Source organism: Salvelinus fontinalis, chromosome 26, assembly GCF_029448725.1.
Source record: "Salvelinus fontinalis isolate EN_2023a chromosome 26, ASM2944872v1, whole genome shotgun sequence".
NCBI classification, from domain to species: Eukaryota; Metazoa; Chordata; class Actinopteri; order Salmoniformes; family Salmonidae; genus Salvelinus; species Salvelinus fontinalis.
The window spans coordinates 5,453,993-5,700,298 of record NC_074690.1 but is presented as its reverse complement, the minus strand read 5'-3'; the positions used below and the strand labels follow the sequence as shown (position 1 = coordinate 5,700,298).

General features: G+C 46.9%; 1 protein-coding gene across 1 annotated transcript; it reads left to right on the top strand.

Moving 5' to 3' along the window:
* The first annotated feature begins 9,584 nt into the window (after nucleotides 1–9,584).
* On the top strand, nucleotides 9,585–146,212 carry LOC129823579 (alpha-N-acetylgalactosaminide alpha-2,6-sialyltransferase 5-like). The gene is made up of 6 exons (XM_055882420.1): nucleotides 9,585–10,280; nucleotides 44,127–44,351; nucleotides 136,945–137,178; nucleotides 137,604–137,782; nucleotides 144,190–144,297; nucleotides 144,614–146,212. Exons 1-6 carry the CDS (start codon nucleotides 10,266–10,268, stop codon nucleotides 144,888–144,890), a joined length of 1,038 nt encoding a protein of 345 aa, XP_055738395.1. The 5' UTR covers nucleotides 9,585–10,265; the 3' UTR covers nucleotides 144,891–146,212.
* The last annotated feature ends 100,094 nt before the right edge of the window (nucleotides 146,213–246,306 follow it).

Genomic DNA, 246,306 nt, shown 5'->3' with positions numbered 1-246,306 from the left:
AGAGAGAGAGATCACACAGACCCACAAAGAATTGAAAATAAAAGTCTACCATTGATAAACTCCATATCTGATAGGTGAAATACCGTATCAATCACAGCAGCAAGACGTTTGTCCCGTTGCCATGAGAACAGGGCAACCCGTGTAGCACAATCATTGTAAATACAACCTATATTTATCTGTTTACTAATCTGCACTGGTTGTCCTCTAGGTTACAGAGAGCTGGTAGTCCCATCCACCACACTACCAGGTGGGTGGTATAGAGGAGACGGACCCACTGGTTGCCCTCTAGGTTACAGAGAGCTGGTAGTCCCATCCACCACACTACCAGGTGGGTGGTATAGAGGAGACAGACCCACTGGTTACCCTCTAGGCTACAGAGAGCTGGTAGTCCCATCCACAACACTACCAGGTGGGTGGTATAGAGGAGACGGACCCACTGGTTGCCCTCTAGGTTACAGAGAGCTGGTAGTCCCATCCACCACACTACCAGGTGGGTGGTATAGAGGAGACAGACCCACTGGTTGCCCTCTAGGTTACAGAGAGCTGGTAGTCCCATCCACCACACTACCAGGTGGGTGGTATAGAGGAGACGGACCCACTGGTTGCCCTCTAGGTTACAGAGAGCTGGTAGTCCCATCCACCACACTACCAGGTGGGTGGTATAGAGGAGACGGACCCACTGGTTGCCCTCTAGGTTACAGAGAGCTGGTAGTCCCATCCACCACACTACCAGGTGGGTGGTATAGAGGAGACGGACCCACTGGTTGTCCTCTAGGTTACAGAGAGCTGGTAGTCCCATCCACCACACTACCAGGTGGGTGGTATAGAGGAGACAGACCCACTGGTTGTCTTCTAGGTTACAGAGAGCTGGTAGTCCCATCCACCACACTACCAGGTGGGTGGTATAGAGGAAACAGACCCACTGGTTGTCTTCTAGGTTACAGAGAGCTGGTAGTCCCATCCACCAAACTACCAGGTGTGAAAAAGAGAAGAGACTCAGGGGGTATGCTAATTTCTTGTAGAGCAGACCTAACTCACTCTATTAAATTAATCAAAACAGGAATATTTGACATCTGGCTAGAAATTCAAAAGGAAATTATCTCAACAAAGAAACATGTCTTCCTGTGTGCTACCTATATCCCCCCACTAGAATCCCCACACTTTAATGAAGACAGCTCCTCCATCCTAGAAGGGAGATCAACTATTTCCTGGCCCAGGGACATGTACTAGTCTGTGGCAACCTAAATGCCAGAAATGGACAAGAACCTGACACCCTCAGCACACAGGGGGACAAACACCTACCTGGAGGTGACAGCATTCCCTCCCCCATATGCCCCCCCTCAGCACACAGGGGGACAAACACCTACCTGGAGGTGACAGCATTCCCTCCCCCATATGCCCCCCCTCAGCACACAGGGGGACAAACCCCTACCTGGAGGTGACAGCATTCCCTCCCCCATATGCCCCCCCCCCCTCAGCACACAGGGGGACAAACACCTACCTGGAGGTGACAGCATTCCCTCCCCCATATGCCCCCCCCCCTCAGCACACAGGGGGACAAACCCCTACCTGGAGGTGACAGCATTCCCTCCCCCATATGCCCCCCCCCCTCAGCACACAGGGGGACAAACACCTACCTGGAGGTGACAGCATTCCCTCCCCCATATGCCCCCCCCCCCTCAGCACACAGGGGGACAAACCCCTACCTGGAGGTGACAGCATTCCCTCCCCCATATGCCCCCCTAGACACAACTACGACAACATAACCAACAAAAACAGGTCACAACTCCTGCAGCTCTGTTGGATGCTGGGACTGTACATAGTCAAAGGTCGAAGGTCGGCTTCGAGGGGACACTCCTATGGTAGGTAGCTCATCTCTTGACAGTAGTACTGTGGACCAATACACCAATTGTGCACCGCCCTATGGGACACAGCCTGGATTCAAACCAGGGACTGTAGTGACATCACTTGCACTGAGATGCAGTGCCTTAGACCGCTGCGCCAGCTCTGTCGGACACTGGGTATGTACATAGTCAACGGTGGGCTTCGAGGTAACTCCTACGGTAGGTACACCTATAGCTCATCTCTTGGCAGTAGTACTGTAGACTACTTTATCACTGACCTCAACCCAGAGTCTCTCAGAGCGTTCAGTCAGTCCACTGACACCCCTATCAGATCACAGAAAAATCACACTCTACTTGAACAGAGCAATACTCAATCATGAGGCATCAAAGCCAAAGGAACTGAATAATATTAAGAAATGCTATAGAGGGAAGGAAAGTATTGTGGAAATCTACCAAAAAACGATTAGGCAAAAACTAATTCAAACCCTTTTAGACAACTTCTTCAACAATCCCTTCTAGACAATTTCTGGGACAAAATGTTTCACTGTAATAGTGAAGGTGTAAACTTAGCAGTAGAAAACCTAAACAGTATATTTGACCTCTCAGCTTCCCTATCAAATAAAAAAATATTCAAGCAGACAACCTAAGAAAATGATCAACAATGACAAATGGTTTAATGAAGAACGCAAAAAACCTAAGAAAGAAATAGAGAAACCTGTCCGACCAAAAACACAGAGACCCAGAAAACCTGAGTCTACTCCTTCACTATGGTGAATCACTAAAACAATACAGAAATACACTACGGAAATAGAATGAACAGCACGTCAGAAATCAGCTCAATGTAAATGAAGAATCCATAGAATCTAACCACTTCTGGGAAAATTGGAAAACTCTAAACAAACAATAAGACAAAGAATTATCTACCCAAATGGAAATGAAATGGATAAACCACTTCTCCAATATTTTTGGCCCGATAACAAAGAACAAACAGCAAAAGCACATACAAATCTTAAAATCAACTATTAAAGACTACCAGAACCCACTGTACAGGTTTTTGGATCATAGAAAATCCTTCTTGATTCTCTTTGAGATAGTTGGACTTAGTTTTACGTGGTTAAAGCACACAAAAAAACTATACATACCTCGGCCTAAACATCAACACCACAGGTAACTTCTACAAAGCTGTGAACGACCTGAGACAAGGCAAGAAGTGCCATCAAAAGGAACATAAAATTCAAACTGAAACTGATAGAAGCTGATGACATCGAGGCCTTCAAGAGGACGGCGGCTAGAGAGATTTGGCCCCATGAGTAATGGGCCAGCCTGCTAGCACCCTTCCTGTCAGGTGCGGCACAGAAGACATATCAGGATCTGATACCAGGCGACGCATTACGAGAGGCTGAAGAAGAAAATCATGCGCCGGTATGGTTAGCAGGGCACAAAGATTCCATGATTGGGCGAATGATGCCACAGCGCTCCACCCCCCCCCCCCCGATTGATTAGGCTGGATTAGGCAAGAGCTGGCTAACTGCTGAACCACTGACGATCATGCTCATCGAGAAAGTGGTCGTAGATACATTTCTACGCTCTCTCCTGTTCAAAGCTAAAAAGTTAGCAAGCTAAGCGAGCGCAGATCAACTGGTGGAACTGGTGGAAGGACAACAGGTGGCTTTGGAGGTGTGCAGCGGACAACCATGGAAGTCGGAACTCTCCCATCGCCCGAAGGAGCGAAAAAGGACGAAGGACAAGGATGGAGGAACACCAAATCAAATCAAAGTTTATTTGTCACGTGTGCCGAATACAACAGGTATTCACCTTACAGTGAATTGCTTACTTACAGGCTCTAACCAACAGTGCAAAAAAAAAGTATTAGGTGAACAATAGAAAGGTTTACAACAATAAAAAAGACAGTGAAAAATAACAGTAGCGAGGATATATACAGTAGAGAGGCTATAACAGTAGAGAGGTTATAACAGTAGAGAGGATATATACAGTAGAGAGGCTATAACAGTAGTTATAGTGCCGGTCCTTATTGGGAGGGATTTCCCGATGTTCCACCAACTGTGGACCAGTATGTCCGGAGACGTAGGGAACCGAGGGAACCAGGTGGGAGGAGGAAGCCAGAGAGGCGGGGGGACGCCAGAAGGAGTGATGCCCGGATGTGTGGATTCCAGGAAGTGGACCCCAGGCGTCAACAGAACCCCTCTTTGAGGGTGACTGGGGTGAAGCAAGACTGGAGGAAGGTGAGACGGGTTTGGACGACATGTTCCCGATGAACCATGAGGTGGCACCAGAGCCCGCCTCTCTAACAGGCCGGTTCGGCACAGCCCAATTGGAGGATCCCAATCTGGCCAGCGCTCTCCAGCAGGTGACCGTGGTGGACGGAAAGCCCATGGACGGGGTAAGTCAGATCACCTACCCCCATTTTTCTATAAAGAAGAAGTTGCTATATCAGCTCGTGAAGAAGAATGACGAATGTCTGGAGTTGTTGTTGGTGCCCTGTCCCTTTGTACCATCTGTCCTGCAGTTGACGTACTCCCACCTTCTTGGGGACCACCTAGGGGTGGAGAAGACTGTAGACCGGATCAAGGCACAATTTTACTGGCCAGGTGTGAAGAGAGCAGTGGAGGATTACTGCTGCAGTTGCCTGGAGTGCCAGCAAGTGGCACCAAAACCGCACTTTTGAAGCCCCTTAATTTCCCTACCCATCATTCAGTCCCTTTCAGCAGGACCAGGTGGGACCTCTACCCAACCTCTACCTCTACCCGACCTCTACCTCTACCCGACCTCTACCCCGACCTCTACCCCGACCTCTACCCCGACCTCTACCCGACCTCTACCCGACCTCTACCTCTACCTCTACCCGACCTCTACCTCTACCCGACCTCTACCTCTACCTCTACCCGACCTCTACCCGACCTCTACCCAAGAACAACCGAGGGCACCAATACATCCTGGTGATTCTGGATTAGGCCACCAAGTACCCGGAAGCCATACCCCTGCGCCTCATGGCTACCCAAGAGAATCGCACGTGAGTTAGTCATGGACCCGAGGACCGCTAGATTGGGTTAAAGAAGCCTGGGAACAGCAACCGTTGCCCCATCGAATAATGGTGGAACACGTGGAAGACATGAGAGACCCGGATGGCAACCCTGTGGCCCCTGGTACGGGAACACATGCTGGAGGCCCAGGAGGCCCAAGCGTGGGTGTACAACAGAGGGGCACAACGAAGGGACGTCCAGGCAGAAGACAAAGTGTTGGTGTTGGTCCCCACCTCAGAATGTACGGGCCATATGAAGTCCTTGAGAAAGTGGGTGAATTTAATTATAGGGTCAGACAGCCAGGCATCTGACCCAGATTTACCATGTGAATTTGTTAAAGAAATGGAATCCACGTGATGTACTCTATTCCACCGAAGAAGGCTACCACAGTGACCAAGCCGCCGGAGGTGCCACTGGGGGAGGAGCTGACTGAGTTGGTCGGCCAGAAACAGGACGTGTTCTCAAGTGAACCGGGACACCCCGATCTGGTACAGCACGGCATCATCACCGAACCCGGGAAAAGGATGAAGTTGAGACCCTACCGCATACCAGAAGCAAGGACAAAGGCCGTCAGGACCGATGTAAAAACGATGTGGGAAGCTGGAATCATCGAAGAGTTGAATAGTGAGTAGTGCAGCCCCATAGTGTTGGTGCCGAAACCAGACGGCACCATTCACTTCTGTAATGATTTTAGAAAGTTAAATGAAATCTGGAAGTTCGACGCCTACCCCACGCCTCGAATTGATGAACTAGTAGAACGGCTAGGGACCGCCTGATTTATCAGCACGCTCGACCTGACGAAGGGTTATTGGCAGGTGCCCTTAGCTCCCGAGGCACGGGAGAAAACTGCTTTCACCACCGCTGACGGGCTGTTCCACTACAGGAAGCTGCACGGAGCCCAGACCACCTTCCAGTGATTGATGGGTTCTCCGCCCCCATTGCGTCTGTCTACCTCGATGATATTGTAATCCATGGGAGTCGGAGAGCCATCTAAACCAGGTGAGCGCGATAGTGCAGGCCTTACGGGGGGCGGGGCTAACAGCTAACCCAAGGAAATGTCGGTTCAGCCTGCGGGAGGCTGAGTACCTGGGGTACACCACCAGTAGGGGATGTGTAAAACCCCAGGTGAAGAAAAGTGGAGACGATTTAGGACTGGCTCCGCCCCCTCACCAAGAAGCAGGCACGTTTGTGGGGTTGACTAGTCACTACCGGAGATTTATCCCCCACTTTGCCTCCCTAGCCAGCCCCCTTGACAGATCTGACCAGGAGCCGTCTACCCTGTCTGGTGACGTGGACCGAGGAGACGGAGAAAGCCTTCCAGGACCTAAAGGGAGTCCTGTGTTTTGGACCCATGCTGGTGACCCCGGACTTCTTCAAACCACTGGTGGTACAGACCGATGCGTCCAAAACAGGGTTGGGTGCCGTCCTATCACAGCTACAAGAAGGTGAGGAACACCCAGTCGTGTACATTAGCCGGAAGCGGTTGCCACGGGAACCAAGACATTCCACTGTGGAGAAAGAATGTCTTGCGATCAAGTGGGCGCTGGAGACGCTGAAATATTAGTTATTGGGACGGCACTTCACCCTCGTGACAGACCATGCACCACTGGTTTGGATGTCACGGAATAAGAAAGTAACGCCCGGGTCACCCGCTAGTTCCTATCCTTACAGCCCTTTGCTTCCTCTGTCGTCCACAGATCAGGTGCAGCCCATGGAAATGACAATGCCTTCTCCAGGAGGGATGCTCTGGCAGATCCTGTCTGGTTGGCGGCTCTGGCAGATCCTGACTGACGAATGGCTCTAGCGGCTCCTGACTGACTAACGGCTCTGACGGCTCGGGACAGACGGGCGGCTCTGACGGCTCGGGACAGACGGATGGCTCAGACGGCGCTGGGGAGACGGATGGCTCAGATGGCGCTGAGGAGACGGATGGCTCAGATGGCGCTGCGGAGACGGATGGCTCAGATGGCGCTGCGGAGACGGATGGCTCAGACTGATCCTGTCTGGCGGAAGGCTTTGGCTGCTCCTGTCTGGCGGAAGGCTCTGTAGGCTCATGGCAGACGGGCAGTTCATGCGGCGCTTGGCAGACGGACAGTTCAGGCGCCGTTGGGCAGACGGCAGACTCTGGCCGGCTGAGACGCACTGTAGGCCTGGTGCGTGGTGCCGGAACTGGAGGCACCGGACTGGAGACACGCACTTCAAGCCTAGTGCGGGGAGCAGGGACAGGGCACACTGGACTCTCAAAACGTACTATATGCCTGGTGCGTGGTACCGGCACTGGTGGCACCGGGCTGAGTGCACGCACCTCAGGACGAGTACGGGGAGAAGGAACAGTGTGTACAGGGCTCTGGAGACGCACAGGTGGCTTAGTGCGTGGTGCCGGAACTGGAGGCACCGGACTGGAGACACGCACCATAGAGAGAGTGCGTGGAGGAGGAACAGGGCTCTGGAAACGCACTGGAAGCCTGGTGCGTGGTGTAGGCACTGGTGGTACTGGGCTGGGGCGGGGAGGTAGCGCCGGAAATACCGGACCGTGCAGGCGTATTGGCTCCCTTGAGCACTGAGCCTGCCCAACCTTACCTGGCTGAATGCTCCCCGTCGCCCGACCAGTGCGGGGAGGTGGAATAACCCGCACCGGGCTATGTAGGCGAACCGGGGACACCATGCGTAAGGCTGGTGCCATGTAAGCCGGCCCAAGGAGACGTACTGGTGGCCAGATATGTAGAGCCGGCTTCATGGCGCTTGGCTCAATGCTCCATCTAGCCCTACCAGTGCGGGGAGGTGGAATAACCCGCACTGGGCTATGCACACGTACAGGAGACACCGTGCGCTCTACTGCGTAACACGGTGTCTGCCCGTACTCCCGCTCTCCACGGTTAGCCTGGGAAGTGGGCGCAGGTCTCCTACCTGCCCTTGGCCCACTACCTCTTACCCCCCCCCCAAGAAATTTTTGGGTAGTACTCACGGGCTTTTCGGGCTTCCGTGCAAGACGCGTCCCCTCATAACGCCGGTTCCCTTCTCCGATTGCCTCTGCTCTCCTTAGTGCCTCCAGCTGTTCCCATGGGAGGCGATCCCTTCCAGCCAGGATCTCCTCCCATGTGTAGCAACCTTTACCGTCTAATACATCCTCCCAAGTCCATTCCTCCTTCTTGCGCTGTCCCTTCCTCTGATTACACCGCTGCTTGATTCTGGATTGGTGGGTGGTTCTGTAACGGTGGTTCTCCTCCTCTTCAACCGAGGAGGAGTAGTGATTGAACCAAGGCGCAGCGGGTTGTGAATACATAATTTAATAAAGACACGACAAAACAATGAAGACAGAAAACGACCTAGACTTGAATAAACTACAAAATAACAAAACCGAAATGTATAGACAGACCTGAACAATACGAACTTACAAATAACGCGAAGAACGCACGAACAGGGAAAAATAGACTACACAAAATGACGATGAACAAACATACCGAACAGTCCCTTATGGTGCTACAAACACTGACACAGGAGACAACCACCCACAACGAACACTGTGAAACAACCTACCTAAATATGACTCTCAATTAGAGGAACGTAAAACACCTGCCTCTAATTAAGAGCCATACCAGGCAACCCTTAAACCAACATAGAAACAGAAAACATAGAATAGGGCACTGCATCGCAGTGCTAACTGCGCCACCAGAGTCTCTGGGTTCGCGCCCAGGCTCTGTCGCAGCCGGCCGCAACCGGGAGGTCCGTGGGGCGACGCACAATTGGCATAGCGTCGTCCGGGTTAGGGAGGGTTTGGCCGGTAGGGATATCCTTGTCTCAGTATGTAAAAAAAAAAAAAAAAAAAAAAAATGTAATAAAATGTATGCACTCTACTGTAAGTCGCTCTGGATAAGAGCGTCTGCTAAATGACTAAAATGTAAAAAAAAATGTAAATGTAGAATGCCCACCCAAACTCACGTCCTGACCAACTAACACATACAACAAACTAACAGAAATAGGTCAGGAACGTGACAAATAAACCCTCATTTCCCACCAAATATCCCTAATAAACCCTAATTTCCTACCAAATATCCCTAATAAATTCTCCATTTGCATTCCAGTTGTGCTCCCTGTGCGGTTGTTGAACTTGGGGAAGTGGAAACCCCCTCACCCTTGAGCCTGCTACAATACATACAGTAAAACGATGATTATATTCTAGCAATTGCAGTATGTGTCTCATATAGATATATGCAGTAGAACAATGATATATTTTATCAATTGCAGTACCTGCCTCATATAGATATATACAGTAGAACGATGATATATTTTATCAATTGCAGTACCTGCCTCATATAGATATATACAGTAGAACGATGATATATTTTATCAATTGCAGTACCTGCCTCATATAGATATATACAGTAACACTATGATATAGTCTATCTATTGTAGTACCTGTCTCATATAGATATATACAGTAACATTATAATATATTCTATCTATTGTAGTACCCGTCATATATAGATATATACAGTAACACTATGATATATTATATCTATTGTAGTACCTGTCATATATAGATATATACAGTAACACTATGATATATTCTATCTATTGTAATTCACCTGTCCCATATGTATTTATACAGTAAAAATATGACGTCAGCAACAATGTTCAGATACTAACAGTTATTAATTGGGATAAGATCATATGTATACCGGGCCGTGAGACAGGTTACTTCAGTAGCTCACCTGTCATAAGAGATAATAGTCTACGAGAAGCCCAGTCGACACCAACCCATCACCTTGGACAGCAGCGCAACCAGCGTGAACTGACAGATGGTCCGTCAGTTCAGAGAGAGTACCGTACTCAGAAAACGGACCCGAATTAGAATCGGAACCACAGACAGCCCACTGGTTAGCGCAGATCGGCCGCGGATTCAGCACCAATGTCGTGGACAGCGCCATTGACGGATCAAAACAAACCCGAAATATGTCTGTGTGGTTACTGTGGTTACGGTGGCTCTGCACTGTATTCCAGCATCGCTATTGATTTACAGATACATTTCGTCGCTTGCTTTCTACCTCAGACCTGAACACAGTCAACTTTAAGACCACGCGGTACTCCCAACAGGCAACATCTGTCCCGTAAGCTATGAACCGCGGCACTTGGCTTTCAGTCCATTTCTACACGGGCAGAAGGTGATGTGACTGACACACACACAGGAGCAGCTAGAAACACAAGACTCATCCACACACACAACACAGCACCATACCGATAATGACGGGTTGACGGTGATGGGATGCGAGAAGGGGAGAAGATATTATTCCGCCGGTATATATTAAACTGATTTATACCATGAGGAAAAGTGGAGCTACACGTGCAGACAGTGGGAAATAAGACGGCAAGGTGCTGCAAAATGAAGACAGCAATGGTAAGAGCTCGTATAACTCATTTTGTCGCGGTGTGCCCATTCCTAGGCTAGAACTGCCTGTCTGCACAATTGAACAATTATTCTCTACAGTAGGCATGTTCCTTCTAGCCGCTCTAATGCCATATAGTCTACTGTAGTTTACTGTTCAGTGCCTGTAACCTTATGTTCACTAGCTGTTCTCTGTTCTCGGCTGAAAAGGAGGTTACTGCAGGACTTTTAACAATAGACACCTAGTGAATTATTAAGAAATATGTTACCTTGGAATTTACAGTCAGGTCACTCGTGATACAAGTCGGCGTCCAGGGGCGGCAGGTAGCCTAAAGGTTGGGGCCAGTAACCTAAAGGTTGCTGGATCGAATCCCTGAGCAGACAATGTAAACATCTGTCGTTCTGCCCCTGAACAAGGCAGTTAACTCACTGCTCGCCGGTATGCCGTCATTGTAGGAAATTGTTCTTAGACTTGTCTAGTTAAATGAAAAAAATCCATCAATGTCAGAGGACCTCGGGAAATTGGCCACTGGAGGTGTGTTGCTAGCTTTAAATTGGTTTCCGTTTCGCAAAATGTATGGCGAATGTGCCTAATCGTTTTACCACACACACACATAGTGGTTACCCAAACTTTTTATAGTCCCGTACCCCTTCAAACATTCAACCTCCAGCTGCGTACCCCCTCTAGCACCAGGGTCAGTGCACTCTCTAATGTTGTTTTTTGCCATCATTGTAAGCCTGCCACACACACACTATACGATGCATTTATTAAACATATGAATGAGTGTGAGTTATGTCACAACCCGGCTCGTGCGAAGTGACAAAGAGGGCACAAAATATAATAATAATCAATAATTTTGCTCTTTATTTAACCATCTTACATATAAAAGCTTATTTGTTCATCAAAATGGTGAATAATTCACCACAGGTTAAGGGTGTGCTTGAAAGGACGCACATAACTCTGCAATGTTGGGTTGTATTGGAGAGAGTCTCAGTCTTAAATCATTTTCCACACAGTCTGTGTCTGTATTTAGTTTTCATGCTAGTGAGGGCTGAGAATCCTCTAACATAGGTACGTGGTTGCACGTTTTCTAGTGAGGGCTGAGAATCCTCTAACATAGGTACGTGGTTGCACGTTTGCTAGTGAGGGCTGAGAATCCTCTAACATAGGTACGTGGTTGCAAAGGGCATCAGTGTCTTAAAAGCGCGATTTGCCAAGGCAGAATACTGAGCGCAGCCCAATCCAGAAATCTGAAAGTGTCTTCTGATTAAATTCACTTTTCACCAAAACCACTTATTGCAATTTCAACGAGGCTCTCTTGTTCAGATATCGGTAAGTGGACTGGAGGCAGGGCATGAAAGGGAAACCCAGTTGTTTGTGTCATCCGTTTCAGGAAAGTAGCTGCGTAATTGCTCACCCATCTCAGTCAGGTGCTTCGCTATATCACATTGTCCGTAAGCTTGAGTTCATTTGCACACAACAACAAAATCAATCATACAGTGATGGAAAGACCTGTGCGCTGTCCTTGTTCATGCAGACAGAGAAGAGCTCCAACTTCTCATAGCTTAACCAACTTAATCATAGCCTCAATTTTTGTCCCGCACGTTGAATATAGTTGCGGAGAGTCCCTGTAAATCCTAGATTCAGGTCATTCAGTCGAGAGAAAACATCAACCAAATGTGTAGATTTTTTTTTTACATATTTAAAAAAAAAATATTTTATTTATTTATTACTTTATAAAATGTGAATCACATTTTTATTTGGCGTACCCCCGACGGCATTGCGCATACCCCTGGGGGTACACCCCAGTTTGGGAATACCTGTCCTAGGTTATAGGTTAAAATCCAGGAAGTTGTGGTTGAGAAACCGTAACCCTTACCTCAACCAATCAGAGTTAATACCTCGGATTTTCATAGGTTCCAAGTTCAAATCCAGCAATGGGAAATCGTTTTTGAGATGTTTGTTTTAAGCCTATTGTAAACCTTAACCCTTACCTCAACCATTCCGAGTTAATGGCTAACCTTAAACCCTTCGAAATTTGACGTTCGAGAAAACATGGATGAACATCTGATTTTGACGTGAGACTGTGAGAGCTAGTTGGGAATTTCTTGTTTTAAATGTCTTATTGTCTAAATATGAATGTAATGCCTGTTTCAATTGTTCTCTACTATGCAAAGAGCTGGTATACACTGAGTGTACAAAACATTAGGGACACCTGCTCTTTCCATGACATAGACTGACCAGGTGAATCCAGGTGAAAGCTATGATCTCTTATTGATGTCACCTGTTAAATCCACTTCAATCAGTGTAGATGAAGGGGAGGAGACGGGGTTAAAGAAGGATTTTTAAGCCTTGAGACAAATCAAATCAAATGTATTTATATAACCCTTCTTACATCAGCTGATATCTCAAAGTGCTGTACAGAAACCCAGCCTAAAACCCCAAACAGCAAGCAATGCAGGTGTAGAAGCACGGTGGCTAGGAAAAACTCCCTAGAAAGGCCAAAACCTAGGAAGAAACCTAGAGAGGAACCAGGCTATGAGGGGTGGCCAGTCCTCTTCTGGCTGTGCCGGGTGGAGATTATAACAGAACTATGCCAAGATGTTCAAATGTTCATAAATGACCAGCATGGTCAAATAATAGTAATCACAGTGAACAGGTCAGGGTTCCATAGCCGCAGGCAGAACAGTTGAAACTGGAACAGCAGCACGACCAGGTGGACTGGGGACAACAAGAAGTCATCATGCCAGGTAGTCCTGAGGCATGGTCCTAGGGCTCAGGTCCTCCAAGAGAGAGAAAGAAAGAAAGAGAGAGAGAATTAGAGAGATCATACTTAAATCCACACAGGACACCGGATAAGACAGGAGAAATACTCCAGATATAACAAACTGACCCTAGCCCCCCGACACATAAACTACTGCAGCATAAATACTGGAGGCTGAGACAGACAAAGAAGATATGGATTGTGTATGTGTGCCATCCAGAGCGTGAATGGGCAAGACAAAATATGTAAGTGCCTTTGAACGGAGTATGGTGGTAGGTGCCTGTCACACTGGTATTAAGTTTGTCAAGAACTGCAACGCTGCTGGGTTTTTCACGCTCAACAGTTTCCCGTGTGTATCAAGAATGTTCCAGCACCTAACAGACATCCAGTCAACTTGACACAACTGTGGGAAGCCATGGAGCAAACATGGGCCAGGATCCCTGCGGAACGCTTTCAACACCTTCTACAAGGTCCATGCCCCGATGAATTGAGGCGCTTCTGAGGACAAAAGGGGATGCAACTCAATATTAGAAAGGTGTTCCTAATGTTTTGTACACTCAGTGTACATACCTGCTCTGTTGACGACATTACATTATGAACACGGATGGATACCTGCTATGCCTGTGAGATAAGTGATGAGAATTATATTGTACTTACTAGATGAATTTAAAAGTGACAAGCCATTCTGCTTGAACCTTCCACCTTCATAAACTACATGTCATCTGTAACCCCTCCTTAGTGGGAGATAGCAGACCCTCCTTAGTGGGAGATAGCAGACCCTCCTTAGTGAGAGACAGCAGACCCTCCTTAGTGGGAGACAGCAGACCCTCCTTAGTGGGAGATAGCAGACCCTCCTTAGTGAGAGACAGCAGACCCTCCTTAGTGGGAGACAGCAGACCCTCCTTAGTGGGAGACAGCAGACCCTCCTTAGTGAGAGATAGCAGACCCTCCTTAGTGAGAGATAGCAGACCCTCCTTAGTGAGAGATAGCAGACCCTCCTTAGTGAGAGATAGCAGACCCTCCTTAGTGGGAGACAGCAGACCCTCCTTAGTGAGAGATAGCAGACCCTCCTTAGTGGGAGACAGCAGACCCTCCTTAGTGGGAGACAGCAGACCCTCCTTAGTGAGAGATAGCAGACCCTCCTTAGTGAGAGATAGCAGACCCTCCTTAGTGGGAGACAGCAGACCCTCCTTAGTGAGAGATAGCAGACCCTCCTTGGTGAGAGATAGCAGACCCTCCTTAGTGAGAGATAGCAGACCCTCCTTAGTGAGAGATAGCAGAACCTCCTTAGTGAGAGATAGCAGACCCTCCTTAGTGGGAGACAGCAGACCTTCCTTAGTGGGAGACAGCAGACCCTCCTTGGTGAGAGATAGCAGACCCTCCTTAGTGGGAGACAGCAGACCCTCCTTAGTGGGAGACAGCAGACCCTCCTTAGTGAGAGATAGCAGACCCTCCTTAGTGGGAGACAGCAGACCCTCCTTAGTGGGAGACAGCAGACCCTCCTTAGTGAGAGATAGCAGACCCTCCTTAGTGAGAGATAGCAGACCCTCCTTAGTGGGAGACAGCAGACCCTCCTTAGTGAGAGATAGCAGACCCTCCTTAGTGAGAGATAGCAGACCCTCCTTAGTGGGAGACAGCAGACCCTCCTTAGTGAGAGATAGCAGACCCTCCTTAGTGAGAGATAGCAGACCCTCCTTAGTGGGAGACAGCAGACCCTCCTTAGTGAGAGATAGCAGACCCTCCTTAGTGAGAGATAGCAGACCCTCCTTAGTGGGAGACAGCGGACCCTCCTTAGTGGGAGACAGCAGACCCTCCTTAGTGAGAGATAGCAGACCCTCCTTAGTGAGAGATAGCAGACCCTCCTTAGTGGGAGACAGCAGACCCTTCTTAGTGAGAGATAGCAGACCCTCCTTAGTGAGAGATAGCAGACCCTCCTTAGTGGGAGATAGCAGACCATCCTTGGTGAGAGATAGCAGACCCTCCTTAGTGAGAGATAGCAGACCCTCCTTAGTGAGAGATAGCAGACCCTCCTTAGTGGGAGACAGCAGACCCTCCTTAGTGAGAGATAGCAGACCCTCCTTAGTGAGAGATAGCAGACCCTCCTTAGTGAGAGATAGCAGACCCTCCTTAGTGGGAGACAGCAGACCCTCCTTAGTGGGAGACAGCAGCACCAGGTCATCTGTCTACAGCACACCCTCCTTAGTGGGAGACAACAGCACCAGGTCATCTGTCTACAGCAGACCCTCCTTAGTGGGAGACAGCAGACCCTCCTTAGTGGGAGACAGCAGCACCAGGTCATCTGTCTACAGCAGACCCTCCTTAGTGGGAGACAACAGCACCAGGTCATCTGTCTACAGCAGACCCTCCTTAGTGGGAGACAGCAGCACCAGGTCATCTGTGTACAGCAGACCCTCCTTAGTGGGAGACAACAGCACCAGGTCATCTGTGTACAGCAGACCCTCCTTAGCGGGAGACAGCAGACCCTCCTTAGTGGGAGACAGCAGACCCTCCTTAGTGGGAGACAGCAGACCCTCCTTAGTGGGAGACAGCAGACCCTCCTTAGTGGGAGACAGCAGCACCAGGTCATCTGTGTACAGCAGACCCTCCTTAGTGGGAGACAGCAGACCCTCCTTAGTGGGAGACAGCAGACCCTCCTTAGTGGGAGACAGCAGCACCAGGTCATCTGTCTACAGCAGACCCTCATTAGTGGGAGACAGCAGACCCTCCTTAGTGGGAGACAGCAGCACCAGGTCATCTGTCTACAGCAGACCCTCCTTAGTGGGAGACAGCAGACCCTCCTTAGTGGGAGAAAGCAGACCCTCCTTAGCGGGAGACAGCAGACCCTCCTTAGTGGGAGACAGCAGCACCAGGTCATCTGTCTACAGCAGACCCTCCTTAGTGGGAGACAGCAGCACCAGGTCATCTGTCTACAGCAGACCCTCCTTAGTGGGAGACAGCAGCACCAGGTCATCTGTTTACAGCAGACCCTCCTTAGTGGGAGACAGCAGCACCAGGTCATCTGTCTATAGCAGACCCTCCTTAGTGAGAGACAGCAGACCCTCCTTAGTGGGAGACAGCAGACCCTCCTTAGTGGGAGACAGCAGCACCAGGTCATCTGTCTACAGCAGACCCTCCTTAGTGGGAGACAGCAGACCCTCCTTAGTGGGAGACAGCAGCACCAGGTCATCTGTCTACAGCAGACCCTCCTTAGAGGGAGACAGCAGCACCAGGTCATCTGTCTACAGCAGACCTTCCTTAGTGGGAGACAGCAGACCCTCCTTAGTGGGAGACAGCAGCACCAGGTCATCTGTGTACAGCAGACCCTCCTTAGTGGGAGACAGCAGCACCAGGTCATCTGTCTACAGCAGACCCTCCTTAGTGGGAGACAGCAGCACCAGGTCATCTGTCTACAGCAGACCCTCCTTAGTGGGAGACAGCAGCACCAGGTCATCTGTTTACAGCAGACCCTCCTTAGTGGGAGACAGCAGCACCAGGTCATCTGTCTATAGCAGACCCTCCTTAGTGAGAGACAGCAGACCCTCCTTAGCGGGAGACAGCAGACCCTCCTTAGTGGGAGACAGCAGCACCAGGTCATCTGTCTAAAGCAGACCCTCCTTAGTGGGAGACAGCAGACCCTCCTTAGTGGGAGACAGCAGCACCAGGTCATCTGTCTACAGCAGACCCTCCTCAGTGGGAGACAGCAGCACCAGGTCATCTGTCTACAGCAGACCCTCCTTATTGGGAGACAGCAGCACCAGGTCATCTGTCTACAGCAGACCCTCCTTAGTGGGAGACAGCAGCACCAGGTCATCTGTCTACAGCAGACCCTCCTTAGTGGGGGACAGCAGACCCTCCTTAGTGGGAGACAGCAGCACCAGGTCATCTGTGTACAGCAAACCCTCCTTAGTGGGAGACAGCAGCACCAGGTCATCTGTCTACAGCAGACCCTCCTTAGTGGGAGACAGCAGCACCAGGTCATCTGTCTACAGCAGACCCTCCTTAGTGGGAGACAGCAGCACCAGGTCATCTGTCTACAGCATACCCTCCTTAGTGGGAGACAGCAGCACCAGGTCATCTGTCTATAGCAGACCCTCCTTAGTGGGAGACAGCAGCACCAGGTCATCTGTCTACAGCAGACCCTCCTTAGTGGGAGACAGCAGCACCAGGTCATCTGTCTACAGCAGACCCTCCTTAGTGGGAGACAGCAGCACCAGGTCATCTGCCTACAGCAGACCCTCCTTAGTGGGAGACAGCAGCACCAGGTCATCTGTCTACAGCAGACCCTCCTTAGTGGGAGACAGCAGCACCAGGTCGTCTGTCTACAGCAGACCCTCCTTAGTGGGAGACAGCAGACCCTCCTTAGTGGGAGACAGCAGCACCAGGTCATCTGTCTACAGCAGACCCTCCTTAGTGGGAGACAGCAGACCCTCCTTAGTGGGAGACAGCAGCACCAGGTCATCTGAGTACAGCAGACCCTCCTTAGTGGGAGACAGCAGCCATAGGTCATCTGCCTACAGCAGACCCTCCTTAGTGGGAGACAGCAGCACCAGGTCATCTGTCTACAGCAGACCCTCCTTAGTGGGAGACAGCAGCACCAGGTCATCTGCCTACAGCAGACCCTCCTTAGTGGGAGACAGCAGCACCAGGTCATCTGTCTACAGCAGACCCTCCTTAGTGGGAGACAGCAGCACCAGGTCATCTGTCTACAGCAGACCCTCCTTAGTGGGAGACAGCAGACCCTCCTTAGTGGGAGACAGCAGCACCAGGTCATCTGTCTACAGCAGACCCTCCTTAGTGGGAGACAGCAGACCCTCCTTAGTGGGAGACAGCAGCACCAGGTCATCTGAGTACAGCAGACCCTTCTTAGTGGGAGACAGCAGCACCAGGTCATCTGTCTACAGCAGACCCTCCTTAGTGGGAGACAGCAGCACCAGGTCACCTGCATACAGCAGACCCTCCTCAGTGGGAGACAGCAGCACCAGGTCATCTGTCTACAGCAGACCCTCCTTAGTGGGAGACAGCAGCACCAGGTCATCTGCGTACAGCAGACCCTCCTTAGTGGGAGACAGTAGCACCAGGTCATCTGTCTACAGCAGACCCTCCTTAGTGGGAGACAGCAGCACCAGGTCATCTGTCTACAGCAGACCCTCCTTAGTGGGAGACAGCAGACCCTCCTTAGTGGGAGACAGCAGACCCTCCTTAGTGGGAGACAGCAGACCCTCCTTAGTGAGAGATAGCAGACCCTCCTTAGTGAGAGATAGCAGACCCTCCTTAGTGAGAGATAGCAGACCCTCCTTAGTGAGAGATAGCAGACCCTCCTTAGTGGGAGACAGCAGACCCTCCTTAGTGAGAGATAGCAGACCCTCCTTAGTGGGAGACAGCAGACCCTCCTTAGTGGGAGACAGCAGACCCTCCTTAGTGAGAGATAGCAGACCCTCCTTAGTGAGAGATAGCAGACCCTCCTTAGTGGGAGACAGCAGACCCTCCTTAGTGAGAGATAGCAGACCCTCCTTGGTGAGAGATAGCAGACCCTCCTTAGTGAGAGATAGCAGACCCTCCTTAGTGAGAGATAGCAGAACCTCCTTAGTGAGAGATAGCAGACCCTCCTTAGTGGGAGACAGCAGACCTTCCTTAGTGGGAGACAGCAGACCCTCCTTGGTGAGAGATAGCAGACCCTCCTTAGTGGGAGACAGCAGACCCTCCTTAGTGGGAGACAGCAGACCCTCCTTAGTGAGAGATAGCAGACCCTCCTTAGTGGGAGACAGCAGACCCTCCTTAGTGGGAGACAGCAGACTCTCCTTAGTGAGAGATAGCAGACCCTCCTTAGTGAGAGATAGCAGACCCTCCTTAGTGGGAGACAGCAGACCCTCCTTAGTGAGAGATAGCAGACCCTCCTTAGTGAGAGATAGCAGACCCTCCTTAGTGGGAGACAGCAGACCCTCCTTAGTGAGAGATAGCAGACCCTCCTTAGTGAGAGATAGCAGACCCTCCTTAGTGGGAGACAGCAGACCCTCCTTAGTGAGAGATAGCAGACCCTCCTTAGTGAGAGATAGCAGACCCTCCTTAGTGGGAGACAGCGGACCCTCCTTAGTGGGAGACAGCAGACCCTCCTTAGTGAGAGATAGCAGACCCTCCTTAGTGAGAGATAGCAGACCCTCCTTAGTGGGAGACAGCAGACCCTCCTTAGTGAGAGATAGCAGACCCTCCTTAGTGAGAGATAGCAGACCCTCCTTAGTGGGAGATAGCAGACCATCCTTGGTGAGAGATGGCAGACCCTCCTTAGTGAGAGATAGCAGACCCTCCTTAGTGAGAGATAGCAGACCCTCCTTAGTGGGAGACAGCAGACCCTCCTTAGTGAGAGATAGCAGACCCTCCTTAGTGAGAGATAGCAGACCCTCCTTAGTGAGAGATAGCAGACCCTCCTTAGTGGGAGACAGCAGACCCTCCTTAGTGGGAGACAGCAGCACCAGGTCATCTGTCTACAGCACACCCTCCTTAGTGGGAGACAGCAGCACCAGGTCATCTGAGTACAGCAGACCCTTCTTAGTGGGAGACAGCAGCACCAGGTCATCTGTCTACAGCAGACCCTCCTTAGTGGGAGACAGCAGCACCAGGTCACCTGCATACAGCAGACCCTCCTCAGTGGGAGACAGCAGCACCAGGTCATCTGTCTACAGCAGACCCTCCTTAGTGGGAGACAGCAGCACCAGGTCATCTGCGTACAGCAGACCCTCCTTAGTGGGAGACAGTAGCACCAGGTCATCTGTCTACAGCAGACCCTCCTTAGTGGGAGACAGCAGCACCAGGTCATCTGTCTACAGCAGACCCTCCTTAGTGGGAGACAGCAGACCCTCCTTAGTGGGAGACAGCAGACCCTCCTTAGTGGGAGACAGCAGACCCTCCTTAGTGAGAGATAGCAGACCCTCCTTAGTGAGAGATAGCAGACCCTCCTTAGTGAGAGATAGCAGACCCTCCTTAGTGAGAGATAGCAGACCCTCCTTAGTGGGAGACAGCAGACCCTCCTTAGTGAGAGATAGCAGACCCTCCTTAGTGGGAGACAGCAGACCCTCCTTAGTGGGAGACAGCAGACCCTCCTTAGTGAGAGATAGCAGACCCTCCTTAGTGAGAGATAGCAGACCCTCCTTAGTGGGAGACAGCAGACCCTCCTTAGTGAGAGATAGCAGACCCTCCTTGGTGAGAGATAGCAGACCCTCCTTAGTGAGAGATAGCAGACCCTCCTTAGTGAGAGATAGCAGAACCTCCTTAGTGAGAGATAGCAGACCCTCCTTAGTGGGAGACAGCAGACCTTCCTTAGTGGGAGACAGCAGACCCTCCTTGGTGAGAGATAGCAGACCCTCCTTAGTGGGAGACAGCAGACCCTCCTTAGTGGGAGACAGCAGACCCTCCTTAGTGAGAGATAGCAGACCCTCCTTAGTGGGAGACAGCAGACCCTCCTTAGTGGGAGACAGCAGCACCAGGTCATCTGTCTACAGCAGACCCTCCTTAGTGGGAGACAGCAGCACCAGGTCATCTGTCTACAGCAGACCCTCCTTAGTGGGAGACAGCAGCACCAGGTCATCTGTGTACAGCAGACCCTCCTTAGTGGGAGACAACAGCACCAGGTCATCTGTGTACAGCAGACCCTCCTTAGCGGGAGACAGCAGACCCTCCTTAGTGGGAGACAGCAGACCCTCCTTAGTGGGAGACAGCAGACCCTCCTTAGTGGGAGACAGCAGACCCTCCTTAGTGGGAGACAGCAGCACCAGGTCATCTGTGTACAGCAGACCCTCCTTAGTGGGAGACAGCAGACCCTCCTTAGTGGGAGACAGCAGACCCTCCTTAGTGGGAGACAGCAGCACCAGGTCATCTGTCTACAGCAGACCCTCATTAGTGGGAGACAGCAGACCCTCCTTAGTGGGAGACAGCAGCACCAGGTCATCTGTCTACAGCAGACCCTCCTTAGTGGGAGACAGCAGACCCTCCTTAGTGGGAGAAAGCAGACCCTCCTTAGCGGGAGACAGCAGACCCTCCTTAGTGGGAGACAGCAGCACCAGGTCATCTGTCTACAGCAGACCCTCCTTAGTGGGAGACAGCAGCACCAGGTCATCTGTCTACAGCAGACCCTCCTTAGTGGGAGACAGCAGCACCAGGTCATCTGTTTACAGCAGACCCTCCTTAGTGGGAGACAGCAGCACCAGGTCATCTGTCTATAGCAGACCCTCCTTAGTGAGAGACAGCAGACCCTCCTTAGTGGGAGACAGCAGACCCTCCTTAGTGGGAGACAGCAGCACCAGGTCATCTGTCTACAGCAGACCCTCCTTAGTGGGAGACAGCAGACCCTCCTTAGTGGGAGACAGCAGCACCAGGTCATCTGTCTACAGCAGACCCTCCTTAGAGGGAGACAGCAGCACCAGGTCATCTGTCTACAGCAGACCTTCCTTAGTGGGAGACAGCAGACCCTCCTTAGTGGGAGACAGCAGCACCAGGTCATCTGTGTACAGCAGACCCTCCTTAGTGGGAGACAGCAGCACCAGGTCATCTGTCTACAGCAGACCCTCCTTAGTGGGAGACAGCAGCACCAGGTCATCTGTCTACAGCAGACCCTCCTTAGTGGGAGACAGCAGCACCAGGTCATCTGTTTACAGCAGACCCTCCTTAGTGGGAGACAGCAGCACCAGGTCATCTGTCTATAGCAGACCCTCCTTAGTGAGAGACAGCAGACCCTCCTTAGCGGGAGACAGCAGACCCTCCTTAGTGGGAGACAGCAGCACCAGGTCATCTGTCTAAAGCAGACCCTCCTTAGTGGGAGACAGCGGACCCTCCTTAGTGGGAGACAGCAGCACCAGGTCATCTGTCTACAGCAGACCCTCCTCAGTGGGAGACAGCAGCACCAGGTCATCTGTCTACAGCAGACCCTCCTTATTGGGAGACAGCAGCACCAGGTCATCTGTCTACAGCAGACCCTCCTTAGTGGGAGACAGCAGCACCAGGTCATCTGTCTACAGCAGACCCTCCTTAGTGGGGGACAGCAGACCCTCCTTAGTGGGAGACAGCAGCACCAGGTCATCTGTGTACAGCAAACCCTCCTTAGTGGGAGACAGCAGCACCAGGTCATCTGTCTACAGCAGACCCTCCTTAGTGGGAGACAGCAGCACCAGGTCATCTGTCTACAGCAGACCCTCCTTAGTGGGAGACAGCAGCACCAGGTCATCTGTCTACAGCATACCCTCCTTAGTGGGAGACAGCAGCACCAGGTCATCTGTCTATAGCAGACCCTCCTTAGTGGGAGACAGCAGCACCAGGTCATCTGTCTACAGCAGACCCTCCTTAGTGGGAGACAGCAGCACCAGGTCATCTGTCTACAGCAGACCCTCCTTAGTGGGAGACAGCAGCACCAGGTCATCTGCCTACAGCAGACCCTCCTTAGTGGGAGACAGCAGCACCAGGTCATCTGTCTACAGCAGACCCTCCTTAGTGGGAGACAGCAGCACCAGGTCGTCTGTCTACAGCAGACCCTCCTTAGTGGGAGACAGCAGACCCTCCTTAGTGGGAGACAGCAGCACCAGGTCATCTGTCTACAGCAGACCCTCCTTAGTGGGAGACAGCAGACCCTCCTTAGTGGGAGACAGCAGCACCAGGTCATCTGAGTACAGCAGACCCTCCTTAGTGGGAGACAGCAGCCATAGGTCATCTGCCTACAGCAGACCCTCCTTAGTGGGAGACAGCAGCACCAGGTCATCTGTCTACAGCAGACCCTCCTTAGTGGGAGACAGCAGCACCAGGTCATCTGCCTACAGCAGACCCTCCTTAGTGGGAGACAGCAGCACCAGGTCATCTGTCTACAGCAGACCCTCCTCAGTGGGAGACAGCAGCACCAGGTCATCTGTCTACAGCAGACCCTCCTTAGTGGGAGACAGCAGCACCAGGTCATCTGTCTACAGCAGACCCTCCTTAGTGGGAGACAGCAGCACCAGGTCATCTGTCTACAGCAGACCCTCCTTAGTGGGAGACAGCAGACCCTCCTTAGTGGGAGACAGCAGCACCAGGTCATCTGAGTACAGCAGACCCTTCTTAGTGGGAGACAGCAGCACCAGGTCATCTGTCTACAGCAGACCCTCCTTAGTGGGAGACAGCAGCACCAGGTCATCTGCGTACAGCAGACCCTCCTTAGTGGGAGACAGTAGCACCAGGTCATCTGTCTACAGCAGACCCTCCTTAGTGGGAGACAGCAGCACCAGGTCATCTGTCTACAGCAGACCCTCCTTAGTGGGAGACGGCAGACCCTCCTTAGTGGGAGACAGCAGCACCAGGTCATCTGTCTACAGCAGACCCTCCTTAGTGGGAGACAGCAGCACCAGGTCATCTGTCTACAGCAGACCCTCCTTAGCGGGAGACAGCAGCACCAGGTCATCTGTCTACACCAGACCCTCCTTAGTGGGAGACAGCAGACCCTCCTTAGTGGGAGACAGCAGACCCTCCTTAGTGGGAGACAGCAGCACCAGGTCATCTGTCTACAGCAGACCCTCCTCAGTGGGAGACAGCAGCACCAGTCATCTGTGTACAGCAGACCCTCCTTAGTGTTGTGTAGGGTGAGACCAGGTGTCTTGATTTCAGTGTTGTGTAGGGTGAGACCAGGTGTCCTAATGTCAGTGTTGTGTAGGGTGATACCAGGTGTCTTGATATCAGTGTTGTGTAGGGTGAGACCAGGTGAGACCAGGTGTCTTGATGTCAGTGTTGTGTAGGGTGAGACCAGGTGAGACCAGGTGTCTTGATTTCAGTGTTGTGTAGGGTGAGACCAGGTGTCTTGATTTCAGTGTTGTGTAGGGTGAGACCAGGTGAGACCAGGTGTCTTGATGTCAGTGTTGTGTAGGGTGAGACCAGGTGAGACCAGGTGAGACCAGGTGATACCAGGTGTCTTGATATCAGTGTTGTGTAGGGTGAGACCAGGTGATACCAGGTGTCTTGATTTCAGTGTTGTGTAGGGTGAGACCAGGTGAGACCAGGTGTCTTGATTTCAGTGTTGTGTAGGGTGAGACCAGGTGAGACCAGGTGTCCTAATGTCAGTGTTGTGTAGGGTGAGACCAGGTGAGACCAGGTGAGACCAGGTGTCTTGATTTCAGTGTTGTGTAGGGTGAGACCAGGTGTCTTGATTTCAGTGTTGTGTAGGGTGAGACCAGGTGTCTTGATTTCAGTGTTGTGTAGGGTGATACCAGGTGTCTTGATTTCAGTGTTGTGTAGGGTGAGACCAGGTGAGACCAGGTATCCTAATGTCAGTGTTGTGTAGGGTGAGACCAGGTGTCTTGATTTCAGTGTTGTGTAGGGTGAGACCAGGTGATACCAGGTGTCTTTATTTCAGTGTTGTGTAGGGTGAGACCAGGTGAGACCAGGTGTCTTGATTTCAGTGTTGTGTAGGGTGAGACCAGGTGAGACCAGGTGTCCTAATGTCAGTGTTGTGTAGGGTGAGACCAGGTGAGACCAGGTGAGACCAGGTGTCTTGATTTCAGTGTTGTGTAGGGTGAGACCAGGTGTCTTGATTTCAGTGTTGTGTAGGGTGAGACCAGGTGTCTTGATTTCAGTGTTGTGTAGGGTGAGACCAGGTGAGACCAGGTGTCCTAATGTCAGTGTTGTGTAGGGTGAGACCAGGTGTCTTGATTTCAGTGTTGTGTAGGGTGAGACCAGGTGAGACCAGGTGTCTTGATGTCAGTGTTGTGTAGGGTGAGACCAGGTGTCTTGATATCAGTGTTGTGTAGGGTGAGACCAGGTGTCTTGATATCAGTGTTGTGTAGGGTGAGACCAGGTGAGACCAGGTGTCTTGATGTCAGTGTTGTGTAGGGTGAGACCAGGTGTCTTGATATCAGTGTTGTGTAGGGTGATACCAGGTGTCTTGATATCAGTGTTGTGTAGGGTGAGACCAGGTGTCTTGATATCAGTGTTGTGTAGGGTGAGACCAGGTGTCTTGATATCAGTGTTGTGTAGGGTGAGACCAGGTGAGACCAGGTGTCTTGATGTCAGTGTTGTGTAGGGTGAGACCAGGTGTCTTGATCTCAGTGTTGTGTAGGGTGAGACCAGGTGAGACCAGGTGTCTTGATGTCAGTGTTGTGTAGGGTGAGACCAGGTGTCTTGATGTCAGTGTTGTGTAGGGTGATACCAGGTGAGACCAGGTGTCTAGATGTCAGTGTTGTGTAGGGTGAGACCAGGTGAGACCAGGTGTCCTAATGTCAGTGTTGTGTAGGGTGATACCAGGTGTCTTGATGTCAGTGTTGTGTAGGGTGATACCAGGTGAGACCAGGTGTCTTCATGTCAGTGTTGTGTAGGGTGAGACCAGGTGAGACCAGGTGTCCTAATGTCAGTGTTGTGTAGGGTGAGACCAGGGTTCTAGATGTCAGTGTTGTGTAGGGTGAGACCAGGGTTCTAGATGTCAGTGTTGTGTAGGGTGAGACCAGGTGAGACCAGGTGTCTTGATGTCAGTGTTGTGTAGGGTGAGACCAGGTGATACCAGGTGTCTTCATGTCAGTGTTGTGTAGGGTGATACCAGGTGAGACCAGGTGTCTTCATGTCAGTGTTGTGTAGGGTGAGACCAGGTGAGACCAGGTGTCCTAATGTCAGTGTTGTGTAGAGTGAGACCAGGTGTCTATATGTCAGTGTTGTGTAGAGTGAGACCAGGTGTCTATATGTCAGTGTTGTGTAGAGTGAGACCAGGTGTCTATATGTCAGTGTTGTGTAGAGTGAGACCAGGTGAGACCAGGTGTCTATATGTCAGTGTTGTGTAGAGTGAGACCAGGTGATACCAGGTGTCTTGATGTCAGTGTTGTGTAGGGTGATACCAGGTGAGACCAGGTGTCTTGATGTCAGTGTTGTGTAGGGTGAGACCAGGTGAGACCAGGTGTCTAGATGTCAGTGTTGTGTAGGGTGATACCAGGTGAGACCAGGTGTCTTGATTTCAGTGTTGTGTAGGGTGAGACCAGGTGAGACCAGGTGTCTAGATGTCAGTGTTGTGTAGGGTGATACCAGGTGAGACCAGGTGTCTTGATGTCAGTGTTGTGTAGGGTGAGACCAGGTGAGACCAGGTGTCTTGATGTCAGTGTTGTGTAGGGTGAGACCAGGTGAGACCAGACACTTGCTGTCAGTGTTGTGTAGGGTGATACCAGGTGAGACCAGGTGTCTTGATTTCAGTGTTGTGTAGGGTGAGACCAGGTGTCTTGATATCAGTGTTGTGTAGGGTGAGACCAGGTGAGACCAGGTGTCCTAATGTCAGTGTTGTGTAGGGTGAGACCAGGTGTCTTGATTTCAGTGTTGTGTAGGGTGAGACCAGGTGAGACCAGACACTTGCTGTCAGTGTTGTGTAGGGTGATACCAGGTGAGACCAGGTGTCTTGATTTCAGTGTTGTGTAGGGTGAGACCAGGTGTCTTGATATCAGTGTTGTGTAGGGTGAGACCAGGTGAGACCAGGTGTCCTAATGTCAGTGTTGTGTAGGGTGAGACCAGGTGTCTTGATTTCAGTGTTGTGTAGGGTGAGACCAGGTGTCTTGATTTCAGTGTTGTGTAGGGTGAGACCAGGTGTCTTGATTTCAGTGTTGTGTAGGGTGAGACCAGGTGAGACCAGGTGTCTAGATGTCAGTGTTGTGTAGGGTGATACCAGGTGTCTTGATGTCAGTGTTGTGTAGGGTGAGACCAGGTGAGACCAGGTGTCTTGATGTCAGTGTTGTGTAGGGTGATACCAGGTGTCTTGATATCAGTGTTGTGTAGGGTGAGACCAGGTGAGACCAGGTGTCTAGATGTCAGTGTTGTGTAGGGTGAGACCAGGTGAGACCAGGTGTCTTGATGTCAGTGTTGTGTAGGGTGAGACCAGGTGTCTTGATTTCAGTGTTGTGTAGGGTGAGACCAGGTGTCTTGATTTCAGTGTTGTGTAGGGTGAGACCAGGTGAGACCAGGTGTCTTGATGTCAGTGTTGTGTAGGGTGAGACCAGGTGTCTTGATTTCAGTGTTGTGTAGGGTGAGACCAGGTGAGACCAGGTGTCTAGATGTCAGTGTTGTGTAGGGTGATACCAGGTGTCTTGATTTCAGTGTTGTGCAGGGTGAGACCAGGTGAGACCAGGTGAGACCAGGTGTCTAGATGTCAGTGTTGTGTAGGGTGAGACCAGGTGAGACCAGGTGTCTAGATGTCAGTGTTGTGTAGGGTGAGACCAGGTGAGACCAGGTGAGACCAGGTGTCTAGATGTCAGTGTTGTGTAGGGTGATACAGATTCTTCTAATGTTTTTGCCAATTTATTTATTAATGTAGATGTTTAATAGTGTTGGACGTTTTGGAAAGCCCTGTTTTACTCCCCGTCCCTGAGAGAAGAAGTCTGTTTGCTTGTTGTTAATTTTAACCCTGTAACGGTTGTCGTCGGAAGGAAGAGACCAAGGCACAGCGTTCGCAGAGCTCCACATAATTTAATCACGAAGTGAAACTTTGACAGGACAAAACAATAAAGAATAACAATGCCCGAACAGCTTCGATGTGAAAACTCCCTGCACACAAACAAAGAACAAGATCCCACACAGAAAGAGGGAAAAGGGCTGCCTAAGTATGATCCCCAATCAGAGACAACGATAGACAGCTGCCTCTGATTGGGAACCACACTCGGCCAGAAAAAAAGAAATACAAAACCTAGAATTAAAGAACATAGAATGCCCATCCAAATCACACCCTGACCAAACCAAAATAGAGACATAAAAAGGATCTCTAAGGTCAGGGAGTGACTAACATCTCTAAGGTCAGGGAGTGACTAACATCTCTAAGGACAGGGAGTGACTAACATCTCTAAGGTCAGGGAGTGACTAACATCTCTAAGGTCAGGGAGTGACAAACATCTCTAAGGTCAGGGAGTGACTAACATCTCTAAGGTCAGGGAGTGACAAACATCTCTAAGGTCAGGGAGTGACTAACATCTCTAAGGTCAGGGAGTGACTAACATCTCTAAGGTCAGGGCGTGACTAACATCTCTAAGATCAGGGCGTGACTAACATCTCTAAAGTCAGGGAGTGACTAACATCTCTAAGATCAGGGCGTGACAAACATCTCTAAGGTCAGGGAGTGACAAACATCTCTAAGGTCAGGGAGTGACTAACATCTCTAAGGTCAGGGAGTGACTAACATCTCTAAGGTCAGGGCGTGACTAACATCTCTAAGGTCAGGGCGTGACTAACATCTCTAAGGTCAGGGCGTGACTAACATCTCTAAGGTCAGGGAGTGACTAACATCTCTAAGGTCAGGGAGTATCTAACATCTCTAAGGTCAGGGAGTGACTAACATCTCTAAGGTCAGGGAGTATCTAACATCTCTAAGGTCAGGGCGTGACTAACATCTCTAAGGTCAGGGCGTGACTAACATCTCTAAGGTCAGGGAGTATCTAACATCTCTAAGGTCAGGGAGTATCTAACATCTCTAAGGTCAGGGAGTATCTAACATCTCTAAGGTCAGGGAGTGACAGGGCGTGACAAACATCTCTAAGGTCAGGGAGTGACTAACATCTCTAAGGTCAGGGAGTGACAGGGCGTGACAAACATCTCTAAGGTCAGGGAGTGACTAACATCTCTAAGGTCAGGGAGTGACTAACATCTCTAAGGTCAGGGAGTGACTAACATCTCTAAGGTCAGGGAGTGACTAACATCTCTAAGGTCAGGGAGTGACTAACATCTCTAAGGTCAGGGCGTGACTAACATCTCTAAGGTCAGGGAGTGACTAACATCTCTAAGGTCAGGGAGTGACTAACATCTCTAAGGTCAGGGAGTGACTAACATCTCTAAGGTCAGGGATTGACTAACATCTCTAAGGTCAGGGAGTGACTAACATCTCTAAGGTCAGGGAGTGACTAACATCTCTAAGGTCAGGGAGTGACTAACATCTCTAAGGTCAGGGAGTGACTAACATCTCTAAGGTCAGGGAGTGACTAACATCTCTAAGGTCAGGGAGTGACTAACATCTCTAAGGTCAGGGAGTGACTAACATCTCTAAGGTCAGGGAGTGACTAACATCTCTAAGGCCAGGGAGTGACTAACATCTCTAAGGTCAGGGAGTGACAAACATCTCTAAGGTCAGGGAGTGACTAACATCTCTAAGGTCAGGGCGTGACTAACATCTCTAAGGTCAGGGCGTGACTAACATCTCTAAGGTCAGGGAGTGACTAACATCTCTAAGATCAGGGAGTGACTAACATCTCTAAGGTCAGGGCGTGACACACATCTCTAAGGTCAGGGCGTGACTAACATCTCTAAGGTCAGGGAGTGACTAACATCTCTAAGGTCAGGGAGTGACTAACATCTCTAAGGTCAGGGAGTGACTAACATCTCTAAGATCAGGGAGTGACTAACATCTCTAAGGTCAGGGCGTGACTAACATCTCTAAGGTCAGGGAGTGACTAACATCTCTAAGGTCAGGGAGTGACAGGGAGTGACAAACATCTCTAAGATCAGGGAGTGACTAACATCTCTAAGGTCAGGGAGTGACTAACATCTCTAAGATCAGGGAGTGACTAACATCTCTAAGGTCAGGGAGTGACTAACATCTCTAAGGTCAGGGAGTGACTAACATCTCTAAGATCAGGGAGTGACAAACTTCTCTAAGATCAGGGAGTGACTAACATCTCTAAGGTCAGGGAGTGACTAACATCTCTAAGGTCAGGGAGTGACTAACTACTCTAAGGTCAGGGCGTGACACACATCTCTAAGGGCGTGTCAAACATCTCTAAGGTCAGGGCGTGACACACATCTCTAAGGGCGTGTCAAACATCTCTAAGGTCAGGGAGTGACTAACATCTCTAAGGTCAGGGAGTGACTAACATCTCTAAGGTCAGGGCGTGACTAACATCTCTAAGGTCAGGGAGTGACAAACATCTCTAAGGTCAGGGCGTGACTAACATCTCTAAGGTCAGGGCGTGACACACATCTCTAAGGTCAGGGAGTGACTAACATCTCTAAGGTCAGGGCGTGACAAACATCTCTAAGGTCAGGGAGTGACTAACATCTCTAAGGTCAGGGAGTATCTAACATCTCTAAGGTCAGGGCGTGACTAACATCTCTAAGGTCAGGGAGTGACTAACATCTCTAAGGTCAGGGAGTGACTAACATCTCTAAGGTCAGGGCGTGACTAACATCTCTAAGGTCAGGGAGTGACTAACATCTCTAAGGTCAGGGAGTGACTAACATCTCTAAGGTCAGGGAGTGACTAACATCTCTAAGGTCAGGGAGTATCTAACATCTCTAAGGTCAGGGCGTGTCAAACATCTCTAAGGTCAGGGCGTGACAAACATCTCTAAGGTCAGGGCGTGACTAACATCTCTAAGGTCAGGGAGTGACTAACATCTCTAAGGTCAGGGAGTGACAAACATCTCTAAGGTCAGGGAGTGACTAACATCTCTAAGGTCAGGGCGTGACAAACATCTCTAAGGTCAGGGCGTGACAAACATCTCTAAGGTCAGGGCGTGACTAACATCTCTAAGGTCAGGGAGTGACTAACATCTCTAAGGTCAGGACGTGACAAACATCTCTAAGGTCAGGGCGTGACTAACATCTCTAAGGTCAGGGCGTATCTAACATCTCTAAGGTCAGGGCGTGACTAACATCTCTAAGGTCAGGGCGTGACACACATCTCTAAGGTCAGGGAGTGACAAACATCTCTAAGGTCAGGGCGTGACTAACATCTCTAAGGTCAGGGCGTGACACACATCTCTAAGGTCAGGGCGTATCTAACATCTCTAAGGTCAGGGCGTATCTAACATCTCTAAGGTCAGGGCGTATCTAACATCTCTAAGGTCAGGGCGTGACTAACATCTCTAAGGTCAGGGCGTGACAAACATCTCTAAGGTCAGGGCGTGACAAACATCTCTAAGGTCAGGGCGTGTCAAACATCTCTAAGGTCAGGGAGTGACAAACATCTCTAAGGTCAGGGCGTGACAAACATCTCTAAGGTCAGGGAGTGACACACATCTCTAAGGTCAGGGAGTGACTAACATCTCTAAGGTCAGGGAGTGACTAACATCTCTAAGGTCAGGGCGTGACAAACATCTCTAAAGTCAGGGAGTGACAAACATCTCTAAGGTCAGGGAGTGACTAACATCTCTAAGGTCAGGGCGTGACTAACATCTCTAAGGTCAGGGCGTATCTAACATCTCTAAGGTCAGGGCGTGTCAAACATCTCTAAGGTCAGGGCGTATCTAACATCTCTAAGGTCAGGGCGTGACTAACATCTCTAAGGTCAGGGAGTGACTAACATCTCTAAGGTCAGGGCGTGACTAACATCTCTAAGGTCAGGGCGTGACTAACATCTCTAAGGTCAGGGCGTATCTAACATCTCTAAGGTCAGGGCGTGACACACATCTCTAAGGTCAGGGAGTGACAAACATCTCTAAGGTCAGGGAGTGTCAAACATCTCTAAGGTCAGGGCGTGTCAAACATCTCTAAGGTCAGGGCGTGACTAACATCTCTAAGGTCAGGGCGTGACTAACATCTCTAAGGTCAGGGAGTGACTAACATCTCTAAGGTCAGGGAGTGACTAACATCTCTAAGGTCAGGGCGTGACTAACATCTCTAAGGTCAGGGAGTGACAAACATCTCTAAGGTCAGGGCGTGACTAACATCTCTAAGGTCAGGGCGTGACACACATCTCTAAGGTCAGGGAGTGACTAACATCTCTAAGGTCAGGGCGTGACAAACATCTCTAAGGTCAGGGAGTGACTAACATCTCTAAGGTCAGGGAGTGACTAACATCTCTAAGGTCAGGGCGTGACTAACATCTCTAAGGTCAGGGAGTGACTAACATCTCTAAGGTCAGGGAGTGACTAACATCTCTAAGGTCAGGGAGTGACTAACATCTCTAAGGTCAGGGAGTGACAAACATCTCTAAGGTCAGGGAGTGACAAACATCTCTAAGGTCAGGGCGTGACAAACATCTCTAAGGTCAGGGCGTGACAAACATCTCTAAGGTCAGGGCGTGACTAACATCTCTAAGGTCAGGGAGTGACTAACATCTCTAAGGTCAGGGCGTGACAAACATCTCTAAGGTCAGGGAGTGACTAACATCTCTAAGGTCAGGGCGTATCTAACATCTCTAAGGTCAGGGCGTGACTAACATCTCTAAGGTCAGGGCGTGACACACATCTCTAAGGTCAGGGAGTGACAAACATCTCTAAGGTCAGGGCATGATTAACATCCTTAAGGTCAGGGCGTGACACACATCTCTAAGGTCAGGGCGTATCTAACATCTCTAAGGTCAGGGCGTATCTAACATCTCTAAGGTCAGGGAGTATCTAACATCTCTAAGGTCAGGGCGTGACTAACATCTCTAAGGTCAGGGCGTGACAAACATCTCTAAGGTCAGGGCGTGACAAACATCTCTAAGGTCAGGGCGTGTCAAACATCTCTAAGGTCAGGGAGTGACAAACATCTCTAAGGTCAGGGCGTGACAAACATCTCTAAGGTCAGGGAGTGACACACATCTCTAAGGTCAGGGAGTGACTAACATCTCTAAGGTCAGGGAGTGACTAACATCTCTAAGGTCAGGGCGTGACAAACATCTCTAAAGTCAGGGAGTGACAAACATCTCTAAGGTCAGGGAGTGACTAACATCTCTAAGGTCAGGGCGTGACTAACATCTCTAAGGTCAGGGCGTATCTAACATCTCTAAGGTCAGGGCGTGTCAAACATCTCTAAGGTCAGGGCGTATCTAACATCTCTAAGGTCAGGGCGTGACTAACATCTCTAAGGTCAGGGAGTGACTAACATCTCTAAGGTCAGGGCGTGACTAACATCTCTAAGGTCAGGGCGTGACTAACATCTCTAAGGTCAGGGCGTATCTAACATCTCTAAGGTCAGGGCGTGACACACATCTCTAAGGTCAGGGAGTGACAAACATCTCTAAGGTCAGGGAGTGTCAAACATCTCTAAGGTCAGGGCGTGTCAAACATCTCTAAGGTCAGGGCGTGACTAACATCTCTAAGGTCAGGGCGTGACTAACATCTCTAAGGTCAGGGAGTGACTAACATCTCTAAGGTCAGGGAGTATCTAACATCTCTAAGGTCAGGGAGTGACTAACATCTCTAAGGTCAGGGCGTGACTAACATCTCTAAGGTCAGGGCGTGACTAACATCTCTAAGGTCAGGGAGTGACTAACATCTCTAAGGTCAGGGCGTATCTAACATCTCTAAGGTCAGGGAGTGACTAACATCTCTAAGGTCAGGGAGTGACTAACATCTCTAAGGTCAGGGAGTGACTAACATCTCTAAGGTCAGGGAGTGACAAACATCTCTAAGGTCAGGGCGTATCTAACATCTCTAAGGTCAGGGAGTGACACACATCTCTAAGGTCAGGGAGTGACTAACATCTCTAAGGTCAGGGAGTGACTAACATCTCTAAGGTCAGGGCGTGTCAAACATCTCTAAGGTCAGGGCGTATCTAACATCTCTAAGGTCAGGGCGTGACAAACATCTCTAAGGTCAGGGCGTGACAAACATCTCTAAGGTCAGGGCGTGACTAACATCTCTAAGGTCAGGGCGTGACTAACATCTCTAAGGTCAGGGCGTATCTAACATCTCTAAGGTCAGGGCGTGACACACATCTCTAAGGTCAGGGAGTGACAAACATCTCTAAGGTCAGGGAGTGTCAAACATCTCTAAGGTCAGGGCGTGACTAACATCTCTAAGGTCAGGGCGTATCTAACATCTCTAAGGTCAGGGAGTGACTAACATCTCTAAGGTCAGGGCGTGACTAACATCTCTAAGGTCAGGGCGTGACAAACATCTCTAAGGTCAGGGCGTGACAAACATCTCTAAGGTCAGGGCGTGACAAACATCTCTAAAGTCAGGGAGTGACACACATCTCTAAGGTCAGGGCGTGACACACATCTCTAAGGTCAGGGAGTGACTAACATCTCTAAAGTCAGGGAGTGACTAACATCTCTAAAGTCAGGGAGTGACTAACATCTCTAAGGTCAGGGAGTGACTAACATCTCTAAGGTCAGGGAGTGACTAACATCTCTAAGGTCAGGGAGTGACAAACATCTCTAAGGTCAGGGAGTGACTAACATCTCTAAGGTCAGGGCGTGACAAACATCTCTAAGGTCAGGGCGTGACAAACATCTCTAAGGTCAGGGAGTGACAAACATCTCTAAGGTCAGGGAGTGACTAAAATCTCTAAGGTCAGGGAGTGACTAACATCTCTAAGGTCAGGGCGTGACTAACATCTCTAAGGTCAGGGCGTGACTAACATCTCTAAGGTCAGGGCGTGACAAACATCTCTAAGGTCAGGGCGTGACTAACATCTCTAAGGTCAGGGAGTGACTAACATCTCTAAGGTCAGGGCGTGTCAAACATCTCTAAGGTCAGGGAGTGACTAACATCTCTAAGGTCAGGGCGTGACTAACATCTCTAAGGTCAGGGCGTGACACACATCTCTAAGGTCAGGGAGTGACACACATCTCTAAGGTCAGGGCGTGTCAAACATCTCTAAGGTCAGGGCGTGTCAAACATCTCTAAGGTCAGGGAGTGACTAACATCTCTAAGGTCAGGGAGTGACAAACATCTCTAAGGTCAGGGAGTGACAAACATCTCTAAGGTCAGGGAGTGACTAACATCTCTAAGATCAGGGCGTGACAAACATCTCAAAGGTCAGGGCGTGACAAACATCTCTAAGGTCAGGGCGTGACTAACATCTCTAAGGTCAGGGCGTGACAAACATCTCTAAGGTCAGGGCGTGACTAACATCTCTAAGTTCAGGGAGTGACTAATATCTCTAAGGTCAGGGCGTGACAAACATCTCTAAGGTCAGGGAGTGACAAACATCTCTAAGGTCAGGGAGTGACTAACATCTCTAAGGTCAGGGCGTGTCAAACATCTCTAAGGTCAGGGAGTGACTAACATCTCTAAGGTCAGGGCGTGACTAACATCTCTAAGGTCAGGGCGTGACACACATCTCTAAGGTCAGGGCGTGACAAACATCTCTAAGGTCAGGGCGTGACTAACATCTCTAAGGTCAGGGAGTGACAAACATCTCTAAGGTCAGGGCGTGACACACATCTCTAAGGTCAGGGCGTGACAAACATCTCTAAGGTCAGGGCGTGACTAACATCTCTAAGGTCAGGGAGTGACTAACATCTCTAAGATCAGGGAGTGACTAACATCTCTAAGGTCAGGGTGTGACTAACATCTCTAACGTCAGGGCGTGACACACATCTCTAAGGTCAGGGAGTGACAAACATCTCTAAGGTCAGGGCGTGACTAACATCTCTAAGGTCAGGGAGTGACTAACATCTCTAAGATCAGGGAGTGACTAACATCTCTAAGGTCAGGGTGTGACTAACATCTCTAAGGTCAGGGCGTGACACACATCTCTAAGGTCAGGGAGTGACTAACATCTCTAAGGTCAGGGCGTGACACACATCTCTAAGGTCAGGGAGTGACAAACATCTCTAAGGTCAGGGCGTGACAAACCCCACATTTATTTTTTAGTGTACATTGATTTAATAACATCGTATGTTTTCCCTCCAATACCACTTTCTATTTGTTTATTTTTAAAAATCAAAATTGAATCAAATGCTGTCTTGAAGTCTACAAAACATGAGTAGATTTAGCCTTTGTGGTGCTTGACTTGTTTGTCAGTTAGTCTGGAGGGTATAAATATGGTCTGTTGTGCTTGACTTGTTAGTCTGGAGGGTGTAAATATGGTCTGTTGTGGTTGACTTGTTTGTCAGTCAGTCTGGAGGGTGTAAATATGGTCTGTTGTGCTTGACTTGTTTGTCAGTTAGTCTGGAGGGTATAAATATGGTCTGTTGTGCTTGACTTGTTAGTCTGGAGGGTGTAAATATGGTCTGTTGTGGTTGACTTGTTTGTCAGTTAGTCTGGAGGGTATAAATATGGTTTGTTGTGGTTGACTTGTCAGTTGGTGTGGAGGGTGTAAATATGGTCTGTTGTGGTTGACTTGTCAGTTAGTCTGGAGGGTATAAATATGGTCTGTTGTGGTTGACTTGTTTGTCAGTTAGTCTGGAGGGTATAAATATGGTTTGTTGTGGTTGACTTGTCAGTTGGTGTGGAGGGTGTAAATATGGTCTGTTGTGGTTGACTTGTCAGTTAGTCTGGAGGGTGTAAATATGGTCTGTTGTGGTTGACTTGTTTGTCAGTTAGTCTGGAGGGTGTAAATATGGTCTGTTGTACTTGACTTGTTAGTCTGGAGGGTATAAATATGGTCTGTTGTGGTTGACTTGTCAGTTGGTGTGGAGGGTGTAAATATGGTCTGTTGTACTTGACTTGTTAGTCTGGAGGGTATAAATATGGTCTGTTGTGGTTGACTTGTTTGTCAGTTAGTCTGGAGGGTGTAAATATGGTCTGTTGTGCTTGACTTGTTAGTCTGGAGGGTATAAATATGATCTGTTGTGGTTGACTTGTCAGTTGGTGTGGAGGGTGTAAATATGGTCTGTTGTGCTTGACTTGTTAGTCTGGAGGGTATAAATATGGTCTGTTGTGGTTGACTTGTTTGTCAGTTAGTCTGGAGGGTGTAAATATGGTCTGTTGTGGTTGACTTGTCAGTTGGTGTGGAGGGTGTAAATATGGTCTGTTGTGCTTGACTTGTTTGTCAGTTAGTCTGGAGGGTGTAAATATGGTCTGTTGTGCTTGACTTGTTTGTCAGTTAGTCTGGAGGGTGTAAATATGGTCTGTTGTGCTTGACTTGTTTGTCAGTTAGTCTGGAGGGTGTAAATATGGTCTGTTGTGGTTGACTTGTTTGTCAGTTAGTCTGGAGGGTGTAAATATGGTCTGTTGTGCTTGCCTTGTTAGTCTGGAGGGTGTAAATATGGTCTGTTGTGGTTGACTTGTTTGTCAGTTAGTCTGGAGGGTGTAAATATGGTCTGTTGTGCTTGCCTTGTTTGTCTGGAGGGTGTAAATATGGTCTGTTGTGCTTGACTTGTTTGTCAGTTAATGTGGAGGGTGTAAATATGGTCTGTTGTGCTTGACTTGTTAGTCTGGAGGGTGTTAATATGGTCTGTTGTGGTTGACTTGTTTGTCAGTTAGTGCGGAGGGTATAAATGGGGTCTGTTGTGGTTGACTTGTTTGTAAGTCAGGTAGGAGAGTATAAATGGGGCCTGTTGAGAACAAGTTCTCATTTACATTCAGCTCTGTCAAGAGGAATGGGCCAAAATTCATCCAACTTATTGTGGGAAGCTTGTGAAAGCTTCCCCGAAACGTTTGATCCAAGTTAAACAATTTATAGGCAATGCTACCAAATACTAATTGAGTGTATGTAAACTTCTGACCCACTGGGAATGTGATGAAAGAAATAAAAGCTGAAATAAATAATTCTCTCTCCTATTAATCTGACATTTCACATTCTTAAAATAAAGTGGTCTGGGAATGTGATGAAAGAAATACAAGCTGAAATAAATCATTCTCTCTACTATAAATCTGACATTTCACATTCTTAAAATAAAGTGGTGATCCTAACTGACCTAAGACAGGGAATTTTTACTAGAATTAAATGTCAGGAATTGTGAGAAACTGAGTTTAAATGTATTTGGCTAAGGTGTATGTAAACTTCCGACTTCAACTGTAGATCTGTAACAGTTTGGGTCTAGAGTGTCTCCCCCTTTGAAGAGGGAGATGACCGCGGCAGCTTTCCAATCTTTGGGAATCTCAGACGATACGAAAGAGAGGTTGAACAGGCTAGTAAATAGGGGTTGCAACAATTGATTGTCTAGCCCGGCTGATTTATAGGGGTCCAGATTTTGCAGCTCTTTTCAGAACATCAGCTATCTGGATTTGGGTGAAGGAGAAATGGGGGAGGCTTGGGCATGTTGAGCGGGGTAGGAGTGGGCCAGGTGGAAAGCATGGACAGCCGTAGCAAAAATGCTTATTGAAATTATCGGTTATGGTGGAGTTATCGGTGGTGACAGTGTTTCCTAGCCTCAGTGCAGCGGGCAGCTGGGAGGTGCTCTTATTCTCCATGGACTTTAGTGTCCCAGAACTTTTTGGAGATTGTGCTACAGGATGCACATTTCTGTTTGAAAAAGCTAGCCTTAGCTTTCCTAAATGCCTGTGTATGTTGGTTTCTAACTTCCCTGAAAAGTTATGTCGATATAGGACTCGTTTTACTGTGGAATAGATACTTTTGTACCTGTTTCCTCCAGTATCTTCACAAGGTCCTTTGCTGTCGTTCTGGGATTGATTTGCACTTTTCGCACCAAAGTACGTTCATCTCTAGGAGACAGAACGCGTCTCCTTCCTGAGCGGTATGACGGCTGCGTGGTCCCATGGTTTTATACTTGCGTACTATTGTTTGTACAGATGAACGTGGTACCTTCAGGTGTTTGGAAATTGCTCCCAAGGATGAACCAGACTTGTGGAGATCTACAACTTTGTCTTTTTGTGTGTGTTTAGCAGCAGAGCAGTACTTCTGAGATTACTTTAGTCCCTGCGAGGACACAGTGTGTGTGTGTGTGTCTGTTGGCACACAGTGTGTGTGTTTGTGTGTGTTTCTGCGGGGACAATACAACCACTCAGCATGATGTTCCAATGCCTGGATACTTAGCAGACCGTAATCTGGGTCATTTGTCAACATCTATATATCTGCTGTGTGTTTGACTGTCTATGTGATTGTGTGTGTGTCTCTGTTCCTCCAGCGCCAAGAGGTAGCTCTCTCTCTCTCTCTCTCTCTCTCTCTCTCTCTCTCTCTCTCTCTCTCTCTCTCTCTCTCTCTCTCACAATTCAATATAAATGTAAAGGCTTTATTGGCATGGGAAACATATGTTAACATTGCCAAAGCAAGTGAAGTAGATAATAAACAAAAGATAAATAAACAATACAATTTTACAGTAGACATTACATTAAAAAAGTTCCAAAAGAATAAAGACATTTTCAAATCAAATGTAATCAGGAATCAGGAGGTTAGAGGTCAGATTTGCCAAATGGAGGGCGAGGGAGAGCTTTGTACGTGTCTCTGTGTGTGGAGTAAAGGTGGTCCAGAGTTTTTCCCCTCTGGTTGCACATTTAACATGCTGATAGAAATTAGGTAAAACTAACGAGTCACAAACCCGGATCCGGGATCCCCCCCATCAAAAAAGCTGACTAGCATAGCCTAGCCTAACGCCACAGGGATATCATATAACATAATTTTCATGAAATCACAAGTCCAAAACGGCAAATGAAAGATAAACATCTTGTGAATCCAGCCATCATTTCCGATATTTAAAATGTTTTACAGCGAAAACACAATATGTATTTCTATTAGCTCACCACAATAGCCAAACACACAACGCCATTTATTCACCGTAAAGATAGCTTTCACAAAACCCACAAATAGAGATAAAATTAATCACTAACCTTGAACAACTTCATCAGATGACAGTCTTATAACATCATGTTATACAATACATTTATGTTTTGTTAAAAAATGTGCATATGTGAGGTATAAATCGTAGTTTTACATTGCAGCCACCATCACAAATAGCACCAAAACAGCCAGAATAATTACAGAGAGCAACGTGAAATAAATAAATACTCATCATAAAACATTTATGAAAAATACATGGTGTACAGCAAATGAAAGATAAACATCTTGTGAATCGAGCCAATATTTCCGATTTTTTTAAGTGTTTTACAGCGAAAACACAATATATATTTATATTAGCTCACCACAATAGCCAAACACACAACGCCATTTATTCACCGTAAAGATAGCTTTCACAAAACCCACAAATAGAGATAAAATTAATCACTAACCTTTGAACAACTTCATCAGATGACAGTCTTATAACATCATGTTATACAATACATTTATGTTTTGTTCGAAAATGTGCATATTTAGAGCTACAAATCCTGGTTTTACATTGTGAATACGTAGCCATAATGCACCAAATTGTCCGGAGATATTTTGGACAGTCACGTTATCTAACCAAAAAAACTCATCATAAACTTTACTAAAAAATACATGTTGTGCAGCAAATGAAAGATACACTGGTTCTTAATGCAACCGCTGTGTTAGATAAAAAAAAAACTTTAGTACAACATACAGCATGCAATATTGTGAGACAGCGCTCACCTATTCTCCGCCTTGTTGGAGCCAACATATTCCACAGAAATACAAAATAACATCATAAATATTCTCTTACTTTTGATGATCTTCCATCAGAATGTTGTGCAAGGAGTCCTAGTTCCAGAATAAATCGTTGTTTGGTTTTAGAATGTCCATTTCTTCTGTCGAATTAGCAACTTTGGCTAGCCATGTGGAGGGCACATGTCCAAGAAATCGTTGCGCCTGGAACGAAAAATTCCAAAATTCCCAATAAATGTCGAATAAACTGGTCAAACTCGGTTGAAAATCCTACTTTATGATGTTTTTCTCATATGTATCCAATAAAATCAGAGCCGGAGCATTTCGTCGTGTATACGTAACGCATTTCAGAAGACAATGTGGAGTTCCCTTGTGCGCAGTTGAAAACTGACAAAAGAGCGGACCTGTCACTCCAAAAGCTCTCATTCGGCCTCACATCAAGCTAGACACCCCATTCAACCTTCTACTGCCTGTTGACATCTAGTGGAAGGCGTATGAAGTGCATACAGATCCATAAATAAAAGCCAGTTGAATAGGCAGGCCCTGACAGAGCCCCATTTTCAGAATTTTCACTTCCTGTTTGGAAGTTTGCTGCCAAATGAGTTCTGTTTTACTCACAGATATAATTCAAACAGTTTAAAAACTTCAGTGTTTTCTATCCAATAGTAATAATAATATGCATATTGTATGAACTAGAACAGAGTACGAGGCCGTTTAATTTGGGCCCGATTTTTTCCCAAAGTGAAAACAGCGCCCCCTATTAAGAAGAAGTTAAGGATCTGTCTCTGCTTCGTATCTCTGACAGAGTAGAGATAATCAACCAGTTGGTCACTCAGCCTGTACTTGGTAAGGATCTGTCTCTGCTTCGTATCTCTGACAGAGATAATCAGACAATTCATATTCTCTGATAGCAGTTTAGTCGGCTTTGGGATTTTATTTTATTTTTCCAATGTTGTAAATATGAGTCCTTTTGGTTGGTTCATGATTTTGTTTATTTCAATTCTTTCTTTTGAAGCAGTGCTGGTGTCAGCTCGGTTGGTGAGGTCCAACACCAGCTGACTGAGAAGGCTCGTTTCTGGGCTCAGCTCTTGGGTTTGAAGTGATTTAAAATGGAGACGTGAATTTAGATTTAGCCGCCATTTTGATGATCTTGTCTGTATTTCCATTACCACTGGAAAGAGGCCCAGTTCTGCCCCTCATGCATTAGTTGGTGTATTTCTCTGGATTTCCCGACAGCATTCTGCATGTAGGGCTTCAATTGGATGTTTGTCCCACATTTTAAAGTCCAGTTTATTGAGTGGCCCCCAAACCTCACTTCCGTAAAGAGCTATTGGTAGGATTACACTGTCAAATATTTTGGTCCAAATTCCAGTTGGGATGTTGATTTAGAATTATTTCATTTTTATTGCATACAATGCTCTGCGGGCTTTCTCTTTGTGTGCATTCACTGCCCTATTAAAGTTTCCTCATGCAGATACGGTCAGACCAAGGTATGAGTCATCTTTAGTGTGTTCAATTATGGTGTTGTTCAGGGTGAATTTATATTTGTGTTTCTGACATCTGGGTTTTTTTCTGGAATATAATGATTTATGTTTATTTATTATTTTTTTTACTGCCAGGGCCCAATTATGGCAATATTGCTGTAGAATGTTAAGGTTCTGTTCCCTCTTTGTTTGGTGATAGAAGAACCAAAACATCAGTATATAGCAGGTATTTTACCTCTGTGTCAAATAGTGAGTTCTGGGGCTGGAGAATGGCTGTCTCTCTCTGTCTGTGTTTATCTTCCAGCACCATGGAATAGCTGTCTCTCTCTCTGTGTGTTTATCCTCCAGCACCATGGAATAGCTGTCTCTCTCTCTGTGTGTTTATCCTCCAGCACCATGGAATAGCTGTCTCTCTCTGTGTGTGTTTATCCTCCAGCACCATGGAATAGCTGTCTCTCTCTCTGTGTGTTTATCCTCCAGCACCATGGAATAGCTGTCTCTCTCTCTGTGTTTATCCTCCAGCACCATGGAATAGCTGTCTCTCTCTCTCTCTGTGTGTTTATCCTCCAGCACCATGGAATAGCTGTCTCTCTCTCTGTGTTTATCCTCCAGCACCATGGAATAGCTGTCTCTCTCTCTCTCTGTGTGTTTATCCTCCAGCACCATGGAATAGCTGTCTCTCTCTCTCTCTCTGTGTGTTTATCCTCCAGCACCATGGAATAGCTGTCTCTCTCTCTGTGTGTTTATCCTCCAGCACCATGGAGTAGCTGTCTCTCTCTCTGTGTTTATCCTCCAGCACCACGGAGTAGCTGTCTCTCTCTCTCTCTGTGTTTATCCTCCAGCACCATGGAATAGCTGTCTCTCTCTCTCTCTGTGTTTATCCTCCAGCACCATGGAATAGCTGTCTCTCTCTCTCTCTGTGTGTTTATCCTCCAGCACCATGGAATAGCTGTCTCTCTCTCTGTGTGTTTATCCTCCAGCACCATGGAATAGCTGTCTCTCTCTGTGTGTGTTTATCCTCCAGCACCATGGAATAGCTGTCTCTCTCTCTCTCTCTCTGTGTGTTTATCCTCCAGCACCATGGAATAGCTGTCTCTCTCTCTGTGTTTATCCTCCAGCACCATGGAATAGCTGTCTCTCTCTGTGTGTGTTTATCCTCCAGCACCATGGAATAGCTGTCTCTCTCTCTCTCTCTCTGTGTGTTTATCCTCCAGCACCATGGAATAGCTGTCTCTCTCTCTGTGTTTATCCTCCAGCACCATGGAATAGCTGTCTCTCTCTCTCTCTGTGTGTTTATCCTCCAGCACCATGGAATAGCTGTCTCTCTCTCTCTCTCTGTGTGTTTATCCTCCAGCACCATGGAATAGCTGTCTCTCTCTCTGTGTGTTTATCCTCCAGCACCATGGAGTAGCTGTCTCTCTCTCTGTGTTTATCCTCCAGCACCACGGAGTAGCTGTCTCTCTCTCTCTCTGTGTTTATCCTCCAGCACCATGGAATAGCTGTCTCTCTCTCTCTCTGTGTTTATCCTCCAGCACCATGGAATAGCTGTCTCTCTCTCTCTCTGTGTGTTTATCCTCCAGCACCATGGAATAGCTGTCTCTCTCTCTGTGTGTTTATCCTCCAGCACCATGGAATAGCTGTCTCTCTCTGTGTGTGTTTATCCTCCAGCACCATGGAATAGCTGTCTCTCTCTCTGTGTGTTTATCCTCCAGCACCATGGAATAGCTGTCTCTCTCTCTGTGTGTTTATCCTCCAGCACCATGGAATAGCTGTCTCTCTCTGTGTGTTTATCCTCCAGCACCATGGAATAGCTGTCTCTCTCTCTGTGTGTTTATCCTCCAGCACCATGGAATAGCTGTCTCTCTCTCTCTCTGTGTGTTTATCATCCAGCACCATGGAATAGCTGTCTCTCTCTCTGTGTGTTTATCCTCCAGCACCATGGAATAGCTCTCTCTCTGTGTGTGTTTATCCTCCAGCACCATGGAATAGCTCTCTCTCTGTGTGTTTATCCTCCAGCACCATGGAATAGCTCTCTCTCTGTGTGTTTATCCTCCAGCACCATGGAATAGCTGTCTCTCTCTCTCTGTGTTTATCCTCCAGCACCATGGAATAGCTGTCTCTCTCTCTCTCTCTGTGTGTTTATCCTCCAGCACCATGGAATAGCTGTCTCTCTCTCTGTGTGTTTATCCTCCAGCACCATGGAATAGCTGTCTCTCTCTCTCTCTGTGTTTATCCTCCAGCACCATGGAATAGCTGTCTCTCTCTCTGTGTGTTTATCCTCCAGCACCATGGAATAGCTGTCTCTCTCTCTGTGTTTATCCTCCAGCACCATGGAATAGCTGTCTCTCTCTCTCTGTGTTTATGCTCCAGCACCATGGAATAGCTCTCTCTCTGTGTTTATCCTCCAGCACCATGGAATAGCTGTCTCTCTCTCTGTGTGTTTATCCTCCAGCACCATGGAATAGCTGTCTCTCTCTCTGTGTGTTTATCCTCCAGCACCATGGAATAGCTGTCTCTCTCTCTGTGTGTTTATCCTCCAGCACCATGGAGTAGCTGTGTTTCTCGTCATCACTCTGTGCGCCAGCCTGTTCCTCGTCTACAACGCCGGTTTCCACAGTAGCACCACTGAGAGCGGGATGGCGGGTGTGGCGGGGGGATCCAGAGACAGGAGCGATGCCTGGCAGACAGAGCAGCAGCAGAAAGCCTCAGTCAGACCTCCTCATCCAGCAGAACTACAGGGGTACAGCAGCATCATCGACCACAAGGTAAACACACTGGCACAGCTGGCCTTTTACCGCTCTCTCTCTCTCTCTCTCTCTCTCCCTCCCTCCACCTCTCCCTCCCTCCCTCCACTTCTCTCTCTCTCTCTGTCTCTCTCTCTCTCTCTCTGACTCTCTCTCTCTGACTCTCTCTCTCTGACTCTCTCTCTCTGACTCTCTCTCTCTGACTCTCTCTCTCTGACTCTCTCTGACTCTCTCTCTCTCTCTGACTCTTTCTCTCTGACTCTCTCTCTCTCTCTCTGTCTCTCTCTCTCTCTCTCCCTTCCTCCCTCCACCTCTAACTCTCCCTCCCTCCCTCCCTCCACCTCTACATCTCTCCCTCCCTCCCTCTCTCCCTCCCTCCCTCAACCTCTCTCTCTCTCTCTCCCTTCCTCCCTCCACCTCTATCTCTCCCTCCCTCCCTCCCTCCACTTCTCTCTCCCTCCCTCCACCTCTCTCTCTCCATCTCTCCCTCCTTCCACCTCTACATCTCTCCCTCCCTCCATCTCTCTCTCTCTCCCTCCCTCCCTCCACCTCTCTCTCTCTCTCCCTCCACCTCTATATCTCTCTCTCCCTCCCTCCATCCCTCCCTCCACCTCTCCCTCTCTCCCTCCCTCCCTCCACCTCTCTCTCTCTCTCCATCTCTCCCTCCTTCCACCTCTACATCTCTCCCTCCCTCCATCTCTCTCTCTCTCCCTCCCTCCCTCCACCTCTCTCTCTCTCTCCCTCCACCTCTATATCTCTCTCTCCCTCCCTCCATCCCTCCCTCCACCTATCCCTCTCTCCCTCCCTCCCTCCACCTCTCTCTCTCTCTCCATCTCTCCCTCCTTCCACCTCTACATCTCTCCCTCCCTCCCTCCATCTCTCTCTCTCCCTCCCCCCTCCACCTCTCTCTTTCCCTCCACCTCTCCCTCCCTCCACCTCTCTATCTCTCTCTCTTTTTCCCTCCACCTCTGTCTCTCTCCCTCCCTCCCTCCCTCTCCCCCCTCCCTCTCCCCCTTCCATCCACCTCTCTCTCTACCTCCCTCTCTCTTTCCCTCCCTCCCTCCAACTCTCTCTCTTTCCCTCCCTCCCTCCACCCCTCCCTCCTTCCCTCCCTCCATCTCTCTCCCTCCCTCCCCCCCCTCCCTCCCTCCATCTCTCTCTCTCCCTCCCTCCCTCCCTCCCTCCCTCCCTCCCTCCCTCCCTCCCTGTCAATCAGTGCTGTGGTTTGTAAGGTAATAACTGATCCACTTATCCAGTCTGGTCTGTAGAGAGAAATCCTTTCTCTGCCTCACATCATTTATCACCATTTCCCCCTGCTGCCCAGCTCCTACCTCCATACATACGCACACGCACACGCACACGCACACGCACACGCACACACAGACACAGACACAGACACACACAGACACACACAGACACACAGATATAGACAGACACACACACACACATTGTGTCTAATTGATAAACCTGGGGACATGTCGGGAGGTGACAGAGCCTCCACTACAGCCCGGTGGGAGGAGATCGATATTCACAGGAAGGTAAGACACTGATAGTACAGAGCTACAATACTGCTCTGCTGTGTGGTGTGACAGAGGTGGTTTAATGAACCCTAATGTGATGAGTAACCTCACTGAGACCTGACTACTGCTCTGCTGTGTGGTGTGACAGAGGTGGTTTAATGAACACTAATGTGATGAGTAACCTCACTGAGACCTGACTACTGCTCTCCCAGCAATAACATGTGTACAGTTCGTATGTGTGTGTGTGTGTGTGTAGTAAGCTTTTGTCTGTTAAAATTGTTCATATATTTGCTGAGTTTATGCTGTTTATGTTTAGCAAGATAAGATACATTTATGTATCAGGGAATATCCTATAGCTGGAACTGGGGGTGTGGTCTGTATCAGGGAATATCCTATGGCTGGGACTGGGGGTGTGGTCTGTATCAGGGAATATCCTATAGCTGGAACTGGGGGTGTGGTCTATATCAGGGAATATCCTATGGCTGGAACTGGGGGTGTGGTCTATATCAGGGAATATCCTATGGCTGGAACTGGGGGTGTGGTCTATATCAGGGAATATCCTATGGCTGGAACTGGGGGTGTGGTCTATATCAGGGAATATCCTATAGCTGGGACTGGGGGTGTGGTCTGTATCAGGGAATATCCTATGGCTTGGACTGGGGGTGTGGTCTGTATCAGGGAATATCCTATAGCTGGGACTGGGGGTGTGGTCTATATCAGGGAATATCCTATGGCTAGGACTGGGGGTGTGGTCTATATCAGGGAATATCCTATGGCTGGGACTGGGGGTGTGGTCTGTATCAGGGAATATCCTATAACTGGGACTGGGGGTGTGGTCTATATCAGGGAATATCCTATGGCTGGGACTGGGGGTGTGGTCTATATCAGGGAATATCCTATGGCTGGGACTGGGGGTGTGGTCTATATCAGGGAATATCCTATGGCTGGGACTGGGGGTGTGGTCTCTATCAGGGAATATCCTATGACTGGGGGTGTGGTCTATATCAGGGAATATCCTATGGCTGGGACTGGGGGTGTGGTCTATATCAGGGAATATCCTATAGCTGGAACTGGGGGTGTGGTCTATATCAGGGAATATCCTATGGCTGGAACTGGGGGTGTGGTCTCTATCAGGGAATATCCTATAGCTGGGAATGGGGGTGTGGTCTATATCAGGGAATATCCTATAGCTGGGACTGGGGGTGTGGTCTATATCAGGGAATATCCTATAGCTGGGACTGGGGGTGTGGTCTATATCAGGGAATATCCTATAGCTGGGACTGGGGGTGTGGTCTATATCAGGGAATATCCTATAGCTGGGACTGGGGGTGTGGTCTGTATCAGGGAATATCCTATAGCTGGGACTGGGGGTGTGGTCTGTATTTAAGCAATAAGGCCCGAGGGGGTGTTGTATATGGCCAATATACAGTTGAAGTTGGAAGTTTATATAGGGGCGGCAGGTAGCCTAGTGGTTAGAGGCAGGTAGCCTAGTGGTTAGAGGCAGGTGGACTAGTGGTTAGAGGCAGGTAGCCTAGTGGTTAGAGGCAGGTGGACTAGTGGTTAGAGGCAGGTAGCCTAGTGGTTAGAGGCAGGTAGCCTAGTGGTTAGAGCGTTGGACTAGTAACCGAAAGGTTGCAAGGTCGAATCCCTGAGCTGACAAGGTAAAAATCTGTCGTTCTGCCCCTGAACAAGGCAGTTAACCCACTGTTCCTAGGCCGTCATTGAAAATAAGAATTGGTTCCTAACTGACTTGCCTAGTTAAATAAAGGTTAAATAAAGGTTAAATAAAGGTTAAATAAAGGTTAAATAAAGGTCAAATCAGAAAAACATACACTTAGGTTGGAGTCATTAAAACTCGTTTTTCAACCACTCCACACATTTATTGTGAACAAACTATAGTTTTGGCAAGTTGGTTAGGACATCTACTTTGTGCATGACACAAGTCATTTGTCCAACAATTGTTTACAGACAGACTATTTAATTTATAATTCACTGTATCACAATTCTAAGTTGACTGTGCCTTCAAACAGCTTGGAAAATTCCAGAAAATGATGTCATGGCTTTAGAAGCTTCTGATAGGCTAATTGACATAATTTGAGTCAATTGGAGGTGTACCTGGGGATGTATTTCAAGGCCTACCTTCAAATTCAGTGCTTTTTTGCTTGACATCATGGGAAAACCAAAAGAAATCAGCCCAGACCTCAGAAAAAAAATTGGAGACCTCCACAAGTCTTGTTCATCCTTGGGAGCAATTTCCAAACGCCTGAAGGTACCACGTTCATCTGTACAAACAATAGTATGCAAGTATAAACACCATGGGACCACGCAGCCGCCATACCGCTCAGGAAGGAGACGCATTCTGTCTCCTAGAGATGAACATACTTTGGTGTGAAAAGTGCAAATCAATCCCAGAACAACAGCAAAGGACCTTGTGAAGATGCCGGAGGAAACAGGTACAGAAGTATCTATATCCACAGTAAAACGAGTCCTATATCGACATAACCTGAAAGGCCGCTCAGCAAGGAAGAAGCCACTGCTCCAAAACCGCCATAAAAAAGCCAGACTACGGTTTGCAACTGCACAGGGGACAAAGATCGTACTTTTTGGAGAAATGTCCTCTGTTCTGATGAAACAGAAATAGAACTGTATGGCCATAATGACCATCGTTGTGTTTGGAGGAAAAAGGGGGAGTCTTGCAAGCCGAAGAACACCATCCCAACCGTGAAGCACAGGGGTGGCAGCATCATGTTGTGGAGGTGCTTTGCTGTAGGAGGGACTGGAGCACTTCACAAAATAGATGGCATCATGAGGACGGAAACTATTTGGATATATTGAAGCAACATCTCAAGACATCTGTCAGGAAGTTAAAGTTTTGTCGCAAATGGGTCTTCCAAATGGACAATGACCCCAAGCATACTTCCAAAGTATTGGCAGAATGGCTTAAGGACAACAAAGTCAAGGTATTGGAGTGGCCATCACAAAGCCCTGACCTCAATCCCATAGAAAATGTGTGGGCAGAACTGAACAAGTGAGTGTGAGCCAGGAGGCCTACAAACCTGACTCAGTTACACAAGCTCTGTCAGGAGGAATGGGCCAAAATTCACCCAACTTATTGTGGGAAGCTTGTTGAAGGCTACCAGAAACGTTTGACCCAAGTTAAACAATTTAAAGGCAATGCTACCAAATACTAATTGAGTGTATGGTAACTTCTGACCCACTGGGAACGTGAGGAAAGAAATAAAAGCTGAAATAAATAATTCTCTCTACTATTATTCTGACATTTCACATTCTTAAAATAAAGTGGTGATCCTAACTGACCTAAGACAGGGAATTTTTACTAGGATTAAAAGTCAAGAATTGTGAGAAACTGAGTTTAAATGTATTTGGCCAAGGTGTATGTGAAATTCTGACTTCAACTGTATATTTCTCCTTGCTAAGGGCAGTTCTTAGGCACGAAGCAACGCGGAGTTCCTTTACACAGCCCTTAGCCGTGCTATATTGGCCATATACCACAAACCCCCGAGGAGCCTTATTGCTATTATAAACTGGTTACCAATGGAATTAGAACAGTAAAAATAAATGTTTTGTAATACCCATAGTATATGGTCGGATATACCACGGCTGTCAGCCAACCAGCTTTCAGGGCTTGAAACACCCAGTTTATAATAGGGCCTATAGCAGACAGGCAATCAGACAGTCAGACAGGTAGACAGACAGGCAACACTAACGACTTGGACCCACACACCCAGGACGGAGTGGTATTGATCCACACACCCAGGACGGAGTGGTATTGATCCACACACCCAGGATGGAGTGGTATTGATCCACACACCCAGGATGGAGTGGTATTGATCCACACACCCAGGATGGAGTGGTATTGATCCACACACCCAGGATGGAGTGGTATTGATCCACACACCCAGGATGGAGTGGTATTGATCCACACACCCAGGACGGAGTGGTATTGATCCGCACATACCCACACACCCAGGACGGAGTGGTATTGATCCGCACATACCCACACACCCAGGATGGAGTGGTATTGATCTACACACCCAGGATGGAGTGGTATTGATCCACACACCCAGGATGGAGTGGTATTGATCTACACACCCAGGATGGAGTGGTATTGATCTACACACCCAGGATGGAGTGGTATTGATCCACACACCCAGGATGGAGTGGTATTGATCCACACACCCAGGATGGAGTGGTATTGATCTACACCCAGGATGGAGTGGTATTGATCCACACACCCAGGATGGAGTGGTATTGATCCACACACCCAGGATGGAGTGGTATTGATCTACACACCCAGGATGGAGTGGTATTGATCTACACACCCAGGATGGAGTGGTATTGATCCACACACCCAGGATGGAGTGGTATTGATCCACACACCCAGGATGGAGTGGTATTGATCCACACACCCAGGATGGAGTGGTATTGATCCACACATACCCACACACCCAGGATGGAGTGGTATTGATCCACACACCCAGGATGGAGTGGTATTGATCTACACACCCAGGATGGAGTGGTATTGATCTACACCCAGGATGGAGTGGTATTGATCCACACACCCAGGATGGAGTGGTATTGATCCACACACCCAGGATGGAGTGGTATTGATCTACACACCCAGGATGGAGTGGTATTGATCTACACACCCAGGATGGAGTGGTATTGATCCACACCCAGGATGGAGTGGTATTGATCCACACACCCAGGATGGAGTGGTATTGATCCACACACCCAGGATGGAGTGGTATTGATCCACACACCCAGGATGGAGTGGTATTGATCTACACACCCAGGATGGAGTGGTATTGATCCACACACCCAGGACGGAGTGGTATTGATCCACACACCCAGGATGGAGTGGTATTGATCCACACACCCAGGATGGAGTGGTATTGATCCACACACCCAGGACGGAGTGGTATTGATCCACACACCCAGGACGGAGTGGTATTGATCCACACACCCAGGATGGAGTGGTATTGATCCACACACCCAGGATGGAGTGGTATTGATCCACACACCCAGGATGGAGTGGTATTGATCTACACACTTATTGAGTGATAATTACAGTCACCTGCCTGCCTTTATTCTTCCATCTAAATATCACACACACACACACACACACACACACACACACACACACACACACACACACACACACACACACACACACACACACACACACACACACACACACACACACACACACACACACACACACACACATTGTCTCCCACTCCTGGGGATTGATGATTAAAATCTAGCAGACTTCTCTTAGTCCTCTGAGACCTTATGTATAAATCTAATCAAAATTAGGAGAGAGAATAAAGAGAATGAAGGATGGAAGGTGAGAGGGGGAGAGAGAGTAAAGAGAAGGAAGGATGGAGGGAGAGAGGGGGAGAGGGGAGAGAGGGGAGAGAGAGTAAAGAGAAGGATGGATGGAGGGAGAGAGGGGGAGAGGGGAGAGAGGGGAGAGAGAGTAAAGAGAAGGAAGGATGGAGGGAGAGAGGGGGAGGGGAGAGAGGGGGAGAGAGAGTAAAGAGAAGGAAGGATGGAGGGAGAGAGGGGGAGAGGGGAGAGAGAGTAAAGAGAAGGATGAATGGAGGGAGAGGAGGGGAGAGAGGGGGAGAGAGAGAGTAAAGAGAAGGAAGGATGGAGGGAGAGAGGGGGAGAAGGGAGAGAGGGGAGAGAGAGTAAAGAGAAGGATGGATGGAGGGAGAGGAGGGGAGAGAGGGGGAGAGAGAGTAAAGAGAAGGAAGGATGGAGGGAGAGAGGGGGAGAGGGGAGAGAGGGGGAGAGAGAGTAAAGAGAAGGAAGGATGGAGGGAGAGAGGGGGAGAGGGGAGAGAGGGGAGAGAGAGTAAAGAGAAGGATAGATGGAGGGAGAGGAGGGGAGAGAGGGGGAGAGAGAGTAAAGAGAAGGAAGGATGGAGGGGGAGAGGGGGAGAGGGGAGAGAGGGGGAGAGAGAGTAAAGAGAAGGATGGATGGAGGGAGAGAGCGGGAGAGAGGGGGAGGGAGGGGAGAGAGGGGGAGAGAGAGTAAAGAGAAGGAAGGATGGAGGGAGAGAGCGGGAGAGAGGGGGAGGGAGGGGAGAGAGGGGGAGAGAGAGTAAAGAGAAGGAAGGATGGAGGGAGAGAGCGGGAGAGAGGGGGAGGGAGGGGAGAGAGGGGGAGAGAGAGTAAAGAGAAGGAAGGATGGAGGGAGAGAGAGAGAGAGGGTGAGAGGGGAGAGGGGGAGAGGGGGAGATGGGAGAGAGGGAGAGAGAGGGAGAGAGATTGTCCTCCATGGACGTGAGTTTGATTGAGGTTATGTATGGTTTGTCCTCTATAGATTCAGAGATGCAGAAAACTTTTATGTCCTCAGAGTGGTAATTCATCTTGCAGCAATCATAAAACATCTCACATATAAAAAATAAATAGCAAAGGATATTTACAAGCAAATAGTGCAAACTGCAATTAGTCCAAGTTAAGTTGCAGAATTGCATTCGGAATAAAACAGAACTTGGCCCTATTTTTGTATTTTATTTTACCTAAGGTAGTCTCTACCTGCGACCAGAGGGAAGGGGCTGTAATTCAGGGTGGAGTGGATGGGAAGAGTCACCAGCTATTTTATTTGCCTTATGGAGGACTCTTTGACTTTGAAAACTTGAGTTCGGGAAGAAAATGTGTTTTAAAAAACTTTAATAACTTGATGTCGGGCTGCGGCTGCTCTGCCACGGAGACCTACACCAGCTGTGCTAAGTATGGATAGGGTGCGTCTCAAATGGTTTTCTATTGCATATCAAGTGCACTATTTTTAACCAGGGCCTTGTATATAGGGAATTGGGTGCACTGCTAGAGAGATGTCTCTCTCAGTAACAGGTCTGATAGAGAGATGTCTCTCAGTAACATCCCTGATAGAGAGATGTCTCTCAGTAACAGCCCTGATAGAGAGATGTCTCTCTCAGTAACAGGTCTGATAGAGAGATGTCTCTCAGTAACAGGTCTGATAGAGAGATGTCTCTCAGTAACAGCCCTGATAGAGAGATGTCTCTCAGTAACAGGTCTGATAGAGAGATGTCTCTCAGTAACAGGTCTGATAGAGAGATGTCTCTCTCAGTAACAGGTCTGATAGAGAGATGTCTCTCTCAGTAACAGGTCTGATAGAGAGATGTCTCTCAGTAACAGGTCTGATAGAGAGATGTCTCTCAGTAACAGCCCTGATAGAGAGATTTCTCTCAGTAACAGCCCTGATAGAGAGATGTCTCCTAGTAACAGGTCTGATAGAGAGATGTCTCTCTCAGTAACAGGTCTGATAGAGAGATGTCTCTCTCAGTAACAGGTCTGATAGAGAGATGTCTCTCAGTAACATCCCTGATAGAGAGATGTCTCTCAGTAACAGCCCTGATAGAGAGATGTCTCTCTCAGTAACAGGTCTGATAGAGAGATGTCTCTCAGTAACAGGTCTGATAGAGAGATGTCTCTCAGTAACAGCCCTGATAGAGAGATGTCTCTCAGTAACAGGTCTGATAGAGAGATGTCTCTCAGTAACAGGTCTGATAGAGAGATGTCTCTCTCAGTAACAGGTCTGATAGAGAGATGTCTCTCAGTAACAGCTCTGATAGAGAGATGTCTCTCTCAGTAACAGCCCTGATAGAGAGATGTCTCTCAGTAACAGGTCTGATAGAGAGATCTCTCTCAGTAACAGGTCTGCTAGAGAGATGTCTCTCAGTAACAGCTCTGATAGAGAGATGTCTCTCTCAGTAACAGGTCTGATAGAGAGATGTCTCTCAGTAACAGCCCTGATAGAGAGATGTCTCTCTCAGTAACAGGTCTGATAGAGAGATGTCTCTCTCAGTAACAGGTCTGATAGAGAGATGTCTCTCAGTAACAGGTCTGATAGAGAGATCTCTCTCAGTAACAGGTCTGCTAGAGAGATGTCTCTCAGTAACAGCTCTGAGAGAGAGATGTCTCTCTCAGTAACAGCCCTGATAGAGAGATGTCTCTCAGTAACAGCTCTGATAGAGAGATGTCTCTCTCAGTAACAGCCCTGATAGAGAGATGTCTCTCAGTAACAGGTCTGATAGAGAGATGTCTCTCAGTAACAGCTCTGATAGAGAGATGTCTCTCAGTAACAGCCCTGATAGAGAGATGTCTCTCTCAGTAACAGGTCTGATAGAGAGATGTCTATCAGTAACAGCTCTGATAGAGAGATGTCTCTCTCAGTAACAGGTCTGATAGAGAGATGTCTCTCTCAGTAACAGGTCTGATAGAGAGATGTCTCTCAGTAACAGCCCTGATAGAGAGATGTCTCTCTCAGTAACAGCCCTGATAGAGAGATGTCTCTCTCAGTAACAGGTCTGATAGAGAGATGTCTCTCTCAGTAACAGGTCTGATAGAGAGATGTCTCTCAGTAACAGGTCTGATAGAGAGATGTCTCTCTCAGTAACAGCCCTGATAGAGAGATGTCTCTCTCAGTAACAGGTCTGATAGAGAGATGTCTCTCTCAGTAACAGGTCTGATAGAGAGATGTCTCTCTCAGTAACAGGTCTGATAGAGAGATGTCTCTCTCAGTAACAGGTCTGATAGAGAGATGTCTCTCAGTAACAGCCCTGATAGAGAGATGTCTCTCAGTAACAGGTCTGATAGAGAGATGTCTCTCTCAGTAACAGGTCTGATAGAGAGATGTCTCTCTCAGTAACAGCCCTGATAAAGAGATGTCTCTCTGAGTAACAGGTCTGATAGAGAGATGTCTCTCTCAGTAACAGGTCTGATAGAGAGATGTCTCTCTCAGTAACAGGTCTGATAGAGAGATGTCTCTCTCAGTAACAGCCCTGATAGAGAGATGTCTCTCTCAGTAACAGGTCTGATAGAGAGATGTCTCTCTCAGTAACAGGTCTGATAGAGAGATGTCTCTCAGTAACAGCCCTGATAGAGAGATGTCTCTCAGTAACAGGTCTGATAGAGAGATGTCTCTCAGTAACAGGTCTGATAGAGAGATGTCTCTCTCAGTAACAGGTCTGATAGAGAGATGTCTCTCAGTAACAGGTCTGATAGAGAGATGTCTCTCAGTAACAGCTCTGATAGAGAGATGTCTCTCAGTAACAGGTCTGATAGAGAGATGTCTCTCAGTAACAGGTCTGATAGAGAGATGTCTCTCTCAGTAACAGGTCTGATAGAGAGATGTCTCTCTCAGTAACAGGTCTGATAGAGAGATGTCTCTCAGTAACAGGTCTGATAGAGAGATGTCTCTCAGTAACAGCCCTGATAGAGAGATTTCTCTCAGTAACAGGTCTGATAGAGAGATGTCTCTCTCAGTAACAGGTCTGATAGAGAGATGTCTCTCTCAGTAACAGCCCTGATAGAGAGATGTCTCTCAGTAACAGGTCTGATAGAGAGATGTCTCTCCGTAACAGGTCTGATAGAGAAATGTCTCTCAGTAACAGGTCTGATAGAGAGATGTCTCTCAGTAACAGCCCTGATAGAGAGATTTCTCTCAGTAACAGGTCTGATAGAGAGATGTCTCTCTCAGTAACAGGTCTGATAGAGAGATGTCTCTCTCATTAACAGGTCTGATAGAGAGATGTCTCTCAGTAACAGGTCTGATAGAGAGATGTCTCTCAGTAACAGCCCTGATAGAGAGATTTCTCTCAGTAACAGGTCTGATAGAGAGATGTCTCTCTCAGTAACAGGTCTGATAGAGAGATGTCTCTCAGTAACAGGTCTGATAGAGAGATGTCTCTCTCAGTAACAGGTCTGATAGAGAGATGTCTCTCAGTAACAGCTCTGATAGAGAGATGTCTCTCTCAGTAACAGCTCTGATAGAGAGATGTCTCTCTCAGTAACAGCTCTGATAGAGAGATGTCTCTCAGTAACAGGTCTGATAGAGAGATGTCTCTCTCAGTAACAGGTCTGATAGAGAGATGTCTCTCTGAGTAACAGGTCTGATAGAGAGATGTCTCTCTCAGTAACAGGTCTGATAGAGAGATGTCTCTCTCAGTAACATCCCCGATAGAGAGATGTCTCTCTCAGTAACAGGTCTGATAGAGAGATGTCTCTCTCAGTAACAGCCCTGATAGAGAGATGTCTCTCAGTAAAAGGTCTGATAGAGAGATGTCTCTCAGTAACAGGTCTGATAGAGAGATGTCTCTCTCAGTAACAGGTCTGATAGAGAGATGTCTCTCTCAGTAACAGGTCTGATAGAGAGATGTCTCTCTCAGTAACAGGTCTGATAGAGAGATGTCTCTCTCAGTAACAGGTCTGATAGAGAGATGTCTCTCTCAGTAACAGCCCTGATAGAGAGATGTCTCTCTCAGTAACAGGTCTGATAGAGAGATGTCTCTCTCAGTAACAGGTCTGATAGAGAGATGTCTCTCTCAGTAACAGGTCTGATAGAGAGATGTCTCTCAGTAACAGCCCTGATAGAGAGATGTCTCTCAGTAACAGCTCTGATAGAGAGATGTCTCTCTCAGTAACAGGTCTGATAGAGAGATGTCTCTCTCAGTAACAGGTCTGATAGAGAGATGTCTCTCTCAGTAACAGGTCTGATAGAGAGATGTCTCTCAGTAACAGGTCTGATAGAGAGATGTCTCTCAGTAACAGCTCTGATAGAGAGATGTCTCTCTCAGTAACAGCCCTGATAGAGAGATTTCTCTCTCAGTAACAGGTCTGATAGGGAGATGTCTCTCAGTAACAGGTCTGATAGAGAGATGTCTCTCAGTAACAGCCCTGATAGAGAGATTTCTCTCAGTAACAGGTCGGATAGAGAGATGTCTCTCTCAGTAACAGGTCTGATAGAGAGATGTCTCTCTCAGTAACAGGTCTGATAGAGAGATGTCTCTCAGTAACAGGTCTGATAGAGAGATGTCTCTCAGTAACAGGTCTGATAGAGAGATGTCTCTCAGTAACAGGTCTGATAGAGAGATGTCTCTCAGTAACAGGTCTGATAGAGAGATGTCTCTCAGTAACAGCCCTGATAGAGAGATTTCTCTCAGTAACAGGTCTGATAGAGAGATGTCTCTCTCAGTAACAGGTCTGATAGAGAGATGTCTCTCAGTAACAGGTCTGATAGAGAGATGTCTCTCAGTAACAGCTCTGATAGAGATATGTCTCTCTCAGTAACAGCTCTGATAGAGAGATGTCTCTCTCAGTAACAGCTCTGATAGAGAGATGTCTCTCTCGGTAACAGCTCTGATAGAGAGATGTCTCTCTCAGTAACAGGTCTGATAGAGAGATGTCTCTCTCAGTAACAGCCCTGATAGAGAGATGTCTCTCAGTAACAGGTCTGATAGAGAGATGTCTCTCTCAGTAACAGGTCTGATAGAGAGATGTCTCTCAGTAACAGGTCTGATAGAGAGATGTCTCTCAGTAACAGGTCTGATAGAGAGATGTCTCTCTCAGTAACAGCCCTGATAGAGAGATGTCTCTCTCAGTAACAGCTCTGATAGAGAGATGTCTCTCTATGTAACAGCTCTGATAGAGAGATGTCTCTCTCAGTAACAGGTCTGATAGAGAGATGTCTCTCAGTAACAGCTCTGATAGAGAGATGTCTCTCTCAGTAACAGGTCTGATAGAGAGATGTCTCTCAGTAACAGCCCTGATAGAGAGATGTCTCTCAGTAACAGGTCTGATAGAGAGATGTCTCTCAGTAACAGGTCTGATAGAGAGATGTCTCTCTCAGTAACAGGTCTGATAGAGAGATGTCTCTCTCAGTAACAGGTCTGATAGAGAGATGTCTCTCAGTAACAGGTCTGATAGAGAGATGTCTCTCAGTAACAGCCCTGATAGAGAGATTTCTCTCAGTAACAGGTCTGATAGAGAGATGTCTCTCTCAGTAACAGGTCTGATAGAGAGATGTCTCTCAGTAACAGGTCTGATAGAGAGATGTCTCTCAGTAACAGGTCTGATAGAGAGATGTCTCTCTCAGTAACAGGTCTGATAGAGAGATGTCTCTCTCAGTAACAGGTCTGATAGAGAGATGTCTCTCAGTAACAGGTCTGATCGAGAGATGTCTCTCAGTAACAGCCCTGATAGAGAGATGTCTCTCTCAGTAACAGCCCTGATAGAGAGATGTCTCTCTCAGTAACAGCCCTGATAGAGAGATGTCTCTCAGTAACAGGTCTGATAGAGAGATGTCTCTCAGTAACAGGTCTGATAGAGAGATGTCTCTCAGTAACAGGTCTGATAGAGAGATGTCTCTCTCAGTAACAGCCCTGATAGAGAGATGTCTCTCAGTAACAGGTCTGATAGAGAGATGTCTCTCAGTAACAGGTCTGATAGAGAGATGTCTCTCAGTAACAGCTCTGATAGAGAGATGTCTCTCAGTAACAGGTCTGCTAGAGAGATGTCTCTCAGTAACAGCCCTGATAGAGAGATGTCTCTCTCAGTAACAGGTCTGATAGAGAGATGTCTCTCAGTAACAGGTCTGATAGAGAGATGTCTCTCTCAGTAACAGGTCTGATAGAGAGATGTCTATCAGTAACAGCTCTAATAGAGAGATGTCTCTCAGTAACAGCTCTGATAGAGAGATGTCTCTCTCAGTAACAGGTCTGATAGAGAGATGTCTCTCAGTAACAGGTCTGATAGAGAGATGTCTCTCTCAGTAACAGGTCTGATAGAGAGATGTCTCTCAGTAACAGCCCTGATAGAGAGATGTCTCTCTCAGTAACAGGTCTGATAGAGAGATGTCTCTCTCAGTAACAGGTCTGATAGAGAGATGTCTCTCTCAGTAACAGGTCTGATAGAGAGATGTCTCTCTCAGTAACAGGTCTGATAGAGAGATGTCTCTCTCAGTAACAGGTCTGATAGAGAGATGTCTCTCAGTAACAGGTCTGATAGAGAGATGTCTCTCTCAGTAACAGCCCTGATAGAGAGATGTCTCTCTCAGTAACAGGTCTGATAGAGAGATGTCTCTCTCAGTAACAGGTCTGATAGAGAGATGTCTCTCTCAGTAACAGGTCTGATAGAGAGATGTCTCTCAGTAACAGGTCTGATAGAGAGATGTCTCGCAGTAACAGCCCTGATAGAGAGATGTCTCTCAGTAACAGCCCTGATAGAGAGATGTCTCTCTCAGTAACAGGTCTGATAGAGAGATGTCTCTCAGTAACAGGTCTGATAGAGAGATGTCTCTCAGTAACAGGTCTGATAGAGAGATGTCTCTCTCAGTAACAGCCCTGATAGAGAGATGTCTCTCAGTAACAGGTCTGATAGAGAGATGTCTCTCAGTAACAGCTCTGATAGAGAGATGTCTCTCAGTAGCAGCTCTGATAGAGAGATGTCTCTCAGTAACAGGTCTGCTAGAGAGATGTCTCTCTCAGTAACAGGTCTGATAGAGAGATGTCTCTCAGTAACAGCCCTGATAGAGAGATGTCTCTCAGTAACAGGTCTGATAGAGAGATGTCTCCTAGTAACAGGTCTGATAGAGAGATGTCTCTCTCAGTAACAGTTCTCCTGACATCTGGAGAAGGAAGATGTTTCCATATTTCACACAGACAGACAGGCAGCATCCATCTTGTGATGTGTTGTTCATGTCTCAGACCAGGTTGTTAGTCACTTTTCATTACCATGAACATGTAGCAGTGTGTGACTCTCTATTAGACTCTCAAACATCCAGCTTCACACTTCGATTTAACTCTTTCATGCAAAGTAGTTTCCTGTTTCCTGTTTCCTGTTCAGGATTGTGGATGTTTTTGGATGTGCCTATGATAAGTGGGTCCCACTTTAAATGAGGTGCAGCTTGTGTGTTACAAATCATCTAGATCTCTATGTCATGCTTTATAAAGGGTTCATAAATGTGGCATAACTGTGTGACATAACCCACCAATGTCAAATGTGACATAACCCATCAATGTCAAATGTGACATAACCCACCAATGTCAAATGTGACATAACCCACCATTGTCAAATGTGACATAACCCACCAATGTCAAATGTGACATAACCCACCAATGTCAAATGTGACATAACCCACCAATGTCAAATGTGACATAACCCACCAATGTCAAATGTGACATAACGCACCAATGTCAAATGTGACATAACCCACCAATGTCAAATGTGACATAACACACCAATGTCAAATGTGACATAACACACCAATGTCAAATGTGACATAACACACCAATGTCAAATGTGACATAACCCACCAATGTCAAATGTGACATAACACACCAATGTCAAATGTGACATAACCCACCAATGTCAAATGTGACATAACACACCAATGTCAAATGTGACATAACAAACCAATGTCAAATGTGACATAACAAACCAATGTCAAATGTGACATAACACACCGATGTCAAATGTGACATAACCCACCGATGTCAAATGTGACATAACCCACCAATGTCAAAGGTGACATAACCCACCTATGTCAAATGTGACATAACCCACCGATGTCAAATGTGACATAAACTTGTTCTTTATGTAGGGTGGCATAAACAGCGCTTAATAAAGTTCTTATACAATCCTATTAAATTGAGCCTTCACAAAGCATTTATAACCCATCATGCATCTTTTGTAGGGCATTGCAATTATTTTTCATACATCATTAATAAATACAGGTTACATTTCGGGACTTTTATTTAGAACATTTGACAAATTCCGTGACCCGTAAGTACTTTTTTAGTTTTGCCGATGTGAACCAACGAAAAGTAAGTTAACCGTTATTTATTGTCATTTAAATTAGTTTATAGTAGTTAAGTGTTAAGTTAGATTACATACTGTAGCTACCTCAATCTCTATTTCAAAAGAATTTCGGTGACTTCACAGAAATTGCTAGCTAGCCGAAATGTAGCTAGCTATCAGGCTCAGCTTAAATACAAATCCCTTCAGATACAGCTGACTCTCATCATGAGTCACATCATGAGATTTGTAAATGAAAGAGGAATATAATAATACGAATTGAATGGAGTTTCCCATCTTCCCATTTAGAGTTTGTGGCACAGCACAGAAAGGCCCTTATCCAGATGATGTGACGTAGACGTTTCCTAACAGACCTGCTAACTTTCTTTGTTGTTACTTTTCATGTTGAAACCAACATGCAGTACCTTCAGCAGCGAGAACCATTTGTCCGTCAGCTCAGGGAACAGCTCACTATTCAGTCCTGTGTAATGTTCTACGTAATTACATTGCTGGACTTTTTTGAAACTTTGTGTATTTGTATGGTTTAAACATGGTCTTTTAATGTTTATTTTGTTTTAGCTGTTAGTGATAATTCACTAAAGTGTTAATACATTTGTGTTTACCTCATTAAGCATTTATGTATGTGTTATGAATGAACAAAAGGTGTCTGACTTTGTAGTAAGTACATCGTCCTGCGTCATAGAGTCTTTATGGATGTGTTATGAATGAACAAAAGGTGTCTGACTTTGTAGTAAGTACATCGTCCTGCGTTATAGAGTCTTTATGGATGTGAATGACCGAAAGGTGCCTCGCTTCAAACCAAGTATTACAGGACGTGACATCATGTGTCAACAAGTAGGTTATTAACGTCCTGCTGATTTTATGAAGGTTCTGTCATGATCCACAGGTTACTGGAGGGTGAGAGAGGTATTTACATGCACGTATTTTGTGTGTGTGTGTGTGTGGTGTGGTGTGGTGTGTGTGTGTGTGTGTGTGTGTGTGTGTGTGTGTGTGTGTGTGTGTGTGGTGTGTGTGTGTCAGAAACAAGGTAATCCAACCTGAGACTACCGCTCCAGGTGTTCCTCCTCTGTTCCCATGGAGACCAGGGCTTGATTACATCCTGTTGGCTGATCTTTCAGCAGGGGGGGGGGGAGATGTGTTAAAGACCTGACTGGGTCCAGCACCATGGATAGTTATATTGTTCTGTTAAAGACCTGACTGGGCCCAGCACCATGTGGTATGGATAGTTATATTGTTCTGTTAAAGACCTGACTGGACCAGCACCATGGATAGTTATATAGTTCTGTTAAAGACCTGACTGGACCAGCACCATGGATAGTTATATAGTTCTGTTAAAGACCTGACTGGACCCAGCACCATGGATAGTTATATTGTTCTCTTAAAGACCTGACTAGACCCAGCACCATGGATAGTTATATAGTTCTGTTAAAGACCTGACTGGGTCCAGCACCATGGATATTTATATAGTTCTGTTAAAGACCTGACTGGGTCCAGCACCATGGATAGTTATATAGTTCTGTTAAAGACCTGACTGGGTCCAGCACCATGGATAGTTATATAGTTCTGTTAAAGACCTGACTGGACCCAGCACCATGGATAGTTATATAGTTCTGTTAAAGACCTGACTGGGTCCAGCACCATGGATAGTTATATAGTTCTGTTAAAGACCTGACTGGGTCCAGCACCATGGATAGTTATATAGTTCTGTTAAAGACCTGACTGGGTCCAGCACCATGGATAGTTATATAGTTCTGTTAAAGACCTGACTGGGCCAGCACCATGGATAGTTATATTGTTCTGTTAAAGACCTGACTGGACCCAGCACCATGGATAGTTATATAGTTCTGTTAAAGACCTGACTGGGTCCAGAACCATGTGGTATGGATAGTTATATAGTTCTGTTAAAGACCTGACTGGGCCAGCACCATGGATAGTTATATTGTTCTGTTAAAGACCTGACTGGGTCCAGCACCATGGATAGTTATATTGTTCTGTTAAAGACCTGACTGGGTCCAGCACCATGGATAGTTATATTGTTCTGTTAAAGACCTGACTGGGTCCAGCACCATGGATAGTTATATTGTTCTGTTAAAGACCTGACTGGACCCAGCACCATGGATAGTTATATTGTTCTGTTAAAGACCTGTTAAAGGTTTTTATCAAGGTTAGTGTTTCTGTAGGTTGGGGGCTTTCATCAAGGTTAGTGTTTCTGTAGGTTGGGGGCTTTCATCAAGGTTAGTGTTTCTGTAGGTTGGGGGCTTTCATCAAGGTGTTTCTGTAGGTTGGGGGGCTTTCATCAAGGTGTTTCTGTAGGTTGGGGGCTTTCATCAAGGTGTTTCTGTAGGTTGGGGGGCTTTCATCAAGGTGTTTCTGTAGGTTGGGGGGCTTTCATCATAGTTAGTGTTTCTGTAGGTTGGGGCCTTTCATCAAGGTGTTTCTGTAGGTTGGGGGCTTTCATCAAGGTGTTTCTGTAGGTTGGGGGCTTTCATCAAGGTGTTTCTGTAGGTTGGGGGCTTTCATCAAGGTGTTTCTGTAGGTTGGGGGCTTTCATCAAGGTTAGTGTTTCTGTAGGTTGGGGGCTTTCATCAAGGTTAGTGTTTCTGTAGGTGGGGGGCTTTCATCAAGGTTAGTGTTTCTGTAGGTTGGGGGCTTTCATCAAGGTTAGTGTTTCTGTAGGTTGGGGGCTTTCATCAAGGTTAGTTTTTCTGTAGGTTGGGGGCTTTCATCAAGGTTAGTGTTTCTGTAGGTTGGGGGCTTTCATCAAGGTGTTTCTGTAGGTTGGGGGCTTTCATCAAGGTGTTTCTGTAGGTTGGGGGCTTTCATCAAGGTGTTTCTGTAGGTTGGGGGCTTTCATCAAGGTTAGTGTTTCTGTAGGTTGGGGGCTTTCATCAAGGTGTTTCTGTAGGTTGGGGGCTTTCATCAAGGTGTTTCTGTAGGTTGGGGGCTTTCATCAAGGTGTTTCTGTAGGTTGGGGGCTTTCATCAAGGTTAGTGTTTCTGTAGGTTGGGGGCTTTCATCAAGGTGTTTCTTTAGGTTGGGGGCTTTCATCAAGGTTAGTGTTTCTTTAGGTCGGGGGCTTTCATCATGGTGTTTCTGTAGGTTGGGGGCTTTCATCAAGGTGTTTCTGTAGGTTGGGGGCTTTCATCAAGGTTAGTGTTTCTGTAGGTTGGGGGCTTTCATCAAGGTGTTTCTGTAGGTTGGGGCTTTCATCCAGGTTAGTGTTTCTGTAGGTCGGGGGCTTTCATCCAGGTTAGTGTTTCTGCAGGTTGGGGGCTTTCATCCAGGTTAGTGTTTCTGTAGGTTGGGGGCTTTCATCAAGGTTAGTGTTTCTGTAGGTTGGGGGCTTTCATCAAGGTTAGTGTTTCTGTAGGTGGGGGGCTTTCATCAAGGTTAGTGTTTCTGTAGGTTGGGGGCTTTCATCACGGTTAGTGTTTCTTTATGTTGGGGGCTTTCATCACGGTTAGTGTTTCTGTAGGTTGGGGGCTTTCATCAAGGTTAGTGTTTCTGTAGGTTGGGGGCTTTCATCAAGGTGTTTCTGTAGGTTGGGGGCTTTCATCAAGGTGTTTCTGTAGGTTGGGGCTTTCATCAAGGTTAGTGTTTCTGTAGGTTGGGGGCTTTCATCAAGGTTAGTGTTTCTGTAGGTTGGGGGCTTTCATCAAGGTTAGTGTTTCTGTAGGTTGGGGCTTTCATCAAGGTTAGTGTTTCTGTAGGTTGGGGGCTTTCATCAAGGTTAGTGTTTCTGTAGGTTGGGGGCTTTCATCAAGGTTAGTGTTTCTGTAGGTTGGGGCTTTCATCAAGGTTAGTGTTTCTGTAGGTTGGGGGCTTTCATCAAGGTTAGTGTTTCTGTAGGTTGGGGGCTTTCATCAAGGTTAGTGTTTCTGTAGGTTGGGGGCTTTCATCAAGGTTAGTGTTTCTTTAGGTTGGGGGGCTTTCATCAAGGTTAGTGTTTCTTTAGGTTGGGGGGCTTTCATCAAGGTTAGTGTTTCTGTAGGTTGGGGGCTTTCATCATGGTTAGTGTTTCTGTAGGTTGGGGGCTTTCATCAAGGTTAGTGTTTCTGTAGGTTTGGGGCTTTCATCAAGGTGTTTCTGTAGGTTGGGGGCTTTCATCAAGGTTAGTGTTTCTATAGGTTGGGGGCTTTCATCAAGGTTAGTGTTTCTGTAAGTTGGGGGCTTTCATCAAGTTGTTTCTGTAGGTTGGGGGCTTTCATCAAGGTTAGTGTTTCTTTAGGTTGGGGGCTTTCATCAAGGTTAGTGTTTCTGTAGGTTGGGGGCTTTCATCAAGGTTAGTGTTTCTGCAGGTTGGGGGGCTTTCATCAAGGTTAGTGTTTCTGTAGGTTGGGGGCTTTCATCAAGGTTAGTGTTTCTGCAGGTTGGGGGGCTTTCATCAAGGTTAGTGTTTCTGTAGGTTGGGGGCTTTCATCAAGGTTAGTGTTTCTGTAGGTTGGGGGCTTTCATCAAGGTTAGTGTTTCTGTAGGTGGGGGGCTTTCATCAAGGTTAGTGTTTCTGTAGGTGGGGGGCTTTCATCAAGGTTAGTGCTTCTTTAGGTTGGGGGGCTTTCATCAAGGTTAGTGTTTCTGTAGGTTGGGGGGCTTTCATCAAGGTTAGTGTTTCTGCAGGTTGGGGGGCTTTCATCAAGGTTAGTGTTTCTGTAGGTTGGGGGCTTTCATCAAGGTGTTTCTGTAGGTTGGGGGCTTTCATCAAGGTTAGTGTTTCTTTAGGTTGGGGGCTTTCATCAAGGTTAGTGTTTCTGTAGGTTGGGGGCTTTCATCAAGGTGTTTCTGTAGGTTGGGGGCTTTCATCAAGGTGTTTCTGCAGGTTGGGGGGCTTTCATCAAGGTTAGTGTTTCTTTAGGTTGGGGGGCTTTCATCAAGGTTAGTGTTTCTTTAGGTTGGGGGGCTTTCATCAAGGTTAGTGTTTCTGTAGGTTGGGGGCTTTCATCATGGTTAGTGTTTCTGTAGGTTGGGGGCTTTCATCAAGGTTAGTGTTTCTGTAGGTTTGGGGCTTTCATCAAGGTGTTTCTGTAGGTTGGGGGCTTTCATCAAGGTTAGTGTTTCTATAGGTTGGGGGCTTTCATCAAGGTTAGTGTTTCTGTAAGTTGGGGGCTTTCATCAAGTTGTTTCTGTAGGTTGGGGGCTTTCATCAAGGTTAGTGTTTCTTTAGGTTGGGGGCTTTCATCAAGGTTAGTGTTTCTGTAGGTTGGGGGCTTTCATCAAGGTTAGTGTTTCTGCAGGTTGGGGGGCTTTCATCAAGGTTAGTGTTTCTGTAGGTTGGGGGCTTTCATCAAGGTTAGTGTTTCTGCAGGTTGGGGGGCTTTCATCAAGGTTAGTGTTTCTGTAGGTTGGGGGCTTTCATCAAGGTTAGTGTTTCTGTAGGTTGGGGGCTTTCATCAAGGTTAGTGTTTCTGTAGGTGGGGGGCTTTCATCAAGGTTAGTGTTTCTGTAGGTGGGGGGCTTTCATCAAGGTTAGTGCTTCTTTAGGTTGGGGGGCTTTCATCAAGGTTAGTGTTTCTGTAGGTTGGGGGGCTTTCATCAAGGTTAGTGTTTCTGCAGGTTGGGGGGCTTTCATCAAGGTTAGTGTTTCTGTAGGTTGGGGGCTTTCATCAAGGTGTTTCTGTAGGTTGGGGGCTTTCATCAAGGTTAGTGTTTCTTTAGGTTGGGGGCTTTCATCAAGGTTAGTGTTTCTGTAGGTTGGGGGCTTTCATCAAGGTGTTTCTGTAGGTTGGGGGCTTTCATCAAGGTGTTTCTGCAGGTTGGGGGGCTTTCATCAAGGTTAGTGTTTCTGTAGGTTGGGGGCTTTCATCAAGGTTAGTGTTTCTGTAGGTTGGGGGGCTTTCATCAAGGTTAGTGCTTCTGTAGGTTGGGGGCTTTCATCAAGGTTAGTGTTTCTGTAGGTTGGGGCTTTCATCAAGGTTAGTGTTTCTGTAGTTTGGGGGCTTTCATCAAGGTTAGTGTTTCTTTATGTTGGGGGCTTTCATCAAGGTTAGTTTTTCTGTAGGTTGGGGGGCTTTCATCAAGGTGTTTCTGTAGGTTGGGGGGCTTTCATCAAGGTTAGTGTTTCTGTAGGTTGGGGGCTTTCATCAAGGTGTTTCTGTAGGTTGGGGGCTTTCATCAAGGTGTTTCTGCAGGTTGGGGGGCTTTCATCAAGGTTAGTGTTTCTGTAGGTGGGGGGCTTTCATCAAGGTTAGTTTTTCTGTAGGTTGGGGGCTTTCATCAAGGTTAGTGTTTCTGTAGGTTGGGGGCTTTCATCAAGGTTAGTGTTTCTGTAGGTGGGGGGCTTTCATCAAGGTTAGTGTTTCTTTATGTTGGGGGCTTTCATCACGGTTAGTGTTTCTGTAGGTTGGGGGCTTTCATCAAGGTTAGTGTTTCTGTAGGTTGGGGGCTTTCATCATGGTTAGTGTTTCTGTAGGTTGGGGGCTTTCATCAAGGTTAGTGTTTCTGTAGGTTGGGGGCTTTCATCAAGGTTAGTGTTTCTGTAGGTTGGGGCTTTCATCAAGGTTAGTGTTTCTGTAGGTTGGGGGCTTTCATCAAGGTTAGTGTTTCTGTAGGTTGGGGGCTTTCATCAAGGTTAGTGTTTCTGTAGGTTGGGGGCTTTCATCAAGGTTAGTGTTTCTTTAGGTTGGGGGGCTTTCATCAAGGTTAGTGTTTCTTTAGGTTGGGGGGCTTTCATCAAGGTTAGTGTTTCTTTAGGTTGGGGGCTTTCATCATGGTTAGTGTTTCTGTAGGTTGGGGGCTTTCATCAATGTTAGTGTTTCTGTAGGTTGGGGGCTTTCATCAAGGTTAGTGTTTCTGTAGGTTGGGGGCTTTCATCAAGGTTAGTGTTTCTGTAGGTTGGGGGCTTTCATCAATGTTAGTGTTTCTGTAGGTTGGGGGCTTTCATCAAGGTTAGTGTTTCTGTAGGTTGGGGGCTTTCATCAAGGTTAGTGTTTCTGTAGGTTGGGGGCTTTCATCAAGGTTAGTGTTTCTGTAGGTGGGGGGCTTTCATCAAGGTTAGTGTTTCTTTATGTTGGGGGCTTTCATCACGGTTAGTGTTTCTGTAGGTTGGGGGCTTTCATCAAGGTTAGTGTTTCTGTAGGTTGGGGGCTTTCATCAAGGTTAGTGTTTCTGTAGGTTGGGGGCTTTCATCAAGGTTAGTGTTTCTGTAGGTTGGGGGCTTTCATCAAGGTTAGTGTTTCTGTAGGTTGGGGCTTTCATCAAGGTTAGTGTTTCTGTAGGTTGGGGGCTTTCATCAAGGTTAGTGTTTCTGTAGGTTGGGGGCTTTCATCAAGGTTAGTGTTTCTGTAGGTTGGGGGCTTTCATCAAGGTTAGTGTTTCTTTAGGTTGGGGGGCTTTCATCAAGGTTAGTGTTTCTTTAGGTTGGGGGGCTTTCATCAAGGTTAGTGTTTCTGTAGGTTGGGGGCTTTCATCATGGTTAGTGTTTCTGTAGGTTGGGGGCTTTCATCAATGTTAGTGTTTCTGTAGGTTGGGGGCTTTCATCAAGGTTAGTGTTTCTGTAGGTTGGGGGCTTTCATCAAGGTTAGTGTTTCTGTAGGTTGGGGGCTTTCATCAATGTTAGTGTTTCTGTAGGTTGGGGGCTTTCATCAAGGTTAGTGTTTCTTTAGGTTGGGGGCTTTCATCAAGGTGTTTCTGTAGGTTGGGGCTTTCATCAAGGTTAGTGTTTCTATAGGTTGGGGGCTTTCATCAAGGTTAGTGTTTCTGTAAGTTGGGGGCTTTCATCAAGTTGTTTCTGTAGGTTGGGGGCTTTCATCAAGGTTAGTGTTTCTGTAGGTTGGGGGCTTTCATCAAGGTGTTTCTGTAGGTTGGGGGCTTTCATCAAGGTTAGTGTTTCTGTAGGTTGGGGGCTTTCATCAAGGTTAGTGTTTCTGTAAGTTGGGGGCTTTCATCAAGGTTAGTGTTTCTGCAGGTTGGGGGGCTTTCATCAAGGTTAGTGTTTCTGTAGGTTGGGGGCTTTCATCAAGGTTAGTGTTTCTGTAGGTTGGGGGCTTTCATCAAGGTTAGTGTTTCTGCAGGTTGGGGGGCTTTCATCAAGGTTAGTGTTTCTGTAGGTGGGGGGCTTTCATCAAGGTTAGTGTTTCTGTAGGTTGGGGGCTTTCATCAAGGTTAGTGTTTCTGTAGGTTGGGGGCTTTCATCAAGGTTAGTGCTTCTTTAGGTTGGGGGGCTTTCATCAAGGTTAGTGTTTCTGTAGGTTGGGGGCTTTGATCAAGGTTAGTGTTTCTGTAGGTTGGGGGCTTTCATCAAGGTTAGTGTTTCTGTAGGTTGGGGGCTTTCATCAAGGTGTTTCTGTAGGTTGGGGGCTTTCATCAAGGTTAGTGTTTCTGTAGGTTGGGGGCTTTCATCAAGGTTAGTGTTTCTGTAGGTTGGGGGCTTTCATCAAGGTGTTTCTGTAGGTTGGGGGCTTTCATCATGGTTAGTGTTTCTGTAGGTTGGTGGCTTTCATCAAGGTTAGTGTTTCTGTAGGTTGGGGGCTTTCATCAAGGTTAGTGTTTCTGTAGGTTGGGGGCTTTCATCAAGGTGTTTCTGTAGGTTGGGGGCTTTCATCAAGGTTAGTGTTTCTGTAGGTTGGGGGCTTTCATCAAGGTTAGTGTTTCTGTAGGTTGGGGGCTTTCATCAAGGTTAGTGTTTCTTTAGGTCGGGGGCTTTCATCATGGTGTTTCTGTAGGTTGGGGGCTTTCATCAAGGTGTTTCTGTAGGTTGGGGGCTTTCATCATGGTTAGTGTTTCTGTAGGTTGGGGGCTTTCATCAAGGTGTTTCTGTAGGTTGGGGGCTTTCGTCATGGTTAGTGTTTCTGTAGGTTGGGGGCTTTCATCAAGGTGTTTCTGTAGGTTGGGGGCTTTCATCAAGGTTAGTGTTTCTGTAGGTTGGGGGCTTTCATCAAGGTTAGTGTTTCTGTAGGTTGGGGGCTTTCATCAAGGTTAGTGTTTCTTTAGGTCGGGGGCTTTCATCATGGTGTTTCTGTAGGTTGGGGGCTTTCATCAAGGTGTTTCTGTAGGTTGGGGGCTTTCATCATGGTTAGTGTTTCTGTAGGTTGGGGGCTTTCATCAAGGTTAGTGTTTCTGTAGGTTGGGGGCTTTCATCAAGGTGTTTCTGTAGGTTGGGGGCTTTCATCAAGGTTAGTGTTTCTGTAGGTTGGGGGCTTTCATCAAGGTGTTTCTGTAGGTTGGGGGCTTTCATCAAGGTTAGTGTTTCTATAGGTTGGGGGCTTTCATCAAGGTGTTTCTGTAGGTTGGGGGCTTTCATCAAGCTGTTTCTGTAGGTTGGGGGGCTTTCATCAAGGTTAGTGTTTCTGCAGGTTGGGGGGCTTTTATCATGTCACGTTCCTGACCTGTTTTCTCTTGTTTTATATGTCTTTATTGGTCAGGGCGTGAGTGTTGGGTGGGCAGTCTATGTTTTCTATTTCTATGTGGGGTTTTGTGTTCGGCCTGGTATGATTCTCAATTAGAGACAGGTGTGTATCGTTTGTCTCTGATTGAGAGTCATACTAAGGCAGCCAGGGTTTCACTGGTGTTTTGTGGGTGTTTGTTTCCTGTGTTAGCGTTTGGGCCACACAGGACTGTTGCAGGTTAGTCACGTTTGTTGTTTTGTTAAATTGTAGTGTTTGTTGGTTTGCCATTAAAATCATGAAAACCTCCTACTCCGCATCTTGGTCCGATCCATGCTCCTCCTCGTCTGAGGAGGAGAACGACATTGACAACCTTTATACGTCAAGGTGTTTCTGTAGGTTTGGGGCTTTCATCAAGGTTTTTCTGTAGGTTGGGGGCTTTATAACATCACTCTGATTAAACTCTCTCTCTCTCAGTTAAATTAAATTGAAGGGCTCTATTGACATGGGAAACATATGTTAACAACAAACAAAGCAAGTAGATAATAAACAACAGTGAAATAAACAATAAAAAAGTTCAGTAAACATTACACTCACAAAAGTTCCAAAATAACAAAGACATTTCAAATGTCATATTATGTGGAAATCGTGAAAGTACAAAAGGGAATATAAATCAACATAAATATGGGTTGTATTTACAATGGTGTTTGTTCTTCACTGGTTGACCTTTTCTTGTGGCAAAAGGTCACGAATCTTGCTGCTGTGCTGGCACACTGTGGTATTTCACCCAGTAGATATGAGAGTTTATCAAAATTGGGTTTGTTTTTGAATTCGTTGTGGATCTGTGTAATCTGAGGGAAATACGTGTCTCTAATATGGTCATACATTGGGCAGGAGGTTAGGAAGTGCAGCTCAGTTTCCACCTCATTTTGTGGGCAGTGTTGCACATAGCCTGTCTTCTCTTTTATTTAATCTTTATTTAACGAGGCAAGTCAGTTAAGAACAAATTCTTATTTTCAATGACGGCCTAGAAACAGTGGGTTAACTGCCCTGTTCAGAGGCAGAACGACAGGTTTTTACCTCATCAGCTCTTGGATTTGATCTGGCAACCTTTCGGTTACTAGTCCAGTGCTCTAACCACTAGGCTACCTGCCATCTTCTCTAGAGAGCCAAGTCTGCCTACGGCGGACTTTCTCAATAGCAATGCTATGCTCACTGAGTCTGTCCATAGTTGATTGATGGCACAGAAGGCACTTCTTGCCTTGTCTCTCAGATCGTTCATAGCTTTGTGGAAGTTACCTGTGGAGCTGATGTTTAGGCCGAGGTGGGTATAGTTTTTTGATGTGCTTTGGGGCAACGGTGTCTAGATGGAATTAGTATTTGTGGTCCTGGCGACTGGACCTTTTTTGGAACACCATTTTGTCTTACTGAGTTTTGTCTCTCTTTGTCTTTCTGTCTCTATCTCTGTCTCTCTTTCTATCTGTCTCTCTCTCTCTATCTGTCTCTTTCTCATCTCTGTCTTTCCATCTCTCCCCTCGCACCCGCTCTCTCTTGCTGCGTGGGACGGAAAAGCAATTATGAGTGAAAGGGAGAGCATTCTCTCTCCTTCTCCTCGATAATCGTTCCCTAGACTGGGTAATCTCTCGCTCAGTGCCTTTTGGTCTTTTGTGGTTTGGGAATCGCTGGTGAACTCATACATTTTCTTGTTTGGGAATCGCTGGTGAACTCATACATTTTCTAGGTTGGGAATCGCTGGTGAACTCATACATTTTCTACACAAAGAGAAGTGGGGAGGGGCATTATATGGAGTGCCGTGAAAAGAATAGAAATGTCATCATTTTTTCATGTTTTAACGGTGTCTGTCTGTAAGGTTAGCTATGGGCTCCTTGCTAACGCTGGGCCCTAAAAGAGATAAATGGGAGATTACTTTTACTCCTGGGAGGAGGACAGAATTGATCAAAGCACTACATGAACATGACCTGTGTCACTCTCTCATTCTCTCAATGCCCATCTCTCTCTTTCCCTCTCTTCCTCTCTCCCTCAATCCCCCTTTCTCTCTCTCTCTCTCTCTCTCTTTCCCTCTCTTCCTCTCTCCCTCACTCCCCCTTTCTCTCGCTCTCTTTCTCTCCCCATCTTCTCTCTCCCTCTCCCTATTCTCTTTCTCTCTCCCTCTTCTCTCCATCATCTCTCTCTTTCCCTCTCTCTCTCGCTCTTTTCCTTCTCTCTCTTTCTCTCTCCCTCTTCTCTCTCCATCTTCTCTCTCTTTCCCTCTCTCTCGCTCTTTTCCTTCTCTCTCCCACTCCCCCCACCTCTCCCTCTATATAACGCAGTCGTTTAGTAGTGATTGATGAGCTCGTACTTCATGCAGAGAAGAGAACAATGACCCAGCTTTTATTTATGTGTCTGTGTAATCTCCGTACAGCTCCATAAACCTGTAGCATCTCCTCATAGATTACCACCAGATTGTGTCTGTGTAATCTCTGTATAGCTCCATAAACCTGTAGCATCTCCTCATAGATTACCACCAGATTGTGTCTGTGTAATCTCCGTACAGCTCCATAAACCTGTAGCATCTCCTCATCGATTACCACCCACATGGATCCATTATTTCACAAGTTATTAATTGCATAGCACTGAAGCACTGAAGTTGCAACTTTTGGACCAAATTGTGAAAGTCGACTCAACCATTTGGAACTCTATGAGTTTGGGGCATCAAGTATACGTCTAGTCTCTATCCCAGTAAAATGCTGACATGATAGAAAGACAACACTTGTATTATCCTTCATCCTCTCAGTCAGCGTTTCCAGAGAGAGGAGAGAGAGAGGAGAGAGAGAGGAGAGGAGAGGAGAGGAGAGGAGAGAGAGAGAGAGAGAGAGAGAGAGAGAGAGAGAGAGAGAGAGAGAGAGAGAGAGAGAGAGAGAGAGAGAGAGAGAGAGAGAGAGAGAGAGAGAGAGAGAGAGAGAGAGAGAGAGAGAGAGAGAGAGAGAGAGAGAGAGAGAGAGAGAGATTCAGGGTAAATCTTCTGAGCAGAGCTCCTCTAGATGGATGACTCTCTCTGATGTTGAAGACAGTGTGTGTGTCATATGGATGAGAATCGCACAGCATTTGACAGCCGGCCCATCCCTCAACCCCCTCTCTGATTTACAGTTTCTCACTGTGTAGTATAGTGTAGAGTAAGCACTTTCTCTGGTCAAAAGTAGTGTACTGTACTCTGTAAGAAATAGGGTGCTATTTCGGACGCATTAATAGCTTTGTGAAGTGTTGTAAAGTTAAATGTTAAAGTTAAATAAAACCAAAACCAAGACACGGCAACTAAAACCAAGACACGGCAACTAAAAATAAGACTCGGCAACTAAAACCAAGACACGGCAACTAAAACCAAGACACGGCAACTAAAACCAAGACACTGCAACTAAAACCAAGACACGGCAACTAGAACCAAGACACGGCAACTAGAACCAAGACACGGCAACTAAAAACAAGACACGGCAAATAAAACCAAGACACGGCAAATAAAACCAAGACACGGCAACTAAAACCAAGACACGGCAACTAAAACCAAGACTCGGCAACTAAAACTAAAACCAAAGCACGGCAACTAAACCAAGACTCGGCAACTAAAACCAAAACACGGCAACTAAAACCAAAACACGGCAACTAAAACCAAGACACGGCAACTAAAACTAAAACCAAGACTCGGCAACTAAAACCAAGACTCGGCAACTAAAACTAAAACCAATGCACGGCAACTAAAACTAAAACCAAGACTCGGCAACTAAAACCAAGACTCGGCAACTAAAACTAAAACCAAGACTCGGCAACTAAAACCAAGGCACGGCAACTAAAACCAAGACACGGCAACTAAAACCAAGACACGGCAACTAAAACCAAGACACGGCAACTAAAACCAAGACACGGCAACTAAAACCAAGACACGGCAACTAAAACCAAGACACGGCAACTAAAACCAAGACACGGCAACTAAAACCAAGACTCGGCAACTAAAACTAAAACCAAGACTCGGCAACTAAAACTAAAACCAAGACTCGGCAACTAAAACTAAAACCAAGACACGGCAACTAAAACTAAATCCAAGACACGGCAACTAAAACCAAGACACGGCAAATAAAACCAAGACACGGCAACTAGAACCAAGACACGGCAACTAGAACCAAGACACGGCAACTAGAACCAAGACACGGCAACTAAAACCAAGACACGGCAACTAGAACCAAGACACGGCAACTAGAACCAAGACACGGCAACTAGAACCAAGACACGGCAACTAAAACCAAGACACGGCAACTAAAACCAAGACTCGGCAACTAAAACTAAAACCAAGGCACGGCAACTAAAACCAAGACTCGGCAACTAAAACCAAAACACGGCAACTAAAACCAAGACACGGCAACTAAAACTAAAACCAAGACTCGGCAACTAAAACCAAGACTCGGCAACTAAAACTAAAACCAAGGCACGGCAACTAAAACTAAAACCAAGACTCGGCAACTAAAACCAAGACTCGGCAACTAAAACTAAAACCAAGGCACGGCAACTAAAACCAAGACTCGGCAACTAAAACCAAGACTCGGCAACTAAAACTAAAACCAAGACTCGGCAACTAAAACTAAAACCAAGACCCGGCAACTAAAGCTAAAACCAAGACACGGCAACTAAAACTAAAACCAAGACACGGCAAATAAAACCAAGACACGGCAAATAAAACCAAGACACGGCAACTAAAACCAAGGCACGGCAACTAAAACCAAGACTCGGCAACTAAAACCAAGACACGGCAACTAGAACCAAGACACGGCAACTAGAACCAAGACACGGCAACTAGAACCAAGACACGGCAACTAAAACCAAGACACGGCAACTAAAACCAAGACACGGCAAATAAAACCAAGACACGGCAACTAAAACCAAAACACGGCAACTAAAACCAAGACACGGCAACTAAAACCAAGGCACGGCAACTAAAACAAAGACTCGGCAACTAAAACCAAGACACGGCAACTAAAACCAAAACACGGCAACTAAAACCAAGACTCGGCAACTAAAACCAAAACACGGCAACTAAAACCAAGACACGGCAACTAAAACCAAGGCACGGCAACTAAAACAAAGACTCGGCAACTAAAACCAAGACACGGCAACTAAAACCAAAACACGGCAACTAAAACCAAGACTCGGCAACTAAAACCAAGACACGGCAACTAAAACCAAGAGAGATATAACAGAGAGAGTAGAGATATAACAGACAGAGTAGAGAGATCAGTAGAGACAGAGTAGAGAGATATAACAGACAGAGTAGAGAGATATAACAGACAGAGTAGAGAGATCAGTAGAGACAGAGTAGAGAGATATAACAGACAGAGTAGAGATAAAACCCAGGAGGACACATTACCACTGGCCGTCCCTCAGGTTGTAGCAGGAGGACACATTTCCACTGGCCGTCCCTCAGGTTGTAGCAGGAGGACACGTTACCACTGGCCGTCCCTCAGGTTGTAGCAGGAGGACACATTACCACTGGCCGTCCCTCAGGTTGTAGCAGGAAGACACGTTACCACTGGCCGTCCCTCAGGTTGTAGCAGGAGGACACATTACCACTGGCCGTCCCTCAGGTTGTAGCAGGAGGACACATTACCACTGGCCGTCCCTCAGGTTGTAGCAGGAGGACACATTACCACTGGCTGTCCCTCAGGTTGTAGCAGGAGGACACATTACCACTGGCCGTCCCTCAGGTTGTAGCAGGAGGACACATTACCACTGGCCGTCCCTCAGGTTGTAGCAGGAGGACACATTACCACTGACCGTCCTTCAGGTTGTAGCAGGAGGACACATTACCACTTGCCGTCCCTCAGGTTGTAGCAGGAGGACACATTACCACTGGCCGTCCCTCAGGTTGTAGCAGGAGGACACATTACCACTGGCCGTCCCTCAGGTTGTAGCAGGAGGACACATTACCTCAGGTTGTAGCAGGAGGACACATTACCACTGGCCGTCCCTCAGGTTGTAGCAGGAGGACACATTACCACTGGCCGTCCCTCAGGTTGTAGCAGGAGGACACATTACCTCAGGTTGTAGCAGGAGGACACATTACCACTGGCCGTCCCTCAGGTTGTAGCAGGAGGACACATTACCACTGGCCGTCCCTCAGGTTGTAGCAGGAGGACACATTACCACTGGCCGTCCCTCAGGTTGTAGCAGGAGGACACATTACCACTGGCCGTCCCTCAGGTTGTAGCAGGAGGACACATCACCACTGGCCGTCCTTCAGGTTGCAGCAGGAGGACACATTACCACTGGCTGTCCTTCAGGTTGTAGCAGGAGGACACATTACCACTGGCCGTCCCTCAGGTTGTAGCAGGAGGACACATTACCACTGGCCGTCCCTCAGGTTGTAGCAGGAGGACACATTACCACTGGCCGTCCCTCAGGTTGTAGCAGGAGGACACATTACCACTGGTCGTCCCTCAGGTTGTAGCAGGAGGACACATTACCACTGGCCGTCCCTCAGGTTGTAGCAGGAGGACACATTACCACTGGCCGTCCCTCAGGTTGTAGCAGGAGGACACGTTACCACTGGCTGTCCTTCAGGTTGTAGCAGGAGGACACATTACCTCAGGTTGTAGCAGGAGGACACATTACCACTGGCCGTCCCTCAGGTTGTAGCAGGAGGACACATTACCACTGGCCGTCCCTCAGGTTGTAGCAGGAGGACACATTACCACTGGCCGTCCCTCAGGTTGTAGCAGGAGGACACATTACCACTGGCCGTCCCTCAGGTTGTAGCAGGAGGACACATTACCACTGGCCGTCCCTCAGGTTGTAGCAGGAGGACACGTTACCACTGGCTGTCCTTCAGGTTGTAGCAGGAGGACACATTACCTCAGGTTGTAGCAGGAGGACACATTACCACTGGCCGTCCCTCAGGTTGTAGCAGGAGGACACATTACCACTGGCCGTCCCTCAGGTTGTAGCAGGAGGACACATTACCACTGGCCGTCCCTCAGGTTGTAGCAGGAGGACACATTACCACTGGCCGTCCCTCAGGTTGTAGCAGGAGGACACATTACCACTTGCCGTCCCTCAGGTTGTAGCAGGAGGACACATTACCACTGGCCGTCCCTCAGGTTGTAGCAGGAGGACACATTACCACTGGCCGTCCCTCAGGTTGTAGCAGGAGGTCACATTACCACTGGCCGTCCCTCAGGTTGTAGCAGTAGGACACATTACCACTGGCCGTCCCTCTTGTTGTAGCAGGAGGACACATTACCACTGGCCGTCCTTCAGGTTGTAGCAGGAGGACACATTACCACTGACCGTCCCTCAGGTTGTAGCAGGAGGACACATTACCACTGGCCGTCCTTCAGGTTGTAGCAGGAGGACACATTACCACTGGCCGTCCCTCAGGTTGTAGCAGGAGGACACATTACCACTGGCCGTCCCTCAGCTTGTAGCAGGAGGACACATTATCACTGGCCGTCCCTCAGGTTGTAGCAGGAGGACACATTACCACTGGCCGTTCCTCAGGTTGTAGCAGGAGGACACATTACCACTGGCCGTCCTTCAGGTTGTAGCAGGAGGACACATTACAACTGGCCGTCCCTCAGGTTGTAGCAGGAGGACACATTACCACTGGCCGTCCCTCAGGTTGTAGCAGGAGGACACATTACCACTGGCCGTCCCTCAGGTTGTAGCAGGAGGACACATTACCACTGGCCGTCCCTCAGGTTGTAGCAGGAGGACACATTACCTCAGGTTGTAGCAGGAGGACACATTACCACTGGCCGTCCCTCAGGTTGCAGCAGGAGGACACATTACCACTGGCCGTCCCTCAGGTTGTAGCAGGAGGACACATTACCACTGGCCGTCCCTCAGGTTGTAGCAGGAGGACACATTACCACTGGCCGTCCTTCAGGTTGTAGCAGGAGGACACATTACCACTGGCCGTCCCTCAGGTTGTAGCAGGAGGACACATTACCACTGGCCGTCCCTCAGGTTGTAGCAGGAGGACACATTACCACTGGCCGTCCCTCAGGTTGTAGCAGGAGGACACATTACCACTGGCCGTCCCTCAGGTTGTAGCAGGAGGACACATTACCTCAGGTTGTAGCAGGAGGACACATTACCACTGGCCGTCCCTCGGGTTGTAGCAGGAGGACACATTACCACTGGCCGACCCTCAGGTTGTAGCAGGAGGACACATTACCACTGGCCGTCCTTCAGGTTGTAGCAGGAGGACACATTACCACTGGCCGTCCCTCAGGTTGTGGCAGTAGGACACATTACCTCAGGTTGTAGCAGGAGGACACATTACCTCAGGTTGTAGCAGGAGGACACATTACCACTGGCCGTCCCTCAGATTGTAGCAGGAGGACACATTACCTCAGGTTGTAGCAGGAGGACACATTACCACTGGCCGTCCCTCAGGTTGTAGCAGGAGGACACATTACCACTGGCTGTCCTTCAGGTTGTAGTAGGAGGACACATTACCTCTAGGTTGTAGCAGGAGGACACATTACCACTGGCCGTCCCTCAGGTTGTAGCAGGAGGACACATTTCCACTGGCCGTCCCTCAGGTTGTAGCAGGAGGACACATTACCACTGGCCGTCCCTCAGGTTGTAGCAGGAGGACACATTACCACTGGCCGTCCCTCAGGTTGTAGCAGGAGGACACATTACCACTGGCCGTCCCTCAGGTTGTAGCAGGAGGACACATTACCACTGGCCGTCCCTCAGGTTGTAGCAGGAGGACACATTACCACTGGCCGTCCCTCAGGTTGTAGCAGGAGGACACATTACCACTGGCCGTCCTTCAGGTTGTAGCAGGATGCCACATTACCACTGGCCGTCCCTCAGGTTGTAGCAGGAGGACACATTACCACTGGCCGTCCTTCAGGTTGTATCAGGAGGACACATTACCACTGGCCGTCCCTCAGGTTGTAGCAGGAGGACACATTACCACTGGCCGTCCCTCAGGTTGTAGCAGGAGGACATTTCCACTGGACGTCCCTCAGGTTGTAGCAGGAGGACACATTACCACTGGCCGTCCCTCAGGTTGTAGCAGGAGGACACATTACCTCAGGTTGTAGCAGGAGGACACATTACCACTGGCCGTCCCTCAGGTTGTAGCAGGAGGACACATTACCACTGGCCGTCCTTCAGGTTGTAGCAGGAGGACACATTACCACTGGCCGTCCCTCAGGTTGTAACAGGAGGACACATTACCACTGGCCGTCCCTCAGGTTGTAGCAGGAGGATACATTACCACTGGCCGTCCCTCAGGTTTTAGCAGGAGGACACATTACCACTGGCCGACCCTCAGGTTGTAGCAGGAGGACATTACCTCAGGTTGTAGCAGGAGGACTCATTACCACTGGCCGTCCCTCAGGTTGTATCAGGAGGACACATTACCACTGGCCGACCCTCAGGTTGTAGCAGGAGGACACATTACCACTGGCCGTCCCTCAGGTTGTAGCAGGAGGATACATTACCACTGGCCGTCCCTCAGGTTGTAGCAGGAGGACACATTACCACTGGCCGTCCCTCAGGTTGTAGCAGGAGGACACATTACCACTGGCCGTCCTTCAGGTTGTAGCAGGATGCCACATTACCACTGGCCGTCCCTCAGGTTGTAGCAGGAGGACACATTACCACTGGCCGTCCTTCAGGCTGTAGCAGGAGGACACATTACCACTGGCCGTCCCTCAGGTTGTAGCAGGAGGACATTTCCACTGGCCGTCCCTCAGGTTGTAGCAGGAGGACACATTACCACTGGCCGTCCCTCAGGTTGTAGCAGGAGGACACATTACCTCAGGTTGTAGCAGGAGGACACATTACCACTGGCCGTCCCTCAGGTTGTAGCAGGAGGACACATTACCACTGGCCGTCCTTCAGGTTTTAGCAGGAGGACACATTACCACTGGCCGTCCCTCAGGTTGTAGCAGGAGGACACATTACCACTGGCCGTCCCTCAGGTTGTAGCAGGAGGATACATTACCACTGGCCGTCCCTCAGGTTGTAGCAGGAGGACACATTACCACTGGCCGACCCTCAGGTTGTAGCAGGAGGACATTACCTCAGGTTGTAGCAGGAGGACACATTACCACTGGCCGTCCCTCAGGTTGTATCAGGAGGACACATTACCACTGGCCGACCCTCAGGTTGTAGCAGGAGGACACATTACCACTGGCCGTCCTTCAGGTTGTAGCAGGAAGACACATTACCACTGGCCGTCCCTCAGGTTGTGGCAGGAGGACACATTACCTCAGGTTGTAGCAGGAGGACACATTACCTCAGGTTGTAGCAGGAGGACACATTACCACTGGCCGTCCCTCAGGTTGTAGCAGGAGGACACATTACTACTGGCTGTCCTTCAGGTTGTAGCAGGAGGACACATTACCTCTAGGTTGTAGCAGGAGGACACATTACCACTGGCCGTCCCTCAGGTTGTAGCAGGAGGACACATTTCCACTGGCCGTCCCTCAGGTTGTAGCAGGAGGACACATTACCTCAGGTTGTAGCAGGAGGACACATTACCACTGGCCGTCCCTCAGGTTGTAGCAGGAGGACACATTACCACTGGCCGTCCCTCAGGTTGTAGCAGGAGGACACATTACCACTGGCCGTCCCTCAGGTTGTAGCAGGAGGACACATTACCACTGGCCGTCCCTCAGGTTGTAGCAGGAGGACACATTACCACTGGCCGTCCCTCAGGTTGTAGCAGGAGGACACATTACCACTGGCCGTCCCTCAGGTTGTAGCAGGAGGACACATTACCACTGGCCGTCCCTCAGGTTGTAGCAGGAGGACACGTTACCACTGGTTGTCCTTCAGGTTGTAGCAGGAGGACACATTACCTCAGGTTGTAGCAGGAGGACACATTACCACTGGCCGTCCCTCAGGTTGTAGCAGGAGGACACATTACCACTGGCCGTCCCTCAGGTTGTAGCAGGAGGACACATTACCACTGGCCGTCCCTCAGGTTGTAGCAGGAGGACACATTACCACTGGCCGTCCCTCAGGTTGTAGCAGGAGGACACATTACCACTGGCCGTCCCTCAGGTTGTAGCAGGAGGACACGTTACCACTGGCTGTCCTTCAGGTTGTAGCAGGAGGACACATTACCTCAGGTTGTAGCAGGAGGACACATTACCACTGGCCGTCCCTCAGGTTGTAGCAGGAGGACACATTACCACTGGCCGTCCCTCAGGTTGTAGCAGGAGGACACATTACCACTGGCCGTCCCTCAGGTTGTAGCAGGAGGACACATTACCACTGGCCGTCCCTCAGGTTGTAGCAGGAGGACACATTACCACTTGCCGTCCCTCAGGTTGTAGCAGGAGGACACATTACCACTGGCCGTCCCTCAGGTTGTAGCAGGAGGACACATTACCACTGGCCGTCCCTCAGGTTGTAGCAGGAGGACACATTACCACTGGCCGTCCCTCAGGTTGTAGCAGTAGGACACATTACCACTGGCCGTCCCTCTTGTTGTAGCAGGAGGACACATTACCACTGGCCGTCCTTCAGGTTGTAGCAGGAGGACACATTACCACTGACCGTCCCTCAGGTTGTAGCAGGAGGACACATTACCACTGGCCGTCCTTCAGGTTGTAGCAGGAGGACACATTACCACTGGCCGTCCCTCAGGTTGTAGCAGGAGGACACATTACCACTGGCCGTCCCTCAGGTTGTAGCAGGAGGACACATTACCACTGGCCGTCCCTCAGGTTGTAGCAGGAGGACACATTACCACTGGCCGTCCCTCAGGTTGTAGCAGGAGGACACATTACCACTGGCCGTCCCTCAGGTTGTAGCAGGAGGACACGTTACCACTGGTTGTCCTTCAGGTTGTAGCAGGAGGACACATTACCTCAGGTTGTAGCAGGAGGACACATTACCACTGGCCGTCCCTCAGGTTGTAGCAGGAGGACACATTACCACTGGCCGTCCCTCAGGTTGTAGCAGGAGGACACATTACCACTGGCCGTCCCTCAGGTTGTAGCAGGAGGACACATTACCACTGGCCGTCCCTCAGGTTGTAGCAGGAGGACACATTACCACTGGCCGTCCCTCAGGTTGTAGCAGGAGGACACGTTACCACTGGCTGTCCTTCAGGTTGTAGCAGGAGGACACATTACCTCAGGTTGTAGCAGGAGGACACATTACCACTGGCCGTCCCTCAGGTTGTAGCAGGAGGACACATTACCACTGGCCGTCCCTCAGGTTGTAGCAGGAGGACACATTACCACTGGCCGTCCCTCAGGTTGTAGCAGGAGGACACATTACCACTGGCCGTCCCTCAGGTTGTAGCAGGAGGACACATTACCACTTGCCGTCCCTCAGGTTGTAGCAGGACGACACATTACCACTGGCCGTCCCTCAGGTTGTAGCAGGAGGACACATTACCACTGGCCGTCCCTCAGGTTGTAGCAGGAGGACACATTACCACTGGCCGTCCCTCAGGTTGTAGCAGTAGGACACATTACCACTGGCCGTCCCTCTTGTTGTAGCAGGAGGACACATTACCACTGGCCGTCCTTCAGGTTGTAGCAGGAGGACACATTACCACTGACCGTCCCTCAGGTTGTAGCAGGAGGACACATTACCACTGGCCGTCCTTCAGGTTGTAGCAGGAGGACACATTACCACTGGCCGTCCCTCAGGTTGTAGCAGGAGGACACATTACCACTGGCCGTCCCTCAGGTTGTAGCAGGAGGACACATTACCACTGGCCGTCCCTCAGGTTGTAGCAGGAGGACACATTACCACTGGCCGTCCCTCAGGTTGTAGCAGGAGGACACATTACCACTGGCCGTCCCTCAGGTTGTAGCAGGAGGACACATTACCACTGGCCGTCCCTCAGGTTGTAGCAGGAGGACACATTACCACTGGCCGTCCTTCAGGTTGTAGCAGGAGGACACATTACCACTGGCCGTCCCTCAGGTTGTAGCAGGAGGACACATTACCACTGGCCGTCCTTCAGGTTGTAGCAGGAGGACACATTACCACTGGCCGTCCCTCAGGTTGTAGCAGGAGGACACATTACCACTAGCCGTCCCTCAGGTTGTAGCAGGAGGACACATTAAAACTGGCCGTCCTTCAGGTTGTAGCAGGAGGACACATTACCACTGGCCGTCCCTCAGGTTGTAGCAGGAGGACACATTACCACTGGCCGTCCCTCAGGTTGTAGCAGGAGGACACATTACCACTGGCCGTCCCTCAGGTTGTAGCAGGAGGACACATTACCACTGGCCGTTCCTCAGGTTGTAGCAGGAGGACACATTACCACTGGCCGTCCTTCAGGTTGTAGCAGGAGGACACATTACAACTGGCCGTCCCTCAGGTTGTAGCAGGAGGACACATTACCACTGGCCGTCCCTCAGGTTGTAGCAGGAGGACACATTACCACTGGCCGTCCCTCAGGTTGTAGCAGGAGGACACATTACCACTGGCCGTCCCTCAGGTTGTAGCAGGAGGACACATTACCTCAGGTTGTAGCAGGAGGACACATTACCACTGGCCGTCCCTCAGGTTGCAGCAGGAGGACACATTACCACTGGCCGTCCCTCAGGTTGTAGCAGGAGGACACATTACCACTGGCCGTCCCTCAGGTTGTAGCAGGAGGACACATTACCACTGGCCGTCCTTCAGGTTGTAGCAGGAGGACACATTACCACTGGCCGTCCCTCAGGTTGTAGCAGGAGGACACATTACCACTGGCCGTCCCTCAGGTTGTAGCAGGAGGACACATTACCACTGGCCGTCCCTCAGGTTGTAGCAGGAGGACACATTACCACTGGCCGTCCCTCAGGTTGTAGCAGGAGGACACATTACCTCAGGTTGTAGCAGGAGGACACATTACCACTGGCCGTCCTTCAGGTTGTAGCAGGAGGACACATTACCACTGGCCGTCCCTCAGGTTGTAGCAGGAGGACACATTACCACTGGCCGTCCCTCAGGTTGTAGCAGGAGGACACATTACCACTGGCCGTCCCTCAGGTTGTAGCAGGAGGACACATTACCACTGGCCGTCCCTCAGGTTGTAGCAGGAGGACACGTTACCACTGGTTGTCCTTCAGGTTGTAGCAGGAGGACACATTACCTCAGGTTGTAGCAGGAGGACACATTACCACTGGCCGTCCCTCAGGTTGTAGCAGGAGGACACATTACCACTGGCCGTCCCTCAGGTTGTAGCAAGAGGACACATTACCACTGGCCGTCCCTCAGGTTGTAGCAGGAGGACACATTACCACTGGCCGTCCCTCAGGTTGTAGCAGGAGGACACATTACCACTGGCCGTCCCTCAGGTTGTAGCAGGAGGACACGTTACCACTGGCTGTCCTTCAGGTTGTAGCAGGAGGACACATTACCTCAGGTTGTAGCAGGAGGACACATTACCACTGGCCGTCCCTCAGGTTGTAGCAGGAGGACACATTACCACTGGCCGTCCCTCAGGTTGTAGCAGGAGGACACATTACCACTGGCCGTCCCTCAGGTTGTAGCAGGAGGACACATTACCACTGGCCGTCCCTCAGGTTGTAGCAGGAGGACACATTACCACTTGCCGTCCCTCAGGTTGTAGCAGGAGGACACATTACCACTGGCCGTCCCTCAGGTTGTAGCAGGAGGACACATTACCACTGGCCGTCCCTCAGGTTGTAGCAGGAGGACACATTACCACTGGCCGTCCCTCAGGTTGTAGCAGTAGGACACATTACCACTGGCCGTCCCTCTTGTTGTAGCAGGAGGACACATTACCACTGGCCGTCCTTCAGGTTGTAGCAGGAGGACACATTACCACTGACCGTCCCTCAGGTTGTAGCAGGAGGACACATTACCACTGGCCGTCCTTCAGGTTGTAGCAGGAGGACACATTACCACTGGCCGTCCCTCAGGTTGTAGCAGGAGGACACATTACCACTGGCCGTCCCTCAGGTTGTAGCAGGAGGACACATTACCACTGGCCGTCCCTCAGGTTGTAGCAGGAGGACACATTACCACTGGCCGTCCCTCAGGTTGTAGCAGGAGGACACATTACCACTGGCCGTCCCTCAGGTTGTAGCAGGAGGACACATTACCACTGGCCGTCCCTCAGGTTGTAGCAGGAGGACACATTACCACTGGCCGTCCTTCAGGTTGTAGCAGGAGGACACATTACCACTGGCCGTCCCTCAGGTTGTAGCAGGAGGACACATTACCACTGGCCGTCCTTCAGGTTGTAGCAGGAGGACACATTACCACTGGCCGTCCCTCAGGTTGTAGCAGGAGGACACATTACCACTGGCCGTCCCTCAGGTTGTAGCAGGAGGACACATTAAAACTGGCCGTCCTTCAGGTTGTAGCAGGAGGACACATTACCACTGGCCGTCCCTCAGGTTGTAGCAGGAGGACACATTACCACTGGCCGTCCCTCAGGTTGTAGCAGGAGGACACATTACCACTGGCCGTCCCTCAGGTTGTAGCAGGAGGACACATTACCACTGGCCGTTCCTCAGGTTGTAGCAGGAGGACACATTACCACTGGCCGTCCTTCAGGTTGTAGCAGGAGGACACATTACAACTGGCCGTCCCTCAGGTTGTAGCAGGAGGACACATTACCACTGGCCGTCCCTCAGGTTGTAGCAGGAGGACACATTACCACTGGCCGTCCCTCAGGTTGTAGCAGGAGGACACATTACCACTGGCCGTCCCTCAGGTTGTAGCAGGAGGACACATTACCTCAGGTTGTAGCAGGAGGACACATTACCACTGGCCGTCCCTCAGGTTGCAGCAGGAGGACACATTACCACTGGCCGTCCCTCAGGTTGTAGCAGGAGGACACATTACCACTGGCCGTCCCTCAGGTTGTAGCAGGAGGACACATTACCACTGGCCGTCCTTCAGGTTGTAGCAGGAGGACACATTACCACTGGCCGTCCCTCAGGTTGTAGCAGGAGGACACATTACCACTGGCCGTCCCTTAGGTTGTAGCAGGAGGACACATTACCACTGGCCGTCCCTCAGGTTGTAGCAGGAGGACACATTACCACTGGCCGTCCCTCAGGTTGTAGCAGGAGGACACATTACCTCAGGTTGTAGCAGGAGGACACATTACCACTGGCCGTCCCTCGGGTTGTAGCAGGAGGACACATTACCACTGGCCGACCCTCAGGTTGTAGCAGGAGGACACATTACCACTGGCCGTCCTTCAGGTTGTAGCAGGAGGACACATTACCACTGGCCGTCCCTCAGGTTGTGGCAGTAGGACACATTACCTCAGGTTGTAGCAGGAGGACACATTACCTCAGGTTGTAGCAGGAGGACACATTACCACTGGCCGTCCCTCAGATTGTAGCAGGAGGACACATTACCTCAGGTTGTAGAAGGAGGACACATTACCACTGGCCGTCCCTCAGGTTGTAGCAGGAGGACACATTACCACTGGCTGTCCTTCAGGTTGTAGCAGGAGGACACATTACCTCTAGGTTGTAGCAGGAGGACACATTACCACTGGCCGTCCCTCAGGTTGTAGCAGGAGGACACATTTCCACTGGCCGTCCCTCAGGTTGTAGCAGGAGGACACATTACCACTGGCCGTCCCTCAGGTTGTAGCAGGAGGACACATTACCACTGGCCGTCCCTCAGGTTGTAGCAGGAGGACACATTACCACTGGCCGTCCCTCAGGTTGTAGCAGGAGGACACATTACCACTGGCCGTCCTTCAGGTTGTAGCAGGAGGACACATTACCACTGGCCGTCCCTCAGGTTGTAGCAGGAGGACACATTACCACTGGCCGTCCTTCAGGTTGTAGCAGGAGGACACATTACCACTGGCCGTCCCTCAGGTTGTAGCAGGAGGACACATTACCACTGGCCGTCCCTCAGGTTGTAGCAGGAGGACACATTAAAACTGGCCGTCCTTCAGGTTGTAGCAGGAGGACACATTACCACTGGCCGTCCCTCAGGTTGTAGCAGGAGGACACATTACCACTGGCCGTCCCTCAGGTTGTAGCAGGAGGACACATTACCACTGGCCGTCCCTCAGGTTGTAGCAGGAGGACACATTACCACTGGCCGTTCCTCAGGTTGTAGCAGGAGGACACATTACCACTGGCCGTCCTTCAGGTTGTAGCAGGAGGACACATTACAACTGGCCGTCCCTCAGGTTGTAGCAGGAGGACACATTACCACTGGCCGTCCCTCAGGTTGTAGCAGGAGGACACATTACCACTGGCCGTCCCTCAGGTTGTAGCAGGAGGACACATTACCACTGGCCGTCCCTCAGGTTGTAGCAGGAGGACACATTACCTCAGGTTGTAGCAGGAGGACACATTACCACTGGCCGTCCCTCAGGTTGCAGCAGGAGGACACATTACCACTGGCCGTCCCTCAGGTTGTAGCAGGAGGACACATTACCACTGGCCGTCCCTCAGGTTGTAGCAGGAGGACACATTACCACTGGCCGTCCTTCAGGTTGTAGCAGGAGGACACATTACCACTGGCCGTCCCTCAGGTTGTAGCAGGAGGACACATTACCACTGGCCGTCCCTTAGGTTGTAGCAGGAGGACACATTACCACTGGCCGTCCCTCAGGTTGTAGCAGGAGGACACATTACCACTGGCCGTCCCTCAGGTTGTAGCAGGAGGACACATTACCTCAGGTTGTAGCAGGAGGACACATTACCACTGGCCGTCCCTCGGGTTGTAGCAGGAGGACACATTACCACTGGCCGACCCTCAGGTTGTAGCAGGAGGACACATTACCACTGGCCGTCCTTCAGGTTGTAGCAGGAGGACACATTACCACTGGCCGTCCCTCAGGTTGTGGCAGTAGGACACATTACCTCAGGTTGTAGCAGGAGGACACATTACCTCAGGTTGTAGCAGGAGGACACATTACCACTGGCCGTCCCTCAGATTGTAGCAGGAGGACACATTACCTCAGGTTGTAGAAGGAGGACACATTACCACTGGCCGTCCCTCAGGTTGTAGCAGGAGGACACATTACCACTGGCTGTCCTTCAGGTTGTAGCAGGAGGACACATTACCTCTAGGTTGTAGCAGGAGGACACATTACCACTGGCCGTCCCTCAGGTTGTAGCAGGAGGACACATTTCCACTGGCCGTCCCTCAGGTTGTAGCAGGAGGACACATTACCACTGGCCGTCCCTCAGGTTGTAGCAGGAGGACACATTACCACTGGCCGTCCCTCAGGTTGTAGCAGGAGGACACATTACCACTGGCCGTCCCTCAGGTTGTAGCAGGAGGACACATTACCACTGGCCGTCCCTCAGGTTGTAGCAGGAGGACACATTACCACTGGCCGTCCCTCAGGTTGTAGCAGGAGGACACATTACCACTGGCCGTCCTTCAGGTTGTAGCAGGATGCCACATTACCACTGGCCGTCCCTCAGGTTGTAGCAGGAGGACACATTACCACTGGCCGTCCTTCAGGTTGTATCAGGAGGACACATTACCACTGGCCGTCCCTCAGGTTGTAGAAGGAGGACACATTACCACTGGCCGTCCCTCAGGTTGTAGCAGGAGGACATTTCCACTGGCCGTCCCTCAGGTTGTAGCAGGAGGACACATTACCACTGGCCGTCCCTCAGGTTGTAGCAGGAGGACACATTACCTCAGGTTGTAGCAGGAGGACACATTACCACTGGCCGTCCCTCAGGTTGTAGCAGGAGGACACATTACCACTGGCCGTCCTTCAGGTTGTAGCAGGAGGACACATTACCACTGGCCGTCCCTCAGGTTGTAGCAGGAGGACACATTACCACTGGCCGTCCCTCAGGTTGTAGCAGGAGGATACATTACCACTGGCCGTCCCTCAGGTTGTAGCAGGAGGACACATTACCACTGGCCGACCCTCAGGTTGTAGCAGGAGGACATTACCTCAGGTTGTAGCAGGAGGACACATTACCACTGGCCGTCCCTCAGGTTGTATCAGGAGGACACATTACCACTGGCCGACCCTCAGGTTGTAGCAGGAGGACACATTACCACTGGCCGTCCTTCAGGTTGTAGCAGGAGGACACATTACCACTGGCCGTCCCTCAGGTTGTGGCAGGAGGACACATTACCTCAGGTTGTAGCAGGAGGACACATTACCTCAGGTTGTAGCAGGAGGACACATTACCACTGGCCGTCCCTCAGGTTGTAGCAGGAGGACACATTACTACTGGCTGTCCTTCAGGTTGTAGCAGGAGGACACATTACCTCTAGGTTGTAGCAGGAGGACACATTACCACTGGCCGTCCCTCAGGTTGTAGCAGGAGGACACATTTCCACTGGCCGTCCCTCAGGTTGTAGCAGGAGGACACATTACCTCAGGTTGTAGCAGGAGGACACATTACCACTGGCCGTCCCTCAGGTTGTAGCAGGAGGACACATTACCACTGGCCGTCCTTCAGGTTGTAGCAGGAGGACACATTACCACTGGCCGTCCCTCAGGTTGTAGCAGGAGGACACATTACCACTGGCCGTCCCTCAGGTTGTAGCAGGAGGACACATTACCACTGGCCGTCCCTCAGGTTGTAGCAGGAGGACACATTACCACTGGCCGACCATCAGGTTGTAGCAGGAGGACATTACCTCAGGTTGTAGCAGGAGGACACATTACCACTGGCCGTCCCTCAGGTTGTATCAGGAGGACACATTACCACTGGCCGACCCTCAGGTTGTAGCAGGAGGACACATTACCACTGGCCGTCCTTCAGGTTGTAGCAGGAGGACACATTACCACTGGCCGTCCCTCAGGTTGTGGCAGGAGGACACATTACCTCAGGTTGTAGCAGGAGGACACATTACCTCAGGTTGTAGCAGGAGGACACATTACCACTGGCCGTCCCTCAGGTTGTAGCAGGAGGACACATTACTACTGGCTGTCCTTCAGGTTGTAGCAGGAGGACACATTACCTCTAGGTTGTAGCAGGAGGACACATTACCACTGGCCGTCCCTCAGGTTGTAGCAGGAGGACACATTTCCACTGGCCGTCCCTCAGGTTGTAGCAGGAGGACACATTACCACTGGCCGTCCCTCAGGTTGTAGCAGGAGGACACATTACCACTGGCCGTCCCTCAGGTTGTAGCAGGAGGACACATTACCACTGGCCGTCCCTTAGGTTGTAGCAGGAGGACACATTACCACTGGCCGTCCCTCAGGTTGTAGCAGGAGGACACATTACCACTGGCCGTCCTTCAGGTTATAGCAGGAGGACACATTACCACTGGCCGTCCCTCAGGTTGTAGCAGGAGGACACATTTCCACTGGCCGTCCCTCAGGTTGTAGCAGGACGACACATTACCACTGGCCGTCCCTCAGGTTGTAGCAGGAGGACACATTTCCACTGGCCGTCCCTCAGGTTGTAGCAGGAGGACACATTACCTCAGGTTGTAGCAGGAGGACACATTACCACTGGCCGTCCCTCAGGTTGTAGCAGGAGGACACATTACCTCAGGTTGTAGCAGGAGGACACATTACCACTGTCCGTCCCTCAGGTTGTAGCAGGAGGACACATTACCACTGGCCGTCCCTCAGGTTGTGGCAGGAGGACACATTACCTCTGGCCGTCCCTCAGGTTGTAGCAGGAGGACACATTACCACTGGCCGTCCCTCAGGTTGTAGCAGGAGGACACATTACCACTGGCCGTCCCTCAGGTTGTAGCAGGAGGACACATTACCACTGGCCGTCCCTCAGGTTGTAGCAGGAGGACACATTACCACTGGCCGTCCCTCAGGTTGTAGCAGGAGGACACATTACCACTGGCAGTCCCTCAGGTTGTAGCAGGAGGACACATTACCACTGGCCGTCCTTCAGGTTGTAGCAGGAGGACACATTACCACTTGCCGTCCCTCAGGTTGTAGCAGGAGGACACATTACCACTGGCCGTCCCTCAGGTTGTAGCAGGAGGACACATTACCACTGGCCGTCCCTCAGGTTGTAGCAGGAGGACACATTACCTCAGGTTGTAGCAGGAGGACACATTACCACTCGCCGTCCTTCAGGTTGTAGCAGGAGGACACATTACCACTGGCCGTCCCTCAGGTTGTAGCAGGAGGACACATTACCACTGGCCGTCCTTCAGGTTGTGGCAGGAGGACACATTACCACTGGCCGCCCCTCAGGTTGTAGCAGGAGGACACATTACCACTGGCCGTCCCTCAGGTTGTAGCAGGAGGACACATTACCACTGGCCGTCCCTCAGGTTGTAGCAGGAGGACACATTACCACTGGCCGTCCCTCAGGTTGTAGCAGGAGGACACATTACCACTGGCCGTCCCTCAGGTTGTAGCAGGAGGACACATTACCACTGGCCGTCCCTCAGGTTGTAGCAGGAGGACACATTACCACTGGCCGTCTCTTTGGTTGCAGCAAGAGGACACATTACCACTGGCCGTCCCTCAGGTTGTAGCAGGAGGACACATTACCACTGGCCGTCCCTCAGGTTGTAGCAGAAGGACACATTACCACTGGCCGTCCCTCAGGTTGTAGCAGGAGGACACATTACCTCAGGTTGTAGCAGGAGGACACATTACCACTGGCCGTCCCTCAGGTTGTAGCAGGAGGACACATTACCACTGGCCGTCCCTCAGGTTGTAGCAGGAGGACACATTACCACTGGCCGTCCCTCAGGTTGTAGCAGGAGGACACATTACCACTGGCCGTCCCTCAGGTTGTAGCAGGAGGACACATTACCTCTGGCCCAGTCACAGGATTGGTTAACTCTTGATGTTCCTAACCCAGTCACAGGATTGGTTAACTCTTGATGTTCCTAACCCAGTCACAGGATTGGTTAACTCTTGATGTTCCTAACCCAGTCACAGGATTGGTTAACTCTTGATGTTCCTAACCCAGTCACAGGATTGGTTAACTCTTGATGTTCCTAACCCAGTCACAGGATTGGTTAACTCTTGATGTTCCTAACCCAGTCACAGGATTGGTTAACTCTTGATGTTCCTAACCCAGTCACAGGATTGGTTAACTCTTGATGTTCCTAACCCAGTCACAGGATTGGTTAACTCTTGATGTTGCCTAACCCAGTCACAGGATTGGTTAACTCTTGATGTTCCTAACCCAGTCACAGGATTGGTTAACTCTTGATGTTCCTAACCCAGTCACAGGATTGGTTAACTCTTGATGTTCCTAACCCAGTCACAGGATTGGTTAACTCTTGATGTTCCTAACCCAGTCACAGGATTGGTTAACTCTTGATGTTCCTAACCCAGTCACAGGATTGGTTAACTCTTGATGTTCCTAACCCAGTCACAGGATTGGTTAACTCTTGATGTTCCTAACCCAGTCACAGGATTGGTTAACTCTTGATGTTCCTAACCCAGTCACAGGATTGGTTAACTCTTGATGTTCCTAACCCAGTCACAGGATTGGTTAACTCTTGATGTTCCTAACCCAGTCACAGGATTGGTTAACTCTTGATGTTCCTAACCCAGTCACAGGATTGGTTAACTCTTGATGTTCCTAACCCAGTCACAGGATTGGTTAACTCTTGATGTTCCTAACCCAGTCACAGGATTGGTTAACTCTTGATGTTCCTAACCCAGTCACAGGATCGGTTAACTCTTGATGTTGCCTAACCCAGTCACAGGATTGGTTAACTCTTGATGTTGCCTAACCCAGTCACAGGATTGGTTAACTCTTGATGTTGCCTAACCCAGTCACCGGATTGGTTAACTCTTGATGTTCCTAACCCAGTCGCAGGATTGGTTAACTCTTGATGTTGCCTAACCCATTCACAGGATTGGTTAACTCCTGATGTTGCCCAACCCAGTCACAGGATTGGTTAACTCTTGATGTTCCTAACCCAGTCACAGGATTGGTTAACTCTTGATGTTCCTAACCCAGTCACAGGATTGGTTAACTCTTGATGTTGCCTAACCCAGTCACAGGATTGGTTAACTCTTGATGTTGCCTAACCCAGTCACAGGATTGGTTAACTCTTGATGTTGCCTAACCCAGTCACAGGATTGGTTAACTCTTGATGTTCCTAACCCAGTCACAGGATTGGTTAACTCTTGATGTTCCTAACCCAGTCACAGGATTGGTTAACTCTTGATGTTGCCTAACCCAGTCACAGGATTGGTTAACTCTTGATGTTCCTAACCCAGTCACAGGATTGGTTAACTCTTGATGTTCCTAACCCAGTCACAGGATTGGTTAACTCTTGATGTTGCCTAACCCAGTCACAGGATTGGTTAACTCTTGATGTTGCCCAACCCAGTCACAGGATTTGTTAACTCTTGATGTTCCTAACCCAGTCACAGGATTGGTTAACTCTTGATGTTCCTAACCCAGTCACAGGATTGGTTAACTCTTGATGTTCCTAACCCAGTCACAGGATTGGTTAACTCTTGATGTTGCCTAACCCAGTCACAGGATTGGTTAACTCTTGATGTTGCCTAACCCAGTCACAGGATTGGTTAACTCTTGATGTTGCCTAACCCAGTCACAGGATTGGTTAACTCTTTAGGTTCCTAACCCAGTCACAGGATTGGTTAACTCTTGATGTTCCTAACCCAGTCACAGGATTGGTTAACTCTTGATGTTGCCTAACCCAGTCACAGGATTGGTTAACTCTTGATGTTGCCTAACCCAGTCACAGGATTGGTTAACTCTTTAGGTTCCTAGGGTTTCCATCCAGCTTGGTAAATCTGCTTTTAGTTTTAATGCACCATATTGCTGGAACACAATTCTAAGTACATGTCATGTTCTGGTGCCATTTGAGCAATTTAAAGTATTGATTGGGGAATTATTCCCATGATCTCTGCTGCTGCTCTGTTTTTCTGCTGCTGCACAGTTGCCATGTCAACCATTGTTGTTTGTCTGCTGCTGTTGCTAGTTAGCTCTACTTAAGTAATAATGCCAGTTGATGAAGCCGAGGGCCTGCAAACCGTACCAATATATCCTGCTGTGTAGGCTGAGGGAGATGCTGCAGGGGCAATAGGCTGAGGGACAGACTGAGGGACAGACAGAGGGAGATGCTGCAGGGGTAGTAGGCTGAGGGACAGACTGAGGGACAGACTGAGGGAGATGCTGCAGGGGTAGTAGGCTGAGGGACAGACTGAGGGACAGACTGAGGGAGATGCTGCAGGGGTAGTAGGCTGAGGGACAGACTGAGGGACAGACTGAGGGAGATGCTGCAGGGGCAATAGGCTGAGGGACAGGCTGAGGGACTGGCTGCAGGGGTAATAGGCGGAGGGACAGGCTGCAGGGGTAATAGGCTGAGGGACAGGCTGCAGGGGTAATAGGCTGAGGGAGATGCTGCAGGGGTAATAGGCTGAGGGACAGGCTGAGGGAGATGCTGCAGGGGCAATAGGCTGAGGGACAGGCTGAGGGACAGACTGAGGGAGATGCTGCAGGGGCAATAGGCTGAGGGACAGGCTGAGGGACAGGCTGAGGGAGATGCTGCAGGGGCAATAGGCTGAGGGACAGGCTGAGGGACAGGCTGAGGGAGATGCTGCAGGGGTAATAGGCTGAGGGACAGGCTGCAGGGGTAATAGGCTGAGGGACAGGCTGAGGGACAGACTGAGGGAGATGCTGCAGGGGTAATAGGCTGAGGGACAGACTGAGGGACAGGCTGAGGGAGATGCTGCAGGGGTAATAGGCTGAGGGACAGGCTGAGGGACAGGCTGAGGGAGATGCTGCAGGGGCAATAGGCTGAGGGACAGGCTGAGGGACAGGCTGAGGGAGATGCTGCAGGGGCAATAGGCTGAGGGACAGGCTGAGGGACAGGCTGAGGGAGATGCTGCAGGGGCAATAGGCTGAGGGACAGGCTGAGGGACAGACTGAGGGAGATGCTGCAGGGGCAATAGGCTGAGGGACAGACTGAGGGACAGGCTGAGGGAGATGCTGCAGGGGCAATAGGCTGAGGGACAGGCTGAGGGAGATGCTGCAGGGGTAGTAGGCTGATGGACAGACTGAGGGAGATGCTGCAGGGGCAATAGGCTGAGGGACAGGCTGCAGGGGTAATAGGCTGAGGGACAGACTGAGGGAGATGCTGCAGGGGTAATAGGCTGAGGGACAGGCTGCAGGGGTAATAGGCTGAGGGACAGACTGAGGGAGATGCTGCAGGGGCAATAGGCTGAGGGACAGGCTGCAGGGGTAATAGGCTGAGGGACAGGCTGCAGGGGTAATAGGCTGAGGGACAGACTGCAGGGGTAATAGGCTGAGGGACAGACTGCAGGGGTAATAGGCTGAGGGACAGACTGCAGGGGTAATAGGCTGAGGGACAGACTGCAGGGGTAGTAGGCTGAGGGACAGGCTGCAGGGGTAGTAGGATGAGGGACAGACTGCAGGGGTAATAGGCTGAGGGACAGACTGCAGGGGTAATAGGCTGAGGGACAGACTGCAGGGGTAATAGGCTGAGGGACAGGCTGCAGGGGTAGTAGGATGAGGGAAAGACTGCAGGGGTAATAGGCTGAGGGACAGGCTGCAGGGGTAGTAGGCTGAGGGACAGGCTGAGGGACAGGCTGCAGGGGTAATAGGCTGAGGGACAGACTGCAGGGGTAGTAGGCTGAGGGACAGACTGAGGGGGTAGTAGGCTGAGGGACAGGCTGCAGGGGTAGTAGGCTGAGGGACAGGCTGCAGGGGTAGTAGGCTGAGGGACAGGCTGAGGGACAGACTGAGGGGGTAGTAGGCTGAGGGACAAGCTGCAGGGGTAGTAGGCTGAGGGACAGGCTGCAGGGGTAGTAGGATGAGGGACAGGCTGCAGGGGTAATAGGCTGAGGGACAGGCTGCAGGGGTAGTAGGCTGAGGGACAAACTGCAGGGGTAGTAGGCTGAGGGACAGACTGCAGGGGTAGTAGGCTGAGGGACAGACTGCAGGGGTAGTAGGCTGAGGGACAGGCTGCAGGGGTAGTAGGCTGAGGGACAGGCTGCAGGGGTAGTAGGATGAGGGACAGGCTGCAGGGGTAGTAGGCTGAGGGACAGGCTGCAGGGGTAGTAGGCTGAGGGACAGGCTGAGGGACAGGCTGCAGGGGTAGTAGGCTGAGGGACAGACTGAGGGACAGGCTGCAGGGATAGTAGGCTGAGGGACAGGATGAGGGACAGGCAGCAGGGGTAGTAGGCTAAGGGACAGACTGCAGGGGTAGTAGGCTGAGGGACAGGCTGAGGGACAGGCTGCAGGGGTAGTAGGCTGAGGGACAGGCTGAGGGACAGGCTGCAGGGGTAGTAGGCTGAGGGACAGGCTGCAGGGGTAATAGGCTGAGGGACAGGCTACAGGGGTAGTAGGCTGAGGGACAGGCTGAGGGACAGGCTGCAGGGGTAGTAGGCTGAGGGACAGGCTGAGGGACAGGCTGCAGGGGTAGTAGGCTGAGGGACAGGCTGCGGGACAGGCTGCAGGGGTAGTAGGCTGAGGGACAGGCTGAGGGACCGGCTGCAGGGGTAATAGGCTGAGGGACAGGCTGCAGGGGTAATAGGCTGAGGGACAGGCTGCAGGGGTAGTAGGCTGAGGGACAGGATGAGGGACAGGCAGCAGGGGTAGTAGGCTGAGGGACAGGCTGCAGGTGTAATAGGCTGAGGGACAGGCTGAGGGACAGACTGCAGGGTAGTAGGCTGAGGGACAGGCTGCAGGGGTAGTAGGCTGAGGGACAGGATGAGGGACAGGCAGCAGGGGTAGTAGGCTGAGGGACAGGCTGAGGGACAGGCTGCAGGTGTAGTAGGATGAGGGACAGGCTGCAGGGGTAGTAGGCTGAGGGACAGGCTGAGGGACAGGCTGCAGGGGTAGTAGGCTGAGGGACAGGCTGAGGGACAGGCTGCAGGGGTAGTAGGCTGAGGGACAGGCTGAGGGACAGGCTGCAGGGGTAGTAGGCTGAGGGACAGGCTGAGGGACAGGCTGCAGGTGTAGTAGGATGAGGGACAGGCAGCAGGGGTAATAGGCTGAGGGACAGGCTGAGGGACAGGCTGAGGGGGTAATTTGTTAGTAATAATAATAATGAATAGGTCTATCGTACGAACTGAACAACATTGTTAACACATTTGATTAGTACATAACACATTCAGTGACAATAAAATAATTGATATCTGATTTAAGTTAATGAAATCACCAATATCTCTATTCAGTTAGAATTTTTTGGTTTCTTACTCTGTGCGTTATATGGTGGGTAAAAACAGGTCTACGTGGCCTACTGTAGTCTCCACTACTTTGTTAACGTTCAGAACAATTAGCTTGACAGCAAGAGAACATTTCGCTTTCAAAGTATCAAAAGAAAAGTGGAAAATGATAATCGACGTTTCAAGGAAGAATGTCCAGAGATACATGCATTCATCTCACCATCTTCCTCCAATGCCAAGCCAGTGTGTCTTATTTGCAATGAGAATGTTGCTGTTTGCAAAGAATTCAACTCAGACGGCATTATGAATCTAAGCGTGGTACTTTCAAAGAGGTCTTCACGCCCCGGACAGAGGCCTTCCTGCCCCAGACAGAGGCCTTCCTGCCCCAGACAGAGGCCTTCACGCCCCGGACAGAGGCCTTCACTCCCCAGACAGAGGCCTTCACGCCCCAGACAGAGGCCTTCACGCCCCAGACAGAAGCCTTCACGCCCCAGACAGAGGCCTTCACGCCCCGGACAGAGGCCTTCCTGCCCCGGACAGAGGCCTTCACGCCCCGGACAGAGGCTTTCCTGCCCCGGACAGAGGCCTTCACGCCCCGGACAGAGGCCTTCACGCCCCGGACAGAGGCCTTCACGCCCCAGACAGAGGCCTTCACGCCCCAGACAGAGGCCTTCACGCCCCAGACAGAGGCCGTCACGCCCCAGACAGAGGCCTTCACGCCCCAGATAGAGGCCTTCCTGCCCCAGACAGAGGCCTTCACGCCCCAGACAGAGGCCTTCCAGACAGAGGCCTTCACGCCCCAGACAGAGGCCTTCACGCCCCAGACAGAGGCCTTCAAGCCCCAGACAGAGGCCTTCACGCCCCAGACAGAGGCCTTCCAGACAGAGTCCTTCACGCCCCGGACAGAGGCCTTCACGCTCCAGACAGAGGCCTTCCAGACAGAGGCCTTCACGCCCCAGACAGAGGCCTTCACGCCCCGGACAGAGGCCTTCACGCCCCAGACAGAGGCCTTCCCGCCCCGGACAGAGGCCTTCCCGCCCCGGACAGAGGCCTTCACGCCCCGGACAGAGGCCTTCACGCCCCGGACAGAGGCCTTCACGCCCCGGACAGAGGCCTTCACGCCCCGGACAGAGGCCTTCACGCCCCGGACAGAGGCCTTCACGCCCCGGACAGAGGCCTTCACGCCCCGGACAGAGGCCTTCACGCCCCGGATAGAGGTATTCACGCCCCGGACAGAGTCCTTCACGCCCCGGACAGAGTCCTTCACGCCCCGGACAGAGTCCTTCACGCCCCGGACAGAGTCCTTCACGCCCCGGACAGAGTCCTTCACGCCCCAGACAGAAGCCTTCACGCCCCAGATAGAGGTCTTCACGCCCCGGACAGAGGCCTTCACGCCCCAGACAGAGGCCTTCACGCTCCAGACAGAGGCCTTCACGCCCCAGACAGAGGCCTTCCAGACAGAGGCCTTCACGCCCCAGACAGAGGCCTTCCAGACAGAGGCCTTCACGCCCCAGACAGAGGTCTTCACGCCCCAGACAGAGGCCTTCCAGACAGAGGCCTTCACGCCCCAGACAGAGGCCTTCACGCCCCAGACAGAGGCCCGACGGCAGAAAAATATAAGCGTTAACTACAAGCTACAAACGTGGCGGCAGAATCCTCCTTCTTGGCCTGACCCAACAACGGAAGGTCACAAGTGTCTCCCTAAAAGGGTCCTGGGTTCTAACCAAACACAACATGCCCTTCACAGACTGCGGAGGTATTTAAAAAGTGCACGGTGACAGTTTGAGGGATTGGCTACAGACAAGTCTATGGATAGCATAATTGTGTATGTCAAACAGGTGCCTCTGTCTGTGTCAACAGCCGGCCGCCGTGTCTATGAACTGGCAGATGATGTGAATAGTTCTGGAAGGGCTTAGTCAGGCTGATGATGAGAGTACTGACAACAACAATGGAGAACAGTTTTGTGTGTGTGTGTGTGTGTGTGTGTGTGTGTGTGTGTGTGTGTGTGTGTGTGTGTGTGTGTGTGTGTGTGTGTGTGTGTGTGTGTGTGTGTGTGTGTGTGTGTGTGTGTGTGTGTGTGTGTGTGTGTGTGTGTCCGTTATTTTCATGTAAATGACTTTTAACAAGAGCTACTGGTACTGATTCCCATGGAAGGACTCGCCACCGGGGACGTTCCCCTGGAAGGACACACAACCGGGGACGTTCCTCTGGAAGGACACACCACCGGGGACGTTCCCCTGGAAGGACACACCACCGGGGACGTTCCCCTGGAAGGACACACCACCGGGGACGTTCCCCTGGAAGGACACACCACCGGAGACGTTCCCCTGGAAGGACACACCACCGGAGACGTTCCCCTGGAAGGACACACCCCCGGGGACGTTCCCCTGGAAGGACACACCACCGGGGACGTTCCCCTGGAAGAACACACCACCGGGGGGACGTTCCCCTGGAAGGACACACCACCGGGGACGTTAGCCTGGAAGGACACACCACCGGGGACGTTCCCATGGAAGAACACACCACCGGGGGGACGTTCCCCTGGAAGGACACACCACCGGGGACGTTCCCCTGGAAGGACACACCACTGGGGACGTTCCCATGGAAGAACACACCACCGGGGGGACGTTCCCCTGGAAGGACACACCACCGGGGACGTTCCCCTGGAAGGACACACCACTGGGGACGTTCCCCTGGAGGGACACACCACCGGGGACGTTCCCCTGGAAGGACACACCACCGGGGACATTCCCCTGGCGGGACACACCACCGGAGACGTTCCCCTGGAAGGACACACCACCGGGGACGTTCCCCTGGAAGGACACACCACCGGGGGGACGTTCCCCTGGAAGGACACACCACCGGGGGGACGTTCCCCTGGAAGGACTCGCCACCGCGGACGTTCCCCTGGAAGGACACACCACCGGAGACGTTCCCCTGGAAGGACACACCCCCGGGGACGTTCCCCTGGAAGGACACACCACCGGGGACGTTCCCCTGGAAGAACACACCACCGGGGGGACGTTCCCCTGGAAGGACACACCACCGGGGACGTTAGCCTGGAAGGACACACCACCGGAGACGTTCCCCTGGAAGGACACACCACCGGGGACGTTCCCCTGGAAGGACACACCACTGGGGACGTTCCCATGGAAGAACACACCACCGGGGGGACGTTCCCCTGGAAGGACACACCACCGGGGACGTTAGCCTGGAAGGACACACCACCGGAGACGTTCCCCTGGAAGGACACACCACCGGGGACGTTCCCCTGGAAGGACACACCACTGGGGACGTTCCCCTGGAAGGACACACCACCGGGGACGTTCCCCTGGAAGGACACACCACCGGGGACATTCCCCTGGAGGGACACACCACCGGGGACGTTCCCATGGAAGGACACACCACCGGGGACGTTCCCCTGGAAGGACACACCACCGGGGACATTCCCCTGGCGGGACACACCACCGGAGACGTTCCCCTGGAAGGACACACCACCGGGGACGTTCCCCTGGAAGGACACACCACCGGGGGGACGTTCCCCTGGAAGGACACACCACCGGGGGGACGTTCCCCTGGAAGGACTCGCCACCGCGGACGTTCCCCTGGAAGGACACACCACCGGAGACGTTCCCCTGGAAGGACACACCCCCGGGGACGTTCCCCTGGAAGGACACACCACCGGGGACGTTCCCCTGGAAGAACACACCACCGGGGGGACGTTCCCCTGGAAGGACACACCACCGGGGACGTTAGCCTGGAAGGACACACCACCGGAGACGTTCCCCTGGAAGGACACACCACCGGGGACGTTCCCCTGGAAGGACACACCACTGGGGACGTTCCCATGGAAGAACACACCACCGGGGGGACGTTCCCCTGGAAGGACACACCACCGGGGACGTTAGCCTGGAAGGACACACCACCGGAGACGTTCCCCTGGAAGGACACACCACCGGGGACGTTCCCCTGGAAGGACACACCACTGGGGACGTTCCCCTGGAAGGACACACCACCGGGGACGTTCCCCTGGAAGGACACACCACCGGGGACATTCCCCTGGAGGGACACACCACCGGGGACGTTCCCATGGAAGGACACACCACCGGGGACGTTCCCCTGGAAGGACACACCACCGGGGACATTCCCCTGGCGGGACACACCACCGGAGACGTTCCCCTGGAAGGACACACCACCGGGGACGTTCCCCTGGAAGGACACACCACCGGGGGGACGTTCCCCTGGAAGGACACACCACCGGGGACGTTCCCCTGGAAGGACACACTACAGGGGGGACGTTCCCCTGGAAGGACACACCACCGGGGGGACGTTCCCCTGGAAGGACACACCACCGGGGGGACATCCTATTTACAAAGCTGGAAGAATTGTTTCCGCAGCATGGCTTTGTGGTCACAGACGGGGCTCCTGCTATGGTGGGCAGAACACAGAGGTCTGGTCAGCAGGTTGAAGAACGTCTCGCTAATGAATGGCGTGCTTGTGACAGAATCAGAGGAGGCCACCATGGATGATCTCCTGCTTCACAACAACGTGCGCTGGGCTGAGTAAAGGAAAAGCTCCAGAGAGATTCTGTGACCAGGTTGTGGATTTTGTCAGAAGAAAGCAAAATGAGGGCAGCGGTTAACCACCTTCCTGTTCTGGAAAATTTATGTAACTTTTTGAAGTTGACATTTTCTGTTACTTTAAATGGGTTAAATGTGCAGAGTTACAAGGACGAGGGGAAACCGTTGTGGACATGATGGGAAAAAAGGTATTTTACTAGGAAGCTTGAGTTGATCGGATTTGGACGTGTCCTCCAGAAGGCTACAGCTCTTCAGCACGCTGAAGAAACGACCAGGCGTGTCCGTGTGTGTCCGTGCGTGTCCGTGCGTGTCCGTGTGTGTCCGCATTGTCACAGAGGTGATGAAAGACTTCATGAAAGCAGCTGAGGGACAACTTCTCCACCAGATTTGAAACTTGCCTTTTTATGTGCTAACAATGTTTGGATCGACTTACACCTGTGAGTCCTCATTTTTCTCTATGAACGCAAATCAAGACTCACGACAGGAACAGGCTTTCACAGAAGTCAATCGAAGGACTCACGACAGGAACAGGCTTTCACAGAAGTCAATCGAAGGACTCACGACAGGAACAGGCTTTCACAGAAGTCAATCGAAGGACTGAATGCACATCAAAATCACATCCGTCAAACCCGAGGGGAAATGCAACTTTTCCCGTTAATTAAGTAACTTAGTATTTAATAAATGGTCATATAGGCTACTAACATTATTGTTATAGTTATTATTATTATTGTTGTTATTGTGATTATTAGTGCTTATCCATGGCTATTTTAGGTTTCATGCTGACAGTATTTTCTGTTTGTTTTGTCGTTACAGGAGCAAGTTATCCCGAGACTCCCGATACAGGGATATAGACATTCAGACAAAGACATTGTCTTTTTTTCTTTAAATTATTGTTTTATGTAGGATGCGACCTTTTTGGACAGATGCAATTGTAAGTAGATTTAATAAATAAATGTGATTATTTATTAGGTCATTTGTGTTTCTTGTGAAAAATAACTTAACTGGCCGAGGTTGGCTATTTTATATGGGCCTATAGACTCCAATTAATCCTGCTTGTTGTTTGTAAGGCCAAATTAAAATAGATTTTATTGTTGAAATCACTCGACTGGTGTAGTTTTTCTCCATCTGTTGCATAACAAGTGAGCTATATGTTCAGCAGCAGCTGTTCTCCTCCTATTGATTGCGCTGCGGTTTCAGCTTTCCATTTCAGCAGAATGGTTCGCTGGCCTGCTTTATTAGTCGACCGTCTCCTGCATTCTCTCTCCTCATTAAGGAAGCTAAAATGTAACTTTTGCAATATTTAGGTAGGGTCACTTCCTTCTTGGGACATTGCATTTGGGACTTTTTGCATCTCAGGTCCAAGATTTTTTAGTAACAGAAATATTCATAATTCATTTGAGGGGCTTTGGGGGGCCAAATAATATTTCTGTCGGGACAGATTTGGCCCGTGGGCCGCCAGTTGAGGAACCCTGGTATAGAGAAACACATCACAGAGAAACACATCACAGAGAAACACATCACAGAACAACACATCACAGAGAAACAAATCACAGAGAAACACATCACAGAGAAACAAATCACAGAGAAACACATCACAGAGAAACACATCACAGAACAATATCACAGAACAACACATCACAGAACAACACATCACAGAGAAACACATCACAGAGAAACACATCACAGAACAACACATCACAGAACAACACATCACAGAGAAACAAATCACAGAGCAACACATCACAGAGAAACACATCACAGAACAACACATCACAGAACAACACAACACATCACAGAGCAACACAACACATCACAGAGAAACACATCACAGAACAACACATCACAGAGCAACACATCACAGAGAAACACATCACAGAGAAACACATCACAGAGAAACACATCACAGAACAACACATCACAGAACAACACATCACAGAGAAACACATCACAGAGCAACACATCACAGAGAAACACATCACAGAACAACACATCACAGAGAAACACATCACAGAGAAACACATCACAGAGAAACACATCACAGAGAAACACATCACATCACAGAGAAACACATCACATCACAGAGAAACACATCACAGAACAACACAACACATCACAGAGAAACACATCACAGAGAAACACATCACAGAGCAACACATCACAGAACAACACATCACAGAACAACACATCACAGAGAAACACATCACAGAGAAACACATCACAGAACAACACATCACAGAGAAACACATCACAGAGAAACACATCACAGAGAAACACATCACAGAACAACACATCACAGAACAACACATCACAGAGCAACACATCACAGAGAAACGCAACACATCACAGAGAAACACATCACAGAACAACACATCACAGAACAACACATCACAGAGAAACAAATCACAGAGAAACACATCACTGAACAACACATCACAGAGAAACACATCACAGAGCAACACATCACAGAGAAACACATCACAGAGAAACACATCACAGAACAACACATCACAGAACAACACTTCACAGAACAACACATCACAGAACAACACATCACAGAGCAACACATCACAGAGAAACACATCACAGAGAAACACATCACAGAACAACACATCACAGAACAACACATCACAGAACAACACTTCACAGAGAAACACATCACAGAGAAACACATCACAGAACAACACATCACAGAACAAAACTTCACAGAACAACACTTCACAGAACAACACATCACAGAGCAACACATCACAGAGAAACACATCACAGAGAAACACATCACAGAACAACACATCACAGAACAACACATCACAGAGAAACACATCACAGAACAACACATCACAGAGAGACGTGGGTTTTGTTTAGCAAGAAATGCTCAATTTCCTTTAATGTTTCCAAACAAAAATATTTTGCTTCAGAGTTCCCAAATAACCATTACTCTGAAAACAGACCTCTAGCTTTATAATACAAACTAACCATTACTCTGTTGAACACAGACCTCTAGCATTATAATACAAACTAACCATTACTCTGAAAACAGACCTCTAGCTTTATAATACAAACTAACCATTACTCTGAAAACAGACCTCTAGCTTTATAATACAAACTAACCATTACTCTGTTGAAAACAGACCTCTAGCTTTATAATACAAACTAACCATTACTCTGAAAACAGACCTCTAGCATTATAATACAAACTAACCATTACTCTGAAAACAGACCTCTAGCATTATAATACAAACTAACCATTACTCTGAAAACAGACCTCTAGCATTATAATACAAACTAACCATTACTCTGTTGAACACAGACCTCTAGCTTTATAATACAAACTAACCATTACTCTGAAAACAGACCTCTAGCTTTATAATACAAACTAACCATTACTCTGAAAACAGACCTCTAGCTTTATAATACAAACTAACCATTACTCTGTTGAACACAGACCTCTAGCTTTATAATACAAACTAACCATTACTCTGTTGAAAACAGACCTCTAGCTTTATAATACAAACTAACCATTACTCTGAAAACAGACCTCTAGCTTTATAATACAAACTAACCATTACTCTGAAAACAGACCTCTAGCATTATAATACAAACTAACCATTACTCTGAAAACAGACCTCTAGCTTTATAATACAAACTAACCATTACTCTGAAAACAGACCTCTAGCATTATAATACAAACTAACCATTACTCTGTTGAAAACAGACCTCTAGCTTTATAATACAAACTAACCATTACTCTGTTGAAAACAGACCTCTAGCTTTATAATACAAACTAACCATTACTCTGAAAACAGACCTCTAGCATTATAATACAAACTAACCATTACTCTGAAAACAGACCTCTAGCTTTATAATACAAACTAACCATTACTCTGTTGAACACAGACCTCTAGCTTTATAATACAAACTAACCATTACTCTGAAAACAGACCTCTAGCTTTATAATACAAACTAACCATTACTCTGAAAACAGACCTCTAGCTTTATAATACAAACTAACCATTACTCTGAAAACAGACCTCTAGCATTATAATACAAACTAACCATTACTCTGTTGAAAACAGACCTCTAGCTTTATAATACAAACTAACCATTACTCTGAACACAGACCTCTAGCTTTATAATACAAACTAACCATTACTCTGTTGAACACAGACCTCTAGCATTATAATACAAACTAACCATTACTCTGTTGAACACAGACCTCTAGCATTATAATACAAACTAACCATTACTCTGAAAACAGACCTCTAGCTTTATAATACAAACTAACCATTACTCTGAAAACAGACCTCTAGCTTTATAATACAAACTAACCATTACTCTGTTGAACACAGACCTCTAGCATTATAATACAAACTAACCATTACTCTGAAAACAGACCTCTAGCATTATAATACAAACTAACCATTACTCTGAAAACAGACCTCTAGCTTTATAATACAAACTAACCATTACTCTGTTGAACACAGACCTCTAGCATTATAATACAAACTAACCATTACTCTGAAAACAGACCTCTAGCATTATAATACAAACTAACCATTACTCTGAAAACAGACCTCTAGCTTTATAATACAAACTAACCATTACTCTGTTGAACACAGACCTCTAGCATTATAATACAAACTAACCATTACTCTGAAAACAGACCTCTAGCTTTATAATACAAACTAACCATTACTCTGAAAACAGACCTCTAGCTTTATAATACAAACTAACCATTACTCTGAAAACAGACCTCTAGCTTTATAATACAAACTAACCATTACTCTGTTGAACACAGACCTCTAGCTTTATAATTCAGCACAGGAACTGTTTCCGCTTTGGGACATGCCGGTGAGGGGAGTCCAGCTGCGTGGGAGAAAGTAAATGGCACTACATATTCTGCTGTTCTGTTGCAGGTGCAATGATGTCCGAGGGGGGGGGAGAAATGGTGTTTGTTGTTTAAAGGGCATGGCAGTTTCACCAATTAAGGATTCCAGCTTTAACGATGGCTTTATACACACTGAGTTTACAGTCGTTATATCATTCAAGTTATAGCTGTTGAGAGAGAGAGAACTACCTGACGTGTCTACAAAGATCCTGACCTACATTTAAACTCCTCCAAAACACTTCTTCCTTTCTCCCTTTCTCGCGCTTCCTCTTTCCCATCTCTCTCCCTCTCCATCTTTGTCTGCCACTCCTCTCCCTCATCCTCCTTTTTCATCTATCAGATTGAGTTTCATCCCCCTCTGTTCTCGCTGCCACCACTTTCCTTGAGAGGAGCTATTACGTCCCTGCCTACCTTGCTCAATTCCTTTTCTTCTCCCTCTCTCTCTCTCTCTCTCTTTCTCTACTCTACTCAAATGTATTACATCAGCAGATGTCACAAAGTGCTGTACAGAAACCCAGCCTAAAACCTCAAACAGCAAGCAATGCAGGTGTAGAAGCACGGTGGCTAGGAAAAACTCCCTAGATAGGCAGGAACCTAGGAAGAAACCTAGAGAGGAACCAGGCTCTGAGGGGTGGCCAGTCCTCTTCTGGCTGTGCCGGGTGGAGATTATAACAGAACATGGCCAAGATGTTAAAACGTCCATAGATGACCAGCAGGGTCAAATAATAATAATTACAGTAGTTGTAGAGGGTGCAACAGGTCAGCACCTCAGGAGTAAATGTCAGTTGGCTTTTCATAGCCGATCATTAAGAGTTAGAGACAGCAGGTGCGGTAGAGAGAGGAAGTCGAAAACAGCAGGTCTGGGACAGGTAGCACGTCTGGTGAAAAGGTCAGGGTTCCATAGCCGCAGGCACAAAAAGCATGGATTTATTTTTCTGGACAGAAAGGTTCTTATTTTTGCATGGATGGAAAAAAGCTGTCCTTGAAACAGTCTTGATATGTTCGTCAAAAGAGAGATCAGGGTCCAGAGTAACGCCGAGGTCCTTCACAGTTTTATTTGAGACGACTGTACAACCATCAAGATTAATTGTCAGATTCAACAGAAGATCTCTTTGTTTCTTGGGACCTAGAACAAGCATCTCTGTTTTGTCCGAGTTTAAAAGTAGAACGTTTTCAGCCATCCACTTCCTTATGTCTGAAACACAGGCTTCCACGGAGGGCAATTTTGGGGCTTCACCATGTTTCATCGAAATGTACAGCTGTGTGTCATCCGCATAGCAGTGAAAGTTAACATTATGTTTTCTGAATGACATCACCAAGAGGTCAAATATATAATGAAAACAATAGAGGTCCTTAAACAGAACCTTGAGGAACACCGAAATGTACAGTTGATTTGTCAGAGGACAAACCATCCACAGAGACAAACTGAAATCTTTCCAACAGATAATATCTAAACCAGGCCAAAACTTGTCCGCGTAGACCAATTTGGGTTTCCAATCTCTTAATGGCGTTGGACCAATCTCTCCAGCATTAAGGTCTAGCAGCACGAGGACAGATGCAGAGCCTTGGTCCGACGCCATTAAAAGGTAATTTACCACCTTCACAAGTGCAGTCTCAGTGCTATGATGGGGTCTAAAACCAGACTGAAGCATTTCGTATACATTGTTTGTCTTCAGGAAGCAGTGAGTTGCTGCACAACAGCTTTTTCATTTTCTTTTGAGAGGAATGAGAGATTCGATATAGGCCAATAGTTTTTTATATTTTCTGGGTCAAGGTTTGGCTTTTTCAAGAGAGGCTTTAATACTGCCACTTTTAGTGAGTTTGGTACACATCCAGTGGATAGGAAGCCATTTATTATGTTCAACATAGCCAAGCACAGGAAGTAGCTCTTTCAGTAGTTTAGTTGGAATAGGGTCCAGAGGCCATGACTATTTTCATCAATGTGTCAAGAGATATAGTATTAAAAAACTTGAGTGTCTCCCTTGATCCTAGGTCCTGGCAGTGTTGTGCAAACTCAGGACAACTGAGCTTTGGAGAATTACTCAGATTCAAAGAGGAGTCCGTAATTTGCTTTTCTAATGATCATGATCTTTTCGTCAAAGAAGTTCATGCATTTATTACTGCTGAAGTGAAAGCCTTCCTCACTTGGGGAATGCTGCTTTTTAGTTAGCTTTGCGACAGTATCAAACATACATTTAGGGTTGTTCTTATTTTCCTCAATTAAGTTGGAAAAATAGGATGATCGAGCAGCAGTGAGGGCTCTTCGGTACTGCACGGTACTGTCTTTCCAAGCTAGTCGGAAGACTTCCAGTTTGGTGTGGCGCCATTTCTGTTTCAATTTTCTGGAAGCTTGCTTCAGGGCTCGGGTATTTTCTGTATACCAGGGAGCTAGTTTCTTATGACAAATGTTTTTAGTTTTTAGGGGTGCGACTGCATCTAGACTATCACGCAAGGTTAAATTAAGTTCCTCAGGTGGTTAACCAATTGTTGTACTCTGACGTCCTTGGGTAGGTGGAGGAAGTCTGGAAGGGCATCTAGGAATCTTTCGGTTGTCTGAGAATTTATAGCACGGCTTTTGATGATCCTTGGTTGGGGTCTGAGCAGATTATTTGTTGCGATTGCAAACGTAATAAAATGGTGGTCCGATAGTCCAGGATTATGTGGAAAAACATTAAGATCCACAATATTTATTCCACGGGACAAAACTAGGTCCAGAGTATGACTGTGGCAGTGAGTAGGTCCGGAGACATGTTGGACAAAACCCACTGAGTCGATGATGGCTCCGAAAGCCTTTTGGAGTGGCTCTGTGGACTTTTCCATGTGAATATTAAAGTCACCAAAAATGTAATATTATCTGCTATGACTACAAGGTCTGATAGGAATTCAGGGAACTCAGTGAGGAACGCTGTATACGGCCCAGGAGGCCTGTAAACAGCAGCTATAAAAAGTGATTGAGTAGGCTGCCTAGATTTCATGACTAGAAGCTCAAAATATGAAAATGCAGTCATTTGTTTTTTGGGTAAATTGAAATTTGCTATTGTAAATGTTAGCAACACCTCCGCCTTTGCGGGATGCGCGGGGGTCACTAGTGTAACCAGGAGGTGAGGCCTCATTTAACACAGTAAATTCATCAGGCTTAACCTAGGTCGAGGCACAGACACGGTCTCAATGGGGATAGCTGAGCTGACTACAATAACTGTGCTAGTGGCAGACTCCACTAAGCTGGCAGGCTGGCTAACAGCCTGCTGTCTGGCCTGCACCCTATCTCATTGTGGAGCTAGGGGAGTTAGAGCCCTGTCTATGTTGGTAGATAAGATGAGAGCACCCCTCCAGCTAGGATGCAGTCCGTCACTCCTCAGCAGGCCAGGCTTGGTCCTGTTTGTGGGTGAGTCCCAGAAAGAGGGTCAATTATCTACAAATTCTATGTTTTGGGAGGGGCAGAAAACAGTTTTCAACCAGCGATTTAGTTGTGAGACTCTGCTGTAGAGCTCATCACTCCCCCTAACTGGGAGGAGGCCAGAGACTCTGCTGTAGAGCTCATCACTCCCCCTAACTGGGAGGGGGCCAGAGACTCTGCTGTAGAGCTCATCACTCCCCCTAACTGGGAGGGGCCAGAGACTCTGCTGTAGAGCTCATCACTCCCCCTAACTGGGAGGGGGCCAGAGACTCTGCTGTAGAGCTCGTCACTCCCCCTAACTGGGAGGGGCCAGAGACTCTGCTGTAGAGCTCGTCACTCCCCCTAACTGGGATGGGGCCAGAGACTCTGCTGTAGAGCTCATCACTCCCCCAAACTGGGAGGGGGCCAGAGACTCTGCTGTAGAGCTCATCACTCCCCCTAACTGGGAGGAGGCCAGAGACTCTGCTGTAGAGCTCATCACTCCCCCTAACTGGGAGGGGCCAGAGACTCTGCTGTAGAGCTCATCACTCCCCCTAACTGGGAGGGGGCCAGAGACTCTGCTGTAGAGCTCATCACTCCCCCAAACTGGGAGGAGGCCAGAGACTCTGCTGTAGAGCTCATCACTCCCCCTAACTGGTAGGGGCCAGAGACTCTGCTGTAGAGCTCATCACTCCCCCTAACTGGGAGGGGGCCAGAGACTCTGCTGTAGAGCTCATCACTCCCCCTAACTGGGAGGGGGCCAGAGACTCTGCTGTAGAGCTCGTCACTCCCCCTAACTGGGAGGAGGCCAGAGACTCTGCTGTAGAGCTCATCACTCCCCCTAACTGGGAGGGGCCAGAGACTCTGCTGTAGAGCTCATCACTCCCCCTAACTGGGAGGGGCCAGAGACTCTGCTGTAGAGCTCATCACTCCCCCTAACTGGGAGGGGGCCAGAGACTCTGCTGTAGAGCTCGTCACTCCCCCTAACTGGGAGGGGGCCAGAGACAATTTCTCGATTCCGACACATCTTTCTAGCTGATTTACACACTGAAGCTATGTTGCGCTTGGTGACCGGCCTCTGACTCCGTAACGGGTGGAGGAGAGACCTGAGAAGGCTCGGCCTCTGACTCCTTAACGGGTGGAGGAGAGACCAGAGAAGGCTCGGCCTCTGACTCCTTAACGGGTGGAGGAGAGACCAGAGAAGGCTCGGCCTCTGACTCCGTAACGGGTGGAGGAGAGACCTGAGAAGGCTCGGCCTCTGACTCCTTAACGGGTGGAGGAGAGACCTGAGAAGGCTCGGCCTCTGACTCGCTGCTGCTTAATGGGGAGAACCGGTTGAAAGTTTCTGTCGGCTGAATGAACGACACCGGTTGAGCATTCCTACAGTATTTCCCTCCAGAAGCCATGAGAAAGTTGTCCGGCTGCGGGGACTGTGCGAGGGGATTTATACTAACATTACTATCTATACTTACTGGTGGCACATCCTTTCCTACACTGAAATTACCCTTGCCTAACGATTGCGTCTGAAGCTGGGCTTGCAGCACAGCTATCCTCGCCGTAAGGCGATCGTTCTCCTGTATATTATGAGTACAGCGACTGCAATTTAGAAGACATCATGTTAATGTTACTACTTAGCTTCGGCTGTTGAAGGTGTTGACGAACCATGTCCAGATAAAGCGTCCGGAGTGAAAAAGTTGAATGAAAGAAGTTGAGCGAGGAAAAAATAAGAATATAAAACGAGGAAAAAACTAAGACGTTGGTAAATGTGTTAAATGCAGAGTTTTCATTAAACGGTTATTAAAAGACGTTGATAAATGTGTTAAATACAGAGTTTAATTAAACGGTTATTAAAAATAAAAACCGAAACGTTTGGCAGGTAGCCAAGTAGCAACAAACAGCACAGCAGCACGGAGACAAGTCCGGAAGTTGTGAATTTGTGGCTGTGCTAACTAACGCTTGTGAAGAGAACTGCAAAAGAATCCCTCAGTCACATGCACTCTTTTCTCTCTCTCTCTGTCTCTCCTTCCTCCTGGGAAACTTATCAGAGGTAGACATGGCAGTGATATTTAAGTTTTGAGCTGATAGTGCAGGCAGAGCTACACACAGTGGGCTTCCTACTAGGGCACCCGGCCTTAGTGTTAACAGTATAATGCAGGTTTAGAGGCACATGACTACTGCTGACAATAGCTGCAGGATTGACATTCAGGTGAGTTAGAGGAACATGAATCAGGTTACTTACATAATGACCATTTCTAGAGTGATATGCTTTCCATGTCCAGCTGATTATGACAGGTAGGACTTCAAATTTAATTTGTCATGTGTGCCAATTTTTTTAAATAAATGTTTTATTTAACCTTTATTATTTATTTATTTATTATTTAACCTTTAAGTCAGTTAAGAACAAATTCTTATTTACAATGACGGCCTACCCCGGCCAAACCCCTAACCCGGACGATGCAGGGACAATTATGCGCCGCTCTATGGGACTTCCAATCACGGCCGGAATCGAACCAGGGTCTGTAGTGACACCTCTAGCACAGAGATGCAGTGCATTAGACTTCTGCGCCACTTGGGAGCCCAAATAAAACCCTTACCGTGAAATGCAGTTCAAGAAATATTTATAAAATAAAATAAAAAGTAACACAATAAAATAACAATAACGAGGCTATATACAGCGGGAACCGGTACCGAGTCAATGTGCAGAGGTCTTATAGCTTGGGGGGGGGGGTAGAAGCTGTTAAGGAGTCTTTTTGGTCCTAGACTTGGTGCTCCGGTACCGCTTGCTGTGTGGGAGCAGAGAGACCAGTCTATGACTAGGGTGACTGGAGTCTTTAACCCTAATGCTTCATAAAATCTGCTCTAAAAGCATTATCCACACCCAGAGTAATCATAATATACAGTGCTCTAAAAGCATTATCCACACCCAGAGTAATCATAATATACAGTGCTCTAAAAGCATTATCCACACCCAGAGTAATCATAATATACAGTGCTCTAAAAGCATTATCCACACCCAGAGTAATAATAATATACAGTGCTCTAAAAGCATTATCCACACCCAGAGTAATCATAATATACAGTGCTCTAAAAGCATTATCCACACCCAGAGTAATAATAATATACAGTGCTCTAAAAGCATTATCCACACCCAGAGTAATCATAATATACAGTGCTCTAAAAGCATTATCCACACCCAGAGTAATCATAATATACAGTGCTCTAAAAGCATTATCCACACCCAGAGTAATCATAATATACAGTGCTCTAAAAGCATTATCCACACCCAGAGTAATAATAATATACAGTGCTCTAAAAGCATTATCCACACCCAGAGTAATCATAATAAACAGTGCTCTAAAAGCATTATCCACACCCAGAGTAATAATAATATACAGTGCTCTAAAAGCATTATCCACACCCAGAGTAATCATAATATACAGTGCTCTAAAAGCATTATCCACACCCAGAGTAATCATAATATACAGTGCTCTAAAAGCATTATCCACACCCAGAGTAATCATAATATACAGTGCTCTAAAAGCATTATCCACACCCAGAGTAATCATAATATACAGTGCTCTAAAAGCATTATCCACACCCAGAGTAATAATAATATACAGTGCTCTAAAAGCATTATCCACACCCAGAGTAATCATAATATACAGTGCTCTAAAAGCATTATCCACACCCAGAGTAATAATAATATACAGTGCTCTAAAAGCATTATCCACACCCAGAGTAATAATAATATACAGTGCTCTAAAAGCATTATCCACACCCAGAGTAATAATAATATACAGTGCTCTAAAAGCATTATCCACACCCAGAGTAATCATAATATACAGTGCTCTAAAAGCATTATCCACACCCAGAGTAATAATAATATACAGTGCTCTAAAAGCATTATCCACACCCAGAGTAATAATAATATACAGTGCTCTAAAAGCATTATCCACACCCAGAGTAATCATAATATACAGTGCTCTAAAAGCATTATCCACACCCAGAGTAATCATAATATACAGTGCTCTAAAAGCATTATCCACACCCAGAGTAATCATAATATACAGTGCTCTAAAAGCATTATCCACACCCAGAGTAATAATAATATACAGTGCTCTAAAAGCATTATCCACACCCAGAGTAATAATAATATACAGTGCTCTAAAAGCATTATCCACACCCAGAGTAATAATAATATACAGTGCTCTAAAAGCATTATCCACACCCAGAGTAATAATAATATACAGTGCTCTAAAAGCATTATCCACACCCAGAGTAATCATAATATACAGTGCTCTAAAAGCATTATCCACACCCAGAGTAATCATAATATACAGTGCTCTAAAAGCATTATCCACACCCAGAGTAATCATAATATACAGTGCTCTAAAAGCATTATCCACACCCAGAGTAATAATAATATACAGTGCTCTAAAAGCATTATCCACACCCAGAGTAATAATAATATACAGTGCTCTAAAAGCATTATCCACACCCAGAGTAATAATAATATACAGTGCTCTAAAAGCATTATCCACACCCAGAGTAATAATAATATACAGTGCTCTAAAAGCATTATCCACACCCAGAGTAATCATAATATACAGTGCTCTAAAAGCATTATCCACACCCAGAGTAATCATAATATACAGTGCTCTAAAAGCATTATCCACACCCAGAGTAATCATAATATACAGTGCTCTAAAAGCATTATCCACACCCAGAGTAATCATAATATACAGTGCTCTAAAAGCATTATCCACACCCAGAGTAATCATAATATACAGTGCTCTAAAAGCATTATCCACACCCAGAGTAATCATAATATACAGTGCTCTAAAAGCATTATCCACACCCAGAGTAATCATAATATACAGTGCTCTAAAAGCATTATCCACACCCAGAGTAATCATAATATACAGTGCTCTAAAAGCATTATCCACACCCAGAGTAATCATAATATACAGTGCTCTAAAAGCATTATCCACACCCAGAGTAATAATAATATACAGTGCTCTAAAAGCATTATCCATACCCAGAGTAATAATAATATACAGTGCTCTAAAAGCATTATCCACACCCAGAGTAATAATAATATACAGTGCTCTAAAAGCATTATCCACACCCAGAGTAATAATAATATACAGTGCTCTAAAAGCATTATCCACACCCAGAGTAATCATAATATACAGTGCTCTAAAAGCATTATCCACACCCAGAGTAATCATAATATACAGTGCTCTAAAAGCATTATCCACACCCAGAGTAATCATAATATACAGTGCTCTAAAAGCATTATCCACACCCAGAGTAATAATAATATACAGTGCTCTAAAAGCATTATCCACACCCAGAGTAATAATAATATACAGTGCTCTAAAAGCATTATCCACACCCAGAGTAATAATAATATACAGTGCTCTAAAAGCATTATCCACACCCAGAGTAATCATAATATACAGTGCTCTAAAAGCATTATCCACACCCAGAGTAATAATAATATACAGTGCTCTAAAAGCATTATCCACACCCAGAGTAATCATAATATACAGTGCTCTAAAAGCATTATCCACACCCAGAGTAATCATAATATACAGTGCTCTAAAAGCATTATCCACACCCAGAGTAATCATAATATACAGTGCTCTAAAAGCATTATCCACACCCAGAGTAATCATAATATACAGTGCTCTAAAAGCATTATCCACACCCAGAGTAATCATAATATACAGTGCTCTAAAAGCATTATCCACACCCAGAGTAATCATAATATACAGTGCTCTAAAAGCATTATCCACACCCAGAGTAATCATAATATACAGTGCTCTAAAAGCATTATCCACACCCAGAGTAATCATAATATACAGTGCTCTAAAAGCATTATCCACACCCAGAGTAATCATAATATACAGTGCTCTAAAAGCATTATCCACACCCAGAGTAATCATAATATACAGTGCTCTAAAAGCATTATCCACACCCAGAGTAATCATAATATACAGTGCTCTAAAAGCATTATCCACACCCAGAGTAATCATAATATACAGTGCTCTAAAAGCATTATCCACACCCAGAGTAATCATAATATACAGTGCTCTAAAAGCATTATCCACACCCAGAGTAATCATAATATACAGTGCTCTAAAAGCATTATCCACACCCAGAGTAATCATAATATACAGTGCTCTAAAAGCATTATCCACACCCAGAGTAATCATAATATACAGTGCTCTAAAAGCATTATCCACACCCAGAGTAATCATAATATACAGTGCTCTAAAAGCATTATCCACACCCAGAGTAATCATAATATACAGTGCTCTAAAAGCATTATCCACACCCAGAGTAATCATAATATACAGTGCTCTAAAAGCATTATCCACACCCAGAGTAATCATAATATACAGTGCTCTAAAAGCATTATCCACACCCAGAGTAATCATAATATACAGTGCTCTAAAAGCATTATCCACACCCAGAGTAATCATAATATACAGTGCTCTAAAAGCATTATCCACACCCAGAGTAATCATAATATACAGTGCTCTAAAAGCATTATCCACACCCAGAGTAATCATAATATACAGTGCTCTAAAAGCATTATCCACACCCAGAGTAATAATAATATACAGTGCTCTAAAAGCATTATCCACACCCAGAGTAATCATAATATACAGTGCTCTAAAAGCATTATCCACACCCAGAGTAATCATAATATACAGTGCTCTAAAAGCATTATCCACACCCAGAGTAATCATAATATACAGTGCTCTAAAAGCATTATCCACACCCAGAGTAATCATAATATACAGTGCTCTAAAAGCATTATCCACACCCAGAGTAATCATAATATACAGTGCTCTAAAAGCATTATCCACACCCAGAGTAATCATAATATACAGTTCATTCACAAAGTATTCACACCCCTTGACTTAGTCCACATTTGTTGTGTTATAGCCTGAATTTTAAATGGATTCAATTGAGATTGTTTGTCACCCATCTATACACAATACCCCCCAAAATGACAATTTTAGCAAATGTATTGCAAATGATATACAGAAATATCTCATTTACATTCACACCCCTTGAGTGAATACATGTTAGAATTACCTTTGACTACAGCTGTGAGTCTTTCTGGGTAAGTCTCCTAAACAACTATCTACACCTGGATTGCACAAATGGCGAGGAGATTTCTCAAAGATATTAGGATGTGTTCACTGGATTTGAAAAAGCGTTGTCTCTCTTTCACGCTATTACTCTCACAGAGAATAGCCAGGAATTCATTCCCCCGCACAGACTTCCTGTGTCCCAGTACGGATCGGGATCCAAAGAAGGGCTTGTGGAGAACGGTGAAACTCGATGTACAAACAGAGGAGCCAACAGACCAGGTTAATTCCATGGTGTGTGTTCAGGAAATCGGTATGTAGCTCTGAGAGTCTGTATGGACCCCCCCCCCCTCCCCTTCAGTCAGGAGTCTATGGAGGAGGTTGCCTTGTATATGGATATGGTCATGGAGTCACTACCTGTTTCTGTCCAGCAACTACGGAGAAGAGAAAGGATCTTGTAAGAAAAGTACTTGTCACCAAGCGCAGAGCTGTCAGTGTTGGCCAAAAAAAAAGAAATTGTGACATGTCTCAAAATGTTATTACACACAGCTCAAATAGCCCATGGTTATGGGAGAGGTACCCACCACAGCCTGGGAGAGGTACTCACCACAGCCTGGGAGAGGTACCCACCACAGCCTGGGAGAGGTACCCACCACAGCCTGGGAGAGGTACCCACCACAGCCTGGGAGAGGTACCCACCACAGCCTGGGAGAGGTACCCACCACAGCCTGGGAGAGGTACTCACCACAGCCTGGGAGAGGTACTCACCACAGCCTGGGAGAGGTACTCACCACAGCCTGGGAGAGGTAGACTGGACACACAGGAAGCGGAAAGGGCTTTAGACTGGACACACAGGAAGAGGAAAGGGTTAGGCTGGACACACAGGAAGAGGAAAGGGTTAGACTGGACACACAGGAAGAGGAAAGGGTTAGACTGGACACACAGTAAGAGGAAAGGGTTAGACTGGACACACAGGAAGAGGAAAGGGTTAGGCTGGACACACAGGAAGAGGAAAGGGTTAGACTGGACACATAGGAAGAGGAAAGGGTTAGACTGGACACACAGGAAGAGGAAAGGGTTAGACTGGACACACAGGAAGAGGAAAAGGTTAGACTGGACACATAGGAAGAGGAAAGGGTTAGACTGGACACACGGGAAGAGGAAAGGGTTAGACTGGACACATAGGAAGAGGAAAGGGTTAGACTGGACACACAGGAAGAGGAAAAGGTTAGACTGGACACACAGGAAGAGGAAAAGGTTAGACTGGACACACAGGAAGAGGAAAGGGTTAGACTGGACACACTGGCACCACAATGCCAGTTCACTTACCTCCTCCCTATAGGCTAACTTGTAATTGTTGGACTTGTCGTGCAAAGCCACCCAGTCGTGGGTGAACAGGGAGTACAGCAGAGGGCTGAGGACACATCCCTGGGGGGCCCCTGTGTTAAGAGTCAGCTTGGAAGAGGTGTTGTTTCAGAGGGTGGTGTTCAGACCCAGGGTTCTGAGCTTGGTGTCGAGCTCAGAGAGAACAATAGTGTTGAATGCTGAACTGTAGTCAATGACTAACATTCTCACATAGGTGTTTCTCTTGTCCAGATGTGTTACGGCTGTGTGAATAGCGATGGAAATGGCATCTTCAGTGGATCTGTTGGAAACAGTAGGCTAATTGGAGTGGGTCCAGTGTGCCTGACATGCTGGCCTTGACCAGTCTCTCGAAGCACTTCATGATGACCGAGGTGAGCGTGACGGGGCGATAGTCATTTGGGCATGTCACCTTGTTTTTTTGGGGCACTGGGACGATGGTGGTCTCCTTGAGGCAGGTGGGGACTACAGCCTGGGACGATGGTGGTCTCCTAGAGGCAGGTGGGGACTACAGCCTGGGACGATGGTGGTCTCCTAGAGGCAGGTGGGGACTACAGCCTGGGACGATGGTGGTCTCCTAGAGGCAGGTGGGGACTACAGCCTGGGACGATGGTGGTCTCCTTGAGGCAGGTGGGGACTACAGCCTGGGACGATGGTGGTCTCCTAGAGGCAGGTGGGGACTACAGCCTGGGACGATGGTGGTCTCCTAGAGACAGGTGGGGACTACAGCCTGGGACGATGGTGGTCTCCTAGAGGCAGGTGGGGACTACAGCATGGGACGATGGTGGTCTCCTTGAGACAGGTGGGGACTACAGCCTGGGACAGGTTGAAGATGTCAGAGAAGACACTCGCCAGCTGGTCAGCTCACACTCTGTGGACGTGGCCAGAGATGCCATCTGGGCCTGTGGCTTTGTGAGTATTCACTCTTTTGAGAGTTCTCCTCACATCAGCCTCGGAGAGTGAAGGCACCTAGTCGGTCAGAGCAGCGAGATAATTTCTTATAATAATTAAATAGGAATTGTATACATTTTATATAAAAATATGTCCTGTGTAGAAATATCAACAAAAACAAATTTGCAGTGTACAAACTTAAAATGATGAACATGAATGACATTTACTCTCCTGGGTGGACAAAACGAACTATATTAAAGCCACGCCCCCCAATAGGCCACAGCTTTGGATTACCCAAACATGGGTTAAAACTTCTTGTCAATATGGGGGCGCTATTTTCACTTTGTAAAAAAATCGTGCCCAAATTAATAACCTGTTGGGGATGGGGGCGCTGTTTAGACTATTTATGCTAATTTGGCTAATTTTTTAAACGGCTTCCCACAAAATCCTTGATCGTACAATATGCATATTATTATTATTATTGGATAGAAAACAGTCTATAGTTTCTATAGGAGTTGAAATTTTGTCTCTAAGTGGAACAGAGCCCATTCTACAGCAATTTCCCTGACATGGAGTCAGATTTGAGAAATGTTGGCCACTCTTCTGAAGTCAGTTAAAAGGGCACTGTCATTGCTATGACTATACGGACACTTCTTACGTCTTCCCCTGGATGCCTTTACGTGATGACGATTCCAATGGGGTCGATTGCGCGTTCACAGGCCCTATAAATCAAAAAACCCTGTAGCTAGCAAGTCTTTCCTTGCTGCGTAACGCGCGTGCTGGACACCGACCCGCTCCTGTTCCAAGCGTTAGTTTAGCCTGTTATATTTCTCCGGTCATCTTTTCACTCGTTATAGGAGTTAAAAACATCATAAGGTAGTTAATTTAAAGCGTTTTATAGCAATTTATATCCGTTTAGTGCGATTTTGGGACATTTATTTTTGCAACGATGTGAAAAGTTGGGCACGCTTTTCAGTTCATCCCGAACGCAGTTGACATTTCCACATGGCAAGAGGACAGCTTTCCACCAAAAGACGATTTCTCCCAAGAAAGGATCCTTTGCCCAAGATACTGATGGAAGAACAGCTCAAGGTAGGACATTTTTATTATGATAAATCGTGTTTCTGTCGAAACATTTTAGTGGCTTAGGACGCCATGTTTTTTGACGTAGCTTCGCTTGGCGCAAACTGTATTGAAAAGTAAGGATAAATTAAAAAATGTAATAACGCAATTGTATTAAGAATTAAATTGTCTATCAATCCCTGTCCACCCTATATTTTTTAGTCACGTTTATGAGTATTTATGTATAAGAGTAGATCACTGTCTAAGTTGCGCAAGGACTTTTTCTTTACCAGCTTGTCTACATTTCACATTGTCTAACCATGATTTTGGTGGCTAAATATAAACATTTTCGATCAAACTGTATATGCATGTTGTAATGTGATGTTACAGGAGTGTCATCGGAAGAATTCTGAGAAGGTTAGTGAAAAAATTAATATCTTTTGGCGATGTTGACTTTTATCGCTCACTTTGGCTAGAATCAATGCTGGGCTGCTAATTGCTATGTGCTAAGCTAATATAACGATTTATTGTGTTTTCGCTGTAAGACACTTAGAAAATCTGAAATATTGTCTGTATTCACAGGATCTGTGTCTTTCGATTCGTGTATGCTGTGTATTTTTACGAAATGTTTGATGATTAGTAGTTAGGTAAACATGTTGCTCATTGTAATTATTCTAGTCCATTTGTGACGGTGGGTGCAATTGTAAACTATGCCATCTACCTGAAATATGCACTTTTTTCTAACAAAACCTATCCCATACCATAAATATGTTATCAGACTGTCATCTAATGAGTTTTTTTGTTGGTTAGGGGCTATAAATATCTTAGTTTAGCCGAATTGGTGATGGCTACTGGTGTTGGTGGACAAATAAAAGATGGTGGATTATGCTAATGTGTTTTTAGGTAATAGATGTACATCTTTACATATTGTGTCTTCCCTGTAAAACATTTTAAAAATCGGAAATGTTGACTGGATTCACAAGATCTGTGTCTTTCATTAGCTGTATTGGACTTTAATGTGTGAAAGTTAAATATTTTAAAAAAATATTTTTTTTGAATTTCGCGGCACTGGTTTTTCAGTGGGGGGGGGGGGTGTGCCGCTAGCGCCACGCTGATCCTAGACAGGTTTTAAACTGCCTCGTACTCTATTCTAGATCGTGCAATATGCATATTATTATTACTATTGGATAGAAAACACTCTCAAGTTTCTAAAACTGTTTGAATTATATCTGAGAGTAAAACGGAACTCATTTGGCAGCAAACTTCCTGTTAGGAAGTGAAAAATCTGAAAACGATGCTTTAAAAAAAAAAAAAAAAAAGCCAATGTAGATGTCCTTCCCGCGCCTAGCTAAAGGAAATTGTGGTCACGTCATTCCATGAGCTCTTGTTCGACCTCAGATCAAGCTAGACACCCCATTCCACCTTCCACTGCCTGGTGACATCTAGTGGAAGGCGTATGAAGTGCATGCAAATCCATAGATATTCGGCAATTCAATAGGCAGGCCCTGGAACAGAGCATCGTTTTCAGATTTTTCACTTTCTAAAAGTTTGCTGCCAAATGAGTTCTGTTTCACTCACAGATATAATTCAAACAGTTTTAGAAACTTGAGAGTGTTTTCTATCCAATAGTAATAATAATATGCATATTAACTAGTCTCTCCTACAGAAGTATCGACACAATCCTGTCTCTGAGCTCTACAGACAATTCCTTCGACATCTTGGTTTGGTTTCTGCTAAGACGTGCACTGTCAACTGTAGGACCTTATATAGACAGGTGTGTGCCTTTCCAAATCATGTCCAATCAATTGAATTTACCACAGGTGGACTCCAATCAAGTTGTAGAAACATCTCAAGGATGATCAATGGAAACAGGATGCACCTGAGCTCAATTTAGAGTCTCATAGCAAAGGGTCTGAATACTTACGGTATTTATGTGTTTTTATTTTTAATAGATTTGCTAAAATTTCAAAAAATGTATATGTACTTTGTCCATATGTGTGTAGATTGCGGACGAAATTCTTTTATTTAATCCATTTTCGAATAAGGCCGTAACATAACAAAATGTGGAACAAGTCAAGATGTCTGAATGCTTTGCGAAGGCGCTGTACGTACGACACACACACACACACACACACACACACACACACACACACACACACACACACCTCTTTGTTATAAGATAGGAGTGAAGTTCTTTCATTGCCAGTCACCCTGATGAGCGGAGCTTCACGAATCCCCTTCAGAATCACATCTGCTCTTGTTTTAACACCGAGATCCTATGACAAGACATCAAGACATGTCACCTCAACATCCACCCCTTAAAAACTAGAAACACTCTATGTCTCTCAGGCCGTATTCCAAAATAGCACCTTTATCCCTACATAGTGCACTACTTTTGATCAGAGTCATAGGCCAATATAGGAAATAGGGGGGCATTTAGGGCACAACCCATGTCTCTGCAGGTGAGTTTTAATCAGACACTTTCAGGTGGAGTGCAGTCAGCTCCATTGGTTTTTCAGACTAGATAATTGGCTTCCATCAAAGTGGGGTATTTCAGGAGGTTTCAGTGGAAACTGTGTCCTAATTAAGAACTAACGGCAATACTGGGAGCTGTAAGAGTGTACTAGGAATGCTAGCTGTCATCCTCAGAATGATCACCGGCCACCGGAATCATCTTAATTGCCTCGGCAGCACCGCCACCATCATTTACTCTCCTCCCTTCCTCCTCCCCTCTTACCATCCCTCCTCCTCCCCTCCTCTTCCTCTCTTACCTTCCCTCGTTCCATCCCTCCTCTCTAACCTTCCCTCATTCCATCCCTCCTTCTCTCTTACCTTCCCCCCTCCTCCTCCTCCTCCTCCTCCTCCTCCTCCTCCTCTCTTACCTTCCCTTGTTCCATCCCTCCTCCTCCTCCTCCTCCTCCTCCTCTCTTACCTTCCCTTGTTCCATCCCTCCTCCTCCTCCTCCTCCTCCTCCTCCTCCTCCTCCTCCTCCTCCTCTCTTACCTTCCCTTGTTCCATCCCTCCTCCTCCTCCTCCTCCTCCTCCTCCTCCTCCTCCTCCTCCTCCTCCTCCTCTCTTACCTTCCCTTGTTCCATCCCTCCTCCTCCTCTCTTACCTCCCCTCCTCCTCCTCTCTTACCTTCCCTCCTCCTCCTCCTATCTTACCTCCCCTCCTCCTCCTCTCTTACCTTCCCTCGTTCCATCCCCCCTCCTCCTCCTCCTCCTCCTCCTCCTCCTCCTCCTCCTCCTCCTCCTCCTCCTCCTCCTCCTCCTCCTCCTCTCTTACCTTCCCTTGTTCCATCCCTCCTCCTCCTCCTCTCTTACCTTCCCTCATTCCATCCCTCCTCCTCCCCCACCTCCTCTCTTACCTTCCCTCGTTCCATCCCTCCTCCTCTCTTACCTCCCCTCCTCCTCCTCTCTTACCTTCCCTCGTACCATCCCTCCTCCTCCCCTCCTCCTCCTCCTCTCTTACCTTCCCTCGTTCCATCCCTCCTCCTCCTCTTCTCTTACCTTCCCTCGTTCCATCCCTCCTCCTCCCCCTCCTCCTCCTCCTCCTCTCTTACCTTCCCTCGTTCCATCCCTCCTCCTCCCCCTCCTCCTCCTCCTCCTCTCTTACCTTCCCTCGTTCCATCCCTCCTCCTCTCTTACCTCCCCTCCTCCTCCTCTCTTACCTTCCCTCGTACCATCCCTCCTCCTCCCCTCCTCCTCCTCTCTTACCTTCCCTCGTTCCATCCCTCCTCCTCCTCTTCTCTTACCTTCCCTCGTTCCATCCCTCCTCCTCCCCCTCCTCCTCCTCCTCCTCTCTTACCTTCCCTCGTTCCATCCCTCCTCCTCCCCCTCCTCCTCCTCCTCCTCTCTTACCTTCCCTCGTACCATCCCTCCTCCTCCCCTCCTCCTCCTCTCTTACCTTCCCTCGTTACTTCTCCCGTCCTCCTACTCCTCCTCTCTTACCTTTCCCCTCCTCATCCCCTCCTCCTCCTCTCTTACCTTCCTCCTCCTCCTCCTCCTCTCTTACCTTCCCTCGTTCCATCCCTCCTCTCCTCTCTCATTTATTTGTTTCCTCCCTCCTCCCCCTCTCCTCCAGTTCTCTCGCTCCCCCTCCTTTGTTTGCTCGTAGCCGACACACACACACACACACACACACACACACACACACACACACACACACACACACACACACACACACACACAGCAGGGCTAAATTGACTATATCCCCTGAGCTATCTACACTCACCTATACAATAGAAACCCAATTTTGTTTCAGACTTAATAGTGCTTTTAAAGCAATATCTGATTCTTCACAAGCATCAAGTGCCTCCAGCTGTTGCTGTTGATTCTAATTGGTATCTCTCTCCTTTTCTTTTTCTCTTGTCCTCTCTTCATCCCTCCTCTCTCTTTTCTCATGTCCTCTCTTCATCTCTCCTCTCTTTTCTCTGGTCCTCTCTTCATCCCTCCTCAATTTCTCTGGTCCTCTCTTCATCCCTCCTCTCTCTTTTCTCTGGTCCTCTCTTCATCCCTCCTCTCTCTTTTCTCTGGTCCTCTCTTCATCCCTCCTCTCTCTTTTCTCTGGTCCTCTCTTCATCCCTCCTCTCTCTTTTCTCTGGTCCTCTCCATCCCTCCTCTCTCTTTTCTCTGGTCCTCTCTTCATCCCTCCTCTCTCTTTTCTCTGGTCCTCTCTTCATCCCTCCTCTCTTTTCTCTGGTCCTCTCTTCATCCCTCCTCTCTTTTCTCTTGTCCTCTCTTCATCCCTCCTCTCTCTTTTCTCTGGTCCTTTCTTCATCCCTCCTCTCTCTTCTCTGGTCCTCTCTTCATCCCTCCTCTCTTTTCTCTGGTCCTCTCTTCATCCCTCCTCTCTCTTTTCTCTTGTCCTCTCTTCATACCTCCTCTCTCTTTTCTCTGGTCCTCTCTTCATACCTCCTCTCTCTTTTCTCTGGTCCTCTCTTCATCCCTCCTCTCTTTTCTCATGTCCTCTCTTCACCCCTCCTCTCTTTTCTCTGGTCCTCTCTTCATCCCTCCTCTCTCTTTTCTCTGGTCCTCTCTTCATCCCTCCTCTCTCTTTTCTCATGTCCTCTCTTCATCCCTCCTCTCTCTTTTCTCTGGTCCTCTCTTCATCCCTCCTCTCTCTTTTCTCTGGTCCTCTCTTCATCCCTCCTCTCTCTTTTCTCATGTCCTCTCTTCATCCCTCCTCTCTCTTTTCTCTGGTCCTCTCTTCATCCCTCCTCTCTCTCTTCTCTGGTCCTCTCTTCATCCCTCCTCTCTCTTTTCGCATGTCCTCTCTTCATCCCTCCTCTCTTTTCTCTGATCCTCTCTTCATCCCTCCTCTCTTTTCTCTGGTCCTCTCTTCATCCCTCCTCTCTCTTCTCTGGTCCTCTCTTCATCCCTCCTTTCTCTTCTCTGGTCCTCTCCATCCCTCCTCTCTCTTCTCTGGTCCTCTCTTCATCCCTCCTCTCTCTTCTCTGGTCCTCTCTTCATCCCTCCTCTCTCTTCTCTGGTCCTCTCTTCATCCCTCCTCTCTCTCTTCTCTGGTCCTCTCTTCATCCCTCCTCTCTCTTCTCTGGTCCTCTCTTCATCCCTCCTCTCTCTTTTCTCTGGTCCTCTCTTCATCCCTCCTCTCTCTTTTCTCTGGTCCTCTCTTCATCCCTCCTCTCTCTTTTCTCTGGTCCTCTCTTCATCCCTCCTCTCTTTTCTCTGGTCCTCTCTTCATCCCTCCTCTCTCTTCTCTGGTCCTCTCTTCATCCCTCCTTTCTCTTCTCTGGTCCTCTCCATCCCTCCTCTCTCTTCTCTGGTCCTCTCTTCATCCCTCCTCTCTCTTCTCTGGTCCTCTCTTCATCCCTCCTCTCTCTTCTCTGGTCCTCTCTTCATCCCTCCCCTCTCTCTTCTCTGGTCCTCTCTTCATCCCTCCTCTCTCTCTTCTCTGGTCCTCTCTTCATCCCTCCTCTCTCTTCTCTGGTCCTCTCTTCATCCCTCCTTTCTCTTCTCTGGTCCTCTCCATCCCTCCTCTCTCTTCTCTGGTCCTCTCTTCATCCCTCCTCTCTCTTCTCTGGTCCTCTCTTCATCCCTCCCCTCTCTCTTCTCTGGTCCTCTCTTCATCCCTCCTCTCTCTCTTCTCTGGTCCTCTCTTCATCCCTCCTCTCTCTTCTCTGGTCCTCTCTTCATCCCTCCTCTCTCTTTTCTCTGGTCCTCTCTTCATCCCTCCTCTCTCTTTTCTCTGGTCCTCTCTTCATCCCTCCTCTCTCTTTTCTCTGGTCCTCTCTTCATCCCTCCTCTCTCTTTTCTCTGGTCCTCTCTTCATCCCTCCTCTCTCTTTTCTCTGGTCCTCTCTTCATCCCTCCTCTCTCTTCTCTGGTCCTCTCTTCATCCCTCCTCTCTCTTTTCTCTGGTCCTCTCTTCATCCCTCCTCTCTCTTTTCTCTGGTCCTCTCTTCATCCCTCCTCTCTCTTTTCTCTGGTCCTCTCTTCATCCCTCCTCTCTCTTTTCTCTGGTCCTCTTTTCATCCCTCCTCTCCCTTCTCTGGTCCTCTCTTCATCCCTCCTCTCTCTTTTCTCTGGTCTTCTCTTCATCCCTCCTCTCTTTATGCTCTCTTCACCCATCCCCTGTGTTCTCTCGCTCCATGCTATTGACCTTTCTGTTTCTCACTTTCATACACTCTCTTCCTCTCCGCTTCTCTTTCTTTCTCATCATATCCAGTCATGTCCTGTTTACTGTGGGGGCACCACTTAAAGCTGTGATGATTGGAGTTTAGAGACAAATGACAAGGGGGTGGGGGGGGGGGGGGGTTTTTATTACTGTTGTCCCGTTGACAAAATTGATTAATATTATTTTAATAATGTTAATATTGTAAATCTCCAAAGTAAACTTTGGCAATATGTGCATTGTTACATACAAATCTAATTGAATTGAATTGAGAGGAGATGGAGGAGATGGAGGAGATGGAGGAGATGGAGGAGATGGAGGAGATGGAGGAGATGGAGGAGATGGAGGGGATGGAGGGGATGGAGGAGATGGAGGAGATGGAGGAGATGGAGGAGATGGAGGAGATGGAGGAGATGGAGGGGTTAGAGGCTGAGTGTTGTAGGGTGTTTTATTGTGGTGTAGGAAGAGGTTGTGTCTGAAATGCCACCCTCTTCTCTATATAGTGCACTACTTTTGACCAGAGCTGTATAGTGCACTGTATAGGGAAGAGGGTGCCATTTCAGACAACAGAGTCCTGATTGCAGCTTCTCAGTAGTGTAGCTCTTTACTGGCCATTTACCGGTCTTTACTCTCTCTCTCTCTCTCCTCTCTCCTCTCTCCTCTCTCCTCTCTCCTCTCTCCTCTCTCCTCTCTCCTCTCTCCTCTCTCCTCTCTCCTCTCTCTCTTTCCTCTCTCTCTTTCCTCTCTCTCTTTCCTCTCTCTCCTCTCTCTCTCTCCTCTCTCTCTCTCCTCTCTCTCCTCTCTCTCCTCCTCTCTCCTCTCCTCTCCTCTCTCTCCTCTCTCTCCTCTCTCCTCTCTCTCTACTCTCTCTCCTCTCTCCTCTCTCTCTACTCTCTCCTCTCTCTACTCTCTCTCCTCTCTCTCCTCTCTCTACTCTCTCTACTCTCTCTACTCTCTCTACTCTCTCTACTCTCTCTACTCTCTCTTCTCTCTCTCTCTTTCTCTCTCCTCTCTCTCCTCTCTCTCCTCTCTCCTCTCTCTCCTCTCTCTCCTCTCTCCTCTCTCTCCTCTCTCTCCTCTCTCTCCTCTCTCCTCTCTCCTCTCTCCTCTCTCCTCTCTCTCTTTCCTCTCTCTCTTTCCTCTCTCTCCTCTCTCTCCTCTCTCTCCTCTCCTCTCTCCTCTCTCCTCTCTCCTCTCTCCTCTCTCCTCTCTCCTCTCTACTCTCTCTACTCTCTACTCTCTACTCTCTCTTCTCTCTACTCTCTCTACTCTCTCTACTCTCTCTACTCTCTCTACTCTCTCTACTCTCTCTACTCTCTCCTCTCTGAATAGGTCGGTTGGTTGACCTGACCCTTAAGACAAACTCATTCTACAGATTATTCATCTTTCTTTTCAGGGATATAACTCCTCGGAACTGGTAGAGAGAGAAACATTAAACCGTTTTTAATATGTACAAATCCATTTACCTCAGAATGCCCTGTGGGCGACATTGGGCCTTGTTCTCCTGGAAGGTGTACCAAATGGCACCCTATTCCCCATATAGTGCACTTGGGTCCATAGGGCCCTGGTCAACATTAGTGCACGATGTAGGGAATAGGGTGGCGTTTGGAACACATCCCGGGTCCTGTTCGTTCATTCCGTTCCTTCTGTTAATAACTCAATAACAGCTGAGAGGACACTCCATGGACCCACTTATGAAACCTACAGATGGAGACAGAGAGCTACTTTGAAACACTGAAATAGAATTCTTGACCTGCCCTGGTCTATCTTTCCCTCTCTCTTTCCCCCCTCGATGTCAGTCTTCCTTTCGCTCTATCCCTCTTTCAAATTCAATTCAAAGGGCTTTATTTGAAATGGGAAACACATTTGATGTTATGTTTACTTTGCCAAAGCAAGTGAAGTAGATAATAAACTAAAGGGAAATAAACAAGGGGAAACATTAGTGAACATTACACTCACAGAAGTTCTGTAGACATTTCAAATGGTATGTTATTGTACAGTGTTGTAAGTGTGAAAGGGGAAATAAAAGGGAAATATAGGTTGTATTTACAATGGTGTTTGTGCTCCACTGGCTGCCCTTTTCTCATGGCAACGGGCCACACATCTTGCTGCTGTGAATGCACACTGCGGTATTTCACCCAACAGATATTAGTTTATCAGATATCAGAGTGTGATCTGTGGGAAATATGTGTGTCAACTGTGGTCTGTTCATTTCAATTTCAATTTAAGGGGCTTTATTGGCATGGGAAACACATTGCCAAAGCAAGTGAAGTAGATAATAAATAAAAGTGAAATAAACAATCTCTTTCTCTGACAGGGTGCGAGAGAGAGAGGCAGAGAGAGAAAGAGACAGAGAGAGAGAGACACAGAGGGAGAGAGAGGGAGAGGGAGAGAGAGAGAGAGAGAGAGAGAGAGAGAGGCAGAGAGCGAGAGAGAGGCAGAGAGCGAGAGAGAGGCAGAGAGCGAGAGAGAGGCAGAGGGAGAGAGAGAGAGAAAGGGAGAAGGAGTGAGAGAGGCAGAGGGAGAGAGAGAGGCAGAGAGAGAGAGGCAGAGAGAGAGAGAGAGGCAAGGAGAGAGAGGCAGAGAGAGCGAGGCAGAGAGAGAGAGGCAGAGAGAGCGAGGCAGAGAGAGAGAGGCAGAGAGAGAGAGGCAGAGAGAGAGAGAGGCAGAGAGAGAGAGAGAGGCAGAGAGAGAGAGGCAGAGAGAGAGGCAGAGAGAGAGAGGCAGCTAGAGAGAGGCAGAGGGAGAGAGGCAGAGAGAGAGAGGCAGAGAGAGAGAGGCAGAGAGAGAGAGGCAGCTAGAGAGAGGCAGAGGGAGAGAGGCAGAGAGAGAGAGGCAGAGGGAGAGAGGCAGAGAGCGAGAGGCAGAGAGAGAGAGGCAGAGAGAGAGAGGCAGAGAGAGAGAGGCAGAGAGAGAGAGGCAGAGAGAGAGAGGCAGCTAGAGAGAGGCAGAGGGAGAGAGGCAGAGGGAGAGAGGCAGAGGGAGAGAGGCAGAGAGAGAGAGGGAAATATGATGTCTACTGTAGACCTCCACACTTCATCATGACATCAACAATGTATCTTCGGCACCCAGAGTTGTGAGTGGAGGACTTAATTCGTTTTTTTTTCTTGCATTGTTTGTAACTTGTTTTGTACATAATGTTGCTGCTACCGTCTCTTATGACTGAAAAGACAAGTTACTCACCTCAAAACTGGACAAAGAGTTTTTCTTCAATGTGTCGGATGGGGGGGGAGGGAGGACACCCGACCAGGCCTAGATCCACGTCTTTCGCTGGAGAAGGAAATGGAGATTTAGTGGAAGAAGATCAGGGTTCCCTGCGAGGATCAGGTAGACGAGTGGCCCTTGCCATCCATCCTGCTAGCTTAATTTGTAAGTCGCTCTGGATAAGAGCGTCTGCTAAATGACTTAAATGTAAATGTTTAATCGCTGGAAAATAATTGGGACGAGCTGAAATACATACAGTGGTTTTCTCCTTTAAAAGTGGCGTCATACTGCGGTACACCTTGCCTACTGCCTCAGCACTCTGTGGTACGTATAATTTAATTGTCAGCCATTTTTTTTTTCTGTTACTGCAAGTTATTGCTAGTTTCACCACCAGAGGGCATCATTGAGAAGCATTTGATAGTTTTCCATATTGGCATTACCAGAGACAGGGAGGGCACGCGGGAGACCAGGGAAGGGAAGATGGCATCTCAGGTAAGCAGCATACATGTATACAGGACTTGCAAACTTGGCACTAAAGTTATTATATTCTACTATATCCATAGGCTTCATTAACCTGTCTAGGACTGGGGTACCGCTAGCGGCACTCCTCCCACATCCCACTGAAAAGGCAGAGCACGAAATTCCCCCAAAATATATTTTTTAAATATTTAACTTTCACACATTAACCCAAATGCATAATGAGTGCTCTAACTCCCCCTTGTGGTGGTCTGGAGCAATGATGCAGTGACGCTGGGTATCTCTAACTCCCCCTTGTGGTGGTCTGGAGCAATGATGCAGTGACGCTGGGTATCTCTAACTCCCCCTGGTGGTGGTCTGGAGTAATGAAGCCGTGACGCTGGGTACCTCTAACTCCCCCTTGTGGTGGTCTGGAGCAATGATGCAGTGACGCTGGGTACCTCTAACTCCCCCTTGTGGTGGTCTGGAGCAATGATGCAGTGACGCTGGGTATCTCTAACTCCCCCTGGTGGTGGTCTGGAGCAATGAAGCCGTGACGCTGGGTCCCTCTAACTCCCCCTGGTGGTGGTCTGGAGTAATGAAACCGTGACGCTGGGTACCTCTAACTCCCCCTGGTGGTGGTCTGGAGCAATGATGCAGTGACGCTGGGTATCTCTAACTCCCCCTGGTGGTGGTCTGGAGCAATGATGCAGTGACGCTGGGTACCTCTAAGTCCCGCGGTGTAAGCTCGCAACTTTTAAAGGAGGAACCACTGTATCCTACCAACGGGACATTAAAAACTGTGATATCTTATGTTTCACCTTCTTAAGAACAGCTGGCGGGTTATACTCTCTATCGGCAGGACAGAACAGCAGCCTTTGGTAAGACACGGGGCGGGTATATGTGAACAGCAGCCTCTGGTAAGACACGGGGCGGGTATATGTGAACAGCAGCCTCTGGTAAGACACGGGGCGGGTATATGTGAACAGCAGCCTCTGGTAAGACACGGGGCGGGTATATGTGAACAGCAGCCTCTGGTAAGACACGGGGCGGGTATATGTGAACAGCAGCCTCTGGTAAGACACGGGGCGGGTATATGTGAACAGCAGCCTTTGGTAAGACACGGGGCGGGTATATGTGAACAGCAGCCTCTGTTAAGACACGGGGCGGGTATATGTGAACAGCAGCCTCTGGTAAGACACGGGGCGGGTATATGTGAACAGCAGCCTCTGGTAAGACACGGGGCGGGGGCCTATACATATATGTGAACAGCAGCCTCTGGTAAGACACGGGGCGGGGGCCTATACATATATGTGAACAGCAGCCTCTGGTAAGACACGGGGCGGGGGCCTATACATATATGTGAACAGCAGCTGGTGCATGATATCTAAGGAAGTCGCTAGGTTTTGCTCGCCTGAGGTAGAGTATCTCATGATAAGCTATAGACCACACTATCTACCTAGAGAGTTTTCATCTGTATTTTTCATAGCAGTCTACATACCACCACAGACCGAGGCTGGCACTAAAACCTCACTCAATGAGCTGTATACGGCCATAAGCAAACAGGAAAACGCTCATCCAGAGGCGGTGCTCCTAGTGGCCGGGGTCTTTAATGCAGGGAGACTTGAATCAGTTTTACCTCATTTCTATCAGCATTTTAAATGTGCAACCAGAGGAGAAAAATTCTAGACCACCTTTACTCCACACACAGAGACGCCTACAAAGCTCTCCCTCGCCCTCCATTTGGTAAATCTGACCATAATTCTATCCTCCTGATTCCTGCTTACAAGCAAAATTTAATCAGAAAGCACCAGTGACGCGGTTTATAAAAAAGTGATCAGATGAAGCAGATGCTAAGCTACAGGACTGTTTTGTAGCACAGACTGGAATATGTTCCTGGAATCCTCCGATGGCATTGAGGAGTACACCACATCAGTCATTGGCTTTATCAATAAGTGCATCGAGCACATCGTCCCCACAGTGACCGTACGTACATACCCCAACCAGAAGCCATGGATTACAGGCAACATTCGCACTGAGCTAAAAGCTAGAGCTGCCTCTTTCAAGGAGCGGAATTTTAACCCGGAAGCTTATAAGAAATCTCGCTATGCCCCCAGACGAAACGTCAAACAGTTAATGCGACAATACAGGACTAAGATCGAATCGTACTACACTGGCTACGACGCTCGGTCGGATGTGGCATGGCTTGTAAACTATTGCAGACTACAAAAGGAAGCAGAGCCGAGAGCTGCCCAGTGACAGAGTCTGAAAATGCACTCCCTCTCTCCTCCTCTAGCCTCTGAAAATGCACTCCCTCTCTCCTCCTCTAGCCTCTGAAAAGGCACTCCCTTTCTCCTCCTCTGGCCTCTGAAAATGAACTCCCTTTCTCCTCCCCTAGCCTCTGAAAATTCACTCCCTCTCTCCTCATCTGGCCTCTGAAAATGCACTCCCTTTCTCCTCCCCTAGCCTCTGAAAATGCACTCCCTCTCTCCTCCTATGGCCTCTGAAAATGCACTCCCTTTCTCCTCCTCTAGCCTCTGAAAATGCACTCCCTTTCTCCTCCTCTGGCCTCTGAAAATGTACTCCCTTTCTCCTCTAGCCTCTGAAAATGCACTCCCTGTCTCCTCCCCTAGCCTCTGAAAATGCACTCCCTCTCTCCTCCTCTGGCCTCTGAAAATGCACTCCCTTTCTCCTCCTCTGGCCTCTGAAAATGCACTCCCTCTCTCCTCCTCTAGCCTCTGAAAATACACTCCCTCTCTCCTCCTCTAGCCTCTGAAAATGCACTCCCTCTCTCCTCCTCTGGCCTCTGAAAATGCACTCCCTCTCTCCTCCTCTAGCCTCTGAAAATGCACTCCCTCTCTCCTCCTCTAGCCTCTGAAAAGGCACTCCCTTTCTCCTCCTCTGGCCTCTGAAAATGCACTCCCTTTCTCCTCCCCTAGCCTCTGAAAATGCACTCCCTCTCTCCTCCTCTGGCCTCTGAGAATGCACTCCCTTTCTCCTCCTCTAGCCTCTGAAAATGCACTCCCTTTCTCCTCCTCTGGCCTCTGAAAATGTACTCCCTTTCTCCTCTAGCCTCTGAAAATGCACTCCCTGTCTCCTCCCCTAGCCTCTGAAAATGCACTCCCTCTCTCCTCCTCTGGCCTCTGAAAATGCACTCCCTCTCTCCTCCTCTGGCCTCTGAAAATGCACTCCCTTTCTCCTCCCCTAGCCTCTGAAAATGCACTCCCTTTCTCCTCCCCTAGCCTCTGAAAATGCACTCCCTTTCTCCTCCTCTGGCCTCTGAAAATGGACTCCCTTTCTCCTCCCCTAGCCTCTGAAAATGCACTCCCTTTCTCCTCTAGCCTCTGAAAATGCACTCCCTTTCTCCTCTGGCCTCTGAAAATGCACTCCCTTTCTCCTCCTCTGGCCTCTGAAAATGCACTCCTTTTCTCCTCCTCTGGCCTCTGAAAATGCACTCCCTCTCTCCTCCTCTAGCCCCTGAAAATGCACTCCCTTTCTCCTCTGGCCTCTGAAAATGCACTCCCTTTCTCCTCTAGCCTCTGAAAATGCACTCCCTTTCTCCTCCTCTGGCCTCTGAAAATGCACTCCCTTTCTCCTCTAGCCTCTGAAAATGCACTCCCTTTCTCCTCCTCTGGCCTCTGAAAATGCACTCCCTCTCTCCTCCTCTAGCCTCTGAAAATGCACTCCCTTTCTCCTCTGGCCTCTGAAAATGCACTCCCTTTCTCCTCTGGCCTCTGAAAATGCACTCCCTTTCTCATCCTCTGGCCTCTGAAAATGCTCTCCCTCTCTCCTCCCATAGCCTCTGAAAATGCACTCCCTCTCTCCTCCTCTAGCCTCTGAAAATGCACTCCCTCTCTCCTCCTCTAGCCTCTGAAAATGCACTCCCTTTCTCCTCTGGCCTCTGAAAATGCACTCCCTTTCTCCTCTGGCCTCTGAAAATGCACTCCCTTTCTCATCCTCTGGCCTCTGAAAATGCTCTCCCTCTCTCCTCCCATAGCCTCTGAAAATGCACTCCCTCTCTCCTCCTCTAGCCTCTGAAAATGCACTCCCTCTCTCCTCCTCTAGCCTCTGAAAATGCACTCCCTTTCTCCTCTAGCCTCTGAAAATGCACTCCCTCTCTCCTCCTCTAGCCTCTGAAAATGCACTCCCTTTCTCCTCTGGCCTCTGAAAATGCACTCCCTTTCTCATCCTCTGGCCTCTGAAAATGCTCTCCCTTTCTCCTCTAGCCTCTGAAAATGCACTCCCTCTCTCCTCCCCTAGCCTCTGAAAATGCACTCCCTCTCTCCTCCTCTAGCCTCTGAAAATGCACTCCTTCTCTCCTCCTCTAGCCTCTGAAAATGCACTCCCTCTCTCCTCCTCTAGCCTCTGAAAATGCACTCCCTCTCTCCTCCTCTAGCCTCTGAAAATGCACTCCCTCTCTCCTCCTCTAGCCTCTGAAAATGCACTCCCTCTCTCCTCCCCTAGCCTCTGAAAATGCACTCCCTCTCTCCTCCCCTAGCCTCTGAAAATGCACTCCCTCTCTCCTCCCCTAGCCTCTGAAAATGCACTCCCTCTCTCCTCCCCTAGCCTCTGAAAATGCACTCCCTCTCTCCTCCTCTAGCCTCTGAAAATGCACTCCCTCTCTCCTCCTCTAGCCTCTGAAAATGCACTCCCTCTCTCCTCCCCTAGCCTCTGAAAATGCACTCCCTCTCTCCTCCCCTAGCCTCTGAAAATGCACTCCCTCTCTCCTCCCCTAGCCTCTGAAAATGCACTCCCTCTCTCCTCCCCTAGCCTCTGAAAATGCACTCCCTCTCTCCTCCTCTAGCCTCTGAAAATGCACTCCCTCTCTCCTCCCCTAGCCTCTGAAAATGCACTCCCTCTCTCCTCCCCTAGCCTCTGAAAATGCACTCCCTCTCTCCTCCCCTAGCCTCTGAAAATGCACTCCCTCTCTCCTCCCCTAGCCTCTGAAAATGCACTCCCTCTCTCCTCCCCTAGCCTCTGAAAATGCACTCCCTTTCTCCTCCCCTAGCCTCTGAAAATGCACTCCCTCTCTCCTCCCCTAGCCTCTGAAAATGCACTCCCTTTCTCCTCCCCTAGCCTCTGAAAATGCACTCCCTCTCTCCTCCTCTAGCCTCTGAAAATGCACTCCCTTTCTCCTCTGGCCTCTGAAAATGCACTCCCTTTCTCCTCTGGCCTCTGAAAATGCACTCCCTTTCTCATCCTCTGGCCTCTGAAAATGCTCTCCCTCTCTCCTCCCATAGCCTCTGAAAATGCACTCCCTCTCTCCTCCTCTAGCCTCTGAAAATGCACTCCCTCTCTCCTCCTCTAGCCTCTGAAAATGCACTCCCTTTCTCCTCTAGCCTCTGAAAATGCACTCCCTCTCTCCTCCTCTAGCCTCTGAAAATGCACTCCCTTTCTCCTCTGGCCTCTGAAAATGCACTCCCTTTCTCCTCTGGCCTCTGAAAATGCACTCCCTTTCTCCTCTGGCCTCTGAAAATGCACTCCCTTTCTCATCCTCTGGCCTCTGAAAATGCTCTCCCTTTCTCCTCTAGCCTCTGAAAATGCACTCCCTCTCTCCTCCCCTAGCCTCTGAAAATGCACTCCCTCTCTCCTCCTCTAGCCTCTGAAAATGCACTCCTTCTCTCCTCCTCTAGCCTCTGAAAATGCACTCCCTCTCTCCTCCTCTAGCCTCTGAAAATGCACTCCCTCTCTCCTCCTCTAGCCTCTGAAAATGCACTCCCTCTCTCCTCCTCTAGCCTCTGAAAATGCACTCCCTCTCTCCTCCTCTAGCCTCTGAAAATGCACTCCCTCTCTCCTCCTCTAGCCTCTGAAAATGCACTCCTTCTCTCCTCCTCTAGCCTCTGAAAATGCACTCCCTCTCTCCTCCCCTAGCCTCTGAAAATGCACTCCCTCTCTCCTCCTCTAGCCTCTGAAAATGCACTCCCTCTCTCCTCCTCTAGCCTCTGAAAATGCACTCCCTCTCTCCTCCCCTAGCCTCTGAAAATGCACTCCCTCTCTCCTCCCCTAGCCTCTGAAAATGCACTCCCTCTCTCCTCCCCTAGCCTCTGAAAATGCACTCCCTCTCTCCTCCCCTAGCCTCTGAAAATGCACTCCCTCTCTCCTCCTCTAGCCCCTGAAAATGCACTCCCTCTCTCCTCCTCTAGCCTCTGAAAATGCACTCCCTTTCTCCTCTGGCCTCTGAAAATGCACTCCCTTTCTCCTCTGGCCTCTGAAAATGCACTCCCTTTCTCATCCTCTGGCCTCTGAAAATGCTCTCCCTTTCTCCTCTAGCCTCTGAAAATGCACTCCCTCTCTCCTCCTCTAGCCTCTGAAAATGCACTCCTTCTCTCCTCCTCTAGCCTCTGAAAATGCACTCCCTTTCTCCTCTAGCCTCTGAAAATGCACTCCCTCTCTCCTCCTCTAGCCTCTGAAAATGCACTCCCTCTCTCCTCCTCTAGCCTCTGAAAATGCACTCCCTCTCTCCTCCCCTAGCCTATGAAAATGCACTCCCTCTCTCCTCCTCTAGCCTCTGAAAATGCACTGCCGTAGCTGTGCGTTGGTGACCAGCTCCGGTCACCTGATAGGTGGTGGTCGCGGCGAGGAGATCGACCGGGCGGAGTGTGTGATCCGTATGAATGACGCCCCCACAGTGAGGGGCTACGGTGGAGACGTTGGGCGCCGCACCTCGCTACGCGTCATCGCTCACTCCAGCATGCAGAGGGTCCTACGGAGCCGCCACGAACTGCTCAATACATCCCAGGTTAGATGTTACATGTTATAAGATATAAATACATCCCAGGTTAGATGTTATAAGATATAAATACATCCCAGGTTAGATGATACATGTTATAAGATATAAATACATCCCAGGTTAGATGATACATGTTATAAGATATAAATACATCCCAGGTTAGATGATACATGTTATAAGAAATAAATAAAGCCGATGCTTTGCATACAATTTAGTATAGCTGGCCCCAGCGAGAATCAAACCCACAATCCTGGCATTGCAAGTGCCATGCTCAACCAACTGAGCCACACAGGGCTACATAGTTAGTAGATGCTATAATACATTTAATATTATATGTTTTCAAGTGTTATCCCTTCTGCGCTTTTGAAGTGTGTCAATGTATCAAGGTTTAACCCAACATAAAATTGTATTCAATTCAACTCTGTTCCCTCCAGGACACAGTGTTTATCTTCTGGGGGCCCAGTAGTTACATGCGGCGGGATGGGAAGGGTCTGGTCTACAATAACCTGAGGTTGATGAACCAGGTGCTGCCCAAACTCAAGGTCTACATGATCTCCTGGCAGAAGATGCTGCTGTTTGACGAACTCTTCAAGAGGGAGACGGGAAAGGACAGGTCAGTTAAACCTACAGGCTAGAGTACTGTAGTTGGAAAAGTGAGTTGAGCTAAATTAATCTACACTACTTTACTGTAGCCGGGCACTAAGACTCCTGATCCTACCTATTCTAGACTACTATATTGTAGATCAAAGACATGAGCAGGCTAGTGTCGTGACATTTTCATTAATCTGATAACTGTTCTTTATTTAATCCATTAACTATGATGTAACAATTAACTCATTAGGAATTTGGGGCACCACAGGAGAGGTTGTTTAACTTCTCTGCGCTACGGATCCCTTTTACGGGATCACTTTCCTAAACAACCGCTAGAATTGCAGGGCGCCAAATGCATAAATATTACAAAAAATATTTATAATCATGCAATCACAAGTGAAATATACCAAAACACAGCTTAGCTTGTTGTTAATCCACCTATTGTGTCGGATTTTGAAAATATACTTTACAGCGAAAGAAATCCAAGCTTTTGTGAGTGTAGCACTCAATGCTACAACAGCTAGCCCCAAATTAGCATGGTCATAAAAGTCAGAAAAGCAATAAAATGAATTGCTTACCATTGATAATCTGTTTCCACTCACGAGACTCCCAGTTACACAATAAATGTTATTTTTGTTCGATAAATATTACTTTTATCACAAAAAAACGCCATTTGGGTTGAGCGTTATGCTGAGAAAACTACAGCCTCGTTCCGGTCCTGAAAGGAAGATGAAAATTCCCAAACGTATCAGATTAAAAAATATTACTACAAATATTTATAATCATGCAATCACAAGTGAAATATACCAAAACACATTTTAGCTTGTTGTTAATCCACCTATCGTGTCAGATTTTGAAAATATACTTTACAGCGAAAGAAATCCAAGCTTTTGTGAGTGTAGCAATCAATGCTACAACAGCTAGCCTTATATTAGCTTGGTTAGCTTTGTCACGAAAGTCAGAAAAGCAATACAATTAATCGCTTACCTTTGATAATCTTCGGATGTTTCCACTCACGAGACTCCCAGTTACACAACAAATGTTATTTTTGTTCGATAAACATGACTTTTATCACAAAAAAACGCCATTTGGGTTACGCATTATGTTCAGAAAACCAAAGCCTCGTTCCGTTCGACAAATTCCAAAAAGTATCCGTAGTGGTCGTAGAAACATGTCAAATGTTTTTTATAATCAATCCCCAGGTTGTTTTTAACAAACATAATCGATAATATTTCAAACGGACCATAACCTATTCTTTAAGAGAGAAAAGGAAAATGGGGAGCCCCTCTCTTCGAGCGCAGAAACTATTCAGAGGACACCTGACCTCTTTTGAAACATCTCGCTCATTTTTCAAAATAAAAACTATGTCTAAAGCCTGATCACAGCCGGAGGAAGCCATTGGAAAAGGAATCTGGTTGATACCCCTTTAAATGGAGGATAGACGGTCCAGGAAACACAGATTATTTAAAAAATATATCACTTCCGGGTTAGATTTTCTCAGATTTTCACCTGCAGAATAAGTATTGTTATACTCACTGACAATATTTTGACAGTTTTGGAAACTTTGGAGTGTTTTCTATCCTAATCTGTAAATTATATGCATATTCTATGATCTGGGCCAGAGAAAATGTCAGTTTAAAAAAAATAATAATAATAATTCTGACCCCTAGCGCTAAGAGGTTTTAAAGAGTTCCTGAATTAAACTCTATAAAATATCTATCTATTACATCTCCTGAATTACACTATAAGATACATTTGTATTACATTTATAAACAATCACCTTATTAATCATAATCTCTTATCATATCGTCATTCTGAACTGTCGTAAGCTCATGCATCTGCAAAAACCCCAGCCTTACTCATGATTACTACACCAATTGGTGTAATTATTTATTTAACTAGCTAACTAAAATGAGAAAACAGGATAACATACACACTTAATACATGAGAAGAAATGTCCCTAGTGGACTGACAACATATGGCGGCTCATTATACACAACAAATGAAAAGGGGTGAGGAGGAGAGAGAAAAAAGGACACTTATCGTGGATACATTCTAGGACTGTACTCACATGATTCATATACTTTGCACAAGAACCGCCGCCCGTTTGGAATAAGAAATCATTAATGTATTTACGTTTGAATGCCGTTCGCCGTTTGAAACTAGCCCACCTTCGGAAGAATGTTGGTTTAGCCTTTCAGCGGCACGTTTCTCTGGTGTCCAAAAGGGGGGGTCTCCCCTTTTCCGTCTTGTTACGTCTTTTCACTCTGGACGATGCTCCTAGGGTGATGGTTAGCCAGCCGTGTCGACGGTTCCCCTCGGTGATGAGATTAGAAGCATACAGTGATTTGAGACTTGTTGTAGGATGGGATTGTTTCCCACTTCGATTCACTTTTCTCAATATCTGACTTAGGGCAGCTAATCAGCCGTAACCAGTGATTGTCTGGGAAGTGAGCTTCTAGCCTACACCTCGTGTTGATTATTCAAGATTCAGACCACTTTACACGCATATGTTAGATTTATTGTTCTATTATCCACTTTTTGGGGCGTTAGAGTTTTGGGTGGGCAAAACTCTCTGGAGACAAAGGGACATTCCTTTAGCCAATACTGGAGGGTGAAGAGAGAAAGTCTCCCTCGTAATTTATGACAGGGTGTGAACGGTCGACCATCCAGCAGCTCCCCCTCTCCCATCTGTGGGAGAGAGAGAGGCCTGGTTACTGCTTCAAGAGAATAACAACGTTTAAAATATTATATTATACGAGGGGAAATATGTCGGCAGATAAATATATTCCTAATATTGAGTTGCATCCCCCTTTTGCCCTCAGAATAGCCTCAATTTGTCGGGGCATGGACTCTACAAGGTGTCGAAATCTTTCCACAGGGATGCTGGCCCATGTTGACTCCAATGCTTCCCACAGTTGTGTCAAGTTGGCTGGAACTCCTGTGCTGGACCATTCTTGATACACACGGGAAACAGTTGAGCGTGAAAAACCCAGCAGCGTTGCAGTTCTTGACACACTCAAACCAGTGTGCCTGGCACCTACCACCATACTCCGTTCAAAGGCACTTAAATCTTTTGTCTTGCCCATTCACTCTCTGAATGGCACAATCCATGTCTCAATTGTCGCAAGGCTTCAAAATTCTTCTTTAACTTGTCTCCTCCCCTATGCTGATTGAGGTGGATTTAACAAGTGACATCAATAAGGGATCATAGCTTTCACCTGGATTCACCTTTAAAGTATTCAGACATCTTGTCTTTTTCCACATTTTGTTACGTTACAGCCTTACTTAAAAACAATCCTCATCAATCTACACACAATACCCCATAATGACATCACAATACCCCATAATGACATCACAATACCCCATAATGACATCAGAGAGGTTTTTCGACATTTTTGCAAATGTATTACATATAAAAAACTGAAATATCACATTTCCATAAGTATTCAGACCCTTTACTCAGTACTTTGTTGAAGCACCTTTGGCAGCGATTACAGCCTCGAGTCTTCTTGGGTATGACGCTACAAGCTTGGCACATCTGTATTTGGGGAGTTTCTCCCATTCTTCTCTGTAGATCCTCTCAAGCTGTCAGGTTGGATGGGGAGCGTCGCTGCACAGCTATTTTCAGGTCTCTCTAGAGATGTTCGATCGGGTTTATTTCCGTGCTCTGGCTGGGCCACTCAAGGACATTCAGAGACTTGTCCCGAAGTCACTCCTGCATTGTCTTGGCTGTGTGCTTAGGGTCGTTGTCCTGTTGGAAGATGAACCGTCGCCCCAGTCTGATGTCCTGAGCGCTCTGGAGCAGGTTTTCATCAACGATCTCTTTGTACTTTGCTCCGTTCATCTTTTCCTTGATCCTGACTAGTCTCCCAGTCCCTGCCACTGAAAAACATCCCCATAGCATGATGCTGCCACCACCATGCTTCACCGTAGGGATGGTGCCAGGTTTCCTCCAGGCATGACGCTTGGCATTCAGGCCAAAGAATTCAATCTTGGTTTCATCAGACCAGAGATTCTTGTTTCTAAAGGTCTGAGAGTCATTAGGTGCCTTTTGGCAAACTCCAAGCGTGCTGTCATGTGCCTTTTACTGAGGAGTGGCTTCCATCTGGCCACTTTATCATAAAGGCCTATCATAAAGGCCAGATAGGTGGAGTGCTGCAGAGATGATTGTCCTTCTGGAAGTTTCTCCCATCTCCATAGAGGAACTCTAGAGCTCTGTCAGAGCCCCATCAGGTTCTTGGTCACCTCCCTGATCAAGGCCCTTCTCCCTTGATTGCTCAGTTTGACCGGGTGGCCAGCTCTAGGAAGAGCCTTGGTGTTACTTCTTTCATTTAAGAATGATGGAGACCACAATAATTCCTACAAAACTTGACCCCATAAATGTTTTGATCAGACAGCAGGCTCAATCAACCAATGACGTCAATGGTTGAACTCTCCCGGCGTGAAAATTCTAAAATACCACTATGGTGCATAATAATTTCTGAAATAACCCAAATAGTGTGTAGAGGTGGAGTTTCCCTTTAAGATGCTTCTCGCTCTGTGAAAACTCCCACCTGATATCTTAAACTAACCGGCACGAAAAAACAGATAGTCAGAGGGGTGATTATTTTCACACAACAGTGATATTTCAGTTTTTTTTGGGATTCCTCATTTGTTTTGCTTGAATGGTTTTTTAGGTTTAATTTGACTGCGGTTTCTCAGCAGCTCATTAGCTAATTCATTAGATGCAGTATTGAATTGAGCCACAGAGCCAAAGAGAGAGAGAGAGCCCAGGACCTCCTAGCTAATTGGATGGAGAGACTATTTTACAATGTAGACACAGCCTGCTTCCCAAATGGCATTCTTGACCAGGGCCCATATATCTCTGGTCAAAAATAGTATTATAGGGAGTAGGGTATATTATAGGGAATAGGGTATATTATAGGGTATATTATGGAGAATAGGGTGCTCTTTGGGACACAGATAGCCAGTACAACATAGCTGGAACTAGTGCTGAGAGTCTTTTACAATATAGAGACAGTTAAACTGTGGACAGACGGCCTATATAGAGGTTATACACATGTCTGCTACCCAGTGGGTATCTTTTGACCAATAACAGTTCTTTAGGAAGTCCCTTCTGACCAATCACAGTCCTGAAGAAATGATTGAAGTCTTTTATGGCCAATAAGAGGGCTCTATGAATGATAATGCCGCATCTATAGGGAGTTTATTGGTATTAGGGAGGTTTCTTTCCGTCGTAAAAAAAACAACTATTTTTATTTTTATCTCTTTCTCTTTCTTATTTCTTATTAGATAATTCTTCTTCTTGTTTCAAAGGGAGTACTACACGCCTGTGGTGATTCATTACGTCCCACCAATGTAAACGCATTAGATTGATTTTGCTATGTGCTATAAGGTGTTTCTATATAGCGGTCATTTCCATTCAAATCCAATTAAGGGAAGGTAACAAGTGCACACTTGGGGAGAAATAATAAATGATTGGGACGCATCCCCTGTGTATCCTGCTGGTACCTTCTGTTGAGCAGCTGGATTCTTAGACTGTGTCCTGTTGACAAGTGGAATGTTATTATTTATCGATCTGCCCATTTCAATACATCTTTATTTTACCCACGGATGTGGTAGTTACTGATTACCTATAACATTTGATCAGGTATCTTATCTCACCTATTTCCACCTCTCCCCTCCCTTTCTCCCCCCCTTCCCCCCTCTCTTTCCCTCCTCCCTCCCTTCCCTTCACCTCTTTCTTCTCTCTCCTCCCTCTCCCGGTCTCCCCTCCTCTCTCTCTACCCTCTCTCTCTCTCCCTCCCTCCCCCTCCCTCCCCCTCCCTCCCTCCCTCCCTCCCTCCCTCCCCCCTCTTCCTCCCTCTCCCCCTCCCCCCCTCTCCCCCTCCCTCCCTATCTCCGTACCTCCCTCCCTCTCCCCCTCCCTCCCTCTCTCCCTCCCTCCCTATCTCCCTATCTCCCTCCCCCTCTCTCCCTCCCCCTCTCTCCCTCCCTCTACCCTCTCTCTCCCTCCCTCCCTCTCCCTCCCTCCCTCCCCCCTCTCCCTCCCTATCTCCCTCCCCCCTCCCTCCCTTTCCCCTCCCTCCCTCTCTCCCTCCCTCCCTATCTCCCTATCTCCCTCCCCCTCCCTCCCTCCCTCCCCCCTCCCTCTCCCCCTCCCTCCCTCCCTCCCTCCCTCCCTCTCTCCATATCTCCCTCCCTCTCCCCCTCCCTCTCTCCCTATCTCCCTCCCCCTCTCCCCTCCCTCTCCCCCTCCCTCCCTCCCTCTCTCCCTATCTCCCTCCCTCTCCCCCTCCCTCCCTCCCTCTCTCCCTATCTCCCTCCCCCTCTCTCCCTCCCTCTCCCCCTCCCTCCCTCTCTCCATCCCTCCCTATCTCCCTATCTCTCTCCCCCTCTCCCTCCCTCTCCCTCCTCCTCCTCCAGGCGTATCTCCAACTCATGGTTGAGTACTGGTTGGTTCACTATGACCATAGCTCTGGAGCTTTGTGACCGGATCAATGTCTATGGCATGGTGGCTCCAGACCACTGCAGGTGAAATCTGTTCCTTGATCTCTCTCTCTCTCTCTCTCTCTCTCTCTCTCTCTCTCTCTCTCTCTCTCTCTCTCTCTCTCTCTCTCATTGTCTCATTGTCTCTCTCTCGCTGTCTCTCTGTCTCGCTGGCTGTCTCTCTGTCTCTCGCTGTCTCTCTCTGTCTCTGTCTCGCTGTCTTTCTCTCTCTCTGTCTCGCTGTCTTTCTCTCTCTCTGTCTCGCTGTCTTTCTCTCTCTCTGTCTCGCTGTCTTTCTCTCTCTCTGTCTCTCCGATCTCTTAGTCAAATAATCTCTTCTGTTATCCTGTCCCCCTCTCAGAGAGCCGCAGCCCCCATCTGTACCCTACCACTACTACGAGCCGCTCGGTCCAGAGGAGTGTGCCATGTACATCAGCCATGAGCGAGGCCGCAGGGGAAGCCATCACCGCTTTATCACAGAGAAGAGGGTCTTTGCCAGCTGGGCTCGAACCTTCAACATCCACTTCTACCAGCCTGACTGGGAACCCCCGCCGCTGGCCCCCCCTAACCGCACGCAGGGGGAGACGGTCTCAGTCAGCATACATGACTGGCGACCGGGAATGGAAGTTGGATGGTGACAGTGAATGCTGGGAATGGAAGTTGGATGGTGACAGTGAATGTTGGGAATGGAAGTTGGATGGTGACAGTGAATGTTGGGAATGGAAGTTGGATGGTGACAGTGAATGTTGGGAATGGAAGTTGGATGGTGACAGTGAATGCTGGGAATGGAAGTTGGATGGTGACAGTGAATGCTGGGAATGGAAGTTGGATGGTGACAGTGAATACCGGGAATGGAAGTTGGATGGTGACAGTGAATGTTGGGAATGGAAGTTGGATGGTGACAGTGAATGCTGGGAATGGAAGTTGGATGGTGACAGTGAATGCTGGGAATGGAAGTTGGATGGTGACAGTGAATACTGGGAATGGAAGTTGGATGGTGACAGTGAATGCTGGGAATGGAAGTTGGATGGTGACAGTGAATGTTGGGAATGGAAGTTGGATGGTGACAGTGAATACCGGGAATGGAAGTTGGATGGTGACAATGAATGTTGGGAATGGAAGTTGGATGGTGACAGTGAATACCGGGAATGGAAGTTGGATGGTGACAATGAATGCTGATCATCTGTGGAAAAGCTGTAACTCAGATGGGACTGAGGACTGAGCTGGAGATGGTGATGGACAAGACCGCATGAGACGGTCCAAAGTCTTCTGACCACAACTGAATGGTCCAAACAGTAGGATACTGACTGCACATGGTCCTTCACTGAGGATCGACCGTCCTCCTCTAGGCCATCCGTCATGGACAACTGGAAGGACCAAACACAGCTGGCTGGTCCATAGGCTACTAACCACAACTAGTTAGAGCTGGATGGCCGTAAGGGTTACCAACCATTAGTGGTGCGCGAGTCAGCCACCGCCAGACTATATGTGATAAAGTGAAAATGTGAGACCCCACCCGACCCTAACCTAACCCCAACCCCTAACCCCAAACCCTCTAATATATAAAATGCACTGTAGGCTACAGTCAGGGAGGGTGGATGTCTTTGACAGGGGGGGGTGCAGTATTGTTTTAGCCTGATTTCGATGTATTTCTGATAAGAATTTTGTTAGTCAACGTGTCTATAATTAGATACATGTAGTTTCTCTTCTGTCATTATATGTTGCAGTAGAAGACTACATCAACCATCCCTCACCAGAACAATGTTGTCTATCGATAGAATGAACGCTTCTGTAATGTTTTCTCTGTCATCTCTGCTTCTTTCATGGCGCCAAAGACCTTTAGAGACCGGGGAGAAAATGCAATAACACAATAAAAAATGGGAAATATTTTCTTGGCAGAATTTCCAAATGACATCACTTTGACCGGGTTGTAAATGGAAATAAAAAGCTGTGAAAATGACCAACATGTTTCTGATAAGAGTTCAGTTCTGCTTGGATGCATATTTTATGTAGCTGAAATACTATCAGCTGTTATGATGCTCCTTGACAGACGGTCCCTAACTGTGGCTGAAATACTATCAGCTGTTATGATGCTGATAAAGATAGCTCCTTTACAGACGGTCCCTAACTGTGGCTGAAATACTATCAGCTGTTATGATGCTGATAAAGATAGCTCCTTTACAGACGGTCCCTTACTGTGGTTGAACTACTATCAGCTGTTATGATGCTGATAAAGATAGCTCCTTTACAGACGGTCCCTTACTGTGGTTGAAATACTATCAGCTGTTATGCTTCTACACCTGCATTCTAGCTGTTTGGGGTTTTAGGCTGGGTTTCTGTACAGCACTTCGAGATATTATCTGATGTACGAAGGGCTATATAAAATAAAATTGATTGATTGATTGATTGTTATGATGCTGATAAAGATAGCTCCTTTACAGACGATCCCTAACTGTGGTTGAACTACTATCAGCTGTTATGACGCTGATAAAGATAGCTCCTTTACAGACGGTCCCTAACTGTGGTTGAAATACGATCAGCTGTTATGATGCTGATAAAGATAGCTCCTTTCCAGACGATCCCTAACTGTGGTTGAACTACTATCAGCTGTTATGATGCTCCTATACAGACGGTCCATAACTGTGGTTGAACTACTATCAGCTGTTATGATGCTCCTTTACAGACGGTCCCTAACTGTGGTTGAACTACTATCAGCTGTTATGATGCTGACAAAGATAGCTCCTTTACAGACGGTCCCTAACTGTGGTTGAAATACTATCAGCTGTTATGATGCTGATAAAGATAGCTCCTTTACAGACAGTATTTCAACCACAGTTAGGGACCATCAGCTGTTATGATGCTGATAAAGATAGCTCCTTTACAGACGGTCCCTAACTGTGGTTGAAATACTATCAGCTGTTATGATGCTCCTTTACAGACGGTCCCTAACTGTGGTTGAACTACTATCAGCTGTTATGATGCTCCTTTACAGACGGTCCCTAACTGTGGTTGAAATACTATCAGCTGTTATGATGCTCCTTTACAGACGGTCCCTAACTGTGGTTGAACTACTATCAGCTGTTATGATGCTCCTTTACAGACGGTCCCTAACTGTGGTTGAACTACTATCAGCTGTTATGATGCTCCTTTACAGACGGTCCCTAACTGTGATTGAAATACTATCAGCTGCTAAGATGCTGATAAAGACATCACCTTTACAGACGGTCCCTAACTGCACATTCACATTCTATCAAGATTCTGAAAGAAATCATATTTCTCCACTCCTGTTCCAGAGTAAAAATGTTGTCTACATTTGGCGTATCATTTTACAGCAATAAATGTTTAATTTAGCAGGAGTTAATATGAACGGCTCTGTGAGAGGTTATAACCCACCTGAACAGCAAGCTACGGTTCCCTTGATTTACCACAGGCCTATATGAAGTCCCCGTCTTGCCAGCTATCAAATGTATTTAGCACCTCACAATCATCACACATAACATTAACCACTTAATCAAGTATCTTTCCAGACATTGGCTGTCTAGATCCATGCTGTTTGTTGTTGTTGATTTCAATCTTCCCTGTGACCTGTCCTGTCTGGAACTGAGAGGAGTAACCGTATATCCTGTCCTGTCTGGAACTGAGAGGAGTAACAGTATAACCTGTCTGGAACTGAGAGGGGTAACAGTATAACCTGTCCTGTCTGGAACTGAGAGGAGTAACAGTATAATCTGTCCTGTCTGGAACTGAGAGGAGTAACAGTATAACCTGTCTGGAACTGAGAGGAGTAACAGTATAACCTGTCCTGTCTGGAACTGAGAGGGGTTACAGTATAACCTGTCTGGAACTGAGAGGAGTAACAGTATAACCTGTCTGGAACTGAGAGGAGTAACAGTATAACCTGTCCTGTCTGGAACTGAGAGGGGTTACAGTATAACCTGTCCTGTCTGGAACTGAGAGGAGTAACAGCATAACCTGTCCTGTCTGGAACTGAGAGGAGTAACAGTATAACCTGTCCTGTCTGGAACTGAGAGGAGTAACAGTATATCCTGTCCTGTCTGGAACTGAGAGGAGTAACAGTATAACCTGTCCTGTCTGGAACTGAGAGGAGTAACAGTATAACCTGTCCTGTCTGGAACTGAGAGGAGTAACAGTATAACCTGTCCTGTCTGGAACTGAGAGGAGTAACAGTATAACCTGTCCTGTCTGGAACTGAGAGGAGTAACAGTATAACCTGTCCTGTCTGGAACTGAGAGGAGTAACAGTATAACCTGTCCTGTCTGGAACTGAGAGGAGTAACAGTATAACCTGTCCTGTCTGGAACTGAGAGGAGTAACAGAGTAACCTGTCCTGTCTGGAACTGAGAGGAGTAACAGCATAACCTGTCCTGTTTGGAACTGAGAGGAGTAACAGCATAACCTGTCCTGTCTGGAACTGAGAGGAGTAACAGAATAACCTGTCTGGAACTGAGAGGGGTAACAGTATAACCTGTCCTGTCTGGAACTGAGAGGAGTAACAGTATAACCTGTCTGGAACTGAGAGGAGTAACAGAGTAACCTGTCTGGAACTGAGAGGGGTAACAGTATAACCTGTCCTGTCTGGAACTGAGAGGAGTAACAGTATAACCGGTCCTGTCTGGAACTGAGAGGGGTAACAGTATAACCTGTCCTGTCTGGAACTGAGAGGAGTTACAGTATAACCTGTCCTGTCTGGAACTGAGAGGGGTAACAGTATAACCTGTCCTGTCTGGAACTGAGAGGAGTAACAGTATAACCTGTCCTGTCTGGAACTGAGAGGGGTTACAGTATAACCTGTCCTGTCTGGAACTGAGAGGAGTAACAGAGTAACCTGTCTGGAACTGAAAGGAGTAACAGTATAACCTGTCCTGTCTCGAACTGAGACGAGTAACAGTATAACCTGTCCTGTCTGGAACTGAGAGGAGTAACAGAGTAACCTGTCTGGAACTGAGAGGAGTAACAGTATAACCTGTCCTGTCTGGAACTGAGAGGGGTAACAGTATAACCTGTCTGGAACTGAGAGGGGTAACAGTATAACCTGTCTGGAACTGAGAGGAGTAACAGAGTAACCTGTCCTGTCTTGAACTGAGAGGGGTAACAGTATAACCTGTCTGGAACTGAGAGGGGTAACAGAGTAACCTGCCCTGTCTGGAACTGAGAGGAGTAACAGTATAACCTGTCTGGAACTGAGAGGGGTAACAGCATAACCTGTCCTGTCTGGAACTGAGAGGAGAAACAGTATATCCTGTCCTGTCTGGAACTGAGAGGAGTAACAGTATAACCTGTCCTGTCTGGAACTGAGAGGAGTAACAGTATAACCTGTCCTGTCTGGAACTGAGAGGAGTAACAGCATAACCTGTCCTGTCTGGAACTGAGAGGGGTAACAGTATATCCTGTCCTGTCTGGAACTGAGAGGAGTAACAGTATAACCTGTCCTGTCTGGAACTGAGAGGAGTAACAGCATAACCTGTCCTGTCTGGAACTGAGAGGAGAAACAGTATAACCTGTCCTGTCTTGAACTGAGAGGAGTAACAGCATAACCTGTCCTGTCTTGAACTGAGAGGGGTTACAGTATAACCTGTCCTGTCTGGAACTGAGAGGGGTAACAGTATAACCTGTCTGGAACTGAGAGGAGTAACAGTATAACCTGTCCTGTCTGGAACTGAGAGGAGTAACAGCATAACCTGTCTGGAACTGAGAGGAGTAACAGTATAACCTGTCCTGTCTGGAACTGAGAGGGGTTACAGTATAACCTGTCCTGTCTGGAACTGAGAGGGGTAACAGTATAACCTGTCTGGAACTGAGAGGAGTAACAGTATAACCTGTCCTGTCTGGAACTGAGAGGAGTAACAGCATAACCTGTCTGGAACTGAGAGGAGTAACAGTATAACCTGTCCTGTCTGGAACTGAGAGGAGTAACAGTATAACCTGTCTGGAACTGAGAGGAGTAACAGTATAACTTGTCTGGAACTGAGAGGAGTAACAGTATAACCTGTCCTGTCTGGAACTGAGAGGAGTAACAGTATAACCTGTCCTGTCTGGAACTGAGAGGAGTAACAGTATAACCTGTCTGGAACTGAGAGGAGTTACAGAGTAACCTGTCCTGTCTGGAACTGAGAGGAGTAACAGTATAACCTGTCCTGTCTGGAACTGAGAGGAGTAACAGTATAACCTGTCCTGTCTGGAACTGAGAGGAGTAACAGAGTAACCTGTCCTGTCTGGAACTGAGAGGAGTAACAGAGTAACCTGTCTGGAACTGAGAGGGGTAACAGTATAACCTGTCCTGTCTGGAACTGAGAGGAGTAACAGTATAACCTGTCTGGAACTGAGAGGAGTAACAGAGTAACCTGTCTGGAACTGAGAGGGGTAACAGTATAACCTGTCCTGTCTGGAACTGAGAGGAGTAACAGTATAACCTGTCCTGTCTGGAACTGAGAGGAGTAACAGTATAACCTGTCCTGTCTGGAACTGAGAGGGGTAACAGTATAACCTGTCCTGTCTGGAACTGAGAGGAGTAACAGCATAACCTGTCCTGTCTTGAACTGAGAGGAGTAACAGTATAACCTGTCCTGTCTGGAACTGAGAGGAGTAACAGCATAACCTGTCTGGAACTGAGAGGAGTAACAGTATAACCTGTCCTGTCTGGAACTGAGAGGGGTTACAGTATAACCTGTCCTGTCTGGAACTGAGAGGGGTAACAGTATAACCTGTCTGGAACTGAGAGGAGTAACAGTATAACCTGTCCTGTCTGGAACTGAGAGGAGTAACAGCATAACCTGTCTGGAACTGAGAGGAGTAACAGTATAACCTGTCCTGTCTGGAACTGAGAGGAGTAACAGTATAACCTGTCTGGAACTGAGAGGAGTAACAGAGGAACCTGTCCTGTCTGGAACTGAGAGGAGTAACAGCATAACCTGTCCTGTCTGGAACTGAGAGGAGTAACAGTATAACCTGTCCTGTCTGGAACTGAGAGGAGTAACAGTATAACCTGTCTGGAACTGAGAGGAGTTACAGCATAACCTGTCCTGTCTGGAACTGAGAGGAGTAACAGTATATCCTGTCCTGTCTGGAACTGAGAGGAGTAACAGTATAACCTGTCCTGTCTGGAACTGAGAGGAGTAACGGTATAACCTGTCCTGTCTGGAACTGAGAGGAGTAACAGCATAACCTGTCCTGTCTGGAACTGAGAGGAGTAACAGTATAACCTGTCCTGTCTGGAACTGAGAGGAGTAACAGAGTAACCTGTCCTGTCTGGAACTGAGAGGAGTAACAGTATAACCTGTCCTGTCTGGAACTGAGAGGAGTAACAGAATAACCTGTCCTGTCTGGAACTGAGAGGAGTAACAGTATAACCTGTCCTGTCTGGAACTGAGAGGAGTAACAGAGTAACCTGTCCTGTCTGGAACTGAGAGGAGTAACAGTATAACCTGTCTGGAACTGAGAGGAGTAACAGTATAACCTGTCCTGTCTGGAACTGAGAGGGGTTACAGTATAACCTGTCCTGTCTGGAACTGAGAGGAGTAACAGTATATCCTGTCCTGTCTGGAACTGAGAGGAGTAACAGCATAACCTGTCCTGTCTGGAACTGAGAGGAGTAACAGTATAACCTGTCCTGTCTGGAACTGAGAGGAGAAACAGTATAACCTGTCTGGAACTGAGAGGAGTAACAGTGTAACCTGTCCTGTCTGGAACTGAGACGAGTAACAGTATAACCTGTCCTGTCTGGAACTGAGAGGAGTAACAGCATAACCTGTCCTGTCTGGAACTGAGAGGAGTAACAGTATAACCTGTCTGGAACTGAGAGGAGTAACAGCATAACCTGTCCTGTCTGGAACTGAGAGGAGTAACAGTATATCCTGTCCTGTCTGGAACTGAGAGGAGTAACAGTATAACCTGTCCTGTCTAGAACTGAGAGGAGTAACAGTATATCCTGTCCTGTCTGAAACTGAGAGGAGTAACAGTATAACCTGTCCTGTCTAGAACTGAGAGGAGTAACAGTATATCCTGTCCTGTCTGGAACTGAGAGGAGTAACAGTATAACCTGTCCTGTCTGGAACTGAGAGGAGTAACAGTATAACCTGTCCTGTCTGGAACTGAGAGGGGTAACAGTATAACCTGTCCTGTCTGGAACTGAGAGGGGTAACAGTATATCCTGTCCTGTCTGGAACTGAGATGAGTAACAGAGTAACCTGTCCTGTCTGGAACTGAGAGGAGTAACAGCATAACCTGTCCTGTCTGGAACTGAGAGGAGTAACAGTATAACCTGTCCTGTCTGGAACTGAGAGGAGTAACAGTATAACCTGTCCTGTCTGGAACTGAGAGGAGTAACAGCATAACCTGTCCTGTCTGGAACTGAGAGGAGTAACAGTATAACCTGTCTGGAACTGAGAGGAGTAACAGTATAACCTGTCTGGAACTGAGAGGAGTAACAGTATAACCTGTCCTGTCTGGAACTGAGAGGAGTAACAGTATAACCTGTCCTGTCTGGAACTGAGACGAGTAACAGCATAACCTGTCCTGTCTGGAACTGAGAGGAGTAACAGTATAACCTGTCTGGAACTGAGAGGAGTAACAGTATAACCTGTCTGGAACTGAGAGGAGTAACAGCATAACCTGTGGAAAGGTAGGCCTACTCTGTCTGGGGTGGAAAGGTAGGTCTACTCTGTCTGGGGTGGAAAGGTAGGTCTACTCTGTCTGGGGTGGAAAGGTAGGTCTACTCTGTCTGGGGTGGAAAGGTAGGTCTACACTGTCTGGGGTGGAAAGGTAGGCCTACTCTGTCTGGGGTGGAAAGGTAGGTCTACTCTGTCTGGGGTGGAAAGGTAGGTCTACTCTGTCTGGGGTGGAAAGGTAGGCCTACACTGTCTGGGGTGGAAAGGTAGGCCTACTCTGTCTGGGGTGGAAAGGTAGGACTACTCTGTCTGGGGTGGAAAGGTAGGACTACTCTGTCTGGGGTGGAAAGGTAGGCCTACTCTGTCTGGGGTGGAAAGGTAGGTCTACTCTGTCTGGGGTGGAAAGGTAGGTCTACTCTGTCTGGGGTGGAAAGGTAGGTCTACTCTGTCTGGGGTGGAAAGGTAGGTCTACTCTGTCTGGGGTGGAAAGGTAGGTCTACTCTGTCTGGGGTGGAAAGGTAGGTCTACTCTGTCTGGGGTGGAAAGGTAGGCCTACTCTGTCTGGGGTGGAAAGGTAGGTCTACTCTGTCTGGGGTGGAAAGGTAGGTCTACTCTGTCTGGGGTGGAAAGGTAGGTCTACTCTGTCTGGGGTGGAAAGGTAGGCCTACACTGTCTGGGGTGGAAAGGTAGGCCTACTCTGTCTGGGGTGGAAAGGTAGGTCTACTCTGTCTGGGGTGGAAAGGTAGGTCTACTCTGTCTGGGGTGGAAAGGTAGGCCTACACTGTCTGGGGTGGAAAGGTAGGCCTACTCTGTCTGGGGTGGAAAGGTAGGTCTACTCTGTCTGGGGTGGAAAGGTAGGACTACTCTGTCTGGGGTGGAAAGGTAGGCTTACTCTGTCTGGGGTGGAAAGGTAGGTCTACTCTGTCTGGGGTGGAAAGGTAGGTCTACTCTGTCTGGGGTGGAAAGGTAGGTCTACTCTGTCTGGGGTGGAAAGGTAGGTTTACTCTGTCTGGGGTGGAAAGGTAGGTCTACTCTGTCTGGGGTGGAAAGGTAGGTCTACTCTGTCTGGGGTGGAAAGGTAGGCCTACTCTGTCTGGGGTGGAAAGGTAGGTCTACTCTGTCTGGGGTGGAAAGGTAGGACTACTCTGTCTGGGGTGGAAAGTTAGGACTACTCTGTCTGGGGTGGAAAGGTAGGTCTACTCTGTCTGGGGTGGAAAGGTAGGACTACTCTGTCTGGGGTGGAAAGGTAGGACTACTCTGTCTGGGGTGGAAAGGTAGGTCTACTCTCTCTGGGTTGGAAAGGTAGGTTTACTCTGTCCGGGGTGGAAAGGTAGGTTTACTCTGTCTGGGGTGGAAAGGTAGGTTTACTCTGTCTGGGGTGGAAAGGTAGGTTTACTCTGTCTGGGGTGGAAAGGTAGGCCTACTCTGTCTGGGGTGGAAAGGTAGGTCTACTCTGTCTGGGTTGGAAAGGTAGGTTTACTCTGTCCGGGGTGGAAAGGTAGGTTTACTCTGTCTGGGGTGGAAAGGTAGGTTTACTCTGTCTGGGGTGGAAAGGTAGGTTTACTCTGTCTGGGGTGGAAAGGTAGGTCTACTCTGTTTTGGGTGGAAAGGTAGGACTACTCTGTCTGGGGTGTAAAGGTAGGACTACTCTGTCTGGGGTGGAAAGGTTGGACTACTCTGTCTGGGGTGGAAAGGTAGGTCTACTCTGTCTGGGGTGGAAAGGTAGGACTACTCTGTTTTGGGTGGAAAGGTAGGACTACTCTGTCTGGGGTGGAAAGGTAGGTTTACTCTGTCTGGTGTGGAAAGGTAGGACTACTCTGTCTGGGGTGTAAAGGTAGGTCCACTCTGTCTGGTGTGGAAAGGTAGGACTACTCTGTCTGGGGTGGAAAGGTAGGCCTAACTTTTGAAAGTACCATGCTCAGATTCCGAATAACATCTCAAATGTAATTATTTCCAAACAGGAACAGTTGTGTTTCAAACAAGACACAATGATTTGGCATTGGAGAAATATGATGAATACAGGCCTATCTCTCTTTCCATTCTTAGCCTGGAATTGAGGTAATATGCGTGATTTGAAAAATATATTTAAAGTTAAGTACATTTTTATGAAAGGACATTTTTTTCTAGTACCTGCAAATACGATGATAGATTCATGCATTGCTTTTACTATAAAGGAGATCTTTCCACCCCTACTCTTTTCCAAGGTGGTCTGTAAGCCCACAACCTTCTGGACCGCAGCCCTGTGCGTTAATAAAATTCTCACGTCGCCATGTAACGCTGACAAGACGAAGAACAGTTTCTAAAACTGCATATCTAGAGGCTCTGGTCTGTCCAAGAAGTGAGGGTAAATGGTTTTCTACTATCCACTTTATATTTAAATGATTATTTTGGGTAAAGGGGAGGGTCACTTGTTTTCAAGTGCTCAGGGAGGGTTTAGGTCAAATATATTTTGCGAGAGGACCATCCATTTTCGTTTCAGAGAGGGCCAATTTTCTCCATGTAACCCATATTGGAAATAACTTCCCTAAAGTAAAGTAAAAAAAAAAAAGTCCTGCCTTTTCTAGAATGTTTCTGTTTTCTTACCTTGTCAGGACATTCTTCTTCTCTCTAAAACATATGTTTGTTTTACTATCCTTGTGGGGACCAAACAATTGATTCCTATTCAAAATCATATTTTCCCTAACCCCTAAACCTTTAACCTTATCCTAAACCTAACCTTTAACCTTATCCTAAACCTAATCTTTAACCTTATCCTAAACCTAACCCCTAAACCTTTAACCTTATCCTAAACCTAACCTTTAACCTTATCCTAAACCTAACCTTTAACCTTATCCTAAACCTAACCTTTAACCTTATCCTAAACCTAACCTATAACCTTATCCTAAACCTAACCTTTAACCTTATCCTAAACCTAACCTTATCCTAAACCTAACCTTTAATCTTATCCTAAACCTAACCTTTAACCTTTAACCTTATCCTAAACCTAATCTTTAACCTTATCCTAAACCTAACCTTTAACCTTATCCTAAACCTAACCTTTAACCTCATCCTAAACCTAACCTTTAACCTTATCCTAAACCTAACCTTTAACCTTATCCTAAACCTAACCTTAGCCTAAACCTAACCTTTAACCTTATCCTAAACCTAACCTTTAACCTTATCCTAAACCTAACCTTTAACCTTATCCTAAACCTAACCACTAAGCCTTTAACCTTATCCTAAACCTAACCTTTAACCTTATCCTAAACCTAACCTTTATCCTTATCCTAAACCTAACCTTTAACCTTATCCTAAACCTAACCTTTAACCTTATCCTAAACCTAACCTTTAACCTTATCCTAAACCTAACCTTTAACCTTATCCTAAACCTAACCTTTAACCTTATCCTAAACCTAACCTTTAACCTTATCCTAAACCAAACCTTTAACTTTATCCTAAACCTAACCTTTAACCTTATCCTAAACCTAACCACTAAGCCTTTAACCTTATCCTAAACCTAACTTAACCTTATCCTAAACCTAACCTTTAACCTTATCTTAAACCTAACCTTTAACCTTATCCTAAACCTAACCGTTAACCTTATCCTAAACCTAACCTTTAACCTTATCCTAAACCTAACCACTAAGCCTTTAACCTTATCCTAAACCTAACTTAACCTTATCCTAAACCTAACCTTTAACCTTATCCTAAACCTAACCTTTAACCTTATCCTAAACCTAACCTTTAACCTTATCCTAAACCTAACCTTTAACCTTATCCTAAACCTAACCTTTAACCTTATCCTAAACCTAACCTTTAACCTTATCCTAAACCTAACCTTTAACCTTATCCTAAATCTAACCTTTAACTTTATCTTAAACCTAACCTTTAACCTTATCCTAAACCTAACCTTTAACCTTATCCTAAACCTAACCTTTAACCTTATCCTAAACCTAACCTTTAACCTTATCCTAAACCTAACCTTTAACCTTATCCTAAACCTAACCTTTAACCTTATCCTAAACCTAACCTTTAACCTTATCCTAATCCTAAAATAGCCTTTTTCCTTGTGGGGACCAGCGAAATGTCCCCCACCTGTCAAAATTGTACTTGTTTTAGTACTAGGACTTCTGGTCCCCACAAGGATAGTAAAACCAAACGCACGCACGCACACACACACACACACACACACACACACACACACACACACACACACACACATATTTATCCAGATAGAGAGAAATAGGTCAAAGAGGAAACCCAAATCTCAAAATAAAACCAACGCCTCACTAACACACACCTCAGGGTTTCGGTTAGCTGGTAATTGCCGGCCTTTGGACAATGAAATAAATTAAAAGCCGATAAATAAAATTGTCCGGTGGCCGGGGCTGATGCTGAGGAGAGAGAGAGAGAAAGCGATAGAGGAGCCTTGGACTACTATTGATTGCAACGATCAATTTTGAGCTCAATGCGCATTGGCCATTGCGAGTGCATAGCCCTCATTGGCTACCACTGAAAACGTTTTTGGGACATTAAATGTACTGGTAGAATAATAACCAGCTATTAGTAGTGGCTGTTATATTTAAAGCTAGCTAATGTGTTGAGTTTACACTCACTCAGGTGGTGAATTAGCCCCAAATAAATGAGCCTTTGATATTACAGCACATAAAGATGCCGGTATCTCTATCTCTATCTTTTGTCTTATTTGTAATAATTTGTTTTATTATTATTGATATATATCATTATTATTATTGTAGGCCTGTTTATTAATCCAAATCCAGTCCTTGAAATATTCAAAACGTGTTTTATTTCATTACGGTTGAGACATTTTTGATGGCTAACTTAAATTCAATCTTTTTAATTGTGTGTTCCATAATTAGTTTAAACTTCTCTAGGATAGGGGGCAGCATTTTCACTTTTGGATAAATAGCGTGCCCAATTTCAACTTCCTTCTACTCATCCCCAGAATATAAGATATGCATATTATTAGGATATTTTGATAGAAAACACTCTGAAGTTTCTAAAACTGTTTGAATCATGTCTGTGAGTATCACAGAACTTATGTAGCAGGCAAAACCCCGAGGACTAACCATTCAGATTTTTTTTTTTTTTTGAGGTCACCGTCTGAACTTCTTGTCAATAGGGGGGGCGCCATTTCGACTTTGTAAAAATTCGTTCCCAAATTAAACTGCCTCGTACTCAATTCTTGCTCGTACAATATGCATATTATTATTACTATTGGATAAAAAACACTCTCTAGTTTCTAAAACCATTTGAATTATTTCTCTGAGTGAAACAGAACTCATTCTGCAGCACATTTCCTGTCAGGAAGTGAGATTTATGAAATCGAGGTCCCTGTTCTAGGGTCAGTTTATAAGTCCCCATGTAAGCTATGGGGCTACATGCACTGCATACGCCTTCCTCTAGATGTCAGTAAGCGGTGAGAATTTGAATGGAGTGGATTGCACCATCTGGGGCCCTATATAAGACCGTGGAACGGAAGTACCGTTCTTTTCAACGGGGCGCCTGGCGCAAGAGGGACATCACAATGGCATCCTGCAAAGCTTTCGTTTTAGCAGTTCTATATCTCCGGTCATGTTTTTATTCGTTATAGTTGTTAAAGACATCATAAGGTAGTTAATTTAAACCGACTTATAGCAGTTTATTGCGATTTTCTGGGATTTCTTTGTGACGCGCTATCAGGAGTTGGACACCTTTCCGGCACATAGCTAACGTTAGCGGCTATTTCGACAGCAGAAGAGGACATCTTTCAACCAAAAGACGATTGTTCAGGAGAAAGGGCACCTTGCCCAAGATTCTGATGGAAGCTCAGCAAATAGTAAGCAGTCTTTATGCTGTTCATTTGTATTTATGTTGACAAATGTCAAATAATAATTCCGCCATGAATTTCGGTGCGGTCTCGCTTTAGCGCACGCTGTATTGCGCAGTAACGTTAATTTTAAAGATCTAACACAGCGATTGCATTAAGAACTAATTTGTCTTTCATTTGCTGTCCAATCTGTATTTTTTAGTCAAGTTTATGATTACTTATCGATTAGAATAGGTGCCTTTCCCAAGATTTCTCCTGACATTTTCTTTGCAGCTTGGCTACTTTTCTCATTGTATAACCACGATTTGTGCTGCTAAATATGCACATTTTCGAACAAACTCTATATGCATTGTGTAATATGATGTTATAGGACTGTCATCTGAAGAATTCTGAGCAGGTCAGTGAAAAAATTAATATCTTTTGCTGGGTTATACGTTATCGCTATTTTTGGCTTGAATCAATGCTGTTGTGTGCTTTGCTATTGGGGTAAGCTAATATAATGCTATATTGTGTTTTCGCTGTAAAACACTTAAAAACTCTGAAATATTGTCTGGATTCACAAGATCTGTGTCTTTCATTTGCTGTACGCTGTGTATTTTTAAGAAATGTTTTATGATGAGTAATTAGGTAATACACGATGCTCTCTGTAGTTATTCTAGTCGCTTTGGTTAGAGTTGTGATGGTGGCTGCAATGGTAAACTATGATTTATACCTGAAATATGCACATTTTTCTAACAAAACATATGCTATACAATAAATATGTTATCAGACTGTCATCTGATGAAGTTGTTTCTTGGTTAGTGGCTATTTATATCTTTATTAGCTAATAGATTTACATATTGTGTCTTCCCTGTAAAACATTTTAAAAATCAGAAATTATGGCTGGATTCACAAGATGTGTATCTTTCATCTGGTGTCTTGGACTTGTGATTTAATGATATTTAGATGCTAGTATTTACTTGTGACGCTATGCTAGGCTATGCTAGTCAGCTTTTTTACTGATGGGGGTGCTCCCGGATCCGGGTTTGGGAGGAATTAGAGGTTAAATAATTTTTCATTGGGATACTAGATTTCTAATCAACCTGTTTGCAGTTCCTACCGCTTCCACTGGATGTCACCAGTCTTTGGAAATAGGTTGAGGTTATTCCTTTGTGCAATGAAGAAGAACGGCCATCTGGAATCAGTGTAACGTTATGTGTACTGTTTGAGAGTTGCGCAAGACTAGAAAAGTAGCGTTAGTTTGTTGACCTCCTGTATTGAAAACAGAAAGACCAGTCTTCAATTTGATCGATTATTAACGTTTAAAAATACCTTAAGTTGTATTACAAAAGTAGTTTGAAATGTTTTGGCAAAGTTTAGAGGTAATTTTTGAGATATTTTGTAGTGATGTTGCGCAAATTGGAAGCTGTTTTTTTCTGGATCAAACGTGCCAAATAAATGGATATTTTGGAAATATATGGACGGAATTAATCGAACAAAAGGACCATTTGTGATGTTTATGGGACATATTGGAGTGCCAACAAAATAAATTAGTCAAAGGTAAGGCATGATTTATATTTTATTTCTGCGTTTTGTGTTGCGCCTGCAGGGTTGAAATATGCTACACTCTCTTTGTTTACTGTTGTGCTATCATCAGATAATAGCATCTTATGCTTTCGCCGAAAGGCCTTTTTGAAATCTGACATGTTGGCTGGATTCACAACGAGTGTAGCTTTAATTTGGTATCTTACATGTGTGATTTAATGAAAGTTTGATTTTATATCATTATTTTGAATATTTGAATTTGGCGCTCTACATTTTCCCTGGCTATTGGCCAAGTGGGACGCAAGCGTCCCGCCTATCCCAGAGAGGTTTTAAGATAGGTTAGAAATAGGCCTGTTGGAAAATAAATATCACTAGCCTATTGCTGTCATCTGTTGGGTATGGTAGACCTTAGCCTTTCTTGGCAATTGCTGCAATTTAGCCTGTTCAAAAATGTTTCTTTAAACCAGTTCGTAAGTGTTACATTCTGTTGGGAATTTTTTGGGGGTCAAATTAAGTTCCAACTGTAATGTTGTGTTTGCCGTAATACAATATCCTGCTTGTATTTTCCCTGTAAACAATGGCTTGACTTACTTTTGATATTATTTTGATATTTATATGTATTATATATTATAAAGTTTAGAATCTTTTGTGAAGGTTTGGTGTGGTGTGGCTATCAGCCTGTTATACTGCAGGCCTGTGATGTGAAGACAGTGGGCACCGGCGCTCCAACTGACTCCGACAGTTGAACTTGAGGTGAGGAAGAATGTTTTAGGCCCTCCAGAGTTACTCCTATAATTTAACAATATAATGCTTATCTTTATAAATAAAAAAAATATTGAAAATGTACGAATTAGCTGTACCCCTACAGTATATCTATGTGGCAGACGCATTAGCCCATGTCATAGCCACCGGCATATCTCTATCTCTCTCAAAGGCACAAGCTAGCGTCAACTGAAAGTCACCCAAGGACACTGTTCAAATAAGAAAAAATACAAAAAACCCTGGAGAAACTGTCATTAACAGCCAGGATCAGAAGAAAAAGAATGGGCAAATGTTTCACAATCCAAGTGTGGAAAGGTATTGACTCAGGGGTGTGAATACTTATGTAAATGAGATATTTATGTATTTAAAATGTGCTAACATTACTAAAAACATGTTTTCACTATGGGGTATTTTTATTTATTTAACTAGGCAAGTCAGTTAAGAACAGATTCTTATTTACAATGACGGCCTACCCCGACCAAACCCTAACGAAGCTGGGCCAATTGTGCGCCGCCCAATGAGACACTCAATCACAGCCGGTTGTGATACAGCCTGGAATCAAACCAGGGTCTGAAGTGTGCACTGAAGTGCTGCGCCACTCGGGAGCCTTCCAATGAGTGGGGAAAAACATATAATGAATACATTTTTAATTCCAGCTGTAATAAGTATGAATACTTTCTGAAGGACAAAAAAAAGATATGTTTATTATTATAATTATTATTATTATTATTATTACTAGTATTATTTCTCCCCAGTCTGTTCTTCAGTTGCATATTTATTCCACCACTAGAATCAATCCGCTAATTGATTAATGAATTAATGACCAAGCTCAATTAAGTCGTGTCCATGTGATTGATTAGAGCTAATTAACCAAGTCGGGCAGAGGATTAATGGTCACGAAGGTGGGGAGGCGGGGTGTGAGTGGACTACAAGTCCTTGCCATTCAAACTCCTGACCACAGTACTATGTGGCACACTATCCCCTTTAATGCACCGAGTTAGGGGATAGGGTGCATTTTGGGACTCAAATGTTAACCATAACCATAACAGCTTAGAACACATACTAATCACCTCAGACAATTGCAGATGTCTCAGAACAGGGCAGCACAGCCTTTAAATGTCACGGAGAACTAACATTAATGACATGCAAGTCAATCTCTCCTGGGTCAAAGTGGAGGAGAGATTGACTTCATCACTTCTTGTATTTATGAGAGGTATTGACATGTTGAATGCACCGAGCTGTCTGTCTAAACTACTGGCACACAGCTCAGACACCCATGCATACCCCATAAGACATGCCACCAGAGGTCTGTCTAAACTATTAGAATACAGCTCAGACACTTATACATACCCCACAAGACATGCCACCAGAGGTCTGTCTAAACTATTAGAATACAGCTCAGACACCCATGCATACCCCATAAGACATGCCACCAGAGGTATCTTCACAGTCCCCAAGTCCAGAACAGACTATGGGAGGCGCACAGTACTACATAGAGCCATGACTACATGGAACTCTATTCAACATTAAGTAACTGATGCAGCAGGAGAATCAGATTTTTTTTAAAGATAAAAGACACCTTATGGAACAGTGTGAAGTAACACAAACATTGGCATACACACACCTTTTGTTATTTAACCTTTGCTTAACTAGGCAAGAATAGGAAGAGAAGCAAGGAAGAGTAGCTGCTGCCTCGGCAGGAACTAATGGGGATCCATAATAAACCCCAGGAAGAGTAGCGGCTGCCTTGACAGGAACTAATGCGGATCCATAATAAACCCCAGGAAGAGTAGCTGCTGCCTTGGCAGGAACTAATGGGGATCCATAATAAACCCCAGGTAGAGTAGCTGCTGCCTTGACAGGAACTAATGGGGATCCATAATAAACCCCAGGAAGAGTAGCTGCTGCCTTGGAAGGACCTAATGGGGATCCATAATAAACCCCAGGAAGAGGAGCTGCTGCCTTGACAGGAACTAATGGGGATCCATAATAAACCCCAGGAAGAGTAGCTGCTGCCTTGGCAGGAACTAATGGGGATCCATAATAAACCCCAGGAAGAGTAGCTGCTGCCTTGGCAGGAACTAATGGGGATCCATAATAAACCCCAGGAAGAGTAGCTGCTGCCTTGGAAGGACCTAATGGGGATCCATAATAAACCACAGGAAGAGTAGCTGCTGCCTTGGCAGGACCTAATGGGGATCCATAATAAACCCCAGGAAGAGTAGCTGCTGCCTTGGCAGGAACTAATGGGGATCCATAATAAACCCCAGGAAGAGTAGCTGCTGCCTTGGCAGGAACTAATGGGGATCCATAATAAACCCCAGGAAGAGTAGCTGCTTCCTTGGCAGGAACTAATGGGTATCAATAATAAATACAAATAGTGCACTACGTTTGCACAGCAACTGAGACTGGCTGAGAGCCAAACAAAGAGGGTCTTTAAAACCTGTTGAGGACAGAGGGCGCTGTTTTCACTTTGGGGGAAAAACGTGCCCAATTTTAACGGCCTCGTACTCAATTCTTGCTTGTACAATATGCATATTATTATTACTATTGGATAGAAAACACTCTCTAGTTTCTAAAACCGTTTGAATTATATCTGTGAGTAAAACAGAACTCATTTGGCACAAACTTCCTGACCAGGAAGTGGAAAATCTGAAATCGATGCTCTCTTCTAGGTCCTGCCTATAAATGGTTATGATACGTATTAGTATACATGCATGTCATACACCTTCCCCTAGATGTCAAGAGGCGGTGAGAGAAGAAATGGAGTGTTTATCTTGGTCTGAAGTGGAATGAATCCTCTTGGAATGACGTGTCACCCATTTCCTGTTTTCAGGAAGGCGCGAGGTTGGACCTGGAATTGCCTTCTGAAAAGCTTTCGTTATAGGTGACTACTATCTCCGGCTTTGATTTTATTTGATACATGTGACAGTATCATCGTAAAGTATGTTTTTTCAATATAGTTTTATTAGATTTTTGAAATTTATTCGGGACGTTAGGCGTGTTGCGTTGTGTGCCTTTGTTCAGAAAGGAGAGCTTGGCGCCACTTGGCTAGTGCGCTTGCTAATTCAAGAGGGAAAAAGGACGTTCTAAATCCAAACAACGATTGTTCTGAACAAAGGACACCTTGTACAACATTCTGATGGAAGATCAGCAAAAGTAGGACCCATTTTATGATGCTATTTCATATATCTGTCGAACATGTGAAATAGTCGTTTGCGGCCAGGTTTTGGGCACGCTCTCGCCATAACGTAAACTGCATATCGTAATGAAGTTATTTTTAGAATTCTAACACGGCGATTGCATTAAGAACTAGTGTATCTATCATTTCCTATACAACATGTATTTTTTAGTTATGTTTATGAATAGCTATTTGGTCAGAATATGTGAGTGCCTGTCACGCCCTGGCCTTATTATTCTTTGTTTTCTTGATTATTTTAGTTAGGTCAGGGTGTGACATGGGTAATGTTTATGTTTTGTTGGTTTTGGATGTTTATTTGGTAAAGGGGTTATGGGGTGTAAAATATGGTTTTGTGTTTAGTGTAGATGTCTAGCGTTGTCTATGTTGGTGAGTGATCTAGAAGAGTCTATGGTTACCTGAATGAGTTCCCAATTAGAGACAGCTGATGTCGGTTGTCTCTGATTGGGAGCCTTATTTAGGGTAGCCATAGGCTCTCATTAATTGTGGGTAATTGTCTATGTCAGAACGTTTGTAGCCTGTCTGTCTATGCACAACGTTTGTAGCTTCACGGTCGTTTTGTTATTTTGTTTGTTTGTAATAGTGTTTTTTCGTTCCATGTTCATCTTCGTTCGTTTCATTAAAAGAGAAGATGTATTCTTATCCAGCTGCGCCTTGGTCCTCATTCTCTCCAGTACACGATCGTGACAGAATTACCCACCATAGGACCAAGCGGCATGGAAGGCGGCAACAGGACCTACCTACACAGGATCTCTGGAGTTGGGAGGACGAATTGGAAAGAGATGGACCTTGGGCGCAAACTGGAGAATATCGCTGCTCTCGTGTGAAAGGTGAGGCAGCCACAGCCCAGGAGAGGTGGTTTAAGGAGGCAGCTAGGAGACGTGGATGGAAGCCGGAGAATCAAGCTCGAAACCGGAATTATGAGGGGACACGTCTTGCACGGAAGCCCGAAAAGCCCGTGAGTAACTCCCAAAAATTTCTTGGGGGGGGGCTAAGGGGTTGTGGGCCAAGGGCAGGTAGGAGACCTGCGCCCACTTCCCAGGCTAACCGTGGAGAGCGGGAGTACGGGCAGACACCGTGTTACGCAGTAGAGCGCACGGTGTCTCCTGTACGTGTGCATAGTCCGGTGCGGGTTATTCCACCTCCCCGCACTGGTAGGGCTAGATTGGGCATTGAGCCAGGTGTCATGAGGCCGGCTCAACGCGTCTGGTCTCCAGTGCGTCTCCTCGGGCCGGCATACATGGCACCTGCCTTACGCATGGTTTCCCCGGTTCGCCTACATAGCCCGGTGCGGGTTATTCCACCTCCCCGCACTGGTTGGGCGACCGGGAGCATTCAACCAGGTAAGGTTGGGCAGGCTCAATGCTCAAGAGAGCCAGTACGCCTGCACGGTCCGGTATTTCCGGCGCCACCTCCCCGCCCCAACCCAGTACCACCAGTGCCTCCTCCACGCACTAGCCTTATGGTGCGTGTCTCCAGCCCGGTATCACCAATTCCGGCACCACGCACTAAGCCTTTTGTGCGTCTCCAGAGTCCTGTGCATCCTGTTGCTGCTCCCCGCATTAGCCCTGAGATGCGTGTCCCCAGTCCGGTACCACCAGTTCCGGTCCCACGCACTAGGCCTAATGTGCGTACCCAGGGTCCAGTATGCCCTGTTGCTGCTCCCCGCACTAGCCCTGAGATGCGTGTCCCCAGTCCGGTGCCACCAGTCCCGGCACCACGCACCAGGCCTACAGTGCGCCTCAGCCGGCAGGAGTCTGCCGTCTGCACAGCATTGACTGAACTGCTCGTCTCCCCAGCACCATCTGAGCCATCCGTCTCCCCAGCGCCATCTGAGCCATCCGTCTCCCCAGCGCCATCTGAGCCATCCGTCTGCAATGAGCCTGCAAAGCCGCCCGTCTGCCATGAGCCTGCAAAGCCGCCCGTCTGCCATGAGCCCACTGAGCCGTCCGCCAGACAGGAGCCGCTAGAGCCGCCAGCCAGACAGGAGCCGCTAGAGCCGTCCGTCAGACAGGATCTGCCAGAGCCGCCAACCAGACAGGATCTGCCAGAGCCGCCAACCAGACAGGATCTGCCAGAGCCGCCAACCAGACAGGAGCAGCCAGATCAGTCAGCCAGCCATGAGCAGCCAGATCCGTCAGCTAGCCATGAGCAGCCAGATCCGTCAGCTAGCCATGAGCAGCCAGATCCGTCAGCTAGCCATGAGCAGCCAGATCCGTCAGCTAGCCATGAGCAGCCAGATCCGTCAGCTAGCCATGAGCAGCCAGATCCGTCAGCTAGCCATGAGCAGCCAGATCCGTCAGCTAGCCATGAGCAGCCAGATCCGTCAGCTAGCCATGAGCAGCCAGATCCGTCAGCTAGCCATGAGCAGCCAGATCCGTCAGCCAGCCATGAGCAGCCAGATCCGTCAGCCAGCCATGAGCAGCCAGATCCGTCAGCTAGCCATGAGCAGCCAGATCCGTCAGCTAGCCATGAGCAGCCAGATCCGTCAGCTAGCCATGAGCAGCCAGATCCGTCAGCTAGCCATGAGCAGCCAGATCCGTCAGCTAGCCATGAGCAGCCAGATCCGTCAGCTAGCCATGAGCAGCCAGATCCGTCAGCTAGCCATGAGCAGCCAGATCCGTCAGCTAGCCATGAGCAGCCAGATCCGTCAGCCAGCCATGAGCAGCCAGATCCGTCAGCCAGCCATGAGCAGCCAGATCCGTCAGCCAGCCATGAGCAGCCAGATCAGTTAGCCAGCCATGAGCAGCCAGATCTGTCAGCCAGCCATGGGCTGTCCCTCAGTCCGGAGCTGCAGTCCCTCAGTCCGGAGCTGCAGTCCCTCAGTCCGGAGCTGCCATTCCTCAGTCCGGAGCTGCCCCTTACCCTGGAGCTGCCCCTTCCCCTGGTGCTGCCCCTTACCCTGGTGCTGCCCCTTACCCTGGTGCTGCCCCTTACCCTGGTACTGTCCCTGACCCTAGTACTGCCCCTGACCCTGGTACTGCCCCTGACCCTGGTACTGCCTCTTACCCTGGTACTGCCCCTTAGTCTGGAACTGCCCCTGAATGCAATGGGGTTAATGTGGAGGGGGGTCGTTTGGAGGAGGCCTAGGAGGTGGTTAGGTACTGTGGTGACGTGGGGACTACGACCAGAGCCGGAGCCGCCACCGTGGAGGGGAGCCCACCCAGACCCTCCCCTAGACTGGGTATGGTGCGCCCGGAGTTCGCGCCTCAAGGGGGGGGTTATGTCACGCCCTGGCCTTATTATTCTTTGTTTTCTTGATTATTTTAGTTAGGTCAGGGTGTGACATGGGTAATGTTTATGTTTTGTTGGTTTTGGATGTTTATTTGGTAAAGGGGTTATGGGGTGTAAAATATGGTTTTGTGTTTAGTGTAGATGTCTAGCGTTGTCTATGTTGGTGAGTGATCTAGAAGAGTCTATGGTTACCTGAATGAGTTCCCAATTAGAGACAGCTGATGTCGGTTGTCTCTGATTGGGAGCCTTATTTAGGGTAGCCATAGGCTCTCATTAATTGTGGGTAATTGTCTATGTCAGAACGTTTGTAGCCTGTCTGTCTATGCACAACGTTTGTAGCTTCACGGTCGTTTTGTTATTTTGTATAGTTTGTATTAAGTGTTCGTCTTTCATTTAAATAAATTCATTATGACTGCATACCTTGACGCGTATTGGTCCGACCCATGCTTCTCCTCTTCAGACGAAGAGGAGGAGAACGATCGTGACAGTGCCAGAAAAATATCCGGACGTTGTGGGAAAAAGTAGCTACATTAGCACAATGTATAACCACTGATTTCAGCTCTAAATATGCACATTTTCGAACAAAACATAAGTGTATGTATAACCTGATGTTATAGGACTGTCATCTGAGGAAGCATATCAAGGTTAGTCAAAAATTATATATCTTTTACTGGTTTGTTACGATCGCTAACTTTTGCTGCTGGGAAATGGCTTGGGTTTCTGGCTATTGTGGTAAGCTAATATAACGCTATATTGTGTTTTCGCTGTAAAACACTTAATAAATCGGAAATATTGGCTGGAATCATAAGATGCCTGTCTTTCATTTGCTGTACACTATGTATTTTTCAGAAATGTTTTATGATGAGTATTTAGTTATTTGGCGTTGGTGTCTGTAATTATTATGGCTGCTTTCGGTGCAATTTCTGATTGTAGCTGCAATGTAAACTATGATTTATACCTGAGATATGCACATTTTTCGAACAAAACATAGATTTATTGAATAACATGTTATAAGACTGTCATCTGATGAAGTTGTTTGTTGGTTAGTTTGCTACCTGTGCTGTGAAAAATGTCTGTCCTTTTTTGTATTTGGTGGTGAGCTAACATAAATATACGTGCTGTTTTCGCTGTAAAACATTTTAAAAATCGGACATGTTGGCTGGGTTCACAAGATGTGTACCTTTCATTTGCTGTATTGGACTTGTTAATGTGTGAAAGTTAAATATTTCTAAAAAATATATTTTGAATTTCACGCTCTGCCTTTTCAGTGGAATGTAGGAGGAGTTCCGCTGGCGAAACGCTGGAGCAGTACAGGTTAACACACAGTCTGGTCTAAAGTAGTGTACTGTATAGGGAATAGGGCTCTGGTCTATAGTAGTGTACTATATAGGGAATAGGGCTCTGGTCTAAAGTAGTGCACTATGTAGGGAATAGGGCTCTGGTCTAAAGTAGTGTACTATATAGGGAATAGGACTCTGGTCTAAAGTAGTGCACTATATAGGGAAGAGGGCTCTGGTCTAAAGTAGTGTACTATGCAGGGAATAGGGCTCTGGTCTAAAGTAGTGCACTATATAGGGAATAGGGCTCTGGTCTAAAGTAGTGCACTATATAGTGAATAGGGTTCTGTTTGGGATGCAGAGCAGTTAGCGATGCTCCAATGAACAGACTGCCTCAAACCAGTGACAGATCCTCCTATAGAAAAAGATTAGAGTCCCTCTACACCAGCCTTGTTGTTCAAGGAAGAACAAATATTAATTTTCACTGCTTTTCCATTCTTCAAGAGAGTGTGTGTGTGTGTGTGTGTGTGTGTGTGTGTGTGTGTGTGTGTGTGTGTGTGTGTGTGTGTGTGTGTGTGTGTGTGTGTGTGTGTGACAAAGCTGGCAAGGGAACAATTACCAATTTCACAGGTGGAGAAGTGGTATAGAATTCTAAAACGTTTCTAATTCTAATGTTATTCCAATTAAAATACTATTCTAATTCTAATACTAATCTAATTATAATACTATTCTAATGTTATTCCAATTAAAATACTATTCTAATTCTAATACTAATCTAATTATAATACTATTCTAATGTTATACCAATTAAAATACTATTCTAATGTTATTCCAATTAAAATACTATTCTAATGTTATACCAATTAAAATACTATTCTAGTTCTAATACTAATCTAATTATAATACCATTCTAATGTTATTCCAAGTATAATACTATTCTAATTATAATACTAATCTAATTATAATACCATTCTAATGTTATTCCAAGTATAATACTATTCTAATTCTAATACGAATCTAATTATAATTCCATTCTAATTCTGATGTTATTCTAATTCTAATACTATTCCAATACTATTCTAATTGTAATACTATTCTAACACTATTCTGATTTGTCACGCCCTGACTTTAGTTATATTTGCTTTCTTTATTATTTGGTTAGGTCAGGGTGTGACAAGGGTGGTTTGTTTAGTTTTTGTATTGTCTAGGGTTAAACTTGTCTAGGGTTTTTGGTTATCTATGGGGATTTTGGATTGTCTAGGGGTATGTAGGTTTATGGTGGCCTGAATGGGTGCCCAATCAGAGACAGCTGTTTATCGTTGTCTCTGATTGGTGAGCCTATTTAGGTTGCCATTTTCCATGTTGGTTTTGTGGGTAGTTGTCCATGTTTAGTTGCCTGGATGCACTACATTGGCTTCACGTGTTGTTTGGATTTTTGTTGGCGACATCGTTAAATAAGTATGTAGGCTCAAAACGCTGCGCCTTGGTCCACTCCTTTAAACGGCCAGAACTACCCACCACCAAAGGACCAAGCAGCGGAGTGTAATGGACTCCTGGACGGGAAGGGACCCTGGAGGCAGGCTGGAGAGTATCGCCGTCCACAGGAGGAACTGGAGGCAGCTAAGGCTGAGCGGCAACATTACAAGGGAACCAAATTGGGGGGAGCACACGGGGAGTGTGGCAGAGTCAGGTTGGAGACCTGAGCCAACTCCCCGTGCTTACCGTGGCGGGCGTGGTACTGGTCAGGCACCGTGTTATGCAGTGGAGCGTTCTTAGCCCGGCGCGCTACATCCCAGCTCCTGTCCGCCCTCCTGTCCGGGGCTGCCAGAGTCGCCCTCCTGTCCGGGGCTGCCAGAGTCGCCCTCCTGTCCGGGGCTGCCAGAGTCGCCCTCCTGTCCGGGGCTGCCAGAGTCGCCCTCCTGTCCGGGGCTGCCAGAGTCGCCCTCCTGTCCGGGGCTGCCAGAGTCGCCCTCCTGTCCGGGGCTGCCAGAGTCGCCCTCCTGTCCGGGGCTGCCAGAGTCGCCCTCCTGTCCGGGGCTGCCAGAGTCGCCCTCCTGTCCGGGGCTGCCAGAGTCGCCCTCCTGTCCGGGGCTGCCAGAGTCGCCCTCCTGTCCGGGGCTGCCAGAGTCGCCCTCCTGTCCGGGGCCCGCTGCGAGGGACCCCAGAGGCGCCACCTAAGTGGGCCAAACCTAAGGTGTAGCGGGGTCCACGTCCTGCACCAGAGCCACCACCGCGGATAGATGCCCACCCAGACCCTCCCCTATAGGTTTAGGTGTTGCGGCCGGAGTCTGCACCTTTGGGGGGGCGGGGGGTGTGATACTATTCTAATTGTAATACTATTCTAATTCTAATTCTAATACTATTCTAATTCTAATACTATTGTAATTGTAATTCTAATTGTAATACTATTCTAATTCTAATTATTATACTATTCTAATGCTAATACTATTGTAATTGTAATTCTAATTGTAATACTATTCTAATTCTAATTATTATACTATTTTAATGCTAATACTATTGTAATTGTAATTCCAATACTATTCCAATACTATTCTATTTCTAATACTATTAAAATCAAATCAAATCAAATTTAATTTGTCACATACACGTGGTTAGCAGATGTTAATGCGAGTGTAGTGAAATGCTTGTGCTTCTAGTTCCGACAGTGGAGTAATATCTAACAAGTAACCTAACAATTTCAAAACAACTACCTTTTACACACAAGTGTAAAGGAATGAATAAGAATATGTACATATAAATATATGGATGAACGATGGCCGAACGGCAAGATGCAGTAGATGGTATAGAGTACAGTATATACATATGAGATGAGTAATGTAGGGTATGTAAACATTATATAAAGTGGCATAGTTTAAAGTGGCATTGTTTAAAGTGGCTAGTGGTAGATTTATTACATACATTTTTCCATTATTAAAGTGGCTGGAGTTGAGTCAGTATGTTGGCAGCAGAAGCTCAATATTAGTGGTGGCTGTTTAACAGTCTGATGGCCTTGAGATAGAAGCTGTTTTTCAGTCTCTCGGTCCCCGCTTTGATGCACCTTCAACCAGAGAAATGACTGGGACCTACTGACTTCAACCAGAGAAATGACTTGGACCCACTGACTTCAACCAGAGAAATGACTGGGACCTACTGACTTCAACCAGAGAAATGACTTGGATCCACTGACTTCAACCAGAGAAATGACTGGGACCCACTGACTTCAACCAGAGAAATGACTTGGACCCACTGACTTCAACCAGAGAAATGACTTGGACCTACTGACTTCAACCAGAGAAATGACTGTGACCTACTGACTTCAACCAAAGAAATGACTTGGACCCACTGACTTCAACCAGAGAAATGACTTGGATCCACTGACTTCAACCAGAGAAATGACTGGAACCTACTGACTTCAACCAGAGGAATGACTTGGACCCACTGACTTCAACCAGAGAAATGACTTGGACCCACTGACTTCAACCAGAGAAATGACTTGGATCCACTGACTTCAACCAGAGAAATGACTTGGACCCACTGACTTCAACCAGAGAAATGACTTGGACCCACTGACTTCAACCAGAGAAATGACTGTGACCTACTGACTTCAACCAGAGAAATGACTTGGATCCACTGACTTCAACCAGAGAAATGACTTGGACCCACTGACTTCAACCAGAGAAATGACTTGGATCCACTGACTTCAACCAGAGAAATGACATGGACCTACTGACTTCAACCAGAGAAATGACTTGGACCCACTGACTTCAACCAGAGAAATGACTTGGACCCACTGACTTCAACCAGAGAAATGACTTGGATCCACTGACTTCAACCAGAGAAATGACTTGGACCTACTGACTTCAACCAGAGAAATGACTTGGACCTACTACACCAGAGGAAGAGAGAGAGAGAGGACAGAGGGAGAAGTCTGTACACAACACTACTACACTGGAGGAAGAGAGAGAGAGAGGACAGAGGGAGAAGTCTCTGTACACAACACTACTACACTGGAGGAAGAGAGAGAGAGAGGACAGAGGGAGAAGTCTCTGTACACAACACTACTACACTGGAGGAAGAGAGAGAGAGAGGACAGAGGGAGAAGTCTCTGTACACAACACTACCACACTGGAGGAAGAGAGAGAGAGAAGACAGAGGGAGAAGTGTGTACAAGGCCAGTTTAGGTTCAATACTTCCTTTTCATCATAAATCCAATACTAATCCTAAAGGGGTAGTTGTACCTCAGTGGTAAAGAGAGGCTGATGTAGCTGGCTGGGTGAGGTTCTGTAATTATGGATTGTCATTTCTCTTTGCTTATTTGATCTTCTCAAACGCATTACGAAGAAAAGAAATTCAACAAATTAACTTTTAACAAGACACACCTGTGAATTGAAGTGCATTCCAGATGACTACCTCATGAAGCTGGTTGAGAGAATGCCAAGAGTGTGCAAAGCTGTCATCAAGGAAAAGGGTGGCTACTTTGAAGAATCTCAAATATAAAATATATTTTGATTGTTTAACACTTTTTTTGGTTACTACATGATTTCATATGTGTTATTTCATAGTTTTGACATCTTCACTATTATTCTACAATGTAGAAAATAGTAAAAAATAAAGAATAAACCCTGGAATGAGTAGATGTGTCCAAACCTTTGACTGGTACTGTACGCCCACCCACATACCCATACACACACACAAACACTCACACACTCAGACACCCGTGTTGGGGACTAGGTAGTATAAAGGGATGTATGTTGGGAACTAGGTGGTGCATGGGATGTATGTAGTGTAGTAGGTAGAGAATAGCTCTCTGGAGCCATCTAGTGGTCAGCCCCTGTCATCACTACTACCAGGGACTGAAGATAAAGAGAAACCTCTCACTCCATCCTTTTCTCTGATTCATACAGACTGGTTAGTTGTTTAGCAACAAAATCAACTATGGGCCAAAACAGACCGGGTTGGCTGACGTTGTTGACAACATGTAAACTATATTTATTCTTCAAATGTTTATTGAAAACATAAATACATTTGCACTATGAGCACTTGTTGTCTCTCAAATACATAGTTACAGTTGTCGGTTAGATAGCTCGTGAATATTAGAATTGACATGATATCGGTCAAAACACCTAAAAAACAAGACACGTTAACGAGCTGAAACGAGCCACTTACGATTCCCCACATGACAACTTCTTGATATTGTTGCCATCCACAACAACTCACATTCTTCCTCCCCATTTGAAGTATGCATTTCAATTTCGTGACGTTGTCAGTCAACCCATCTATACAGTCAATGAATTAAGCAGACCAGACCCAGCTGCTATATCGCATAGGTTTCTATGGGAGAGCCACCGCAAGCAGACTGGAACTGTGACCAACGAACCCTAGACATCTTTATTTATCCACCATCTTTGATACTGTCAACTGACTGGGGAACGAACCCTAGACATCTTTATTTATCCACCATCTTTGATACAGCCAACTGACTGGGGAACGAACCCTAGACATCAGTATTTATCCACCATCTTTGATACAGCCACCTGACTGGGGAACGAATCCTAGACATCTTTATTTATCCACCATCTTTGATACAGCCAACTGACTGGGGAACGAACCCTAGACATCTTTATTTATCCACCATCTTTGATACAGCCAACTGACTGGGGAATGAACCCTAGACATCAGTATTTATCCACCATCTTTGATACAGCCACCTGACTGGGGAACGAACCCTAGACATCTTTATTTATCCACCATCTTTGATACAGTCAACTGACTGGGGAACGAACCCTAGACATCTTTATTTTCCTCCACAGCGCGTCCATTAAAGACTACAAACCTTTTAGTGTGTGAAACAACTAACAATTAACAATTAAGTCAGTACGGTGGCCCAGAGTGGACACACACTGGCTTTTAGGACACACTTTAAACTGGACAGACAGAGAGACAACAAAATAAGAGTCTGTAGTAATTATAATTATACATAAAACAAAATGAGACTATTGGCTGATTGATGGCTGTGACAAACAGAATGAGACTGTGTAGGGAATAGTAGTGCACTATATAGGGAATAGTAGTGCACTATATAGGGAATAGTAGTGCACTATGCAGGGAATAGTAGTGCACTATGTAGGGAATAGTAGTGCACTATATAGGGAATAGTAGTGCACTATATAGGGAATAGTAGTGCACTATATAGGGAATAGTAGTGCACTATATAGGGAATAGTAGTGCACTATGTAGGGAATAGTAGAGACCTATGTAGGGAATAGTAGAGACCTATGTAGGGAATAGTAGAGACCTATGTAGGGAATAGTAGTGCACTATATAGGGAATAGTAGTGCACTATGTAGGGAATAGTAGAGACCTATGTAGGGAATAGTAGTGCATTTGTAGGGAATAGTAGTGCACTATACAGGGAATAGTAGTGCACTATGTAGGGAATAGTAGTGCATTTGTAGGGAATAGTAGTGCACTATATAGGGAATAGTAATGCACTATATCGGGAATAGTAGTGCATTTGTAGGGAATAGTAGTGCACTATACAGGGAATAGTAGTGCACTATGTAGGGAATAGTAGTGCATTTGTAGGGAATAGTAGTGCACTATATAGGGAATAGTAATGCACTATATCGGGAATCGTAGTGCACTATGTAGGGAATAGTAGTGCATTTGTAGGGAATAGGGGGTGATTTGGAAGACATCTGTAGCCAAGCGGTAGAAGATTGGACTGTTTCTTTTGATCAGGATGGCTCTTCTCTGCTCTGTTAGGATGAAAAGCCTTCTGGCTCAGGGAGACAGGTCCATTAATACCCCAAAATAACCTGCAACAACGAGACAAGGCATCTTCACAAACAAGAAGATTGGTGGGCATAATATGCATTAGTGGGAGGTGATCGATCAGAAGTTCGAAGCCACGCCACACACACACGTCACACACACACACACACAGGCATGTCACACACACGCACACGCACGTGCACACACACACACACACACACACATTGGCACAGACACACACACACAGGCATAGACACACCCACACACACACAGGCATGTCACACACACACACACACACACACACACACATACATACACACACACACACACACACACACACACACACACACACACACACACACACACACACGCACACACATGGAGGTAACATGGAGGTAGACATGGAGGTAACAGGGAGGTAACGAGGAGGTAACGGGGAGGTAGACATGGAGGTAACAGGGAGGTAGACATGGAGGTAACGGGGAGGTAGACATGGAGGTAACAGGGAGGTAGACATGGAGGTAACGGGGAGGTAGACATGGAGGTAACAGGGAGGTAACAGGGAGGAAAGGGGGAGGTAGACATGGAGGTAACGGGGAGGTAGACATGGAGGTAGACAGGGAGGTAGACATGGAGGTAACGGGGAGGTAGACATGGAGGTAACAGGGAGGTAGACATGGAGGTAATGGGGAGGTAACAGGGAGGTAGACAAGGAGGTAGACATGGAGGTAACAGGGAGGTAACGGGGAGGTAGACATGGAGGTAACGGGGAGGTAGACATGGAGATAACGGGGAGGTAACAGGGAGGTAAGGGGAGGTAGACATGGAGGTAACGGGGAGGTAGACATGGAGGTAGCGGGGAGGTAGACATGGAGGTAACGGGGAGGTAATGGGGAGGTAACGGGGAGGTAATGGGGAGGTAACGGGGAGGTAGACATGGAGGTAACGGGGAGGTAGACATGGAGGTAACGGGGAGGTAGACATGGAGGTAACAGGGAGGTAACGGGGAGGTAACAGGGAGGTGACATGGAGGTAACGGGGAGGTAACGGGGAGGTAACAGGGAGGTAGACATGGAGGTAACGGGGAGGTAGACATGGAGGTAACAGGGAGGTAACAGGGAGGTAACGGGGAGGTAGACATGGAGGTAACGGGGAGGTAGACATGGAGGTAACGGAGAGGTAGACATGGAGGTAACAGGGAGGTAGACATGGAGGTAACGGGGAGGTAGACATGGAGGTAACAGGGAGGTAGACATGGAGGTAACGGGGAGGTAGACATGGAGGTAACGGGGAGGTAGACATGGAGGTAGACATGCAGGTAGACATGGAGGTAACGGGGAGGTAGACATGGAGGTAACGGGGAGGTAGACATGGAGGTAGACATGCAGGTAGACATGGAGGTAGACATGGAGGTAACGGGGACGTAGACATCGAGGTAACGGGGAGGTAGACAATTGAGGTAACAGGGAGGTAAGGGGGAGATAGACATGGAGGTAACAGGGAGGGAGACATGGAGGTAACAGGGAGGTAACGGGGAGGTAACAGGGAGGTAACGGGGAGGTAACAGGGAGGTAACGGGGAGGTAACATGGAGGTAGACATGGAGGTAGACATGGAGGTAACGGGGAGGTAGACATGGAGGTAGACATGGAGGTAACGGGGAGGTAACGGGGAGGTAACGGGGAGGTAACATGGAGGTAGACATGGAGGTAGACATGGAGGTAACGGGGGGTAGACATGGAGGTTACGGGGAGGTAGACATGGAGGTAACGGGGAGGTAGACATGGAGGTAACAGGGAGGTAGACATGGAGGTAACGGGGAGGTAGACATGGAGGTAACGGGGAGGTAGACATGGAGGTAACGGGGAGGTAGACATGGAGGTAACGGGGAGGTAGACATGGAGGTAACGGGGAGGTAGACATGGAGGTAGACATGGAGGTAGACATGGAGATAACGGGGAGGTAGACATGGAGGTAACAGGGAGGTAGACATGGAGGTAACGGGAAGGTAGACATGGAGGTAACAGGGAGGTAAGGGGGAGGTAGACATGGAGGTAACAGGGAGGGAGACAAGGAGGTAACAGGGAGGTAACGGGGAGGTAACAGGGAGGTAACGGGGAGGTAACAGGGAGGTAACGGGGAGGTAACATGGAGGTCGACATGGAGGTAGACATGGAGGTATCGGGGAGGTGGACATGGAGGTAGACATGGAGGTAAAGGGGAGGTAACGGGGAGGTAACGGGGAGATAACATGGAGGTAGACATGGAGGTAGACATGGAGGTAACAGGGAGGTAGACATGGAGGTAACGGGGAGGTAACATGGAGCTAGACATGGAGGTAGACATGGAGGTAACGGGGAGGTAACAGGGAGGTAACGGGGAGGTAGACATGGAGGTAACGGGGAGGTAGACATGGAGGTAACGGAGAGGTAGACATGGAGGTAGACATGGAGGTAACGGGGAGGTAGACATGGAGGTAACGGGGAGGTAGACATGGAGGTAACGGGGAGGTAGACATGGAGGTAACGGGGAGGTAGACATGGAGGTAGACATGGAGGTAACGGGGAGGTAATGGGGAGGTAGACATGGAGACAATGGGGAGGTAATGGGGAGGTAGACATGGAGGTAACAGGGAGGTAACGGGGAGGTATACATGGAGGTAACGGGGAGGTAGACATGGAGGTAACGGGGGGTAGACATGGAGGTAACGGGGAGGTAGACATGGAGGTAACAGGGAGGTAGACATGGAGGTAACGGGGAGGTAGACATGGAGGTAACGGGGAGGTAGACATGGAGGTAACGGGGAGGTAGACATGGAGATAACAGGGAAGTAGACATGGAGGTAACGGGGAGGTAGACATGGAGGTAGACATGGAGGTAGACATGGAGGTAACGGGGAGGTAACAGGGAGTTAACAGGGAGGTAACGGGGAGGTAGACATGGAGGTAACAGGGAGGTAGACATGGAGGTAACATGGAGGTAGACAGGGAGGTAACGGGGAGGTAGACATGGAGGTGACATGGAGATAACATGGAGGTAGACATGGAGGTAACGGGGAGGTAGACATGGAGGTAACGGGGAGGTAGACATGGAGGTAACGGGGAGGTAGACATGGAGGTAGACATGGAGGTAGACATGGAAGGTAACGGAGGGGTAGACATGGAGGTAACGGGGAGGTAACAGGGAGGTAATTTGGAGGTAGACATGGAGGTAACGGGGAGGTAGACATGGAGGTAACAGGGAGGTAACATGGAGGTAACAGGGAGGTAGACATGGAGGTAACAGGGAGGTAGACATGGAGGTAACGGGGAGGTAGACATGGAGGTAACAGGGAGGTAGACATGGAGGTAACGGGGAGGTAGACATGGAGGTAACAGGGAGGTAACAGGGAGGTAAGGGGGAGGTAGACATGGAGGTAACGGGGAGGTAGACATGGAGGTAGACAGGGAGGTAGACATGGAGGTAACGGGGAGGTAGACATGGAGGTAACAGGGAGGTAGACATGGAGGTAATGGGGAGGTAACAGGGAGGTAGACAAGGAGGTAGACATGGAGGTAACAGGGAGGTATTGGGGAGGTAGACATGGAGGTAACGGGGAGGTAGACATGGAGATAACGGGGAGGTAACAGGGAGGTAAGGGGAGGTAGACATGGAGGTAACGGGGAGGTAGACATGGAGGTAGCGGGGAGGTAGACATGGAGGTAACGGGGAGGTAATGGGGAGGTAACGGGGAGGTAATGGGGAGGTAACGGGGAGGTAGACATGGAGGTAACGGGGAGGTAGACATGGAGGTAACGGGGAGGTAGACATGGAGGTAACAGGGAGGTGACATGGAGGTAACATGGAGGTAGACAGGGAGGTAACGGGGAGGTAGACATGGAGGTGACATGGAGATAACATGGAGGTAGACATGGAGGTAACGGGGAGGTAGACATGGAGGTAACGGGGAGGTAGACATGGAGGTAACGGGGAGGTAGACATGGAGGTAGACATGGAGGTAGACATGGAAGGTAACGGAGGGGTAGACATGGAGGTAACGGGGAGGTAACAGGGAGGTAATTTGGAGGTAGACATGGAGGTAACGGGGAGGTAGACATGGAGGTAACAGGGAGGTAACATGGAGGTAACAGGGAGGTAGACATGGAGGTAACAGGGAGGTAGACATGGAGGTAACGGGGAGGTAGACATGGAGGTAACAGGGAGGTAGACATGGAGGTAACGGGGAGGTAGACATGGAGGTAACAGGGAGGTAACAGGGAGGTAAGGGGGAGGTAGACATGGAGGTAACGGGGAGGTAGACATGGAGGTAGACAGGGAGGTAGACATGGAGGTAACGGGGAGGTAGACATGGAGGTAACAGGGAGGTAGACATGGAGGTAATGGGGAGGTAACAGGGAGGTAGACAAGGAGGTAGACATGGAGGTAACAGGGAGGTATTGGGGAGGTAGACATGGAGGTAACGGGGAGGTAGACATGGAGATAACGGGGAGGTAACAGGGAGGTAAGGGGAGGTAGACATGGAGGTAACGGGGAGGTAGACATGGAGGTAGACATGGAGGTAGCGGGGAGGTAGACATGGAGGTAACGGGGAGGTAATGGGGAGGTAACGGGGAGGTAATGGGGAGGTAACGGGGAGGTAGACATGGAGGTAACGGGGAGGTAGACATGGAGGTAACGGGGAGGTAGACATGGAGGTAACAGGGAGGTGACATGGAGGTAACGGGGAGGTAACGGGGAGGTAACAGGGAGGTAGACATGGAGGTAACGGGGAGGTAGACATGGAGGTAACAGGGAGGTAACAGGGAGGTAACGGGGAGGTAGACATGGAGGTAACGGGGAGGTAGACATGGAGGTAACGGAGAGGTAGACATGGAGGTAACGGGGAGGTAGACATGGAGGTAACGGGGAGGTAGACATGGAGGTAACGGGGAGGTAGACATGGAGGTAACGGGGAGGTAGACATGGAGGTAACGGGGAGGTAGACATGGAGGTAGACATGCAGGTAGACATGGAGGTAACGGGGAGGTAGACATGGAGGTAACGGGGAGGTAGACATGGAGGTAGACATGCAGGTAGACATGGAGGTAGACATGGAGGTAACGGGGACGTAGACATCGAGGTAACGGGGAGGTAGACAATTGAGGTAACAGGGAGGTAAGGGGGAGATAGACATGGAGGTAACAGGGAGGGAGACATGGAGGTAACAGGGAGGTAACGGGGAGGTAACAGGGAGGTAACGGGGAGGTAACAGGGAGGTAACGGGGAGGTAACATGGAGGTAGACATGGAGGTAGACATGGAGGTAACGGGGAGGTAGACATGGAGGTAGACATGGAGGTAACGGGGAGGTAACGGGGAGGTAACGGGGAGGTAACATGGAGGTAGACATGGAGGTAGACATGGAGGTAACGGGGGGTAGACATGGAGGTTACGGGGAGGTAGACATGGAGGTAACGGGGAGGTAGACATGGAGGTAACAGGGAGGTAGACATGGAGGTAACGGGGAGGTAGACATGGAGGTAACGGGGAGGTAGACATGGAGGTAACGGGGAGGTAGACATGGAGGTAACGGGGAGGTAGACATGGAGGTAACGGGGAGGTAGACATGGAGGTAACGGGGAGGTAGACATGGAGGTAGACATGGAGGTAGACATGGAGATAACGGGGAGGTAGACATGGAGGTAACAGGGAGGTAGACATGGAGGTAACGGGAAGGTAGACATGGAGGTAACAGGGAGGTAAGGGGGAGGTAGACATGGAGGTAACAGGGAGGGAGACAAGGAGGTAACAGGGAGGTAACGGGGAGGTAACAGGGAGGTAACGGGGAGGTAACAGGGAGGTAACGGGGAGGTAACATGGAGGTCGACATGGAGGTAGACATGGAGGTATCGGGGAGGTGGACATGGAGGTAGACATGGAGGTAAAGGGGAGGTAACGGGGAGGTAACGGGGAGATAACATGGAGGTAGACATGGAGGTAGACATGGAGGTAACAGGGAGGTAGACATGGAGGTAACGGGGAGGTAACATGGAGGTAGACATGGAGGTAGACATGGAGGTAACGGGGAGGTAACAGGGAGGTAACGGGGAGGTAGACATGGAGGTAACGGGGAGGTAGACATGGAGGTAACGGAGAGGTAGACATGGAGGTAGACATGGAGGTAACGGGGAGGTAGACATGGAGGTAACGGGGAGGTAGACATGGAGGTAACGGGGAGGTAGACATGGAGGTAACGGGGAGGTAGACATGGAGGTAACGGGGAGGTAATGGGGAGGTAGACATGGAGATAATGGGGAGGTAATGGGGAGGTAGACATGGAGGTAACAGGGAGGTAACGGGGAGGTATACATGGAGGTAACGGGGAGGTAGACATGGAGGTAACGGGGGGTAGACATGGAGGTAACGGGGAGGTAGACATGGAGGTAACAGGGAGGTAGACATGGAGGTAACGGGGAGGTAGACATGGAGGTAACGGGGTGGTAGACATGGAGGTAACGGGGAGGTAGACATGGAGATAACAGGGAAGTAGACATGGAGGTAACGGGGAGGTAGACATGGAGGTAGACATGGAGGTAGACATGGAGGTAACGGGGAGGTAACAGGGAGTTAACAGGGAGGTAACGGGGAGGTAGACATGGAGGTAACAGGGAGGTAGACATGGAGGTAACATGGAGGTAGACAGGGAGGTAACGGGGAGGTAGACATGGAGGTGACATGGAGATAACATGGAGGTAGACATGGAGGTAACGGGGAGGTAGACATGGAGGTAACGGGGAGGTAGACATGGAGGTAACGGGGAGGTAGACATGGAGGTAGACATGGAGGTAGACATGGAAGGTAACGGAGGGGTAGACATGGAGGTAACGGGGAGGTAACAGGGAGGTAATTTGGAGGTAGACATGGAGGTAACGGGGAGGTAGACATGGAGGTAACAGGGAGGTAACATGGAGGTAACAGGGAGGTAGACATGGAGGTAACGGGGAGGTAGACATGGAGGTAACGGGGAGGTAGACATGGAGGTAACGGGGGGTAGAAATGGAGGTAACAGGGAGGTAGACATGGAGGTATCGGGGAGGTAGACATGGAGGTAACGGGGAGGTAACAGGGAGATAGACATGGAGGTAGACATGGAGGTAACAAGGAGGTAGACATGGAGGTAACAGGGAGGTAACGGGGAGGTAGACATGGAGGTAACGGGGAGGTAGACATGGAGATAACGAGGAGGTAACAGGGAGGTAAGGGGAGGTAGACATGGAGGTAACGGGGATGTAGACATGGAGGTAACGGAGAGGTAGACATGGAGGTAACAGGGAGGTAACGGGGAGGTAACAGGGAGGTGACATGGAGGTAACCGGGAGGTAACGGGGAGGTAACAGGGAGGTAGACATGGAGGTAACGGGGAGGTAGACATGGAGGTAACAGGGAGGTAACAGGGAGGTAACGGGGAGGTAGACATGGAGGTAACGGGGAGGTAGACATGGAGGTAACGGAGAGGTAGACATGGAGGTAACAGGGAGGTAGACATGGAGGTAACGGGGAGGTAGACATGGAGGTAACGGGGAGGTAGACATGGAGGTAACGGGGAGGTAGACATGGAGGTAACGGGGAGGTAGACATGGAGGTAGACATGCAGGTAGACATGGAGGTAACGGGGAGGTAGACATGGAGGTAACGGGGAGGTAGACATGGAGGTAGACATGGAGGTAGACATGCAGGTAGACATGGAGGTAGACATGGAGGTAACGGGGACGTAGACATGGAGGTAACGGGGAGGTAGACGTGGAGGTAACAGGAAGGTAAGGGGGAGATAGACATGGAGGTAACAGGGAGGGAGACATGGAGGTAACATGGAGGTAACGGGGAGGTAACAGGGAGGTAACGGGGAGGTAACAGGGAGGTAACGGGGAGGTAACATGGAGGTAGACATGGAGGTAGACATGGAGGTAACGGGGAGGTAGACATGGAGGTAGACATGGAGGTAACGGGGAGGTAACAGGGAGGTAACGGGGAGGTAACATGGAGGTAGACATGGAGGTAGACATGGAGGTAACGGGGGGTAGACATGGAGGTTACGGGGAGGTAGACATGGAGGTAACGGGGAGGTAGACATGGAGGTAACAGGGAGGTAGACATGGAGGTAACGGGGAGGTAGACATGGAGGTAACGGGGAGGTAGACATGGAGGTAACGGGGAGGTAGACATGGAGGAAACGGGGAGGAAGACATGGAGGTAACGGGGAGGTAGACATGGAGGTAGACATGGAGGTAGACATGGAGATAACGGGGAGGTAGACATGGAGGTAACAGGGAGGTAGACATGGACGTAACGGGAAGGTAGACATGGAGGAAACAGGGGGGTAAGGGGGCGGTAGACATGGAGGTAACATGGAGGGAGACAAGGAGGTAACAGGGAGGTAACGGGGAGGTAACAGGGAGGTAACGGGGAGGTAACAGGGAGGTAACGGGGAGGTAACATGGAGGTAGACATGGAGGTAGACATGGAGGTATCGGGGAGGTAGACATGGAGGTAGACATGGAGGTAACGGGGAGGTAACGGGGAGGTAACGGGGAGATAACATGGAGGTAGACATGGAGGTAGACATGGAGGTAACAGGGAGGTAGACATGGAGGTAACGGGGAGGTAACATGGAGGTAGACATGGATGTAGACATGGAGGTAACGGGGAGGTAACAGGGAGGTAACGGGGAGGTAGACATGGAGGTAACGGGGAGGTAGACATGGAGGTAACGGGAAGGTAGACAGGGAGGTAGACATGGAGGTAACGGGGAGGTAGACATGGAGGTAACGGGGAGGTAGACATGGAGGTAACGGGGAGGTAGACATGGAGGTAGACATGGAGGTAACGGGGAGGTAATGGGGAGGTAGACATGGAGGTAACGGGGAGGTAATGGGGAGGTAGACATGGAGGTAACGGGGAGGTAGACATGGAGGTAATGGGGGGTAGAAATGGAGGTAACGGGGAGGTAGACATGGAGGTAACGGGGAGGTAGACATGGAGGTAGACATGGAGGTAGACATGGAGATAACGGGGAGGTAGACATGGAGGTAACAGGGAGGTAGACATGGACGTAACGGGAAGGTAGACATGGAGGAAACAGGGGGGTAAGGGGGCGGTAGACATGGAGGTAACAGGGAGGGAGACAAGGAGGTAACAGGGAGGTAACGGGGAGGTAACAGGGAGGTAACGGGGAGGTAACAGGGAGGTAACGGGGAGGTAACATGGAGGTAGACATGGAGGTAGACATGGAGGTATCGGGGAGGTAGACATGGAGGTAGACATGGAGGTAACGGGGAGGTAACGGGGAGGTAACGGGGAGATAACATGGAGGTAGACATGGAGGTAGACATGGAGGTAACAGGGAGGTAGACATGGAGGTAACGGGGAGGTAACATGGAGGTAGACATGGATGTAGACATGGAGGTAACGGGGAGGTAACAGGGAGGTAACGGGGAGGTAGACATGGAGGTAACGGGGAGGTAGACATGGAGGTAACGGGAAGGTAGACAGGGAGGTAGACATGGAGGTAACGGGAAGGTAGACATGGAGGTAACGGGGAGGTAGACATGGAGGTAACGGGGAGGTAGACATGGAGGTAGACATGGAGGTAACGGGGAGGTAATGGGGAGGTAGACATGGAGGTAACGGGGAGGTAATGGGGAGGTAGACATGGAGGTAACGGGGAGGTAGACATGGAGGTAATGGGGGGTAGAAATGGAGGTAACGGGGAGGTAGACATGGAGGTAACGGGGAGGTAGACATGGAGGTAACGGGGAGGTAGACATGGAGGTAACGGGGAGGTAGACATGGAGGTAACGGGGAGGTAGACATGGAGATAACAGGGAAGTAGACATGGAGGTAACGGGGAGGTAGACATGGAGGTAGACATGGAGGTAGACATGGAGGTAACGGGGAGGTAACAGGGAGGTAACAGGGAGGTAACGGGGAGGTAGACATGGAGGTAACAGGGAGGTAGACATGGAGGTAAAATGGAGGTAGACATGGAGGTAACGGGGAGGTAGACATGGAGGTAACATGGAGATAACATGGAGGTAGACATGGAGGTAACGGGGAGGTAGACATGGAGGTAACGGGGAGGTAGACATGGAGGTAACGGGGAGGTAGACATGGAGGTAGACATGGAGGTAGACATGGAGGTAACGGGAAGGTAACGGAGGGGTAGACATGGAGGTAACGGGGAGGTAACAGGGAGGTAATTTGGAGGTAGACATGGAGGTAACGGGGAGGTAACAGGGAGGTAACATGGAGGTAACGGGGAGGTAGACATGGAGGTAACGGGGAGGTAGACATGGAGATAACGGGGAGGTAGACATGGAGGTAACGGGGAGGTAGACATGGAGGTAGACATGGAGGTAACGGGGAGGTAATGGGGAGGTAGACATGGAGGTAACGGGGAGGTAATGGGGAGGTAGACATGGAGGTAACGGGGAGGTAACAGGGAGTTAACAGGGAGGTAACGGGGAGGTAGACATGGAGGTAACAGGGAGGTAGACATGGAGGTAACATGGAGGTAGACAGGGAGGTAACGGGGAGGTAGACATGGAGGTGACATGGAGATAACATGGAGGTAGACATGGAGGTAACGGGGAGGTAGACATGGAGGTAACGGGGAGGTAGACATGGAGGTAACGGGGAGGTAGACATGGAGGTAGACATGGAGGTAGACATGGAAGGTAACGGAGGGGTAGACATGGAATTAACGGGGAGGTAACAGGGAGGTAATTTGGAGGTAGACATGGAGGTAACGGGGAGGTAGACATGGAGGTAACAGGGAGGTAACATGGAGGTAACAGGGAGGTAGACATGGAGGTAACGGGGAGGTAGACATGGAGGTAACGGGGAGGTAGACATGGAGGTAACGGGGGGTAGAAATGGAGGTAACAGGGAGGTAGACATGGAGGTATCGGGGAGGTAGACATGGAGGTAACGGGGAGGTAACAGGGAGATAGACATGGAGGTAGACATGGAGGTAACAAGGAGGTAGACATGGAGGTAACAGGGAGGTAACGGGGAGGTAGACATGGAGGTAACGGGGAGGTAGACATGGAGATAACGAGGTGGTAACAGGGAGGTAAGGGGAGGTAGACATGGAGGTAACGGGGAGGTAGACATGGAGGTAACGGAGAGGTAGACATGGAGGTAACAGGGAGGTAACGGGGAGGTAACAGGGAGGTGACATGGAGGTAACCGGGAGGTAACGGGGAGGTAACGGGGAGGTAACAGGGAGGTAGACATGGAGGTAACGGGGAGGTAGACATGGAGGTAACAGGGAGGTAACAGGGAGGTAACGGGGAGGTAGACATGGAGGTAACGGGGAGGTAGACATGGAGGTAACGGAGAGGTAGACATGGAGGTAACAGGGAGGTAGACATGGAGGTAACGGGGAGGTAGACATGGAGGTAACGGGGAGGTAGACATGGAGGTAACGGGGAGGTAGACATTGAGGTAACGGGGAGGTAGACATGGAGGTAGACATGCAGGTAGACATGGAGGTAACGGGGAGGTAGACATGGAGGTAACGGGGAGGTAGACATGGAGGTAACAGGGAGGTAAGGGGGAGATAGACATGGAGGTAACAGGGATGGAGACATGGAGGTAACATGGAGGTAACGGGGAGGTAACAGGGAGGTAACGGGGAGGTAACAGGGAGGTAGACATGGAGGTAGACATGGAGGTAACGGGGAGGTAGACATGGAGGTAGACATGGAGGTAACGGGGAGGTAACGGGGAGGTAACGGGGAGGTAACATGGAGGTAGACATGGAGGTAGACATGGAGGTAACGGGGGGTAGACATGGAGGTAACGGGGAGGTAGACATGGAGGTAACAGGGAGGTAGACATGGAGGTAACGGGGAGGTAGACATGGAGGTAACGGGGAGGTAGACATGGAGGTAACGGGGAGGTAGACATGGAGGAAACGGGGAGGAAGACATGGAGGTAACGGGGAGGTAGACATGGAGGTAGACATGGAGGTAGACATGGAGATAACGGGGAGGTAGACATGGAGGTAACAGGGAGGTAGACATGGACGTAACGGGAAGGTAGACATGGAGGAAACAGGGGGGTAAGGGGGCGGTAGACATGGAGGTAACAGGGAGGGAGACAAGGAGGTAACAGGGAGGTAACGGGGAGGTAACAGGGAGGTAACGGGGAGGTAACAGGGAGGTAACGGGGAGGTAACATGGAGGTAGACATGGAGGTAGACATGGAGGTATCGGGGAGGTAGACATGGAGGTAGACATGGAGGTAACGGGGAGGTAACGGGGAGGTAACGGGGAGATAACATGGAGGTAGACATGGAGGTAGACATGGAGGTAACAGGGAGGTAGACATGGAGGTAACGGGGAGGTAACGGGGAGGTAGACATGGATGTAGACATGGAGGTAACGGGGAGGTAACAGGGAGGTAACGGGGAGGTAGACATGGAGGTAACGGGGAGGTAGACATGGAGGTAACGGGAAGGTAGACATGGAGGTAGACATGGAGGTAACGGGGAGGTAGACATGGAGGTAACGGGGAGGTAGACATGGAGGTAACGGGGAGGTAGACATGGAGGTAGACATGGAGGTAACGGGGAGGTAATGGGGAGGTAGACATGGAGGTAACGGGGAGGTAATGGGGAGGTAGACATGGAGGTAACGGGGAGGTAGACATGGAGGTAATGGGGGGTAGACATGGAGGTAACGGGGAGGTAGACATGGAGGTAACGGGGAGGTAGACATGGAGGTAACGGGGAGGTAGACATGGAGGTAACGGGGAGGTAGACATGGAGGTAACGGGGAGGTAGACATGGAGATAACAGGGACGTAGACATGGAGGTAACGGGGAGGTAGACATGGAGGTAGACATGGAGGTAGACATGGAGGTAACGGGGAGGTAACAGGGAGGTAACAGGGAGGTAACGGGGAGGTAGACATGGAGGTAACAGGGAGGTAGACATGGAGGTAAAATGGAGGTAGACATGGAGGTAACGGGGAGGTAGACATGGAGGTAACATGGAGATAACATGGAGGTAGACATGGAGGTAACGGGGAGGTAGACATGGAGGTAACGGGGAGGTAGACATGGAGGTAACGGGGAGGTAGACATGGAGGTAGACATGGAGGTAGACATGGAGGTAACGGGAAGGTAACGGAGGGGTAGACATGGAGGTAACGGGGAGGAAACAGGGAGGTAATTTGGAGGTAGACATGGAGGTAACGGGGAGGTAACAGGGAGGTAACATGGAGGTAACGGGGAGGTAGACATGGAGGTAACGGGGAGGTAGACATGGAGGTAACGGGAAGGTAGACATGGAGGTAGACATGGAGGTAACGGGGAGGTAGACATGGAGGTAACGGGGAGGTAGACATGGAGGTAACGGGGAGGTAGACATGGAGGTAGACATGGAGGTAACGGGGAGGTAATGGGGAGGTAGACATGGAGGTAACGGGGAGGTAATGGGGAGGTAGACATGGAGGTAACGGGGAGGTAGACATGGAGGTAATGGGGGGTAGACATGGAGGTAACGGGGAGGTAGACATGGAGGTAACGGGGAGGTAGACATGGAGGTAACGGGGAGGTAGACATGGAGGTAACGGGGAGGTAGACATGGAGGTAACGGGGAGGTAGACATGGAGATAACAGGGAAGTAGACATGGAGGTAACGGGGAGGTAGACATGGAGGTAGACATGGAGGTAGACATGGAGGTAGACATGGAGGTAGACATGGAGGTAACGGGGAGGTAACAGGGAGGTAACAGGGAGGTAACGGGGAGGTAGACATGGAGGTAACAGGGAGGTAGACATGGAGGTAAAATGGAGGTAGACATGGAGGTAACGGGGAGGTAGACATGGAGGTAACATGGAGATAACATGGAGGTAGACATGGAGGTAACGGGGAGGTAGACATGGAGGTAACGGGGAGGTAGACATGGAGGTAATGGGGAGGTAGACATGGAGGTAGACATGGAGGTAGACATGGAGGTAACGGGAAGGTAACGGAGGGGTAGACATGGAGGTAACGGGGAGGTAACAGGGAGGTAATTTGGAGGTAGACATGGAGGTAACGGGGAGGTAACAGGGAGGTAACATGGAGGTAACGGGGAGGTAGACATGGAGGTAACGGGGAGGTAGACATGGAGGTAACGGGGAGGTAGACATGGAGGTAACGGGGGGTAGAAATGGAGGTAACAGGGATGTAGACATGGAGGTATCGGGGAGGTAGACATGGAGGTAACGGGGAGGTAACATGGAGGTAGACATGGAGGTAGACATGGAGTTAACAAGGAGGTAGACATGGAGGTAACAGGGAGGTAACGGGGAGGTAGACATGGAGGTAACGGGGAGGTAGACATGGAGATAACGGGGAGGTAACAGGGAGGTAAGGGGAGGTAGACATGGAGGTAACGGGGAGGTAGACATGGAGGTAACGGGGAGGTAGACATGGAGGTAACGGGGAGGTAATGGGGAGGTAACGGGGAGGTAGACATGGAGGTAACGGGGAGGTAGACATGGAGGTAACGGGGAGGTAGACATGGAGGTAACAGGGGGGTAACGGGGAGGTAACAGGGAGGTGACATGGAGGTAACGGGGAGGTAACGGGGAGGTAACAGGGAGGTAGACATGGAGGTAACGGGGAGGTAGACATGGAGGTAACAGGGAGGTAACAGGGAGGTAACGGGGAGGTAGACATGGAGGTAACGGGGAGGTAGACATGGAGGTAACGGAGAGGTAGACATGGAGGTAACAGGGAGGTAGACATGGAGGTAACGGGGAGGTAGACATGGAGGTAAAGGGGAGGTAGACATGGAGGTAACGTGGAGGTAGACATGGAGGTAACAGGGAGGTAAGGGGGAGATAGACATGGAGGTAACAGGGAGGGAGACATGGAGGTAACAGGGAGGTAACGGGGAGGTAACAGGGAGGTAACGGGGAGGTAACAGGGAGGTAACGGGGAGGTAACATGGAGGTAGACATGGAGGTAGACATGGAGGTAACGGGGAGGTAGACATGGAGGTAGACATGGAGGTAGACATGGAGGTAACGGGGAGGTAACGGGGAGGTAACGGGGAGGTAACATGGAGGTAGACATGGAGGTAGACATGGAGGTAACGGGGGGTAGACATGGAGGTTACGGGGAGGTAGACATGGAGGTAACGGGGAGGTAGACATGGAGGTAACAGGGAGGTAGACATGGAGGTAGACATGGAGGTAACGGGGAGGTAGACATGGAGGTAACGGGGAGGTAGACATGGAGGTAACGGGGAGGTAGACATGGAGGTAACAGGGAGGTAGACATGGAGGTAACGGGGGGTAGACATGGAGGTTACGGGGAGGTAGACATGGAGGTAACGGGGAGGTAGACATGGAGGTAACAGGGAGGTAAGGGGGAGGTAGACATGGAGGTAACAGGGAGGGAGACAAGGAGGTAACAGGGAGGTAACGGGGAGGTAACAGGGAGGTAACGGGGAGGTAACAGGGAGGTAACGGGGAGGTAACATGGAGGTAGACATGGAGGTAGACATGGAGGTAACGGGGAGGTAGACATGGAGGTAGACATGGAGGTAACGGGGAGGTAACGGGGAGGTAACATGGAGGTAGACATGGAGGTAGACATGGAGGTAACGGGGAGGTAACAGGGAGGTAACGGGGAGGTAGACATGGAGGTAACGGGGAGGTAGACATGGAGGTAACGGGGAGGTAGACATAGAGGTAACCGGGAGGTAGACATGGAGGTAACGGGGAGGTAGACATGGAGGTAACAGGGAGGTAGACATGGAGGTAACGGGGAGGTAGACATGGAGGTAGACATGGAGGTAACGGGGAGGTAGACATGGAGGTAACGGGGAGGTAGACATGGAGGTAGACATGGAGGTAACGGGGAGGTAATGGGGAGGTAGACATGGAGGTAACAGGGAGGTAACGGGGAGGTAGACATGGAGGTAACGGGGAGGTAGACATGGAGGTAACGGGGGGTAGACATGGAGGTAACGGTGAGGTAGACATGGAGGTAACGGGGAGGTAGACATGGAGGTAACGGGGAGGTAGACATGGAGGTAACGGGGAGGTAGACATGGAGGTAACGGGGAGGTAGACATGGAGATAACAGGGAGGTAGACATGGAGGTAACGGGGAGGTAGACATGGAGGTAGACATGGAGGTAGACATGGAGGTAGACATGGAGGTAACGGGGAGGTAACAGGGAGGTAACAGGGAGGTAACGGGGAGGTAGACATGGAGGTAACAGGGAGGTAGACATGGAGGTAGACATGGAGGTAGACATGGAGATAACGGGGAGGTAGACATGGAGGTAACATGGAGGTAACATGGAGGTAGACATGGAGGTAACGGGGAGGTAGACATGGAGGTAACGGGGAGGTAGACATGGAGGTAACGGGTAGGTAGACATGGAGGTAGACATGGAGGTAGACATGGAGGTAACGGGAAGGTAACGGAGGGGTAGACATGGAGGTAACGGGGAGGTAACAGGGAGGTAATTTGGAGGTAGACATGGAGGTAACGGGGAGGTAGACATGGAGGTAACAGGGAGGTAGACATGGAGGTAACAGGGAGGTAGACATGGAGGTAACGGGGAGGTAGACATGGAGGTAACGGGGAGGTAGACATGGAGGTAACGGGGGGTAGACATGGAGGTAACAGGGAGGTAGACATGGAGGTATCGGGGAGGTAGACATGGAGGTAACGGGGAGGTAGACATGGAGGTAACGGGGAGGTAGACATGGAGGTAGACATGGAGGTAGACATGGAGGTAGACATGGAGGTAACGGGGACGTAGACATGGAGGTAACAGGGAGGTAATGGGGAGGTAACGGGGAGGTAGACATGGAGGTAGACATGGAGGTAACAGGGAGGTAGACATGGAGGTAGACATGGAGGTAACAGGGAGGTAACGGGGAGGTAGACATGGAGGTAAGGGGGATGTAGACATGGAGGTAACGGGGAGGTAGACATGGAGGTAACATGGAGGTAGACATGGAGGTAACAGGGAGGTAACGGGGAGGTAACGGGGAGGTAGACATGGAGGTAGACATGGAGGTAGACATGGAGGTAGACATGGAGGTAACGGGGAGGTAGACATGGAGGTAACAGGGAGGTAACATGGAGGTAACATGGAGGTAACGGGGAGGTAGACATGGAGGTAACGGGGAGGTAGACATGGAGGTAACGGGGAGGTAGACATGGAGGTAACAGGGAGGTAGACATGGAGGTAACGGGGAGGTAGACATGGAGGTAACAGGGAGGTAGACATGGAGGTAACGGGTAGGTAGACATGGAGGTAGACATGGAGGTAACGGGGAGGTAGACATGGAGGTAACGGGGAGGTAGACATGGAGGTAACGGGGAGGTAGACATGGAGGTAGACATGGAGGTAACGGGGAGGTAATGGGGAGGTAGACATGGAGGTAACAGGGAGGTAACGGGGAGGTAGACATGGAGGTAACGGGGAGGTAGACATGGAGGTAACGGGGGGTAGACATGGAGGTAACGGGGAGGTAGACATGGAGGTAACGGGGAGGTAGACATGGAGGTAACGGGGAGGTAGACATGGAGGTAACGGGGAGGTAGACATGGAGGTAACGGGGAGGTAGACATGGAGGTAGACATGGAGGTAACGGGGAGGTAACAGGGAGGTAACAGGAAGGTAACGGGGAGGTAGACATGGAGGTAACAGGGAGGTAGACATGGAGGTAGACATGGAGGTAGACATGGAGATAACGGGGAGGTAGACATGGAGGTAACATGGAGGTAACATGGAGGTAGACATGGAGGTAACGGGGAGGTAGACATGGAGGTAGACATGGAGATAACGGGGAGGTAGACATGGAGGTAACATGGAGGTAACATGGAGGTAGACATGGAGGTAACGGGGAGGTAGACATGGAGGTAACGGGGAGGTAGACATGGAGGTAACGGGGAGGTAGACATGGAGATAGACATGGAGGTAGACATGGAGGTAACGGGAAGGTAACGGAGGGGTAGACATGGAGGTAACGGGGAGGTAACAGGGAGGTAATTTGGAGGTAGACATGGAGGTAACGGGGAGGTAGACATGGAGGTAACAGGGAGGTAACATGGAGGTAACAGGGAGGTAGACATGGAGGTAACGGGGAGGTAGACATGGAGGTAACGGGGAGGTAGACATGGAGGTAACGGGGGGTAGACATGGAGGTAACAGGGAGGTAGACATGGAGGTATCGGGGAGGTAGACATGGAGGTAACGGGGAGGTAGACATGGAGGTAACGGGGAGGTAGACATGGAGGTAGACATGGAGGTAGACATGGAGGTAGACATGGAGGTAACGGGGACCTAGACATGGAGGTAACAGGGGGGTAATGGGGAGGTAACGGGGAGGTAGACATGGAGGTAGACATGGAGGTAACAGGGAGGTAGACATGGAGGTAGACATGGAGGTAACAGGGAGGTAACGGGGAGGTAGACATGGAGGTAAGGGGGATGTAGACATGGAGGTAACGGGGAGGTAGACAAGGAGGTAACATGGAGGTAGACATGGAGGTAACAGGGAGGTAACGGGGAGGTAGACATGGAGGTAACAGGGAGGTAACATGGAGGTAACATGGAGGTAACGGGGAGGTAGACATGGAGGTAGACATGGAGGTAGACATGGAGGTAACAGGGAGGTAACGGGGAGATAACAGGGAGGTAGACATGGAGAGAACGGGGAGGTAACGGGGAGGTAACAGGGAGGTAGACATGGAGGTAGACATGGAGGTAACAGGGAGGTAACAGGGAGGTAGACATGGAGGTAACGGGGAGGTAGACATGGAGGTAACGGGGAGGTAACGGGGAGGTAACAGGGAGGTAGACATGGAGGTAACGGGGAGGTAGACATGGAGGTAACGGGGAGGTAACGGGGAGGTAACAGGGAGGTAGACATGGAGGTAGACATGGAGGTAACGGGGAGGTAGACATGGAGGTAACGGGGAGGTAGACATGGAGGTAACGGGGAGGTAGACATGGAGGTAACAGGGAGGTAGACATGGAGGTAACGGGGAGGTAGACATGGAGGTAACGGGGAGGTAGACATGGAGGTAACGGGGTTGTAGACATGGAGGTAACGGGGAGGTAGACATGGAGGTAACGGGGGGTAGACATGGAGGTAACGGGGAGGTAGACATGGAGGTAACGGGGGGTAGACATGGAGGTAACGGGGAAGTAGACATGGAGGTAACGGGGAGGTAGACATGGAGGTAACGGGGAGGTAGACATGGAGGTAACAGGGAGGTAGACATGGAGGTAGACATGGAGGTAACGGGGAGGTAGACATGGAGGTAGACATGGAGGTAGACATGGAGGTAACAGGGAGGTAACGGGGAAGTAACGGGGAGGTAACAGAGAGGTAACGGGGAGGTAACGGGGAAGTAACGGGGAGGTAACAGAGAGGTAACGGGGAGGTAGACATGGAGGTAACAGAGAGGGGTTCATCAGGATGCCTGTAGGTGAAGGGTTAGACCACAGCAGAGCTCTAGCTCCTTGTCGTCCTTCAAAGATCTTTCATCAGACCAGCATCACGCAGTCTCTTTCATGCGTCTGTGTGTCCAGCCTGACAACAGAGTAGCAGAGGACTAAGCCCAGCTTTCATCGCTGCAGGAGGGCCCCTTTAGTGGGGTGGAGGGAGAGGTGGGCAGCAACAGACAGCAGGAAGTGGGGGCTCAAAAACAGAGAAATTCCAAACAGAGAGAAAAGGAGAAACAATTAGACTGGTGTCTTGCTGTAGACTAGTTGTCTAGTGATATTGGTGTCTAGTGATATTGGTGTCTAGTGATATTGGTGTCTAGTGATATTGGTGTCTAGCCACGCTCAAGGTCCTAAACGATATCATAACTGCCATCGATAAGAGACAATACTGTGCAGCCGTATTCATCGACCTGGCTAAGGATTTCGACTCTGTCAATCACAACATTCTTATTGGCAGACTCAACAGCCTTGGTTTCTCAATTGACTGCCTCGTTTGGTTCACCAACTACTTCTCCGATAGAGTTCAGTATGTCAAATCGGAGGGCCTGTTGTCTGGACCTCTGGCAGTCTCTATGGGGGTGCCACAGGGTTCAATTCTCGGGCCAACTCTCTTCTCTGTATACATCAATGATGTTGCTCTCGCTGCTGGTGATTTTCTGATCCACCTCTACGCAGACGACACCATTCTGTATACTCTGGCCCTTCTTTGGACACTGTGTTAACTAACCTCCAGATGAGCTTCAACGCCATACAACACTCCTTCCGTGACCTCCAACTGCTCTTAAATGCTAGTAAAACTAAATGCATGCTCTTCAACCGATTGCTGCCCGCACCCGCCCACCCGACTAGCATCACTACTCTGGACGGTTCTGACCTAGAATATGTGGACAACTACAAATACCTAGGTGTCTGGTTAGACATTAAACTCTCCTTCCAGACTCACATTAAACATCTCCAATCCAAAATTAAATCTAGAATCACCCTCCTATTTCGTAACAAAGCATCCTTCACTCATGCTGCCAAACATACCCTCGTAAAACTGACCATCCTACCCATCCTCGACTTCGGCGATGTCATTTACAAAATAGCCTCCAACACTCTCCTCAACAAATTGGATGCAGACTATCACAGTGCCATCCGTTTTGTCACCAAAGCCCCATATTCTACCCACCACTGCGACCTGTATGCTCTAGTTTAGCTGGTCATCGCTTCATACTCGTCGCCAAACCCACTGGCTCCAGGTCATCTACAAGTCTCTGCTAGGTAAAGCCCACCACATCAAGCTCAACCTCAACAAGACAGAGCTGCTCTTCCTCTCTGTGAATGCCTGCCAACAAGACCTCTCCATCACGGTTGACAACGCCACAGTGTCGCCCTCCCAGAGTGCAAAGTACCTTGGCATGACCCCTGGATAAGACCCCTGTAATTGTCTGAAAACATCAAAGCAGTGACTCGCTCCTGCATGTCCAGGCTCTTCATTGGAATCCTAATAGGTTCAGATATAATAGAATGTGATTGATAAACAACAGTTTATTTATTTCTCTTGCCCAGCTGTCCACCTCCTTGACAATTCCCCGCCAGAAGATGCGTAGGTTGATTTTGGCAATCATGCGCTTCGCTCCGAAATGTCCAGCATGCATCTCTGTCAGCACGGCTTCCTTCTCCTCCTAAGTAAGAATCACCCTCCTGTGTGGCTGACCATCCTCCCCCCCCCCGTAAGGTAAAATATGATCGCCTAACAAGTTGGAAGAGAAGAGTTGTTAAAATACTCAAGTCTAAGTACATTTGCACTGTTGCTTTTCTCTCTCTCTCTGTCCGTCTTCCACCTCGTGGGGGTGGGGGAGTGAAAGTGAGAGAGGGAGAGAGAGGTGGCAAGAGAGACTGTAGACACCTTAGAGACTGTAGACACCTTAGAGACTGTAGACACCTTAGAGACTGTAGACACCTTAGAGACTGTAGACACCTTAGAGACTGTAGACACCTTAGAGACTGTAGACACCTTAGAGACTGTAGACACCTTAGAGACTGTAGACACCTTAGAGACTGTAGACACCTTAGAGACTGTAGACACCTTAGAGACTGTAGACACCTTAGAGACTGTAGACACCTTAGAGACTGTAGACACCTTAGAGACTGTAGACACCTTAGAGACTGTCACATCATTCTAACGAAGACATCCAGTTGATGTAGTCAAAAACACCGTACTTGGAGAGCAATTCTGAGGTAATAAGTTTGCTCGGATTGAGCGAGCGCTTCTGAGGTGAAGTAGAACCATAGAACTGCCCACATGAGGTCAAATAGAGCCAAGCAACCAGCATAGCAACTGACGCTTTGGTTCATTACGTAATCCGGTCAGAATGTTGCAAGTTCTAGCAACAGCCCTAGCAACAGAAGTTAGAACTCGAATCCCATTGTGACTAGAGGGGGACACTATTTGGCATGAAAGGCCCCGGTGGCATTAAATTAATAAAACAAAAAAAATTACATTGACTTGGAAGAGTTCCAGTGTTGGATAGCCATACTCAGCTAGCTAGCATAGCATCCCTCTCTGTTTGAGCCTGGTGTTTGAGTAGGCTAAACTAACTAGCTGATTTGACACCAGCTAAGTAAGAAAATAACTATATAGCTATCTCTCTCTTTCAATTCAATTCAATTCAATTGACTTTAATTCAATTGACTTTATTGACATGGCAAGTTCATTATTACTTACATTGTCAAAGTATACATATTGAAAATAAAAATCAAATATATATGTATATATATATAAAATGTATATATATTTATATATAAATTAATGGTGGGACCAAGAGTAATAATAACAGTAGTAGTGGACATGGGATTACCATTAACAACAACTACAACAACAATATTAATCAGAACAACAATACATTAAATGAATGGTAGTTGACCAGTGTCAACATGACTTGAGAAGACATATGACCTGGTATGAAAGACTTTCTCTCTTTCTCTCTCTCTCTCTCTTGCTTCTTCTTAATTTTTTAAACAAACTAATTTGTTCAAAACTGTTCAACTATTGTCTTTCTCTCTCTTTGAGTCAACTACCCACCACATTTTATACACTGCGGTGCTATCTAGCTGTAGCTTATGCTTTCAGTACTAGATTAATTCTCTGATCTTTTGATTGGGTGGACAACATGTCAGTTCATGCTGCAAGAGCTCTGATAGGTTGGAGGACGTCCTCCGGAATTTGTCATAATTACTGTGTAAATCTATGGAAATGGGTGAGAACCATGAGCCTCCTAGGTTTTGTATTGAAGACAATGTACCCAGAGGAGGACTGAAACTAGCTGTCCTCCAGCTAAACAATGGTGCTGTGAGGCTACTGTAAACCTTCATTGCAAAACAGTGTTTTAATGAATTATTTGTTGATGTGAATATACTTAGTATAGTTTCATCTGAAAAGGAAAACTTTTTTATTTTTATGAAATTCACTGAGGAGGATGGTCCTCCCCTTCCTCCTCTGAGGAGCCTCCAATGCAGGGGACAAGCTGCCTGCCCTCCAGGACATCTACAGCACCCGGTGTCACAGTAAAGCCAAGAAGATCATCCTCTAGAAGGAGGAGACAGTAAAAGGTACATCAAAGCTGGGACCAAGAGACTGATAAACAGGCCATCAGACTGATAAACAGTCACCACTAGCTGGCTTCCGCCCAGTATCCTGCCCTCAATCTTAGTCACTGTTACTAGCCGGCTACCACCCGGGTACTCTACCCTGCACCTTAGAGACTGTCACTAGCCAGCCTCCACCCGGTACTCTACCCTGCACCTTAGAGACTGTCACTAGCCAGCCTCCACCCGGTACTCTACCCTGCCCCTTAGAGACTGTCACTAGCCAGCCTCAACCCGGTACTCTACCCTGCACCTTAGAGCCTGTCACTAGCCAGCCTCCACCCGGTACTCTACCCTGCAAATTAGAGACTGTCACTAGCCAGCCTCCACCCGGTACTCTACCCTTCACCTTAGAGACTGTCACTAGCCAGCCTCCACCCGGTACTCTACCCTGCACCTTAGAGACTGTCACTAGCCAGCCTCCACCCGGTACTCTACCCTGCACCTTAGAGACTGTCACTAGCCAGCCTCCACCCGGTACTCTACCCTGCACCTTAGAGACTGTCACTAGCCAGCCTCCACCCGGTACTCTACCCTGCACCTTAGAGACTGTCACTAGCCAGCCTCCACCCGGTACTCTTCCCTGCACCTTAGAGACTGTCACTAGCCAGCCTCCACCCAGTACTCTTCCCTGCACCTTAGAGACTGTCACTAGCCAGCCTCAACTCGGTACTCTACCCTGCCCTGTGTACATAGTCATTGAACACTGGCCACCTAATACATTTTACATACATTTGTTGTATGCTGAACAAAAATGTAAATTCAACATGGAACAATTTTTAAAAAATTACTGAGTTACTGTACAGTTCATATAAGGAAATCAGTCAATTTAAATAGATGAATTAGGCCCTAATCTATGGATTAGAAACGGGAACAAATACATAAAAACATAAATAGCAAAACTCAAAATTATTACTGATATTGAATCAAGTTCAGAAAAAACAAAAAAACTTTCTTTTCACAATGACCCTATGAGTCCGTAACTAAACACCCAATAATTGTCCGTTCATAATGCCAAGTCCCGCCCCGTACACAACTTAGTCCAATAGAAATCCGCTCCCGTCCGCTACACGGTGGCAAGATGTAACGGCTGTCTAATGCCTCCTCCTCGGATGAAGAGGAGGAGTAAGGGTCGGACCCAAATGCAGCGTTGTATGCAGACATAACGAAAAAAAATTAAACAAGACGAAACACGAAGAACACTTGAAATGATTACAAAATAACAAACGACGTAGACCGACCTGAACATAAGAACTTACATATACACGAAGAACGCACAAACAGGTACAGACTAGCACAAACACGGAAGACAACGAAACAGTCCCGTGTGGTGCGACAGACACAGACACAGGAACAATCACCCACAAACAAACAGTGAGAACAGCCTACCTTAATATGGTTCTCAATCAGAGGAAACGTCAAACACCTGCCTCTAATTGAGAACCATATCAGTTCAACCCAACATAGAAACACATAACATAGACTACCCACCCAGCTCACGTCCTGACCAACTAAACAAAGGAAAACAAAGGAAAATAAGGTCAGGAACGTGACACAAGAGCGGTAAACTCAACGTTATTATAATCCAAAACAAGAAGGCAAACTTAACCAGCCTTAAAAAGTTAAGAAATACAGCACAAGGAAAAAAAGATTGATCACTATAGTTGTGTTCAATAGTTTTATGTAGTGTTATATTGCCGTGAATCAGGGTGAATCGTTACAAACAATTTTGTGCACAACATTTTGAGAGAAATAAGCTTTTTGTGCGTATGGAACATTTCTGGGATCTATTTATTTCAGCTCATTAAACATGTGACCAACACTTCACATGTTGCGTTTATATTTTTGTTCAGTATATATACTATATTTTAGTTATGGCTCATCCTATATAACTACTGCTGTCCTTTTCTGTTCATATACTGTCCATACTGTCTATACACACCATTATATATCACTATGCTCAGACCCTGTTGCTAGGGGAAACACTGGTGTGAACAGGCCTAACTCAGACCCTGTTGCTAGGGGAAACACTGGTGTGAACAGGCCTAACTCAGACCCTGTTGCTAGGGGAAACACTGGTGTGAACACAGCCTAGCTCAGACCCTGTTGCTAGGGGAAACACTGGTGTGAACACAGCCTAGCTCAGACCCTGTTGCTAGGGGAAACACTGGTATGAACACAGCCTAGCTCAGACCCTGTTGCTAGGGGAAACACGGATGTGAACACGGCCTAGCTCAGACCCTGTTGCTAGGGGAAACACTGGTCTGAACACAGCCTAGCTCAGACCCTGTTGCTAGGGGAAACCCTGGTCTGAACAGGCCTAACTCAGACCCTGTTGCTAGGGGAAACACTGGTCTGAACACAGCCTAACTCAGACCCTGTTGCTAGGGGAAACCCTGGTCTGAACACAGCCTAATTCAGACCCTGTTGCTAGGGGAAACACTGGTCTGAACACAGCCTAACTCAGACCCTGTTGCTAGGGGAAACCCTGGTCTGAACACAGCCTAACTCAGACCCTGTTGCTAGGGGAAACACTGATCTGAACACGGCCTAACTCAGGCCCTGTTGCTAGGGGAAACACTGGTCTGAACACGACCTAACTCAGACCCTGTTGCTAGGGGAAACACTGGTCTGAACACGGCCTAACTCAGACCCTGTTGCTAGGGAAAACTCTGGTGTGAACACAGCCTAGTTCAGACCATGTTGCTAGGGGAAACACTGGTCTGAACACAGCCCCTGAGGTCTTAGTGATGGTATTGCGTTAATAACGGTTGTCGTGGTTACGTATGTAAATATATTAGTATCTGGTGTTTGCCTGATGTGTTGACCAGGAAATTACCTGAGCCAGCGTTATACACACACACACACACACACTCACATACACACTAATGCAATAACATTAGTTAAAGGAACTAACACCAAAACCTAGACAACCAGGTGACGAAATCCGTCTGTTTAACTAGAGATATATGTGTCTTTGTATGGGATGCGTCTCAATATGATATCACCCTTCCGCATCTGAGGTGAAAGGTCAGAGCTAGAGCAGTGTTTGTCAGACCAGGAGACATCTGAGGTGAAAGGTAACAGAGCTAGAGCAGTGTTTGTCAGACCAGGAGACATCTGAGGTAAAAGGTAACAGAGCTAGAGATGTGTTTGTCAGACCAGGAGACATCTGTGGTGAAAGGTGACAGAGCTAGAGAGGTGTTTGTCAGACCAGGAGACACCTGAGGTGAAAGGTGACAGAGCTAGAGAGGTGTTTGTCAGACCAGGAGACACCTGAGGAGAAAGGTGACAGAGTTAGAGAGGTGTTTGTCAGACCAGGAGACACCTGAGGTGAAAGGTGGCAGAGCTAGAGCGGTATTTGTGAGACCATGAGACATCCCGAAAGTCAGTCTTCTCACAGAAAATGCCTGTTCGGTTTTGGCCTACAAACTATTATGATACCTCCCACGAAAGATGAGACTCTCAGGAACAAACAAGCCTCTCAGGAACAGACGAAACTCTCAGGAACAGACGAGTCTCTCAGGAACAGACAAGTCTCTCAGGAACAGACGAGCCTCTCAGGAACAGACCAGCCTCTCAGGAAAGACGAGCCTCTCAGGAACAGACGAGTCTCTCAGGAACAGACGAGCCTCTCAGGAACAGACGAGCCTCTCAGGAACAGACGAGCCTCTCAGGAACAGACGAGCCTCTCAGGAACAGACGAGTCTCTCAGGAACAGACGAGCCTCACAGGAACAGACGAGTCTCTCAGGAACAGACGAGCCTCTCAGGAACAGACGAGCCTCTCAGGAACAGACGAGCCTCTCAGGAACAGACGAGCCTCTCAGGAACAGACGAGTCTCTCAGGAACAGACGAGTGTCTCAGGAACAAACGAGCCTCTCAGGAACAAACGAGCCTCTCAGGAACAGACAAGCCTCTCAGGAACAGACGAGTCTCACAGGAACAGACGTGTCTCTCAGGAACAGACGAGCCTCTCAGGAACAGACGAGCCTCTCAGGAACAGACGAGACTCTCAGGAAAAGACGAGCCTCTCAGGAACAGACGAGCCTCTCAGGAACAGACGAGTCTCACAGGAACAGACGAGCCTCTCAGGAACAGACGAGCCTCTCAGGAACAGACGAGCCTCTCAGGAACAGACGAGTCTCTCAGGAACAGACGAGTGTCTCAGGAACAAACGAGCCTCTCAGGAACAAACGAGCCTCTCAGGAACAGACGAGCCTCTCAGGAACAGACGAGTCTCACAGGAACAGACGTGTCTCTCAGGAACAGACGAGCCTCTCAGGAACAGACGAGCCTCTCAGGAACAGACGAGACTCTCAGGAAAAGACGAGCCTCTCAGGAACAGACGAGCCTCTCAGGAACAGACGAGTCTCACAGGAACAGACGAGCCTCTCAGGAACAGACGAGCCTCTCAGGAACAGACGAGCCTCTCAGGAACAGACGAGCCTCTCAGGAACAGACGAGCCTCACAGGAACAGACGAGCCTCTCAGGAACAGACGAGCCTCACAGGAACAGACGAGCCTCTCAGGAACAGACGAGCCTCTCACGAAAGATGAGACTCTCAGGAACAGACGAGCCTCTCAGGAAATGACGAGTCTCTCAGGAACAGACGAGCCTCTCAGGAACAGACGAGTCTCACAGGAACAGACGAGTCTCTCAGGAACAGACGAGCCTCACAGGAACAGACGAGTCTCTCAGGAATAGACGAGCCTCTCAGGAACAGACGAGTCTCACAGGAACAGACGAGTCTCTCAGGAACAGACGAGTCTCTCAGGAACAGACGAGTCTCACAGGAACAGACGAGCCTCTCAGGAACAGACGAGCCTCTCAGGAACAGACGAGCCTCTCAGGAACAGACGAGCCTCTCAGGAACAGACGAGTCTCTCAGGAACAGACGAGTCTCTCAGGAACAGACGAGCCTCTCAGGACATATCTGAGGTCAGAACGGCCTCTTCTACCAACTTCTGTCCGTCCGAACGGTTTGGGCTACACACTAATGTGGTCACGACTCTCCATTTTGCTCTAGGGAGTGCACAAGCCACACAAGACTAATCTTAAGGCCCCGTACCAGGTAAAAACATGAATGGAAGAATATATGGAGATAGTTAAGTGCATAAAACAAGGGGATAAATACATGTAAAAATATATATATATTGGACTATCTGTTATTCAATGTGTTTCTATTGGCTAACAGCAGTAGCGACTATCTGTTATTCAATGTGTTTCTATTGGCTAATAGCAGTAAGGACTATCTGTTATTCAATGTGTTTCTATTGGCTAATAGCAGTAAGGACTGTTATTCAATGTGTTTCTATTGGCTAATAGCAGTAAGGACTATCTGTTATTCAATGTGTTTCTATTGGCTAATAGCAGTAAGGACTGTCTGTTATTCAATGTGTTTCTATTGGCTAATAGCAGTAAGGACTATCTGTTATTCAATGTGTTTCTATTGGCTAATAGCAGTAAGGACTATCTGTTATTCAATGTGTTTCTATTGGCTAACAGCAGTAGCGACTATCTGTTATTCAATGTGTTTCTATTGGCTAATAGCAGTAAGGACTATCTGTTATTCAATGTGTTTCTATTGGCTAATAGCAGTAAGGACTGTTATTCAATGTGTTTCTATTGGCTAATAGCAGTAAGGACTATCTGTTATTCAATGTGTTTCTATTGGCTAATAGCAGTAAGGACTGTCTGTTATTCAATGTGTTTCTATTGGCTAATAGCAGTAAGGACTATCTGTTATTCAATGTGTTTCTATTGGCTAATAGCAGTAAGGACTATCTGTTATTCAATGTGTTTCTATTGGCTAATAGCAGTAAGGACTATCTGTTATTCAATGTGTTTCTATTGGCTAATAGCAGTAAGGACTATCTGTTATTCAATGTGTTTCTATTGGCTAATAGCAGTAAGGACTATCTGTTATTCAATGTGTTTCTATTGGTTAATAGCAGAAAGGACTATCTGTTATTCAATGTGTTTCTATTGGCTAATAGCAGTAAGGACTATCTGTTTTTCAATGTGTTTCTATTGGCTAATAGCAGTAAGGACTACCTGTTATTCAATGTGTTTCTATTGGCTAATAACAGTAAGGACTATCTATTATTCAATGTGTTTCTATTGGCTAATAGCAGTAAGGACTGTTATTCAATGTGTTTCTATTGGCTAACAGCAGTAAGAACTGTTATTCAATGTGTTTCTATTGGCTAATAGCAGTAATGACTATCTGTTATTCAATGTGTTTCTATTGGCTAATAGCAGTAAGGACTGTTATTCAATGTGTTTCTATTGGCTAATAGCAGTAAGGACTATCTGTTATTCAATGTGTTTCTATTGGCTAATAGCAGTAAGGACTGTCTGTTATTCAATGTGTTTCTATTGGCTAATAGCAGTAAGGTCTGTTATTCAATGTGTTTCTATTGGCTAATAGCTGTAAGGACTGTTATTCAATGTGTTTCTATTGGCTAATAGCTGTAAGGACTGTTATTCAATGTGTTTCTATTGGCTAATAGCAGTAAGGACTGTCTGTTATTCCATGTGTTTCTATTGGCTAATAGCAGTAAGGACCATCTGTTGTTCAATGTGTTTCTATTGGCTAATAGCAGTAAGGACTGTTATTCAATGTGTTTCTATTGGCTAATAGCAGTAAGGACTGTTATTCAATATGTTTCTATTGGCTAATAGCAGTAAGGACTATCTGTTATTCAATGTGTTTCTATTGGCTAATAGCAGTAAGGACTATCTGTTATTCAATGTGTTTCTATTGGCTAATAGCAGTAAGGACTATCTGTTATTCAATGTGTTTCTATTGGCTAATAGCAGTAAGGACTATCTGTTATTCAATGTGTTTCTATTGGCTAATAGCAGTGAGGACTGTTATTCAATGTGTTTCTATTGGCTAATAGCAGTAAGGACTATCTGTTATTCAATGTGTTTCTATTGGCTAATAGCAGTAAGGACTGTCTGTTATTCAATGTGTTTCTATTGGCTAATAGCAGTAAGGACTATCTGTTATTCAATGTGTTTCTATTGGCTAATAGCAGTAAGGACTATCTGTTATTCAATGTGTTTCTATTGGCTAATAGCAGTAAGGACTATCTGTTATTCAATGTGTTTCTATTGGCTAATAGCAGTAAGGACTATCTGTTATTCAATGTGTTTCTATTGGCTAATAGCAGTAAGGACTGTCTGTTATTCAATGTGTTTCTATTGGCTAATAGCAGTAAGGTCTGTTATTCAATGTGTTTCTATTGGCTAATAGCTGTAAGGACTGTTATTCAATGTGTTTCTATTGGCTAATAGCTGTAAGGACTGTTATTCAATGTGTTTCTATTGGCTAATAGCAGTAAGGACTGTCTGTTATTCCATGTGTTTCTATTGGCTAATAGCAGTAAGGACCATCTGTTGTTCAATGTGTTTCTATTGGCTAATAGCAGTAAGGACTGTTATTCAATGTGTTTCTATTGGCTAATAGCAGTAAGGACTATCTGTTATTCAATGTGTTTCTATTGGCTAATAGCAGTAAGGACTATCTGTTATTCAATGTGTTTCTATTGGCTAATAGCAGTAAGGACTATCTGTTATTCAATCTGTTTCTATTGGCTAATAGCAGTAAGGACTATCTGTTATTCAATGTGTTTCTATTGGCTAATAGCAGTAAGGACTATCTGTTATTCAATGTGTTTCTATTGGCTAATAGCAGTAAGGACTATCTGTTATTCAATGTGTTTCTATTGGCTAATAGCAGTAAGGACTACCTGTTATTCAATGTGTTTCTATTGGCTAATAGCAGTAAGGACTATCTGTTATTCAATGTGTTTCTATTGGCTAATAGCAGTAAGGTCTGTTATTCAATGTGTTTCTATTGGCTAATAGCAGTAAGGACTGTCTGTTATTCAATGTGTTTCTATTGGCTAATAGCAGTAAGGACTATCTGTTATTCAATGTGTTTCTATTGGTTAATAGCAGAAAGGACTATCTGTTATTCAATGTGTTTCTATTGGCTAATAGCAGTAATGACTATCTGTTATTCAATGTGTTTCTATTGGCTAATAGCTGTAAGGACTGTTATTCAATGTGTTTCTATTGGCTAATAGCAGTAAGGACTATCTGTTATTCAATGTGTTTCTATTGGCTAATAGCAGTAAGGACTATCTGTTATTCAATGTGTTTCTATTGGTTAATAGCAGAAAGGACTATCTGTTATTCAATGTGTTTCTATTGGCTAATAGCAGTAATGACTGTCTGTTATTCAATGTGTTTCTATTGGCTAATAGCAGTAAGGACTATCTGTTATTCAATGTGTTTCTATTGGCTAATAGCAGTAAGGACTATCTGTTTTTCAATGTGTTTCTATTGGCTAATAACAGTAAGGACTATCTATTATTCAATGTGTTTCTATTGGCTAATAGCAGTAAGGACTGTTATTCAATGTGTTTCTATTGGCTAACAGCAGTAAGAACTGTTATTCAATGTGTTTCTATTGGCTAATAGCAGTAATGACTATCTGTTATTCAATGTGTTTCTATTGGCTAATAGCAGTAAGGACTGTTATTCAATGTGTTTCTATTGGCTAATAGCAGTAAGGACTATCTGTTATTCAATGTGTTTCTATTGGCTAATAGCAGTAAGGACTGTCTGTTATTCAATGTGTTTCTATTGGCTAATAGCAGTAAGGACTATCTGTTATTCAATGTGTTTCTATTGGTTAATAGCAGTAAGGACTGTCTGTTATTCAATGTGTTTCTATTGGCTAATAGCAGTAAGGACTGTTATTCAATGTGTTTCTATTGGCTAATAGCAGTGAGGACTGTTATTCAATGTGTTTCTATTGGCTAATAGCTGTAAGGACTGTTATTCAATGTGTTTCTATTGGCTAATAGCAGTAAGGACTATCTGTTATTCAATGTGTTTCTATTGGCTAATAGCAGTAAGGACTATCTGTTATTCAATGTGTTTCTATTGGCTAATAGCAGTAAGGACTGTCTGTTATTCAATGTGTTTCTATTGGCTAATAGCAGTAAGGACTATCTGTTATTCAATATGTTTCTATTGGCTAATAGCAGTAAGGACTATCTGTTATTCAATGTGTTTCTATTGGCTAACAGCAGTAAGGACTATCTGTTATTCAATGTGTTTCTATTGGCTAATAGCAGTAAGGACTGTTATTCAATGTGTTTCTATTGGCTAATAGCTATAAGGACTGTTATTCAATGTGTTTCTATTGGCTAATAGCAGTAAGGACTATCTGTTATTCAATGTGTTTCTATTGGCTAATAGCAGTAAGGACTATCTGTTATTCAATGTGTTTCTATTGGCTAATAGCAGTAAGGACTATCTGTTATTCAATGTGTTTCTATTGGCTAATAGCAGTGAGGACTGTTATTCAATGTGTTTCTATTGGCTAATAGCAGTAAGGACTACCTGTTATTCAATGTGTTTCTATTGGCTAATAGCAGTAAGGACTATCTGTTATTCAATGTGTTTCTATTGGTTAATAGCAGAAAGGACTATCTGTTATTCAATGTGTTTCTATTGGCTAATAGCAGTAATGACTATCTGTTATTCAATGTGTTTCTATTGGCTAATAGCTGTAAGGACTGTTATTCAATGTGTTTCTATTGGCTAATAGCAGTAAGGACTATCTGTTATTCAATGTGTTTCTATTGGCTAATAGCAGTAAGGACTATCTGTTATTCAATGTGTTTCTATTGGCTAATAGCAGTGAGGACTGTTATTCAATGTGTTTCTATTGGCTAATAGCAGTAAGGACTACCTGTTATTCAATGTGTTTCTATTGGCTAATAGCAGTAAGGACTATCTGTTATTCAATGTGTTTCTATTGGCTAATAGCAGTAAGGACTATCTGTTATTCAATGTGTTTCTATTGGCTAATAGCAGTAATGACTATCTGTTATTCAATGTGTTTCTATTGGCTAATAGCAGTAAGGACTATCTGTTATTCAATGTGTTTCTATTGGCTAATAGCAGTAATGACTATCTGTTATTCAATGTGTTTCTATTGGCTAATAGCAGTAATGACTATCTGTTATTCAATGTGTTTCTATTGGCTAATAGCAGTAAGGACTATCTGTTATTCAATGTGTTTCTATTGGCTAATAACAGTAAGGACTATCTGTTATTCAATGTGTTTCTATTGGCTAATAACAGTAATGCCAAATAACTCAGCCTTTCCTATTCATAATATCATTAACTAAGATAATTCCTTTCTTAAACAATTTATGTGCAAAGCTCTTAGAGACTTAGCCAAAAAGACTCACAGCTGTAATCGCTGCCAAAGAAGTTTCTAACATGTATTGTCTCAGTGGGGTGAATACAATTCTGGTAAAGACACAGGGAGTGGACAAAACATTAAGAACACCTGCTCTTTCAATGACATAGACTGACCAGGTGAAACTATGATCCCTTATTGATGTCACCTGTTAAATCCACTTCAAAATCAGTGTGGATGAAGGGGAGGAGACAGGTTAAAGAAGGATTTTTAAGCGTTCAGACAATTGAGACATGGATTGTGTATGTGTGTTATATCAGAGGGTGAATGGGCAAGACGAAAGATTGAAGTGCCTTTGAACAGAATATGGTAGTAGGTGCCAGGCACACAGGTTTGTTTCAAGAACTGCAACGCTGCTGGGTTTTCCAGACTCAACAGTTTCCTGTGTGTATCAGTAATGATCCACCACCCAAAAGGACATCCAGCCAACTTGTCACAACTGTGGGAAGCATTGGAGTCAACATGGGCCAGCATCCCTGTGGAACGCTTTCAACACCTTGTAGAGTCCATGTCCTGGCGATTTAAGGGCTGTTCTGAGGGGAAAAGAGGTTATATTATATTCATTAAATAAATAATATAATATTTGATAACTAACAATCACCTAAATAAAAGCTAGACAGTCAGGGATAATTAAAAATTCCTAAAAAAATGAGTTTAGCAGAACACTTTTTAAAATTATGTTTGAGCAAAAGAACACAGCATTAGCCATGGCATTTATAGACTAGAGACCTCATAGTGAATAAACCCCAGTTATAGACTAGAGACCTCATAGTGAATACACCCCAGTTATAGACTAGAGACCTCATAGTGAATACACCCCAGTTATAGACTAGAGACCTCATAGTGAATACACCCCAGTTATAGACTAGAGACCTCATAGTGAATACACCCCAGTTATAGACTAGAGACCTCATAGTGAATACACCCCAGTTATAGACTAGAGACCTCATAGTGAATACACCCCAGTTAGATAGAGACCTCATAGTGAATACACCCCAGTTATAGACTAGAGACCTCATAGTGAATACACCCCAGTTATAGACTAGAGGCCTCATAGTGAATACACCCCAGTTAGAGACTAGAGACCTCATAGTGAATACACCCCAGTTATAGACTAGAGGCCTCATAGTGAATACACCCCAGTTATAGACTAGAGACCTCATAGTGAATACACCCCAGTTATAGACTAGAGACCTCATAGTGAATACACCCCAGTCATAGACTATAAACCTCATAGTGAATACACCCCAGTTATAGACTAGAGACCTCATAGTGAATACAGCCCAGTTATAGACTAGAGACCTCATAGTGAATACACCCCAGTTATAGACTAGAGACCTCATAGTGAATACACCCCAGTTATAGACTATAAACCTCATAGTGAATACACCCCAGTTATAGACTAGAGGCCTCATAGTGAATACACCCCAGTTATAGACTAGAGACCTCATAGTGAATACACCCCAGTTATAGACTAGAGGCCTCATAGTGAATACACCCCAGTTATAGACTAGAGACCTCATAGTGAATACACCCCAGTTATAGACTAGAGACCTCATAGTGAATACACCCCAGTTATAGACTAGAGGCCTCATAGTGAATACACCCCAGTTAGATAGAGACCTCATAGTGAATACACCCCAGTTATAGACTAGAGGCCTCATAGTGAATCCACCCTAGTTATAGACTAGAGACCTCATAGTGAATACACCCCAGTTATAGACTAGAGACCTCATAGTGAATACACCCCAGTTAGATAGAGGCCTCATAGTGAATACACCCCAGTTATAGACTAGAGACCTCATAGTGAATACACCCCAGTTATAGACTAGAGACCTCATAGTGAATACACCCCAGTTATAGACTAGAGGCCTCATAGTGAATACACCCCAGTTATAGACTAGAGACCTCATAGTGAATACAACCCAGTTATAGACTAGAGGCCTCATAGTGAATACACCCCAGTTATAGACTAGAGACCTCATAGTGAATACACCCCAGTTATAGACTAGAGACTTCATAGTGAATACACCCCAGTTATAGACTATAAACCTCATAGTGAATACACCCCAGTTATAGACTAGAGACCTCATAGTGAATACACCCCAGTTATAGACTAGAGACCTCATAGTGAATACACCACAGTTATAGACTAGAGGCCTCATAGTGAATACACCCCAGTTATAGACTAGAGACCTCATAGTGAATACACCCCAGTTATAGACTAGAGGCCTCATAGTGAATACACCCCAGTTATAGACTAGAGACCTCATAGTGAATTCACCCCAGTTATAGACTAGAGACCTCATGGTGAATACACCCCAGTTATAGACTAGAGGCCTCATAGTGAATACACCCCAGTTAGATAGAGACCTCATAGTGAATACACCGCAGTTCGATAGAGACCTCATAGTGAATACACCCCAGTTCGATAGAGGCCTCATAGTGAATTCACCCCAGTTATAGACTAGAGACCTCATGGTGAATACACCCCCGTTAGATAGAGACCTCATAGTGAATACACCCCAGTTCGATAGAGGCCTCATAGTGAATACACCCCAGTTATAGAATAGAGGCCTCATAGTGAATACACACCAGTTATAGACTAGAGACCTCATAGTGAATACACCCCAGTTATAGACTAGAGACCTCATAGTGAATACACCCCAGTTATAGACTAGAGGCCTCATAGTGAATACACCCCAGTTATAGACAAGAGGCCTCATAGTGAATACACCCCAGTTATAGACTAGAGACCTCATAGTGAATACACCCCAGTTATATACTATAGGCCTGATAGTGAATTCACCCCAGTTATAGACTAGAGACCTCATAGTGAATTCACCCCAGTTCGATAGAGGCCTCATAGTGAATACACCCCAGTTATAGACTAGAGACCTCATAGTGAATACACCCCAGTTATAGACTAGAGGCCTCATAGTGAATACACCCCAGTTATAGACTAGAGACCTCATAGTGTATACACCCCAGTTATAGACTAGAGACCTCATAGTGAATACACCCCAGTTATAGACTAGAGACCTCATAGTGAATACACCCCAGTTATAGACTAGAGACCTCATAGTGAATACACCCCAGTTATAGACTAGAGACCTCATAGTGAATACACCTCAGTTATAGACTAGAGACCTCATAGTGAATACACCCCAGTTATAGACTAGAGACCTCATAGTGAATACACCCCAGTTATAGACTAGAGACCTCATAGTGAATACACCCCAGTTATAGACTAGAGACCTCATAGTGAATACACCCCAGTTATAGACTAGAGACCTCATAGTGAATACACCCCAGTTATAGACTAGAGACCTCATAGTGAATTCACCCCAGTTATAGACTAGAGGCCTCATAGTGAATACACCCCAGTTATAGACTAGAGACCTCATAGTGAATACACCCCAGTTATAGACTAGAGACCTCATAGTGAATACACCCCAGTTATAGACTAGAGACCTCATAGTGAACACACCCCAGTTATAGACTAGAGACCTCAAAGTGAATACACCCCAGTTATAGACTAGAGACCTCATAGTGAATACACCCCAGTTATAGACTAGAGACTTCCTAGTGAATACACCCCAGTTATAGACTAGAGACCTCATAGTGAATACACCCCAGTTATAGACTAGAGACCTCATAGTGAATACACCCCAGTTATAGACTAGAGACCTCATAGTGAATACACCCCAGTTATAGACTAGAGACCTCATAGTGAATTCACCCCAGTTATAGACTAGAGACCTCATAGTGAATACACCCCAGTTATAGACTAGAGACCTCATAGTGAATACATCCCAGTTATAGACTAGAGACATCATAGTGAATACACCCCAGTTATAGACTAGAGACCTCATAGTGAATACACCCCAGTTATAGACTAGAGACCTCATAGTGAATACACCCCAGTTATAGACTAGAGACCTCATAGTGAATTCACCCCAGTTAGATAGAGACCTCATAGTGAATACACCCCAGTTATAGACTAGAGACCTCATAGTGAATACACCCCAGTTAGATAGAGGCCTCATAGTGAATACACCCCAGTTATAGACTAGAGACCTCATAGTGAATACACCCCAGTTAGATAGAGGCCTCATAGTGAATACACCCCAGTTATAGACTAGAGACCTCATAGTGAATACACCCCAGTTATAGACTAGAGACCTCATAGTGAATACACCCCAGTTATAGACTAGAGGCCTCATAGTGAATACACCCCAGTTATAGACTAGAGACCTCATAGTGAATACACCCCAGTTATAGACTAGAGACCTCATAGTGAATACACCCCAGTTATAGACTAGAGACCTCATAGTGAATACACCCCAGTTATAGACTAGAGACCTCATAGTGAATACACCCCAGTTATAGACTAGAGACCTCATAGTGAATACACCTCAGTTATAGACTAGAGACCTCATAGTGAATACACCCCAGTTATAGACTAGAGACCTCATAGTGAATACACCCCAGTTATAGACTAGAGACCTCATAGTGAATACACCCCAGTTATAGACTAGAGACCTCATAGTGAATACACCCCAGTTATAGACTAGATACCTCATAGTGAATACACCCCAGTTATAGACTAGAGACTTCATAGTGAATACACCCCAGTTATAGACTAGAGACCTCATAGTGAATACACCCCAGTTATAGACTAGAAACCTCATAGTGAATACACCCCAGTTATAGACTAGAGACCTCATAGTGAATACACCCCAGTTATAGACTAGAGACCTCATAGTGAATTCACCCCAGTTATAGACTAGAGACCTCATAGTGAATACACCCCAGTTATAGACTAGAGACCTCATAGTGAATACATCCCAGTTATAGACTAGAGACATCATAGTGAATACACCCCAGTTATAGACTAGAGACCTCATAGTGAATACACCCCAGTTATAGACTAGAGACCTCATAGTGAATACACCCCAGTTATAGACTAGAGACCTCATAGTGAATTCACCCCAGTTAGATAGAGACCTCATAGTGAATACACCCCAGTTATAGACTAGAGACCTCATAGTGAATACACCCCAGTTAGATAGAGGCCTCATAGTGAATACACCCCAATTATAGACTAGAGACCTCATAGTGAATACACCCCAGTTAGATAGAATCCTCATAGTGAATACACCCCAGTTATAGACTAGAGACCTAATAGTGAATACACCCCAGTTATAGACTAGAGACCTCATAGTGAATTCACCCCAGTTATAGACTAGAGACCTCATAGTGAATACACCTCAGTTATAGACTAGAGACCTCATAGTGAATACACCCCAGTTATAGACTAGAGACCTCATAGTGAATACACCCCAGTTATAGACTAGAGACCTCATAGTGAATACACCCCAGTTATAGACTAGAGACCTCATAGTGAATACACCCCAGTTATAGACTAGAGACCTCATAGTGAATACACCCCAGTTATAGACTAGAGACCTCATAGTGAATTCACCCCAGTTATAGACTAGAGGCCTCATAGTGAATACACCCCAGTTATAGACTAGAGACCTCATAGTGAATACACCCCAGTTATAGACTAGAGACCTCATAGTGAATACACCCCAGTTATAGACTAGAGGCCTCATAGTGAATACACCCCAGTTATAGACTAGAGACCTCATAGTGAATACACCCCAGTTATAGACTAGAGACCTCATAGTGAATACACCCCAGTTATAGACTAGAGACCTCATAGTGAATACACCCCAGTTATAGACTAGAGACCTCATAGTGAATACACCCCAGTTATAGACTAGAGACCTCATAGTGAATACACCCCAGTTATAGACTAGAGACCTCATAGTGAATACACCCCAGTTAGATAGAGACCTCATAGTGAATACACCCCAGTTATAGACTAGAGACCTCATAGTGAATTCACCCCAGTTATAGACTAGAGACCTCATAGTGAATACACCCCAGTTATAGACTAGAGACCTCATAGTGAATACATCCCAGTTATAGACTAGAGACCTCATAGTGAATACACCCCAGTTATAGACTAGAGGCCTCATAGTGAATACACCCCAGTTATAGACTAGAGACCTCATAGTGAATACACCCAAGTTATAGACTAGAGACCTCATAGTGAATACACCCCAGTTATAGACTAGAGACCTCATAGTGAATACACCCCAGTTATAGACTAGAGACCTCATAGTGAATACACCCCAGTTATAGACTAGAGACCTCATAGTGAATACACCCCAGTTATAGACTAGAGACCTCATAGTGAATACACCCCAGTTATAGACTATAAACCTCATAGTGAATACACCCCAGTTATAGACTAGAGGCCTCATAGTGAATACACCCCAGTTATAGACTAGAGACCTCATAGTGAATACACCCCAGTTATAGACTAGAGGCCTCATAGTGAATACACCCCAGTTATAGACTAGAGACCTCATAGTGAATACACCCCAGTTATAGACTAGAGACCTCATAGTGAATACACCCCAGTTATAGACTAGAGACCTCATAGTGAATACACCCCAGTTATAGACTAGAGACCTCATAGTGAATACACCCCAGTTATAGACTAGATACCTCATAGTGAATACACCCCAGTTATAGACTAGAGACTTCATAGTGAATACACCCCAGTTATAGACTAGAGACCTCATAGTGAATACACCCCAGTTATAGACTATAAACCTCATAGTGAATACACCCCAGTTATAGACTAGAGACCTCATAGTGAATACACCCCAGTTATAGACTAGAGACCTCATAGTGAATACACCCCAGTTAGATAGAGGCCTCATAGTGAATACACCCCAGTTATAGACTAGAGACCTCATAGTGAATACACCCCAGTTATAGACTAGAGACCTCATAGTGAATTCACCCCAGTTATAGACTAGAGACCTCATAGTGAATACACCTCAGTTATAGACTAGAGACCTCATAGTGAATACACCCCAGTTATAGACTAGAGACCTCATAGTGAATACACCCCAGTTATAGACTAGAGACCTCATAGTGAATACACCCCAGTTATAGACTAGAGACCTCATAGTGAATACACCCCAGTTATAGACTAGAGACCTCATAGTGAATACACCCCAGTTATAGACTAGAGACCTCATAGTGAATACACCCCAGTTATAGACTAGAGACCTCATAGTGAATACACCCCAGTTATAGACTAGAGACCTCATAGTGAATACACCCCAGTTATAGACTAGAGACCTCATAGTGAATACACCCCAGTTATAGACTAGAGACCTCATAGTGAATACACCCCAGTTAGATAGAGACCTCATAGTGAATACACCCCAGTTATAGACTAGAGACCTCATAGTGAATACACCCCAGTTATAGACTAGAGGCCTCATAGTGAATACACCCCAGTTAGAGACTAGAGACCTCATAGTGAATACACCCCAGTTATAGACTAGAGGCCTCATAGTGAATACACCCCAGTTATAGACTAGAGACCTCATAGTGAATACACCCCAGTTATAGACTAGAGACCTCATAGTGAATACACCCCAGTCATAGACTATAAACCTCATAGTGAATACACCCCAGTTATAGACTAGAGACCTCATAGTGAATACACCCCAGTTATAGACTAGAGACCTCATAGTGAATACACCCCAGTTATAGACTAGAGACCTCATAGTGAATACACCCCAGTTATAGACTATAAACCTCATAGTGAATACACCCCAGTTATAGACTAGAGGCCTCATAGTGAATACACCCCAGTTATAGACTAGAGACCTCATAGTGAATACACCCCAGTTATAGACTAGAGGCCTCATAGTGAATACACCCCAGTTATAGACTAGAGACCTCATAGTGAATACACCCCAGTTATAGACTAGAGACCTCATAGTGAATACACCCCAGTTATAGACTAGAGGCCTCATAGTGAATACACCCCAGTTAGATAGAGACCTCATAGTGAATACACCCCAGTTATAGACTAGAGGCCTCATAGTGAATCCACCCTAGTTATAGACTAGAGACCTCATAGTGAATACACCCCAGTTATAGACTAGAGACCTCATAGTGAATACACCCCAGTTAGATAGAGGCCTCATAGTGAATACACCCCAGTTATAGACTAGAGACCTCATAGTGAATACACCCCAGTTATAGACTAGAGACCTCATAGTGAATACACCCCAGTTATAGACTAGAGGCCTCATAGTGAATACACCCCAGTTATAGACTAGAGACCTCATAGTGAATACAACCCAGTTATAGACTAGAGGCCTCATAGTGAATACACCCCAGTTATAGACTAGAGACCTCATAGTGAATACACCCCAGTTATAGACTAGAGACTTCATAGTGAATACACCCCAGTTATAGACTATAAACCTCATAGTGAATACACCCCAGTTATAGACTAGAGACCTCATAGTGAATACACCCCAGTTATAGACTAGAGACCTCATAGTGAATACACCACAGTTATAGACTAGAGGCCTCATAGTGAATACACCCCAGTTATAGACTAGAGACCTCATAGTGAATACACCCCAGTTATAGACTAGAGGCCTCATAGTGAATACACCCCAGTTATAGACTAGAGACCTCATAGTGAATTCACCCCAGTTATAGACTAGAGACCTCATGGTGAATACACCCCAGTTATAGACTAGAGGCCTCATAGTGAATACACCCCAGTTAGATAGAGACCTCATAGTGAATACACCGCAGTTCGATAGAGACCTCATAGTGAATACACCCCAGTTCGATAGAGGCCTCATAGTGAATTCACCCCAGTTATAGACTAGAGACCTCATGGTGAATACACCCCCGTTAGATAGAGACCTCATAGTGAATACACCCCAGTTCGATAGAGGCCTCATAGTGAATACACCCCAGTTATAGAATAGAGGCCTCATAGTGAATACACACCAGTTATAGACTAGAGACCTCATAGTGAATACACCCCAGTTATAGACTAGAGACCTCATAGTGAATACACCCCAGTTATAGACTAGAGGCCTCATAGTGAATACACCCCAGTTATAGACAAGAGGCCTCATAGTGAATACACCCCAGTTATAGACTAGAGACCTCATAGTGAATACACCCCAGTTATATACTATAGGCCTGATAGTGAATTCACCCCAGTTATAGACTAGAGACCTCATAGTGAATTCACCCCAGTTCGATAGAGGCCTCATAGTGAATACACCCCAGTTATAGACTAGAGACCTCATAGTGAATACACCCCAGTTATAGACTAGAGGCCTCATAGTGAATACACCCCAGTTATAGACTAGAGACCTCATAGTGTATACACCCCAGTTATAGACTAGAGACCTCATAGTGAATACACCCCAGTTATAGACTAGAGACCTCATAGTGAATACACCCCAGTTATAGACTAGAGACCTCATAGTGAATACACCCCAGTTATAGACTAGAGACCTCATAGTGAATACACCTCAGTTATAGACTAGAGACCTCATAGTGAATACACCCCAGTTATAGACTAGAGACCTCATAGTGAATACACCCCAGTTATAGACTAGAGACCTCATAGTGAATACACCCCAGTTATAGACTAGAGACCTCATAGTGAATACACCCCAGTTATAGACTAGAGACCTCATAGTGAATACACCCCAGTTATAGACTAGAGACCTCATAGTGAATTCACCCCAGTTATAGACTAGAGGCCTCATAGTGAATACACCCCAGTTATAGACTAGAGACCTCATAGTGAATACACCCCAGTTATAGACTAGAGACCTCATAGTGAATACACCCCAGTTATAGACTAGAGACCTCATAGTGAACACACCCCAGTTATAGACTAGAGACCTCAAAGTGAATACACCCCAGTTATAGACTAGAGACCTCATAGTGAATACACCCCAGTTATAGACTAGAGACTTCCTAGTGAATACACCCCAGTTATAGACTAGAGACCTCATAGTGAATACACCCCAGTTATAGACTAGAGACCTCATAGTGAATACACCCCAGTTATAGACTAGAGACCTCATAGTGAATACACCCCAGTTATAGACTAGAGACCTCATAGTGAATTCACCCCAGTTATAGACTAGAGACCTCATAGTGAATACACCCCAGTTATAGACTAGAGACCTCATAGTGAATACATCCCAGTTATAGACTAGAGACATCATAGTGAATACACCCCAGTTATAGACTAGAGACCTCATAGTGAATACACCCCAGTTATAGACTAGAGACCTCATAGTGAATACACCCCAGTTATAGACTAGAGACCTCATAGTGAATTCACCCCAGTTAGATAGAGACCTCATAGTGAATACACCCCAGTTATAGACTAGAGACCTCATAGTGAATACACCCCAGTTAGATAGAGGCCTCATAGTGAATACACCCCAGTTATAGACTAGAGACCTCATAGTGAATACACCCCAGTTAGATAGAGGCCTCATAGTGAATACACCCCAGTTATAGACTAGAGACCTCATAGTGAATACACCCCAGTTATAGACTAGAGACCTCATAGTGAATACACCCCAGTTATAGACTAGAGGCCTCATAGTGAATACACCCCAGTTATAGACTAGAGACCTCATAGTGAATACACCCCAGTTATAGACTAGAGACCTCATAGTGAATACACCCCAGTTATAGACTAGAGACCTCATAGTGAATACACCCCAGTTATAGACTAGAGACCTCATAGTGAATACACCCCAGTTATAGACTAGAGACCTCATAGTGAATACACCTCAGTTATAGACTAGAGACCTCATAGTGAATACACCCCAGTTATAGACTAGAGACCTCATAGTGAATACACCCCAGTTATAGACTAGAGACCTCATAGTGAATACACCCCAGTTATAGACTAGAGACCTCATAGTGAATACACCCCAGTTATAGACTAGATACCTCATAGTGAATACACCCCAGTTATAGACTAGAGACTTCATAGTGAATACACCCCAGTTATAGACTAGAGACCTCATAGTGAATACACCCCAGTTATAGACTAGAAACCTCATAGTGAATACACCCCAGTTATAGACTAGAGACCTCATAGTGAATACACCCCAGTTATAGACTAGAGACCTCATAGTGAATTCACCCCAGTTATAGACTAGAGACCTCATAGTGAATACACCCCAGTTATAGACTAGAGACCTCATAGTGAATACATCCCAGTTATAGACTAGAGACATCATAGTGAATACACCCCAGTTATAGACTAGAGACCTCATAGTGAATACACCCCAGTTATAGACTAGAGACCTCATAGTGAATACACCCCAGTTATAGACTAGAGACCTCATAGTGAATTCACCCCAGTTAGATAGAGACCTCATAGTGAATACACCCCAGTTATAGACTAGAGACCTCATAGTGAATACACCCCAGTTAGATAGAGGCCTCATAGTGAATACACCCCAATTATAGACTAGAGACCTCATAGTGAATACACCCCAGTTAGATAGAATCCTCATAGTGAATACACCCCAGTTATAGACTAGAGACCTAATAGTGAATACACCCCAGTTATAGACTAGAGACCTCATAGTGAATTCACCCCAGTTATAGACTAGAGACCTCATAGTGAATACACCTCAGTTATAGACTAGAGACCTCATAGTGAATACACCCCAGTTATAGACTAGAGACCTCATAGTGAATACACCCCAGTTATAGACTAGAGACCTCATAGTGAATACACCCCAGTTATAGACTAGAGACCTCATAGTGAATACACCCCAGTTATAGACTAGAGACCTCATAGTGAATACACCCCAGTTATAGACTAGAGACCTCATAGTGAATTCACCCCAGTTATAGACTAGAGGCCTCATAGTGAATACACCCCAGTTATAGACTAGAGACCTCATAGTGAATACACCCCAGTTATAGACTAGAGACCTCATAGTGAATACACCCCAGTTATAGACTAGAGGCCTCATAGTGAATACACCCCAGTTATAGACTAGAGACCTCATAGTGAATACACCCCAGTTATAGACTAGAGACCTCATAGTGAATACACCCCAGTTATAGACTAGAGACCTCATAGTGAATACACCCCAGTTATAGACTAGAGACCTCATAGTGAATACACCCCAGTTATAGACTAGAGACCTCATAGTGAATACACCCCAGTTATAGACTAGAGACCTCATAGTGAATACACCCCAGTTAGATAGAGACCTCATAGTGAATACACCCCAGTTATAGACTAGAGACCTCATAGTGAATTCACCCCAGTTATAGACTAGAGACCTCATAGTGAATACACCCCAGTTATAGACTAGAGACCTCATAGTGAATACATCCCAGTTATAGACTAGAGACCTCATAGTGAATACACCCCAGTTATAGACTAGAGGCCTCATAGTGAATACACCCCAGTTATAGACTAGAGACCTCATAGTGAATACACCCCAGTTATAGACTAGAGACCTCATAGTGAATACACCCCAGTTATAGACTAGAGACCTCATAGTGAATACACCCCAGTTATAGACTAGAGACCTCATAGTGAATACACCCCAGTTATAGACTAGAGACCTCATAGTGAATACACCCCAGTTATAGACTAGAGACCTCATAGTGAATACACCCCAGTTATAGACTATAAACCTCATAGTGAATACACCCCAGTTATAGACTAGAGGCCTCATAGTGAATACACCCCAGTTATAGACTAGAGACCTCATAGTGAATACACCCCAGTTATAGACTAGAGGCCTCATAGTGAATACACCCCAGTTATAGACTAGAGACCTCATAGTGAATACACCCCAGTTATAGACTAGAGACCTCATAGTGAATACACCCCAGTTATAGACTAGAGACCTCATAGTGAATACACCCCAGTTATAGACTAGAGACCTCATAGTGAATACACCCCAGTTATAGACTAGATACCTCATAGTGAATACACCCCAGTTATAGACTAGAGACTTCATAGTGAATACACCCCAGTTATAGACTAGAGACCTCATAGTGAATACACCCCAGTTATAGACTAGAAACCTCATAGTGAATACACCCCAGTTATAGACTAGAGACCTCATAGTGAATACACCCCAGTTATAGACTAGAGACCTCATAGTGAATACACCCCAGTTATAGACTAGAGACCTCATAGTGAATACACCCCAGTTATAGACTAGAGACCTCATAGTGAATACATCCCAGTTATAGACTAGAGACATCATAGTGAATACACCCCAGTTATAGACTAGAGACCTCATAGTGAATACACCCCAGTTATAGACTAGAGACCTCATAGTGAATACACCCCAGTTATAGACTAGAGACCTCATAGTGAATTCACCCCAGTTAGATAGAGACCTCATAGTGAATACACCCCAGTTATAGACTAGAGACCTCATAGTGAATACACCCCAGTTAGATAGAGGCCTCATAGTGAATACACCCCAGTTATAGACTAGAGACCTCATAGTGAATGCACCCCAGTTAGATAGAATCCTCATAGTGAATACACCCCAGTTATAGACTAGAGACCTAATAGTGAATACACCCCAGTTATAGACTAGAGACCTCATAGTGAATTCACCCCAGTTATAGACTAGAGACCTCATAGTGAATACACCCCAGTTATAGACTAGAGACCTCATAGTGAATACACCCCAGTTATAGACTAGAGACCTCATAGTGAATACACCCCAGTTATAGACTAGAGACCTCATAGTGAATACACCCCAGTTATAGACTAGAGACCTCATAGTGAATACACCCCAGTTATAGACTAGAGACCTCATAGTGAATACACCCCAGTTATAGACTAGAGACCTCATAGTGAATTCACCCCAGTTATAGACTAGAGGCCTCATAGTGAATACACCCCAGTTATAGACTAGAGACCTCATAGTGAATACACCCCAGTTATAGACTAGAGACCTCATAGTGAATACACCCCAGTTATAGACTAGAGGCCTCATAGTGAATACACCCCAGTTATAGACTAGAGACCTCATAGTGAATACACCCCAGTTATAGACTAGAGACCTCATAGTGAATACACCCCAGTTATAGACTAGAGACCTCATAGTGAATACACCCCAGTTATAGACTAGAGACCTCATAGTGAATACACCCCAGTTATAGACTAGAGACCTCATAGTGAATACACCCCAGTTATAGACTAGAGACCTCATAGTGAATACACCCCAGTTAGATAGAGACCTCATAGTGAATACACCCCAGTTATAGACTAGAGACCTCATAGTGAATACACCCCAGTTATAGACTAGAGGCCTCATAGTGAATACACCCCAGTTATAGACTAGAGACCTCATAGTGAATACACCCCAGTTATAGACTAGAGGCCTCATAGTGAATACACCCCAGTTATAGACTAGAGACCTCATAGTGAATACACCCCAGTTATAGACTAGAGACCTCATAGTGAATACACCCCAGTTATAGACTATAAACCTCATAGTGAATACACCCCAGTTATAGACTAGAGACCTCATAGTGAATACACCCCAGTTATAGACTAGAGACCTCATAGTGAATACACCCCAGTTATAGACTAGAGACCTCATAGTGAATACACCCCAGTTATAGACTATAAACCTCATAGTGAATACACCCCAGTTATAGACTAGAGGCCTCATAGTGAATACACCCCAGTTATAGACTAGAGACCTCATAGTGAATACACCCCAGTTATAGACTAGAGGCCTCATAGTGAATACACCCCAGTTATAGACTAGAGACCTCATAGTGAATACACCCCAGTTATAGACTAGAGACCTCATAGTGAATACACCCCAGTTATAGACTAGAGGCCTCATAGTGAATACACCCCAGTTAGATAGAGACCTCATAGTGAATACACCCCAGTTATAGACTAGAGGCCTCATAGTGAATCCACCCTAGTTATAGACTAGAGACCTCATAGTGAATACACCCCAGTTATAGACTAGAGACCTCATAGTGAATACACCCCAGTTAGATAGAGGCCTCATAGTGAATACACCCCAGTTATAGACTAGAGACCTCATAGTGAATACACCCCAGTTATAGACTAGAGACCTCATAGTGAATACACCCCAGTTATAGACTAGAGGCCTCATAGTGAATACACCCCAGTTATAGACTAGAGACCTCATAGTGAATACACCCCAGTTATAGACTAGAGGCCTCATAGTGAATACACCCCAGTTATAGACTAGAGACCTCATAGTGAATACACCCCAGTTATAGACTAGAGACTTCATAGTGAATACACCCCAGTTATAGACTATAAACCTCATAGTGAATACACCCCAGTTATAGACTAGAGACCTCATAGTGAATACACCCCAGTTATAGACTAGAGACCTCATAGTGAATACACCCCAGTTATAGACTAGAGACCTCATAGTGAATAAACCCCAGTTATAGACTATAAACCTCATAGTGAATACACCCCAGTTATAGACTAGAGGCCTCATAGTGAATACACCCCAGTTATAGACTAGAGACCTCATAGTGAATACACCCCAGTTATAGACTAGAGGCCTCATAGTGAATACACCCCAGTTATAGACTAGAGACCTCATAGTGAATTCACCCCAGTTATAGACAAGAGACCTCATGGTGAATACACCCCAGTTATAGACTAGAGGCCTCATACTGAATACACCCCAGTTAGATAGAGACCTCATAGTGAATACACCCCAGTTCGATAGAGACCTCATAGTGAATACACCCCAGTTCGATAGAGGCCTCATAGTGAATTCACCCCAGTTATAGACTAGAGACCTCATGGTGAATACACCCCCGTTAGATAGAGACCTCATAGTGAATACACCCCAGTTCGATAGAGGCCTCATAGTGAATACACCCCAGTTATAGAATAGAGGCCTCATAGTGAATACACCCTAGTTATAGACTAGAGACCTCATAGTGAATACACCCCAGTTATAGACTAGAGACCTCATAGTGAATACACCCCAGTTAGATAGAGGCCTCATAGTGAATACACCCCAGTTATAGACTAGAGACCTCATAGTGAATACACCCCAGTTATAGACTAGAGACCTCATAGTGAATACACCCCAGTTATAGACTAGAGGCCTCATAGTGAATACACCCCAGTTATAGACTAGAGACCTCATAGTGAATACAACCCAGTTATAGACTAGAGGCCTCATAGTGAATACACCCCAGTTATAGACTAGAGACCTCATAGTGAATAAACCCCAGTTATAGACTATAAACCTCATAGTGAATACACCCCAGTTATAGACTAGAGGCCTCATAGTGAATACACCCCAGTTATAAACTAGAGACCTCATAGTGAATACACCCCAGTTATAGACTAGAGGCCTCATAGTGAATACACCCCAGTTATAGACTAGAGACCTCATAGTGAATTCACCCCAGTTATAGACTAGAGACCTCATGGTGAATACACCCCAGTTATAGACTAGAGGCCTCATAGTGAATACACCCCAGTTAGATAGAGACCTCATAGTGAATACACCGCAGTTCGATAGAGACCTCATAGTGAATACACCCCAGTTCGATAGAGGCCTCATAGTGAATTCACCCCAGTTATAGACTAGAGACCTCATGGTGAATACACCCCCGTTAGATAGAGACCTCATAGTGAATACACCCCAGTTCGATAGAGGCCTCATAGTGAATACACCCCAGTTATAGAATAGAGGCCTCATAGTGAATACACACCAGTTATAGACTAGAGACCTCATAGTGAATACACCCCAGTTATAGACTAGAGACCTCATAGTGAATACACCCCAGTTATAGACTAGAGGCCTCATAGTGAATACACCCCAGTTATAGACAAGAGGCCTCATAGTGAATACACCCCAGTTATAGACTAGAGACCTCATAGTGAATACACCCCAGTTATATACTATAGGCCTGATAGTGAATTCACCCCAGTTATAGACTAGAGACCTCATAGTGAATACACCCCAGTTCGATAGAGGCCTCATAGTGAATACACCCCAGTTATAGAATAGAGGCCTCATAGTGAATACACACCAGTTATAGACTAGAGACCTCATAGTGAATACACCCCAGTTATAGACTAGAGACCTCATAGTGAATACACCCCAGTTATAGACTAGAGGCCTCATAGTGAATACACCCCAGTTATAGACTAGAGACCTCATAGTGAATACACCCCAGTTATAGACTAGAGACCTCATAGTGAATACACCTCAGTTATAGACTAGAGACCTCATAGTGAATACACCCCAGTTATAGACTAGAGACCTCATAGTGAATACACCCCAGTTATAGACTAGAGACCTCATAGTGAATACACCCCAGTTATAGACTAGAGACCTCATAGTGAATACACCCCAGTTATAGACTAGAGACCTCATAGTGAATACACCCCAGTTATAGACTAGAGACCTCATAGTGAATTCACCCCAGTTATAGACTAGAGGCCTCATAGTGAATACACCCCAGTTATAGACTAGAGACCTCATAGTGAATACACCCCAGTTATAGACTAGAGACCTCATAGTGAATACACCCCAGTTATAGACTAGAGACCTCATAGTGAACACACCCCAGTTATAGACTAGAGACCTCAAAGTGAATACACCCCAGTTATAGACTAGAGACCTCATAGTGAATACACCCCAGTTATAGACTAGAGACTTCCTAGTGAATACACCCCAGTTATAGACTAGAGACCTCATAGTGAATACACCCCAGTTATAGACTAGAGACCTCATAGTGAATACACCCCAGTTATAGACTAGAGACCTCATAGTGAATACACCCCAGTTATAGACTAGAGACCTCATAGTGAATTCACCCCAGTTATAGACTAGAGACCTCATAGTGAATACACCCCAGTTATAGACTAGAGACCTCATAGTGAATACATCCCAGTTATAGACTAGAGACATCATAGTGAATACACCCCAGTTATAGACTAGAGACCTCATAGTGAATACACCCCAGTTATAGACTAGAGACCTCATAGTGAATACACCCCAGTTATAGACTAGAGACCTCATAGTGAATTCACCCCAGTTAGATAGAGACCTCATAGTGAATACACCCCAGTTATAGACTAGAGACCTCATAGTGAATACACCCCAGTTAGATAGAGGCCTCATAGTGAATACACCCCAGTTATAGACTAGAGACCTCATAGTGAATACACCCCAGTTAGATAGAGGCCTCATAGTGAATACACCCCAGTTATAGACTAGAGACCTCATAGTGAATACACCCCAGTTATAGACTAGAGACCTCATAGTGAATACACCCCAGTTATAGACTAGAGGCCTCATAGTGAATACACCCCAGTTATAGACTAGAGACCTCATAGTGAATACACCCCAGTTATAGACTAGAGACCTCATAGTGAATACACCCCAGTTATAGACTAGAGACCTCATAGTGAATACACCCCAGTTATAGACTAGAGACCTCATAGTGAATACACCCCAGTTATAGACTAGAGACCTCATAGTGAATACACCTCAGTTATAGACTAGAGACCTCATAGTGAATACACCCCAGTTATAGACTAGAGACCTCATAGTGAATACACCCCAGTTATAGACTAGAGACCTCATAGTGAATACACCCCAGTTATAGACTAGAGACCTCATAGTGAATACACCCCAGTTATCGACTAGAGACCTCATAGTGAATACACCCCAGTTATAGACTAGAGACCTCATAGTGAATACACCCCAGTTATAGACTAGAGACCTCATAGTGAATTCACCCCAGTTATAGACTAGAGGCCTCATAGTGAATACACCCCAGTTATAGACTAGAGACCTCATAGTGAATACACCCCAGTTATAGACTAGAGACCTCATAGTGAATACACCCCAGTTATAGACTAGAGACCTCATAGTGAATACACCCCAGTTATAGACTAGAGACCTCATAGTGAATACACCCCAGTTATAGACTAGAGACCTCATAGTGAATACAGCCCAGTTATAGACTAGAGACCTCATAGTGAATACACCCCAGTTATAGACTAGAGACCTCATAGTGAATACACCCCAGTTATAGACTAGAAACCTCATAGTGAATACACCCCAGTTATAGACTAGAGACCTCATAGTGAATACACCCCAGTTATAGACTAGAGACCTCATAGTGAATTCACCCCAGTTATAGACTAGAGACCTCATAGTGAATACACCCAAGTTATAGACTAGAGACCTCATAGTGAATACATCCCAGTTATAGACTAGAGACATCATAGTGAATACACCCCAGTTATAGACTAGAGACCTCATAGTGAATACACCCCAGTTATAGACTAGAGACCTCATAGTGAATACACCCCAGTTATAGACTAGAGACCTCATAGTGAATTCACCCCAGTTAGATAGAGACCTCATAGTGAATACACCCCAGTTATAGACTAGAGACCTCATAGTGAATACACCCCAGTTAGATAGAGGCCTCATAGTGAATACACCCCAGTTATAGACTAGAGACCTCATAGTGAATACACCCCAGTTAGATAGAATCCTCATAGTGAATACACCCCAGTTATAGACTAGAGACCTAATAGTGAATACACCCCAGTTATAGACTAGAGACCTCATAGTGAATTCACCCCAGTTATAGACTAGAGACCTCATAGTGAATACACCTCAGTTATAGACTAGAGACCTCATAGTGAATACACCCCAGTTATAGACTAGAGACCTCATAGTGAATACACCCCAGTTATAGACTAGAGACCTCATAGTGAATACACCCCAGTTATAGACTAGAGACCTCATAGTGAATACACCCCAGTTATAGACTAGAGACCTCATAGTGAATACACCCCAGTTATAGACTAGAGACCTCATAGTGAATTCACCCCAGTTATAGACTAGAGGCCTCATAGTGAATACACCCCAGTTATAGACTAGAGACCTCATAGTGAATACACCCCAGTTATAGACTAGAGACCTCATAGTGAATACACCCCAGTTATAGACTAGAGGCCTCATAGTGAATACACCCCAGTTATAGACTAGAGACCTCATAGTGAATACACCCCAGTTATAGACTAGAGACCTCATAGTGAATACACCCCAGTTATAGACTAGAGACCTCATAGTGAATACACCCCAGTTATAGACTAGAGACCTCATAGTGAATACACCCCAGTTATAGACTAGAGACCTCATAGTGAATACACCCCAGTTATAGACTAGAGACCTCATAGTGAATACACCCCAGTTAGATAGAGACCTCATAGTGAATACACCCCAGTTATAGACTAGAGACCTCATAGTGAATACACCCCAGTTATAGACTAGAGGCCTCATAGTGAATACACCCCAGTTATAGACTAGAGACCTCATAGTGAATACACCCCAGTTATAGACTAGAGTCCTCATAGTGAATACACCCCAGTTATAGACTAGAGACCTCATAGTGAATACACCCCAGTTATAGACTAGAGACCTCATAGTGAATACACCCCAGTTATAGACTATAAACCTCATAGTGAATACACCCCAGTTATAGACTAGAGACCTCATAGTGAATACACCCCAGTTATAGACTAGAGACCTCATAGTGAATACACCCCAGTTATAGACTAGAGACCTCATAGTGAATACACCCCAGTTATAGACTATAAACCTCATAGTGAATACACCCCAGTTATAGACTAGAGGCCTCATAGTGAATACACCCCAGTTATAGACTAGAGACCTCATAGTGAATACACCCCAGTTATAGACTAGAGGCCTCATAGTGAATACACCCCAGTTATAGACTAGAGACCTCATAGTGAATACACCCCAGTTATAGACTAGAGACCTCATAGTGAATACACCCCAGTTATAGACTAGAGACCTCATAGTGAATACACCCCAGTTATAGACTAGAGACCTTATAGTGAATACACCCCAGTTATAGACTAGATACCTCATAGTGAATACACCCCAGTTATAGACTAGAGACTTCATAGTGAATACACCCCAGTTATAGACTAGAGACCTCATAGTGAATACACCCCAGTTATAGACTAGAAACCTCATAGTGAATACACCCCAGTTATAGACTAGAGACCTCATAGTGAATACACCCCAGTTATAGACTAGAGACCTCATAGTGAATTCACCCCAGTTATAGACTAGAGACCTCATAGTGAATACACCCCAGTTATAGACTAGAGACCTCATAGTGAATACATCCCAGTTATAGACTAGAGACATCATAGTGAATACACCCCAGTTATAGACTAGAGACCTCATAGTGAATACACCCCAGTTATAGACTAGAGACCTCATAGTGAATACACCCCAGTTATAGACTAGAGACCTCATAGTGAATTCACCCCAGTTAGATAGAGACCTCATAGTGAATACACCCCAGTTATAGACTAGAGACCTCATAGTGAATACACCCCAGTTAGATAGAGGCCTCATAGTGAATACACCCCAGTTATAGACTAGAGACCTCATAGTGAATACACCCCAGTTATAGACTAGAGACCTCATAGTGAATACACCCCAGTTATAGACTAGAGACCTCATAGTGAATACACCCCAGTTATAGACTAGAGACCTCATAGTGAATACACCCCAGTTATAGACTAGAGACCTCATAGTGAATTCACCCCAGTTATAGACTAGAGGCCTCATAGTGAATACACCCCAGTTATAGACTAGAGACCTCATAGTGAATACACCCCAGTTATAGACTAGAGACCTCATAGTGAATACACCCCAGTTATAGACTAGAGGCCTCATAGTGAATACACCCCAGTTATAGACTAGAGACCTCATAGTGAATACACCCCAGTTATAGACTAGAGACCTCATAGTGAATACACCCCAGTTATAGACTAGAGACCTCATAGTGAATACACCCCAGTTATAGACTAGAGACCTCATAGTGAATACACCCCAGTTATAGACTAGAGACCTCATAGTGAATACACCCCAGTTATAGACTAGAGACCTCATAGTGAATACACCCCAGTTAGATAGAGACCTCATAGTGAATACACCCCAGTTATAGACTAGAGACCTCATAGTGAATACACCCCAGTTATAGACTAGAGGCCTCATAGTGAATACACCCCAGTTATAGACTAGAGACCTCATAGTGAATACACCCCAGTTATAGACTAGAGGCCTCATAGTGAATACACCCCAGTTATCGACTAGAGACCTCATAGTGAATACACCCCAGTTATAGACTAGAGACCTCATAGTGAATACACCCCAGTTATAGACTATAAACCTCATAGTGAATACACCCCAGTTATAGACTAGAGACCTCATAGTGAATACACCCCAGTTATAGACTAGAGACCTCATAGTGAATACACCCCAGTTATAGACTAGAGACCTCATAGTGAATACACCCCAGTTATAGACTATAAACCTCATAGTGAATACACCCCAGTTATAGACTAGAGGCCTCATAGTGAATACACCCCAGTTATAGACTAGAGACCTCATAGTGAATACACCCCAGTTATAGACTAGAGGCCTCATAGTGAATACACCCCAGTTATAGACTAGAGACCTCATAGTGAATACACCCCAGTTATAGACTAGAGACCTCATAGTGAATACACCCCAGTTATAGACTAGAGGCCTCATAGTGAATACACCCCAGTTAGATAGAGACCTCATAGTGAATACACCCCAGTTATAGACTAGAGGCCTCATAGTGAATCCACCCTAGTTATAGACTAGAGACCTCATAGTGAATACACCCCAGTTATAGACTAGAGACCTCATAGTGAATACACCCCAGTTAGATAGAGGCCTCATAGTGAATACACCCCAGTTATAGACTAGAGACCTCATAGTGAATACACCCCAGTTATAGACTAGAGACCTCATAGTGAATACACCCCAGTTATAGACTAGAGGCCTCATAGTGAATACACCCCAGTTATAGACTAGAGACCTCATAGTGAATACACCCCAGTTATAGACTAGAGGCCTCATAGTGAATACACCCCAGTTATAGACTAGAGACCTCATAGTGAATACACCCCAGTTATAGACTAGAGACTTCATAGTGAATACACCCCAGTTATAGACTATAAACCTCATAGTGAATACACCCCAGTTATAGACTAGAGACCTCATAGTGAATACACCCCAGTTATAGACTAGAGACCTCATAGTGAATACACCCCAGATATAGAATAGAGACCTCATAGTGAATAAACCCCAGTTATAGACTATAAACCTCATAGTGAATACACCCCAGTTATAGACTAGAGGCCTCATAGTGAATACACCCCAGTTATAGACTAGAGACCTCATAGTGAATACACCCCAGTTATAGACTAGAGGCCTCATAGTGAATACACCCCAGTTATAGACTAGAGACCTCATAGTGAATTCACCCCAGTTATAGACTAGAGACCTCATGGTGAATACAACCCAGTTATAGACTAGAGGCCTCATACTGAATACACCCCAGTTAGATAGAGACCTCATAGTGAATACACCCCAGTTCGATAGAGACCTCATAGTGAATACACCCCAGTTCGATAGAGGCCTCATAGTGAATTCACCCCAGTTATAGACTAGAGACCTCATGGTGAATACACCCCCGTTAGATAGAGACCTCATAGTGAATACACCCCAGTTCGATAGAGGCCTCATAGTGAATACACCCCAGTTATAGAATAGAGGCCTCATAGTGAATACACACCAGTTATAGACTAGAGGCCTCATAGTGAATACACCCCAGTTATAGACTAGAGACCTCATAGTGAATACACCCCAGTAATAGACTAGAGACCTCATAGTGAATACACCCCAGTTATAGACTAGAGACCTCATAGTGAATACACCCCAGTTATAGACTAGAGACCTCAGAGTGAATACACCCCAGTTATAGACTAGAGACCTCATAGTGAATTCACCCCAGTTATAGACTAGAGACCTCATGGTGAATACACCCCAGTTATAGACTAGAGGCCTCATAGTGAATACACCCCAGTTAGATAGAGACCTCATAGTGAATACACCCCAGTTCGATAGAGACCTCATAGTGAATACACCCCATTTCGATAGAGGCCTCATAGTGAATTCACCCCAGTTATAGACTAGAGACCTCATAGTGAATACACCCCAGTTATAGACTAGAGGCCTCATAGTGAATACACCCCAGTTATAGACTAGAGACCTCATAGTGAATACACCCCAGTTATAGACTAGAGGCCTCATAGTGAATACACCCCAGTTATAGACTAGAGACCTCATAGTGAATACACCCCAGTTATAGACTAGAGACCTCATAGTGAATACACCCCAGTTATAGACTAGAGACCTCATAGTGAATACACCCCAGTTATAGACTATAAACCTCATAGTGAATACACCCCAGTTATAGACTAGAGGCCTCATAGTGAATACACCCCAGTTATAGACTAGAGACCTCATAGTGAATACACCCCAGTTATAGACTAGAGGCCTCATAGTGAATACACCCCAGTTATAGACTAGAGACCTCATAGTGAATACACCCCAGTTATAGACTAGAGACTTCATAGTGAATACACCCCAGTTATAGACTAGAGGCCTCATAGTGAATACACCCCAGTTAGATAGAGACCTCATAGTGAATACACCCCAGTTATAGACTAGAGGCCTCATAGTGAATCCACCCTAGTTATAGACTAGAGACCTCATAGTGAATACACCCCAGTTATAGACTAGAGACCTCATAGTGAATACACCCCAGTTAGATAGAGGCCTCATAGTGAATACACCCCAGTTATAGACTAGAGACCTCATAGTGAATACACCCCAGTTATAGACTAGAGACCTCATAGTGAATACACCCCAGTTATAGACTAGAGGCCTCATAGTGAATACACCCCAGTTATAGACTAGAGACCTCATAGTGAATACACCCCAGTTATAGACTAGAGGCCTCATAGTGAATACACCCCAGTTATAGACTAGAGACCTCATAGTGAATACACCCCAGTTATAGACTAGAGACTTCATAGTGAATACACCCCAGTTATAGACTATAAACCTCATAGTGAATACACCCCAGTTATAGACTAGAGACCTCATAGTGAATACACCCCAGTTATAGACTAGAGACCTCATAGTGAATACACCCCAGATATAGAATAGAGACCTCATAGTGAATAAACCCCAGTTATAGACTATAAACCTCATAGTGAATACACCCCAGTTATAGACTAGAGGCCTCATAGTGAATACACCCCAGTTATAGACTAGAGACCTCATAGTGAATACACCCCAGTTATAGACTAGAGGCCTCATAGTGAATACACCCCAGTTATGGACTAGAGACCTCATAGTGAATTCACCCCAGTTATAGACTAGAGACCTCATGGTGAATACACCCCAGTTATAGACTAGAGGCCTCATACTGAATACACCCCAGTTAGATAGAGACCTCATAGTGAATACACCCCAGTTCGATAGAGACCTCATAGTGAATACACCCCAGTTCGATAGAGGCCTCATAGTGAATTCACCCCAGTTATAGACTAGAGACCTCATGGTGAATACACCCCCGTTAGATAGAGACCTCATAGTGAATACACCCCAGTTCGATAGAGGCCTCATAGTGAATACACCCCAGTTATAGAATAGAGGCCTCATAGTGAATACACACCAGTTATAGACTAGAGGCCTCATAGTGAATACACCCCAGTTATAGACTAGAGACCTCATAGTGAATACACCCCAGTTATAGACTAGAGACCTCATAGTGAATACACCCCAGTTATAGACTAGAGACCTCATAGTGAATACACCCCAGTTATAGACTAGAGACCTCAGAGTGAATACACCCCAGTTATAGACTAGAGACCTCATAGTGAATTCACCCCAGTTATAGACTAGAGACCTCATGGTGAATACACCCCAGTTATAGACTAGAGGCCTCATAGTGAATACACCCCAGTTAGATAGAGACCTCATAGTGAATACACCCCAGTTCGATAGAGACCTCATAGTGAATACACCCCATTTCGATAGAGGCCTCATAGTGAATTCACCCCAGTTATAGACTAGAGACCTCATGGTGAATACACCCCCGTTAGATAGAGACCTCATAGTGAATACACCCCAGTTATAGACTAGAGACCTCATAGTGAATACACCCCAGTTATAGACTAGAGACCTCATAGTGAATACACCCCAGTTCGATAGAGGCCTCATAGTGAATACACCCCAGTTATAGACTAGAGGCCTCATAGTGAATACACACCAGTTATAGACTAGAGACCTCATAGTGAATACACCCCAGTTATAGACTAGAGAACTCATAGTGAATACACCCCAGTTATAGACTAGAGACCTCATAGTGAATACACCCCAGTTAGATAGAGGCCTCATAGTGAATACACCCCAGTTAGATAGAGGCCTCATAGTGAATACACCCCAGTTATAGACTAGAGACCTCATAGTGAATTCAGCCCAGTTATAGACTAGAGACCTCATAGTGAATACACCCCAGTTATAGACTAGAGACCTCATAGTGAATACACCTCAGTTATAAACTAGAGACCTCATAGTGAATACACCCCAGTTATAGACTAGAGACCTCATAGTGAATACACCCCAGTTATAGACTAGAGACCTCATAGTGAATACACCCCAGTTCGATAGAGGCCTCATAGTGAATTCACCCCAGTTATAGACTAGAGACCTCATGGTGAATACGACCCAGTTATAGACTAGAGACCTCATAGTGAATACATCCCCGTTTGATAGAGGCCTCATAGTGAATACACACCAGTTATAGACTAGAAACCTCATAGTGAATACACCCCAGTTATAGACTAGAGACCTCATAGTGAATACACCCCAGTTAGATAGAGACCTCATAGTGACTCCACCCCAGTTATAGACTAGAGACCTCATAGTGAATACACCCCAGTTATAGACTAGAGACCTCATAGTGAATACACCCCAGTTATAGACTAGAGACCTCATAGTGAATACACCCCAGTTAGATAGAGACCTCATAGTGACTCCACCCCAGTTATAGACTAGAGACCTCATAGTGAATACACCCCAGTTATAGACTAGAGACCTCATAGTGAATACACCCCAGTTATAGACTAGAGACCTCATAGTGAATACACCCCAGTTCGATAGAGGCCTCATAGTGAATTCACCCCAGTTATAGACTAGAGACCTCATGGTGAATACACCCCAGTTATAGACTAGAGACCTCATAGTGAATACACCCCAGTTTGATAGAGGCCTCATAGTGAATACACACCAGTTATAGACTAGAAACCTCATAGTGAATACACCCCAGTTATAGACTAGAGACCTCATAGTGAATACACCCCAGTTAGATAGAGACCTCATAGTGAATATACCCCAGTTATAGACTAGAGACCTCATAGTGAATACACCCCAGTTATAGACTAGAGACCTCATAGTGAATAAACCCCAGTTATAGACTAGAGACCTCATAGTGAATACACCCCAGTTAGATAGAGACCTCACAGTGACTCCACCCCAGTTATAGACTAGAGACCTCATAGTGAATACACCCCAGTTATAGACTAGAGACCTTATAGTGAATACACCCCAGTTATAGACTAGAGACCTCATAGTGAATACACCCCAGTTATAGACTAGAGACCTCATAGTGAATACACCCCAGTTAGATAGAGACCTCATAGTGAATATACCCCAGTTATAGACTAGAGACCTCATAGTGAATACACCCCAGTTATAGACTAGAGACCTCATAGTGAATACACCCCAGTTAGATAGAGACCTCATAGTGACTCCACCCCAGTTATAGACTAGAGACCTCATAGTGAATACACCCCAGTTATAGACTAGAGACCTCATAGTGAATACACCCCAGTTATAGACTAGAGACCTCATAGTGAATACACCCCAGTTAGATAGAGACCTCATAGTGAATATACCCCAGTTATATACTATAGGCCTGATAGTGAATTCACCCCAGTTATAGACTAGAGACCTCATAGTGAATTCACCCCAGTTCGATAGAGGCCTCATAGTGAATACACCCCAGTTATAGACTAGAGACCTCATAGTGAATACACCCCAGTTATAGACTAGAGGCCTCATAGTGAATACACCCCAGTTATAGACTAGAGACCTCATAGTGAATACACCCCAGTTATAGACTAGAGGCCTCATAGTGAATACACCCCAGTTAGATAGAGGCCTCATATTGAATTCACCCCAGTTATAGACTAGAGACCTCATAGTGAATACACCCCAGTTATAGACTAGAGACCTCATAGTGAATACACCCCAGTTATAGACTAGAGACCTCATAGTGAATACACCCCAGTTATAGACTAGAGACCTCATAGTGAATACACCCCAGTTATAGACTAGAGACCTCATAGTGAATACACCCCAGTTAGATAGAGACCTCATAGTGACTCCACCCCAGTTATAGACTAGAGACCTCATAGTGAATACACCCCAGTTATAGACTAGAGACCTCATAGTGAATACACCCCAGTTCGATAGAGGCCTCATAGTGAATTCACCCCAGTTATAGACTAGAGACCTCATGGTGAATACACCCCAGTTATAGACTAGAGACCTCATAGTGAATACACCCCAGTTTGATAGAGGCCTCATAGTGAATACACACCAGTTATAGACTAGAAACCTCATAGTGAATACACCCCAGTTATAGACTAGAGACCTCATAGTGAATACACCCCAGTTAGATAGAGTCCTCATAGTGAATATACCCCAGTTATAGACTAGAGACCTCATAGTGAATACACCCCAGTTATAGACTAGAGACCTCATCGTGAATACACCCCAGTTATAGACTAGAGACCTCATAGTGACTCCACCCCAGTTATAGACTAGAGACCTCATAGTGAATACACCCCAGTTATAGACTAGAGACCTCATAGTGAATACACCCCAGTTCGATAGAGGCCTCATAGTGAATTCACCCCAGTTATAGACTAGAGACCTCATGGTGAATACACCCCAGTTATAGACTAGAGACCTCATAGTGAATACACCCCAGTTTGATAGAGGCCTCATAGTGAATACACACCAGTTATAGACTAGAAACCTCATAGTGAATACACCCCAGTTATAGACTAGAGACCTCATAGTGAATACACCCCAGTTAGATAGAGTCCTCATAGTGAATATACCCCAGTTATAGACTAGAGACCTCATAGTGAATACACCCCAGTTATAGACTAGAGACCTCATCGTGAATACACCCCAGTTATAGACTAGAGACCTCATAGTGAATACACCCCAGTTAGATAGAGACCTCATAGTGACTCCACCCCAGTTATAGACTAGAGACCTCATAGTGAATACACCCCAGTTATAGACTAGAGACCTCATAGTGAATACACCCCAGTTATAGACTAGAGACCTCATAATGAATACACCCCAGTTAGATAGAGACCTCATAGTGACTCCACCCCAGTTATAGACTAGAGACCTCATAGTGAATACACCCCAGTTATAGACTAGAGACCTCATAGTGAATACACCCCAGTTATAGACTAGAGACCTCATAGTGAATACACCCCAGTTAGATAGAGACCTCATAGTGAATATACCCTAGTTATAGACTAGAGACCTCATAGTGAATACACCCCAGTTATAGACTAGAGACCTCATAGTGAATACACCCCAGTTAGATAGAGACCTCATAGTGACTCCACCCCAGTTATAGACTAGAGACCTCATAGTGAATACACCCCAGTTATAGACTAGAGACCTCATAGTGAATACACCCCAGTTATAGACTAGAGACCTCATAGTGAATACACCCCAGTTAGATAGAGACCTCATAGTGAATACACCCCAGTTATACACTAGAGACCTCATAGTGAATACACCCCAGTTAGATAGAGACCTCATAGTGAATACACCCCAGTTATAGACTAGAGACCTCATAGTGAATAGACCCCAGTTATAGACTAGAGACCTCATAGTGAATACACCCCAGTTATAGACAAGAGGCCTCATAGTGAATACACCCCAGTTATAGACTAGAGACCTCATAGTGAATACACCCCAGTTATAGACTAGAGGCCTCATAGTGAATACACCCCAGTTCGATAGAGACCTCATAGTGAATACACCCCAGTTCGATAGAGGCCTCATAGTGAATTCACCCCAGTTATAGACTAGAGACCTCATGGTGAATACACCCCAGTTATAGACTAGAGACCTCATAGTGAATACACCCCAGTTATAGACTAGAGACCTCATAGTGAATACACCCCAGTTAGATAGAGACCTCATAGTGAATTCACCCCAGTTATACACTAGAGACCTCATAGTGAATACACCCCAGTTAGATAGAGACCTCATAGTGATTCCACCCCAGTTATAGACTAGAGACCTCATAGTGAATAGACCCCAGTTATAGACTAGAGACCTCATAGTGAATACACCCCAGTTATAGACAAGAGGCCTCATAGTGAATACACCCCAGTTATAGACTAGAGACCTCATAGTGAATACACCCCAGTTATATACTATAGGCCTGATAGTGAATTCACCCCAGTTATAGACTAGAGACCTCATAGTGAATTCACCCCAGTTCGATAGAGGCCTCATAGTGAATACACCCCAGTTATAGACTAGAGACCTCATAGTGAATACACCCCAGTTATAGACTAGAGGCCTCATAGTGAATACACCCCAGTTATAGACTAGAGACCTCATAGTGAATACACCCCAGTTATAGACTAGAGGCCTCATAGTGAATACACCCCAGTTAGATAGAGGCCTCATATTGAATTCACCCCAGTTATAGACTGGAGACCTCATAGTGAATACACCCCAGTTATAGACTAGAGACCTCATAGTGAATACACCCCAGTTATAGACTAGAGACCTCATAGTGAATACACCCCAGTTATAGACTAGAGACCTCAAAGTGAATACACCCCAGTTATAGACTAGAGACCTCATAGTGAATACACCCCAGTTATAGACTAGAGACCTCATAGTGAATTCACCCCAGTTATAGACTAGAGACCTCATGGTGAATACACCCCAGTTATAGACTAGAGGCCTCATAGTGAATACACCCCAGTTAGATAGAGACCTCATAGTGAATACACCCCAGTTCGATAGAGACCTCATAGTGAATACACCCCAGTTCGATAGAGGCCTCATAGTGAATTCACCCCAGTTATAGACTAGAGACCTCATAGTGAATACACCCCAGTTATAGACTAGAGACCTCATGGTGAATACACCCCCGTTAGATAGAGACCTCATAGTGAATACACCCCAGTTATAGACTAGAGACCTCATAGTGAATACACACCAGTTCGATAGAGGCCTCATAGTGAATACACCCCAGTTATAGACTAGAGGCCTCATAGTGAATACACACCAGTTATAGACTAGAGACCTCATAGTGAATACACCCCAGTTATAGACTAGAGAACTCATAGTGAATACACCCCAGTTATAGACTAGAGACCTCATAGTGAATACACCCCAGTTATAGACTAGAGACCTCATAGTGAATACACCCCAGTTATAGACTAGAGACCTCATAGTGAATACACCCCAGTTATAGACTAGAGACCTCATAGTGAATACACCCCAGTTATAGACTAGAGACCTCATGGTGAATACACCCCAGTTATAGACTAGAGACCTCATAGTGAATACACCCCAGTTTGATAGAGGCCTCATAGTGAATACACACCAGTTAGATAGAGGCCTCATAGTGAATACACCCCAGTTATAGACTAGAGACCTCATAGTGAATACACCCCAGTTATAGACTAGAGACCTCATAGTGAATACACCCCAGTTAGATAGAGTCCTCATAGTGAATATACCCCAGTTATAGACTAGAGACCTCATAGTGAATACACCCCAGTTATAGACTAGAGACCTCATCGTGAATACACCCCAGTTATAGACTAGAGACCTCATAGTGAATACACCCCAGTTAGATAGAGACCTCATAGTGACTCCACCCCAGTTATAGACTAGAGACCTCATAGTGAATACACCCCAGTTATAGACTAGAGACCTCATAGTGAATACACCCCAGTTATAGACTAGAGACCTCATAATGAATACACCCCAGTTAGATAGAGACCTCATAGTGACTCCACCCCAGTTATAGACTAGAGACCTCATAGTGAATACACCCCAGTTATAGACTAGAGACCTCATAGTGAATACACCCCAGTTATAGACTAGAGACCTCATAGTGAATACACCCCAGTTAGATAGAGACCTCATAGTGAATATACCCTAGTTATAGACTAGAGACCTCATAGTGAATACACCCCAGTTATAGACTAGAGACCTCATAGTGAATACACCCCAGTTAGATAGAGACCTCATAGTGACTCCACCCCAGTTATAGACTAGAGACCTCATAGTGAATACACCCCAGTTATAGACTAGAGACCTCATAGTGAATACACCCCAGTTATAGACTAGAGACCTCATAGTGAATACACCCCAGTTAGATAGAGACCTCATAGTGAATACACCCCAGTTATACACTAGAGACCTCATAGTGAATACACCCCAGTTAGATAGAGACCTCATAGTGAATACACCCCAGTTATAGACTAGAGACCTCATAGTGAATAGACCCCAGTTATAGACTAGAGACCTCATAGTGAATACACCCCAGTTATAGACAAGAGGCCTCATAGTGAATACACCCCAGTTATAGACTAGAGACCTCATAGTGAATACACCCCAGTTATAGACTAGAGGCCTCATAGTGAATACACCCCAGTTCGATAGAGACCTCATAGTGAATACACCCCAGTTCGATAGAGGCCTCATAGTGAATTCACCCCAGTTATAGACTAGAGACCTCATGGTGAATACACCCCAGTTATAGACTAGAGACCTCATAGTGAATACACCCCAGTTATAGACTAGAGACCTCATAGTGAATACACCCCAGTTAGATAGAGACCTCATAGTGAATTCACCCCAGTTATACACTAGAGACCTCATAGTGAATACACCCCAGTTAGATAGAGACCTCATAGTGATTCCACCCCAGTTATAGACTAGAGACCTCATAGTGAATAGACCCCAGTTATAGACTAGAGACCTCATAGTGAATACACCCCAGTTATAGACAAGAGGCCTCATAGTGAATACACCCCAGTTATAGACTAGAGACCTCATAGTGAATACACCCCAGTTATATACTATAGGCCTGATAGTGAATTCACTATGAGGTCTCTAGTCTATAACTGGGGTGTATTCACTATGAGGCCTCTATCGAACTGGGGTGAATTCACTATGAGGTCTCTAGTCTATAACTGGGGTGAATTCACTATCAGGCCTATAGTATATAACTGGGGTGTATTCACTATGAGGTCTCTAGTCTATAACTGGGGTGTATTCACGATGAGGCCTCTTGTCTATAACTGGGGTGTATTCACCTCATGGTGAATACGACCCAGTTATAGACTAGAGACCTCATAGTGAATACATCCCCGTTTGATAGAGGCCTCATAGTGAATACACACCAGTTATAGACTAGAAACCTCATAGTGAATACACCCCAGTTATAGACTAGAGACCTCATAGTGAATACACCCCAGTTAGATAGAGACCTCATAGTGACTCCACCCCAGTTATAGACTAGAGACCTCATAGTGAATACACCCCAGTTATAGACTAGAGACCTCATAGTGAATACACCCCAGTTATAGACTAGAGACCTCATAGTGAATACACCCCAGTTAGATAGAGACCTCATAGTGACTCCACCCCAGTTATAGACTAGAGACCTCATAGTGAATACACCCCAGTTATAGACTAGAGACCTCATAGTGAATACACCCCAGTTATAGACTAGAGACCTCATAGTGAATACACCCCAGTTCGATAGAGGCCTCATAGTGAATTCACCCCAGTTATAGACTAGAGACCTCATGGTGAATACACCCCAGTTATAGACTAGAGACCTCATAGTGAATACACCCCAGTTTGATAGAGGCCTCATAGTGAATACACACCAGTTATAGACTAGAAACCTCATAGTGAATACACCCCAGTTATAGACTAGAGACCTCATAGTGAATACACCCCAGTTAGATAGAGACCTCATAGTGAATATACCCCAGTTATAGACTAGAGACCTCATAGTGAATACACCCCAGTTATAGACTAGAGACCTCATAGTGAATAAACCCCAGTTATAGACTAGAGACCTCATAGTGAATACACCCCAGTTAGATAGAGACCTCACAGTGACTCCACCCCAGTTATAGACTAGAGACCTCATAGTGAATACACCCCAGTTATAGACTAGAGACCTTATAGTGAATACACCCCAGTTATAGACTAGAGACCTCATAGTGAATACACCCCAGTTAGATAGAGACCTCATAGTGACTCCACCCCAGTTATAGACTAGAGACCTCATAGTGAATACACCCCAGTTATAGACTAGAGACCTCATAGTGAATACACCCCAGTTATAGACTAGAGACCTCATAGTGAATACACCCCAGTTAGATAGAGACCTCATAGTGAATATACCCCAGTTATAGACTAGAGACCTCATAGTGAATACACCCCAGTTATAGACTAGAGACCTCATAGTGAATACACCCCAGTTAGATAGAGACCTCATAGTGACTCCACCCCAGTTATAGACTAGAGACCTCATAGTGAATACACCCCAGTTATAGACTAGAGACCTCATAGTGAATACACCCCAGTTATAGACTAGAGACCTCATAGTGAATACACCCCAGTTAGATAGAGACCTCATAGTGAATACACCCCAGTTATACACTAGAGACCTCATAGTGAATACACCCCAGTTAGATAGAGACCTCATAGTGAATACATCCCAGTTATAGACTAGAGACCTCATAGTGAATAGACCCCAGTTATAGACTAGAGACCTCATAGTGAATACACCCCAGTTATAGACAAGAGGCCTCATAGTGAATACACCCCAGTTATAGACTAGAGACCTCATAGTGAATACACCCCAGTTATAGACTAGAGGCCTCATAGTGAATACACCCCAGTTCGATAGAGACCTCATAGTGAATACACCCCAGTTCGATAGAGGCCTCATAGTGAATTCACCCCCGTTAGATAGAGACCTCATAGTGAATACACCCCAGTTATAGACTAGAGACCTCATAGTGAATACACACCAGTTCGATAGAGGCCTCATAGTGAATACACCCCAGTTATAGACTAGAGGCCTCATAGTGAATACACACCAGTTATAGACTAGAGACCTCATAGTGAATACACCCCAGTTATAGACTAGAGACCTCATAGTGAATACACCCCAGTTTGATAGAGGCCTCATAGTGAATACACACCAGTTAGATAGAGGCCTCATAGTGAATACACCCCAGTTATAGACTAGAGACCTCATAGTGAATACACCCCAGTTATAGACTAGAGACCTCATAGTGAATACACCCCAGTTATAGACTAGAGACCTCATGGTGAATACACCCCAGTTTGATAGAGGCCTCATAGTGAATACACACCAGTTATAGACTAGAGACCTCATAGTGAATACACCCCAGTTATAGACTAGAGACCTCATAGTGAATACACCCCAGTTAGATAGAGACCTCATAGTGAATATACCCCAGTTATAGACTAGAGACCTCATAGTGAATACACCCCAGTTATAGACTAGAGACCTCATAGTGAATACACCCCAGTTATAGACTAGAGACCTCATAGTGAATACACCCCAGTTAGATAGAGACCTCATAGTGACTCCACCCCAGTTATAGACTAGAGACCTCATAGTGAATACACCCCAGTTATAGACTAGAGACCTCATAGTGAATACACCCCAGTTATAGACTAGAGACCTCATAGTGAATACACCCCAGTTAGATAGAGACCTCATAGTGATTCCACCCCAGTTATAGACTAGAGACCTCATAGTGAATAGACCCCAGTTATAGACTAGAGACCTCATAGTGAATATACCCCAGTTATAGACTAGAGGCCTCATAGTGAATACACCCCAGTTATAAACTAGAGACCTCATAGTGAATACACCCCAGTTAGATAGAGACCTCATAGTGATTCCACCCCAGTTATAGACTAGAGACCTCATAGTGAATAGACCCCAGTTATAGACTAGAGACCTCATAGTGAATACACCCCAGTTATAGACAAGAGGCCTCATAGTGAATACACCCCAGTTATAGACTAGAGACCTCATAGTGAATACACCCCAGTTATATACTATAGGCCTGATAGTGAATTCACCCCAGTTATAGACTAGAGACCTCATAGTGAATTCACCCCAGTTCGATAGAGGCCTCATAGTGAATACACCCCAGTTATAGACTAGAGACCTCATAGTGAATACACCCCAGTTATAGACTAGAGGCCTCATAGTGAATACACCCCAGTTATAGACTAGAGACCTCATAGTGAATACACCCCAGTTATAGACTAGAGGCCTCATAGTGAATACACCCCAGTTATAGACTAGAGACCTCATAGTGAATACACCCCAGTTATAGACTAGAGGCCTCATAGTGAATACACCCCAGTTAGATAGAGGCCTCATATTGAATTCACCCCAGTTATAGACTAGAGACCTCATAGTGAATACACCCCAGTTATAGACTAGAGACCTCATAGTGAATACACCCCAGTTATAGACTAGAGACCTCATAGTGAATACACCCCATTTATAGACTAGAGACCTCATAGTGAATACACCCCAGTTATAGACTAGAGACCTCATAGTGAATACACCCCAGTTATAGACTAGAGACCTCATAGTGAATTCACCCCAGTTATAGACTAGAGACCTCATGGTGAATACACCCCAGTTATAGACTAGAGGCCTCATAGTGAATACACCCCAGTTAGATAGAGACCTCATAGTGAATACACCCCAGTTCGATAGAGACCTCATAGTGAATACACCCCAGTTCGATAGAGGCCTCATAGTGAATTCACCCCAGTTATAGACTAGAGACCTCATGGTGAATACACCCCCGTTAGATAGAGACCTCATAGTGAATACACCCCAGTTATAGACTAGAGACCTCATAGTGAATACACCCCAGTTATACACTAGAGACCTCATAGTGAATACACCCCAGTTCGATAGAGGCCTCATAGTGAATACACCCCAGTTATAGACTAGAGGCCTCATAGTGAATACACACCAGTTATAGACTAGAGACCTCATAGTGAATACACCCCAGTTATAGACTAGAGAACTCATAGTGAATACACCCCAGTTATAGACTAGAGACCTCATAGTGAATACACCCCAGTTATAGACGAGAGGCCTCATAGTGAATACACCCCAGTATAGATTAGAGGCCTCATAGTGAATACACCGCAGTTATAGACTAGAGGCCTCATAGTGAATACACCCCAGTTATAGACTAGAGACCTCATAGTGAATACACCCCAGTTATAGACTAGAGACCTCATAGTGAAT

Excerpts from the sequence above, each read along its gene's own strand:
- LOC129823579 (XM_055882420.1), top strand. Across the intron at positions 44,352-136,944 it reads GCAGCATCATCGACCACAAG|CCTCTGAAAATGCACTGCCG; the intron begins GTAAACACACTG and ends CTCCTCCTCTAG. Across the intron at positions 137,179-137,603 it reads AACTGCTCAATACATCCCAG|GACACAGTGTTTATCTTCTG; the intron begins GTTAGATGTTAC and ends TGTTCCCTCCAG.